Below are 232955 nucleotides of genomic sequence, written 5' to 3' on the forward strand. Positions count from 1 at the left end.
GGGGTCACCTTAGCGTTACACTATACCTGGAAAGCACTCTGCGTGTGAGCACTGCTTATACCGGCAAAGCTGCTCTTGTACTGGGAGACTGTACTGGTAAAAGTGCAGTTTTGCCAGAGTAACTGCATCTACACTAGGGACTTTTGCCAGTAGTTATGCTGGTCAGGGATCACACCTCTTCACACCCCAGGCCACCATAACTGTGCAGGCAGAAGTCTGTAGACATGGCCTTGGTCACAGGTCAAGGTCCTTTGGCATCAGCCCTGTCTGCACCACCCTTACTCTTGGCTTTATCCTCTTCTTCTGTGACTCTGAGCACGGAACCTTCTCCAGAATATTTCATCGTAACCTGCTGAGACTGGTCCTGGGACAGGGGGCTCAAAGAGTGAAGTCTTAGATTGCCTCAGCTTAGGTGATTCTGCAAACGTATTAGCTGTGACCCTAAGCGCACTCCAGTGCCACTATGTCTAGTACGTAGCAGTGAGTCTGAGATGGCCCAGCCGGCTCAGTGCATACCGCACAATGTCATGATATTTATTTAAAAGGTGTCTTGTAACATGTGATCAGAAAACTAGTAACTCTCTGATAATGGTCTTGGATGATCTATGGTTAACATGCAAAGACCCATACAGATGTGCTGCAAATGTGACCAAAATGTGTTTAAACTAGGCATGTCGGGAAAAGTTGATAAACGGGTTTTTCTTAGACAAAAGGTTGTGAATTCCCTGTCTACCTTGTGAGTCATGTACAATGGGGATACACCACCAGCAAAAACAAAACAAAACAAAAAAAGCAAGCAGGCTGGCAAGGGTGGAAGGAAAACTTCGTTTGCATTGTAAAATTGCAGCAGGAAACATCACACGGAAACTCACCAGGTGGGAGACATTTTGATCAAAGATGGCATCGCCCCCGGGAAGAGACAAGAGACCAAATCCCCCAGGAGACCTTCCTGGCTCTTGCCACCAGGACAATGAACTTTGGGGGAATATAAGACACTGGAAAAAGACTTTGGTTATCCTTCACCTGAGCAGACAAAGAAACCAAGCACTCTGGGGCTGTGTGTTGGATCTAGAGTAGCAGCATCCAAATCAGCTCAAGCAATAATACACACCCCTCTGCAGCTCCTGAAAAACAGTGTCATCTACTTAGAGGATAAAACCAAAGATATTGTAAACAGAAGCCATCTACTGAGTGCAGTATAGGACTCCATCTCTCTGAAGGAGGAAAAAAAAATCAGCCCACTGAACTTTTTCTTCTAAATGGATCCCCAAACTACTGAATCCACAGGTTAAAAAAAAGAATAAGCTAAAAGTAGATAGGGCCCATCAGGCACTGAGTATGGCTATATGTGTTGACCTTCACCCCGACCTGTATTTATGTGTCCACATTACTTTAAAAGGAGGAGTTCCATTCTGTAGTGCATGAAACAGGATGCTCACTTATTCAAACCAGGAAATACTATTGTTTTTCCAGGATTATTCTCCCCTTTTACAGAGGCAGAGAACTGCATTCAATCCAGCAAAGAAACTACTCAGCTAAGGGTATGAGATGCATACCTAGTAACCAACAACTTTGAAAAGGTTCAAAAGAATCCAAGTCTTTGTTTAAAATCCATGAAATTTGCAGAGATTCAAGAGTGGAAAAAAACTCAGCTCAAAAAAATGTTAGGGAACTTTTTTGCATTAATTTACTGCTGTTATGTAACTAAAATGGCAATGCTATTTGTTAAATGAAAAAAATATGTCAATACTGTAGTCATTCTCTTACTAGGTCTGTGGTCTGAGTTTAGTGTCAGTCACTTAACTCCAGGTCCCAACCCAGGGGTTGCTTCCTTTAATAATTACTACTGCTATTCCCAGGGCCACTCCCCACGTAGCCTCTTCAGGGTTCTCTGTCTGTTCTGTCCTTGAGCAGGGTCTCTCCCAGGCCTCCTCAGCTGGAGAGTTTCACAACCTTACCCCCTTCTGATCCCACCCAGGAACTGCCCCGTTCAGGCCCTGCAGCTCTTTTTAACTGGGCCTGCTGTACAGTGATTGTCTGCTTCTCTTCAGCCTCTCTAGGTAGGCCTGGAGGATCCACCTTCACTGCTCCTTTCCTGGGGCAGGGTGTGGTAGGAGTGTGAGGTCTCCAGCAGGAGATAACCTTGATAGAGGCAGTCCTCTTATAGCCCTTTCTTTTCTCATGGTTCTGATATTCCTGGCTCTGGATCCTTATGCCTGTCTAAAACTGTCAAATGGGCTAAACAGATGTTTCCATGCTCATTCAAGGCCACAACTCACCTTAGGCCCAAGTCAACAAGGCACGTGCTTGACTTTAAGCATGCCAGTTATCTTATTGACTTCAGTGGGCTTACTCACATGCTTAACTGATGTCAATGAAACTACTCACATAAAATAAGTACTTTGAGGAAACAGTGTCTTACTGATTAATGACTAGCCCAGTCAAGGTAAAGATTCTGACATATATGCCATTCTGACTTTGTCGTGATTAATTTTATTTGAGATTCAACACAACAAGCAAACTTCATATTGCTTGAAAATCTCCGTCTCCCAGAAACGTAATATTTGTATAAAAAGAGAGGAGTAAGGAAGCTATACGGTAGCTTGCTACATGATTTTATCCTTGTTCAATTAGTTGGGAACTACTGTTAAGGAGTATTGGAGTATAGTAAATAGCACAGGTACTGTGATACGTTTGGTGACCGGACTTTTATTCATCACTAGATGTGACTATTTAATAACTTTGTTCGCTTTGGGTGAAATTCATCCCCGTACAGTGCAAGGCCCTTGCACCACTTATGCCCCACTTAACCTTTATTTGAGTGCATAAGTGGGACATAGTCTTGGGTTGAGACAGCTTGATTCCAAATGAATGTCCTGCCCCAAATTCTGCCCTTCCAAAATATCTTGCCAGTCCTACCTACTTAGGATAAACCAGGAGTAGCTAAAACATTCAACAAATGTATATGGCATAGATAGTACCAAAAATCATCTCAGGCTTCAAAGACAGAAAACAAAAGTTCACATTAGCCTCTCCACCTGGAAATACTATAACTGGGCGGCTGTAATTCAACATGTTTGGAACAGTTTACATTTTAGGGAAACTCAAAACAACAGGCAAAGCACTGAAGAATTTTTATTCTTTTGTGTCTGATTTATGGCAAAGACATTTTTCTCAGTCAAGAGATCAGACATCATCCTTTTTTTCAGTCAGGGAAAAGGCAATTGGGTACCCTTGGTAGCAGGCCAAAGCTCTCATCAACTTCCTATGTGAGCTAGTAGGGTTTCCTCCTTTGAGCCAACTCCCTTAGGTTGGGGGGGCTGCTGTGGGGATCCATACAGGCAATGCTTGGAGAAGAAAGGATGGTTACTTACCATAGAATCATAGAATATCAGGGTTGGAAGGGACCGCAGGAGTGTCATCCAGTCCAACCCCCTGCTCAAAGCAGGACCAATCCCCAATTTTTGCCCTGATCCCTAAATGGCCCCCTCAAGGATTGAACTCACAACCCTGGGTTTAGCAGGCCAATGCTCAAACCACTGAGCTATCCCTCCCTCCCCCATAGTAACTGTGTATCTGAAGATGATTGCCAGTATGGATTGACACTACGCAGCCTCTTTCCTCTCTATAGTACTTCAGTCTTATAACAGATTTTGTATTTAGTGGAAGGAACAGATTGGTGATTGGGGATGCACTGCCTTTTATTATCCTGAGGGAATATACAATATTATCAGAGGACATAGGCAAGGTGTATATGAAGCTTCAACACACACTGCTACCTAGAAAGTTCTGAGCTTGCACACCCAAGGCACAGCTATATGGAAAAGGCTAGGGAAGACAGCTTCCATGACCACCCTGTGGCCACTACTTAGGCTCTCATTGGAACAGGAAATAGCAAGGGTCTAGCAACATAGGCTGGAACACACCAAAGGATCGCATGGGTCAGATGGGGTTCCTGGGGTGCAACCGGGACTATGGAATCGCTGAGTCCTCTGCTCCACCAACCTGAGGTGTCCCTCTTCCTCTTACACTGATGCTTTGTGAAGCCACAAACCTCTGGCAGGTACTGTACTTACACAGACATCCACAGGCAGGGTCACACCCAACTGAGTTACATGAATGATCTCCCAGATACTCAAGAATTATCAATAGAGAGGCTCCAGCCAATTCCCCCCAGCTCCCCAGCCTTGCATCCCAGAACTGTACTGTCTTGCACTGGTCAGAAGCCTGGCCAGTGTAAGTTCATTACCCAGTCCTCCCCTTCCTCGATGTGGAGAGGACGCACACTAGCCTTTGTAAACTGAGCTGAGATTTCCCAAGCACTTCAACCAAAACCCACTGTTTCAGGTGAAATATAAAACAGATTTATTAACTACAGAAAGATTTTAAATGATTATAAATAGCAAGTGTAGAGCTCAAAGTTGGTTAATTAAAAAATAAAAATAAATTTTCAGTCTGAATTCTATAAACTAAACAGGATTTGAATCAAGCAGGGCCTCACTCTGATGGATGGTACAAACACGTCACAGATCCTCAGTTCACAGTCTGGAACTGCCTTCCAGCCTGGGACCACCCTCCCCAGTTCAAAGACTTTGTCCTCCAGACGTTTCTTCCAGGTGTTGAGTTGGAGGGAGGGGGGATGGAGAGAGGCCAACTGATGATGTCACTTCCCCTCTTTTATAGTTTCTTTTAGGTTGCTGGAAAAATCTTTTGCTGTGATGTGGGGACCAGGCAGTTCCCATTGGTCAAGCAGTCTCCACTGTATACGTGCTCTGTGATAGCAGATGCTTTCTTTGATGGGTGTTGATGAGCCATTAACACTGTCTGGCTATCCATGGCTACCCCCTTGTTGTACCTGAAAGGCTAGTTGTGGGTGTTCCCAACCTCACAACATATTTCAGTGACACATACAGCAATACATCATAACTCCATGTACCATGATAGCACCTACAATCCAACAGGATATTAATGTTCAACAGATCAAGACTTTTAAAATGATACCTCGCAAGATATACTTTGTACAAAGCATATCATACTTATATGACAGTGGTGAATGTGGGCATTCCAGGGTGCTGCGTTGAGGTACGGAGTGGCACAACGGGTCTAAGGCCTTGTCTACACTGGCAAGTTTCTGTGCAGTAAAGCATATTTCTGCGCTGTAACTCCCGAGGTGCACACCCTGCCACGCCACTCAGTGCACAGAAACTACGCCATTGCAGCGCTGAAAAAAACCCACCCTGACGAGAGGTGTAGAGCTTTCTGCACCAGGGCTACAGTGCTGCGGTGCCAGTGGAGAGTCCCTGGTCGATTACAGTGCTGCGATTGGCTTCCAGGAGGTGTCCCACAATGCCTGTTCTCACCTCTCTGGTCATTGGTTTGAACTCTACTGCCCTGCCCTCAGGTGACCAACCGTGAGCTCCACCCCTTAAATTACTTGGGAATTTTGAAAGTTCCCTTCCTGTTTGCTCGGTGATGCGTGCAAGTTCTCAGCACATCTTTCCAGGTGGCCAGGCCTGCTCCACGCACAGGTGATCCCCTGCTTGGAGCAACGCCTAGTTGCTGGACCTCATCAGCATTTGGGGAGAGGAGGCTGTCGAGTTCCAGCTGCGCTCCAGCCGAAGGAATTATGATACCTATTGAGAGATTTCACAATGCATGACAGAAAGGGGCCATGATTGGGACACACTCAGTGATGAGCTGGACCCGGTTCGCACCGGTTCGCTGGAACCGGTTGTTAAATTTAGAAGCCTTTTTAGAACTGGTTGTCCCGTGAAGGACCAGTTCTAAAAGGGCTTCTAAATTTAACAACTGTCCAAAAGTGGCGTCTTAGGCGCCGACTCCGTGGGGGCTCGGGGCTGGAGCCCCCACGGGGGAAATGTGGTGGGTGCAGAGCACCCACCAGCAGCTCCCTGCCCCATGCCCGGCCCCAGCTCGCCTCCACCCCTGCCCCTGAACGCGCCGCCCCACTCGTCCGCCCCCCCGGCTTCCCGCAAATCAGCTGTTCGCACGGGAAGCCTGGGAGGGCTGCGAAGCAGGTGGTGGCTTCGCACTCAGGCCCGCGGAGGCGGAGTGGAGGTGAGATGGGCAGGGGGGCGTGAGGAGGGCCGCCCGCGCCGCAGCAGGTAACCCAGGGGAGCGTGCAGGGGAGGCGGAGAAGCAGAGTGGGGTGGCGCGTTCAGGGGTGGGGGCGGAGGCGGAGCGGAGGTGAGCTGGGGCTGGGCATGGGGTGGGGCACGGAGCTGCTGGTGGGGGCTCTGCACCCACCAAATTCTCCCCGTGGGGGCTCCAGCCCGGAGGCCCCACGGAGGCGCCTTTTGATGTGATCAGTGCGGGGAGCAACCGCTCCACCTGCTCCCCCCCCAGCTATGCTCCTCCGCCCCGAGGAGCCAGAGGGACCAGCCAGATGCTTCCCGGGAGCCGCCCCAGGTAAGCACTGCCGGGACTCCCCACCTCACCCCTGGCAGGTCCCTCTGGCTCTTAGGGGTGGGGTGGGCACCCACTATGGTGGCTCATGAGACCCTCCTGCCCTGTTCCGGGGGCAGTCAGGGGACAGGGGAGGGGGGTGGATGGGGCAGGGGTCCCGGGGGTGTGTGTCAAGGAACGTGGGGCGTTGGATGGGGCAGGAGTCCTGAGGGGGTGGGGGCGAGCCACGACCCCCTCGTGGGGTGAGGAGGGAACCGGTTGTTAAGATTTTGGCAGCTCATCACTGGACACACTGCAGTGCAGGGTCAAAGTGAAGGAGCTGCAGAACGCCTACTACAAGGCGTGGGAGGCAAACCGCTGCTCCAGTGCTGTGCCCACGAGCTGCCAGTTCTACAAAGAGTAGGATTCGATACTCAGTGGTGACCCCACCTCCACTGTGAAGGCCACTGTGGATACTTCGGTGGCTCGCGTGCCAGTCGAGAGTGGACCAAGCCAGGAGGAGGAAATCTTGGACGAGGATGTGGAGGGGGACCCAGAGGCAGAGGATGACTTGGAGGTCAGAGATGCAAGCAGCCAGGAGCTCTTCTCTACCCTGGAGGAGGCAAGCCACTCACAGCAGTTGGATCTTGATGAAGCGCAAACAGGAGAGGAGGTCGCCCCTAAGTGGTTTTGATTTTGGGAATTGCTGAAAGTGAGTTATTGGGGGCAGGAAGGTTGCAGAAAGCAGGGGGACCAGTGCTGCACACCGGCGAGCCGCATAAGGGCCAGGACAGAAGCTGCAGTCTTATAGAAGACCCTCCCTTGATTCCCTGCTCAGCCTCAGCAGTGAGATATCTTCCATAATGAACACAGCCTGTGGAAAAAGTGGGAAGAGTAATGATTATAAGCCCCTCCCACGTCCCCCCCAGTGCTGGCTCTCCCCAAGAGCCATGTGCCCAGTGTACAGTATGCTCCTAGAACACTGATTTCCCCTGCCCCTGCAGTTACTCACCATTCTGGGGGTCTTACGGCTCATGTGTGCTTGCCTGAGGTCAGCCAGTTACTGACAGGTATGTGAATAGTGGCTGTGTTTTAAATCACTTGAATCAGTGGTCTGTGTGTTTCAAACAATGCTGCTTCTGTAAAATGTTGCATTTTGGATTCACAGCTATGACCGTGGGAGCCCAGCCTCCCTCTTTGCTATCACCGGCTGAACGGCTGCGCAGAATTAGAAAGCAGCCACGAAGAACTAAAGAGGACTTTCTGCATGATGTCATGACGCACTCCGCGGCCGCAAAACAAGAACTGAAGGAGTGGCAGGACAGCGAGAAGAGGGACCGAAAGGGGAACATGGTGCACCAGAACGAAGCCACAGAACAGCTCTTAAAAGTTATGGAGAGCCAAGCGGACAGGAGCTACTAGCACTACAAACCGAGCAGCTCTGCGCCTGCCCTCCCCCGCAGCCACTGTTGCAAAACTCTTTCCCACGTGCCCCCCAGACACGTCCAACACACTCTTATCAATCTCCTGGCTCCAGTCTATACCCACGGCATTCCACTCCTGCTCTGTCACAGTCCAGCCCTGCGGACTCCCAGTACCCATGCACTCAACACCCGTCCCTCTGCAGTTTAGCCCTGTGGAAGTACAGTACTCACTGCACTGTACTCCAAAGGACAAGGTTACATATGATACCTGGACATACACAAATCTTTAACCGTCCCGGGACCCCATCTCCTCCTGGGACCCTCCCTTCCCCCACCCTCCACATTGCTGATGTGTTTTTTGTTTGTCTCTCTCCTCCGGTTGTTGTTTTTTAATAAAATAATTGTTTTGGTTTGAAAGCAATCTTTCTTCCATTAATTGAAAGCAAACAGAGCCCTGCAAAGGAACAGGCAATTTTCTTAAACCTTAATAGTGCATTGTCTGCACCTATCACAATCACCTCCTAGCATTACAAGCACTGCACTCCCAAGTATAGCAGCAAATATTAGTGGCTTTCAGCTTCAAATTGCTGCTTCAAGGCATCCCTGATCCTTATGACACTGTGCTGCACCCCTCTAATAGCCCTGATCTCTGGCTGTTCAAAGTCAGCTTCCAGGCACTGAGCTTCAGTGGTCCAGCCCTGAGTGAAGCTTTCACACTTCCTTTCACAAATATTATGGAGTGTACAGCACACGGCTAGAAGCATAGGAATATTGCCAGGTCCAGCCTCCCATATAGGCAGCGTCAGCAGGCCTTTAAACGGCCAAAAGCACACTCAATAGTCATTCTGCACTTGCTCAGCCTGTTGTTGAACGACTCCTTGCTGCTGTCAAGGTTCCCTGTGTGTGGCTTCATAAGCCATGGCATTAAGGGGTAGGCAGTGTCTCCCAGGATCACAATGGGCATTTCAACTTCCCCTACAGTGATCTTCTGGTCCGGGAAGAAAGTCCCTGCTTCCCGCTTCTTGAACAGGCCAGGCACACGTCATGCACCTTTCCGGACCAGCCTATGTTAATGTCCGTGAAACTTCCACGGTGACACACAAGCACCTGGAGAACCATAGAGAAATACCCCTTCCAATTAATGTACTCGGTGGCTAGGTGGTCTGGTGCCAGAATTGGAATGTGTGTGCCATCTATCACACCTCCACAGTTAGGGAAGCGCATTTGTGCAAAGCCATCCACAATTTCACGTATGTTGCCCAGAGTCATGGTCTTTTGGAGCGGGATGCGATTAATGGCCCTGCACACTTCCGTCAACACGAGTCCAGCACTTGACTTTCCCATTCCAAACTGGTTAGCGACTGATCGGTAGCAGTCTGGAGTAGCCAGCTTCCACAGTGCAATTGCCATGCACTTCTTCAATGACAGGGCAGCTCTCATTCTCGTGTCCTTGTGCCGTAGGGCTGGGGCGAGCTCATCACACAGTTCAGTGAATGTGGCTTTCCTCATCTGAAAGTTCTGCAGCCACTGCTAGTCATCCCAGACTTGCATGACGATGAGATCCCACACTCAGTGTTTGTTTCCCGAGCCCAAAAGCGGCATTCCACTGTGGTCAGCACCTCCTTGAATGCCACAAGCAATCTCGTGTCGTAGCTACTATGCGTGGCGAGATCAATGTCGCACTCCTCTTGCCTTTGTAATTTAAGGAATAACTCCACTGCCACTCATGACGTATTAGTAAGAGCAAGTAGCATATTGGTCAACAAAGCGGGATCCATTCCTGCAGACCGAAGAGGCAGAGCGTGCAGTACACAAACGGCTGAAAGATGGCGCCAAATGCAGACGGAAGCACAGGGATTGCTGGGATATGAAGCTGTCAAGATTCCTTCCCCACTCTGAACTCTAGGGTACCGATGTGGGGACCCGCATGAAAGACCCCCTAAGCTTATTTCTACTATCTTAGGTTACAACTTCCCCAAGGCACAAAGTCTTTGCCCTTGGATTAGGTAAAATGTTGCCACCACCAAATGATTTAACAAAGAACCATAGAAAAGGACCACTTGGAGTTCCTCTTCCCCCAGCTATCCCCCCAAACCCTTACACCCCCTTTCCTGGGGAGGCTTGAGAATAAACAAGATGAGCACAAACCCCTTGGATTTTTAAGACCCAAAAACACAACCAGATTCTTAAAAATCAGAACTTTATTAGAAGAACAAAACAAAGATAAAAGAAACACTCTGTAAGATTAGAATGGAAGATAATCTCACAGCCAGTCAGATTCAAAACACAGAGAATCCCTCCAGGCAAAACCTTAAGTTACAAAAAGACACAAAAACAGGAATACACATTCCCTCCAGCACAGCGAATTTACAAGCCAAAATAAAGAAAACCTAACGCATTTTCTAGCTAGATTACTTACTAACTTTACAGGAGTTGAAGGGCTTGCATCCTTGATCTGTTCCCAGCAAAGATATCACACAGACAGACAGACAAAAGCCTTTCCCCCACTACTCCAGATTTGAAAGTATTTTGTCCCCTCATTGGTCATTTTGGGTCAGGTGCCAGCGAGGTTACCTTAGCTTCTTAACCCTTTACAGGTGAAAGGATTTTGCCTCTGGCCAGGAGGGATTTTATATCATTGTATACAGAAAGGTGGTTACCCTTCCCTTTATATTTATGACAGAAGCAATACATCATGGAGCACTGGGACAAGACCCAGGATGCCCTGTGACCCCCTCTGCCATCCCACAACTTTTAGCAGCAGAAGAGGAAGAGATGCTCTGTGGGATAGCTGCTTAGAGTGCACCGCTCCGAATGCCGCTGCAAGTGCCGCAAGTGTGAACACGCTATTGCGCAGGCAGTTGACAGTGTGAACACACAACAGCGGATTCCCTTCAGTGCTCTCTGAGCGGTGCTGTAACTACCAGCGCTGTAACTCTGCCAGTGTAGACATACCCTAAGACTGTGACTGTCTCCAGGATGCAAAAAAGCATGAGAAATACTGGCTGAGTTCTAAAACAACTGCAGGGAAACAGTGCTTCCTCACCATAAACAGTTTCCCTCTTAGATAGTGCTATTGGCTAGATTTCTAGGTTTTCCAAAGTTGGAATTTGCGAAGGCAGTGATGTTTTCCAAGGCAATTTTGGGAGAGCATTAATTTAAAATACAACTGGGGGGGGGGGGCGGTAAAAATGTTTGTTTGGAAATCAGGAAAATAATTAGCAACTATTCAGAATTTTTTTTAACATTCTCATTCCAGCAACAGTAGACCAGACCCAATGTTTTGCTTGTGTTTTTAAAGCATCTAAAGCATAAGCCCAAAATCAGCTTTCTTAATTGTACCACTCTAAGGCACTCATTCTACATTAAGCACAAAAGAACACAAGAGAGTTAATGCACTGGTCTAAGAAGCACACACTTTCCAAACAATGTGATTCTGAGATATTTAACTTCTAGGAAGCATAACTGAGATCTCACCTGTTATGATCAGGAGATGTGACAACGATTGAAATATTATCCATACCATAATTCACAGAATCATAGAAATTAGAGATGTACAATTCCTAGTGGGTCAAGTCTACTTCATTCATTCTGGGACCAGGACTGGACTTATCTCTACAGTATATTTTCCAGTGTGTTCTCTCTGTCCAATATAATTTTAAAAATGTCTCAAGCAATGGGCTTCCATTAAATCCCTTTGGAGATTATTTCATCGTCTACTGCTAATTAATATTTATATCACAGTAGTGTCCAAACGCCTCATTTAGCATCATGGCCTCATTGTACTAGACATGCTACCAACACATGCATAATCAGTGCTCTCAAGACAGTCAAACAGAGCTCACTATTAGAAAATTTCCCCTGATATTAAGTCTACATTTTCTCTTTCTGAATTCCATCCCTTTATTCTTAGTGCTAGTCTCTTGCACTTTAAACAATTCTTCACCTTTGTGGGGTTTTATCTCCTTCAAATACTTGTAGACAACTATCACATACTCCCGCAATTACTTCTTAGTCAACAAACTAGATGATAACACTCAACAGAGCCTGAACATCTGAAATATTCAGATCAGACTTGATGACAAAGTTAAGCACATGACCAGTCTTGTTGGAGCTCTTCTTATAAAGCTCCCAAAGTCCCTCACTTCCAAGGAGACATGTGCTGGCCTATCTGATAACAGTAATAATAGTTAGCACTTTGAAGAAGAGAAGCATTACACAAACATTAGCTACTTATCCTCACTATCTCCCTGCAAAGTGGGTAATTAAATATTTATGTCCATTTTACAAATGGAGCAAATGAGGCACGATGTGATGTGACTTGTCCAAAGCCATAGAGGGCAACAGTGTCATAGTCAGGGTTAGGACTCAGGAGTTCCTGGCTCCTAGACCCGTGCTCAGATCACAACCCTTTCTCTTTCTCTGTCTCTATTTCTCCTTTTGAGCCAACATCAACCTGCATATTGAAGTCTCCAAGGTTCAGAACCTCAGAAAACTGAGCTGTGACATTCCTTCTCAAACTCATAACTCATTTCAGTGCACAAGTAAGGTATGTCATAGAAAATCTTTAAAATATAAAGACTGAGGCTGGTTCAGGTGTAATAAAGAGCTCTCGCCTTTCAGTGGCTATATATTTCATACAAATGTGTAACTAAGGCACTATAGCAACCGTTGAATTACCTACCATATTTTACATCTGAGTTGCAGGACAGAGCATCCTCTTTGGGTAATTCACAACAGATAATCATAACATACACATGTACTTTGTTTTTAAAGAGAAAAGCGTTTAAAGCGATTAATTGTGAAGGGGGATATTCTGTCTTTGTGGTATGCAGTGAACTGTGAGCTACACTGACTCATGCGTGTATTGGAAGGAGAACAGACAATACTAATATTTTTGGCTTCTTTTGTCTTGCCTTTGCAGTACAGTTGGGAATATCTCACCTGCCTGTTTAAAAAGACACTGCAGAGAGATTTTCATTTCCTCAGTGGAGTTTGTGGCCGCTTGAATATTCTAAATGCTAACGTCCACTTTCTTACCCCACATCATTCCCTCCTTTGTATACAGCCCCACTGGTTTGTGGATGGAAAGTCTGTGAAAGAGGGCTGTTACTGGCATTCGTTTTTAATATTATGTTTTGAAAAGGCCACCAGTTTGAAATTGGTTTGAACACTGCTTTCAGTGTGTACACACATATGAAGAAAGGGGATTGAATTTAGGGGCATTTTCAACCTCACCAGAGCCCCTGTGATTGCCAGTGAGATCTTTCAGTGATTTAGGACTTTAACAGTCTCTGAATCTGCAATGTGTAGTGTGTGGGACATAAGCCTGCGCTTAAATGATTTACTGATTCGGTTCAGATTGCTGGACAGGGCCTACATGAGCTAATGCAGCTTATCATGTTATGAGAATGTAGGTGCAACCAGTTCCTGTCTGTAGCAGGGCAGTCACCCCGCTCTGGCCCTGAAAGGGTTAAAGCCGGCCCTTGGAGAGGGCTGGGGCTGAGAGAAAAGCCTAGGCTGATTGGGAAGGCAGCCACAGCTGGGGCCATGCCCCAATCAGGCCACAGCTGGCCCTATAAAAGGGCTGTGAGCCAGGCACTCAAGAGTCTCTCTCTAGCTGTAGAAAGAGAAGGATCTGGCTGTTCTGGGAGCTGAGCGGGGCACTGAGAGTGGAGCAGGGCTGGGGGAAGGCCAGAGGAGCTCCAGCCTGGAAAACCTCCAGGCTGCAGGCCTTGCTAAAGGCCAGGAAAGGTATTGGGGTTACAGAGGGGTAGCCTGGGAATAGGCAGAGGCAGCTGGTCCAATCCCCCTTGCTGATGATGAGTGGTTTACAGACTGCAGTCTGCCCCAGTGAGTGGGGTCTTAGATGATGACTGGCAGTAGCTATTGAGGCAAGGTGGGGATAGAGGGTAGGGGGTTCCCTTGGGAGGGGAGACCCAGAAACTGTGGGGGTACTGCAGAGGGCAGAACCCTGAGGTAAGGGGTACTGGAGTCTGGGAGGGACATGGGTGCCAGTTGCAGGCAAGACACTAGCCTGCAGAGGGTGTTATGGGCTGCAAGAGCTAATTCCCAGGATGACAAGCAGGAGGTGCTGCACTGGTGAGTCATTGCCTTGCTACAAGGTGGTGGAGAATGTGGGCATAGGCAGTCTGCCCCCGATACAAGGGGCAAGGCAAGGACTGGGACTATGGCCGAGCAGGGAAGGACTAGGAGTACTGCTTGAAAGAGGAGGGGACAATGGACCCACCATATACTGAGATTTTCTTTGCAGAAGGCTCTTGTGCCATCCCTGGCTGGTCTCCGGTGCCAGGGCCCTGAGAGAAGGGGACTGACGGAACACAGGAGATGCAGGAGACCTTGCTCCATGTGGTCTGGGAGAACCAGAAGAAACAGTGGGAGGTATGGTGGGCCTTGCAGGCACAGTTGGGGAAATTAGTGGAGGAGCAGCGGGCCCTGGTGAAACTCCTGCAGAGGGAGTTCCAAAAAGACACCCAAGACTGGTGAGAGAAGCCCAGCGCTGGGGCCAGGAGGCCTGGGGCAGAGCGCAGGGCTTGTTACACCTATGGGTGGCGCAGAAATGTAAGGGTGAATTGTCCCTACTGGGATGGGGGCAGGGAGCCTCACCCGGGATGGGGGATGGGACAAGCCCCTATGAGAGGCCACCTGGCAAGGGAAGTCAGGAGGCAAAGAAGGTGTTGGGCCTGTGGGCGGTGGGGGAACCTATGGAGGGAGTGCCCTGCCTCGAGGAGCACGGCCCACAGCAGCCCAGGGAGGGCTGGCCCTGAGAAGGACCAACAGAAGAAGCTGGGGCCCAGGGCAGCAAAGGGGTGGCGAGCCTGCTTTGGCTGCCATGAATGGGGCCACATAAAGAGGGACTGCCCCCTCGGAAGAGGGCAAACTCAGGTGGAGGGGCCTGAGGACCCAAACGGGTCAAGGCCTGGCCAGGTAGCTGCTGCGGAGATGTCAGTAGACCTGCCTGAGAGCCACCCACAGGGGATGGTGGACAAAGACTGGGACAGAGTGGGCCCAGCAAGAGGCCAGGACCCAGGTTGTTGTGGAGCAGGTCGCAGTAGGCACCCAGACCCTGAAGGAGGAGGGCCCAGGGGAGTCTGGCCTGTGTGAGCGGCTAGAGGCAGCAGAGCAGGTGTGCTGTGAGGCCAAAGTGAGAGCCCTGGACCTTGCTAAAGAGTGTGCGACTGTTGTAGATGAGGAGACCTGCTTGCGTAAGCAGCTGGAAGAGTCGGAAAAGAAGCGAGTGGCTCTGGAGGCAAATGGGTGACTGGTCCAGGCTGGGAGACCCCCCCTACCCCTGGGGGGAGGTGGTCTTGGGGGGGGGGGGGGTTGTGGGCAGTCACCCCACCCCGGCCTGGAAAGGGTTAAAGCCAGCCCTTGGAGAGGGCTGGGGCTGAGAGAAAAGCCTAGACTGATTGGGAAGGCAGCCACAGCTGGGGCCATGCCCCAATTATGCCACAGCTGGCCCTATAAAAGGGCCGTGAGCCAGGAGCTCAAGAATCTCTCTCTAGCTGTAGAGAGAGAAGGACCTGGCTGCCTGGGAGCTGAGCAGGGTGCCGAGAGTGGAGCAGGGCTGGGGGAAGGCCAGAGGAGCTGGGGAGCTCCAGCCTGGAAAACCCCCAGGCTGCAGGCCTTGCTAAAGGCCAGGAAAGGTACTGGGGTTACAGAGGGGTAGCCTGGGAATAGGCAGAGGCAGCTGGTCCAATCCCCCTTGCCGATGATGACTGGTTTACAGACTGCAGTCTGCCCCAGTGAGCAGGGGGTTAGATGACTGGCAGTAGCCATTGAGGCAAGGTGGGGATAGAGGGTAGGGGGTTCCCTGGGGAGGGGAGACCCAGAAACTGTGGGGGTACTGCAGAGGGCACTAGGGTCTGGGAGGGACACAAGGGGGGCAGTGACAGGCAAGACACTGACCTGCTAGAGTGCACTATGGGCTGGAAGAGCTAATTCTCAGGAGAATCAGCAGGAGCGCTGCACCAGTGAGTCGTCACCTCGCTACACTTCCTATCTCGGAGCTAAGGAGGAGGGGAATGAAGGAGGGGTAAAAGAGGCATTGCCATGTGACCTGTTCTCTCTCCTCCTCTGTGTGCAAATACCATGAGGTCCCAGCCACAGAGAATGGATTGTAGGTATTATATCCTTAACTCTTTTGTAACCAAGCTTCCTGTTGTGTTACCTGATGGTTACTCATTTTCTGTGCAATCTACTTTTATTTTGCATTGTCTCCTGTACTGTGTTAGGGAATTCATGCTGGGTGCCTTACAGTGTCATCAAAGAGGAATATAAAAATAGCATCTTTCCTCTGTGACTGAGGCCTCTTGAAGGCACATTTCCAAACTGCACTCATTCTAGGCAAATGGGCCTGCTCCTCCTATTTGAGTTGAAGCCCCATTTCCTAAGGGGGGCTGGGGGTGGATGGGCTTTCTCTTACATTTAAGACAAGCCAAGGATTTTGCAGAGGGAATCTAGTTAGGCAGAAAATAGTTACCAAAATCACACAACAATAATTGAGTAGGGGAATACTCTACTTTTATGAACAGTGCCATAGGATCTTTAGTTACAAGACTTCACTTTTACTTATCTGAAAGATTGTACCTCTAACACAGCTCCACCAAACATCCTTGGCTCAGTCCTGTCTTGGAGGGAAGAATGCTGTGTAATGAATCACCTGCCTAGATTTTCCATGAAGGTCTCCAGTCCAACTTCTGACCAGCTCTGCAGCTCTTGACATCTAGCTGGATCAGAGCCCGAGATGAAGTGGCTGTAGGCTATGGGTTTGTTTGTATTCCTAATAGTTTTGTCACTACTTGGCACACTAACTTCATTTATTTTCACATCCACATATTCACACACATTTTCATGAGGAAACTCAAAACACACACAAGATAAGCAAGTTTATGATTAAGGCCAAAATGCTTGTATAAGGACAGACACAAACAACTGTCAAATACCCTAGCTCTCAGTGGATTTCAAGCATATTTAAGAAAAACAAGATTCTGGGTTTCAGAGTGGTAGCCATGTTAGTCTGTATCCGCAAAAACAACGAGTCCTTGTGGTACCTTAGAGACTAAAAAATTTATTTGGGCATAAGCTTTTGTGGGCTAGAACCCACTTCATCAGATGCATGGAGTGAAAACACAGGAGCAGGTATAAATACATGAAAGGATGGGGGTTGCTTCACCAAGTGTGAGGTCAATCTAACGAGATAAATCAATTAACAGCAGGATACCAAGGGAGGAAAAATCTCTTTTGGAGTGGTCCCTTATAGACAGTTCACAAGAAGGTGTGAGTAACAGTAGGGAGAAACTAGTATTGGGGAAATGAGGTTTAGGTTTTGTAATGACCCAACCACTCCCGGTCTCTATTCAGGCCTAATCTGATGTGCAGTATGTTCAGCTCACCAGCAGAGGGCATGTTTTGCTGTCACTCTGGCCATCACCACCAGATCCATCCCCTGCCTGAGGGACCAGTGAGTGAGTTGGTTAGACAAACCAGGGATGGTCTAGATAATATTTAATCTAGCCATGAGTGCAGGGGACTGGACTAGATGACCTCGAGGTCCCTGCTAGTCCCATGACTCTATTATGTTCACAGCACTCTCACCGAGAAGTTAGATAAAAACATACAATACTCTTTCTGGAAGGTTGCAATGTAACACTATATTTTAGAATCCACAACCCTCACATACAAGAACCTAAAACAGAGCAAGACAAAGCTGGCTACTCCCTAAGATTGAGAAGCACAACTCACTCCTACCTTACTCCAGGCTGGTTCTTTGCAGACTAACTACTGAAGATTTAGATTGCACACTTCCCAATAGAGCCTGTGAGCAGGACCAGGAAATCTTACTCTTAAAGTGATAGCTTGTAATTTTCACAGGTGTTTTTTTTATACACTACTCTCCCCATGTCCTGACATGAATAAGACCACCATGGAGGAAGGACTGGGACTACTGCAGAGCCACTGCATGAGTTTTCCCATTTAACTCCACACACTTCATATTGAGAGCTCTCCGGTTTTATTTGGGATCACTAAGAACTTCTGGGACAGACTTGTTAGTCAGACTTTAATTTGAGGCAGTGTCTCTTGTTCTGGGATTGGTAATATATTATTAGAAATGTTTCAAAAGACTTTTTACTGTTCATAGTAATTGAATAAAATAAACAGTTTTCAGTCAGGAATTTAGATTAGATAAATTTTAAATCAGTGGTGCCACACACTCAAACTTTGTAACAGAATTACCGAGGAAGCTCTAGAAGCTTGTATCTAACGTGCACCTGTTGGCATGGTACTGCTGAGCTGTTTTGTTTTGATATAGTAAAAAATGCTGAGGACCCTCTGCCAGAAAATCAGGCCTCTTTAAGATCTCTCACATTAGGCCCCCAAAGTCACTCATCACTTTTCAAAAACTTGGTCAATATTCTTTAGCCTTCAAGGAAGCAGATTCAATTTTTTGTTTGCAATTGGCTTTTGTTGCTGCACTCTGACTCATTTTCCTAAAATAAAGTTAAAATATACATTCTGTGTGTTAACTTAATCTAGTCAGGCATCTTTGTGGCCTAACTGGCCAGGCCTATTTCTCCAACTGGTCATTTTAAGGAGATGTCTGTTTCTTTTGCCTTGCCTCTTGCCCCAAGTTGTCTCCCTTTTCCATTCCAGAGGCATCTGGGGGTATGTCTTCACTGCAATAAAATACCCATGTCTGGCCTACGTCACCTGACTTGGGTTTGCAGGGCTTGCGCTGTGGGGCTATAAAAGTGCAGTGTAGACATTTGGGCTGGAGCCCAGCCATGGGTGTTTTATTGCAATACAGATGTACCGTAGAACATCCTAAACACCTTCCCTCCACTATTCATAGTATAAAACACCTCCCTCTTTGTATCTCTCAGGCCTGGACGGAGCCATCTCTCTTCTATCTATCGCCTCTGTGTCATCAGAACAAACAGACTTCTAAAACAACTGCTAGAAAAATCTATTAAAGATTGCCAAACCCAGTAGACACTTACTTAACTACACGGGACTTCAAAGAAAGCCTCCAGGTACTTACACCTGATATATCCTGTGGTCTGGGTAATACGTGAGCTAAAATGATGAAAATCACTACTGTGTAAATCTGGACATCTGTCTGAGAACTGTCTAAACTCATTCTCTATGACAGATGTTTCTCTGAGATATGGTCAGAGGAGCTATCATCCTAGTCCAGAAATATGTTGATGATCTCAATTCAAAAAGCTACAGAGGTATCAGGGTTAACAGCAACATCAATAAATTATTCTGTAGATTCAACAGAAAAGTACTACACTACCTAACAATACACCCGCCACAATACATAAGAGTCATACTGAATCCCTTCCCAAAATACAAACCACAGAGCACACATTTACAACGCAGTTGCTTATCAATAAACATACAGACAACAACAAAATGAGGAAAGATATTTGCGTTTTTCATAGACTTAAAAAAACCCTTGTGATTTACTCTAGCAATTTAGGCTCAACTTTCAACTGCAGCCAAATGGAACTGTTGGCAAGGCATGTGACATAATTTAAATCTATGCACCAATCAATCAGCTGCAGGATAAAAATAAACATGCAAGCACATGTCTTCAAAGAATAAAGAGAGGGGTAAAAGCAGGAGGCAGATTCACTTCCAACTTGTTCCAACACCTACAGCAGTGACCTACCTGTTCTTCTCTAACAGTTCTCTAATCCATTCAACTCCTCAGAATGAAAGAAAGAAAGAAAGTTAGTTTGAAATGGATCACAAAATATTAAGAAATGTGGGGCCAGAAGCTTAGCGGGTGAAAACTGACATCAGATAGCTTCAGTGACATATCCTGAGATACAGCAGCAAAGGTTCTGGTCCAGCAGGGAAGTATTCACCAGTTTATGAGGCTCCTTCACCTACTTACACACCAGCAAAAATATTTTTAAAAGCCTTTAGCTCAGTCTGGCGCCATGAGCTATGACTTTAAATTATTGTAAAACATAACAGGAAGCAAAACATATGACATAATTAAATCCATGTACAAATCCATTTACTGCAGGATAAAAACAAACAACATTAGAGTTGCCAACCCTCCAGGATTGGCCTGGAGTCTCCAGGAATTAAAAGATTAATCTTTAATTAAAGATTATGTCATGTAATGAAATCCCCAGGAATACATCCAAACCAAACTGGCAACCCTACAACATGCAAACAGATGCTTTCAAAATAAAAAAGAAGAGTAAGACTGGAATTAAACCTTCAATCTGTTCAAAATTATTTAATTACCAAATTAAAAGTTTCAGAGGAACAGCCGTGTTAGTCTGTATTCGCAAAAAGAAAAGGAGTACTTGTGGCACCTTAGAGACTAACCAATTTATTTGAGCATGAGCTTTCGTGAGCTACAGCTCACTTCATCAGATGTTTACCGTGGAAACTGCAGCAGACTTTATATACACACAGAGAATATGAAACAATACCTCCTCCCACCCCACTGTCCTGCTATTACCAGCAGGACAGTGGGGTGGGAGGAGGTATTGTTTCATATTCTCTGTGTGTATATAAAGTCTGCTGCAGTTTCCACGGTAAACATCTGATGAAGTGAGCTGTAGCTCACGAAAGCTCATGCTCAAATAAATTGGTTAGTCTCTAAGGTGCCACAAGTACTCCTTTTCTTTTTGCAAATTAAAAGTGATATTTCAGTGTTACTCAATCCATCCCAAACACACCAATAAATAAATCTGAGATAAATTATCTACTGTACTCAGATGACCTTGTTCTACTGGTGCCCAAACAGCACAGAAAAATCTAAACCTTCTTTCTCTGTTCATGTTTATTGAAATAAAAACTTCCAAACAAAACCCGCAAATTACTGTCACAATCAGAATCACAGATTATCAAAGAAACCAGCCAAATTCTCCCCACTCTAGACTCTTTGTCCTGAAAACATGAAGATCAATCTGATATCATAGGCCTTCATGCCACCCACCATTCCACCAAACTCATTCTTTTTTCTCCACTATTGCCAGTGACCAAATAACCACACCAATAACGTAAACCAGAGTTTCAAGGATGTTGTTCTGTGTCTGAAGACAAGCTGACCAGCAGCTCTGCCGTAAGTAGTATAAAACCAGTGTTAACAACTGCCAGAGTCTCAAATAAAAAAAATATGGCAAATATCGGTCCTTCGTGATCGAGGCACGATGCTGAGTCCTCTAGTGTCTAAAAAAGTTCAGAAGCCAGTACATAAGTCTGGCCACACAACAGCAGGACTCACTGTTTTGAAGCCAACAAATCCCAAATGTGGATGCTAAAGAAACAGAATAAAAAAAGGTGCTCTGTTGTCTCCTCTGAACCAGAGCATGCTTCCTGGGGACACTCTTTATATACTATATGCTTCCCCCACAGGTTACCTCTAGCATCTTAAGAAGTGGGCTTTTTACGCACTAAAGCTTATGCCCAAATAAATCTGTTAGTCTTTAGGATGCCACCGGACTCCTCGTTGTTTTTGTGGATACAGACGAACACGGCTACCCCTCTGATACATAAAATATCCACCACCATATATCCCTGTTCTGGAAGGGAACTCTTTTATTTTGAAAATATAATAATGCCCCACTGAGACAATCTTCTGGGCAATTCAGTCATGCTAAATGGTGTTCTGAAAATGTTCCTTAAGCACCCTCTGGCACAGCACTCTCCTAAACTGTAAGCCACCACGCTGGAATGCTGTTGCCTGACTTTGCCAATGGCAAATACATCTTAAAGCAAGTTGCATGTAAGTGGGCTATTGCAGGAGAAAATACCATTTTGGGAGCTGCATCCCCTTTTTCCCACCAATTACTCCATTTATTCCCCTGTGACAGTTCCCAATTACACTGGAAATTAATGGCCATACCCTGCCCCCAGCAGCGCAAACCCTATAGAATGTATAAAACCATGCCCAACCTCCCTTCTTTAGCTGGCAGGTAGTCTATGCTTCCCTTCATTAGGTTATATTTATTCCTTCAGAGCATCTGAAACAATAACCAACAATTTTCCAGGGGGAGGATACACATAAGTCATATAAATGCAAAGGGGTAACAGGAATGTTTTAATGAACCATATCTTCCGCCGCATCACCTCACCCTGGCAGGAGGCAAAGTGCTTCTCCCAGTTCAACTCAGCTACTGACTCACCACTGAAGGTGAGTCTCAAAATATCTCTATGGCCCCAGGAGGGCTCATCACAATCTGCAATGAATCTGGAAGAGCAAAAGAGCAACCCCTAATCCCCATACCCAAAGCATTGCTCTTCTACATGTTAATTGCAGTTTCGGCTGCAGCTGGTTAATTGTCAAAAAATATAATCCTAGAATCTGTCCTGTCCACCAGCACTGTGACATCATCGGCATGGGCAAAAATGGCCACTGACAGAGTGAAATTCTTCTCCCCCTTAATCCACCTACTGTATTTAAGCCCTGAAATTCCCTGTTACCAAACACTCTCTACAGCAAAGGGTGCAAAGAAAAACAATATAACCGTGGACTCAAAGGACAACCTTGCTGTACCCTAGAAAGCATCTGTATAGCCCCCCTTTTCCCCATCATTCGCTAAAGGGATTCATAGGGTATGAACATACAAGAGCCGTAGCCAGTTAATAAGCTGTAAGGGAATGCCATATTGAGGAAGGACCAACCATAATTAAGGCAGGTTCACTCTATCAAAAGCTTTCGCCTGATCTAAGGCCAAAACATAACCCTGTCATTCTCCCCATTGCCCAGTTTCAAATACTTCTCGCAAACTACACAAAGTGCCTGCCACTATATGACCTTTAAGTGCCTTAGACTGACTGGGATACAGTCATTTCCTTGCTATTTTCCCCAATCTCTTGGCTACAATAGAAGTCAAAATTTTGTAATTCGTGTTCAAAGGGAAATAGGCGTCTAGTTCCTGATATTTTCCAAATATCCTTTTTTTTTTGCCAAAAAAATCAAAAGGGCTTCATAAAAGAGGCCAATGTGCTTCTAGTCAAGCCATTACTTCTGGAGGAATTTTGCACCACTGTGCGTGCGCAGAATTCATGTTCCCCATAGATTTCTTTGCTTCTCTGACAGGGAAGCAAAGGGAAGCTGCAAGAGCACTCATACACCCCTCCCTAGCAGCTCAGGTACATAGTTTCAGGCACCTGGAGCAGCCAGTGGAGACATAAATCACCGCGGGCCTGGGGATACCTCAGCCAGTGGCTCCTACCCTGTGCCAGGATCAGCTGCTAGTCCCAGCTGGGCTGGAGGTGGGAGAAGACGGGACTTCCTCTTCCCCTGCAAGGAGTGGCTGGGGCTGTGTCAGACTCACCCCCAGAAACCTGCCCCAGCTGTAGGAAGCTCAGCATCCTCCCCTGCTTCCTGCCCCCATCGCTCCTCGGCTGCGGGGGAAGGGGTCACTGTATGGGAAGCTGCTCCCCCATCCACCCAACCCCCATGCATCCAGAGCTCCCATACCCAGACACCCCCGCCAAACCTCACCCTGTACACCCAGAACCCCCCTAGCACTCCATACCCCAACCCCACCCCACTGAACCTCAAACCCTGCATCTGGAGGCCCCCTGCATCCAGACCCCCTGCCTCCGGGCTCCCACCCCTGCACACAGACCACCCCCCACTGAGCTCCCTGCACTCATTCCCCCACCCTGATGAGCTCCACCCCCCTGCACCACCCTGAGCACCCATATCCAGCTCCCCACGCCACTGGCCCCGAACTAGCTGTAACCAGACCCCACCTCATCAAGCCCCACCCCCACCCCCCCAGACTCCCCGCACTGAGACCCAACCATCTTCACCTGGAAATCCCTGCAGTGTCCCATTGCCCCTGCACCTGGAACCCTCCCCAACAAGTCTCTGTGCATCCAGATCCCGCCCACACCTAGACCCCCCCACTGAACTGCCTGCATCCAGACTGTCCCACACAGAACCCTCTCCCCCCACACCTGGATCCCCCCCACACTGAGCCCCTTCACACTTAGATCCTACCTGGTTGAGTCTGCCTGTCCACACCTGGTGCCCCTGGCTCAGAGGAGCAGGGCCCCAGGGTGTTTCTGGGGCAAGCCCAGGTCTTGTGCTGTGTCAGGGTTTGGTGCAGCCTCACCGCTGCATCCTTGTATGGGGTGTAGCAGGGCCCTTCAGGGTGATCTCCTACCTCCATGCAGCCAATGCCATGCTGGAGCCTCCGCATTTATTTATTGACAAATAAAACGTTCAGAATTTTGCAGAATTTTAAAATATTGTGTGCCATAATTTTTAATTTTTTGGCACAGAATTTTTAATTTTTTGGTGCAGAATGCCCTCAAGAGTAATCCATCACTGAAAACACATGAGAGTACCATAGAGTGGGAGACCTATAAACCTCTCATAAAATTCTGTTGTCAAATCATCGACTCCTGGGGCAGTTCCCTTCTGCAGTAACTAGATATCTGCACGTACTTCCATTTCTTCTATTGGCCTCACAAATGAGTCCTGTTCCTTATCTGCCAATGTTGGAAAATCCGTGATACTATCCAAAAACTGCTGCTGCTGGAAAGGCAGAATGATATGTTCCCGAAAGATCTCACTGTAATATTCCTGAACTATCCTCACCATGCCAGCAGGGTCCCTGTGGACATGCCCAGCACTAGGATCCCATAACACCATCATATCCTGTTGCAGTCTCTTCCTCACATCCTGCAAATACATTACAGCAGGCTGCCCCACCTTTTGTCCTGAAGTCCTTTGCAAATTTATCTCATTCCAGCTATCTCCTTCAGTACTGAACCACTTCCTTCTTAATTTTCTCTAAGACGCTTGTATCTATGTGTTCCCCAGCTTGCAGTCGACTATGAAGATTTCTCAGATGGCTCTGCAATACTAAATAATGCTTATAATCAGATGTATACAGATGTCATGAAAAGGAATGTAGGGAGGTCACCAGGTTCCTCTCAGTCAGTTCCCACCATTCTGTCTGGGATGAACAAAACTCATGAACTGTCTCTTGTTCCATAAAGATGCCTTTGACCTTTCCACATGCCACTGCATTATTAAATAAACACGTATTTAGTTTCCTGTAACCATGGCCAAAGTTCACTGTTTTGTACTCCCTGAGTTTAACTCGGACCAAGACAGAGATAAGAAAATTCTAGAGGCTGCATTCTGAAGCATCCGCTCACTGAGATTGGTTTCCCAAACACCCTGTCCAATCAACCAACCATTTCCCCTCCAAAAAATATGAATGCCCCCTTCTTCCTTAAATTAGGATGCCCCAAAACATCACTCTCAGTGGAATCACACACTGATTGTAAGTTTCCACAGCTCATAATTCTTTGAGTTGCTTTGCTCTGTCAGCCACTGCAGCTAAATGACTAAAATCCCCCATTAAAAACAACTGTCGAGCCATTAATGAAAAAGGAGCAACCTCTATAAAAAAGATCTTTCCTCAGCTTCTGACGCTGTGGGCCACAGATGTGATACAATGATGCTTCACACTCAAATAATTGAAATCCACTAATAACCCTCTCCTGGCTGTAATTCTACCACCTTCTGCACCGATACCACATAAGTATAAAACTACCCCTACTCCATGAGCTCAATGGACCAAAAAAGATGGGCTTCTCCTCCAGTTCCTCTGAGCTACAAAATGTCACACGTAGAACATTGTCTCATTTCCTGGATATCCACTAGAACCAAATCCTGCCCATCCAAAAACTGAAAGATCATCTGCCCCGGCGCACACTCAGGATGGAGCACATGTTCTAAATTGCAATTTTCAGTATCATCTAAACAAAGGTTCGCAGCTACTTGTGGCTCCCATCCAGTTGACTGCCTTGTTGTTGCTATTAAACCATCTGACTTACCTTCCTCTCTTGTTCTTTTTTGTTTACCCACTTTTTCCTTGCTGACTCATTCATTTCTGACAGACTGGGAGACTTTCTGTGTCCCCAGATCTTGATCCCATTTCTGATAGTTCTTTTTGAAGTAGCTGAGACCCAATAGCTCATGGGTCCCTTTCCCTCAATGAATGCATGTTTGACGCACCCACAGACTCCTCTCTCTTCTCTTCCTCATCCACAATAGCACCTAATACAGGAAACCTGTCGTGTTGGAACTGAGAAAATGCTGTGTAGTTTGGACAGTTGTAGGGCACTCTCAGTCACTATAAGCCCAGCTGTCTCCCTGGATCCTCTCTTTCCATATGTGATTTCAATAAACTCTTCTATTTCTGAAGTTAAGCACATCAAATCCTATTTCCCAGCTGTAGGGTCTGCCAGACCAATAGCCTGCTAATCCCTCTATGGTGGTTAGGATTCCTGCATAACAAATTTCGCCTGTGGATTTTCCTTCCCCAGTTTCTCTTATTCTCTCCCCACTCCATCTCTGATTGTGTCTCCCACTTTACTAGTGCTCATGTCCCATCTCTACTGTCCTGGCTCTCAGTGGTTCCTACTCCCTTACCCTGACCCCTTCCCAATCTTGTATCAGTAAAGTACAAGGTCAGTCCTTCCTCCAAAAGTAGGGAGGCCCTGCCACTCAAAATGGGGCTTTCACCAATTCTTGCAGAGTTGTTTGGCATCCTTTGATCCCCTGGCAAAGAAGGGTCCTTGTGAGGCTAGGAATGATGTTTTTCTCAATTGTGCCATGCCTTTAGGCACTGCCTGTAAACAGGTCCACTTTTCCCACACATGTTGCATCGAATGAAATCCCAGCAACCCTCAGTCTTGGGTGCATTGGAGCAGCAGAGCATGCACTTCCTCACCACAGCCCACACTAAAATGTTCTGTCGGGTCACATGAAAAACATGTGCATGGCTTCCAGGGATACCTACAGCAGGGGTAGTCAATAGGCAGACCGTGAGCCAAATCCGGACCACCAGATGCTTTTGAACTGACCCCGAAATCTTTTTATTTACTTATTATTTATCATTATTATTATTATTTTTGTATTATTTTCTCTGGAGTCTGGACATTGACTATACTTTGACCAATACATTTGGACCTTGACAAAAAACAATTGACTACCCCTGACCTACAGTAGCTCTGCTCAGAACCAATGTAAAATATATGAAGGAACTGTTGCATTGTGTTATTTACTTGGATAAGTTCAATGGTGCCTTTAAATTCGCCATTCCAAACCCTAAATCAAACATAAACTTTTACTGGGGCATCACAGAAACAAGGCTCATAACATCAGCTGATAGCGCCACAAGATCCACCAGTCAGTGCACAGTAACTTCTGCATATGTCTCCACCATCACGTCCAAAGAAGTTACTCAAGGAATAAAGCCTCCTTCAGCCCCACCATCTGAGGCTGCAGCTATCTCGGTTGGAAAAGGAAGCAAGAATGAATTATCACTCTCTCTGTCCCCCACATACTCCTCACTGTGGTATCTACTTGAAATATATTGCAGCACATTTGGACAATAAGAGTCAGTGTAGGAAGGAAGGTCTAGTGGATAGAGTGTTGGACTGGGACTCAAGAGACCTGGGTAAAATGGGGATCTTACCTCACAGGGGTGTTATGAGGATAAAATCCATTAATGATTGTGAGGTGCTCAAACAGTGACATGGGTCATATAAGTACCTAGATAGGTAGTACCAGCTGTCCCTCTAACCTTAGAAAACATCCTGCAAGCCTAACTCTGCACACTTATGAAATTTGCAGATGACTCTAACCTGTGTGGAAGTGTGGAGAGCACTCAGAAATAACACAAAGGTGGATTAAAGAAATGGACAGAAGTTCAGCAAACAATGCAGTTAAATTCAGCAGAAATGCAGACTGATATGTTTTCACAGATTCCAGGGCCAGAAGGGACCACTGTGATCATCTAGTCTGACCTCCTATATAGCATGGGCCATAGAACTGCCCCCAGATCATTCCCAGGGCAGATCTTTTAGAAAAACATCCAATCTTGATTTAAAAATGGTCAGTGATGGAGAATCTATCACAACTCTTGGTAAATTGTTTCAATGGCTAATTACTCTCACCGTTAAAAATGTACGCCTTATTTCCAGTCTCAATTTGTCTAGTTTCAACTTTTCGGGGGAGGAGGGTTTGAAATACAGATATTCAATGGAAGGGAGAAATCTGCAAAACAGTAATGGTGTTACATAGCAAGTTAGCTATGAATTTGCAGTGGTGATTTGGTCACAAGGAAAAGGCCAATGCTGAGGTGGACTGCTTATGAAAAAGCCACACAGTCAAGAGTAGGGAGGTAAAATGTCTTCTCTAAAGGGCTGTGGACTGACCCGACCTAAAACAATACATTCACTTCTAGGCACCACATTACCAGAAGGTGATTTTTAGCTCCTTGGGATAGGGACCGTCCTTTTTGTTCTGTTTGCACAGTGCCTAGCACAATCAGGTGTTAGTCCATGACTAGGGACCCTAGGTACTATGGTAATACAAATAATAAATACTATTAATAATACTGAATAACTGGAGGGGATTTAGGGAAGATGAATAAAAAACATCTTGGCACTGGAAGGACTGACTTCTCAGCAAAGAATACAAGAACAGAATGTGTCCTACTTAGAATCATAGAATATTAGGGTTGGAAGAGACCTCAGGAGGTCATCTAGGACAACCTCCTGCTCAAAGCAGGACCAACACCAACTAAATCATCCCAGCCAGGCTAAGTGATGACTAGGGAGGGAGAGGTTTCAGAGTAGCGGCCGTGTTAGTCTGTAGCCGCAAAAAGAAAAGGAGAAAATTTGTTAGTCTCTAAGGTGCCACAAGTACTCCTTTTGTTTTTTTAGGGAGGGAGAGGAATTCTTTAGCTTAGTAGCAGTGGGTAAAGGAATGATATGAAATTAAGAAAGGGGAAAGTTAGGCTGAATATCACTCTGACATTGAGGTGCACTAGGCTGTGGAATAGTCTACCAAGGGATGTGGTGGAAACCCCATCACATGGGACTTATTTGTTCCGTGGTAGCAGATAGGAGCCTCAATCATGGACCAGAACCCCATTGTGCTAGGTGCTGTACAAACACCAAACAAAAAGGACCCCTGCTCTGAAGATCTTAGACAAGACACTATCAAATACAGTCCTACAGTGGCCAAGGGGAGATGGACTTGATTGTCTAACAGGCCTCTCCATCTCTAACATCTGTGATATCAGAAAACATAAATGAGATGGCACACAGCAGCCATGAACCAGCAATGGGTGGTGATGACAAATAATCCTAAGGGACAAAGCCCTTTTCTTGTAGTTTATTTTTGTATCCGTTTCTTTGCTGCCCAGTGCCAGGCAGGTCCTCACTCTATTACTGGGGCTCCTAGCAGACACGCCACCACATTGCAACCCAGGGACGGAGCAGAGCTTGGCCTGCCAGAAACCACTTGGTCTTGGATCTCAGCATGCGTCTGTGAGCCCCTGCCCCGTCTGTCCATCCGTGCAGTCGGCCAAGGGTTCAATTCTGTCCTCATCCTGGAAGTGCCTGCATGCCAGAGCACAAGGTAAGCACATAGAGAGAGAGAGACAGTCCCATCGGACAGCCAGTAAAGCCAGACTCACTGAACTGCCGGCCTGCCCTGCCCATCTACAATAGCTGCCTGCAGTGTGGGCCTGTCTGCAACGTTTGTCTGCTTGTTTGTTATGTCTGCAATGTCTGTCTGCTTGTCGGCAACATCTGTCTTTCTGCAATGTGACCGAGGCTGCCTGCAATGGCTGTAGTCTGGGTCTGGCTGTCTGCTGTGTCGGCCTGTCTGCTGGCAATGTCTGCAACGAGGGGCTGTCTACTTGTCTGTGATGTCTGCCTGTGCTGTCTGCAGTGTCTGCCCGTCTGTCTGCAGTGGGTCTGTCTGGTGGTCTGTAATGTCTGTCCGCAGCGTCCGCCCGTCTGTCTGCAATGGGTCTGACTGTGTCGGCAATCTCTGCCCGTCTGTCTGCAGCGTGTCTGTCTGTAGTGTCTGCCTGTCTGTCTGCAGTGGGTCTGTCTGGTGGTCCATAATGTCTGTCCGCACTGTCTGCCCGTCTGTCTGCAATGGGTCTGACTGTGTCGGCAATCTCTGCCCGTCTGTCTGCAGCGTGTCTGTCTGCAGTGTCTGCCCGTCTGTCTGCAATGGGTCTGTCTGGTGGTCTGTAATGTCTGTCTGCAGTGTCCGCCTGTCTGTCTGTAGTGGGTCTGTCTGCAGTGTCCGCCCGTCTGTCTGCAATGGGTCTGTCTGGTGGTCCGTAATGTCTGTCTGCAGCGGGTCTGTCTGGTAGCCTGTAATGTCTGTCTGGTGGTCCGTAATGTCTGTCTGCAGTGGGTCTGTCTGCAGTGTCTGCCCGTCTGTCTGCAGTGGGTCTGTCTAGTGGTCTGTAATGTCTGTCTGCAGCGGGTCCGTCTGGTGGCCCGTAATGTCTGTCTGGTGGTCTGTAATGTCTGTCTGCGGTGTCCGCCCCTCTGTCTGCAGTGGGTCTGTCTGGTGGCCCGTAATGTCTGTCTGCTGCGGGTCTGTCTGGTGGTCTGTAATGTCTGTCTGCAGCGGGTCTGTCTGGTGGTCTGTAATGTCTGTCTGGTGGTCTGTAATGTTTGTCTGCAGCGGGTCTGTCTGGTGGTCTGTAATGTCTGTCTGCAGCGGGTCTGTCTGGTGGTCTGTAATGTCTGTCTGCAGTGGGTCTGTCTGGTGGTCTGTAATGTCTGTCTGGTGGTCTGTAATGTTTGTCTGCAGCGGGTCCGTCTGGTGGCCCGTAATGTCTGTCTGGTGGTCTGTAATGTCTGTCTGCGGTGTCCGCCCCTCTGTCTGCAGCGGGTCTGTCTGGTGGCCCGTAATGTCTGTCTGCAGCGGGTCTGTCTGGTGGCCCGTAATGTCTGTCTGGTGGTCTGTAATGTCTGTCTGCAGCGGGTCTGTCTGGTGGTCTGTAATGTCTGTCTGGTGGTCTGTAATGTCTGTCTGCAGCGGGTCTGTCTGGTGGTCTGTAATGTCTGTCTGGTGGTCTGTAATGTCTGTCTGCAGTGGGTCTGTCTGGTGGTCTGTAATGTCTGTCTGCAGCGGGTCTGTCTGGTGGTCTGTAATGTCTGTCTGCAGTGGGTCTGTCTGGTGGTCTGTAATGTCTGTCTGGTGGTCTGTAATGTCTGTCTGCAGCGGGTCTGACTGTGTCGGCAATCTCTGCCCGTCTGCCTGCCGCGGGTCCGTCGGATTGTCTGTCTCGCTGCCTGGTGGTCTGTCATGCCTGTCTGTCAGCTGGCCGCACTGTGTCCCCGCTTGTCTCTCTGCACTGACAGGCCGGCCAGTCTCTCGCCTCCCCAGCCCGCTCCCGGGCCCCGGCTCCCCGCAGGCTCCGCAGGGCGGCGGCCCCTTTAAGAGCGGCTGCCCCGCCCCTCCCCCCTCTGCTGCTGCTGACAAGATGGCGGCGGCGGCGGGGCCTGCGGGTCCGGCCGGGCCCGAGAGCCGGGTGCTGGGCTACACCCTGCACCGCTGGAGCAGCTTCTCCTCCACCTACCTGCCCGAGTGAGTGTCCGAGCCGCCGCCGCCCCAGGGGCCGAGCGCGGCGTCCGCGCCCCGCCGCCCCGCCGGGGGCCTGCGCGGGCCCCGGGGGCAGGGCCGGAGGGCGAGGCGGCCGCGGGGCAGAGCGGGCGGGGGCGGCGGGACCCGCGCCTGGGGGGGGGGCGGGTCGCTGGGGCCACCTCGGCTGAGCCGCGCCGGGGCCAGAGGAGTCCGGGGCAGGGCGGCCGCACCCCCCGCTGCCCAGCCTGGGCTCCGTCGGGCCGCGCCTTGCCCGAGGAGAGAGGCCGGCCGGGGGGGGGGGGTCTCGGGCCGCGCTGCCCTGAGGAGAGAGGCCGGCCGGGGGGGGGTCTCGGGCCGCGCTGCCCTGAGGAGAGAGGCCGGCCGGGGAGGGGGGGGGGGTCTCGGGCCGCGCTGCCCTGAGGAGAGAGGCCGGCCGGGGGGGGGGGGTCTCGGGCCGCGCTGCCCTGAGGAGAGAGGCCGGCCGGGGAGGGGGGGGGGGTCTCGGGCCGCGCTGCCCTGAGGAGAGAGGCCGGCCGGGGGGGGGGGGGTCTCGGGCCGCGCTGCCCTGAGGAGAGAGGCCGGCCGGGGAGGGGGGTCTCGGGCCGCGCTGCCCTGAGGAGAGAGGCCGGCCGGGGGGGGGGTCTCGGGCCGCGCTGCCCTGAGGAGAGAGGCCGGCCGGGGAGGGGGGTCTCGGGCCGCGCTGCCCTGAGGAGAGAGGCCGGCCGGGGGGGGGGGGGGTCTCGGGCCGCGCTGCCCTGAGGAGAGAGGCCGGCCGGGGGGGGGTCTCGGGCCGCGCTGCCCTGAGGAGAGAGGCCGGCCGGGGGGGGGGGGTCTCGGGCCGCGCTGCCCTGAGGAGAGAGGCCGGCCGGGGGGGGGTCTCGGGCCGCGCTGCCCTGAGGAGAGAGGAGCGGCGGCTGAAGGAAGGGGACACCGGCGTCTTGGGGACGGGCACCGGCTTTAACCCGGGGAAGGGAGTGACCTGATCCTTTCTCCGGTTAACCGTGGCCCACCTGACAGCACGGGACAAAACCGGGGGCTGTGTCCTAGCCCTGCGGCGCCGCTCGTCTTCCTCCTCCTGGTGGCCTTGTCCTTCTCCTCGCTCGCCGAGCCTCTGAAATGCGAGCCCTGCAGGAGAGGGTTTGTTGTTGTTCGGGGTTAGCGTTTTCTGTTCCCCTGTTTAAAATGTGTGTGTGTGTGTGTGTGGGGGGGGGGGGGTTAAAGTAGGCTTTTTAAGGTTTGATCCAGGCTTGGAGCGCGGTAGCTCGAAGTTGCATTTTACCCTATTCGCATAGCCTCATCAGTTCATACCGAAGTGGTGAAGTCTGGGTGACTGCGCATCTAGGTCACCCTGCCCACTAGTTATGACCTGTTAAATTCTGATGGCTGTTGACAGTAAAATGTATAAACTTTATAAGTACCATACAAATAGTATGACCTGGTTTTAGTCTTTGGTGATGTCCGCTGTGTGCCAGTTCAAAATCTATGAAAAATTCAAAACTGAAGGCCAGAGTGACCCTTATGGTTCTCTGTAAAGCGCCCTTGTGTGTAAGCAATCTGACCATCTGCATGAAACAGGCCCTTAAATTCTGGTTGAACTTGAGCATATTTTCTAGACTGACATCCAGTCTTGACTTACACTTCAAGTGATGGAGTTTCTCTCATCCTTTCTATTTCCATTGGTTAATTACGTTTACGCAGGTTTTTTAAAAAGTGTTTTACTTCCAGTTTAAATTTTTTACTTCAACTTCCAGCCATTGGATCTGATTATGCCTTTGCAAGTCTGGATTCCTTTAGTGTCAGATATCTGCTCTGTGTATGTTTACTCCTAGGCTGTGACCAACTCATCTCTTCACCTTCCCATTGATAAGCCATATAGACTAAACTCTCTCTTTGTAAGGCTTGTTTTCCAGACCTTGAATCAATCTTGTAGTTTGCTTTAAAAAAAAATTTGAGAAGCATCAGGGTTGATACCAGAACTGAACATAGTATGTCAGTATTGGTCTCACCAGTACTATTTGCAAAGGTAAAAACTCCCCACTGAATAGTTCTGCTTATACAGCCTACTATCCTCTTAGCCTTCTTTGCCACAGCATCTTCCCAGGTGTTTGTGGTTAGAGGCTATCTACAACGCCGATCTAAGTTTTTTACAGAGTCTTTGCTCTTCAGGATACAATATCCTATTCTGTAAATATGACTTATGTTTGTGGATGTGGCACCTTACATATAACTGTATTAAAATTAGGGCTGTCAAGCGACTTAAATAAATCGTGATTAACCGCATGATTAAAAAAATTAATTGTGATTAACTGCGCGATTAGACAATAATAGAATAACATTTATTTAAATATTTTTGGATGTTTTCTACATTTTCAAATATAGTGATTTCAATTACAACACAGAATACAAAGTGTACAGTGCTCACTTTATATTTTTTACTACAAATATTTGGACTGTAAAAAAACAAAAGAAATAATAGTTTTCAATTCACCTAATACCAGTACTATAGTGCAATCTCTTTATTATGAAAGTTGAACTTACAAATGTAGAATTATGTACAAAAAAACTGTGTTCAAAAATAAAACAATGTATAATGTTAGAGCCTACAAGTCCATTCAGTCCTACTTCAGCCAATCGCTCAGACAAACAGGTTTGGTTACAATTTGCAGGAGGCAATGTTGCCTGCTGTTTGTTTACAATGTCACCTGAAAGTGAGAACAGGCGTTCGCATTGGACAGTTGTAGCTGGCATTGCAAGACACTTGCGTGCCAGATGTGCTAAAGATCCATATGTCTCTTTATGCTTCAATCACCATTCCAGAGGACATGCGTCCATGCTGATGACGGGTTCTGCTCGATAATGATCCAAAGCAGAACGGACCGACGCATGTTCATTTTCATCATCTGAGTCGGATGCAACCAGCAGAAGGTTGATTTTCTTTTTTGGTGGTTCGGGTTCTGTTGTTTCCACATCTGAGCGTTGCTCTTTTAAGACTTCCAGAAGCATGTGCCACATCTTGTCCCTCTCAGATTTTGGAAGGCACTTCAGATTCTTAAACCTTGTGTCCAGTTCTGTAGCTATTTTTAGAAATCTCACATTGGTACCTTCTTTGCGTTTTGTCAAATCTGCAGTGAAAGTGTTCTTAAAACAAACTTGCTGGGTCATCGTCTGAGACTGCCATAACATGAAACGTATGGCAGAATGTGGTAAAACCAAACGGGAAACATACAGTTCTCCCCCAAGGAGTTCAGTCACAAATTTAATTAATGCATTTTTTTAACAAGCATCATTAGCATGGAAGCATGTCCTCTGGAATGGTGGCCGAAGCATGAAGGGACATATGAATGCTTAGCATATCTGGGACATAAATGTCTTGCAACACCGGCTACAAAAGTGCCATGCAAACGCCTGTTCTCGCTTTCAGATGACGTTGTAAATAAGAAGCAGGCAGCAGTATCTCCCATAAATGTAAACAAACGTGTTTGTCTTAGCGATTGGCTGAACAAGAAGTATGACTGAGTGGACTTGTAGGCTCTAAACTTTAACATTGTTTTGTTTTTGAGTACATCCACAAATATTTAATTTAAATTGCTATTCTGTTGTATAACAGCGAGATTAATTGCAATTCATTTTTTTGAGTTACTCATGTGAGTTAACTGCGCTTAATCGACAGCCCTAATTAAGTATATGTTTTAATGTGCCCAGATTACTAGCAATCTGGGTTACTCTGTATAGGTGACATGTCCTTACAGTTATTCTCGTAATTTTTCTGTTGTATAAAATCATTGCTGCTAAAGTTTGTATGTTTTCTTCCAGATAATTGATAAATATTGAATAGTTGGGCTGAGAATGATCCTAGTGGTAATGGACTAAAACCCATCACTTGGTGAATTCACGCTAACTGTTTGGAGACTTAACTTAAACATGATACCAAATGTAAAGGCAAGGAACAGTAATTTCCCTTGGCTGCAGGCTAATGTATTCTGCCACTCTTTAAATGACGAAATATTAAGTGGAATCAGCATGGGAGGGAGTATTGAAATTTTGAAAAAATTCTTTGGGAGTGGAGATGATGCAATTACAGGATGTACTCCATGACACAGTTAAAATGTGGCTTGTTTTAAAAGTAGACAGGACCAGACCAAATTATGGTCCAGAAATTTGCTAGGGCCCACAGTTAAAACATGGTCCAGTCCTGCCTACACTGTAAATCTGAATTATTTGAACCATAATGGGGCATGCTAGGAGACTATGTACTACTGTGTTATGGATTGAATTAATGCTGGTTTCCTCAAAATGATTAGCCTGTCACTGGGAATAGAACCATGCTTACTACAGTTGTGGTGAAGTATTAGTGTGGACAGGATTTCTTCTGTCCATCTCTCATGGACTCTACTAACAAAACCATGGTTTAGTGACTCACCTTCGGTACTCAGCATGATTTTAAATGTGAAACAAAATTATGAAATGCAAAATCCTTGTCCCTGCTGGCCAGCTAGAGCCCTGCTAGCAGCAGCTTTTTGAATGCTAGTGGGGAGCTGAATCCATTGTTGACTTAAACTGCTAAATGGATAAAATGTAGAAGGCTTGGAACTGAAGTTTAATTTTTAAACAGTTAACATGATTCTAGGTATTCTCCCTGAATGTTACACAAATATTTATAGGTAGCATTCAGATAACTCTCTGGTTGCTTTCTGTTAATATGGGGCTGGGGCCAAGAGGCTGGAAGTACAGCCAGTACTTGGCAATCTACTCACCTGTTTGGCATTGACAATAGGGACATCTTCTCTGGGGACTGTTTTTTGTTTTTTGTTGTAGGTTGGTGATTGCAAAACTATTAGTTATTGCAGAATCTGAGTTCAGATTCTTTAAAAATAGGTTAAGTCTATGTGTTTATAGAGAAACTTCCAAATATCACCCAAGGAAGTACTCTTGAATTTGCAGGATGACAGCTCCAGCATCTTTTAAAGCTGTTCCTGAGTTTCCCAAGCAGTCAAATGAAGTTAATAATGATCAGGACACTTTTGCTGCTGCTATTCAGAACTCCATGTGCAGCAGCAAGGGCTTCAAGAATCCAGGAATCATGTCATTGACTCTGTTGGTTCTTGGGAAAGTTATGAGCTGTTGCCAGGAAAATGGAGTCGAGAACAAATTCATACACTCATTGCTGGACCACTTTGTAGGATTTGATAAGATCAATCATGGAATTCTGCTGTCTTGCCTCAGATGTGGCAGAGAGTAGCAAGATAGACTGAAGTAATCTTTATGCTATTTCAGCTGGATGAGGCTGCACCTGGAGAGTTGTGCTGAGCACCTGATCTTCCACTTTCGTACCTCTCGCTTGCTTCCCCATCTTGTTCATCTATATGAACTGCTCGGGTAGAGTGTGAAAAAGCATGGACTGAAATACCAGCAAGGTGCAAATGGCACTAAGGACCACTAACTCACTTTACAATCAGATGGTTGTTTCTGTGATTTATGCAATGACTTTGGTCACTATTGATCTGAGCTGGATTTGTTGAAAATTCTTCTTAAGGGAGTACATCCTGGTGTGTATTAAATATAGTATGTGGAAAGAAGGGGATAGACATTGATACCTTTTAATGTCCCATAAGTGTATTCCACTGGGGCTTTCTAGCACATAGCGGCCTGAACCTCCAAATAGTGCCTAGTTTAGTCATTTTATGGTGTTGGAGTAGCTTGATATCTGCAACACAAGAAGGAAAATCCAGTTTTTCCTTCCATCTCTTGCTCTGATTCACTGTAGACTGACATTGCCAAAGAGTTGACAGGCTCAGCCCCCTGGGAAGAAAGGGCTGTCTCATGTTGCTGACTGGTTTGTTGTGACTTTTTTCCACCCCTAAAAATGCCATATTTTTTCCTGTAAAGTGATAAAACTAGAAAATTCCCTTCAGGGTTTTTATTAAGTGAAACAGAAAAGGTGTGCTGTGTTTCACTTAATAAGCATATATATTCCTCAGACACAAAAATGCATACATTGTCCAGAATTGTTTTAGTCCAGCAGAATTCTGCACCACTGCACATGCACAGAATTCATGTCCCCTGCTGATTGTCTTTTCTGTGCGCCCCCCTGCCCCCCAAAAATATTCTGATGGAGAGGTGCTGTAGTTATGCCTTTTGCCCACCAGGGGTTGCTGTGGCACCAGAACAGAGAGTACCTGGCTCATCTGCCATATAAGGTACTTTTCCGTACTTTTCTCAGACATCCAGCAACCCTCCAGGTTCACTCCCAGGCTCCTTCCCAGCAATTACTTCCTTCTCCCTCAGTTCCTCCATTACTTCTGACTCCTCAAGACTTTGCAGTGCTTTTGAGGGTTGCAGGAAATATGTTTCTGTATTGTAATTTTAAATAAACTGTTACTCAGAGTTCTGTATTAATATGCCTAGTAAGGAATCTATTTGTCAAAAAACATTTCCTGAATCTTTTTCTCTGTCTGTATTGTTACAGACATATTTGCTGACAGGTATTTTGAAATAAATTACCAAAATAATTGAATCTGGTGTGATTATATTGTGGTGTTTTGACAAATAAAATATGCAGAATTTTTAATTTTTTGGTGCACATTTTTTAATTTTTTGAGACAGAATTCCCCCCAGGAGTAAACTGTTACCTACCATTCTTGTATTTACCCTTAGATATGTATATACTTGCTTTTTCACAATCTAATCTATTAAAAATTTTTGATCAGAACAGTCAAAGTGCTAAGAATGTTCTTGATTGATTCTGAGCTGGCTGGAGTGGCTTTTCATTTTTTTTTTTTTTTTTTTTTTTTTGAAAACTGGTAACATTATGAATTCAGCTGTCCTATTTTTTTGAGATTATATTTCCACAGTTTTTCTAAATAACTGATGTGACAAGCTGCTTCTTAGACCGAGTCGGAATTTGTATTCTAATTTTAAATGGTAGAAGGAGGAACTCCCTTATGTTCCATTGGTCACAAATCAACTTTTTATTCCTGTACTGGACTCACCTTTGATTTGTGATCAGTCAAGACTAAGTTTGAGAAGTTCCTGAAGCTTGTTTTTGGACTTTGCTTAAGTAGTTCCAGTTTGTTTGTTAGATGAAAGCAGATTTCCATTGGGACTGCAACAGTAGTGTCATCAGATTGCAGTCTGTCAGGTCCCTCTGAAAATACCTTTGTTGTCTTTACAGTAGAACTCAGTTACGAATGCCTTTGGAGTTGAGGTTGTTTGTAACTCTGACATGTTCTTAAATCTAAACAAAAGGTTATAGGTGTTTTGGAAAAAAGTATACGGCTGAACATTGACTTAATATAGCTTTGAAACTTTTTACTATGTAGAAGAAAAATGCTGCTTTTATCCATCTTAATTTAAATGAAACAAGCACAGAAACCGTTTCCTTACCTTATTAAAGCATTTTTTAAATCTTTCCCTTTATATTTTTAGTAGTTTACATTTAACGCAGTACAGTATTTACTTTCTATATTTGCTGCTGCCGGATTGCATACTTCCAGTTCCAAATCAGGTGTGTGGTTGAGTGCGCAGTTCGTAACTCTGGTGTTTGTAACTCTGAGGTTCTACTGTATATATTTAGTGCTGTTACGTAGAGTCCATTAGGTAAAAAGCATGCTATATTTTGATCAGTCATCCTTGTACACAGTGCAAATGTCAACATACTTAATGACAGTTGGATGCAGATGTAGAGAAACAGTTTTCCTGAGTGTCTCTGCATTTCAACCGTCCATCTGCCCTCTTTCAGTCAATTATGCTGCTAATGGCAATTGTGGAAGAATGTTTGTACCACCATAAAGAAAAGGAGTACTTGTGGCACCTTAGAGACTGACAAATTTATTTGAGCATAAGCTTTCGTGAGCTACAGCTCACTTCCTTGGATGCATTCAGTGCATTCAGTACCACTGAATGCATCCGATGAAGTGAGCTGTAGCTCACGAAAGCTTATGCTCAAATAAATTTTAGTCTCTAAGGCGCCACAAGTACGCCTTTTCCTTTTGCTAATACAGACGAACACGGCTGCTACTCTGAACCACCATAGTGTGCTTTAGATCACTTTAGGTCTTAATACTTTCTCAGTGAGCTGAAGTGTGCTCTCCATTCATGTGTCAGAAGTTTAGATGGTTGTACCTAAATTTTCATCCTTATTTCATTTTTGTTTTCAGAGTAAATAAAAGACCATATCATGCTTTTGTCGGCATTCTTAGATGGCATCTTCAGCGACTTGTATGCTAATGAGGTTTTCCTTTTAATGTATAGAATCACTTCTATTAAATAGGAACGCATTTTTCCCTTTAGAGATTTTATAATACTTGCTGAAAATGAGAATTGACCCAGTAAGTGATATGCGTTATTGTACCTGATTCTTTTATTCCTCTGTTCTTTCCCTAGCTTTTCTGTTGCTGCATCTAGTAGTGAACCAGCAAGTTTAAATCAGTCTGGAAGAGTATATCCAGGGCAAAGTGTCTGAATAATTTAAATAAATGGATTTTTTGTGTGTGCTGCACTGAAGGTTATAAAAGAAAGTTGCAGCTCGAACTTCAAGTCTGTCTTTTTTTTATGGCATAATTACTGATTAATCTTTACTGTACTTCTGGGTGTTGAAGATGAATGGAGACCACTCCTGAATGCAGTTGGCATGGAATTGCTACTGGAAACTTGGAACCAGACACTTTTTTTTTTTTTTTAAATCATCCTGGCAATATTTTGATAGTGGCATATCCCTTGCTGGGTCATCAAAAACTCTGTGTTCTGGTCTTCTATGTCAATAGACAAGTTTCCTTCAATAATGAATTTGACCTTGTGTTATCCAAAGCATCTGATTATTTTTTTACTTGATATGAGAATGAACGTCTTCCATCTTACTACTTAACAGCTTTTGTCAACATTTACATTTTACTTTTTGAAAACATATGTTTTTATTTCTTTAGTTTATTCAATTGATTGTTTCCAACTTCTTCCTTCAATTTTGAATACAGAGTTAAATAAATTCACACACTATTTGATAATGTCTGGTAATCCCTATGCACTAATGACCTGCTTTCAATATTGATCAGCAGCTTTAACATTTATTGTTGGAATCAGAAACAACCATACAGTGAATTCTGATACTGACTACTGAAAAATAAGATGAGCTCGTGAGCTTTATCACATTATCAGATGCACAACCCACCTTGAAGTTGTTCTTTGATTCTGTCAAGCAATGTGCTTTTAATAGTTCAGGACTTTACCCTCTTCCTCCTTTTCAACACCCAATGAAAAGTGATTTTGCCCATTAGTCGTGCCCTGCTCTCTCCAGTGACTCCACCCATTTCCCTCCCTGCCCCAGACAGTTCTAGAACTTGATTTATTGTTTCCTAGTAGTCCTATAAAAATCCTGTGCTTTTTTAATAACTTCTGTTTTAGACTTGGTAAAGTTCTCAGTCACAGACTGAAGTTGGAACCTGATGTTTATAGCATCAAAAACATTTTAAATATTATCTTTATGTGAATACTTCAGACTAACCTAGGAATTGAAAAAAATTTAGAGAGGTCCCATCCATGGAAAAACTAAATAAAAGCACTGAAGTGTCTGGGAAGTTCACAAAGCTGCAAGCAGCTTCATTATCAGTGGGCCCATGCCATTGATAAAAAGGGATGTTATGGAGTAGGCAAATTCTTCAAAGTGTTCGTTTTTTCTGAACACCAGCCTTACCTGGGTTCGCTTTAACCGGGGTGGTGGGTCTTCTCAAGGCATTGGGAAGTCTAGGAGATAGTGATGCTTACATCTGATTTGAAGGATGTTTTGAGCTGGGTATCCTCTTCATATTGCTGACATTTTAGACTGTAGGGTCTTGCCAGATTCCCAAGTGTTACAGTTTCTGCAGTAAGATGGGGGACAGGGTAGAGCTTTGCTGGACTTGGTAGATGAATGCTCTGGGAGTGTTGGAACAGTTCCCCGTCACATCTGTCTGGGTTGGTCTGAGAGAGAAGATTCTGTCAATTTTAGGATGAACGCTTATAGTGAGAGGTTTTAGGAAAGTATCCCCCTCAATACTCTTAATTGAATCAGCCTAGATAATGCAAAATTTGATGTTCCATTTAATTGCGTGGCTATATCACTGTTAGCTTTATATTTGGGGTATACTGACTTTAAATAAAATCAGTACACATTTTAGAAACAAATTTTTAACTCTTCTCTAACAGTCTTAGCTTTACCTATTTGATGTATTAAAAGTATAACTGCTTGAAAGGTTGTAATACTGTCTGGTAATATATACCTGCTTTCTTTAATCAGTGGCTTGTTCTACTAAATTACACTTCTTCAGAGACTTCATTGTTAACAAATATAAATTAGCAAGTGTTATATTTCTTATTTATTAGATCTTTTCCTTTGCTAAGCAATGAACAAAAACGAGGTGGAAGTTTAAAGATACTGTTTTTTTTCCTCCCCTTGCATTTTCTACATCCAGTTGGTTTCTCAGATTAGGATGAAGTAGTCCAAATTTAGGAAACGAAATTTCAACACCTTTAGAACAGACTCCTCCTGGAACATAAGCAGGATTGTCACTTCTATTAACTCATGACCAATGTGGCTGGCCAGTGATTTCTACTTTTTAGTTGTTATGACTACCTGAGTGACACACTATCTTTGCCGTCATCCTTCATGTCAGTAACCCACTTCTCAGAATGCTATTTCATTGTTGCTATCAATCCCCTATCTTTTTTGTCTTTTTACATGCATGTGATCCTTTCCGAACACTGGTGAATGATACAGGAAGCTCTTAAAAATATCCTCAGATAGGATCTCTTTAAATCTGGAGACATGGTAGGTTCCCCCCAAAATGATGGGTACTACAATGTACGCTCTAGTTTAATCATGATTTATTAGGCTTGTAGCAGGAGTCACTGTAGTGATATTCTGTGTCCTGTGTCATACAGGAGGCCAGAATACGTGGGTCCCTTCTGGTGTTAAAATCTGTTAATTATTCATAGAATGCTGTTAAAACTAGGCATTTATACACAACTGATATAAAAAGAAATTGTATTCATTAATACTTTTTTCAACTGGAGAACAATCAAGAACATTTAATTTGAAGTGTGCTTCTACAAAAGGAAATGGAGTTACTGAGACTTTAAAGTCTAGTTATTCTATAGTCCAGCTGTAAAATTCCTTTATCCATTCTGTCCAAGTTGAGAACATAAGTGCTTACAGGTTCAGAGCTCTAGACTGAGGCTCATTGAGGCAGGGACTCTCTGCATTTATATATCACCTAGTGCAGTGGGACCACAATCCCTCCTAGGGTTTTTTTATGCTGTTGTAAAATAAATTAGTAATATTCTTTAGGATATTAAAGATTAGAAATGTGTGAAGAACCTCAGGGGATCTAGCAAAGCTAACTGAATGACAATGTTATGGCGAATGAAAATCCATTGTGGTTAAATGCCAGGTCGACATGGGGAGGAATAATTTAAATAAGTTGTAAATGTCACTATATTCCAAACTAACTGTAACCACACGGGAAAGACTTGGGTATCGTATTCAGCTCTATAAAAACAGCTGCTCTGTGCTTAGCAATGGTCAAAAAAGCAAACAAAGTTGAGATGTATAAAGAATAGAATAAAAAAAGTCATATTTAAATTGAAGGTAGCCCTCACCAGGACTGCTGTGTTCAATTCTGGTTACCCCATCTAAAGAGAGTAGAAATAAATGTGGTACAAGGAAAGGTCACAAAAATGATTATTTTTTGAGCTTTTTTAATGAGGAGAGAGTGAAATATTAGGACTCTTTAAAGAGGGGGGTGACTAAAGGGGACATGATAGAAGTATACAAAATTATTGAGGGGTTCAGAGAAGGTAAGTTAGTTGTGCTTACTTATCTTTTCCCATAATGGATGAACAAGGGAACAGCTAATGAAACTGGAAAGTGGAAACCTTAAAACTGATAAAAGTAAATACGATTTTATGCAATGAACAATTAACCCTCTGCATGTTTTCTGTATATTGAGGCCAAGAGCTTAGCAGGTTTTAAAAAAAAAAAAATGTTCCATTTCTGGATAATGAGGACATACAGTTACATTACTAGAGTCAAAAGCTTAACGCTTCAGTGTAGAATTGGCCACTAAGTGACCAGATCAGAAAGAAACTTTCCAATTGGTAAAGAGATACTTCAGAGGAAAAGCAAGAATCTGGTACAGGCTGCTGTTGGAAACAAGTTACTGATCCAGTTAGTACATTGATCTGATCCAATATGGTGGGCCCAATTATTCTGATGATCAGCCTTTTCTGTGGTTAAATTTTAATTGGAACACTTTTTCTTAAAAAGATGGCTGCGTTTCTTACTGTGTAACAAAACCAACTGATTATTTAGGGACCAGATTAGCAATATGGGTTCAAAACCTGCAGGGTTTATGAAGAATTTCCAGCTCCTGGTTACTTATGGTCTCCTCTTTTGCACATGTAATACTTGAAAATATTTTCCTCTTATTACACAGATATTCTTACATTACTTCATCGTACTCTGCAAAGTTTAGAGTTGCTGGATTTCCAGTAGCATCTCTTCATTGGTGATACAAAAGCATCATTAAGATTTAAGAAAAGCCAGTTCTGGATGAGAGTAAATTAGCTTGTGAGAGTAAGGATAACTTACTTGAAGTATTTACTTTTCATGGCTGAGTTTGATCAATTAATCATCTTAATCTGTACTATTTCTGAAGATGTACCTGCTAAGAAAACGGTCAAGTATAAATTTAAAGGTGGGTTGTGGGGACAGGGGATCTTGCAACTTCTTCCCGTGAGTTATTATATTTTACCTGAATAATGATTTTCTCTTGACTAGCTGCGGAGGAGAGAGAGAGTTTTCAAGCTATTTATTAAGGCGGATTTCAAAGCACGGGAAAGCTTGTCTCCAGGTAAAAATAACAAGGGTGGAACAAACCTTACTGTGTGGCAGAAATGTCCAAAGTACACTTTACTGAATACAACCTGGTATGAAATTAATTTCCAGGAATTTTTTGAGTTCAAAATCCAATTGAACAAAGTAAAACACAACCATAACTTCATTGTAATTGAACATAACTGTATCTAACATTTTATTTAAAATAACGTTAAATATGGTAACTCCTAGAGTGAGGTCATGTTTTCACAGATGGAAATGCACTTTATTCAGAATTAGTTTGCACATTTTAGCACATTGGGGACTTAAATTTGACTTCACTGTACTTAGAATTTCACTGTATCAGTTTTCTGTAAATGAGTTTTACTGTACATGTTTGTTTCTAAGGGTATGTCTACACTACAGAATAAGGTCGAATTTATAGAAGTCGGTTTTTTAGAAATCTGTTTTATATATTCGAGTGTGTGTGTCCCCACAGAAAATGCTCTAAGTGCATTAACTCGGCGGAGCGCTTCCACAGTACCGAGGCTAGAGTCGACTTCCGGAGCGTTGCACTGTGGGTAGCTATCCCACAGTTCCCGCAGTCTCCGCTGCCCATTGGAATTCTGGGTTGAGATCCCAATGCCTGATGGGGCTAAAACATTGTCGCGGGTGGTTCTGGGTACGTATCGTCAGGCCCCCATTCCCTCCCTCCCTCCGTGAAAGCAAGGGCAGACAATCATTTCGCGCCTTTTTTCCTGAGTTACCTGTGCAGACGCCATACCACGGCAAGCATGGAGCCCGCTCAGGTAACCGTCACCCTATGTCTCCTGGGTGCTGGCAGACGCGGTACGGCTTTGCTGCACAGTAGCAGCAACCCATTGCCTTCTGGCAGCAGATGGTGCAATACGACTGGTAGTCGTCCTCGTCGTGTCCGAGGTGCTCCTGGCCACGTCGGCTGGGAGCGCCTGGGCAGACATGGGCGCAGGGACGTAATTTGGAGTGACTTGACCAGGTCATTCTCTTTAGTCCTGCAGTCAGTCCTATTGAACCGTCTTATGGTGAGCGGGCAGGCGATACGGACTGCTAGCAGTCGTACTGTACCATCTTCTGCCAGGCAGGCAAGAGATGAAGATGGCTAGCAGTCGTACTGTACCATCTTCTGCCGAGCAGCCATGAGATGTGGATGGCATGCAGTCCTTCTGCACCGTCTGCTGCCAGCCAAAGATGTAAAAGATAGATGGAGTGGATCAAAACAAGAAATAGACCAGATTTGTTTTGTACTCATTTGCCTCTTCCCCTGTCTAGGGGACTCATTCCTCTAGATCACACTGCAGTCACTCACAGAGAAGGTGCAGCGAGGTAAATCTAGGCATGTATCAATCAGAGGCCAGGCTAACCTCCTTGTTCCAATAAGAACGATAACTTAGGTGCACCATTTCTTATTGGAACCCTCCGTGCAGTCCTGCCTGAAATACTCCTTGATGTACAGGCACCCCCTTTGTTGATTTTAGCTCCCTGAAGCCAACCCTGTAAGCCGTGTCGTCAGTCGCCCCTCCCTCCGTCAGAGCAACGGCAGACAATCGTTCCGCGCCTTTTTTCTGTGCGGATGCCATACCAAGGCAAGCATGGAGGCCGCTCAGCTCACTTTGGCAATTAGGAGCACATTAAACACCACACGCATTATCCAGCAGTATATGCAGCACCGGAGCCTGGCAAAGCGATACCGGGCGAGGAGGCGACGTCAGCGCGGTCACGTGAGTGATCAGGACATGGACACAGATTTCTCTGAAAGCATGGGCCCTGACAATGCATGCATCATGGTGCTAATGGGGCATGTTCATGCTGTGGAACGCCGATTCTGGGCTCGGGAAACAAGCACAGACTGGTGGGACCGCATAGTGTTGCAGGTCTGGGACGATTCCCAGTGGCTGCGAAACTTTCGCATGCGTAAGGGCACTTTCATGGAACTTTGTGACTTGCTTTCCCCTGCCCTGAGGCGCATGAATACCAAGGTGAGAGCGGCCCTCACAGTTGAGAAGCGAGTGGCGATAGCCCTGTGGAAGCTTGCAACGCCAGACAGCTACCGGTCAGTTGGGAATCAATTTGGAGTGGGCAAATCTACTGTGGGGGCTGCTGTGATGCAAGTAGCCCACGCAATCAAAGATCTGCTGATATCAAGGGTAGTGACCCTGGGAAATGTGCAGGTCATAGTGGATGGCTTTGCTGCAATGGGATTCCCTAACTGTGGTGGGGCCATAGACGGAACCCATATCCCTATCTTGGCACCGGAGCACCAAGCCGCCGAGTACATAAACCGCAAGGGGTACTTTTCGATAGTGCTGCAAGCTCTGGTGGATCACAAGGGACGTTTCACCAACATCAACGTGGGATGGCCGGGAAAGGTGCATGATGCTCGCATCTTCAGGAACTCTGGTCTGTTTCAAAAGCTGCAGGAAGGGACTTTATTCCCAGACCAGAAAATAACTGTTGGGGATGTTGAAATGCCTATATGTATCCTTGGGGACCCAGCCTACCCCTTAATGCCATGGCTCATGAAGCCGTACACAGGCAGCCTGGACAGTAGTCAGGAGCTGTTCAACTACAGGCTGAGCAAGTGCAGAATGGTGGTAGAATGTGCATTTGGACGTTTAAAGGCACGCTGGCGCAGTTTACTGACTCGCTTAGACCTCAGCGAAACCAATATTCCCACTGTTATTACTGCTTGCTGTGTGCTCCACAATCTCTGTGAGAGTAAGGGGGAGACGTTTATGGTGGGGTGGGAGGTTGAGGCAAATCGCCTGGCTGCTGGTTACGCGCAGCCAGACACCAGGGCGGTTAGAAGAGCACAGGAGGGCGCGGTACGCATCAGAGAAGCTTTGAAAACCAGTTTCATGACTGGCCAGGCTATGGTGTGAAAGTTCTGTTTGTTTCTCCTTGATGAAAACCCCCCCCCGCCCCTTGGTTCACTCTACTTCCCTGTAAGCTAACCACCCACCCCTCCTCCCTTCAATCACCGCTTGCAGAGGCAATAAAGTCATTGTTGCTTCACATTCATGCATTCTTTATTCATTCATCACACAAATAGGGGGATGACTACCAAGGTAGCCCAGGAGGGGTGGTGGAGGAGGGAAGGAAAATGCCACACAGCACTTTAAGCACAGCACTTTAAAAGTTTACAACTTTAAAATTTATTGAATGACAGCCTTCTTTTTTTTGGGCAATCCTCTGTGGTGGAGTGGCTGGTTGGCCGGAGGCCCCCCCACCGCGTTCTTGGGCGTCTGGGTGTGGAGGCTATGGAACTTGGGGAGGAGGGCGGTTGGTTACAGAGGGGCAGCAGTGGCAGTCTGTGCTCCAGCTGCCTTTGCTGCAGCTCAACCATACACTGGAGCATACTGGTTTGGTCCTGCAGCAGCCTCAGCATTGAATCCTGCCTCCTCTCATCACGCTGCCGCCACATTTGAGCTTCAGCCCTCTCTTCAGCCCGCCACTTAGTCTCTTCAGCCCTCCACCTCTCCTCCCGGTCATTTTGTGCTTTCCTGCACTCTGACATTATTTGCCTCCACGCATTCGTCTGTGCTCTGTCAGTGTGGGAGGACAGCATGAGCTCGGAGAACATTTCATCGCGAGTGCGTTTTTTTTTCTTTCTAAGCTTCACTAGCCTCTGGGAAGGAGAAGATCCTGTGATCATTGAAACACATGCAGCTGGTGGAGAAAAAAAAGGGACAGCGGTATTTAAAAAGACACATTTTATAAAACAGTGGCTACACTCTTTCAGGGTAAACCTTGCTGTTAACATTACATACATAGCACATGTGCTTTCGTTACAAGGTCGCATTTTGCCTCCTCCCACCGCGTGGCTACCCCCTCAATCTTCCCCCCTCCCTGTGGCTAACAGCGGGGAACATTTCTGTTTAGCCACAGGCAAACAGCCCAGCAGGAATGGGCTCCTCTGAGTGTCCCCTGAAGAAAAGCACTCTATTTCAACCAGGTGACCATGAATTATATCTCTCTCCTGAGGATAACACAGAGAGATAAAGAACGGATGTTGTTTGAATGCCAGCAAACATACACTGCAATACTGTGTTCTACAATGTTTCCCGAGTACATGTTACTGGCCTGGAGTGGTAAAGTGTCCTACCATGAAGGACGCAATAAGGCTGCCCTCCCCAGAAACCTTTTGCAAAGGCTTTAGGAGTACATCTGGGAGAACCGCAAATGCCAGGGCAAAGTAATCCTTTCACATGCTTGCTTTTAAACCATGTATAGTATTTTAAAAGCTACACTCACCAGAGGTCCCTTCTCCGCCTGCTGGGTCCAGGAGGCAGCCTTGGGTGGGTTCGGGGGGTACTGGCTCCAGGTCCAGGGTGAGAAACAGTTCCTGGCTGTCGGGAAAACCGGTTTCTCCGCTTGCTTGCTGTGAGCTATCTACAACCTCCTCCTCCTCCTCATCTTCTTCGTCCCCAAAACCTGCTTCCGTATTGCCTCCATCTCCATTGAAGGAGTCAAAAAACACGGCTGGGGTAGTGGTGGCTGAACCCCCTAAAATGGCATGCAGCTCATCATAGAAGCGGCATGTTTGGGGCTCTGACCCAGAGTGGCTGTTCGCCTCTCTGGTTTTCTGGTAGGCTTGCCTCAGCTCCTTCAGTTTCACGCGGCACTGCTTCGGGTCCCTGTTATGGCCTCTGTCCTTCATGCCCTGGGAGATTTTCACAAAGGTTTTGGCATTTCGAAAACTGGAACGGAGTTCTGATAGCACGGATTCCTCTCCCCAAACAGCGATCAGATCCCGTACCTCCCGTTCGGTCCATGCTGGAGCTCTTTTGCGATTCTGGGACTCCATCATGGTCACCTGTGCTGATGAGCTCTGCATGGTCACCTGCAGCTTGCCACGCTGGCCAAACAGGAAATGAGATTCAAAAGTTCGCGGTTCTTTTCCTGTCTACCTGGCCAGTGCATCTGAGTTGAGAGTGCTGTCCAGAGCGGTCATAATGGAGCACTCTGGGATAGCTCCCGGAGGCCAATACCATCGAATTGTGTCCACAGTACCCCAAATTCGAGCCGGCAACGTCGATTTAAGCGCTAATCCGCTTGTCGGGTGGAGTAAGGAAATCGATTTTAAGAGCCCTTTAAGTCGAAATAAAGGGCTTCATTGTGTGGACGGGTGCAGGTTTACATCGATTTAACGCTGCTAAATTCGACCTAAAGTCCTAGTGTAGACCAGGGCTAAGTGCTTTATAGGCAAGTCTTGAGCATGCAGCGTATTTGGGGGAGTTAAGAGTGAGCTATAAGGCTGGTACATATTAACAGGTGTGGTTATGGCAGAGATTGTATACAAGTGAACAGCTCTGCAGTGAGATTTATGAAAGCAGGAATTCACACCTTCCGATGTAGTGAAGTGTTAATAGTATTGTGATGCTTGTGTAAGAACAATGCTACACTATTGCAGAATCACTGCTGAATGTCTTAAAATTCTTTCTTTGCTTTCATTAAAAGCTTACTTTATGGATATTTTTGTTTGACAGTTGCCCAACTTCTTTGGAGATCTTACAAAATTGTGCAAAGAATAACTGGAGATCCACACAGGTGTATGTTGCCAGAAAACCATAGTAATGCAACAGACGATACCAAGAGATCATTTCTGTATAGATGAAACGTAAGAATGGAAGTGCATAGCTTAGACAGTCCTGTAGTGTCTTAAACATGTCATGACTCTGTGTTGAGCCTAAACTATTAGTAGAGGTTTAAGAGAATGCAAACAGATAAAGCTTATGTCAAAAAAAGACTCTAGGGGCCTGATTCTCCTTTCTTGCTGGTGTAAATTAGGAGCAACTTCATTTGGTGTAAGTCAGGAATAACATTAGTTATCCCTTTGTCTAAATTGATACTGTGGTCATCTTTATTCAGAGTGACACAGAACAATGTAAACCTCATTAATCTGATTAATTTTAAAAATAAAACAAGCCTTGTAAATGTGCATCACAGCTTTGAAGCTACATAAATTACAGTAAATTTATTTGGGTCCATGAAAAGAAAGAACTAGTGAGGAGTTAACTCTGAAGGTGCTCTTGGAAACCTCTTAGTTGTAATGCAAAATGTGAGCACAGGCTCTACTATTCTGAGCAGCAAGTTTGTTTATGGAAAAACATTGTAGCTACAAGCCACCTATTTGTTTTGGTTCATATCAATAAGAAATTAGGAATCGGTCTATAAAATTCCCTGTGAAGCTAAACTTGGTTTGTTCTTTAAGAAGGAACTGCATAATTGGGTCACAACACAAGTTTTATAAGGTACAGAAACTTATAGTACCTCTTTTTTTTATAAGAGGCAGTCTGTATGCAATTCTGGATTGAAATCGCTGCAGTAGCAAATACTGTGCTAGCTTTGTTTTGTTAAATGTTGTCACTAGTAATTTATGGTGAGTGCTGCTGTTTCATGGAACACTTCGGAAGTATACTTGAACTGCATTTCTTAGTCTGCAATTATTCTGCTTGTATTTTTCCATTAGTTAACTCCAAGGTAAAAAATCCATATTTTTAATCTAACCCTTTTTTTACTTTTTACATCAGTTAATTGCTGAGGAAAAGGTAAAAGCTCTCATTGTATTACCAACATTTATGAACAGAATCACAACACTGTTCTCCTATATCCTGGATGATTGAGGGGCAAGGCTGGGAGGGTGGCAGAGTAGATTTGCGCAGTGCTTCCCAACTGGATTTTGGGTTGGTGGAGATGAGAAATGGGAGCCGTGGATTACTGAAGAAATGTATGTGATGGTCACTTTGTGTCAATGTTTTGGGGGCATCATTTAATTCTTTGCTCCTCTAATGGATTTGCTGATGTAGATAAGATATTTTTCATAGATGAATAGATTTTTAAGGCCAGAAGGGACTGTTTGTGAAAGTCTAGTTTGACTTCCTGCATAACAGATGCCATAGGATTTCCTTGTGTCAATTCCTGCTTCAAGTCCAATAGCTGTGCCTGAACTAAAGAATATCTTTTAGTAAAAAATCAATCTTGATTTTAAAAATTGCCAGTGATGGAGAATCCACCACAACCCTTGGTAAGTTGTTCCAGTAGTTAATTGCCCTCCGTGATAAATTCAGACTAGAAATATGGCCCAGATTTTTATCTGGCTTCATCTTTCAGTCATATAATAACTTAAGAACGGCCATATTGGGTCAGACCAAAAGTCCATCTAGCTCAGTGTCTTGTCTTCCGACAGTGGCCAATACCAGATGCCCCAGAGGGAATGAACAGAACAGGTGGTAATTCATCCCGTCACCCATTCACAACTTCTGGCAAACAAAGGCTAGGGTCACCATCCCTGCCTGTCCTGACTAATAGCCATTGATGGAATATCCTCCATTAACGTATCTAGTTCTTTTTTTGAACCCTGTTATGTTGCTATACTCTTTGTCTGCTAGGTTGAACAGCTCTTTTATGAAATTTCTGTTCCCCATGTAGATATTTATAGACTGTGATCAAGTCACCCTTTATCTCTTCAATAAGCTATATTGAGCTCTTTGAGTTTCGCTATAAGGCATGTTTTCTAATCCTTTAATCATTTTTGTGGCTCTTCTCTGAACCCTCTCCAATTTTTCTATATCCTTCTTGAAGACCTAATGAGTGATACCTCTGCAAGTCAAATGGAACCTATTTTTGATGGTGAATAGTCTGTGGCTATGTATTCGCTGCAAAAAAATGTTAGTTATCTTAAGCGGGGGACAACTCCCATTTACTATCCTGCTGTAAAATCCTGGTGGAGACAAGGCACTGTCATTTTTACTCCAAAGTCAACCATGGGTGGAGTTTCTCCTAGCTACCACATGGTAAAAACTAAACAGTGCTTTGTCTCCATTATGATTTTGTAGTGGAATAAGTAACGTGCATCTGCTATCCTGTGGTGAAAATGCTCCCTTTTTCTGTATGACAGTCATATGGTAAAGAATTCCCTTAGTATGTTCATTTTATTCGTCTTCACCTGTAGCAACTGTAAGTACTATGTTGTATTCTTCAGTGTATAGTCTAGCTTCTGCTGCTGTGACAAATCTTTGATCCTGCTTTGCCCATTCCCATTCCTACAGTGTTAAGAAATTTGCAAGTCATATAATGTACTCACAGGAATGCTCAAGAAAATGCAAACTTGTGTAGGTTGCAAAGTTTGACAGAAATTGGTCCTGTTTTCTGAATTTATGGAAGTGTGATGGGATAAGCTGTCAGGTTGAACGCTGAATGAAGACTAATTGAGGCATAAGTGGTTACTAAGATGAAGAGTTTGATTTGTGACTTTTTTTGCGTTGGTTTGGTCTACACTAGAAAATTAGGTTGGTTTAACTACGATGGTCAGGAGTGTGAAATCCACATCCCTGAGCAGTGTTTTTAAACCAGCCTAACTCCCCATGTAGATAGCGCTAGGGTGACGGAAGAACGCTTCAGTTGATCTAGCTACTGCCTCTTGGGGTGGTGCTTTACCTACCCTAATGGGAGAGACTTTCCCGTCAGCGTAGGTAGTGTCTAAACTGAAGTGCTACAGTGGCGCCATTTTAAGTGGAGGCAAGCCCTTTAACTAACTGCTTTCCCACATAGAGGGTAAATCTCTAATCCCGTATGGCTAACTGAATTAATTTATTGTATTTAAGTATACATGAAACAAAAAAATCTCTTGATCTTTAGTTGCTTTTGCCCCATAAAATACAAGCCAACTGCTAACTACACACACAAATTCAGCAGAGACCTGGAAGCCAAGCAAAGGAAGTGGAAAAGCCACCTCTGCCAGAGATTTCAATCTTTAGTGCACAGACTCCATTCATGTCTCTCCCAAAGCCTCTGAAAATAAATGGGATTTGCAGCATGCCTTGCAGGTGGACAGATGTGGGCTATTTTGGACAAGTTGAAGGGAGAGGCGTGAACTCAGAGTTCAGGGCCACTTTCAGATAGCATGCTGCTAACAACTTCCTCCCTTTTAAATTGAGGGGACCTCAGCTTGTGTACATCTGCTGACATAACTTTTGGTAATATGACAGAAGGAGAGATGTGATTTCTGAAATTGGCAGGTCCCATGTTATTAAGGCCATAATTGCACATGCATATTAGCTTGGTTCCTGACTGTCTGAAACAGCTTCTCCCACTGCACTGCTCCCTCTGTCTAGTTGGCAGCTGGTATCAAGCGAAGTGCCCCAAGGGTCGGTCCTGGGCCGCTTTTGTTCAATATCTTCATTTAATGATCTGGAAGATGGTGTGGATTGCACCCTCAGCAAGTTCCCAGATGACACTAAACTGGGAGGAGTGGTAGATATACTGGAGGGTAGGGATAGGATACAGAGGGACCTAGACAAATTAGAGGACTGGCCCAAAAGAAATCTGATGGGGTTCAACAAGGACAAGAGCAGAGTCCTGCACTTAGGACAGAAGAATCCCAGGCACTGCTACAGACTAGGGACTGAGCAGCTAGGCAGCAGTTGTGCAGAAAAGGACCTAGGGGTTACGGTGGACGAGAAACTGGATGAGTCAACAGTGTGCCCTTGCCAAGAAGGCTAATGGCATTTTGGGCTGTATAAGTAGAAGCATTGCGAGCAGATTGAGGGATATGATCATTCCCCTGTATTCGGCATTGGTGAGGCCTCATCTGGAGTACTGTGTCCAGTTTTGGGCCCCACACTACAAGAAGGATGTGGACAAATTGGAAAGAGTCCAGCCGAGGGCAACAAAAATGATTAGGGGACTGGAACACATGACTTAGGAGGAGAGGCTGTGGGAACTGGAATTATTTAGTCTGCAGAAGAGAAGAATGAGGGGGGATTTGATAGCTGCTTTCAACTACCTGAAAGGGGGTTCCAAAGAGGATGGATCTAGACTGTTCTCAGTGGTGGCAGATGATAGAGCAAGGGGTAATGGTCTCAAGTTGCAGTGGGGGAGGTTTAGGTTGGATATTAGGAAAAACTTTTTCACTAGGAGGGTGGTGAAACACTGGAATGAGTTACCTAGGGAGGTGGTGGAATCCCCTTCCTTAGAAGTTTTTAAGGTCAGGCTTGACAAAGCCCTGGCTGGGATGATTTAGTTGGGGATTGTTCCTGCTTTGAGCAGGAGGTTGGACTAGATGACCTCCTGGGGTCCCTTCCAAGCCTGATAATCTATGATTGTGAAAAACTGGGCATAGATTTGCGCTATTTCAGCATTTTTAAGCCAATTTTCCTTACGTGCCAGGAATTCCTAAACTCTCTGAAAAATGTTAGATTAGAAAATGTTGTCCTACATAAGGGATTTTTGAGTAAAGGGGAATACAGTAAAAAACAAAACCTGGGGGTTTTTTTTGTTTAAATGGTCATGTTGCAGAGGATTCCAGCATGATCAATATGGCAGTCGAGCAATCCAATGCTTCACCAGCTCATTCCCTAGATGCTGAGGTGTTTAACTATGTAGAGTCAGACTGTCTGTGTAATACTTTGAAATTGGTTTCGGATTTGGCACTACATTTATAACCATTGTATCACTGTTGGATAGGAATCTGCCAGCAAGAATTTTAAGTAATGCTATCCCCTTCCCAGTTACTTTCCCCATGTATGCGAACCAGACAGTTACCACAACTTCTGCACCTCCTTGAGTTAGTGAGTGGATTATTTGTCCATTGCTACTAAATGTGATTTGACTAACGCCTCTCAACGTGGATATATTCAGATTACACTTGTATGTCATACAGTATGTGTGCACGCACTCATTCTCTTACTTCATTTTATTTTTTGGCAGAAACCATTGGATTTTCTTGCAACTTATTACAAGTTGAGGGAAACAACCCTTAAATCAATGATCAGGAGGTGGAGTGATACTATATAAAAATGGGCAAAAACATTAAATGTGGACATTGAAACTTAAAAATATGGCTTGCTATGCAGAGTAATCAGGACTGACAGGATTTATTGATTTTTATCCCATCATATGACAGGCCTTTAGGTAGTTCTAATGAGCCTGGAAGTTTACTAAGTGCTGTTTAAAAATCAAATTGCCTGTTTCATGAGTGAGCAGGCGTTTTGTCCAATGTATAGAGATCGCTGTTTGCCAGTAGTGGTTTACTTACTGCTCTATAGAAAAGGCCTTTGGGTAATAGTTAATCCTAGTTCATTTACTAAATTAAATATACCAAATGTTCAAAGAATGAATTATTGCACCACTAGACTGTTGCAGGAATTAATCATCGTTCAGTTCTCTAATATCCTTCTATGTCATTTTAGACAGTATATAAAAGTTCCCTTTCTGACAGATGGGGAGATATAAAAACGTTGCTTTTTTTTCTTGTGATTTTACTCCTTTTTGAAACTATTTAGGAAGTTTTAACAGCCTTACAAATCTTTTTGCTATGTGAATATCAAACAAAATGGTAATCATTATGACCTGAGGGTTGTGTGTGTATGTGGTGTTTTTTTTTTTTTAAGAGAAACAAATTGTGCAGCAATAGCAAATCTCCCTTTAACAGGATGTTACCACATTACAGAGAGCATCTTTACCCCATCCAGGAGATGTTGTTTCTTGTGATTTTATTAAATTGAGTGTAAATACTGACTGTACTCACTGGTGTGCTGTTCTCTTGCAGGAAAATAGACTTTGAGTAGTGAATAAGTGGTAACTAAATACCGAAGTACTTGTTTGTCCTCTGTCTGATTTGCTGGGTCCATAATTGATAACTTTTCCATAATCTCCCATTTTTTTTTTGGAACCATTCTGCTGCTTTTGGACTTTTTTCCCCTTTTCATTGAGATGCTATTAGTAGTCTCATTGCTATTAGCGGATGAGAAATGATTATGCCTTCATTTTTTTTATTTATTTATTTAATTTATTTATTTTGGTATGTGATCATTTCTGCTAGGAACAGGGTGGATTTGATTTAGATCAAATTGATTTAAATCACTGGTCAGGAAGACTCAATTTAATCATGGATTTCTATATAAAAGTGCATTCTTGTTGGTGGTTATAACCTAAATATATATTCTTCACAACTCAGATGTAGGTTTCATTTTTAGAAGTTACACACTATACATTTTTAAAGTGATTTATTTAGAAAAATTTTCAGATTAGTTTTATAGCTATATCAGAAAATGAACGGTTGGTTGTTTAGTTTACCAAAGGTCATTGAAGCAGATATTTATGAAGTCATTGGGAGGTGAACTATCTCCAATTCAGCAGGTTAATCATTGATATATAGAGGATTTTCTTGCCATGCTGTATTAGGAGGAGAACATAGACTCATGGACTTTAAGGTCAGAAGGGACCATCATGGTCGTCTAGTCTGACCACCTGCACAACGCAGGCCACAGAATCTTACCCACCCACTCCTGTAACACCTAACCTATGTCTGAGCTCTTGAAGTCCTCAAATCATGGTTTAAAGACTTCAAGGTGCAGAGAATCCTCCAGCAAGTGACCTGTGTCCCACGCTGCAGAGGAAGGCGAAAAACCTCCTAGTCACAGATCTTTTTTTTTAATCTTTTAATTTAGTTTGAACTGAATTAGCTCACGATCACTCGAACCAAGGTTGTCCCCTAAAGCATTTCTTCTATGAGGTCTTCACTACTCACCAAAACCAAATCTCAAATGGTATCTCCTCTTGTTGGTTCAGCAACTATTTGGTGAAGGAATCCCATCAGCTATTGTATCCAGGAAAATCTGAGCTCTATTATTGCTAGCACTCGTCCTTCAGTCTATATCTGGGAAGTTAGTCTCCCATGATCACACAATTTCCATTAGTATTTACTTCATTAAAAACATTAAAGAGGTCTCTATCCATATCCAAATCGGGTCCCGGCAGTGTATAGCACACCCCAAGCACGGTCCCAGGGGAGCTTTCTTCCCCAATGTGATTTTTGCCCAGACTCTGTCTTATCCATTCCATCACTTCTTATTTCTTTACAGTCTACCTCATCATTGATATACAATGCTACTCCACCACCTTTACCTTTATTTCTATCTTTCCTAAACAGCACATACCCTTCAATACCTGTACTCCAGTCATGACTACTATTCCACAATGTTTGTTATCCCTATAATATCTGATTTCACTTACTGCACCAGTAACTCTGGTTCCTCCATTTTGTTACCTAGGCTCCTCACACTAGTGTGCAAACATCTTAATTTTTGCTGTTTGGCTTTGCTCACATTCTTTACCTGATTAGGCCCAGACATTCTACTGCCAGTATCACCTATTAGACTGGTATTTATGCTACCCTTCCTCCTTATGTCCATTCTCCTACCCATGGCTGTATCCTTTCTTATTTCATTTTCTTATCGCTCAGTGTTAAAATCCAGCATGGAGATTACCTGGACATCTCCCAACCGTCTCCCCCAAATTCCTAGTTTAAAGCTCTCTTAATCAGTTGTGCCAGCCTCCATCCTAGACGTCTATTTCCCTGCTTACTCAGGTGAAGTCCATCCTGAGAGAATAGTCCTCTGTCCATGAATGCCTCCCAGTGGCCATACATCCCAAAGCCCTCCTTATAGCACCGCTGCCTGAGCCATCTGTTGATCATCATAATCTTGTCACATCTTTGTTGCCCTTCTCTAGGAACAGGCCGAGTCCCACTGAAGGTCACCTGAGCCTCGATTTCCTTAAGTGCCTTCCCCAGCCTGGCATAGTCTCCCCTGATACAGTCCAATGAGAATCTTGTCCTTCATGTGGAAACAAATGATATGACCATCAGTGGATTCTTTCCCGGTTCTGTTAGGATTCTCTTCAGCCTCAGTTCCACATCCCGCATCTTAACACCCGACAGACAGCACATCCTTCTGTTCTCTGGATCAGCTCTGGACAGACATTTTAAATTTTTAATTAACTAAAACAACGCTATGTATTCTGGATTTTTTCTGTATTCTGGATTTTTTTTCTTCAACAGCAAACATATAATAAACAACTAAATTCAAGAATTCATATGCTTATTTTGTTAAAACATTCTAGTTTTTTGAAATCAGGTTTGTTAAATTGTTAACTAAAATAGTTAAATGAATTAAAAAAAAAACAAATTAAATTTACTGTGTCAGCCAGGTCAACGTGAGAAACTTAAAATTTTGGCTTCTGTAGCAAACTCCGTCTTCACCTTCAGTTTCCTGTTTGTTGCTAATCTGGAAAAGAAAAAGCAAGCTTTCCTGCTTTCCGGTCGCAAACGATTTCTCAATTTGGAATCAATTAATCCAAAGGAAGAAAATATTCTTTCTACACCGGCAGAAGAAGCTACTGCTGTTAAAATTGAGATTATGACTTCAACAGTCTAGGAATCCAAATGCTTAAGTGACTTCCACCAGTTCACTGGTGTGACTTTCTTTAAAACATCAGCAAACATATGTTTCTTGAATGGTTCACCCTTAGCTCTGAAGTTTATAATAGTTGGCATTCTGAAGGGATGATTGCTGGATTTCCATGTCATAGCCAACTCCTTCTCTTCAGCAGTTAAGGTTTGACCCCAGTACTGAGTATTGAGAATATTTGCAAGAAAATGAGCTGGAGATAGTGCTTGTCCCATTTGTTTTTTACATGCTTGTAATTTAACTCAGTCATTGCATATTTCTCTTTTTAAGCTCTCACTCAGTTCCTTCTAAATTTCTACAGCGTCAGCAATAAAACAGCTATTTCCCTGCATTTTGTTCAAGGCTACGGAAATAGACTTCCGGGTACTCAGCATGTGTTCAACATTTCTCTTAAGCCCAATGTTGAGAACTTTGGCTGTGATAGTGCCATCTATTTTTTCACGATTTTGTTCACAAACTCATCAGATTAGGCCAGTTCTTGATCTAGTGCTCAAAACAGTCCACCACTGAGTTCCATTGCACGTCTTATGGGAGAGTTAACTTGGTTCTTCCCACTTTTTTCAGAGCAGCTGCTGCAAAGTGGTTGTTACAGAAGTATTTTGCAATTTCAACATCATTAACCTTTATTTCTGGAACACTGAAATCTTTGGCTAGAAGGTGCATCAAATGAGCACTTCAACTGTATGTTTTTAGCTTGGGACTCTATTCTCTGTTTCTTCTCATCTTGGATACATTTGCAGCATTGTCTGTGACCAAATGGCATACTAGACATTTGAATTTTTTTTCGCAGTTTGTTAAAGCTTTTACTGCTACTTCTTATAAGTATTCTGCTGTGTGTGCATTTCTTGATGTATCAATTGTTTCTGTAAGGAAGACGTTCCCTTCTTCTGTTGCCACACAAGCACATACAACAGGATCATTGTGGACATTGCTCCACCCATCAAGACTCAGATTAACAATTTTACCCTTTTGCACACTGCTCAACTTCTTTCATACACTTTATCCAGCAATTTGCCTGCGACATCTGCTCTATTGGGTGGACTGTATCCTGGTCTTAATGACTGAACCATGTTAATGAAATGTGGGTTCTCAATCATACGCAAAGGAGAGTTTGTTGCATAAACAAACTGGGTGATTTTTTTAATCAGTTACTTCTTTTTGTAATCTGATGGTTCTTATCACACTTATCTATGATTGTTTCTGGATAATGGAGATTTTTTTTTTTGGCTACGGGTGATATACTGTGGCTATGTGACATACATGATGTGACTGAAACACTATGATTGGCAGATAATGCTGAAACTATAGAAAATGATGGTGATCGCAAAGGTGGATAGTCTTCAAAATCCTGTATGTTGAGGATGGCTTCTCCTAAATAAAATAAGTCAATGCAGTTGTTACTACCATACCGCTCATTTAGTATTACTCATTGCATTCACGGACACTCAGTACTACTTTAAAAGTGAAATTGTAAAAGGAAGATCTGCCTGTTTCAGCTATTTTTTATCACAGCTGCATCTAAATTGATAGTATCATAGAGTAACAAGTATATTTTTTGCTCAAAAGTGAGAATTCAAGAATAGTCCAGAAGGAAGACAGGCAGTCCTTAGGAAAAGTAATGAAATAAAGTTTACTAACCTGAAGATCTTGAATGTTCAGACATGTTCCTTTCATCATCTTCAGCGCATGTTCCTCCTGAGAAGGAACACTTATGATATTTTTTCATTCTGGCAACCAGGCCTTGCATTTCTTTGTTGCACTGTTTGCATTTTGCACGCATGCCTGTCTTACCCAGAGATAGAGGAACTTCATAAAATATTCCCAAACTGGTTCTCTTTTACGGCCTGCTGCCATTATAGGTTTTCCCTTCTAGTGAGAGAATGGTATGGAAGATTTCAAATCAATGGAGGCTATACTCAGAAAGACCTCGAATTCTGGAATATGCTGCTTGAACAGTTCCACTTTTGTTTCTACTGCCTTTCCCTCCCTTCTCACCTTTATCTGGAGACTTCTTCTCCTTGTCTAAATCTATTCCGTCCTCAACAATCTTCTATTCATTGAGCTTTTTGAAACTTTGCACTTTTAGAGAGAAGTAAGGGATTGACTCTGTGTACATAAATTTGCAGAGGACAATAAGGTTGAGGTCTGTTATTTCTCACTTCTATTTATTTATTTAAAAACATTTTTGCTGTTAACAAGCATGTTTTCTCTGGAGACACAAATCCACAGTTTGAGAACTGCCAAACTAAGCATCCCTGATGGTATCTTCTAGACTGAGCACTGAGTCCCATTGGGTAGATAGAAAGATTAGCCTAAATCTATATAGAAGCCCCTGGAACCCCATAAGATTAGGTCCCTAATCCATGAACTATTGGAACTCATTTACAAAATATTTTCTTAAACATTACATGAATATATTGTCTCATACTATAGAATTAGAATTTATAATCCCTATTCCATGGTGAGATACATTATAGGTCAAAGATATCTTAATTAAAACTATCTTTAGATCGGATTTTTTTGAAGATGCTTTTTGAGGAAAAAACCTATTTAAATAAATATTTAAACTTTTTTTTTAATCATTGATTTTTATCCACCCTGGCTAGGAAGCCCCAGGAAGATTATCACAAGATCATTTGATAACCAAACATTACAAATTGCTGGATTTTATTATGAATTGCATTCCAATACATTCTGACTGGAGATGTCTGCCATATATGCATAAAATCTTTTTACCACAATTTCTCCAACGTTTTATCCTCTTTCAGTCTTTATATATTTTACTTGACTCTGTAGTCAAGTAGTATCTTAAAGAAATTTTATCATGCTGCAGACTCAGGTTGGTCTCCTCTTTTCCAGACAGAATCCCATACCTGTGAGGTAATGTCTGTCCAGATTCTTTTCCCACAGTGCCCTATATGGACATTTCTTCTTTAGGGTAGGTGTCTGCAGTGATTGATATACATTATAACTCTGTTTCCTAATGGATCAGAAGCCATTGCTTGTACTAAAGTTAGTTTTCTGTATGAAACAATTTATCTAGACAAGTTTTTGATTTCTAAATAAGATAAAATTCTTAGACACCCTGCCATGCCTATGTATTTCCTGGCTCTTCCAATCTTTAAAACGCAATGGTTTGTGGTTTAAGTTCAAATCTGGATAATTTGCAAATGTTAAACATTGGCAAAGGGAAATTTTTTCTCTAGTTCTAGCCCAAATCGTAGTGTAGCCTTTGCAGAGGGATAATTATACCTTTCTGGAGGTGTGGGGGTGGTTGGTTGGTGTGTGTGTGTGTGGTTTTTTTTTTTTTTTTTTAAATTAAACCCAGGTAACCTAGCAGTATATACTCTGCCACAATTTTCTTGCCGAATAAAGATCAAGTGTTTGGGTGGATTAGAGCAGGGGTTCTCAAACTTAATTGCACCACGACTCCCTTCTGATAACAAAAATTACTACACGACCCCAGGAGGGGGGAGCCCGAAGCCTGAGCCCTGCCACTCTGGGCTGAAGCCCTTGGTCTTTGGCCCCGGGCAGTGGAGCTTGGGCTTGAGCTTCAGCCCCAGGCCCCAGCAAGTCTAATGCCAACACTGGCTACCGCATTAAAATGGGGTTGCAACCCACTTTGGGATCACAACCCACAGTTTGAGAAGCGCTGGATTCGAGCACCCCTAAACTGTTATTGCTTTGAGTTGTCTGGTTTGATATTACTATATAATTGGAACACCTGTAGAGTATCTCCACTCACTCTTGGTCTGTTTATTTCATACAAGTTCTTTTATTCTTTGCATTCCTGCTAGTTTTATCTGAGATGATTATAGGAAGACTTTGAAACAAGAAAGATATCTCTGGCAAAATAGTCATTTTGACTGTGACTTTTCTACCTAACCGTGAAACTGTATAATTTTCCCAGCACTCTCTATTTTTTTTTTTTCATTTGCTGAAGTCGTGATTTTGACATTGAAATTATACAGCTCTTCTGGTTTTGTTTTATATTTGAATCCCCAGGTATTTTATAGAACTTGTCCATTTGTACTAATGTTTTCTGGAGGGATGACTTTTTAGAGCCTAGCAAAGATAGAGCTAATGTTTCAGATTTGGCATAATTTACTTTAAAGCCAGGAAATTTTCATTTAGTTAAAAATACTGTGTCATCAGAATATAAAGCTAATTTCTGATGTGTCCCTGTAAGTTTTATCCCTATGATGAATTCATTATTGCTTTTCCTGTATGTAAAAGGTTCCATGGCCAGTGCGGAAAATAAAGGAAACAATGGACATCCCTGCCTAGTTGCCATGTGTAATTCAAACAGAAAATTTAACCCCATTGATTCACTCAACAGTTTTACAGCTGGTATAAAGAGAAGTTATCCATTTATGGGACAGGACTTCAAACAGAAAGTTCCACTTTATTCTATCAAAAGCTTTCTGTGCATCAGGTGATAGAAGAAAAATATCTCTTTTGGTGTGGCACCATGGAAGAGTCCAAATACTCTGAGAATATAGTATTATCTGACACTTGTCTATCAGTTAATCCGATTTGATCTGAGTTTATGTAAACCAAGAACGTGGAGTACATTCGGTTAGGTAATATTTTTCTAAATTCTTTACCATATGCACCTCTTTATAGGCCCTTGTTACTGCTAATCATGATAAAGTCTTTTCCAACTTTAGTAGCTTCTTTCATGGAGTAAGTTCCTCCCTTAACAGAATGCCATTAAAGGTACCCCTCCACAGACTTGTTAATACCTCTTTAAATATCTTGTAAAAATTCTGCTGGGAAGCCATCAAGTTCTGGAGTTTTACCCCTCTTAATACTTATGATTGTTTATAAGAAGTCTTCTGTTATTTCTTTATCTGAAGCTTCTTTATCTATTTTGTTTATCTTTGGCAAGCCAGCTGCTTACAGATGTTTTTGAATAACTTCATAGCTTGGAGTATGTGAAGTACATATGTCAAGGCTGATTCCCCAATCTGGCACTTTGAGTGCAGGTGTGGGCCTGCAAGGATTCTAAAAATTAATACTGGCCACTCCAGGCTGGTATTAAACTCCCAAGGTTACAGCTTTTCTCTGGCCCTGGATGGGTAGATGCTGCCACCACCCAAGTGCAAAAAAACCCCCTTTGGACCCAGGAAGGTACACTTGAGAATTCCTCCCTGTGGGGTACTCTCAAGCCCTTTCACACCCACTCTGGAGAAGAGCTGTGATAAGAAAACAAAGGAAATCAGCTGTTGCCATCAGCTAATTAAACAACCTATCCACAAACCTCTTAGGACACAAAACCCAATCCTGTTCTTAAAAAGGGTAAATTTCATTAAAAAACAAAAAGAAAGAAAATACATCTGGAATGTAGGCTATTGCTAGATTTAAAAAAGAGCAAATATAATAATAAAGCATCAAGAATGGTTTTCTTGAGGTCCAGCTTAAAGGTTACAATCAAAACAAAAGCACCTGGGGTTAGCACAGAGGAATCCACAAGCCATAAAGAAATAAGAGAGAAACCTAATCACCTCTTCGTAGACATTCCCTGATCTATTTACATATCTGGGGTTTCGATAAGTAGTTTTGAGGTATGATTTGGTGATTTTTTTTTTTCATACCTGGTTTAAAGCTTCTTACAGCATTGCTGTTCTCTCCTCTCTCTCCGGAGAACAATAGACAGACACAGAGGAAAGTTTTTTCCCAATTTAAAAAAGTTCTAGCCTTCCCATTGGCTCTTTTGGTCAGGTGCCCACTCCCTTCCTTTTACCTATGGGCTTTTTTAACCCTGTCCCGGTAAAGCAAGTAGAGAACAGCTACTAACAGGGGTTTTGTAGCTAACTGGCTGTGTGCCCATAAAAGGGAGCTATCCCCGCTTCATTTATCACAACATAGGTTTTTATAAGAAGCAGGGAAAATCTGCACATATTTCAATAGGGTGTGTAGCTACCTTTGCTGATTGTTCTTAGTTGGTGAAATAATGTATTGCTCTCATCTCTTTAAGCATTTGGGCCAATAACTTGTCACTTTATTTCCTTTTTCATAAAACGTATGCTTTGAGTCAGGTCTTCAAACAGAAATTTCCACTGTCGTCTAGCAAAATCTTTCTCAGTGGTGTCTAAACACTGGTTACTCCCTATTGATATACTTTTTTGAACCTGTTTGTACGAATCCCTTGCAACCTTTTTATCTCCTGTTAGTTTTAATTTTTTTTTGAGCTCTTTCAATCAACTGACTCTTAAATACAACTTCCTGCCTTTCATAGAAGATCTCACTTTATATTTGTCTTTATCATTTATTTGGAAGTATTCAACAATATCCTTTTTAATTGCTGCAACCGGATCTTTGACCTGGAGCAGCAAACAGTTAATTTCCCATAAAAATGATCTTTGGGATCCGTCCATCCCTTTTATCAAATATTACTTTGAATGGGCATGAGCTGACCATGTAATAGCCCCAATTTCTGCAGACCAGATCTCCTTCAATAAGGATTTAGAGATGAACATTAAATCTATTCTAGTGTATAAACACGGGTGTGAATAAAACTTATTATCTCCTTCCCATGGGTGCAGTTCTCTCCAGAAATCTGAGCAACTGAGTTGTCATAGAAAAGTTAATGCTGCACCTGTTTCCTTCTCTCCTATGTTGTCTTCAGATCTGGGACAGTAAGGAATTTGGTGTATAATAGAAGTCTCCTCCAAGTATAATTTCCCTTCCCCAAAATGTTGTAATATTTTCAAGAAATTCTTAGAGGCTTAAAGCTTTTTGCTTTTGATTGGGGGCATACACTGAGCCCCCTGTTAATATCCCAGTAGTTGTGTCCTTTAATGAGAAACTGTCCTTCCTTATCCTGAAATTGATCTTTAATCTGAAAAGGTACATGTTTAAAATATTCTGCCCATATTGGGTTTCCTCCCTCTGCATTTTCAGGCAATCTCTTAATTCTAATGTTTCCCCTCTATTTTCTTTATCAGATTTAATCTCTCTCGCTCTCCTAAACCCTCCCCCCCCCCCCCGACCTCTTTAGTGCCAAGCAGTTCTGCAGCTCTGTGTCTTCATTATTTCTCCTTGGCCAGTTTCTAACACTGATTTGAGAGCGAATCACTGTAACCCCCCCCCCCTTTTTTTTCCTGCTATAATCGTAGATATCCGATCATTTGTCTTGGCCTTAAATTCAGATCAACTCCCTCCTGTCCACCTTGATGTTCAGTTGATTTTCTTTGGCTTTGGTTCTTCGGCTTTGGTTCTTCCCTACTACCTGCCGTGTCTTCACTTGTTCTCCCTAATCTGTGAGTCACTCTTTATTGAAGTACCTTTTTAAAAAAAAATTTTCAGATGTTTTTTGGAGGGTCCATCGAGTGCAATCGTGTACTCTTCCTTCTTGGGACTTCAGTGGGTTTAGGGTAGTGATGCCCAACCTTATGACAGGAGGGCCACATAAACCTCAGCACAACCTTGAACAGCCATACTGGGTCAAACTAGAGGTCCATCTAGCCCAGTATCCTGTCTTTCAACAGTGGCCAATGCCAGGTGCTTCAGAGGGAATGAACAGAACAGGTAATCATCAAGTGATCCCTCCCCTGTCGCCCATTCCCAGCTTCTAGCAAACGGAGCCTAGGGACACCATCCCTGCCCATCCTGGCTAATAGCCATTGATGGACCTAACCTCCATGAACTTATCTAGTTCTTTTTTGAACTCTGTAGTCTTAGCCTTCCACAACATCTTCTGGCAAAGAGTTCCACAGGTTGCCACTACGTTGTGTGAAGAAATACTTCCTTTTGTTTGTTTTAAATTTGCTGCCTGTTAATTTCATTTGGTGACCCCTAGTTCTTGTGTTATGAGAGAGTAAATAACACTTTATTTACTTTCTCCACACCAGTCGTGATTTTATAGACTTCTGTCATATTCCCCCCCTTAGTCTACAGATTCTGCATATTTCATAATATTTAAAGTCAGCTGTATTAATACTTTAAATTCAGCTTGTTCCACATGTATTTAGATAGGTTGTTTCTACATACAGTATTGTCTGTTTACACACTTGTGTATACTAAAATGCTGTAAATATGAGAACAAACACTAATGAAACGGTCTTTAGTATATTGTATTGAAGCAAGCTGCAGGCCTTATGAAATATTCTGGTGAGCCATGTACAGCCCGCAGGCCATAGGTTGAACACCCCTGGTTTAGGGAATTGATGTACCCAGATTACTTTGCTATGTCCTCAAACTCAGGCATCTATCTTAGACCATCTGTTGCGTATTTCCTAAACATTACTCCTGTACTGGACTGCCTGGTGGCTCCTTACATGTTGGTGTTTCTTCCTGTTTCTAGTATGTGGAGAGAGCTACTTTTTTTGAATGACCCTGTTAAACTTCTCATTTAACCTTTTCCCTTAAGCTTTTACATAAACTTTCCCTTCTCCAATCTTTTATACTAATCAATATATATACAGTTCCTTCTACATGGCAGATGGAGAAAAAATAAATATTTTTACATCCTCCTCCTTTGCCTACTAGGGGCTTCCCAGATCAGGATTCAGCTGGTCTCCACCTGAGTAAAGGGAAAAAATCGAATAGGATGAATTCTGTCCACTGAGGTTCAGGCACCTAACTTGGTCTTTGTGCCTCTTACCATCACACATTCATATAGCTTTCTTTTCAAGCCAAAGTAGTTCGGTACGCTAAATTACAAAGGAGGACACAGTGGTCACAGGTGTCTCTTAATGCATGGGAAGGCAATGCAGGTTAAGCATTTTATGAGTCTTCATATCCTGTGCATCAGTCTAGACTTATTGACAGGGGTGAAGGTGACTTCAAATTTGAGGGTGAGATGAATTTCTAATTTCCCCACTGTGGCAAAACTTGAAAGCAAGGTAGCAGCTCCATTGCTCTCCATTCCAGTACTTAGTGTCTAACAAATAGAAGTATACTTTCACTGACTATCATTTTAGCATAATCTAGCTAAATGGTTAATGTTATCATATAACACCTCATTGGGCTTTAAAATTCATGCCCTGTTGAAGTGAATGAGACAGTCCATGCCTCTCTGAGTTAAGGTTTCAAGTTGTCAGCAGACTTGAGTAAACATAAATGCGTTGGCTTTCATGTGAATTATCTTCACAACCACAAGCACTAGAGGCTTGACTTATCTTTTAAAAAAAAAATTAGATTCTGCGACACTATTATGCAGCAAATTCAAAAAACAACTATACAGCAACATAGGTAGCTTCATAAATGCATTGTTGACTGAGCCATATGTGTTTGTGTTCAAACTACAGGAGCTATTGGCTAAAGTGTAGTAGTTTCTCTGCATGTTAACCGTTTGGGGTTTAAAAATTAGTATTGTAAACTTACATTTGTTTTTCATTTTTTAGGAATATTTTAGTGGACAAGCCTAATGATCAGTCTTCAAGGTGGTCTTCAGAAAGCAACTACCCTCCCCAGGTAAGCATTTTAATTCTACATTAGTACTTAGACCTGTTGTGGCTTCCAAAGGCCCAAATTTTAAATTGCAACTTATATTACATCTTGACTGTTATTAATCTAAACAACTGGGTTATTCATGTTGGTATGGACTGAGTGATCTGATACCTAAAACTTTACTCGCTTTTCTGTCTCTGTTCTTCTTGGCAGGAATATTTACATTTCCACCAAGGGCATGTTTGCCTCCTTGTTTTTTTAAAACAGTTTCCTTTTTGGGGCAGAATGTCATGTTACCACAAGTGAATTTGGCAGGTATCTTTTTAATTCTTCATTTCAAACTTCAAGAATCCAACTAAAAGTGATTCAAGTTATGCTGTCATTGAGCATTGGTGGGAATATGCCATGCAGGCCCCATCTCCTCAGCACTATGAGAAGCTGTGATAGATTTCCTGTGCTCACCAGTCTTGTTTCAGTGAGGGTATTCTGTCTTCTAGAATAGACCACATACTCTTCATATTCATCACTTAAACACTGCCAGACTTCTAAACATGGAAGCTGTTAGAAACAGTAAATTGTATTTCCCTTTCTTTTGCCTGATTACTTTGTTAGAACATGGTTCTGTTTGTTCACTTGTCTTAATGTCACAACTTTAGTGTCGAACTCCTCCCTCTACTATGGTATTTTGGTTTCTGGAACTTCTGAGAGATGTAAAATCTGTTCATCCTACCACTTTTCTTTCAAAATATTTGTTCAGCTTTTTCTCCAATAAATGTAAGCTCTCCTGTTAAGCAAATAGATTTGCATGTTTGCAAATTCTGCTATCCCGCTTACTTCTTAAACAGTCTAGTAATATTGGTAGAAAGTGCTCCTTTTTATCAGTCTTCTGGGACCACTTTAAGATCACAGATTTTGTCCTACTTTATATATAAGGCTAAGATTATGTCACGGAAGTCACAAAATCTGTAATTTCGATACCTCCATGACATTTTCTGCTTCAGGCGGTGGGAGCTGTTGGGCGGCAGACACCTCCACCCAGAGTTTCCAGCCACCCTGGGAACAGCAGTGGTGGGTGCTGGACCCCTCCCTCCACATTTTGTCACTGTTATTTTTAATAAACAACAGTTACGTGTCTGACGTTTACTAAAAATAACCATGACAGTCTTAACCTTACTTATGACCTCACAGTGCTTTTGGCTGCATTTGTTTTCTTTGTTTTCTAGCCTGGTTGTTTTACTCTGAGTTTACATTTTTCCTGATCCAGGCAACAAGAGATTTTCTTTTCTCCCCCAGGACTAGTATTATTCACAAACTTCCTTGCCACTTTTACCTCACTGGATCACAACTTCTCTTTTTTTTCTGTTTATGATTTGCTTTTAAATTCATATAATTAGCGTATAAGGTACCCTGCTGCCACACAAGAGATTTATGAATGTTTATAATGTGCAGCAATAGTAACCCTCCATTTACCCACCCAAGGAACATCAGAAAATTAATCAAAAGAGAAAACACTGCAAGATTTAGTCTGTTTGGGGCAAATGCTTGGCTGGAAAGATGAATGTTCTGTTTCAGTCTGAAGGCTAACGAACATGCACAGGACTGACAGTGTTCTACAGCAGTGAGATCAGCCAATGTGAATACCTTGTCTCCAGTCCTCAAGTTTACAAGTCTAGGGCCTTTCAGCAAAAAGTATTTTCAATGACCTCCGTTGGCACAAAATTAATCTACAAGAAGTCTTATACACCATAAGGTTTTGGAGTTCAGAAACATTTCACAGTTGTCAAAAGCTGCTCTTTCCAGTGCCATCCAGCTGTGATGAAGAATGACTCCTTTTGGATCCTGTTGGCCAAGGTTTCTGTTCTGGGATTGCTATTTAGGTACATACACGGCCACATCACTGAACTATGAGCACCTGTTCTGGTTTTGGGAACATTAATTTTTACCTATTTGGTTGTTATCTCTGTGTTGTCTTCTGACTTTACAAGGCCAGAGATTTAAGGAAAACCAAATCATGCATATTTCACATACCAACTTCCTCTGATCCCCAGTACATCTGCTCAGTTTAAAATTACTTGTTTTTTATCTTGTATAGCACAAATGTATTTTGTAAATGTAGAAAAAAATTATTTTGTTCCCCACTTCCAAGCAATCTTAATCCATCCTAGAATGTTTACAGGGTAATGAGAATTGAGATAGCAAATAATCTTCTGCTTTTTTCCTCCTTACAACCGCTGTGGCAGGCAGCATGTTCTTACTTCGTAGTATCAATTAGTAAGGAAATGTCATGTGGTATATTCAGAGCATTCAGCCTCACTTTCTTTCCTAGAGTGTTTGGCAAGAATCTAGTTCTCTGCAACTGGAGACTCGTATTTCTGTCATGGCTTGGGGTCAAAAACTTTGTTTGAAATTAAGCTCCTATCCCATAGGTGTTTTTCACTTTGATTCTATAGCTCAGACCCTTCAGACTTAGGCACCTTTATTCTCATTGTGAAGGGTAATTAGAAGTTTACTCACTCCTATTTTCAGAACTGACATCAGTAGATGGAACATTCAGCCTCCTAATGTTTTTGAGAGACTTCATAACTGTTACTTAAAAAAAAAAAAAAGCAAACACTGAGAAATAATATTCTGACCACAGGGTCAAATTGGAATCCAGCTGAGTAAGAACCATTTCTTAAGCTTAATATGGTTACTAAGAATGTAGAGAGATTTTCCTCTTTGCCTAGTAATTCTTTCTAACAGGTAATAAAAAGGGATGTCTGGTTTGGGGAAGGGATTGTCTACAGTGAACTTTTTTCTCTCTCTGACATATTTTGCCTTAGTTTGTTAAGCTCTGTCAAAACTGGATTAGTTAGAAGTGAGCTTGATTTTTCTTATGAAGTCGGCCATTAAATCAATTTAAAATATGTTTCTCTTGGCTATAGTTTTTAGTCAGACCTCCTAATAAGATCAGGATACCGCTTATGTATAGATGTCCTTCGGTGCAAGGCTTGAGGAGGGTTACTGCACGTGCATGTGAGAGGGAGAAAGGTTGGGATGGTTTGGCACTGAAAAACTTAGTTTTGTTCCTCCTTGCTGTTTCTCTCGATATGCCTGTAGTGAAATGAATTTTGGCATTAGAATTCTGTTTGATAAGCTGAATTCCATGTGACTCTCAAGAATTGTGATATATTATCAGTGTGGAATGGTGGATCTGAGTCACAAGCCCAGTTTTCAGAAAAGAAATACTTTAACAGGTTCTTGTGTAGAGTCTAAAGCAAGAAAATTCCTGTGGACAAACACAATCTAGTACAGTAAATTTTCTGTAATGTAAAAATTTGTTTTGATAGCCGCAGGATATTGAAACATGCACAGATGAAAGAAGCAAAATTGTACTTTCAAGAAATTAATTGTATTTACATATATAATGTAACTAGCGTAAGTTTTCATTGGCATTGCTCATCCATGTTTAACATCTAAAAGTGAGGTATGAGGAAATAAAGCCCTTTCATTTCATTGAACTTGGCGAGCCAAGAAGCTTTATAATTTTGGGGTCACAATAGTAAAGGCTAATCAATTGTGTGCATGTAATGAGAGCTGTGTGGTAGAGATCGCAAGTATCAGTATTATTTTGGGGTGTTCTTTTTGTGAAGCTTTTTTGTTCACTTCCAAGGAATCAAACATGCCTTATATAATATTACACACTAAACTGTGTTCAAAAATATCAGCGTTGAAAAGTCAAGCACACAGAAGTTAGGAAAAGCTATAATTAAGGTTCCCTTCCCCAACCCTGTTTCCTTGTCCCTTAATTCAGCCGTTTGTGTACATTATGATTGTCTTTAATTACATGATCACACAGTTTTTTTTCTTTAGGACCACTGCCTCATTCAGTGCACAGAATGGCCAGTACTCAATTTAATGAGCAGCTATTCAATATTTAGTTTTCTCCTCATTTGTTCAGTGTGTAGCCCCAGGCCTTATTTATTATACACTATGCAAACCTTGCTCTGAAGACAGCATTATTAATTTCCTCATGGGCTTCTCCTTGGCACTTTTCACTATAGTATCTGACTGTTTCACAAATGTTAATGAATTTATAGTCACAATACCCCTGGTGGTGGAGATGAGTTACTGATACCTCTGCTTATCAAGATGACAGTTGTTGTCCCATTGTTTACTTGATCTTCCTCATCTGTCTGTCTACCAATCTGTCTCTTGTCTTATACTTAGATTATAACATTTTGGGGGGCAAGGGCCATCCCTTTGTTCATTTATACACCACTTAGCACAATGGGGTCCTGGTCCATTTTACAGGTTGGAACTGAAAAATTAAGGTCAGAAGTATTCACTAATTTAGGATGCCCAATTTGAAGCACCTAGGCCTTGATTTTTTTTTGAGTACTTAACATTATAGAACACTTTATATGTTCAAAGCACAACTTCCATTGACTTTAATCACAGCTGTGAGTGCTCATCACTTCTGCATATCACACTCCAGAAAATGAGGATTAATGACCCCCTGTGAAAAGGTGGGTTGAAGTGGCTTGCATAGCACCACATAGGAACTCTCTGGTAGAGGTAGGGATAGAATCCAGCTATCCAGGGCAGCATTCAAATGCTTTAATGGTGAGGCTGTCCTTTCTCTTAATGCAGTCGCCTGACTGATTCACTACACACCTTCCAACTTCTGTAACAAATGACAGGTTTCAGAGGAACAGCCGTGTTAGTCTGTATTCGCAAAAAGAAAAGGAGTACTTGTGGCACCTTAGAGACTAACCAATTTATTTGAGCATGAGCTTTCGTGAGCTTTCGTGAGCTACAGCTCACTTCATCAGATGTATACCATGGAAACTGCAGCAGACTTTATATATACACAGAGAATATGAAACAATACCTCCTCCCACCCCACTGTCCTGCTGGTAATAGCTTATCTAAAGTGATCAACAGGTGGGCCATTTCCAGCACAAATCCAGGTTTTCTCACCCTCCACTCATGCTCAAATAAATTGGTTAGTCTCTAAGGTGCCACAAGTACTCCTTTTCTTTTTTTGTAACAAATGAATTACAGATCCTATAGACAAGTCCTCTTGACTACACAGCCCTCATTCATCCCCAGAGCAGGTCCATCCTGTGCATTGCTGGAGGCAGGCAGGGCTGGCTCTAGGTTTTTTGCTGCCCAAGGCCTCTCCCTCTCTCCCCCCCCCCCCAAAAAAAAAAAAAAAAGAAAAAAAAGGGTCAGAGTGCCGCACCTTGAAAAGTGCCACCCCAAGCACGTGCTTGGTTTGGTGCCTAGAGCTGGCCCTGGAGGCAGGACTCCTGTGTGTGTGGGGGGAAAATAGCATGTGATCTTGTAATGAGACTGTCATAATGCATGTGCACAAAGGGGTTGAATTAAGGTTGCATAGGCAACCTTAATTCTGACATTTCTAAATTTTGGGTGCTTGACTTTGGAACTTTAATGTTCTTTTAATATAGTTTTTTATGTGTAATTTCCTAGAATTTTTTTTTAAACAACTGGCAAAATAAATTCCATCATGTGGCATCATATTGCCATCCATATGGGTCATTAATAGGGTTGGAACCATCACCCACAGACCTGTGCCACTTGAGCTAATGGAGTAACTGAGTGGCTATGTGGACCAGCATAGATGAGGATGGAATGCTTGCCAGGGCTTTCAGAGAGATTTTCTGACAGCAGAGGAATGGTGAAATTTGGGAATCTTGAGTTTAATTCCAGGGCCGTGAGAGGAGTTTGTCAAATGGGCACAGATTCTTCCACCTATTACCTCCTGAGATGATCCTTTCTGCCCTGTCCCTTCCTCAACCCTGTTTCCTTGTCCCATTCTCATTCTCCTCATGTAGCCAGTCCCAATCTCTACTCTTCAGGCTTCTCATTCATGTGTCATTGCGCAGCAAGTTCTAGTCTTACCCCTCAGGACTCCATGTCCCAGTGTTCTCATCACTGCCAGCCAGTTTCAGCTCCCTCTCCTCTGTTTTCTTTCTCGCTCTCTTCCTGTGTCACATTTTCTCCCCCCATCCCCCTCCCAAAGACCTCATCCAATCTGTGTCTCTCTTGCCTATGTTCCCCATTTCCACTGGCTCCCAGTCTTTCTTTTACTGGGCTCCTCATCTGATCTGTGTATCCACCCAGGTCCTTGCCCAGCCAGTCCCACTTCTCCCCCGCACCCCAGCTTCTTATCAGATCCATCTCTCGTCATCTCCTTCCCCACTGTTCCGTTGGGTCCCCGTCTCTCCTCCTGGCTCATAATCCGGTCTGTTCTACCCCCTTTCTCCCTATGCAATCTCCAGTCCTAGTTTCTGTGCCCCTCACAGACATACTTGTCCCAATCTACTCCCACTATAAATCTGACTTTTGTTCCCTCTGCATTTGAATCCAGCATCTTACTACTTGGGGCCAGCAGGGTGGTGACTGAGAGCACAGGAAAGACAGACTCGCTGATTTTAGTTCATACCCTTGGACCTGGTATGACCTGCAGTTGTCTAGCAATTGCAGGGAGAGCGCTACTCAGCGCAGACAGCATCTTAAGGAAATTTAGCTATTAAAATCCAGCAGGAGAGTGAGTTTGTGTGTGTATGGGGGGGGGGGGGGGGATGTGAGAGAACCTGGATTTATGCAGGAAATAGCCCGACTTGATTATGTAAAGAGTTGTCACTTTGGATGGGCTAGCACCAGCAGGAGAGTGAATTTGTGTGGGGGGGTGGAGGGTGAGAAAACCTGGATTTGTGCTGGAAATGGCCCACCTGATGATCACTTTAGATAAGCTATTACCAGCAGGACAGTGGGGTGGGAGGAGGTATTGTTTCATGATCTCTGTGTGTATATAAAGTCTGCTGCAGTTTCCACGGTATACATCTGATGAAGTGAGCTGTAGCTCACGAAAGCTCATGCTCAAATAAATTGGTTAGTCTCTAAGGTGCTACAAGTACTCCTTTTCTTTTAGTCTCTACTAAGCGGAGTTTTATAGGGATGGCAAAAGGTACTGCCTGTCAAATTTAAGGTCCCTGCTCCATGGGAGTCCATAGCTTTTCAAAGAAAAGCTTGTTAGGATTTTTCAAACAAGTTATTTTTCACTCGCGTCATTCTCAGAAATTGCCAAACAATTTTGGTTGAAATTTTCTGAAGTATTCAGCCTGAGGCAGGCAGCTGGCACGGAAAACTTCAGCCAAGACAGTTAAAGTTTTTGGCAAAGTTATAAGCAACTAAAAACAGAGTCTTCTAATGAAAGTGTTTGGCAACTTTATCTGGATGCCCACCAGCCCTGCCTATGATAAGCTGGGGAGAGGAAAATTCTAAATATACTTTATATCAGTGCTTAGTTATTACAGTAGTAAGGGGTATGTAAATAAGAAAAACAAGTGCATATAGCTATTGGGACAGAAACTGGGAGTGTAGTAGAAGACTTATGGCCTGATTTTTCAAAGGTGTTGAGCGCAATAGGTCCTATGTAAACTGAGGGCTTAGCACCTTTGTCATTTAGGCTCCTTCCTGCATTCCTACGTGTTTGTGAGTAGAGCATCTATTCTCCTAAAGCAGTCTAGAGTTCTCACATATGAAGTTCATTTTATCTACCATTGAAATCCAGCTATTTTTGAGATGGAACACAAAGTTTTAACTATGTATAGCCAAAATTGCTTAGGAAAGGAAATGAACTATCCTATACCCAACTAAAAAGTGAAAGTAAAGTTTCCCTTTCTGTGATAAAACTGTCTGAACCATAATTAGGGAATAACAGTAGGACTGACACTACTCTGACACATTTAAAAAAAAAAATGCCATGGGATATTTAGTAAACTGAGGTCCTGACTAGAGCTGGCTGAAATTTTGCAGATAAGTAGTTTAGTTACTGAAAAGTGCAGTTCTGGGTTGAGAAACTATTTGTGAATGCATGCTGAATTTGCTGAATAGCTTCAACTAGACTGAAAGTCATAATGTTTCAGTAATGCCAAAATGAAACATTTCGTTTCAACATAAAATATTTTGTTTTGAATCTCAGGCATTTTGACAAAAGCAAGTAAAAGCTGGTCATAACAGCAGATAGATGGCGGTGCATAGTTGTAAGCTTTAGCCCAGCAGTTAAGGTAATCATGTGGGAGACCTGGGTCCAGCTCATCCTCTGCCTGATGTAGAGAAGAGCTTTGAAATTGGGTCTCCCCCTGTGCAGGAGAGTGCTCTAACCACTAGGCTATTCTGGAATGGGGCTTTCTCAGTCTCTGCTCTTGAAGCTGCTCTACTTTCTATAAATTAAAAAGTAGTTGGAGCTAGGACTTGGGTCTCTCACATCCGAGGTGAGCGCTCTAACTAGCAGCCTGTAGATAGATGAATGAATGAATGCAGTCATTCTCAAACTCTTTCCCTGGCCCAAAGACTATTCATTGACTGTGAACTATTAATTTGAATGGAAGTTGGTCCAATAAAAGATATTACCTCACGCACCTTGTCTCTCTAATATCTCTGGACCAACATAGCTACAACTATTGTACATATGTAGTTACAGAAAGTGGAGCAGCTTCAAGAGCAGAGATTGAGTCCCATTCCAGAATAGCCTAGTGGTTAGAGCATTCTCCTGCAAGCGGGGGAGACCCAAGTTCAAGTTCCTTCTCCATGTGGGTGGAAGGGGGAATTGAACTCAGGCCTCCTATATTCCAGCTGATGCCTCCAACTGCTGGGCTAAAGCTTGTAAGGAAGGTACTACTTCCTTCTCTTCCTGCTGTTTTGGGAAACATAGCTGAAACATTTCAACTCAATTTTTTGTTTCAATAACATTTACACTTTTTGAAAATTTTCAGCAAATAAAAACATGTCATTTTTTGTTTGTCCCCAAATTACTACTTACTTTTTTCCCCCCTCTCTCCCAAAGTTGCCTGCAAACTGAAAAATCCATTATTTGCCCAGCTCTAGTCCTGACCAGTAGGGTTTGTCTATTCAGAAAGGCTGCACCTTCAAAGTCAGTGTTTTCTAATGCCATTTTGGGGCACTGGTTTTGTGCTGATTCACAGGCTAAAAAGTCTGCTCAGTGAATCTTCACCACTTAATTGTTCTTTATGTTGAATTACACATGCGTTTTCTTCTCTTCTCTTCCTCCTCCTTGTTGCTGGAAAAAAGGAATTGTCCATAAGAAACTTCTTAATTTGAAAAGCGCATAAGGGGGAGGGATAGCTCAGTGGTTTGAGCATTGGCCTGCTAAACCCAGGGTTGAGAGTTCAGTTCTTGAGGGGGCCATTTAGGGATCTGGGGCAAAAATTGGGGATTGGTCCTGCTTTGAGCAGGGGGTTGGGCTAGATGAGCCCCTGAGGTCCCTTCCAACCCTGATATTTTATGAACTTCTAGTCTATGGGCATAATAAAGAATCTGAGTAGAACAGGAGAAAATCCACCAATTTGCAGAGTAGCTGAGGGAAATAAAATGTCATTTGATTGGTGCAGTAGGGTGTTTGTCAGGTTGTTCATTGAAAAAGAAATTGAAAGTGGAAGTCTAAAACCTCAGCATACAACTGAAACATCTGAAATACTACCCCTTGGGTTATATTTAGTAAAGGGGTTTTCCAGCCATGTGGTTATGGTAGAGTTAAAAGGCTCTTGTGGCCTTGAAGACCAGGAGTTGATTATGAATGAGTGCCAGCAAAAGGAAATACACTTCAGCTGTTTGTTAAACTGGATACTTTCTGGATTCACTCTTGAAATAGAATGACAGAAATTATATGTACAATGGTAAACCTGTGATGTAGTAGTCTACTTAGGCAGAAGCTGGTATATTCTTTATTTTCCTACTAGTTCTAGGTTTACAAAGGAAATGTAATAAAATTGATAGCATTGGAGACCAGACTTTCATTTTATAAAAGAGAATCTTAGCTGTGATTCTATTCTGAAGTACTATGTATGTACAATGATATGGATTTCTGTGGTTGATGACAGTTAATATATAAAAGAACAGGTTTTTAGATATAATCCTTGTTATAAACATAGAGTAGGCCTTTAATGCAGTGAACTATGTCCGCAGTCACTATGCCTGACTTTTTAAAAAAAAAAAAAAAGTTATGATCTTGTATTTCTGGTTTTTTATATACAGTACCTCGTGTGTTAATGAAATGCATTTACCTCAGGGTGAAACTGTGACAACTGCTTATTAATGAAGTGAAATTGTTTATGTTGAAAAACTAGCAGAGTATGTTGTGAATCAGATTGCAGGGGTAATATTAGGTAGATAAGACTTTAAATGTTTGATTCAGCCTATTGGTTCTGGAGAATTCATATAATACTTCTGGTCTGTATTAGCTCAAACTATCCTTATAAAAAATAAAACTTCCTAAGCAGCAACTTCGATTTGCCAAGTACATAAACAGTCGTCTGTTTCAAAAGATTTTTCTATCCCTGCAGAGTGAAGGCAGATTTTGTTCTTCTGCCTAATCCCAAAATGTTACCTCTTGATTCTGCTCCTGCTGTGCAGATCATATCAGGGAGTGATTTAAAGTATATTAAAACTTGTTCAACTGTATGTGTTAAACACAATGTACATTCAACATGTGGCATGGGCCAGATCTTCAAAAGAACTCAGTTCTCGCTATGACACTTGGGGTCACGTTTTTTTGACGCCTATGTGACTGGGTAGTGGTTGCTAAGGTAATATGTATAACTTTCATTACACTCCCCTTTTCCACTGTACCTCAGTTTATTTCTCTGCTGAAGCACAGGCCGAAGTTTCTGCGGTTTCAGGACTTCTCAGAAAAATAATTAAACTGAGTTAAACCTCAGGATTATAATGCAGTCCCCTGAATGTTGGTGCTACTAGCAGTTGTCAGTCAGCCTCAGGGAAAGTACTATATGATTTTCTTGGAGAACAAACATTTAATCGAAACAAAATCCTTTGGAATACTTTTGAATAACTGGTTTAATAAAAATGTTAGGCACTGAAGCTATTGGTGCTCCTTGTACAAACTCTCCCACTTTGTTACCTTTACATATAATTCAGTGCAAGATTTCAACAGAGCATATATACCCTTTTATACTTTCTGCTCTGATCTTCTCTCTGACTTTTTCAGTCTCTGTAGTGTGGCATCACTGTGTGTGTGTGTGTGTGTGTGTGTCACCTAGATCCTCCAGAGCCTAAGGAAAATGGGAGCCTCAGTTCCCTTCTAAACACCTCAGAACCTTCTCAGCACAACAGTCAGGAGATCTTCACAATCAGCAGCAATTTCAGTTCCTGAGGTAATAGTCTGTCTCCTCTTCCAACAAGATTAGGAATATGCAGCCTGTATCTAAAGTGGTAGAGGTATTGGAATGCAGCCTTCACAGCAGATGCATTTCTTGATCCTGTGTTGGTCAGCCACTGAGTCCACAGGGCTGTCTCCAGCTCCTATGTTTATAACTTTCACCCCGTGAGCTCTCTTTGGCTCTTCTCTCCGATGGTGGGGGTGTAGAACCTGCAAGACTGCTCATTCCCAATGAAACCTTTTGCAGAGCTTCTAAAGCGGTTAGTAAACGTGTCCGCCAACTACCACACCTCATTTCTAGATGTCTCTGCCCTTCCAACTAAGATGCCCTGCACATGTTGTGCAGAGACTGGTTTTGACTAAAATCCATGTCTCCTCCCCACTGTTTCTCTCCCTTCCTTTGGACTAAAAATAATAAAAACTACAGCATTTAATAAGCATGTAGGCTACATGTGAGTTTGGCTCTTCTGAAAATCTGGCATTAATATTTGCCAGAGGGTGTATCTTAGTAACCTAAGCATCTGATATGGAATTCTTAAATTCCTTGGAACCACAAGTTCAAATCTTGATAAGGTCAATTCCAGTCCTCCAACTTTCTGAGGTAAAACTGTGTAATACGTAACTTATGGTACGAGATTTTTGGAAAAGAACATAAGATCACATGGGATTTGTGCTAGTGTCCTTGGCCAAAAGTCCCCCATCTACTCCTTTGTTCTTCAAGTATGCCAAACACTAGTTCGCTCTGCTTGCTGACTAGCGTCCATTCCAGAAAAAGTTGGAGTTCAGTGCTGCTGAATTTATATGGTTTGTGAAGTTCTTTGGGATACTCTGATGAAAAGAGGCATGTAAATGTAATTAAAAATGTGCTGGTGGCTAGAGAGAGACTTGTGTTGAAATATGGTATTGAGTTGTGAGGCTTTGCAGAGAACTACTGGAAAGGCACCATGTCCTCACCTCGTGTTGTAACTAGCTATTGGCATACCTCTTTTGTGAGGTGTGTGGGTGGATGGCAATGTGATGGATGGCATACCTCTTTTGTCCTGAACTACTAAAAAATAACTAACCAAATCATGGTTAAAGATTCCCTCATTTAGTGTTAACCAGATGCTTTATAGTAATGCCTTTAGCATGAATGCTTCTTCGTGTTGTGTTAGTTAGTGTAGTGACACAGTGCATAGATGTGAGTTTTTAAAAATACATAATCACTGCTATGATGTGTATTTAGGTTTGGCAGCATTCAACTGTATTTTTTATAATTAGTGCAAAATTATGGGTTTAAAGCAGTTTTCTTAATGTTAGCTATTTCAGTTTTCAGTTGTGGGAAATTTTGTATGGGGTCAGACCATAATTGTTTAATGACAGCAGATGAGACTCAAACATTTTTAAAATTTTTATAACCATTAAAACGCAAATTGTCAACATGTCAAAATATACAAAGTAAGTATCCTTAAATCAAACTCTGTTCCTTTCTTACTCTGCTTATCTGTAGACTTCGATTATTATTAATGGAAATATTTTTTATCATTAGTCTAATCCTTTCAAGCCTGTGTGTTTTGCAGTAGCACTTAGAGGTGCCCATTGAAATCATGGTCCCATTGTGCTAGGTGCTGTATAAACACATAGTGTGGGCCTGTTCCTGCCATCAGGAACTTAGTCTAAATTCACAATTTTACTGCCCTAGGTACAATGTGATGTTGATCTCAGTCCAGTTTCTAGGGACTGTTAGAAGAGACTGTATGATGGAGTCACAGCAGAAAGACCAAAGTCTGTCTATCTGACTGGTTGTGGAGAACAAATTCCTCCATCACCCTGGAAGTTGTAATTCTAGGTCAAGTTTGAGGCATGGTGGCAGGGCAGTTTCAACAAAGTTTGCATGGCCGTTTTCTGTGCTGTACTTGCTTTGTGGATAGTTAAGACTTCAGTCTCTAATCTGCAAAAAGAAAAGGAGTACTTGTGGCACCTTAGAGACTAACCAATTTATTTGAGCATGAGCTTTCATGAGCTACAGCTCACTTCATCAGATGCATACCGTGGAAACTGCAGCAGACTTTATATATACACAGAGAATATGAAACAATACCTCCTCCCATCCCACTCTCCTGCTGGTAATAGCTTATCTAAAGTGATCAACAGGTGGGCCATTTCCAGCACAAATCCAGGTTTTCTCACCCTCCACCCCCCCACACAAATACACTCTCCTGCTGGTGCTAGCCCATCCAAAGTGACAACTCTTTACATAATCAAGTCGGGCTATTTCCTGCATAAATCCAGGTTTTCTCACATCTCCCCCACCCCCATACACACACAAACTCACTCTCCTGCTGGTAATAGCTCATCTAAACTGACCACTCTCCAAGTTTAAATCCAAGTTAAACCAGAACATCTTGGGGGGGGGGGGGAGAGTAGGAAAAAACAAGAGGAAACAGGCTACCTTGCATAATGACTTAGCCACTCCCAGTCTCTATTTAAGCCTAAATTAATAGTATCCAATTTGCAAATGAATTCCAATTCAGCAGTTTCTCGCTGGAGTCTGGATTTGAAATTTTTTTGTTTTAAGATAGCGACCTTCATGTCTATGATTGCGTGACCAGAGAGATTGAAGTGTTCTCCGACTGGTTTATGAATGTTATAATTCTTGACATCTGATTTGTGTCCATTTATTCTTTTACGTAGAGACTGTCCAGTTTGACCAATGTACATGGCAGAGGGGCATTGCTGGCACATGATGGCATATATCACATTGGTGGATGTGCAGGTGAACGAGCCTCTGATAGTGTGGCTGATGTTATTAGGCCCTGTGATGGTGTCCCCTGAATAGATATGTGGGCACAATTGGCAACGGGCTTTGTTGCAAGGATAAGTTCCTGGGTTAGTGGTTCTGTTGTGTGGTATGTGGTTGTTGGTGAGTATTTGCTTCAGGTTGCAGAGCTGTCTGTAGGCAAGGACTGGCCTGTCTCCCAAGACTTGTGAGAGTGTTGGGTCATCCTTTAGGATAGGTTGTAGATCCTTAATAATGCGTTGGAGGGGTTTTAGTTGGGGGCTGAAGGTGACGGCTAGTGGCGTTCTGTTATTTTCTTTGTTAGGCCTGTCCTGTAGTAGGTAACTTCTGGGAACTCTTCTGGCTCTATCAATCTGTTTCTTTACTTCTGCAGGTGGGTATTGTAGTTGTAAGAAAGCTTGACAGAGATCTTGTAGGTGTTTGTCTCTGTCTGAGGGGTTGGAGCAAATGCGGTTGCATCGCAGAGCTTGGCTGTAGACGATGGATCGTGTGGTGTGGTCAGGGTGAAAGCTGGAGGCATGCAGGTAGGAATAGCGGTCAGTAGGTTTCCGGTATAAGGTGGTGTTTATGTGGCCATTGTTTATTAGCACTGTAGTGTCCAGGAAGTGGATCTCTTGTGTGGACTGGACCAGGCTGAGGTTGGTGGTGGGATGGAAATTGTTGAAATCATGGTGGAATTCCTCAAGGGCTTCTTTTCCATGGATCCAGATGATGAAGATGTCATCAATATAGCGCAAGTAGAGTAGGGGCTTTAGGGGACGAGAGCTGAGGAAGCGTTGTTCTAAATCAGCCATAAAAATGTTGGCATACTGTGGGGCCATGCGGGTACCCATAGCAGTGCCGCTGATCTGAAGGTATACATTGTCCCCAAATGTGAAAGAGTTATGGGTAAGGACAAAGGTCGCTATCTTAAAACAAAAAAAACTTCAAATCCAGACTCCAGCGAGAAACTGCTGAATTGGAATTCATTTGCAAATTGGATACTATTAATTTAGGCTTAAATAGAGACTGGTAGTGGCTAAGTCATTATGCAAGGTAGCCTGTTTCCTCTTGTTTTTTCCTACTCTCCCCCCCCCAAGATGTTCTGGTTTAACTTGGATTTAAACTTGGAGAGTGGTCAGTTTAGATGAGCTATTACCAGCAGGAGAGTGAGTTTGTGTGTGTATGGGGGTGGGGGAGATGTGAGAAAACCTGGATTTATGCAGGAAATAGCCCGACTTGATTATGTAAAGAGTTGTCACTTTGGATGGGCTAGCACCAGCAGGAGAGTGTATTTGTGTGGGGGGGTGGAGGGTGAGAAAACCTGGATTTGTGCTGGAAATGGCCCACCTGTTGATCACTTTAGATAAGCTATTACCAGCAGGAGAGTGGGGTGGGAGGAGGTATTGTTTCATATTCTCTGTGTGTATATAAAGTCTGCTGCAGTTTCCACGGTATGCATCCGATGAAGTGAGCTGTAGCTCATGAAAGCTTATGCTCAAATAAATTGGTTAGTCTCTAAGGTGCCACAAGTACTCCTTTTCTTTTTGCGAATACAGACTAACACGGCTGTTCCTCTGAAACCAGTCTCTAATCTGAGCTCAGCCCAGCAGAAGCAGCTGTTCTGTCTCGGGGCCTCTCCTTCTGCCCCTCCACCCCCACGAACATGATACAGTTCTGTGGTGACCTAGAATCCTATTTTCGACGTCTCCGTCTCAAGGAATATTTCCAAAATACCTCTGAACAACATACTAATCCACAGAGGTCTCCCTGCCAACACTACAGAAAGAGGGATTCTAGATGGACTCCTCCTGAAGGTCGAAACAGCAGACTGGACTTCTACATAGAGTGCTTCCGCCGACGTGCACGGGCTGAAATTGTGGAAAAGCAGCATCACTTGCCCCATAACCTCAGCCATGCGGAACGCAATGCCATCCACAGCCTCAGAAACAACTCTGACATCATAATCAAAAAGGCTGACAAAGGAGGTGCTGTTGTCATCATGAATAGGTCGGAATATGAACAAGAGGCTGCTCGGCAGCTCTCCAACACGAGTTTCTACAAGCCATTACCCTATGATCCCACTGAGAGTTACCAAAAGCAACTACAGCATTTGCTCAAGAAACTTCCTGAAAAAGCACAAGATCAAATCCGCACAGACACACCCCTGGAACCCCGACCTGGGATATTCTATCTACTACCCAAGATCCATAAACCTGGAAATCCTGGGCGCCCCATCATCTCAGGCATTGGCACCCTGACAGCAGGATTGTCTGGCTATGTAGACTCCCTCCTCAGGCCCTACGCTACCAGCACTCCCAGCTACCTTCGAGACACCACTGACTTCCTGAGGAAACTTCAATCCATCGGTGATCTTCCTGATAACACCATCCTGGCTACTATGGATGTAGAAGCCCTCTACACCAACATTCCACACAAAGATGGACTACAAGCCGTCAAGAACACTATCCCCGATAATGTCACGGCTAACCTGGTGGCTGAACTTTGTGACTTTGTCCTTACCCATAACTATTTCACATTTGGGGACAATGTATACCTTCAGATCAGCGGCACTGCTATGGGTACCCGCATGGCCCCACAGTATGCCAACATTTTTATGGCTGATTTAGAACAACGCTTCCTCAGCTCTCGTCCCCTAAAGCCCCTACTCTACTTGCGCTATATTGATGACATCTTCATCATCTGGACCCATGGAAAAGAAGCCCTTGAGGAATTCCACCACGACTTCAACAATTTCCATCCCACCACCAACCTCAGCCTGGTCCAGTCCACACAAGAGATCCACTTCCTGGACACTACAGTGCTAATAAACAATGGCCACATAAACACCACCCTATACCGGAAACCTACTGACCGCTATTCCTACCTGCATGCCTCCAGCTTTCACCCTGACCACACCACACGATCCATCGTCTACAGCCAAGCTCTGCGATACAACCGCATTTGCTCCAACCCCTCAGACAGAGACAAACACCTACAAGATCTCTGTCAAGCTTTCTTACAACTACAATACCCACCTGCAGAAGTAAAGAAACAGATTGATAGAGCCAGAAGAGTTCCCAGAAGTTACCTACTACAGGACAGGCCTAACAAAGAAAATAACAGAACGCCACTAGCGGTCACCTTCAGCCCCCAACTAAAACCCCTCCAACGCATTATTAAGGATCTACAACCTATCCTAAAGGATGACCCAACACTCTCACAAGTCTTGGGAGACAGGCCAGTCCTTGCCTACAGACAGCCCCGCAACCTGAAGCAAATACTCACCAACAACCACATACCACACAACAGAACCACTAACCCAGGAACTTATCCTTGCAACAAAGCCCGTTGCCAATTGTGCCCACATATCTATTCAGGGGACACCATCACAGGGCCTAATAACATCAGCCACACTATCAGAGGCTCGTTCACCTGCACATCCACCAATGTGATATATGCCATCATGTGCCAGCAATGCCCCTCTGCCATGTACATTGGTCAAACTGGACAGTCTCTACGTAAAAGAATAAATGGACACAAATCAGATGTCAAGAATTATAACATTCATAAACCAGTCGGAGAACACTTCAATCTCTCTGGTCACGCAATCACAGACATGAAGGTCGCTATCTTAAAACAAAAAAACTTCAAATCCAGACTCCAGCGAGAAACTGCTGAATTGGAATTCATTTGCAAATTGGATACTATTAATTTAGGCTTAAATAGAGACTGGGAGTGGCTAAGTCATTATGCAAGGTAGCCTGTTTCCTCTTGTTTTTTCCTACCCCCCCCCCCCCAGATGTTCTGGTTTAACTTGGATTTAAACTTGGAGAGTGGTCAGTTTAGATGAGCTATTACCAGCAGGAGAGTGAGTTTGTGTGTGTATGGGGGTGGGGGGGATGTGAGAAAACCTTGATCTATGCAGGAAATAGCCCGACTTGATTATGCAAAGAGTTGTCACTTTGGATGGGCTAGCACCAGCAGGAGAGTGAATTTGTGTGGGGGGGTGGAGGGTGAGAAAACCTGGATTTGTGCTGGAAATGGCCCACCGGTTGATCACTTTAGATAAGCTATTACCAGCAGGACAGTGGGGTGGGAGGAGGTATTGTTTCATATTCTCTGTGTGTATATAAAGTCTGCTGCAGTTTCCACGGTAAACATCTGATGAAGTGAGCTGTAGCTCACGAAAGCTCATGCTCAAATAAATTGGTTAGTCTCTAAGGTGCCACAAGTACTCCTTTTCTTTTTGCGAATACAGACTAACACGGCTGTTCCTCTGAAACCAGTCTCTAATCTGTGATCTTTGAAAGCAGTCACTTTGTATTTAAATTCTGTGGAGTCTGTCACTTACTATCAAAATAGTTCAACTTAAAATGCTAGTCATGTTTGAATCTGCTGCACCATTTTATGGTTGGACTAGGGCCCCCTGTGTAGCTTGTAGTGAAAAGGTTTCTAGAACATTGTACGTCTGTTCATATAGTAGCTTCTATTGAGAGTTTTGTGACAGACTCAAGGGGAAGGTAGTGTATGTGAAGTTTATTGTACGTTTTTCAACCTCTTCTCACTTGTTCTGTTGTGTGGGCATGACAAGCCTATTGTAGATCTTCGTCGTGAAAGTAGGGAGCCGAACAAGATCTGCTACTCTGGAGTAAATTCTAGATTGTTCTGCTTTTGTTAGGAAAAAAAACCCTTCTTTTGATCCTCTCTGAGGGAGGGAGAGAGAGAGAGAAGGGAGTTGTTTTTTACTCTCACTATGCAATATTTAAATGTCTTGATTCCTGGTATCCAACCAGACTATTCAGTAGGAACATCTCTCTTCAGAGGCACTTAAGCAGGATTCTTTCCTTCAGGCAGTGCTGGTTAAGGTGACTGATAGGGCCAGAAAATGTGAAGTATGCCAACCCCTCTGCGCACAGGGAACAGCTGAAAGGAGAGCCTCATGAGCCAAACCCTTCTGATCAGTTTCCTTATGGACTAGGAGAAGCTCCTGATAGCAAATGAAATGGCCAAATATAATTTTATATGCTTTTTAGGCAATTGGTTCACCTGTTACCTATGAGCCAAGCTTTTAGTGGCTCATTTTGCTCTCTGGGACCAGGTAGTCTCTGAGCTGACATAGTTAATGGAAGTTGTATGTTAGCATCTAAGAGATTGAATCAACAGAATGTACTCCAGAGTTAAGCTTCAGTTCAAGCATTAGTGCATAGCTGAGTCAGTTATCCAGCACCTGGCCATATCATGCAATGCCTTCTGGAGTCTTTCTTCCAACTCCCAGAAGAAATACATGAGGTCTTGAATAGCATACTGGGTATGACTTATTTTCTGCTTGTGTAGATTTCTTTTAAAGGAGTACTTCCTAATATGCAGCCCACATCTTCCTTTGTTTAATCTCATTCACAGGCAGGGACCATATAATTTGGAGTACCAACATTAATAATTGTTGTCCTTCAGCCTTGGCGTTACCTATGAAAATTTGAAGGCTGTAATTTTCCTCCTTCTAGGCGCACGCTCTGCAGCATTTATTTTTGTACTCAGAATTTTCTTGTTTTTTCCTCTTTTCACAGTATTTGATTCTGAAACTTGAAAGACCTGCTATAGTCCAAAGTATCACCTTTGGCAAATATGAGAAGACTCATGTCTGCAATTTAAAGAAGTTTAAAGTCTTTGGTGGGATGAATGAAGAAAACATGACAGACCTATTATCCAGGTAAGAGATGATTTCAGCAACTTGTAAATCCAGCCTAAATCAAAGGCTGGACCACAGTGTTCTTCCCTCCCCTCTTTTCTCCCAGATGGCACTCGGTTAACAGTGCAAAAAGGCTGCTAGTGTAAGCCTGCTGTTGGCTCCTGTGGCCCCAGGTACAGCCCCTGCGCAGATAACTGATGTGATATGGTCAGGCCAAGGAGCATATATGCCAAAATTTAGCTCTGGGAAGCCTTCCCTACCTTGTTCTAACCACAGAGGATTTGTGGAGGGTGAGCTCCTGGAGGTTTTGAAGAGCCAGGGTGCAATGCTTGTGGGCTGAGATTCCTTTCTTCTGCATACCTGAGACATGCACCTAAATTTGAGCTACAGTTGTGGAAAACTTTTAATAGTTCTTTAGGAGTTGTGTAATAAGTGTTCTCGACTGCATAAGTATAGAAACTCATTATAACAATACAGGTCTGAACTACTCAGCTGTTTTACCTTCATATTGATTGCTCTGTCAAAGGGTAGAGTACAAAACTAATTTCTTCTTTGTCTTAAATCACTTGATTTGGTAGTCCAGTGGTAGGTATCTTATGGAAGGCAGCCTATTACCAGTTTTAGACTTATCATAGATCTTAGAATAATTACTAATTTAAATTTGAGAAGGCCACCTAGCCAGTCTTCTGCTTCCTAAGTTGAAAGGGAGAGATAATATTTAGATCACTCACTGTACTTCAAGTGCAGAGGAGCCATACAGCAAGAGCCAATGTTAATTGGAGGCCAGCAACAGGAAAGCCCAGTTATAGGGAGTGTGTGCTGGTTTGTTGAAGTAGTCAGTATTTGTTGGCTGCACTTCCTTGGTCAAAGAATCAGACTAGTGCTGCCTTACCAGGTGAAACCATGTGACATGAAGAACCTAGCATAGATATCCTACAGGACCATGTAGTAGGATTTCAAAAGCATCTTCAGATTTGAGCTACCCCAATTTAGTAATTTTAAATTGCTATTGCTTAGTGCTTGAATTGTGGGGCAACTTGATAGGAAGAGGGAAGAACTGAAATAGTATGCTAGTAGTTTGCTGGTATAGTTGAGCAGTCTTTGTGTCATTTGACTTCTCAATTTTTCAGGAATTATTTCTTCATGTATTATTTTTGATGTAACTATACTAAAGTCCAGGTTTATTTTATTACGAATCTTGATACCTTGCACTTTATGTAGTACTTTTTCATCTGGAAATCACAGAGCACTTTTAAAATCAGTTAATTCTCATAATGCTCCTGTGAGGTAGGCAAGTACTATCTATGGCTTACAAATGGGAAAGCTGAGTTGCAGAGAAGTGACTTGCCTAAAGTTACATTTTGAGTCCGCATAGACTGTAACAGAATCCATATCTCCTGACTCCAGTTCCCTACTAATATCACTAGACATGTTACCTCCTTGGGAGGTAAAGTGGCTGATTCAATCCAGACACTGGTTCAACATGCATACTTATGAATCAGTAGTAAAATGAAACCATCACATTTCAGACATGACCTAGGTTGCATTTACTAGTTAGTTCTAAAATACGAGGTAAGATTTAGTAACTTTATTTATTTTTTCCACAGTGGCTTAAAGAATGATTATAACAAAGAAACATTCTCCTTGAAGCATAAAATTGATGAACAGATGTTCCCCTGTCGATTCATTAAGATAGGTAAATGCATTTTTTCAGCATTCTGAGTAGAAAATAATCTCTTATACATGTGCCAGTCTTGGCACTTGTGACTACGCTGTATTCAGGCAAAATATTCAAAATAGCTGTTCCATTTCATGGTCTTTTAGACTGGTTAGACTAGAACACAGTGAAGCCTTGTAGCCAAGGAGTAATAGCTTAATATTTTAAATCCTATGGACTGCAAGCAAAGTAGAATACAAACTTAAAGAAATGTGATCATGTGGCCAAGTAATATTGCTGGGGAAGCTGCTTACTGTCCTACTATGAATTACAGTACAGAGCTTTAAAAAAAATTCAAGAAGTTTACTGCTGGTAAAAAGTTCAGCATTGACAGCCTTCAAGGTTGAAAAGAGTTGAATTCTTCTATTCCCAAAACAGATACAGCATGGTTAGCAGGAACAGAAGCTTCCCTTGCCCCTTCCATACCACCTAGACTCACCGTGACTAAAGAGACAATATCTGGGGGAAGCGGCAGGTCAGTCCCCATGATGTTCTGAGTCATTGGCCTAACAATTAAGGCCACTTGCGTTGGTGGTTTTTGCAATGGGAGCATTTGTCCACTGAGAACTGGACTGAGTCATTTCCTCATTTCACCTGGGCTACCAAGCAAAATAACACTTGGTCACTGTGTTTTGCTGTATTTCAGTGAGTGACCTAGAGGTGAAAGATTATGGATTAGCTGACCTATCTGGTCCCTCAGGGTATGTCTACACTGCAATTAAAAAAACTCACTGCACTGAGTCTGAGCCCAGATCAGTTGACTCAGGCTCACAGGGCTTTGGCTGTGGGGCTATAAAATTGCAGAGTACATGTTTGGGCTGGAGTCAAGACTCTGAGACTCTCCCCTCTTGTGGGGTCTGAGTCTGGGTTCCAGCCTGAGCCCAAATATTTTACATAGCAATTTTATAGTCCTGTGAGCCGAACAAGGCTGATCTGGGGCCAGCTGTGGCTCTGCTACTGGTCTTGTATTGTGGTATTACACATACTCTCAGGTCAAGAAATAGATAAGTTCATGGAGGATAGGTCCTTCAATGGCTATTAGCCACGATGGGCAAGGATGGTGTCCCTAGCCTCTGTTTGCCTGGGCAACAGGGTATGGATCATGTGATGATTACCTGTTCTGTTAATTCCCTCTAAGGCACCTAGCATTGACCACTGTTGGAAGACAGGATACTGGGCTAGATGAACCTTTGGTCTGACCCATTATGGCCATTCTGATGTTCTTATGTTCTTGTTTGCTTTGCTGTAGTGGCTGTTCTTTGAAAGGAAAACAGCAAGGACATACTTGCAGAAAAGTGGAGGAATGAGACAGTTTACTAATATAACTTACTCAAGCTACATAATTCATATACTGTGAATCTTGAGGTCCTGGTTTATTTTACCTCGCTCACCCAGACTTTGCTGAGACTGTCTGAATGGGGCTCCTTTTGGAATCCCTTTATATCACTCATACCTCTGCTGTAGAGTTTTTGTGAAGATGTTGTCTCCAGTGTGTGCCAGCACCCAGGGAAGTGAAAACTTAGGCACAGGAATTTAAATCTGTCATTTGTGTGATAACCAGGAGCCCTAATTCCCGTAAGTGTGCAAGCGTATTTTTTTAACTATCTTTTTTTTCCCCCTATGATCTTGGCCATATAATCTGCAAAATTTGGTTCTGAGATACTTAGTGATGGAAGAGCAAGGTAAAGCAGCACAAATGCTGTGGTCAGTATAGAATATTTGAATGTATTAGTAAAGTTTTATTGCCCTTAAACATGCTGAGGCCTTTTTATTTTGTCTCAGGATAAAAGTGTTATTATGGTATTACTTTTCATATGTTGTGATACAAGGTGTAAAAAGTAACACCAGTAACTTTTTGGTCATTTTTTGAGTGACTGGAGCATTAAATGTGTGCTGCTTTGCCATTCAGAAAATGATTTTTGAGCTCAAATTTACAAATGGCTATTTTTAAAAAGTCACGCTTGACATACGTAATTGTAAGCTAATTCTGAATGTGTGCTTTTCTGTGGTTGAAGGAAACTGATTTGATAGGTTATGAATATCTAACAGTTACGTGTGGAATGTGTGTACTTTAATTTATGTGTGCACCAGAGAGAGGGGTTTGGAATGCCCACAAGTGAATATTTATTCCCAGCATTTTTCATAGATCAGGTGTAGGATGATTTGAACATTACTCCTGGGGGAATTCTGTGCCACTGTGCACATGCAGAATTTGTGTGTCCTGCAGATTTTTTCCCCCCTGCAGAAAATACATTTTGCCCAGGAAGAGCTGCAGTTCTGCCTTTCGCTCACCGGAGGCTGCTGTGGCACCAGAATAGCCAATGGTGGGTGAAAGGTGGAACTGCAGCACTTCTTGGGCACAGTGTATTTTCTGTGGGGGAGTGCGGGCGGGGGAATTTTGTGAATGCACAATGGTGCAGGATTCCCCCAGGAGTAGAAGTCCATCACAGCACCCTGCCTGCGGCGCCAGGTTAGGACAGACAGAGAGGGGCACATGGGACTGCTGGGGCGGGGGGATCACAGACTAGGATTCAGAATGGCTAGTGATGGGGACAGACTGGGGTGTAGGCTCATCAGCTGGAGGGGTGATGGCATTGAGCCAGGGGCTGAATGGGAGTTGGGGGGTGCAAGGCCACATGGGGATAGGGGAGGAGAGTTGCAGGGACACATGGCTATGGGGGTTGGGGAAGAGGGGCAGGTGTGCCTGACTGAATGGGAGAACTTGGGGTCAGCAAGGGTCTGCATGGGGGAGGCTTCTGAACTGCCTAACAATTCCCCCTCACCCCCGCCCCCCCCCAAACAAAACAAAACACCTGTTCCATACTTCTACCACCTACACCCAACAAACTTGTAGGTTCACTCCAGGCTCCTTTCCTCTCCCTCAGCTCCTCCGTTACCCCTCACTCCCCCAAGCCTTTGCACTGCTTCTGACGGGTGCAGGAAACACACTTCTGTATTGTAATTTAAATTAAAGTTCTGTACTAACACGCCTGGTAATTATCAGAATCTTTTTTTGCTGACAGATATTTTGAAATAAATTACCAAAATAATCGAAACCTGTATGATTATATTGTTGTTTTGATAGATAAAATATGCAGAATTTTTAATGTTTTGGTGCAGAATTCCCCCAGGCGTAGGACATGCCAGTCAAAGCTTTGAAGTCTGTCTTGATACCAGACAGTGTATCTTTTCTAAAGAACATGGTATTTTGCTCTGTGATTAACGTGTAACATTTTATTTTTGCAACAATCCTCAGCTTTTCAACTCTTCACTAGTTTAGTGATATGTAACAATTACATAACAGATGCGTGCATGGACTTGGGAGTGAATAAACTGTGGGGTGTCAGAAGTCACTGCTGAAGAAACAGTGGCTGGATAACTTAGAAGAATGGATCTATGCTGTTCTGGACTTGTAAACATATGCAATAGGCAAAAGCTAAGTAGAGTTAGGTCTGGTCTGTCTTTGGATGGAATATATCAGAGGAAAAAAGAATCTGTTGGTTTTGTGCACGACTGTTAGAGTATAGCTAGAAGTCTTAGCATGAGAACAACCTTGCCTATAATGCTTCTTATACACAGAGAATCTGCATTTTACCTTTCTACATTGATTGAGATGGGACTCTCCATTCTAAGCCCCCTTTTTAGTACCTTAATTTCTTGATTCCTCTAGCTTTTGGGATGAATTTTTTATGCTTGCTGCATGCCCAGAAGTAAATTTTGGTTTTGGAAAATTGATGAAAGTCTACATAGCACTTGAGAAAGATTAGGCTTTTGAAAACTACAAGTGGCCTTTAGACTGAAACCTATTAAAATACTTTCTATTTTGTTTTATGCAGCATTGTTCATATAATAATGTGACATGAAAGTGTTTCTACTATGAAATTACTGTGAAAATGGTGGTGTGAAATTCCGTTATTTTTCATGGTTACAGATCAAATGTGCTCAATTTACAAGTAAACTTTTCCCTACTTGCTAGCCATGGTAATTCAACTTGGGATAGGAATGCTATGCTGTGTTTCTTGTGACATCACCAATCAAGATTCTGTAAGCCAAAATTTGCTCTTATATGAGCCTATTGGGTGAAATCCTGACTCCAACAAAGTCACCCGTTTTCATCAGTGGGGTTGCACAGGTGTAAATGAAGACATAATTTGCCTCTGTGGTTGGAATTTGGTTAACAATTCTATTAATAAGCATGCCACGATAGACTCAAACTTCCACTCCTGTAGTTGAATGAGCTCTGCAGAGTTAGCAGAAGGAAAACAGTGTGGGGGAAAAACCCAGTCAAATGCCTTTATGTTTAAGTGTTCAGACATGCCTCCTAACTTGAAAGGAGCAGAGCAGTTGAATAAGAAGGTAACTTTAAAAAAAAATCTCTTTTTAGATTGAGCTTCACTTTTATAATTCTGGCCACTTGACGTTGTTCAGACTTCATAGGCCGTGCAACAGAGCAATGGGACATGTTTAACCCTTATAATAAAATTCTGTTTTGCCTAGTTGTTCATTGAAAGACTGGGCGTGGGTGAGGGAAGCAGCTTACTTGGACATGTCCTATACCAATAGAAAACTCATATATTCATGTTTTATCTCAACGCTTTCATTTCTGGCCCTTCTACCTTCCCTGGTTTCAGGAAGCTGTGATTGGGGAAAGCTCTTCATTGAGGGTGTGGGAGGGTGTTGTGACTATTGTGGTTATGGTGAAAACTTATTAAGAGGAGCGTCTGACATACCAAATAACTGGCATGTGTTAATCAGTCCGCATGTGCCATAAGCTTTGGTATAATGGAATGGAACTATATTTGCTTTACCGTTGCTTCTCTGGTAAGTCTTTGTAAATAAGTTGACTGTAATGTTATCTAAATTGTGCCTTGTAGCATATGTTTCTGTATATGTGTATGTTGTGTGGGCAAGTACCATAATGTTGGCCTGCAAGGGTACAGTTAAGGTTGCTGTAGGAATTGTAGATAATTTAAGATTACGTTTGAAATAGATGAACTCGGACTTGATTCACATTTCCCCAGGCATAATTATTTTGAATGTTGGTTTTATTTCCATCCTCTATCATATGCTCCCTCAGTAGGCCTGTTCTTACATCGTTTTATGAAAACAAAAGAACCTTAGTGCCAGTAAAAATACCTGTATGTTTTGTAAGTGCCCTAAATATCTGCACTGCTTTTGATCTTGTTAAAAGTGTGGTCAGATGTTTGGCTGCGTGTGTGTTTTCCCGGTTGGCTGTTCCAGCTCTGCACAGACAGTTGGCACAGCAGACCTTGAGTGAAGCGCCCAATGACCACAAGATTCGTTAACGTGTGAAGGCATCCAGCCAAGTTTATTATTGACAAAGCACGGGTAATAGCACCTGGCAGACTCCATGAGGATATTAAGACATGGATGCCCATGAAAGTGGAGGCAGCTCAGTCAATGGTGGGAGTTTCCACTGCTCCCTAGGCTGGCCAAAGATAATCCCTCTGAGATTCATCTTTATACCCTGATATAAACAAGTTAGGTACTGTCATCCTGACCTTATCTTTTAGGATAAGTGTGTTTCTGTTATCCTTGGGGAACGTTTTTGTACCATTGTTGATATCAGGATGTGTTTGCATGTGTACTCTGTACTTAACACTCCTTGGGAATGTGTATTTTTGCAGTATAAGCCCTGTTCTTGCCAGATTCTGTGAGCAGGTCCTGCCTCATACCAGGCCTCTAATACAAGGGCTTATGTCTCAGGCTCTCTTCCTACTACAAAAAGTATATTGATTTCTGCTCTGCACCAGTTTTTTGTTACTGTGTAGCAGCAATTCAGTTGGTCTGAACTATTGTTTACATGTTCAGTACTGATTGCTGTAGCACTTGCAACAAAATATGCTGAAAATCTTTAGGTAGAGTTCTGACGTGTTTTACCGTGGCTAGAATGAGTCAAAGATAACGAAAGCTCTACCCCAAAGGGATGGGAGTGCCCAGCATAATCCAGTACAGAACATACACATAATAGGGTGTGGCCACTGCAGTGAGAATACCTTTGCAGAACAAATCTTTGGACTTCATTTTTACAGGGGCTACTTCTCAAATACTTGGGAAGGTTTCACAGGCTTGTAGGGCAACACAGAAGAAGATACATGGTCCGGGGTGGGTGAAGGAAACAAAGGGAACGGTTGGGAAAAGAACTTAGATGGGACATAGGATTTAACCTCCTCCTGGTCCCTCCTCAAAGCCTGCTACTTTGTTGCTTTTGCACAAAATTACGAATAAAATAAATGTAAAAGAAAACTAGCTCAGTACATAACAAAAACAGGGTTACCCTCATGACCTTATTTTGTGTGAATCTCGCCGCTCTTTCAAACTGCATCCCACCGTCTGTCTCTCCTTATGTCATGTCTAATTTAAATGCTTGCTACCCCAACCATATGACATTTTATTTGTCTGAAATGCTGTGCACATCTCTAGGAGCTGTATAAATGAGAGAGCAGAAAGGTGTGAAAGTGAAGATAAGAAGCTTGCCCTTAATGTAGGAGAGTGGGAACCAGTGGAGAGATTCAAGACTGAGGAGATATGTTTAGAGTGATGGAAAAGGAATCTTAAAATGTCGTATGTTTTAGGGTTAAAGAACAGGTTATCCTGCCATTCAACTCATACTCTCCCCCCATCCCCCTCCATTTTCATCTTTTGGAGCAACTTTAAAATAGCTAATTAAATTTTCTTGGGCTTTGTAGCCCCTGCGAGGCGTCTATCATCCTTCCCATATGTGGTATAAATTCTGTTTTAATGCTAATTGGTTTTTAAATTCTTCTGAAATAGAATGATCCTGCATGATGGAACTCTGATAGTAAAAACACCACTGCTCATCTGTTTTCTGTTTTATTTGTGAACAAATGTAAGACCTTGTTGAATGTTTAATAGAGCTATTGAACTGTTGGTGATCTTACATCCTTGTGGTATTTATGGTTCGCATTTCTGAAGTACCTGTCACCCTAATAGCTGTACATAAATGTACAGGACATGTACATAAATAAGTATTATCCCTAAATGGGATTTTAGCTGTCCAACTGCATCCTCCATTTCATGGCCTCCCAGAGCATGATTCCAAGTAAAGTGGGGTAAGGTGGGGAACCTGCTATTCAATTAAAATGCCTGTGTAAGGAGAAGTAGTCTTCTCTGAGTCAGGTGTTAAACCTGGGCTGTTAAATCTTTGCTAGAAGCCAGTGCTACAGTTTGAACTCTCTGGGAAGTTCTGTCCCAGTCCTGTGAGATGTACCTTGTGCTCTGACAGCTTTCCAACCATCAGCTCATGTTTCAGTGTGAGGGACAAGTGGCAACTGTTGAGATAAATGGGCCACAGCCCCTTATTTAGCAAATGATAGCTAATGCCTTGAATTGGACTTGGAACTGGGTAGGTAGCTAGTTCTGGGGAATCAGAGTAACAGCCATGTTAGTCTGTATTCACAAAAAGAAAAGGAGTACTTGTGGCACCTTAGAGATTAACCAATTTATTTGAGCATAAGCTTTCGTGAGCTACAGCTCACTTGAGCCGGAGACGTCGAAAATAGGATTCTAGGTCACCACAGAACTGTATCGTGTTCGTGGGGGTGGAGGGGCAGAAGGAGAGGCCCCGAGATAGGACAGCTGCTTCTGCTGGGGTGAGAGTATAGTTGGATAGGTTAACAATATTGCTGGGTGGGTTGAGGGAAGCATTGCTGTGGCCCCTTGTGGCGTGTAGTAGTTTAGGAAGTTTAGTGTTCTTTTTCTTTTGTAGAGAAGCAAAGTGTGTGTTGTAAATGGCTTGTCTAGTTTTAGTAAAGTCCATCTACGAGGAAGTTTGTGTGGAAGGTTGTTTTTTTATAAGAGTATCCATTTTTGAGAGCTCATTCTTAATCTTTCCCTGTTTGCTGTAGAGGATGCTGATCAGGTGGTTCTGCAAGCTGTAGCTCACAAAAGCTCATGCTCAAATAAATTGGTTAGTCTCTAAGGTGCCACAAGTACTCCTTTTCTTTTTAGTTCTGAGGAAGATGCTTGGGGTGGAATGTTCTTGATGGTCTGACTTGCTTAGTAGAGAGGATGCTGAATGGTACACCAGTTCTAGCATTTTCAGGTCTTCATGGCTCTTACTTGTTTTTCCTTTCGGGGGGCTGTGGTGGATAGACAACCTAAAAGCTATTAAGTGCTGTTGGTGCTTTTTATTTTGTGTTTTATAGACTCTAAAATTGTAGTATGGGGAGCAGTGTTTTCATTTAGTTCCTTCTCTACAAGAAAAAACAATCATATAAAACTTTTATTAATCCTTAATTTTTTTAAATGCAAATCTGTGTGAGAGAATTTGATAAATTGCTATGTATGCTCTTGGATTAAATCCACTTCTAATCAAGAGAAGAATGTTAGTAGTGATTGCTGCCTAACAGGACTGGTTACTAAAGTCCTCTGTTCAAAGGACAAATATAGTTTGCTCCTGCTGTCTTAACTTTCACCTGCACTGTGGATCAGTCCTGACCTGAAAAATCGTCTCATATCTAGAGGTGGCTTTTGCTGTTCAATCCTTTTTGCCTCATCTGTGGTACCCAACAAAGATACTGGCTTGGTGATGTGACGCCTATCCTCTAAGAATTGGACTGAGAGGAACTCTCTTGGAACTCTGTCACTTTCCAAACTGATGAATTTGAACAGATGACCTGAAGGCTTATGTCATACATGTTGCAAATTCCACAAGTTATCGAGTCACAAGTATAGCTTTGATGCTGCTGTAGTATGCCCCACTCAGAGTAGGGGGCAGGTTCTAGTGCTGCACTAGGGAGTAGCTACTGTGTAATATCTTCTCAGTTTGGATTTTTTGTTAGAGGTTTTTAACTTTCAAAGTATTTGAACATTGAGGTGGGAGGACTGTACTCTGTGAAGTGATTTCAGGTTTTATTTGCAAGTTTAGCGAAGAATGGAGGAAGGCAACCCAACAGTCTTGATTGCAAAAGCTTGGAAGACGTGAAAAAAAAATTCTTTATGGGAATGTTTATTTTTCAAAATAAAATGGGCGTAATACATAGCCTGCAGGCACAGCATTTGGCAAATGAAAGATTAAGAGCCATGCAGTGTGGTGAGGAGAACAGCAAAAGAATAAATGGACATACATCAGACATCAAGAATTATAACATTCAAAAACCAGTAGGAGAACACTTCAGTCTCCCTGGACACCTAATAACAGACTTAAAAGTGGCAAGTCTTCAACAAAAATACTTCAAAAACAGACTCTGAGAAACTGCAGAACTGGAATTAATTTGCAAACTGGACACCATCAAATTAAGCCTGAATAAAGACTGGGAATGGATGGGTCACTACAAAAACTAATATCCCCCGCTGATACTCACCTTCTTGTCAGCTGTTTGAAATGGGCTACCTTGATTGCATTGGCCTCCTTAGCACTACAAAAGTGATTTTCTCTCCCTTGATATTCACCCCTTCTTGTCAACTGTTGGGAATAGGCCACTTCCACCTTAATTGAATTGGCTTGTTAGCAGTGACCCCCCACTTGGTAAGGCAACTCCCATCTTTTCATGTGCTGTGTATTTATACCTGCCTACTGTATTTTTCACCCACGGAAGCTTATGCCCAAATAAATTTGTTAGCCTCTAAGGTGCCACAAGGACTCTTCGTTGTTTTTGCTGATACAGACTAACACGGCTACCCGTAGGTGTCAACTTTCCCAGGTGCTGGTGGGAGCTTGTGCCCCCGGCGCCGCCCTGACTCCACCCTTTCTGCGCCTCATTAGACCCCTTCCCTAAATCCCTGCTGCAGCTCTTCCCCGAGCGTGCCGCATTCCCCCTCTTCCCCCCCCAGCACTTGCCACAGCTGTTTCACAGTGCAAGTGCTGAGAGCTACGGGGGGGAAAAGCGGGCATGCGGCATGCTCGGGGGAGGAGGTGGAGCTGGGGCGGGGTGGGGAGCTGCCAGTGGGTGCAGAGCAGCCACCAATTTTTCCCCGTGGGTGCTCCAGCCCTGAGCATCCACAAAGTCGGTGCCTATGCGGCTACCACTCTGAAACCAGTTTTTAATAGAGCATCTTTGGTAATGAAAATAGTCAAAAACAATGAATGGAGGCACGTATAAAAAACCTTCAACTTTGTGTTGTAGAATTTGGTTTTCTATAGCACTTTCTGTACTAGAGGTGTCACAGATTAGCACTTGAACAACATATGCAAATGTTGCAGCCATTTCCCCCTTTGTAATAACTAGGAGAAGCACTTGGATACTAAGATATATTCAATTGAGGGACATAAAGGTGTCCAGGACTCTGGAGGTAGCCCCTTTTTTTATGTTTCAGAAAATGTCCTAATTGAGTCTGAGACTTTGAAGAGCGAGGGTTTCAGTGATGGGGAAAGAGAGGGTGTAATAAAAATGAAAACCTGCTGAGGACCCTCTAGATCTCCCCTAGAAACCTATGAAGTAACAATCTTCGATGGCCATTCCTAGAATCTTGGGTAACAATTTTCGTCTGGAAAGTTCTGAAAGGACATAGTAAAATCTAGGCATTGCGTATTTCAGTAGTTGCTTTGCATCCCGTTTGTTTTTGTTTTTTCACACTGCACCCATTTGTTTCTTGTCACGTATAAATATTCTTAAGTGAGCCTGCAACTGCTGGGCAATCAGTTGAGACAAATCTGCTCTCCGTACGATCAGTCTGGAATGGGGCCAGGACTTCCTTAGTCCGGCAAACCCATGGTTTATCCGTGCTGCCCCACAGTTTGGACTATGGGGGTGGAGTGGGATGTGTGAATACTGAAGTACTGCACTTAAATTTCTCCATGTGGATGCTGTGGGAGTGAGTAAAAAGATTCCTAGTTCGCATTAACATGGTCTTAAAGTGAGTTAGGAATTTTTTAGTTTGTGCCTGCAGTGTTCACACAGGCTCAGCATTTTGCTGCGTACTGCAATTCACGCCTTAGAAGTCTGAGCTGTAGGGCAGCGCAGAAGTAGCCCAGGAGCCTAAACCATTTTTCATCATGTCTTGAAAGGCAATCAGAAAGGAGTATTTTAATTTTGGCAAGGACAAGATTTTATTTTTTTTCCCTTTTTTCCCGCTTGAGAGATTGCCTTTCCCTGCAATTACTTTCATCCCTCTCCTTTGTTTGGTAGTTGCTCCCTTTCATGCAGTGATATTTGTTTTTGGTTTTTTTGGTGAGAGCTATTTGCTGTGGTATCAGGTACTTTGGTTCTGGTGTTTCTTTGGAAAGGATTGACTTTTATTTTGATTACAATGTAATCTTTCTCTCCCCCCCAGCCCCCCCCTCCCACCTCCTGAACTGGGACAAAACATTCAAGATTTTTTCAGAATGTTTTAGTCCACAAAAAAATTCATTTGGAAATAGCAGTGTTTTGATTTTGAAATTTTAAATTGAAACAAAACATTTTGATATTCCTGAATTGGAATGTTTAATGTCAGTTAAATAAACTGACCCAAAATGTGTCACTTTTTGAGTCAGTTCAACATTAGGGAGATGATTTTTATAGTTTTGCATTGCCTCATAGGAGTTATAGAGCAGGTACCTGATGCCCTCTTTCTTCTACGGACTGGACTCCTTGCCCAGACTACGGCTTCTGTGATACATCTGCAGTCATGTGACTTCCATGATACACCACACAGTGTGGTCAAGGGAGATCATGTTGCATCATGAGATGTAGTCTGGCCAGGGAGCCTGCTTCATAGGGAGACTAGGGGCAAGAGGCATCTGAATTACAACTTCTGTGATGCAACGTGGCGGTATAGAAAGATGCAGTTAAGCAAACCAAAATATTTTTACTTGTGTTGAAATGCCAAAATTAAACACCTTGTTTCAGTTTCTCTCTGAGAAAAACTGAAAAAATGTCAATCAGAAATTTCCAGAAAATACATTTTCAGTCAATGATTTTGGACAGAAAATTCCCAGCAAGCTCTAAACATAGTATATTATGTTGACTTGGTATGTTTGGCTTCCTGTATGGAGCTTGTGTATCTACCAAAAAACACTTTTTAAAAACAATGCTATTTAGGAGAGGAAGTGAAGTCTAAGTTTAAACTACAGATAGTTACAATTGCACAACTAAAGATCCATCAGGTGAGAATTTGGCTAGGACACAAGTGTCAATATTCCTGTTTTTAAGAGTGCAGTAACACTTTTTTTAATTACCACAAGCGGTCAGAGGATATCAGGATTGTAACTAGGGTGACCAGACAGCAAATGTGGAAAAATCGGGACGGGGGTTGGGGGTAATAGGAGCCTATATAAGAGAGACACCCAAAAATCAGGACTATCCCTATAAAATCGGGACATATGGTAACTGTGTACATAAAATCAGTGGTGAGCTGGAGCCGGCTTGCACCAATTCACTAGAACCGGTTGTTAAATTTAGAAGCCCTTCTAGAACTGGTTGTCCCTCACGGAACAACCGGTTCTAAAAGGGCTTCTAAATTTAACCGGCCAAAAGTGGCACCTTAGGGGCCGACTCCATGGGTGTTCCAGCCCTGGAGCACCCAAGGGGAAAATTTGCTGGGTGCAGAATACCCACTGACAACTCCCCACCCCACCCCCGGCCCCAGCTCATCTCCGCTCTGTCTCCACCCCTGAACGCGCTGCCCCACTCTGCTTCTCCCCCTCCCCAGGCTTCCTGCGAAACAGCTGTTCACGCAGGAAGCCGGGGCGGGCTGAGAAGCAGGTTGCGGCTTCCTGTGCAGACCCAGGGAGATGGAGGTAAGCTGGGGCGGGGGGCTGCGAGGAGGGCTGCCTGTGCCACAGCAGGTAACCGGGGCGGGGGAGGCATGTAGGGGGAACCGCTCCCTGCCCCAGCTCAGCTCTGCCACCCTCGGCTTGAGCGGGAAGCCATCGCCTGCTTCTCAGCCCTCCCTGGCTTCCTGCTGAACAGCTGATTCACGGGGGGTGGGATGTGGAGAAGCAGAGCGGGGCGGCACATTCATGGGAAGAGGTGGAGCAGAGGTGAAGTGAGTTGGGGCCAGGCGCGGGGCAGGGAGCTGCCGGTGAGTGCTCTGCACCCACCAAATTTTCCTCGTGTGTGCTCCATCCCCGGAGCACCCAGGGAGTCGGCACCTGTGGCGCCACTTTTGATGTGATCGGTGGGGGAGCGGCTGTTCCCCCGCCCCTAGGAGCCAGAGGGACCTGCCGGATACTTCCTGGGAGCTGCCCCAGGTAAGCACCTCCAGGACTCCTGACCTCGCCCCCTGGCAGGTCCCTCTGGCTCTTAGGGGCGGGGCGGGATGGGTACCCACTATGGTGGCCCATGAGACCTTCCTGCCCCGTTCTGGGGACAGTCAGGGGATGGGGAGGAGGGTGGATGGGGCAGGGGTCCTGGGGGGGGGCATCAAGGAACGTGGGGGGGTTGGATGGGGCAGGAGTCCCGGAGGGGGGTGGGCAGTGCCCCCCTCGTGGGATGAGGAGGGAACAGATTAAGATTTTGGCAGCTCATCTTTTCATAAAACGGATTAAATGATTCCTTTACTCACTAGTATGATCAGTTGGGATGGAGTTTCTGTACCTCCTGTATCTCTCCATAGTTTCAGATCTATGCTGCAACTTCAGTGTAGAGTCCTCTGTCTTGGCTTGTGTTGTATAGTTAACATAGCTAAATGCTATAGATCTACAGCATTACACTTTATTCATATTAGATCTGCCTACAGACCTGCTGTTCAAATTTTGCACTGGATTTTGGCATCCTTTGCTCTTCCTAAGAGAAAACATGTCACTTTTCCTTAAAGTGTAACATTTTAATAGCTCTTTCCACTTTTAAAGGGATAGTATCAAATAGTTTAGGCCCCAAAGCTATCTTATTGTACCTCAAACATTAAGGAGGACGTTCTCCATGTTCCGTAACTGTTCGTGTAGTGCTTCACATTTTCTAAATGTGTGTACTATTTATTCCTTAACCTTCATTAGCAGCTCTCTGCTGCTGTGGGCTTGAACACAGTGTACTTTTGGGGGAATTCTGCAACAAAAAATTAAAAATTCTGTGCAGAAAATTTAGAATTCTTTATATGTCAAAATAACACAATATACACTCCATTCAATTATTTTTGGTAATTTATTTCAAAATACGTTGCAACAAGTATGTCAACAATACAGGTAACAAAAAAGATTCCCCCAGGAGTAGAGTTAAAGAAACCCCTATGACAACCCAGTTAGGGGTTTTTGGAGGGGGTTGTGTGGCACCCCCAGAGCCCAGCCATCTGCATTTCCCCTATCCCCAGAGCCCAGCCACATGGCACCCTTCCATCCCCCCAGAGCCCAGTTGCAGCGCACTCTCTTGGCCAGGCACCTGCACCCCCAGAGCCTTTACTCCCTGCATCATCTTTACTCGCCCGCTGGGGTATGTTGTGTGGTGCAACTCTGCCCTTCCTCACCCTTTGCCCTAGCTGGGTCTCCCAGATCCTCTCCTGTCCCTGGGAGTAGGAGGATCAAGCTGGGTAGCCAGAGCATGCAGAGCCTCCATCCCTACTGGGCTGCGCAGTCTGCTCACTGCAAGCTGGGCTCTAGAGTCCAGTGTCCCTTAGTGGTGCTCAGCAGCTCTGCAGCCCCCATTCTGCAGGGGAAATCTGGAACTCTGCACAAATTCTGCATTGCACAGTGGCACAGAATTCCCCCAGGAGTATGTCATGGTATAGACCTGCTGTGGTGGTAGTTCTTACTAGTGCTGCCTGCTGTTGAGGGAAAAGCCAAATGCAGTGAAGTTATGTCACTACAGTGTGTTTGCCCAAACTTGGAGTGAGGGCACAAGGGGAGCTCTAAGCAGGCTGCCAGCTAACCTGACATCCTTGATGTTCGAAATGGGGTGGGAGAGAATAATAGTATTTGATGGGGGGAGTTTTAGGGAGAGAGGTACACAATTGTGGAAGTAAAACTGCCAGAAAGCCAAATTGGTTTCACATGCAATTAGATAGAAATATAGTATGGATGAAAGTTGTGAACCTGGAAAAAGCACCCCACCCTGCCTCCAAGCTTCCAAGAGGATGTTGCAAATCATGTAAAGTAAAAAATAACCAAACTTGATATCCTGTTTCTTAACCAGGGGGTGGTGGTTCTACTGCTGGTAAAAATGAAATAAACCACATACTTTAAGTATCCAGTACTGCCCTCAATTTGCCCAGGTAATGTCCATCAGTGTCAAAACCCACTGGCCATTTGAGCTATTGTATTCAGATTCCAGCATTCTGACCCTACTTTTGTCTACCTGTGTACAAGCGTCTAGTCTGTAAAGAGCTGCTGTCTTCATCTTTTTTCCCCACTGCAAGCTGTTCTGAGCCACAGATTAATATGATGTATGGCTGGTAATTTTTCTAACCTTACAGAAAATCAATAACCAAAAATGTGTGTGTAAAGGAAGAGAATTTTATTCTTGTTAAATCATTATTCTCTTTGAGCTAAAAATGCATTCTTTTGAATAGTGTTGTAGGTTTGATCAATAATCTAACAAGTATTTGACATTTATGTATCTTTCTTTTTTTCCCCACCCTCTACCCCTCCAGTTCCACTGTTATCATGGGGGCCCAGCTTCAATTTTAGTATCTGGTATGTTGAACTTAATGGCATTGATGATCCAGATGTGGTCCAACCCTGCCTCAACTGGTACAGCAAGGTAGGCCTGCATTATAAATGACTGTTTGCTTTGAGAGTGGTGTAATCTCAAAACACTGTAAAATTTACTCTTGTGGAATTGCACTATTTCTGTTCTGTTCTGCAGGTATCAACTGTTTAAACAGACATTATTTATTTATTTATTTATTTTTAAAGGCAAGTGTGGAAGCTTGATTTCAGACTTTTTGTCCTATATTACCCTTTCTTTAAAGGGTGTTGTATAAACTTGAACACTTGGTTATTTGAAGTAAATAGACTAGTTAGTTTTCATGGCTTTACACATGCCAGGATAATTGTAGGCATAGGCTTCAGCGTGGTGGGAGAGGGACTACGTGATCTGTTCTAGGGCACTGCTATAACACAAACCATAGTAAAAGTTGTTGTTCCAGGACAAAACACTCAAGCTTAAACATATAAAGATCTTTGGTGGTGATTTTCAACTTACATTTCCATGTAAAGTGCTCTATTATAGAGTAATTTCAAATCTTGTCATACTGACCAAGACAAGTGCATGTATGTAGATGTACACGTTTTCATACACACTTTTGTCTTTGGTCAGTATGGTGAGATGTGATCGTTGTGTACAAGAGAGCAGTTTATATAGAAAACATCAACAAAGTATGTGCTTGTGCATGCACTTGTGCACACACGGTCTCTCTTCTCGGAAACAATAATGGTTGATAATGGTCAATCCAAATAGTAATCCATGCAACTTTTCACCTCCCCTTTCATCTGTCATTCTTCCCGTCACTAGGTTCTTGAATTCTCAGTGTTGTCATTACATCTTTATAATACTTTACTTTGATAGGTCAGCCTCAAACCCTGTTAACTTTTATGGACTCTAAATGAAGTTTTATTTAAAAAAAAAAAAAAGTGAAACTCCTCTCCATAATTCCTACTTCAATTAGCCACACTCATCAACATCAGAGCATTTTTCTAGATTGCTTTTGCTTGACTATATTTCCTGTTCTCATTCCTGCATTTGCTAGTGAATAGTAGAACACTTTTGATACTACTTAAACTTTAAGGTTAGCTGCAGTGGACTGTTTAACATGATTTCTTTTTTTGCCTTCCTATCCTGGTCTGTAAATTATGAGACGTTTATTAAAACCCAGTCTACAGCTATACTCTGGGTCGTCTACTTGGACCTTGACAATTATAAAAAGAAAAGGAGTACTTGTGGCACCTTAGAGACTAACCAATTTAAATTAGTCTCTAGCATTCATATCGTGATTAAGGCGCCACTTGAATTGTGGGATGATTGTCAAAAAAAAAAATGTGCAGCTGAGTTGCAGACAAGCCACAGAAAATTGCAGAAAAGTAATAATGGACCTTAATGGACCTGCTTTATTTGCAGTAATAAAGTCCATTATTACTTTTCTGCAGTTTTCTGCTGTTGGCTGTCCAGGGCTGAGAGTGAGGGCCCCCACTGTCAACATTGCGATGGAAGCTTAATATTGCAGAATCCACAATTTCCACAAATACTGCAAGTTAAATAGGGTCTTCATAATAGTACCCAAAAGCCCCAACCAGGAATGGGGCCCTGTTGTACTAGAAGCTGTACCAGCGAAGATGTGCTCACTGTCTGTGTATAAAAGATCTTGCAGTCTAAGAAGATGAGCAACATATGAAGGGTGGGAGATAATGAAATATATAAAGTGTGTAGTGTATTCATAGCTTTTCTCAATAAAAGCTGTGCTGGACCTCTGCTTGGTGTTTTAAAATAACCATTTATGCTCATAGGAGCATTTCACTGTAAATATTGACCGTCAAAACTAGCAACATTAATTTCAAACTTTATGGACTGAATACATCAAATGTATTAATGCCCTCAGTGGAGTTACACCACGGTTGAATTTGGCCTTATGACTAAACTAGGGAGTTGAATGTGCTCCAGTCTGCTTTTTTTATACTTCCATCACTTAATAATTTAGGACTTTTCTATATTGGTTTCACCTTAAAACTCGGTAGATTTTACTGATGTACAAGTGAACGCTTCTAAAGTTCTAACTTTAACTCTTAGAAACCAAGATGGTATATGTTATATGGTGTGTGTATATATAGCACTTGGAGGAGAGGAAGGTGATCAGGAAGGGTCAACATGGATTCACCAAGGGCAAGTCATGCCTGACCAACCTGATTGCCTTCTATGATGAGATAAATGGCTCTGTGGATAGCAGTGGACATGATATATCTCAGCTTTAGCAAAGCTTTGATACGGTCTCCCACAGTGTTGTTCTTGTCAGCAAGTTCAAAAAGAATGGATTGGATGAATGGTCTATAAGGTGGATAGAAAGCTGGCTAGATCATTGGGCTCAACCGGCAGTGATCAGCGGCTCGATGTCTAGTTGGTATCAAGCGGAGTGCCCCAAGGGTCTGTTCTGGGGCTGGTTTTGTTCAACATCTTCATTAATGATCTGGATGATGGGATGGATTGCACCCTCAGCAAGTTTGTGAATGACACTAAGCTGGGGGGAGAGGTAGATACGCTGGAGCTTTGGGATAGTGTCGAGAGTGAACTAGACAAATTGGAGGATTGGGCTAAAATAAATCTGAGGTTCAACAAGGACAGGTGCAGAGTCCTGCACTTAGGATGGAAGAATCGCATGCTCTGCTACAAGCTGGGGACCGACTGGCTAAGCAGCAGTTCTGTAGAAAAGGCCTGGGGATTACAGTGGACGAGAAGCTGGATATGAGTCAACAGTGTGCCCTTGTTGCCAAGAAGGCCAACGGCATATTGCCAGCACATCGAGGGAAGTGATTATTCCCGTCTGTTCGGCACTGATGAGGCCACATCTGGAGTATTGCGTCCAGTTTTGGGCCCTCCACTACAGAAAGGATGTGGACAAATTGGAGAGAGTCCAGCGGAGGGCAACAAAAATGATTAGGAGTCTGGGGCACATGACTTATGAGAAGAGGCTGAGGGAACTGGGGTTATTTAGTCTGCAGAAGAGAAGAGTGAGGTGGGATTTGATAGCAGCCTTCAACTACCTGAAGGGGGGGGGGTCCAAAGAGGATGGAGCTCAGCTGTTCTCAGTGGTGGCAGATGACAGAACAAGGAACAATGGTCTCAAGTTCAGTGGGGGAGGTCTAGGTTGGATATTAGGGAAAAACTGTTTCACTAGGAGGGTGGTGAAGCATTGAAATGGGTTACCTAGGGAAGTGGTGGAATCTCCATCCTTCAAGGTTTTTAAGTTGATGGTTTAGTTGCGGTTGGGCCTGGGGTTGGACTAGATGACCTCGTGAGGTCTCTTCCAACCCTGATGTTCTATGATTCTATGTTGTTTTTTCTTACATTCAGCTATATTTCAAAAGTGCCTATGTGATTTATTCATAGCTTTCAAGGTAAGAAGGAGCAATTGTGATCTAGTCTGACCTGTATAACTCAGGCCATAGGACTTCACCAAAATTACTTTTTGAACAAGAGCATACCTGTAATTTAAGTTGGAATTAAAAATAAATAAATCCAATGGTGGAGGGCCCACTGTGACCCTTGGTAAATTGTTCCAATAATTAATCACCAAGTTTAAAAAAAAATCACACCTTATTTGTAATCTGAATTGGTCTAATTTCAACTTCTAGCCATTGGCTCATGTTATACTTTTCTCTGCTTGGTTGAAGAGCCCGTTTTTAAATATTTGTTCACCATAAAGGCACAGATAGATTGTGATTAAATCACTACTTATCCTTCTCTTTAAGTTAGACTGTTCCCCTTGGGTCTCACTGTAAAGCATGTTCTCCAGTCCCTTAATCATTTTAATTCTCTAAACCCTCTCTGATTTATCAACATCCTTCTTGAAATGTGGGCACCAAAACTGGACACAGTATTCTAGCAGCAGTTGCACCATTGCCAAATACAGAGCCAAAATAACCTTTCTACTCCTACTTGAGATCCCCCTGTTTATGCATCCAAAGATTTCATTAGGTCTTTAGTCACAGCATCACACTATGAGTTCACGTTCAGCTGATTATCCACCACAACTCTCAAATCTTTCAAAAGTCATTGCTTCCCAGGATAGAATCCCCCATCATGTAAGTATAGCATATGTTCTTGTTCCTAGATGTATACTTTTACATTTAGCCATATTGAAACGTGCATTGTTTGCTTGTGCCCTGCTTACTAAGTGAGCCATATTGCTCTTTATCAGAGATCTGTTCTCTTCACTATTTACTACTCCCCCAATTTTTGTGTCATCTGCAAACTTTCTCTGATTTTTTTCTTCCAGGTTGTGTTAAATAGTGTAGGGACAAGAACTGATCCCTACAGGATCCCACTAGAAACGCACCTGTTTTTTATGATGATTCCTCATTTATAGTTAAATTTTGAGACCTATTAATTAGCCATATTTTAATCCACTTCATGTGTGCCATGTTAATTTTGTATTCTATTTTATTAATCAAAATTTCATGTGGTACTTAGTCAGATGCCTTGCAACCAAACTTGTAATCTCATTAAGGAGATATGGGAGCACAAGTTTCATTGAAAGTGGGTGTGCTAAATTGTTTACACACTTTGGAAAATGTCTCCCTAAATTCCTTTCATCTAATTATTGCTGTTAGCATATTTAAAGCTGATGATAATTAGGGCTGTTGGTTGATTGCAATTAACTCAAGCGATTAACTTAAAAAAAATTAATCGTGATTAATTGCAGTTTTAATCACACTGTTAAACAATAGAATAGCAATTGAAATTAATTAAATATTTTGGATGTTTTTCTACATTTTCACATATATTGATTTAAGTTACAACACAGAATACAAATGGTACAGTGCTCACTTTATATTATTTTTATTACAGATAGTTGCACTGTAAAAATGATAAACAAAATAAATAGTATTTTTCAATTCACCTCATACAAGTACCGTAGCACAATCTCTCTATCATAAAAGTGTAACTTACAAATGTAGATTTTTGATACATAACTGCACTCAAAAACAAAACAATATAAAACTTCAGAACCTATAAGTCCACTCAGTTCTACTTCTTGTTCAGCCAATCGCTAAGAGAAACAAGTTTGTTTACATTTACGGGAGATAATACTGCCCGCTTTTTATTTACAGTGTCACCTGAAAGTGAGAGCAGATGTTCGCTTGGCACTTTTGTAGCCAACATTACAAGGTATTTACGTGCCAGATATGCTAAACATTCATATGCCCCTTAATGCTTTGGGCACCATTCCAGAGGACATGCTTCCATGCGATGACACTTGTTTTTTAAAAACAAAAAAGTGTTAATTAAATTTGTGGCTGAACTCTTTGAGGGAGAATTGTATGTCTCCTGCTCTGTTTTATTTGCATTCTGCCATATATTTCATGTTATAGCAGTCTCAGATGACCCAGCATGTTGTTCGTTTTAAGAATACATTCTCTGCAGACTTGACACAACGCAAAGAAGGTACCAATGTGAGATTTCTAAAGATAGCTACAGCATTCGACCCAAGAATCGGGAGTGCCTTCCAAAACCTGAGAGGGACAAGGTGTAGAGCATGCTTTCAGGAGTCTTCAAAGAGCAACACTCCGATGCGGAAACTACAGAACCCAAACCGCCAAAAAAGAAAATCAACCTTCTGCTGGTAGAATCTGACTCAGATAACGAAAATGAACATGTCAGTCCGCGCTGCTTTGGATTGTTATTGAGCAGAACCAGTCAGCAGCATGGACCCATGTCTCCTGGAATGGTGGTTGAAGCATGAAGGGACATATGAATCTTTAGCACATCTGGCATTTAAATATCTTGCGATTCTGGCTACAACATTGCCATGCAAACGCCTGTTCTCATGTTCAGGTAACATTGTAAACAAGAAGCAGGCAGCATTATCTTCTGCAAATGTAAACAAACTTATTTGAGCAATTGTCTGAACAAGAAGTAGGACTGAATGGACTTGTAAGCTCTAAAGTTTTACATTTGTTTTGTTTTTGAATGCAGTTTTGTACATAATTCTACTTTTGTAAGTTCAACTTTCATGATAGAGATTGCACTACAGTACTTAAGTGAATTAAAAAATACTATTTTTATTTTTACAGTGCAAATATTTATAATATAATGTCCATTTTGTATTCTGTGTTGTAATTGTAATCAATATATTTAAAAATGTGGAAAACATAACTTTTTTTATATAAGTAGTATTCTATTTAACAGTGCGATTAATCGCGATTCTTTTTTTTAATAGCTTGTCAGCCCTAATGATGATGATCTTCCCTCTCTCTGACAACTAAAACGGTAGCTTTTTCAGATGCTGTATGCTGTCTCTTGAGTTTTGGGTACTGTAACTCACTGGATCTCCTCCAGGCCTTATTGTCAAAATCCTGCACTCTTGGATGGCAGGTGGGCAGCATTGATATACTGGGGGATGAGATGAGGGGGTTGGTGTGAGGGAATAGCCTGCAGTGCTAGTTTTGACATGTACACCAGTTTTTTCCAAATACAGTTATGCAAGACAGCTGGGCTTTTGAGGCTATGGGTTTTCATGCTCTCTGTCTTTGTTTTCAAGTAATGGTGGTTAATGGTCATTGTGTGTGTGTATATAGTGTATATTCCTGTTTAATACTCTTTTTTCCTTATGTTTTTTCACTTAGAGAAGCTGTGACCTACTTACTGTTCTAAAGTATTTTGTGTTATAATTTGATGCTTACATAACTTTGGGAGTGAAGGGTTTTTTCCCACTTTTCTCCATTTTCATGTAGAATTCAGTAGCAGCAAGACCAAAGAGATGATAAAGGAATGGCAGTGATTTTAAAGATTTGGTTTTGTGGTGAAGTGTGCAATCACATCTTGTAACTGTATCAAATTAAATCATCTTAAAGAAAGAAATAGCACATCATTTTGTCTCATCTCATTGGGAGACAGATGCCATGGAAAGTGTATTATGTTTAGTATAGCTTTGTAGGCTATGAACAGTTAACCTGTGCAACATGTATGAGAGCTTCCACTTCCTGTCATCCCAACAAATTTGTGAGAAATTCCTGCTGGTGCCAGTCAGGGAAATCTACCCTTCTCATAGGTTTTCTTGTGTTCCAGTAGTACCGTGAACAGGAAGCCATTCGTCTATGTCTAAAGCATTTTCGCCAGCACAACTACACTGAGGCTTTTGAATCACTGCAGAAGAAAACCAAGATTGCGCTAGAGCATCCAATGCTGACAGATCTGCATGACAAACTAGTGCTGAAAGGAGACTTTGATGCTTGTGAAGAACTGATAGAAAAAGCTGTAAATGGTAAGTGACTCCAAAGCAGCATCTTGGCTAGAAAGCCTATTGATGTATAAACTCTTTCCATAATGTACATTAAAATGTACACAGCTGTATTGTGATAGCTTTTTGTTTTGCATTATGTAAGGGGAGCTATTCAGTATCTGAAGCATGATGCCTTGTAAACTCTTGCTGGACACATGATTATACTCTGCATGAGAAGAGTTAGTAAAGATTGACAAGATGTACTAACATTTTCCCTTTTCATTCTATTACTTTGAAGCCCCTACCCCCCAAGAGTTTAAAAGGTGCTTCCAGGAACAAGTGAAGACAAGGTCTGTGACCCAGATAGCTGACAACCTAAAGTCAGACAACACTAAAAGAGAACGTAATAAATAAAAGAGAAGTTGGGAGGAGTGTAAGAGAAGGACAAAATTTCAGTAAGACTCACCAATTAGCAAGGCCATCTCTTCATTATGATAAATTTTGTTAAATTTAGTGGATTGTTCTTTTTAAACCCACCTAGTTGGGCAACACAGCAGAAATAATATTTTAGGAGGGATTTGAATTAGGCTAGTGGCTTTGTGAATGGGAGTAGGGATAATATGCCTTGTAATAGGAGCTTACAGGAAGACACTGAGGTAGGTGCGGGAGAAAGGCTCTGACTTTTGGAGCAGAGGCCCAGTGGCTAGGTTCATTGTAAATAAATTAAGATTAACCCTTATTTAGCGCTTTATTTAGAGTGCAGAGGGAGCTTGAGTAGCAGAGTTGAAGTGTCTTTTCCCCACACAGTAAGCTTGGAGCACAGCCATGGTTAAAACTCAGCAGTTCCTGACTCTCAGTATTGTGCTCTATGTTCATTTGCTCTCTCTAGGTCAGAGGTGGGCAAACTACGGCCCGCGGGCCACATCTGGCCCGCAAGACTGACCTTGCCTGACCCTTGAGCTCCTGGCTGGGGAGGCTAGCCCCTGGCCCCTCCCCCACTGTCCCCCCACCCCCAGAGCCTCAGCTTGCCCTGTGGACAGTGCGGCTGGCTCCGTCTGGGTCCCGGGGCTGTGAGCTCTGAGCTGCATGGTAAGGGGGGCGGGGTGGATAAGGGGTAGAGGATCCCGGGGGCAGTTGGATCGGGCAGAGGTTCTGGGGGTTGGGCGGTTGGAGAACAGGGGGGTTGGATAGGGTGTGGGAGTCCTGGGCAGGCCTGTCAGGGGTGGAGGTGTGGCTAGGGGACAGGGAGCAGAGGGGTTGGATAGCGGGTGGGGTCCTGGGGGAGGTGGATTGGGGCAGAGGGTCCTGGGAGCGGTCAGTCAGGGGACAAGGAGTTGGGGGGGTTGAATGGGTCAGGGGTTCTGGGGGAGGCAGTCAAGGGGTGGGAAGTGGGAGGGGGCAAATAGGGGGCGTGGGCCAGGCTGTTTGGGAGTCACAGCCTTCCCTACCTGCCCCTTCATACAATTTTGCACCCCGATGTGGCCCTTGGGCCAAAGTGTGCCCACCTCTGGTCTAGGTGAAACTCCTACTGGCATAATAAAAGAGAATCTTTGAGTAACTCCTTTGACTTCAGTGGCATAATAGCAACGTAGCATGATGGCAAGTCGGGCCCAGAGTTTAGTCTTTCTGGGCTAAACTCTCCTGCTTTGTAATAGCTGCTGCTAGTAAACACGATTTCCAGAAGTGTGTGTGCCTGCTGGCAATATCAGTAATACAGTTTTATCAAAGTAGTGATTGGTTCCTGGGGTATAGTGCGAGTGAAAAGAAGCGTAACTAAAGATAGCCTCATAGTTTGTGTCTCCTTTAAAAATCAAGTATATCAAATAACATGTTCTGTTTACTGTGTGAGATTTTGCTGTGCTGTTTTCCACTCCTCTGGGACTGCTCTGTTTTCTCCAGCCTTCTAGATTGTACTTTTTCTAGGAAGTGTTGAGTACTTTCTCTTGCTTGAACAAATGATTTGTAACTGCTGCAGTGTTCTCCCGCTTATCCAGTGTAGAAGTATTGGCAAAGGACACGATTCCTAGATCCTGTATTTCACTGGTTAACAAATCACTGTTGCTTTCCAGTTTAATAATTTTTTTGTGGTGAACGGTTAACCTGCCTAGTTTTTGACACAGTTTTAAATGTCAGGTTTGCATTGGCTTCTGACATCTCTTGGCATAGAGCAATGGCCTTGAACAATTGATTGCTTGCTTCAATTGCACCTATGCAATGTGCAAAAGAACTCTGGCACTCTAACTCTATACCAGGTCTACACTAGAAGAGGTTTGCTGGTATGGCAATACTGGGAAATGCTCCCAGTGTTAGACATAGTGTATACTGGTTCCTTGAGCAAAATAAACTAATCTGGGAAAAGCACTTTTATGTTGGTATAACTGCGTCTACGCTACGGCTTTTGCCAATATAGAAATTTGCTGCTGCTTTTTTTTTTTTTAAGGACTTGTAAACTGACACTGTTGGCAAAAGTTTCTGGTGTATACCTGGCGTTTAGGCTATGGCTCTGCTAGAGAGCTTAGTGACATAGCTGCACTGATGCAGCTCTGCGACTGCAAGCTCTCTACTTGTGTAATTGCTCTAAGATATGAGAGAGCTTTCCTGTCGACTTAATTAATCCATTTCCAACGAGCAGTGTTAGCTACATCAATGAGAGAAGCTCTCCCACTGACATAGTGCTGTCCACACCGGCCCTTATGTCTGTGTAACTGTGTTGCTTAGGGGGGTGGCTTATTCACACCCCTGAGTGACATAAATTATACCAACATAAGTGGTAGTGTAGACATAGCCGTAGTTAACTTGACACCTGCAGCGTTAAGCATGTTGTGGTCTTGTGTCCTTTGTTCTTGTTCCAGATTATAAAACTATAGTGAGCTATCCCTTTCACTAGCAATCTGTTTGAATGACTTAGCATTAATTTTTATTTACACATGCTATTCTACATTCTGTCAGTGATTTTGAAGGGATATTATAAATCTGATATCAATACTTTTATGGTATAATCCTAATATCCAATACCTGGCTAATTGAAGCTCCCAGTTAACTGAAGTTTTGCTGGTGTTGTCAACAGTAATGTTTAACTTGCATTATTCCCTTCTTATCCTCTACTGCTTCCCCTTCTGTTGCTTTGGCCACGTTATCCCTCAACCCCTTCGCTGGCTTCCCTGGCTTTCACATTAGGTTGCAGCTCCTCAATCCCACTTTTCACCCATCTTTCCATCTAGCTTTCCTTCTTTGTGTAGCCACATTACCTGTGTGTAGTTATCCTCACAACTTCCTTGTGAAGTGGGGAAGTAGTATTATCCTGAAGCACATTAAGTGACTTGCCTGAGGTCACACAGGAAGTCTTTGGCAGAGCAGGGAATTGAATCTGTACTTCCAGGGTCCCAGGCTAGTGCCCTGAACCACTGGACTATCCTTCCTGTCATTGACCTTCAAGGCCAAACAACTTCATTCTGGCCTACTATGTTTCATTCTGGACTTCTACCACCACCTGCTCACCAAGCTCTTTTATACTCTCATGCTGTCTTCTGTGTTTGAAATGCCTTCTCATGCACCTCACTCTTAAGTTCCCTGCTTAAAACTTTTGTGAAACCTTTCTACAGTAATTTCTTCTTATGCAGAATTTGGGGCGTTTTCATTCCTGAACTCTTGTCCTGTGTATTAGCTTTTCAAATAAGTCTGTTTTGGTCAGTATAGTGTTGTGTATACTTCCAATGATGTGCAAATGTACATGTAAAGAGAAATATATATATAAATGCGCAGTTAACTTTCAAGGCTTTCAGAGACTCTGAACTCTCCTGGACATTACATAGCCTAAACCTGGGCATATGAACTTTTGACTGCATGTTGATCTTGAGGTTCATGGCCTTAACTTCATTTCACCACTACATTTTTCTTAACACGGATGCCGCACAGTTAGTTTAGCACAAATTGACTTAAATAGGGAGCAAATATTTGTAACGCTAGATTTTAAAGTGTGACATGCCATACCTCTTGCAGGTGGTCACCATATTATTAGATGGCAAGAATGGGTCTGCATGGATGAGAATGAATATTAGTGGAAGTAGATCTTTTTTTTGTATTCCTAGTGCTGAACACTGATGCCTTCCACCCTACCTCACTGGATAATTTCTTTTGAGAACTTTTTGGCAGGCAATCACTCTCTTCCCACAGATTCTTAGGACTTCCTCATGTGCATTATGCTCAGAAAATGGGCATATTGAAACTCTGACAACTGGTTGACTGCCTCTCAAAAATAAAAGGTTCCCTAAATCTCAATTGGGTGCTCAGACATAGCTCAAATACCTCACATTTGGATTCATTCCTGCATCTTGCAGACAGCCTACACTCTGAGAGACAAGTCTGGTTAATATTCCTGTACAGCAAATGCAGAATCCAAGTTTCTTAATGGAACTGCATGAAACTACTGCAAAACATACTTACAGATTAGATTTCTCTGTGCAAGCTACAGGTAGTGTTCTGGTTTCACTTTTTTTCAAGGAGGTGTTCCATCTGGCTGTTTTCATGTCAATATCTGATGTCTGATCATCCACTAAGTCACTAGCGAAAAGTCTTATAATATTTGTTGACTATGCTCAAAGTGCTTAGGGTGTATAAGAAGGGAATGGTTGAATCTTCCTGGAAGTTCTAGATGCACTGCAGTTTTGAGGGGCAATACTAAGCCATGCATACTCCCTTCATTTGGTTATTCTGTAAAATCTCTTGCTACATAACATTCAACTGGCTGACAAAATAAAGTCTCTAATATTGGTAAATTGTACCTAACTGATGATTAACCTGTAATCTCTAGGAGTTGGATGTTACTGTATGCAAAATGCATCACAGTGTAGGTGTAAAGGAGTTAATAGATAATGGTACATAATGAATAATCTTTGGACATAATTGTAGAGTAGACGTGGGCATTGACCCATGTGAAAGGCCTCATGGGCTCTAGAAATTGATTTTCCTTTAAAACTAGTAAGCGCTCTTAAAATTGTGTTTGCAATGGAGTTGAAAATATTGTTCTAAACCACTGTTACTGTTTCATTGGAAACAGATGATAAAAACCTAATCTGGCCTAGATCTGATCCTTCACAGGGCCTGTGCAGTACGTTGTCTTTCTTTAGACGTGTCAGGTCAGTTTAGCTGATAAAACAAGAACTATGAGCAAGGTACGAGAATAGATCAGATACCCAGTAGGAGATCCACGTAGGCCCCTTTCTGCCTATGTGCCAAACCACTAGTGAGTGATTCAGCTTCCAAAACAAGCCACTGCTGATTTATAGCACAAGTAGAATGAATGTGGAACTGCTCCCAGCTGAAAGAAACATTTCTGGGAAGAGAGCTGGAGTATCTCCAAACCAGTGTCCCATGGAAGAAAAGAAGCATTATTAAAAGAAGCTGAAGGCACAGCAGGGGAGAAGTGTTGTTGTCTTGACAAGTGCAGCCTGTGGGCGTTGAGTATGAGAGAGAGGTTAAAACCACCCTTTTCAGGTCATATGGTGCAATTCATCCTCTTGTTCTGTGTGTCCAATAATCTGTTTGCTGCCAAAGGGATTGATGATGCTGTTTAGCTCCTTTCTTGAAGACCAAACCATCCTAATGTTCCGTAAAAGAATGTTGTTTTTTTCTACCTGTTTGTGGCTAGTAAAATGTGTCTGATTCTGTTAATGTGGAATTTTTTACTAGCGTCAAATAACAGAACATATACTGTGCATGTATCTCTGGAGCGAATCAAAATGCCTGAAAACATTTGAAAGTTTTTTTTTCTAGCTAGAATTGACCAACGTAACTCTTGTTTGAGTTTGTAAATGCTGTGTAGTGTTTGGGGAGACCAGACTTCAGAACCTTAGACCGCTCAGCCTCTTCCAGGAAGCACTCATTGACTTACAGAATTAAGCATATAATTAAACCTAGATCTCAGTCCTGACAAATTAAGACCAGAAAAAAATTAAAAATATGATGTGGAGAAAGTTTGTCATGTACAACACATAATTAAGAGCTTATACAGTTTTGATTTTAATTTTTCCACTTAGAGCCATCTGGGGTAGGTAAATACACTTCTGAATTTACAGCTGTATTCTTAGGAAGTGGATGCCTATCAGCTAAGTTCATAACTTCTAAAGTCCTTGCCTTACCCCAAGATGCCTGGGCTCCTGAATAGGGAAAAATACCCCCCCAACCCCCCTGGACTGATGGTCTCCACACTTCAAAAAAAAAAAAAAAAAAAAGGGGGTAGGGATGAATAAGTGAGTGTTAGAGTAACAGCCATGTTAGTCTGTATTCGCAAAAAGAAAAGGAGTACTTGTGGCACCTTAGAGACTAACCAATTTATTTGAGCATAAGCTTTTGTGAGCTACAGCTCACTTCATCGGATGCATACTGTGGAAAATACAGAAGATGGTTTTTATACACACAAACCATGAAAAAATGGGTGTTTATCACTACAGAAGGTTTTCTCCCCCCCCCCAACTCTCCTGCTGGTAATAGGTTTTGTGCTGGAAATGGCCCACCTTGATTAGCATACACATTGTAAGGAGAGTGATCACTTTAGATAAGTTTCAGAGTAACAGCCGTGTTAGTCTGTATTCGCAAAAAGAAAAGGAGTACTTGTGGCACCTTAGAGACTAACCAATTTATTTGAGCATGAGCTTTCGTGAGCTACAGCTCACTTCATCGGTACTCCCTTTTCACTTTAGATAAGCTATTACCAGCAGGAGGGGGGGGGGGGGGGAGAAAACCTTCTGTAGTGATAAACACCCATTTTTTCATGGTTTGTGTGTATAAAAACATCTGTATTTTCCACAGTATGCATCCGATGAAGTGAGCTGTAGCTCACAAAAGCTTATGCTCAAATAAATTGGTTAGTCTCGAAGGTGCCACAAGTACTCCTTTTCTTTAAGTGGGTGTTAAGTTTTTTGTTTAGATTTATAAACTTCATTCTGTGGTTCAGGAAGCATGTATATAATCTAACCCTGTATAAATCTGCTTTTTATCAAGGGCCCCAAAAGCCCAGTCCCATTTTTGTGTCCCTGCCCCCTCCTCTCCAAAAAGAAGGGGGGGGGAAAAAAAGTCCACCAACAAAAAACACCCTCAGGTAAACCGAGGAGAGAGATGGGATTTAAGACTAATTTACTTTTCTATTTTGATCCAGTGCCTGTTTCTTTCTTCTCAGCATTTACAGCAGTCTGCCTTTGCCTTTTTTTCTTAGATGAAGCTCTGGAGACACCATCTGACGCAGTTTCAGCTCAACATGAGCCGAAATGGCTGAATTTATAAGCACTTGCAACTTTCTCCCTTCTTGCTTAAATAACGGAAATAGAACCCATTCTTAATTAAAACCTGTCACGCTAGAGATTTATGGATAACTGGCATGACATGGCAATCCAGCTAGGTTGATTCTTGATTGATATAGTGACTAATGTTTACTTTCTTTATTTTGTCAAAATACAAATTGAATAAGGTATGATTTATGAAAATGTTATTAGAAACTGACATGCATATGACAGTTGTTTGAAGAGAGCTCTAGAGTAGCAGTTAGGTTTGAGTGAGAGCATCTTACATTATGTTGTAGCAGAAATTTTTCAGATTAAAGTAACTGCCAACATTACATGCAGCAATAAGTTGTTTTTCCTGTGTTTGCAGATGGCTTGTTCAATCAGTACATCAGTCAGCAGGAATACAAACCGCGGTGGGGTCAGATTATCCCCAAAAGTACCAAAGGTAAGAGTCTAAATGGAAACACTGTTAAAAATTACCCATGCATTAGTAATTGCCACTATAGTAATTTGTGGATACAGTGCATGAAGGTGATAAAAGGTAGGTTATAGGACAGCTTAATCCTGCTTTTTACAGGTGCAGCTGATGTCATTTACTTTTCACTCTGGCACGATGCATTTATCTTCAGATACTAAAATAATTATGTGAATGTACAGTTCAGTAAGGAACCGTTCACAAAACAGTAGCTTTAAACCAAAAGTTATACAAGATGGCTTTTCTGGGGTGGTGGAGTAGCATTTAAGGTGCTATTCTAGCTGACTTGTCTTCAGGCAGTTCTGAGGCTGCTCTTTATCATGCTGGGAACTGAACTAGCCTTTGGCTGTCCCCAGCATTGGGGGCTGCAAAGGTTGGTTTAAGCTCAACAGTTTTTATGGACCTGAGGATATGTTTTCACATCCAGGAAATGTTAAGGTTTCCTCTTGCAAGAGACTCCATGTACTGAATGAGAGCATTGTATTCACTGATTTACATATGACAATGATTTTTCTCTGGAAGATAGACACAAAAAGCAATTGGACAATTAAAAAAAAAAATCTTGGTTGCTTTGAGTATAAACATGCTGTTCTCCATATAATTGCTATGTATGTTTTGAATGTTTGAAGGACTGTGGGCTATTTAAGTTGTGCTGCCTCCACTCAGCTTTTATGGCATGAATGAATGAATTATAATTTTTTAAAAAATAATGTATAATAGAAAATCTTTCCTTTGTCTTTAACTAGGTGATGGAGAAGACAGCAGACCAGGAATGAGAGGAGGCCATCAGATGGTCATTGATGTACAGACAGGTGAATGGTCATTTATTCTTTAAGAAGAAAGTTCTGTCCTATTTTTATTTTGGGACTTAATTATGTTGAGTGGATACCAGCTCAGTTATAAATATGCAAACGTATCTGGTTCCTTTATATATTATTTTTTTCTATTAGTGTTTGGACAAAACTCTGCTCTTAGTGCATCTAGATTGTTGTTCTGCTTTCCCTCTGTGGAGCCCTACTCCACTTTTCTAGATTTCAGTCTGCTTGTTTTGTTGATGCAGGAGTGACTTCTTTCATAGGTGAGCTGATGTTTGGGTTGGGGGAGGATGTGTTACAGGTGCCCTTTTCGCCCCTACCTGCTGCAGGTCTTAAGGCTAGAAGCAGTCTCAGCCTTTGCTGGCCAAGTATTACTGGTCCCTAACTCACACTGATAACCTAGGAACCTTCTAATTAAGAGCCAGGGGTTTTTCCTGAGAAAGGGAGCTGGGGATCTTAAAACTTAAGCAATCATTTTTTTTTAAAATGATGGGCCATGTGCTATGAGCCCCACTTTTCTAGGAACTTACTCCTCGGGGAATTCTGCACCAAAACATTTAAAATGGTGCACAATATTTTAAAATTCTGCATATTTTATTTGTCAAAATGCAGTATAATCATGCTGGCTTCAATTATTTAGGTAGTTTATATAAACTACAATACAATGGATGGAGAATGGGAGTGGGGAGCATTGGAGGAAATCCCCAAACCTCCTTGCCTAATCATAGGATTGGAAGGGACCTCAAGAGGTAATCTAGTCCAGTGCCCTGCACTCATGGCAGGACTAAGTGTTATCTAGACCATCCCTGACAGGTGTTTGTCCAACCTGCTCTTAAAAATCTGCAATGATGGAGATTCCACAATCTCCCTAGGCAATTTATTCCAGTTCTTAACCACCCTGACAGGAAAAACTTCCTAATGTCCAACGTAAACCTGCAATTTAAGCCCATTGCTTCTTGTCCTATTCTCAGAGGTTAAGAACAATTTTTCTCTCTCCCCCTTTTAACAACCTTTTCACTGTGGCTGTCTAATTGTAATAAATATACAAATCCCTACCCTGTAGCTACTTTGTACTGCTATGGAGGAAGAAAACCTGTTAGGTTCCATGTAAACACACAAGAATGGTACAGTCCCTGCCACAAATAACTTAGTCTGTCAAAGGGTAGAGGAAAGGGGGATGCAAGTAGGATGGTTAGGGTTTTGAGTGACCATATCTTGATAGGTTGATATGTAATAAAATACACTGTCTTCAATTGCTGGTTACCCTTGCTGTTACCAGTCAAAAGATTTCATGTTGCCCTCAACTCCTTATTTAAATACTCCTAACAAACATGGTTTCTAACCCTTTCTCTACCTAACCCATACGATTAATACAGTGTAATAAAGGTGACTTACAGTTAGTGGGGAGAGGGGACGGGTGCCAAGCCTTTGGGTACATCTGGACTACAGGTCGGGGTGCAGTTTGCAGCTTCTGTAGTTGTGCGTGCACTAGCTTTAATCTAACTAGGTTGCTAAAAATAGCAGTGAGGACGTGGCAGTGCGGGCTGCACGAGCCTGTTTTACCCCTCTGGGTAGGTACTTGTGCTGCCTGCACTGAAGACCATGCTGCCTGCCACGTTCTCACTACTAGTTTTAGCGGGTTAGCTAGATTAAAGCTACCATGGGTATGTCCATGAAAGCTTTCAAATCATACCCCCAGCTACAGTGTGATACCCTTTGAGGGGCAAGGAGGAATGTGGGATTATTATTGAAAATCTGGGGGAGCTGAGAGTGGCTATATTGGTTGTGGGCATATAGATAGGGAGTTGAAGGCTGTAGCAAGTTGAGGTGCATGGGCATGAGGACAGAATACAACTAGGGCTGTCAAAATAACTAGGGCTGTTGATTAATTGCAGTTAACTCACGGGATTAACTCAAAAAATTAATCTCTGTTAATTGCAGTTTTAATTGCACTGTTAAACAATAGCATACCAATTAAAATTTATTACATATTTTGGATGTTTTTCTACATTTTCCTATATATTGTATTCTGTTGTAATTGAAATCAGTGTATATTTTTGATTACAAATATTTGCACTGTAAAAATGATAAAAGAAATAGCATTTTTCAGTTCACCTCATACAAGTACTGTAGTGCGATCTTTTTGTTGTGAAAGTGCAATTTACAAATGTAGATGTTTTTGTGTGACATAACTGCACTCAAACAAAACAATGTAAAACTTCAGAGCCTACAAGTCCACCCAGTCCTACTTCTTGTTTAACCAATCGCTAAGGCAAACAAGTTTGTTTACATTTACAGGAGATAATGCTGTCCTCCTCTTCTTATTTACAATGTGACCAGAAAGTGAAAACAGGCATTTGCATGGCATTTTTGTAGCCAACATGGCAAGGTATTTACGTGCCATATATGCTAAACATTTGTATGCCCCTTCATGCTTTGTCCATCATTCCAGAGGACATACTTCCATGCTGATGACACTTGTTGGGAAAAAAAGTTAATTAAATTTGTGACTGAACTCCTTGGGGGAGAATTTTATGTCCCCTGCTCTGTTTTACCTGCATTCTGCCATATATTTCCTGTTATAGAAGTATCAGATGATGGCCCAGCACAAGTTGTTCATTTTAAGAACATTTTCACTATAGATTTCACAAAATGCAAAGAAGGTACCAATGTGAGATTTCTAAAGATAGCCACAGCACTTGGCCCAAGGTTTAAGAATCTGAAGTGCCTTCCAAAATCTGAGAGGGGTGAGGTGGTAGAGCATGTTTTCAGAAGTCTTAAAAGAGCAACACTGCAATGCGGAAACTACAGAACCTGAACCACCAAAAAAGAAAATCAATCTTGTGCTGGTGGAATCTGACTTAAATAATGAAAATGAACATGTCAGTCCGCACTGCTTTGGATTCTTATTGAGCAGAACCGGTCATCAGCATGGACGCATGTCCCCTGGAATGGTGGCCGAAGCATGAAGGGACATATGAATCTTTAGCGCATCTGGCAATAAAGATTGTAAATATCTTGCAATTCCGGCTACAACAGTGCCATGAGAACGCCTGTTCTCACTGTCAGGTGACACTGTAAACAAGAACCTGGCAGTATTATCTCCTACAAATGTAAACAGACTTGTTTGTCTGAGCGATTGTCTGAACGAGAATTAGGACTGAGTGGACTTGCAGGCTCTAAAATTTTACATTGTTTTATTTTTGAATGCAGTTTTTTGTACATAATTCTACATTTGTAAGTTCAACTTTCATGATAAGGAGATTACACTACAGTACTTGTATTAGGTGAATTGAAAATTTCTGTGTTTTTTACAGTGCTTGTAATCAAAAATAAAGTGAGCACTGTACACTTTGTATTGTGTTGTAATTGAAATCAATATATTTGAAAATGTAGAAGGCATCCAGAAATATTTAAATGGTATTCTATTGTTTAACAGTGCAATTAATTTTTTAATCGCTTGACAGCCCTAAAAATAACTTTCCTGTTCACCATGAATTTTTATTATGGTTTCCTGAGTTGATAAAGTTCTAGACCTTTGTCATCCAATATATAATTATTGCCCCAGAGAGGAAGTACTCCGTTTGTATGAGGCTGGCAAACATTCTTCTTGGAGAGAGGTAGAAGAATCTGAGGAAGATCTATGAAGATAAGTTTGCCTCGTTAGATTTCCGATGAAATGAGCTGTAGCTCACGAAAGCTTATGCTCAAATTGGTTAGTCTTTAAGGTGCCACAAGTACTCCTTTTCTTTTTGCCTCATTAGAGATTGTGTTGAGAGAAGCACTACCATGTGAAACGAAAGCTGTGATGCGCACTCTAGTGGCCATAGAATATAGTTTTCAAGATTGAATGCTTATTTCAAAGCAGGAGGAGTGATGCTAATACAAATCATAGAATCATAGAATATCAGGGTTGGAAGGGACCTCAGGAGGTCATCTAGTCCAACCCCCTGCTCAAAGCAGGACCAATCCCCAATTAAATCATCCCAGCCAGGGCTTTGTCAAGCCTGACCTTAAAAACTTCTAAGGAAGGAGATTCTACCACCTCCCTAGGTAATGCATTCCAGTGTTTCACCACCCTCCTAGTGAAAAAGATTTTCCTAATATCCAACCTAAACCTCCCCCACTGCAACTTGAGACCATTACTCCTTGTCCTGTCCTCTTCTACCACTGAGAATAGTCTAGAACCATGCTCTCTGGAACCATCTCTCAGGTAGTTGAAAGCAGCTATCAAATCCCCCCTCATTCTTCTCTTCTGCAGACTAAACAATCCCAGTTCCCTCAGCCTCTCCTCATAAGTCATGTGTTCCAGACCCCTAATCATTTTTGTTGCCCTTCGCTGGACACTTTCTATTTTTTCCACATCCTTCTTGTGGTGTGGGGCCCAAAACTGGACACAGTACTCCAGATGAGGCCTCACCAATGACCAATAGAGGGGGACGATCACGTCCCTCGATCTGCTCGCTATGCCCCTACTTATACATTCCAAAATGCCATTGGCCTTCTTGGCAACAAGGGCACACTGCTGACTCATATCCAGCTTCTTGTCCACTGTCACCGCTAGGTCCTTTTCCTCAGAACTGCTGCCTAGCCATTCGGTCCCTAGTCTGTAGCTGTGCATTGGGTTCTTCCGTCCTAAGTGCAGGACCCTGCACTTACCCTTATTGAACCTCATCAGATTTCTTTTGGCCCAATCCTCCAATTTGTCTAGGTCCCTCTGTAGCCTATCCCTGCCCTCCAGCGTATCTACCACTCCTCCCAGTTTAGTATCATCCGCAAATTTGCTGAGGGTGCAATCCACACCATCCTCCAGATCGTTTATGAAGATATTGAACAAAACCGGCCCCAGGACGGACCCCTGGGGCACTCCACTTGACACCGGCTGCCAACTAGACATGGAGCCATTGATCACTACCTGTTGAGCCTGACAATCTAGCCAACTTTCTACCCACCTTATAGTGCATTCATCCAGCCCATACTTCTTGAAATTGCTGACAAGAATACTGTGGGAGACCGTGTCAAAAGCTTTGCTAAAGTCAAGAAACAATACATCCACTGCTTTCCCTTCATCCACAGAACCAGTAATCTCATCATAAAAGGCGATTAGATTAGTCAGGCATGACCTTCCCTTGGTGAATCCATGCTGACTGTTCCTGATCACTTTCCTCTCATGTAAGTGCTTCAGGATTGATTCCTTGAGGACCTGCTCCATGATTTTTCCAGGGACTGAGGTGAGGCTGACTGGCCTATAGTTCCCAGGATCCTCCTCCTTCCCTTTTTTAAAGATTGGCACTACATTAGCCTTTTTCCAGTCATCCGGGACTTCCCCCGTTCGCCACGTGTTTTCAAAGATAATGGCCAATGGCTCTGCAATCACATCCGCCAATTCCTTTAGCACTCTCAGATGCAACTCGTCCGGCCCCATGGACTTGTGCACGTCCAGCTTTTCTAAATAGTCCCTAACCACCTCTTTCTCCACAGAGGGATATATGCATTTTGCCAGGAAATGTATGAAACATTTTTGGAATGAATGCATTGGTAAGTGTGATTCTTCCTCCCTCACTCAGAGCAAGTTGTCTAGCTCAGGCTTTGACCTATGAGATCATTCTGATATTAAATAAGGCAGTGAAACTGAGTCAGTCTTCCAGTTTTTTAAACTGACTAGTGAGTAACTCACTAAATTAAACACATGTACTTTGTTTTCTGGGAGACCTGGACTTCCTCCCATTCCTTTAGTCAATTTCACCCCCGAGGTTTATGCCTTCTAGTGACAGAGGGTAACTTTGAATCATTCTTACGGCTCTGGAGCAGAGATTCCCTGTAAGCTTCTTGGGAGGCTGTAATCCGTTTTGCTTCAGGGCCTGTTTGGGCCTGCAAAGTCAGTATGTTTTATGTGGTGGTGGTTTTGCTCATAAGGAAGCTCTGGGTGTTTCTGGTATTTAATTTGGCTCATGAGAAAGCCAGGAAGGTTGCTGATTCTGTTTGTGTTGTAAAACCTGCTGCTTTTACTAATGGCTGCTCAAGCTTCCTTTTGTGCTTGGGCCCATTTATCAAAGCTGTGGGAATTTGTCTAGGCATGGCTTTGGGATGTATTTTACAAACTGAAGCTAGTCTCTCTGGGCAGCCTCAAGCATGCCTAATGTTAATGTAAAAAGGAAAAAAAGAACATCTGCCTTGCCCCACTTGCTGAGCTGTTATCACGTAGGTCATAGAATATTAGGGTTGGAAGAGACCTCAGGAGGTCATCTAGTCCAATCCCCTGCTCAAAGCAAGACCAACCCCAACTAAATCATCCCAACCAGGGCTTTGTCAAGCCGGGCGTAAAAACCTCTAAGGATGGAGATTCCACCACCTCCCTAGGTCACCCATTCCAGTGTTTCACCCCCCTCCGGGTGAAATAGTGTTTCCTAATATCCAACCTAAACCTTCCCCACTACAACTTGAGACCCTTGCTTCTTGTTCCGTCATCTGTCACCACTGAGAACAGCCTAGCTCCATCCTCTTTGGAACCCCCCTTCAGGTAATTGAAGGCTGCTATCAAATCCCCTCTCTCTCTCCACTTCTGCAGACTAAATAACCCCAGTTCCCTCAGCCTCTCCTTGTAAGTCATGTGCCCCAGACCCCTAATCATTTTCGTTGCCTTCCACTGGACTCTCTCCAATTTCTCCACATCGTTTTTGGAGAGGACCTGGGGATGAGAGGGGATAATAATTTGCACTTAGCACTGTTCATCACTGGATCCAAGTGCCTTTCAAAGATTGGCATTATCCTTGTTACCGACTGTAAAAATGGAGGTAGGAAAAGGTTAAGTGGCTTGCTCCATGTCTCAGTTGCTTCTAACAATTTAGTCATGCAGGACAAGTCAATACTAACTCTGCCCTCTTACAAGTATTTCTGGGAATAGACTTTTGGTGAGTGGACATGAAAGCGGATAAATACATTAATATGTTAACTAAAGATTCTGTGGGTTACTAGGTTACCTCTCCTTTCAGGGAATGGGTGATTAAAACTGGTTGGACTACTCTAATGCTACACTGAGAGTGAAGCTGGAGGCTAAAATTACTTCTTGTGTAATAATCTGGGTGTGTTGTGTTTTTGTTTTTTTTTACGCACAAGGGGGCATGATGGAGGGGACAGGCAACTCAATTCTGTATCCCAAGAGTATAGTCTGATATGCATGGTGCAGAAAGGTCTGATGCTCATGCTATAATCCATAATGTCCTTCCTGACTTAAGATAACTGTAGCTTTATGGTGAGATAATCTTTTTAGGACCAGACAGTATTCCAGTCAAATACAGAACACCACAGCAGTCACTCTTAACATATCTATACAGAATTATATTCATTAACCAGGTCATGCCCGACTTAGATCAGGGACAATAACTTTGTACATCCACAGGCACATACCGTTTAAAATAGAATATATTGTGCCATTTCCATTTTTTCTGCAAGAAGGACCTACAGTATTTTTAAATAACTCTTTATATGGGAAGCAGGACAGTTTTCTGTATCTTTTTTAGAGGAAGAAAGTTATGACTGCATTTGGGAAGCTCTAATATAAGGAAACGTGTCCTCATCCAAGGATATTAGAGGTAAGTGCTCTGCCTAGTTCTGTAACAGGACTACAGTACCTTCTTACTTATGTAGATTCTGGCAAAATACCCAAACAGACTTTAATTTCAGTGCTGCATTCCCAGCTGAACAGAGCTGCAAGTAGCAGAGTCATTGCCTTGATGCATTTTGTAAGAGGATTCAGACATCTGCTGCTGGTATCTGTATCAAAATGACCTTAATCATCATGCTTTGTCAGGGCTTTTATTGAGCAAACGAGAGGCTGGTTCAGCATAGCAACAACACTTTTTAATTTTTTAATATTTTTTTGAGGAAGAAATTCTGCTACTTAATGTCAGGATACCAAACATGCACTGTTATTCCTTGAAACCTATCTTTGACAGGAATACAGTGCACATTTTGTTGTGGAATCATTCATTGCAGCCCCATAGTTAAGGTTGGGTTGAGTTGAGTTTTGCACTAAAAGCAAGGATTCAATCATTTTATATATGAAGCATATGATGTAGTGTCCCCCCAAATTACAGCATTTGCTTCTTGAATATAGAATGAATGTTCTGATGATTTACAAGTTAAAATCAGTAACTGGTTTAGAAGTTAAAATTAATTAAAAATATTTCCGTTACGAAATGTAGCTGTCAGTGTCACTGTATTTTTGTTCCTAATGATCTCAATTAAATAAACAGACCCTTCAGACATTGCAAAGGTAAGGCTCACTAATATCTCATGCGTAGACTACAGTGTTATGAGTGAAAGCTTTTTCTTTATGGAGAAGCAGATAAACAAAGAATGGCTCTCTTTGAAAATGGATACTACCTCCCATTGTTTCTCAAGGGAATGAAGCCAAGCTGTCCTTCAGGAAGGACCACCATTTTATATTGGAGAAGGCAGGCAAATTATACTAGGTAGCTAAGCAGTGGGAAGGTCAATGGAAAGGAAATTGCAATAATCAGCTGACCACAGATGAAGGCGTAGTTAAAGGTTCCAGCAGACATGGAATCAAGGCAGCAATACACATGGGCAATGCTGCAGAGATCTGGTGAGTCAGATTCAGACAAAGGAATTACAGGAAAAGAAGCAGAGGTTGACACCAAGGTTGGGGTAGGGACGGTGGAGGCAGATGAGAGGTTTAAGTTGAGAAAGGAAGGAGAGAAAAATGCTGCTTTTACTCCAATAAAAGCGCTTCTGTCTCAGGATGCTTACGTGAAAGCTGAGAATAAGACATGAGTTTACTTGGTTGAGGGGGAAAGAGGGGCGCACAAGGTATAATCAAAGGTATTGGGAGAAGCGTTTTGTTTGGTTCCATTACTGTAACACAATTAATATGAGTAAACATTAATCTTCCCCTCCCCCTAGTTGTCTAAGTATTTGCCTACCCTATTGAAAAGTTGGTAAGCATTTTGAGAGAATTCGGGGAGGGGGAACTACTTCATTGGTATCTTATGATGTATGAGTGAACCTCGTGATTGTTTTCCTTTTCAGTACATTAGAATCTAGCTAATTCAAACTGTCTGAGGAGCCATGTTGTGATTCTTGTGAGATAGCAAGTGACAAATTTAATGAAAGAGCAAGGGTAACTCATTACAATGTTTGTTTTGACAAGTCTAGTTCAATTTTAATTTGATCTGTGATTCATAATGTATTAGTGCTATTAAATACACTGCAGTATATTGTGGGGGGGGGGGGGAAAGGTAAAAGTTTCAAAAGTGCCTAAATCTCATTGATTCAGTGTGGTTTAGATTTCTAAGTGACTTAAGCACTTTTGAAAAGTTTACCCAGAGTCGTCTTAGTATGAGATTGTTACATTGCCCTCGATTTACGCTTCCAGTGAGGAGTGTAATCTTTTGTGCAGACTAATAATGACATGAAAATGGCTGCATTGCGTAAAATGCACAAGTTCTCTGGAGATAGATCTAACTGATTTGTTGTGTAGCAGGTGATGGGAGAGGGTTACTAAATACCTCCTCTGAAAAAGAGAAGCTTAGTGAGAAGTTGGTAGGCAGTATCTAGGTTAAGGCATGGTGGTAAAGGATGGACAGATTAGTGGTAGTCTAGCAGCTTCTTGCCATCTTGGGAAAGGGGAGTTGTTGACAATAGCAACAGTATTGAGAGTAAGGGAAGAAAGTGGGAGAACAGAGTAGGCCTCTTAAGGACTGCTTTTTTGCCAGAATAAGCAGTTTAGAAGTGCTCTTGAATATAGTTTCTCCTAAGAAATACTTAAATTTTGAGTTTGGGGCATGGCAAGAACAGTAGGGAACTCTGACCTCCAAATTATATCTGATAAGGGCTTTGGATGGATGTAACAGTGCTATAGCCTCTTGCAAATGTTCACTAGTTGACCTGTAGGAGAAATTCTAAATTTGGGCCGTGAGTAGGAAAGGCAGAGTTGAGCTGGGCATGATGCAGCATTATCTCTAATACATATTATTGGGCACAGGGAGAGTCTTTCCCTATATATTTTTACAGTATGTAGCACAGTGGAATCCTGATCTTGATTGCGCTGTTGGGGTGCTACTACAATATAATTACCTTGACATGCCAGGCCACTGCCCTCTGTCCATTCAGATTTATCTTCAGTACCCATTGCAATGCCTGCAAGAAATGACATTTTAAAAGAAAAAAATGTAAAGTAATTTGGTTTATCTTCTCTGATCACTTTACTTGTATGTTGTTGTTGTGGGAGCTCTACAGTCTTGGCAGGGCTCCATTGTGCTGTACACGCATTGAGGGGAAAGATGATGGCCCCTTTCCCCAAAAGCGTACGGTCTAAGTATAAGACAAGAGACAGTACGTGGTTACAGACATGGGAGCACAAAGAAACAATAAGACAGTGCCCCTTTCTCCCCTTTGTTTTTAGTCTTTAGATTGTAATCTGTGAGGCACAGATCATTTCCCTATATGTCTGTGCAGCGTCTAGCACATTTTTGGTGCTACCATAGTACTAAAAATAAGGATTGTTCACATCTCAGATACATGGTAGAAAATATCTACTATGTAAGCTGATATTGCATCAGTCTCTGTTAAACTTTGATACACAGTAGACACTTCCTCTCCTGTCTTTTGCATGCAAAACTGGTCTTGATTGGAGTACAAATATTTGATATTTAGAAAAGCAGCCCAGTGGAAGCAGCATGCATCCTTGAAGAGTTGCAGTGTTCCTTAGTAATTGAAGACAAGCAGCTTTAACTTGGACATTTGCTGTCTTATGTATGTCTGGTTGGTCTGCTTGAGAGTTCTGAGGGAGCAAGTGAGAATATAGGATTCCTTGCCTGGGATGAATTTGTTCCTGTTCTTATATGTAGTTATAGCTCTTTTGTACCACCTTAGAATTAATACTTTTAGTGATCTTTAATCGCGTCAGACATAATGATAAGCCTGCCAGTGAGCCTTTCTGGACACAGAGGTTGGAATGCTGTATCAGACTTGCAGACCTTGTCCTGGAATACTGTCTAACTCTCAGTTGTATCTGAAGAATTGAGTGAAGATGAGGTTTGCTATGACCTGCACTTCTGTGTTTTCATCTTCTAACTTGTATTATCAGAATAGCACCACTGGGAATGGATCAATTTTATCTTCTCTCCTCAGTCTCACAAATCCTTGTGAGATTGAATTGTTTCCCTATGATGGCTGTATGTGAAGCTTCCTTTTACCTTTTGTACTTTTTGTACTTTTAGGACACACATTACTTTTTTTTGCCATTTTAAATGTTAAATTGACTAGATTACCAAGAGGTCTCAATTGGAATTGGAGCCTCATTGCATTAGGCAGTCTTCAAACACATAGGAACATGTGGTCCCTGTCCTGACTAGCTAGTCCATTTACTTAAAATACCACTAATACCAGTATTGTGTTTTCTAAAGGTCAACTGAAAGTTTCAAAGTGCAGCCTCTGTACCCATAAGTATATGTTGCCTAAGCCAAGACTAAGAGGGTCAGTATCACCATCAGACTGCTCCAAATGCATTCACCAGACTTGTCCTCCCTCACAAATCTTGGATCCTGCTGAAACATTTTCACTGTAATCATAGGCCTAGTAGCTGTATGTGTAAGTGTGTTTAGGGAAAACAGATACTGTGATTGTTCTGAACAGCCAATGCAGCATAATCATCATTTACCAACTGTTACCACAGTATTTCCAATACCACAGTGTGTTTTGTTACGCTGTGAACAGAGATAAATGCAGTATGACAGAGACTATGAATGTAATAAAATTGATGACTTAATGGCAAGCACAAAGTTATGGAGAATGTCACAGATATCCAATTTGATGGTGGAATAGTGCACATATATAAAGGGAGCTAGGAAGTGAAACTGTTGCTGCAAAATTGAGTTACTTTGGATTTTTGGTGAAGGATAAAAATACATTTTACTTAAACCTTGGAAGAATAGTTGCAAACATTAGAAAAAAAAATTAAAAAAAAAAAAGTAACCATGAATCTCTTGGCGGCAGATAAATTGGTGTTTGGAAACACCGATGTCCTTCTAAAAAAATCCTGTAATAAATAAATTACAATACAAAAATTGTGCTGGCAATACAATAAATAATAAAAGATGTTGGGTTTTATTTTGTGCATCAGCTAAAAAGCCAGTAGAAAGGAAGGAATTTTAGTCATTCTGGACTGGGTAATGATGGAGCCTTTATTGCTGAGCTGGAATGTGGTTATGCAGTAAGAATAAAAGCAAATTTGACATTGTTTGTGTACATTTGTCTTTTCATTGCCACTTGTAAGCACTGAGGTGCTTACCATTGGCATTTACTTTATGATGGTATTTCACTCCTTTTGAACGCTTGCAAGATTATTTCATTTTACCAGGTTTTTTTAAGGTAGATAAAAGGTTTAGCTTTCATTAGATTTATTCAGGTTTGCTATTAAACTTCAACTGGAGCAACAAAGCCTTCATAGGCAGGCATGACATTTTGGCAGCGACCCAATAGGATACGTGGTCTGTGCCAAATCTTTTATTTTCTTCAGCTATCAATGAAGCTGTTGTGGTAATGTGGGTTTTGTGAACTGTGAGAATTTATGTGCACAAAGGGACTTGCTCTTCGCAGGGAACATTGGGAGCCCTGAGCCCAAGAGGAAGGGTAATTAAAGTTAATGAACCAGGATAACCTTTTCATGGTGGTGCCCACTAGCACAATTATAGACAAGGGTCAATAGCCATTTAAATTCTATATCACATTTTTAACTGTGCTGTTTAATTGGTACCGGATTGAAAGTTGGCAGACAGTTATAGTAAACTAGTGCACAATTTTTTAAGAAAAGTACTTTAAGTGAATACTTAAAGGGTTTTGAAAGTTGCCCCCCCTAGAAATGCTCTTACATTTTGAGAAAAATAAATTTGAATTCTAGTTCACTAATCGATTGCTTTTTGGTGTTAAAATCAAATTTTCTTTTGAGAAGATCTGAGACTTCAAAGCTACCAAGCCAGTAAGACTAGATGCTTCCTACTCCTACTCCTCCTATCAGAGCACTGAGATTCTTTTTCACTTCTCCTTTGTGCAGAGACTCTATGCCTCCCACACCCAGAAGAGTCATTCATTTACATCTGAGCATGGATGCCTGTTGGAGCCCATTATGTTGGGCATTAATTGCTTGATGGGGTCATAGTTTTAATATGCCTCTATCTCTGACATTTAACTCTTGAGGGGTAGCAAGCTCTGAAGGAATCGGCTTGGAACTTGAAGTCATGGAATTTTCTGTCTCTGCTACTAATTTGTTTGTGTGGCCTTCCTTACTTGTCAATCTCAGAGCCCTTCATAAATTGTAATTACCTCACTGTTAAGGGAAGTATATCTGTTTTACAGAAGGGCAGACTAAGCTAGAACACTTGTAACTGAGTCCATGTCGAATATCAGGCCTGCCAGAGCTTGGAATAGAACCCAATTTCAGGTTCTAGTTGATAGCCTGCACCACATACAATACAAAAGCCTAACACCCTGTTGAACAAGCTGTACTTATTCACAGTATCCTGAACATGAATATTGGTTGATTTTTAAAAAAAAAATTGTTGTCCTTTTCTCCAGTACTTATACAGTGACATACTGGATTTGATTCTCCCTTCTGAGAGAGACAGACATTATAAATAAAATCAGAATAGCCTAGAAAATTGACTGTATATCTAAGGGGGCTGCGTCAAGCCCCTCTGAAAACCTAAATTATTAGATAAACCACCTCCTTCCCATTGCTCTTTCAATTAACAGGTGAGAGAGAATTGTATTCAGAAAGGAACTGGCTTGAAATTAGTATGAATTTTCATGTCCACTGACTTAGAAATTGATTAATGCGTGGTGTCTTTTCATCCTAGGTAGATCATACCTCTTCAAGGCATTCAAATTAACTGGCTTTGTGTTTTTTAAAATCCATGTATGTTCTTACATTTTTATAGAAACTGTTTATTTGTTCGGTGGCTGGGATGGGACTCAGGATCTGGCTGACTTCTGGGCATACAGTGTGAAGGAAAACCAGTGGACCTGTATATCCAGAGATACCGAAAAAGAGGTAAATTTCCCCCAAACATTCATATTACTGGTATCTGATTAAATGTGTCCCCTCTTAGTTACAAAATTGGTCATGCTTCTGTAATACTTGTGTTAGAGTATTGCTTACATTAAGGTTCAGATTTCAGACGCTGCTGATCTACTGGACTTTTGCAGTGTTTATATTGGAGAATGTGAAATAAAGTGGCTTCTCAGCCTCAAATACTTTTCAGAGTAGAGGAGGGAAGAAGTGGTTTTATTTGTCAATAGCAGAATAACCCACAAGATAGAGACAAGGTGGGTGAGGTAATATCTTTTATTGGATCAACTTCTGTTGATGAAAGAGACAGGCTTTCCAGCTACACAGTGTTTGTTCAGGTCTGGGAAAGGCACTCAGTGTCACAGCTAAATAAAAGATTGAACAGGTTTAGCATAAGTAGTTAGAATATATGCTAAAGGACCATTCAAGGTGATATGGCCTTTTAACACCTCTTTAGTCATAGGATAAAAATGGGGGTGGTTGGGCTACAGATTGTTGTAATAATCTGTAAATCCAGGGTCTTTATTAAAACCATGATTTTGAATTTAAACTCCAGGCATATCTTTTGAAAGTGTTGTGCAGGTTTCATTTGAAGATGACATAAAGGTCAGATACAGAAAGATCGCTTTATGAAAAGTGTTTACCCACAGGCGATGGGTGTTTTTGTCTTTTTTATCATATTCCTACATGAGTTCATTCGAGAGCGTAGAGAGTGTCTGTCTGTTTTCACCCACATAGTTCTTATTGGGGCATTTAGTGAACCGCATGAGGTACACCACATGTTGTGATAGGCATGTGTAAGACCTATGGATCTTGAAAGATGTGTTCAGGGGGGATGTTGATCATTGTAGCAGTGGAGATATGACTGCGGGTTTTGTATCTGTTCTGGCAGGGTCTGGTCCCATTTTGAACTGGTGTGCCCTGGTCTGTGGAGAGCTTGCTTTTGATGATGAGGTTGGGGTTTGTTTGAAGGCCAGAAGGGGGGGGCGGGAGTTTCAGGAAATATTTCTTTCAGGATAGGGTCCCCGTTGAATATGGGCTGTAGTTGTTAGATGTTACCCATATGGGTTCCAGTGTGGGGTGGAAGGTGACAACTAAGGGTGGGCGGTCAGAAGGGGTTTCATATCTGTAATTGAAGCAGGTTCTATCAGGGTATTTGGATGGCCCCTTCACTGATGCAATCTGCTTCTCTGGTGGAGTGTTCTTGTTTGGTAAAGGTGGTTTTGAGTATGTTTAGGTGTATATGCCGGACTTTCTCCTCAGAGCATATTCTGTGATAGTTGAGTGCCTGGCTGTAGATAACAGGTTACTTGGTGTGTTTGGGGTGGTTACTACATCTGTGAAGGTAGGTGTAGTGATCTGAGGGATTTTTTTGTAGATCGTTGTCAGTAGGGTTCCATTGTTGAAGCTAATCATGATGTCCAGGAACTTGATGCTGGTGTGGGTGGTCCAGAGAAGAGTTTAATGCATGGGTGGTGGTTGCTGAAGTTGTGGTGGAAATCAGTGAGGAAGTTTCTGTCCAGTGGATGAAATCATCATCAATGTATTATACAGTGTGTGTGTGTATATATATATATATTGGTTTTGTGGTTCTTTTGTCCAGAAATTCTTCTTCATACAACAAGATAGAATTCAGCAAGTAGCATGTGTGGAAATAATTTGACAGCACTGAACAAGCAGTCTGCCTACTGTAGCTTCAGAACCAGTGCTGGAATGTGACATCAGTACAGGAAGAACTTATTACTTCCTTCAGCTTCTTTCAGCTACACAAATAAAAGGGACACTTAAAATTTTGAACCTAACTAAAAGGGAGGAGTGCCAGAGGCTTTGGAATCCTAAGAACTTTAGTGTTTTTGCTTGCACCATGACCTTCATCCTGTTTTTGCTTTGTTTGATGCATGAAGCTTTTGGACCTGCTGCAGTTTGGGCTAGTAGAAAGCAGCAATAAGATTTATAGATTCATAGTTAAAGGCCAGAAGGGACCATTAGATCATTTAGTCTGACTTCCTGTATATCATAGGCTATTACATTTCACCCACTTACCCCTGTATTAAACCAAGGTACTTGTGTTTAGATAAAATGTATCTTCCAGAAAGGCACCCATTGTTGATGTCTTCCAATCAAGAGATGGAAAATCCACCATTCTCAAAGGTTAATCAGCCTCACTGTTTAAAAATCCGTGCCTTATTTGTAATGTGAGTTTTTGTCTCTAACTTCAAGCCATGGTTTTTGTCTTTTCTAAAAATCCCATTAGCACTCAGTATTTTCTCCCCATGATGGTTCTTATGCACTGTTGTTTTTTTGATAATCTAAACAGGTTGAGTTTTTTGTAAGTTTTCTGCTGTAAGGCATTTTTTTTCAGTGGTTGAATCAATTTTGTGGCTCTCAATTGGACAGTCTCCAATTTTTAAAAATCTCTTTTAAAATATGGACACCGGAATTGTACACAGTACTCTGGTATCAGTCTCACCAGTGCCATATACAAAGGTAAAATCACCTCCCTACTCCTATTTGCAACTCCTTGTTTATACATCCAAGGATCACATAAGCCCTGTTTGCCATAACATTGCTCTGAGAGCTCCTGTTGAGAAGCTTGCTCACTATAACTCTTAAGTACTTTTCAGAATCACTGCTTTCAAGGATACAGTCCCCCCATTCTATAGGTATGACCTGCATTCCTTGTTTCTACATGTATAAATTCCCATTTGTCTGTATTGAAATGCAGTACCTGTGGTGCATCATGGTTCACATACTTGTGCAACCCAACTGAAGATAATGAGGCATGGGCATAATTACCAGGCGGGATTGGTGAATATCTTTCATACTTCTCTCCCCCCCCTCCTCCAACTTTTGGAGGCTGTAAAGGGGCGGGTGTGAAAGCAGTAGAGAGGGCAGAGAAGAGATTCTGAAGTTGCTTTTTGCAGCGATGCTCAGCATTCTATTTCTCCCCTCTTTCCTCCTGCTGGCTGCTGATTAGCTATTAATAGCTTAATAGGCAGGATGCAGTTCCTGTCTTGTGCTGTGGGGAGGGAGGGATAGGTGGAAAGTTATGCCATGTCCTCCTGCTGGACAAATAAGAGCCTATAGCTCTAGCTCATGCTTGCACTGGGCTCATTTCCTTCGTTCCTTCTTTGTTTGGACACCATTACTGCTAGCTCTGAGCATCCGTAGGGCAAGAGGGGCCTGGCTGGAACATGGTAGAAGCTTCTGCCTGAGTTAATTGCTCCTCCACTTCCCCTTTCTCACCTTAACGGGAGAGGAAGGAGGAGCTGCGAGGGGCACGGATATAGTGGAGGACGACAGCTATGGACGGTGGACACTATGTGATGACAAAGTACTATGGGAGGACAGTCCCTAGGAAACCGCTGAGATGACAGGCACTAGTGGTGCTAGATGTTAGGGGGCAGCTATTGAGGAAAGAGAAAACAGCTCAATATAGAAGAGGGAAAGGAGACAGGTACCAAAAAAACAGTTTGAGGAGAAAAGTAAGGGTTGGGGATGAGGGGGAGAGAATGAGATAAATTTGGGGAAAGGGAGAGACTGGGGGAGTGTAAGGAGGATGGATCTTGGAAAGGAGTAACTGGTTTTGGGGGGCGGGGGAGAGATAATCAGAACTAAGAGGAAAAAAATGGCTTGGAGGAGAAGAGAGACATTAGGGTAGTTTTATGGGGAAATCTGGGAAGACTTCATGCCAAGTTTTGAGGGGAATTTGAAGCAGAGGGAGGTTTACAGTGTGATGTGGGGATTTTATTGATTATTGAAAGAGGACATATTCAGAATTCAAATAAAATATACTGTCAGTATATACGATATAATATATGTCCTTACACACTAATAATGCCCTTCTTTCTTATGAACTATGGGTAAAACGAGGTGAAAAATGGAAAGGTTAGAATCTCAACTGGATAGGTATGCTAAAGAAGACACTTCAGATATTCCTCGAAAAAGGTCAGAATATTCATAAACAAGTCACTATAAGCAATAGTCTGACATGGAATTGCTGAAAATATTCCAATAGTTCCCAAGAGAACTTAAAATCTTATTTGCCCTTCATATTGTAGTATGTATGTATGTATTTTATTTCTGTGCCTTTAGTGCTTATTAATTTGGCACTGGTTTAGCTATCCACAATAAATTAAAGTGTTGAGCTAAAATATGAGCAGAATGCAATAAACATATCCCATTTATCCCATGTAATCTCAAGGGTAATATAAAATAAACCAGTTCTAGGACAAAGAGGTGTAACTATAAGGGAGACAGTAGTGGTCCATATATTTAGGTTGCCTAGCGTTTCTTTTATGAAAGATATTGTGTTGGGTTTTTTTAAGAAGTTGTATTGCCTCAATTGTTTGCGGCAGTCCTGTCAAATTCATTAGTGAGAGCGCCATCAGGCTAGAGAAATGCCTTTTCTTTGTCCCATTAAATTCCATTCATGTTTAGCTGAGTTATAAACTGTTGAAAATTCTATTCTATGGCTGGTGCTGTCAGCAAAATTTGGGCGGCTGGCCAAAATAACAGAACATTAATGTTTTAAAGCATTAGGCCCACACAGCAACATGGCAGCAGCAGATGATACTGTGCTCAGAATTTGGGGAGTAGACAAGCAAGCTGTTGCCAGAGCAGCTGAAGCGGAGTGGAGTGAGCAGGGCTGAGCTAACTCCCCCTCTCCCTATCATGGATTCAGTGCATGGACCCAGTGGCCCATCTTCCCACTCTGAGAGCACCATGTGAGGGCAGGTCCCTCCATCTCCGGGGAGCCCCTGACCACCACCTGGACCCAGCATCCATTCCGTCTTTTTTCCTCCCCCTGTAACAGGGTTTCTGCATATATGGTAACTTTACAAACATGTTACCTCATGAGGAAGCCTTATCATGGGTCTTACATTGAACTGTGTTGAATACACTGCCTACAAACAATCAATTGACGGTATAATTAGCAGCCATACAATGCTTAATATTAATATATTTTAGGTTGAGATTTTTCAAACCTTCCTAGGGGATCAGGGCACCCAATACCCATTACTTTTAATGGAAATCTGATACCCAAATCGTCTAGACAACTTTGAAAATCGGAGTCTTCGAGCCTATATTATCACATTTGTCATGTTATCCTCATTCACCCAATATCCAGTTAATTCTTGCATTAAATATCTGTATGTTGCTTGGTCTCTAGTTTTACTATCAATTGATAAGTATGAAATATTTATTGTTTTTGCATTTTGCTTAGAAACTGGCACTGTAACAAATAACTTTCAAATATCAGATTTGTTTAGTTTTCCTAGAAGAGGTCATACGTGAATTTAGTGAAAGTAATTAGAGGAGGAAAGCTTTGGCTCATTGGGTAGCTGTATGAAAGACTGCAGTTGTTGTAAGCTGATCATATTTAAAGTTTCAGAGTAGCAGCCGTGTTAGTCTGTATTTGCACAAAGAAAAGGAGTACTAGTGGCACCTGAGAGACTAACCAATTTATTTGTATTACAGTAGCTTCTGGCGACCCCCAACTGATATGAGCTCCAATGTCATAGATGCTGTACAGTCACAAGAACCTTTTAAAATCCTGTTTACAATCTTAATAGACAAGACAGAAAAAGGGTAAGAGCTTATGCAATGTATAAGCAAAAGACTGAGAACTGAGGCACAGAGGAATTAAGTAAGTTACTGAGGATTGCATCGAAAGTCTTCAGCAGAGCGAGGAACTGAACCCAGATCTCTGGACTCCTTGTGTAGTGCCTTAACCATAAGAGCATCCTTCCTCACCAGGGCCCTGATTTAGCAAGGTATTTAGGCATTTAGATTGTAAGATCTTTGGGACAAGGATTTTCTCTTGCTATGAATTTGTACAGTGCCTAGCACAAAGGGGTCCCATAGAGAGCTGCAGCTTTGTGCTGTCTGACAGATTACATTAAATCTTTTAAAATGTAGAAATCCTGTACACAGAGATTTGTGGTATCTGTCACCATGGGCACAATACAAACTTTTATAAAAGAAAAGTTCATAGTCACGCTGCTCACAGTATATGGGAAAGTAACCCATCCCTAATATTAGCCCTTCTGTCTTTTTTCAAGCATGTCAGATTAGTTATTTTAAGTGATAGTGAGTTTTTAATTGTTAAGGTGCATAAAATTTGTGTAGTGATTTTTGTAGACTTTAAATGTAAATAAATGAAATAATTTAAGAGTCAGGTATTACTTCTGTTGCAGTTTGCACAGAAATACCTCAATTAGTATCGGGTGCCTGTTGTGCTAGATACCTTACAAACACATAAGGAGAGATGGTCACTGCCCCAGAGAGTTGACCGTGTAGGCCCTGATCTTGCAAATATGCAAGTGAATACCTTTTACCCGCATGAGTTATTCATGCAGGTAATTGTTTGCAAGATCAGGGACTAATTTTACTATTGCCCTTGCTTATTTTTTATTTACTTGTAACCTCTGCTATGATTTCTGTTAACCCCTCCCTGTTTTTATGAAGGTTTCTAACCCTACAACATTGAAGAAAAGCTCACCCCTGCTTCTCCCAGCCCAACTAAGTACCTAGAGCTGTTCGCTTCCACTCCACTGCTCTCCATCACCTGGCACTTACAATTCCCACTTCTGAAAACTGCATAATAGCATCCAAACTTCAGGCACTTTCAAAATTCCAAATGTCCAAAATAAACATCTTTCCACTGAAACATGGAGAGTTTCACAGCAGCTTCACACAGAAGAGAATACTTAAATAAATGCATTATGCATCATGCTGTGAAGGGTCCCAAACCTTGATCCTTGGAGATCTTGTGAAGGAACCAGTTCTCCACATGGATCATCCTTCTTCTGAGAGGGCTCATTCGTTTGTGTCTAGGCTAAGGTTGCATACTCAAGTGGCATAAAAGATATGTGGTAGCATAAGTTATGACATGCTAAATTAAGAGCCACTCTTTTATGTGTGTGTAATACCACATGTGGCATGTGTAATTTCTCTGAAAAGCTTGTCTTACAACTAAAACAGTGGTCTCTGTTAGATCTTACGGTTTATGTTCCTGATGAGGCACCACAGAATAGTAGTCTTGTTCTAGTTGTCTGACCTTATTTGGAAGATCACTTATCGGTTTTCTGTATCTTAAGGATTCTGCAATAAACTGAAACTCCTCCTCATGATGCCTCCTTGTGCAGAGCAGAAGACCCTTGGATTTCATTTAAAAGTATTATAGCATTTTCAACTGGCTATTATAGACAGTTTTTAAGAGGGGAGCAGGTCTTTCCAATTTCTGCTAGAGGGGAATCTTAACATGTTAACTTTAGTATTGACAGGCACTAGTTCTGAGTAGTGGCTGTTGCCAAAGGCTATTCCCCTTGTTCTGTGTGTGCACAGTAGATGAGAACAAATTTCTTCAGCACCGTTGGTGGTCTATAAGCCAATGTGAAGACTAACAAAAGTCAACCAGACTAAAAAACACTTCTTGCTTGTCAGGGGGAATGTATCTCCAAAACAGCGTTCCGATCTGTCTGTAAAATTTCAGTCGTCTTTGCATTTCTTCTGACTAGCAGAGTCCTTGTGTTGGACTCATGCAACAACTAAAATTGCACAGATTAGTGAGATTTGACCGAAGTGAAGTTAATAGCAATCCCAATTTGGTAAAAAGGAGGAACCATTGATTTTCAGAGCTGTAGACAGATACTAAGCTAATTTGTTGAAATGTACCTTCAATTTAACAATATTCTTTCTCGATCTCTTGTGACTTTGCTGGCAGGAAAGGGTATAATTGTGTATTAAAATGATTATACTCAGTTTGTGGTTAGTGAGGTATTAAAGTTCAGCCAACTCAGTTTCTTAAGTTTGTTGGCATCTCCCTATAGCACATGCTGCTTGAAAGAGCATCATCATCTCCCCTCCCCCCCCCCCCCCCCCCCCGCACAGGATTTTAGGCTTTGAAAGAGATCCAGTATGTTTAATAGAACTTAATCCATGAATGTTCCATAGCAAGCATGTGATTGGTTAGACACCATAAGAGGTAACATGGGCAAGAAGCTTGACTTTAATGTTGGGAGCCAGGAATTCTTGAGTTCTAATCCTAGCACTGTGCTGACTTGCTGTGTGATTTGACAGCTCTTCACATCTTCCCGATCGGTAAAATAACACTTATTCATAACGTCCTTGTGATTTTGGCTTAGTTATACATGCAAAATGTGTAGAAAAATGGAAGAGCTATGAGCATCCTCTCTATTCAGTGTATACCTCCTTGGGAAATCCCCCTACTCCTGTCATCGTTAGTTATTTCCCAGACCCTCCCTCTCATACATTCTTGCCCTACAATGTCTTCTGTGTGTTTTATATATGTAAAATTTTCAGCTCCTGAGGGCAGAAGACGTATCTTTTTTTCTTCTGTATACTGTTATGGTCATTTACACATCTGTTAAACGTTTAATAACTTTTGCAGTTTATTAACTCGCTTTATTATTACAGTTTATTAACTGTAGTACCTGTTAACATCTTTTTCCTTTGAGAGGGGTGGTATTGCATAGAAGTTAGAGGTAGAAAAGCATCTGTTAGATCAGTGGTTCTCGACCAGCAGTCCAGGTCCCCCTGGAGGGCCGAGAGTAGGTTGCAGGGGGTCCGCCAAGCAGGACCAGTGTTGGACTTGCTGTGGCCCAGGGCAGAAAGCCGAAGTCCCACTGCATGGGGCTGAAGCCTGGGGCCCTGAGCCCTGCTACCTGGGGCTGAAGCAGAAGCCTGAGCAGCTTAGCTTCACTGTGGCGTGGGGCCCTGGGCAGTTGCCCTGCTTACTACCCCTTAATGCCGGCCCTGGATTTTATATGCAGAAAACCAGTTATTGTGGCACACGTGGGCCATGGAGCATGTTTGTGGCGCCTCAGAGAGAGAAAGGGTTGAGAACCCCAGTCCACCTCACCTCTTTCTTGACTTGTTTTAGAAATGGATGTTTCTAATCTTCATAGGGTTTTGCATTTTTCATAAGTTATTCATCATGCTGTAAACTAGTGAGGCTATGGCCAGTTACTTTGCTTTGAGTTGAAGTGTAATCTGAATTACTTCAAGGATGGGTTCTTTGAAGTCTGGTTCTTCGATGTGTCCTGCCTCCTCCTGTTGCAGGTAGAGCAGGCAAAGGTGTAATTATCATGATAATTAGAACTTTATCTTTACAGTGGTACATAAGTTAATCATTCCCAAAGGAAGTTATTAAATGAAAATTTGTCTAGGTTTTTATTCAGGGAGCAGGACTTTGTGATATTTTATTCGTTTGGTGTCATGGTAAGGCTTTCTTGAAGTGGTATTTTGTTTTTAACAGTGCTAATGATCACCATGGTTCTGATGTTTACTGGAGTGAGTTAAAAACTTCTGAGCAGTTTCTGAGACAACAGTCTCCTGGGTGCAAAGGTTTAATGCTTTAAGTTGATAGCTCCATTGTTCCAGTGCAATCTATCTGTCATGGAAGGGCATGATCATCTGTGGTGAGGGTAACTTTTTGTAACAGTGTTTTGAAGATGAGGATTGAAACCTTGAATTTTACCTGATCTCATGGAGCAGGTCCTCAAAGAATCAATCCTGAAGCACTTGCATGAGAGGAAAGTGATCAGGAACAGCCAGCATGGATTCACCAAGGGAAGGTTATGCCTGACTAATCTAATTGCCTTTTATGATGAGATTACTGGTTCTGTGGATGAAGGGAAAGCAGTGGATGTATTGTTTCTTGACTTTAGCAAAGCTTTTGACACGGTCTCCCACAGTATTGTCAGCAAGTTAAGGAAGTATGGGCTGGATGAATGCACTATAAGGTGGGTAGAAAGCTGGCTAGATTGTCGGGCTCAACGGGTAGTGATCAATGGCTCCATGTCTAGTTGGCAGCCGGTATCAAGTGGAGTGCCTCAAGGATCGGTCCTCGGACCGGTTTTGTTCAATATCTTCATAAATGATCTGGAGGATGGTGTGGATTGCACCCTCAGCAAGTTTGCGGATGACACTAAACTGGGAGGAGTGGTAGATACGCTGGAGGGGAGGGATAGGATACAGAAGGACCTAGACAAATTGGAGGATTGGGCCAAAAGAAATCTGATGAGGTTCAATAAGGATAAGTGCAGAGTCCTGCACTTAGGACGGAAGAACCCAATGCACAGCTACAGACTAGGGACCGAATGGCTAGGCAGCAGTTCTGCGGAAAAGGACCTAGGGGTTACAGTGGACAAGAAGCTGGATATGAGTCAGCAGTGTGCCCTTGTTGCCAAGAAGGCCAATGGCATTTGGGGATGTATAAGTAGGGGCATAGCGAGCAGATCGAGGGACGTGATCGTTCCCCTCTATTCGACATTGGTGAGGCCTCATCTGGAGTACTGTGTCCAGTTTTGGGCCCCACACTACAAGAAGGATGTGGATAAATTGGAGAGAGTCCAGCGAAGGGCAACAAAAATGATTAGGGGTCTGGAACACATGACTTATGAGGAGAGGCTGAGGGAGCTGGGATTGTTTAGCCTGCAGAAGAGAAGAATGAGGGGGGATTTGATAGCTGCTTTCAACTACCTGAAAGGGGGTTCCAAAGAGGATGGCTCTAGACTGTTCTCAATGGTAGCAGATGACAGAACGAGGAGTAAAGGTCTCAAGTTGCAGTGGGGGAGGTTTAGATTGGATATTAGGAAAAACTTTTTCACTAAGAGGGTGGTGAAACACTGGAATGCGTTACCTAGGGAGGTGGTAGAATCTCCTTCCTTAGAGGTTTTTAAGGTCAGGCTTGACAAAGCCCTGGCTGGGATGATTTAACTGGGAATTGGTCCTGCTTCAAGCAGGGGGTTGGACTAGATGACCTTCTGGGGTCCCTTCCAGCCCTGATATTCTATGATTCTATGATTCCTTAGAGAGCTAGTGAAGAAAGTGAAGCACTAGAGTGATATGTTCTTGTTAGCCTGTATGATTGAGCAGATGGGTTACTCTGTTATGAGACAAGTGATCCAGATTCTTGTCACCTTCCATTTTTAGGTTCTAAACTGGTGTTTTTGGAACCAGCTTAGGGATCTTACATTTCTGTTCACTTTTTAGGGTTATCTACAATGAAACTTGCAGGTTGTTTGATTTATTTTAATTATTTATTTAGGTTTCAAATTGATGCCTATCCAGAGCTCTAGGCATGCTAACTTAATCATATAATAAATACAATTAGATTAAACCTCAGCAGTGCTAAAATCAGTTCCACAGGAATTTGATCAGCCAGCCAGCTACTTTTCATCTAGAAAATGGACCCTCAGCCTTCTCCAAAGGCTCTATCAAACATCTATTTTGCAGCATGCCTGGAAGGTTGCCAGGTTGGGGCTATTTCAGACTATTGTGAAGAGAGCAAGTTCCAGAGTTTGAGCCCTCACAGAGAAACATCTCGTGTGCCAGTCTCTCTCACTTACAACGAGGGACTCTAGTTTGAGCACCCATGCTGACCACAGCTGTGGTAGTGTGGCATGGGGTAGATGCAGTCCCAGGCCATCTAGGGCTTTGTAGGTCATAACCAAAACCTTAAACTCCACTCAGTGGGCAGCAAGTGCAGTTTTGTTTGTTTCCAGCAAGATGCCCCACTTTACGTAAGTGAGCCGCTGTGTTCTGCACCTTCGGTTTCCAAATGGCTTAAGTTATAGCCCCATGTAGCGTTTATTGCAGTAGACTAATCTTGAGGCAACAAAAGCATGGATAACAGTGGCAAGGTCCACATCTGAAAGGAAAGGTTGCAGCCTCCTAGCCCGATGCAGATGGTAAAAAGCTGACTGAGTCACTGCTGTGATACGATTGTCCAACACTGCCAGGGGGTCTAATATTACCCCTTCATTTGTAGACACTATTAACTAATGGCGGATGTGCTCCTGCAGTCAACGGAGGGTGGTGATACCTCCTCCGGCTTCTTCTCCCAACTGGCCATCATTACCTCAGACTTGTCTGTGTTGAGCCTCAGACAGCTAACTCTCCTCGATGCCCCAGCATCAGTTAGACACTGTCTGAGGTGCTGTTCTATGTTACCTAAATCTGATGCGATAGAGCCATACAGGAATGCATCTGATGAAGTGAGCTGTAGCTCACGAAAGCTTATGCTCAAATTGGTTAGTCTCTAAGGTGCCACAAGTCCTCCTTTCCTTTTTGCGAATACAGACTAACACGACTGCTACTCTGAAACCATACAGTGGGTGTCATCAGTCTATTCAAAACTCGAAACCCTGTGCCTGCTTACTAAACTTTCTACTGGCCCCATATACATATTGAACAGGAGAGGTGACAGAAAGGGACCCTGTAGCACCCTGCACTTGAGCTCTTTGGGTGTAAGAGCAGTTGCTTACAACTATACATTAAGCTCTCCTTGAGAAGAGAACTAAGTTGCTGAACGTCAACCCCTCCAGAGTCTACAGGTGAGTTAGTGACCCCTCATGATTAAGACTGTGATTTAGTCACGGGTATTTTTAGTAAGTCATGGACAGATCACATGCAAAAATCAAAAATTCATGGCCTTATACTAAAAATAATCTTGGGGGTGGGGGGGAAGCATTCGAGAGGTGCTGCTGGGGGGGATGCATGAGGCCAGGGGCACCAGCTGCCTGGAGTCACAGACCACGGACGCTCTGGCCAGCCAGGGGCCACGGCTGGTGTGGCTGTCCCTGGGGCCACCTGAGCAACTGGCCCCAGAGTCAGTCACGCTGGCCCCTGAAGAAGTCACGGAAAGTCATGGAATCCATCACTTCCGTGACCTCCGTGACAGACACGCAGCCCTACTCATGGTAATGAAAACAGCTGATGGATTTAATACCAGCATTGGACATCTTTATGCATTGCCAGGAGATCATTGACCAATGCAGTCTCTGTGTCATTGCCAGGTCTGCACTCAGACTGACAAGGGTCAGAGAGATCAAATGCATCTGTGAATTATTTCACAACCTTCTCCACAGTCTTACCCAGAAAGTAAGATGTGATACTTTTTGATGATTAGTGAAAGCAATGACTTTTTAAGGAAAGACCTTGTAATTGCTTCCTTCATAGCAGCACGCAACCTACCTTCTCTCTGAGAGGCACTGACAATCTCCACAAGTAAAGGCTAGTACTTCCCCACTGGCCTGGAAGGACATGGATCCAAAGTACAGGTGGTGGGGTGAAGTTCTTCCAACACTTCCAGTGTTTCATGGAGCATCACTGATTGAAACTGTGGAGAAGAGAAGGCCCTTGTTCCCTTAGGACCTTACTCTATCACAGAAATAGACAGCCAATCCCTAAAATGATCAATCTTGTCCACAAAACAATTTCTTCTCAGTGGGAGGGACTCAGATCAGCATCTGAGTGGAGACAATCCAGATTTACCAGATTATCACCTGAAACAAATCTATCTGAAATTTTGCAGATGCTATGATGGAGGAAAAGGTTGGGTTTTTTTGGTCTCTTACACAGCCATGTTGTAAGAGTTTAAAAAGTCTTTATGCTGCAACTGATCAGCCATGGCACGAGGCTTCCACTTTCAGTGCTCTAGCTGTCTTCACTTGTTGCAGATCTGTAAATCAGGGTAACCTGTGAAAATGAAGCTGGCCAAGATGGCACCCCATCAATGAGAGACAAAATGGGAGTATTATATGTTTCCTACCAACCAACTGAAGGAGTGGTCTGTTTGTGGAACATGATTCTTCTTCCTTTGCTCTCTAGAATCTCTGGTTCCATTAATCTTTGAGAGCAAACCATCAAAACAAACCTCTTGCCCCAACAGGAGGGATGAGCCCTCTCCTCAAAATGCAGGATGAAATGGTTGGTCCATGATACAGGTTTAGGATCCAGTTGCCTAACCTTCACTCCAAGTCCAAAAACCAGTTCCAAAATGTGACCAGCTTTGAGGTGAGCCAGTACCTACCTGGGATAGTCCCATGGTCGTCATGGTGACCAGGAAATCCTGAGCTGTCTTAAAAGATTCTCAGAAGTTGCTGAGAACCATCAATCTGTACATTCTAATGCCCCTGTAGTGAGGAATTTAGTTGGCTCATGAAGTGACTTGGTAGTACCATGGTGCAAGTGATACACAAATACCAGCCCCATGTTAATCTCATCCTCTGACTCTCTCATGTAAGTTGAAATACTGTATCAGATCCAGTTTTGGAGAAGAGCTCCTATGTTTAAGGCTGGCTGCAATCAACATGGTCATACCTCCTTTCCACTGAATTCTTCTCTTCCCCTCCCCCTTGGTTTATGATGTACTATTACCCAGCAGATGATAGCTATACTAAAACTGGCCCAGCAGCAGCATCTACCAAAGTCTGTGTAATGTACACAAAGTCAGGGAAGGGGTCTCATCTTTTATTAAATGATAGATGGTTGGTTGATTTCCCACCATCCAACCAATAATTGTGAACGAAGGCCAGGTTCCTTGTCTCATGACAACTTTACCTCCTGAGGTGAAACCACTGGAACAGAAATTAAACCACCTTACAAATTTTATTACCTTCTCTCCTTGTCAGCTACAACAGAGATTGAGAATACAAAGTCCCCACAACCATACAATCCAGCCTCGGGCTTCCATATTCCCACTATATGGCAGTGTTGTCCCACTCTCTGTGATACTTGATGATGGCGATCAAATGCATGTAGTTGGTTGGCTGGGTAGTGACCCCTAGAGCTGGTTGAAAAAGACATCTTAAAGAAAAACCCACACACTGTCTCACATTGAAGGGCCATTCTCCCCTTACAATTCTTTCTCTCTCTCTCTCTCTCTCTCTCTCTCTCTCTCTGTTGTTTGCTGCCACTATGAACAAATGGTGAGAACATCAAAATGATTGATCACACGCTTGGTCCCTAACCTGCCAGTCTAACTGCCATGGAACTAACAGGGCAAAGTGCTGTATAGTATTGTTGGAATTGGAGCTGGGCAAGTGGCTTATAGCAGATCATTAAACATGTCCCAATTTTTGTTGTTAGGTTGTGATGGTTTGAACAGGTTGCAATTGTTCTCATTTTCCACAGGGTTCTAATTTCACCTAGTGAATGCTTGTTGGTTTGGAGGTGATTTGTAAGCATTTTGTTGCGAATATTAAAAATATGGGATGTATAGATTTCAAGGCCAAAAGGGACCACTGTGATGGCCTAGTCTGACCACCTGTGTAATACAAGCCATAGAACTTTCTGAAATTAATTCGTAGAACATATCTACAAGCAATGAAATCCTTGCTGATCTTGAACTCAAAAAAGAATGGACAAATGACCAGGGAAGAATATAAAAATATTGCTCGGGCATGCAGGAGTGAAATCAGGAAGGCCAAATCACACCAGGAGTTGCAGCTAGCAAGAGATGTTAAGAGTAACAAGAAGGGTTTCTTCAGGTAAGTTAGCAACAAGAAGAAAGTCAAGTAAAGTGTGGGCCCCTTACTGAATGAGGGAGGCAACCTAGTGACAGAGGATGTGGAAAAAGCTAACGTGCTCAATGCTTTTTTTGCCTCTGTCTTCACAAACAAGGTCAGCTCCCAGACTACTGCACTGGGCAGCACAGCATGTGGAGGAGGTAACCAGCCCTCTGTGGAGAAAAGTGGTTTGGGAGTATTTAGAAAAACTGGACAAGCACAAGTCCATGGGGTTGGATGCGCTGCATCCGAGAGCGCTAAAGGAGTTGGCGGATGTGATTGCAGAGCCATTGGCCATTATCTTTGAAAACTCATGGTGATTGGGGGAAGTCCCGGATGACTGGAAAAAGGCTAATGTAGTGCCCATCTTTAGAAAAGAGAAGGAGGAGGATCCTGGGAACTACAGGCCAGTCAGCCTCACCTCAGTCCCTGGAAAAATCATGGAGCAGGTCCTCAAGGAATCAATTCTGAAGCACTTAGAGGAGAGGAAAGTGATCAGGAGCAGTCAGCATGGATTCACCAAGGGCAAGTCATGCCTGACTAATCTAATTGCCTTCTATGACGAGATAACTGGCTCTGTGAATGAGGGGAAAGCGGTGGACGTGTTCGTTGACTTTAGCAAAGCTTTTGACACGGTCTCCCACAGTATTCTTATCAGCAAGTTAAAGTAGTATGGGCTGGATGAATGGACTATAAAGTGGATAGAAAACTGGCTAGATTGTCGGGCTCAACGGGTAGTGATCAATGGCTCCATGTCTAGTTGGCAGCTGGTATCAAGTGGAGTGCCTCAAGGATCGGTCCTCGGACTGGTTTTGTTCAATATCTTCATAAATGATCTGGAGGGTGGTGTGGATTGCACCCTCAGCAAGTTTGCAGATGACACTAAACTGGGAGGAGAGGTAGATATGCTGGAGGGTAGGGATAGGATACAGAGGGCCCTAGACAAATTGGAGGATTGGGTCAAAAGAAATCTGATGAGGTTCAACAAGGACAAGTGCAGAGTCCTGCACTTAGGACAGAAGAATCCCATGCACCGCTACAGACTAGGGACTGAATGGCTCGGCAGCAGTTCTGCAGAAAAGGACCTAGGGGTTACAGTGGACGAGAAGCTGGATATGAGTCAACAGTGTGCCCTTCTTGCCAAGAAGACCAATGGCATTTTGGGATGTATAAGTAGGGGCCTTGCCAGCAGATCGATGGATGTGATCGTTCCCCTCTATTCGACATTGGTGAGGCCTCATCTGGAGTACTGTGTCCAGTTTTTGGCCCCACACCACAAGAAGGATGTGGAAAAAAAAGAAAGCGTCCAGCGAAGGGCAACAAAAATGATTAGGGGTCTGGAACACATGACTTATGAGGAGAGGCTGAGGGAACTGGGATTATTTAGTCTGCGGAAGAGAAGAGTGAGGGGGGATTTGATAGCTGCTTTTAACTACCTGAAAGGGGGGTTCCAAAGAGGATGGATCGAGACTGTTCTCAGTGGTAGCAGATGACAGAACAAGGAGTAATGGTCTCAAGTTGCAGTGGGGGAGGTTTAGGTTGGATATTAGGAAAAACTTTTTCACTAGAAGGGTGGTGAAACACACTGGAACGCGTTACCTAGGGAGGTGGTGGAATCTCCTTCTTTTGAGGTTTTTAAGATCAGGCTTGACAAAGCCCTGGCTGGGATGATTTAGTTGGGGATTGGTCCTGCTTTGAGCAGGGGGTTGGACTAGATGACCTCCTGAGGTCCCTTCCAACCCTGATATTCTGTGAGTCTATGATCTCTTTAGAAAAAAATTCCAGTCTTCACTCAAAAATTACCAGTGATGGAGAATCTACCACAACGCTTAATAAATTGTTCCAATGGTTAATTTCTCTCACGGGTAAAAATGTATACCCAATATCCTGTCTGATTTTGTCTTATGTCAACTTCCAGCTATTTGGTCATGTTATATCTTTTGTTGGATTGAAGAGCCCATTATTAAATGTTTGTTCCTGGTGTAGATACTTATAGATTGTAATCAATTAATCAACCTTCTTTTTGTTAAGCTAAATAGATTGAGCTCCTTAAATCTCACTTTAAGACATGTTTCCAATCTTTTAATTATTCTCGTGGCTCTTCTCTGAACCCCCTCCAACTTATCAACATCCTTCCTGAACTGTAGATTGTCTTCACTTCAGAGTTAACTCAGATTCTTAGCTGGCTATTACTCCTAACCCTCCTGTTAATTTTAGTTCTAGTAAATATTATTGTAAAACGCACATTTGCTCAGCTATACTGGATTAGTCCTTCACTACCTCCTGGGAGATGGAACAAGATGGCCCTAGTAGGACTTTTGTGTCTTTCATCTAATCTATGAGCAGTGATGTCATTTTTATTCTACTCCTGGGTGACCTGTGCACCACTGTGCATGCATATTATTTTTTCGCAGAAAATACCTTCTGCCACCGTTACTGCAGCTCTGCTTTTTGCCCACCAGGGGCTGCTGTGGCGCTAGAACAGAGAAGCTGCTCTCAGGTGGGAGCAGCCCCAGCTGCTGATAGGGAAGAGAAGACGCTGCCTTCCTGCAGTGCCCTGCCTGTGGGGCCAGGTCAGGAGCCTGGAAATGGGAGGACAGACAGTGTGGGGCACATGGAGCAGGGGCGGGGGGGGTTAACAGACTGGGCTTCGTAAGGGCTATTGGGGGAGGACAGACTGGGGCAGGGGCTGAATAGGAGTGGAGGCACAGGACCTTATGGGGACGGAGTGCAGGGACACATGGGGCTGGGGGGTGGGGCTGGCTGAGGGAGTGCGGCTGGTTGAGGGAGTGCAGGGACACATGGGGAAGGGGGCGAGGTGCAGAGCCACATGGGGAAGGTGGGGTGGCTGAGTGGGGGTAGAGACACATATGGGGATGGGAGAGGGGATGCAGGGCCACCTGGGGACGGGCCAGCGGGTGCAGGGCCACATGGGGGAAGAGGGGTGACTGAGTGAGGGCACAGGGACACATAGGAATGGTGGGGGGGGTGGTTCAGGGCAACAGGGGGTGGCTAAGTGGGGTGCAAGGGCATATGGGGGTGGGGGGGAGTGGGTGTCGGGGTGGAGGAACACATGGGGTTGCAGGGACACATGGGGATGGGCAGATGTGCCTGACTGAATGGGAGAGGCCAGGGTCTGCATGGAGGAGGCTCCCTAACAATCCCTCCCTTTCCTCCAAAAAAAACCCTGTTCCATATTTCTCCCACTAACACCCAACAATGATCCAGGGTCACTCCCAGTCTCTTTCCCTCTCTGTCAGCTCCTGCATTAACCCTGACTTCCCCAAGCCTTTGCACTTCTTCTGTGGGGTGGGGGAGAATATGGGTCTGTGTTGCAGTTCAAATGAATTACTCAAAGTTCTGTATTTATATGCCTAGTAAGGAATCCATTTGTCAGAAAACATTTCCTGAATCTTTCATTGTCTGTATTGTTGCAGACATTTGCTGACAGGTATTTTAAAATAAATTTACCAAAATAATTGAAACTGGTGTGATTATAGTGTGTGTTTTTGACAAATAAAATATGCAGAATTTTCAGAATTTTAAAATTTTTTGCTCAGAATTCCCACAGGAGTAGTATTTGAGTGTAACTGTGAGACTATAAATCATTCATTCCTGCTTTGAATATTCAAAAGAAACTTTAGTATGTACACACAATAAAGTCTAATAGGAGGTTCTCTTGTATCATACTGCTTTCCTCTGTTACTTTTAATTTTCATCTTAAATCAGAGAGCTGCTAAACAAATCATAACTTCATGCTAAAAGCTGTGTCTGATCTTAATCCTGTTCCTGCATGTCTGAGTCAGATGCCCAGAAAGGACTTTAGGCATGACTAAACCTGTTTATTTGCATATGAGAGTACTTGTAAGTATATCAGCCAGAGCCAAAGTACTGTATTTTCTGCCTGAATGAAGAATATTTCTTCATCCTTTCCCCTTCACTTGTGACTAGATGTATAAGTGGACAGTTATCTGCAAAAATTTTACTTGTTTTCTTTTTGTACCTGAATCTAAAAAAATCCCCAAACTGTTCGTGGAAATGGTATCAAACCATTCTTTCCGAAGGAGTATTTAGAGAGAGCTTTAAATGTCTCAAATTTTAGCCAGACTTCCTGTTTACATGCTACTTCACAGCCCTTTTTTATACTTCAAGATCATAACTTACAGTACCTCTAAAGCTACTGTACTTGCAATTTTTTTTAAAAGCACAGGTGGACAAAAGCACCTTGTGGGTGAAATTATTATAGGTATAGAACTGTTGCAAAAGGATGTCACATGTTTGATTGCTTATGTTCATATTTGTGGTATGTTTGCGAAGTTCATATTTGTGGCTGTAATGAGAGTAACTTCCAAGTTCAAAACAAACTTCTGGCTGGATTCTTGTCTTACACTTTTATAAAGCCACTTAAGACATAAGTTACTCCTGACTTACACCATTGTAACAGATCACAATCTTCCCTAGGTATCCATTGTGTGAACATTCTGAAGAAGGCTTGCTAATCATTCATGTTATGGTGCTTTTATTTAATTCGCTAGCATTTATCCAACATCCAATTTATTTTATAGTTTGGCCTTGTGTGCTAATAGAAGTGCTCTATGCTACAATTTGGAAGCACCAACTTCAATTCTTCTACTAGGTCTTTAGTATCCTTGGTTTCAAGGGACTTGAAGCAGGTTCTAAGCTGAGTGGGATGGTGTCATGAATTTACAGGATCTGTGGTGTGCCCTGGCCTGTACACCGTTTCCTGGGAATGCCCCTTATAGCGTAGACATAACTTCAAGCTGGTGGTGTGTGATTCCCCAGCTCACATACACATACTTCAACTAGCTCTCATTGACCTAGCTAACATGAGTATAAATAGCATTGTAGGCATGGAGCAGTGGAACAGTTTAGCTGTGCCACATGTGAACCTACCTGAAACCAGTGGGTATGTACTCTGCATGGCTAAGCCATGCCTTTGCTGCCCCTACACATTCTATTGCGGCTACACTGCTGTTTATACTTGCACTAGCCTGATGAGAACTAGCACGAGTATATGTACGCTAGCAGGAAAATCACACCCCTAGCTTGTAGTGTAAACATAGCCTTAGTGTGCCAGACCCCCAAGGGATCACAGTCTTACACTGAGTGGATGATTTACCATTCCACTCCCCAGGGAAAAAAATTATACTTCTCTGTATATTTATGAATTGTAACCTATTAAGGGAAATGGAGAACAATGAATTTCTGCATTTGAGATACAGGCAGAGTTGATTTTTTTTTTTTAAATGTCCTCATCCTAGTTCGCTTCAGGACAAGAGTGTTTATCTCATGATGCTTATTTCTGAACTGGAGACAGTGTTCACATTCCATTCAGTCTTTTAAAGCATCTAAAAGGGATAAATAGTTAGCTGTTCATATCCCCCTCCCCCTGCCCGATTTTTAAACAATGTGAAGACCTGCTCCTGAGGTTTCTCATCTGGTTCAATCTGCGTACAGCAGATCATCACTTATAACTCTTTATTAGCAAGAGGTTATGACATCCAAAAACAGCTAAGATTCCCCAAGCAGCCTTTCCTTTAGGGGAAGGAGAATTGGTTTTCTCCTGCCTTGTTACAATGAATCTATTTTCGTGTGAACATTTATTTTTAAAAGATGTAAAGTGAAAAAAACATTTTTTTGTGCTTGTAGTATGCCAGGGCTGTGTTGCTACAATGATGCATAGTAACTGTGGCATAGATAATTGTTTGAGCAGACCCTAAGGAGTTATTACAATCCTTTCTCCTTCTTGTAGAGAAACAAATTATTTTCTATAGGTAATGCCCACTATGGTGCTCCAGAGCAAAAATATCTGAACTTTTGAAAATATTTCATAAGTTAGTCTGTAAGTAGGATAATTGGTTTCCATATTTGCAAGTTAAATGAAGTTAAGACTTAACTGTATTTTATAATGTGGTGTAGCATATTCAGAAGATATTTTTCATAAACATATGCAATGATTCGGCATTGCATGGCACAGTTGGGTATTTGAGGAATACCAAAAAACCACTCTCAAGTCTCTGGCATTGGTCACTGTTGGAGAAATAGTGGACTTGAAGGCCCTGTGTATCTTAGGTACTTTCATGGCCCCCTTACAACAGTATCTGACTGCCTTTTAATTTTTCATCACTGTGAGGGCAGTGCTATTAACCCCTTTTACAGGTGGGAGACTGAGACATAGACTGAGAGTTATCCTGGGTCACGGAGGGAGTCTGGCAGAGCAGGGAATTGAAGCCAGGTCTCCTGAGACCCAGACTATTGCCCTAGCCAGCAGACCATTCTTCTGCTCCATGGCAAATCGGATATTGCTGTGTAACTTTCCATGCCACCAAGCAGCTGTGTGACATACTTATGTTGTAAGATCCTATTGGTTTTAGTTGCTCTTTTTATTAAGAGAAGTGTTTAATTCAGAGAATCATCCAAGCTGTGGTGATATTGGTCTCCATCAGTGTGGGAATCTGGCATCTCTGGACACAGGTAGCAGTACAAAATGCTGGTGCACAAATCTTCACCAGGAGAGAGAGCAACTGTTCAGATAAAATCGTACTATTGATGGCAATGCCTTCCATATCCCTTGAGATTATTCATTTGCAAGTCTTGGAGGATATTTAATCCTTTCAAGTGCAGATATATTCAGAATGTAGAATATATTTTTCTATTTAGAATGTTTATTTACTTATCCATGATACTTAAATTTTTCTCGACCACGGATCCCAAAGTCTTAGTCCCATGCTCTGCCTTCCAGTGCAGACTGCCTTCTTACAGTAGAGATGCCTTTTTATTTGACAATTCTGTTTTGAGTGGGAGGCTGTGATGAATAGAAACTAATCAAGATTTACCTTCTTTGCTGTCTTCCACTGGAAAATCTGTTTCAAAAGAGCGTGGTATGTATGTTTTTGGTAGTAAGTTTTCTCTTTTCCCATCTATGGATGGGAGAGGTATGTGTAAAATTTCACTCTGTCAATGGATGTGCACCATACAAAGCGGGTCTGTGTGGTGAGAGTACTAAATACTTAATAAATCAGTTTGCAGTTTTTGTGGTTCTGCCCAGATTCAGAAGAGGGCATAATCTCAGTGGGGTCTAGCCATCTTGTGACCTTTGACTCATGAAATTTGTGCCAGTCAAGACTCTGGAAAAATTTTCGTCTGTAGCCCTTTCACCCTATTTTGTCTCTTCCATTACTAATTTAAAAGGAAAGTCTTATCTACTACAGTCTCTCTTCCTCCCCTGGTGCCTAATAAATAAGGAGTCAAGATTTTTAAACACTTCCAGAATCAGCAAACTCATTCCCAATTTGAATTCAGTCAGGTCACTCTCTCCATAACAAGCTGTTTCACTGTACTCTTTGTCTGGACAACAGGCCTGCCATTGTAGCTATGTGAAGTAGACTTCTTTGGATGAACATTCTCAACTGCCCACAGGCTCTTTATTCATTTCATCACGTGTTGCTGTAAGTGTCTTATTCATTTTCTTTTGTCCAGAGTATCTATACATATCTTTCTTCATAAATGGACCTTGTGTCCTGCACTGAAGTGTGTTCCTATTACAAGGACATGTAGACAAATATAGTAACCCTCAAGCAAGTGCAGGTTTAGACCTTTCCACTCTGGTTTCGATTTCAAAATAAACGACACCATTGTTTAAAGCCATTTCTAAGGAGCTGTTTCCATCGCTACCAAAAAGTGGTAGACTTACTGATTGGAAGGTTCCAGTGGGTTCCTTATACCCTTTTTCATGGTTGTTAATGCTTTCATGCATGCACAACTTGAGTTTTTGAATAAGCTACCAATTAAGCACTCTTCTGGTGGGCAAGGGCTTGTAGTAGAAAAGATGGAACAAGCCATGGAAATGAACTAACTTCCTTTCCCTAAAGGTGTACCCTTCAGGTTAGAGATTAAATGTTGTTAGAGATCGGTCTGGGGAAGCTTGCATTGTTACTACCCTTGTTGTGCCTGTTATCTGAATACATGAAAAGGGGAATTAGGTCTACAGAAGCTGTTAATTCAGCACATGCAATTAGTACTTAAAAAAAAAAAATCTATATTCTGAGACTTGAAGGATCACTGTGCCTTTACCTTGGTATTACATTTAGATAATTGGAATGAAATGTGTTACTGCTGTTCATTTTTATCTTATAAGAATCTTTTTATGGTTTGCAACATTGTGTTGTGTACTGCTCAAAAGTAAACAAACTCCTTTACCATTGGTACCAATGCAAAGAATTTGGTACTTTAAGGTATCAATGGTTTAAGATTTATTTCTACATTTCAGAGAAATATCACTTGAGAGGAAGGATGTTCTTATGGACAAAGCACTAATTTCAAAATTAGAACATCTGAGTTCAATTCCTGGCTCTGTCACAGACGTTGTAACCATGGGCAAATCGTGTACTCTCATGGTGCCCTCTATTCACTGTCTGTAAAATGAGGATAGATGCTTCTTGTGTCTTGTTGCCTTAGACTGTAAACTTTTGGGGCCAGGGACTCTCCAGCTATGTGTCAGTATCCATATACCTAACATTATTGGTTGTCTCAACTGCAAATTGATGCAATATCTTGATGACACAGATGCTTCTTTAAATTACTGCATGAATTTTTGAAGTATGTTCTGCCTATACATCAAAAGCTTTTCATGTGAAAACAAAAATGGCACTCAAATCATCTCCAGTTCAGTACAAAAAGGACTTCACTTGCAAGGGCAATGACATAACAAATGGAGGATCCATAAAACATCTACTTGAAATACAGACATTGATCTTAACATTCCATCTAAATGGCCTCTTTAACAAAGCATAAAATGTTCTACTGTTCCCCTTGCCAAAGAGCATCCATAAGTGTCACAACTGCATAAATGTGCTCAGAGATGGGCTTTCACTTCTGTGTTACAGGGATGACCTGCCAAAGAGGCTGAGGGTACCTCTTTGAAGTATAAAAACTAGCGCTGTCAAGCGATTAAAATAATTAATCGTGCTGTTAAACAATTTAATACAATTTATTTAAATATTTTTGGATGTTTTCTACATTTTCAAATATATTCATTTCAGTTACAACACAATACAAAATGTACAGTGCTTACTTTATATTACAAATGTTTGCACTGTAAAAAAAAAAACAGTATTTTTTAATTCTCCCAATACAAATACTGTATTTCAATCTCTTTATCATGAGAGTTGAATTTACAAATGTAGAATTATGTACAAAAAAACCCCCTGCATTCAAAAATAAAACAGTGTAAAACAGGAGAGCCTAAAGTCCGCTCAGTCCTACTTCTTGTTCAGCCAATTGCTCAGACAAACAACTTCTTCAAGTGCTTGCTAATGTGCATTCCACATTAGGTGTGCGTGCGCCGCGTGCACGAGCATCGGAAACTTTTTCCCTTGGTGGCTCCCATTGGGCCAGTGGGGGGCCCCCTGAGTGGCGCCACTGCGCCATGCATATATACCCCTGCTGCCTGATCCCCTCTAGTTCCTTTTTACCGTCCGTGGCGGTGTTGGAAGAACCCCTCTGAGTCTCTCTTGTATGAGAGCAGTCCCTTACTCTTTCCCAGAGTTAGAGAGCTGTTATCAGTTAGTTAGCATACCTTTGTTGTGGATACTTAAGTGATTAGGTGCTTGGAGGCTTCCAGCACCCACCCTGGGCCGCAGGGTATGCTGCAGGCCCAGGGCTTTAAGGCTTGTGCCATGTGCCGCAAGCCTATGCCAGTTAGTGACCCCCACGACTCGTGTCTACATTGCCCGGGGGAAGAGCATCAAACTGAGCGGTGTAAGATTTGCAAGGCGTTCAGGCCAAGAACAAAGAAAGAAAGACTTTTGTTTGAAGCAGTAGTTGATGGAGGCTGCATTGCAGCCACTGGGCCCAGAGCACCCAATGTCTGCTCCGGCTTCCTCGGTGCGTAGTGCCCCGGAGCTGTCGAGAGACCCGGCACCGGCTAAACACTGAAAGCTGCCGGCCCTAGAGCACCAGACTAGGCCCCGGCACCGCTCGTCCTCCCCGGTGCGGCCCACGGCGCAGCCAGAAGGAAGGTGCAGGCGTTCCCCGCATAGGAGGCCGGCACCTTCCAAGGCCCCGAGCACCAATCAGAGCGGGACGGCCGCTGTACCGATGCTGGCACCAGTGGCTTCAGCACCACGAGTCCCACCGAGTCCAGGCCTAAGTGAGCTCAGTGCAGACGATGGGCTCGAGGACATAATGGATCAGCTCTCCATGCCTGGCACCTTTGAGGCGGCGAAGGACCTCCATTGAGCTGTTGGTGACGAGCCCCATCCTGTACAAGGAGAATCCTCCGGCACCCATGCCACGGGTGCTGTCGAGGGGTAAACCGGCATTGGTGTGCCGTTCGAGGGCACCATCCCGGTATTGTTGCTGGAGTTGATCCCGGTCGAGCTCCGCGTCTGCAGACTCCCAGTTACCCGCAGCTCAGAAGGAAGTCACGGTATCGGGAGTGGATCGGTGCAAGGAAGTGATGGAAGGAGCACGACGCTCTCTGGCACCACTTAAAGACTGGCACCAGGAGGAGTCGAGACGGCCCTTGCCGGAGGACTCCCGCAGATGCCGATCCTGGGAACGCTGGTCCCAGTCCAGATCCCGTTCCCAGTCCCGGGGATATCGGTACCGGTCCCACTCCCATTCAGTTAGGAGCCGCTCATCAATCTCCCGCCAGCAGGTCGTCGGCACCGCCGTGGCCTTCGTGGTTGGCGTTGCCACAGTTTGGCGTCAACTCCGGCCGTTAGTTATTTGCACCGTTCTCCCAGACAGCAGGGACCATCAGATGGGTTAGCACCCACAGTGGGGGCCGCCAGGTCATTGGCCCTTCTGGACTCCTTGGACCTATCAACAGCGCCAAGGGGCCCTGTCCAGGCCGAGCTACTCGGTGCAGCAGTCCCGGTCTCCGCACCGACGGTGCCAGAGGCTACAGTATTCAGGCCTTCAGCATCCCCCCCTAGGATAAACCGGAGAGACCAGCACTGAGTCCAGTGCCGCCCCAAGGTCTCCTGCCCCGGCTTAAGCCGGAGGCCCCTTCCATGGGAGAAGAGGAGCAGGAGGACCAGCCAGAGGGGGGTTGAGCAGCTGCTAATCTCCTCGTCATCCCCGGATGAAGCAGGGACAGGTACAGCGGTGTCCGGCCCTCCACCCATAGACCACAGAGCCCACCAGGAGCTACTGTGTAGGGTCACCCAGAACTTGGGGTTGCAGGCCGAGGAGACGGTTGAGCAGGAGGACTCCATGGTGGACATTTTGAACCCCAAAGGTCCATCTAGAATAGTGCTCCTGCTCATTAAGACCATCCAATCGAATTATAAGACTCTATATATATGATATATAATAGATATAAGACTGTGTGTGTGTGTGTGTGTGTGTGTGTGTATATATATATATAATATATATGACTATATATGGCAGACCCCGGCCTCCAGCGCTCCAAGGCCAAAGGTGTGGAGTGCAAATAGTTTGCCCCGTCAAAGGGCTATGTATTGCACTACAGTACTAGTATGAGGTGAATTGAAAAATACTGTTTTTGTTTGTCATTTTTGCAGTGCAAATATTTGTAATCAAAAGTAATATAAAGTGAGCACTGTACACTTTGTAGTCTCTGTTGGAATTGAAATCAATATATTTGAAAATGAAATTAAATATTTTTGGGTGTTTTTCTACAATTGGTATTCCATTGTTTAACAGTGTGATTAAAACTGATTAAATGAGATTAATTTTTTTAATCATGATTAATTTTTTTGAGTTACTCATGAGTTAACTGCAATTAATCGACAGTCCTAATAAAAACTCAGTATTGTTTAATTTGACAACCGTAGCTTCCTGAATGACATTTATATTGAAAGGGCGGGTTTTCCATGTTTCTCATAGATAATCAGGCTGTAGTGCATTTCTTTCCCTCCCTCCCCTTTCGTACTGGTCCTTCCTCAAGATAAGAATGGAAGAAGTGCAGAAAGAGCGTTGTGAGGAAAAAGGATTAAGAAATATGGACAGAGAAGGGATGTGAGAAGGGCATTTAAGCTTTGACGTGAAAGTGAACCTTGCTGCATGTCATAGATGTACTGCTGAAATGTTCTTTTAAGGTTTGTCACAGATCCCAGTTGAGTGCCCCTCTCACAACTCGCTAGACTGCCACAAGGAAACCCAGTGGTGGGTCAGTGGGTGTGTTAAGCCTCTGGATTCTGAACTGAACCCAGCCACTGCCCCAGTCTTGGGGTCCCTAGGCATGCTCTCCGTACACAAATGTTCTGTCTTCCAGCTCTTGAGTGGGTGCTACCCCTAGACTTTGGTCTCAGTGCTGAGGCTTCAGTCTTTTCTGTAGCTTACACATGCCCTCGCTTAGAACTCCACTCAAAGGTATGATTCTTCTGGTTTCCCTCTTCAAGGGGCAACATAGTGGGTCTGAATGCTTAACATATAGACTTTGCATAGAAATCTAAGGCATGCTTTCTCTTTAATAGCACAGGAATTAGAATACAGATAATTTAGAAAACCGTGAACATCCTCAACATAATGCCTTTCACTAGCTCACCCTTTCCTTGGGGAGTCCTTGCGGTCCTCTGCCTCATCCAGATCCCACATGCTGGATTGCTTCTCCCTCCTCTTGAGCTGGAGAAAAATGACCCTGAATAGATCAGTTCCTCCCTTTCTTTTGAACCTTTGTCTCATCTGTCAGGTGACTCCCTCGTCAGCCTCAGTACGTGACCAGAGATTCCCTTACAAGGTGACTTCATTGCCCAGGTGACCTAGGTTTTCCTGGTTGGGAGCCAGTCTGTTGTCTAGAGCATTAAATGTCAGTAGTTGAATATTTAAGTTAAATGACCCTCTATTGTTAGGCCATTGACAGAACAATGGAAGATAACTAGCCCCACATTTTCACTGAAGACCACCACCTTCTCTACGAAGCCAATGACTGGCATGTTTAGGTTGGCACAATGGCGGAAGTGCTACACTCCTGACCTTTTGTTTTGTGTGACATCAGCAGCCACCTAATACCATCCACAAGGTCAGTTCTCAGTGACTTTCCCAACAGCCAACACCACCTGGAAATGATTTACATAGGCTTACAAGTTCTACTTATTTGGTCCCTCCTGGAACCATGCTGGAATCTACAGTCTGCTGACTGGTCCTGTTATGTGGCGATTGTAGAGGGCTCGGTAAACCAAATCCCACCATATCTGGTTTGTTACCACCAGTTTGTAGGTGTACGAATATCGGTGCCAAATTGAACATTGCAAGGGGCTTCAGAAAAGCATTCATTCCTTTGCTGGACGGAAGAGAGCAAGGCACTCTTCTGGCAATATCAAGCTGACAAAAGCCCTGAAACCGCAGTAGCATTGCTTGAGTCTTTGAACTCAGCAAGGAAAAGGTGGTGTGAAACTGTGACGGTGCTTGACTTTACAAGGTCAAGCCACAATACTTGAAAATGCCTCCTTTTCAGACCACCACAGGTAGTGAAGATGCCATCTCCTCACAGTTAATTGCCAAATCCTGTGTGGCAATGGATAAAAACATTTGGTGGTAAGTCCACAAACAACTTTATCACGCAATAAATCCGTGCCAGTTGTCTTCACCCCTTTCTAACCCTCTAAACACTAAATGAAGTGGATAAGGGTCTTTCCAACACTAAGTCCGAGAAAGTGGCAGAAATGGACAGAGTATATCCAAAATTCCTGAAGAAACTTGGTCAAAAGGCAAAAAGGTGGCTGGCAGACATTTTCAGCAACATCCAGTCTTCTGCTGTCATACCAAGAGTGGAAGATAGCCAGGCTCATAGCCATTTTGAAGCCTGGAAAAGAGGCCACTGATCCAAAAAGCTACCAGCCTAACTCCCTCTTTAGCCATTGCTATAAACTGTTGAAGTGGCTCATGCTTCAAAGGTTGCATCTAATACTGGAGCAACTGGTCCCCAAAGAGCAGGCTGGATTTAGAACCAGTCGCAACTGCTGTGATCAGGTGCTGGTCTTAGCCAGATTCTATGTAGCTGGTTAACAGTGAAATTTTAAAATGGGCAGCATTCATTGATCTGTCTTCTGCATGTGATACTGTATGGCACAAAGGTCTCCTGCTGAAGTTGTTAGCTTTTCCATGACAGTCAGTCATCAGACTCATCACCAAGATGCTGAGTAACCGAAGATTCACCTTGGTAAATCTGTCCACAAATTACAGTAATTGAACAACAGCCTCCCACAGAGGTATATTTTAATACCTTCACTGTTCAGTCTCTATACCAGCGACATTCCAGCCACATGATCCTGTAAATTCATCTGTGCAGATGACATTGCACCAACAATGCAAACGTCCTCTCTAAAGGCCACATCAAAGGTCATGAACAGTGAGCTCCAGACACTTGTAATGTATTTCAGAGCTTGGCAACTGAAACAGTGTGCTTCAGAAACACACATCTGTGGCTTCCACTCAAATAACCATGAGGCCAAAGTGCTGCTGAAAGTGGACTTTTGTGGTCTGCTGCTTTTGCCTGACCACAATCCATGGTATCTTGGTGTTACCTTTGATTGGATGCTGAGCTATCTCCAACACCTTGACCAGACGAAAAAGAAAATAGAGACAAGGGTTAAAATCATCCAGAAGCTCGCTGACACATCCTGGGGTTGTGATACATGCACACTTCGAACATCAGTACAAGCCCTGGTCTTGCCCATGTGGAGTATTACGCACCAGTTTTGGTGCAAGCAGCTCCCATGCCAATCTCATTGACATTGAAATCATTGCTGTGCTCAGGATTGTTACTGGCTCTCTCAAATCAACACCAGTACTATGGCTCCCAGTTTTGGCGGGCATTGTGCCAGCCAACATTAGGTGAGAGGTTGCTGTGGTCCGGAAGTACAAGATCCTGATGGCTCCAGACCTTAATTCACTGCCATTCTCCTGACTCAAATCCAGGAAGTCTTTCTGGATCCGTATGTCAACCCTACATGCCAAATGAAAGGATGCCAGCACTCTGGCTCGAATTGTGGGCCTCTTATGGCATCTCAAACAAAGACCTGATTGAAGATCCAACAAAAGAAGTCCTGGGATTTTGTCTTTCTCATAGGCAGTGGACTATACTCCACTGCGTTTTGAACAACACACGAAGGTGTGGATAAGTCCTCCACAAATGAAAAATTAAGGAATCACCAAATTTTGACTCTGTGGTACAAACCATGAGATACATAATGGCAACTGCCCCATTTAGCTTACAGTGGGGGCAGAAGGAGGATCCACCTAGCTACCCTAGAAGTATTAAAATGGCTTTCAAATCTCAAGAGTCAGTTATCTCAACCTGTTGCTTTTCAAGTGTCATTTGAAAGTAGAAGACTAGCCCCATGTTTCAAACTGGAGTTTGGCTGCAGAAAGCTCAGTCTCACACAGAATTAATAAGTTGTATAGATTACTCAAATTGTCACAATGCTATATATTGCTTTTAGTTAAAAGAATCTTGTTGCCTATTGGTAACATAACTGCTGTGTAATCTTTAGAAAGCTGTGTTCATGCCTGTGATATAATAGCATATCCTATTTATAAAATGCAAGAGAAATTCAGTACAGGTTTTTAAATAACATTTCAACAATTTAGGGTTGCAGGAAATGGTGCTTGCAGTACACTCCTTTTTTTTTTTAAACACAATTTGAATTCTTGTCCTTGAAAACTCTAACATTAAGTCTCTTGATTGAGGCCAACACTTAAGTTTTGTGATTATTAATTCTAAAATATACTGAGGCAGTTTCACGTTGTGTGCTAAGACTTCAGCAGTAGTTTTAGAACTATTTCTTGTCCTGATATTGTATAATTGTGATTTGTCTTATGAAATTTTAGATAAGATTTTATATAATGGACTAATTTTATTTACGCTGCTTGCTATGTCAAGTGTCATAATTCCACCTCTGAATGAGGGATTCCCTAATTGGTTTTTATTAAAGTTGAGGTACATAAGATGCAGTTAGTTTTCTTCTGTAACTGATCTTTTAATAAGGGAAAGCTTACATAACACACACAATTCATGCGGGGCAGAGGATTTTTGTATATTTCAATAAAGGTAGATTTGTTACTGGCTTATTTTAATCCTGTCACACTACTACAGACTAAAACATCTCACTTTTTATTTGAGCTTGATTTTTTTCACTGCTCATGGAGGTTTCTGGGCTAAGCTTTCTTAGTTAAACCTCTGCGTATCAGTGCTGGCTCCTGACACTCACTCTCATTTTGGGTCATTTGTACTTCTCACCTCCTAGCTTTTAGACTCTCCAGCTCTAATATTGAGCTTGTTGGACAGCTATATTATTCAGTGTTTTTGTTTCTTTTTGTCAGAATGCTCTAATTACTCAAGGAACTCTTTCACATGCCCCACCAAACAGCTAAAATGGCTGACAAAAGCAAAATGTCTTAAGCTCTCTCATCGCTTCCAGATGTTGTTCCAAGTGATTCAGAGCAAGCCAAGGTTAAGATCAAATAAACTGTTAGGCATTTTTTGCCCTTCCAGGTTATAGACTTTCTTCTTGTAAAATCTGATGTGAATAATAAAGTACATGAAACTTTGAATAAGGCTTGGCACATCTGGGGATTCTGACAACTCTGTGTATATATACACACACAAACACATCACTTTTATGTGTACTCCTACATTGGAGTATGGAGTCACCTTATGGCTTATGCTCTGCGAAAGCAGAGTGGATACTTCATCTATTTTTAAACTTTCTTGTTTTCTCAACCAAGGATAGACATGTTGGTTGTTATGTCTTGCGTATGCAGGTTTGATTGTGTTCAGCCCTCTTGGTTGGATAGATTGCTGTAGGGAATATCACTGGGGATGGAAATAAAGAATTTTATGTATTGTCTAAAGCAGATTCTTTTATAAGGCTATGTAATTAAGTACTTATTTACCCTGACTGAGAAAATATCTGGGGCCCTAATGTATTGTGCCTATTAAAATGTTTTCTAACTTCCTTTTTTAATAGAATGGTCCTAGTGCCAGATCTTGTCACAAGATGTGCATCGATATTCAGCGAAGGCAAATCTACACACTGGGCCGTTATCTCGATTCCTCCGTGAGGAACAGTAAATCTCTGAAAAGTGATTTCTACCGCTATGACATTGACACCAACACATGGATGTTGCTAAGTGAAGACACTGCAGCAGATGGAGGTCCCAAGCTGGTGTTTGATCATCAGGTCAGGTGTAGAGATAAACATTGAGTACACTTCTATTTCCTGGGCTTTGCTTAAAACATTTCTTACCATAGCCCGTTACTAGAATTGAGAAGTGTTTTACCAGGTAATGCAACTAAAAAATATATTGGGAGAAATGGATAGGATGTATTTTTTAAAAACGTATGTTCCTAATTAACAATGTAAATGTTACAGTATAAAAAAACTACTCTCTTTTTTTTCAAGAACATGAAGTTATTTGTTTAGTATCTTGTAATCTCCTATAAAGATTAAGAAACAATGCAGCTTTGTCTGGGAAAGCTCGTCTTGCACAGTGATGTCTTGTTAGTGAGTAACAGGTGCTCATCACTGGGATTGTGGAACCACAACCATATTGTAGCCAGTGTTGGGTGTTACTGTGGACAACAATGCAAGAGACAATGGAGATATTGGAAAAAGGGCTTGGGTTTTGATCAAAATTTGGCCTACCTTTCATTTAAAAAGATTTGTGGGGTGTGTGTGTGTGTGTGTGTGTGTGTGCATACACGTATATGCACTTCATAGGCATAGGAACTCATTATGGAATTGGCTGCCAGCTTTTCTTTGGAATATTGTACCTTGCAAAATTCAAATTAAAATTGAATTGATTCTTTTTTGCTACTTTTTGTGCCAACCTGTGCTGAGGAGCCACGGAATGTTTTTGTAATTCCATCTGTCCTCCTTCCTTGCGTCTCTTGCTTTTTCCTACTTTTTTGTAACTCCGTTTGTTGTTTCATATCTGAAATAAGTTTTTTGGAGACAGGGATCACATTGTCATCTTTGTACTGAGAGGCACTGTTTGGGTGCTGTAGAATACAGTTATGTTTCAAGCTTTAGAGATTGTTTAATAACAGTACATATCCCTTAATGTCTATATTGCCATAAGATCTAGAGACCTTACAAGGTCAGGGTCCTTTTTTAGAAATAACAGGTAGATAAGACAAACAGGTAGGCTGCTGGAGGAAGAGGGGCAGAGCTGAGCATGGGGTAACAAAAATCATAGGCTGTTTTAATCCTAGTTGTGTGTACAGTCCTTGGCCAGTCATCAGTAATCCTGATTCCCCCGCCTCGCCGTTATCAGATGGTAGCTTTTAGTATATGTTATAACAGGTTATTGCAAACAGAGTAAAAAAGCAAACCACTGACTTCTTCATTTTTACTCTGCTACATAAAATTTTGAATACGCTATTGAATACTCAGAGGTGATCAAAGTGCAGTCTGTGGTTGCCCTCATCTTACACAGATGGGGAGAATGGAGACACTAGACCCTGGCATGCAGTATTGCTTCATGTGGGCAGCCAAGCCACATTGTAAACTGGGGGCCAGTAATCTCTGTGCACTGCATCTGTATTACACATGGAGTTAGCTGTAAACTGCTTCATTTACTACAGATTAAGGAAGGAGGATGTGCTGATATTAACTCATGCTGAATACTGCTGTTCTGCTGGTTACCTCAATGAGCTAAGGGTTTTTATTGGCTGATATGAAATATTAATGTATTCTTGATTAAACTAATGTAGTTTGTATATCTCCTGCTTCCTACAGATGTGTATGGATTCAGAAAAACACATGATCTATACGTTTGGAGGTAGGATTTTGACATGTAATGGCAGTGTAGATGACAGCAGAGCCAGTGAACCTCAATTTAGTGGATTGTTTGCTTTTGACTGTCAATGTCAGACGTGGAAACTGTTGAGAGAAGATTCGTGTAATGCTGGACCTGAGGACATCCAATCCAGGATAGGACACTGCATGTTATTCCATTCGGTAAGAGTTCACTTTGGATTTTAAGTCATAATGCCTGATTTTCGGGGGTGATACCTGTTTAACTTCACTGAGCACATGAATCTTTCTTCAGATTAGTCTTTTGGGTGAGAAGTAAAACAGATATTCGCCACTTATAATTAACAACACTGGCACTGTTTGTAGGAGACAGTGGTAGTAATGTATGTTTTTGTATACTTTAAAATTCACCTTGTGATTTAGTTGGAAATGGTAGTCATCATCTGAACTGACTGCAGTCGTGCGCTGCCATTAAACAACTGTTGCATTCCCTCCTCTCCCTCCCCCTTCAGCGATGGTGCATTTCCGTGGAGTCTGAAGTGATCTTTGCTAAAAGTTGGTAAAGCATTTTGGGATCCTTTGGCCTGATAGATGATCCATATTGTTAATGGAAGCAGTTGGTGACTTGCAGATTATATCCATGTGTTTGAGTGTATTGAGAAAGTAAGGGCCTGATTGTCAAAAGTGTTCAGTACCCAGCAGCTTCTGTTTTTGAAAGGTGCTACCGGGTGCCGAATACTCTTTTAAATCGGGTTACTTCCTAAATTCCAAGGCCAGGAGGGACCACTGCGATCATCTAGTGTGACCTCCTGTGTAACACAGGCCATAGAATGTCCATGAATTAATTCCTGTTTGAGTTAAAACTATCTTTAAGAAAAACATTCCAGCTATGATTGAAAAATTGCCAAAGTTGGAGAGTCTGCCACAATCTTTGTTCCAATGGCTAATTACCTTCACTATTAAAAATGTGTGCACTATCTCCAGGCTGAATTTGTCTAGCATTGACTTCCAGCCATTGGATCTTGTTATACATTTGTCTGCTAGGTTGAAAAGTCCATTATAAAATTTTTGTTCCCCATGTAGCTACTTATAAAGTCTGCTCTTAACCTTCTCTTTGTTAAATTCAAGCAGCTCAGTCTCTTTATCTTATAACTATAAGGCATGTTCTTTAATCTTTTAATCATTCTCATGGCTCTTCTCTGAACCCCTACATCTTTATCAACATCGTTCTTGGATTGTGGGTACCAGAACTGGTTACAGTATTTATTTAGGGGCTTAAATGTGATCAGAGCTTTTTGAAAATCTCCCCTCCATTGTGGATACTGAGGATTTTCAAAAATGTGTCCTTAAATGCCTAACAGCTATAGGTTTATCTAAGAATTTTGGTGACAGTATGAACTTTGATTGAAGTGTGGTTTTTACATATCCCAGGCCTCTGAGATTAGAGTTTCACAGTATGTATAGTTTAGTAGTACATTTTTCACTGTCTTAATACTGCCAACTGAAAACATAAAATTTAAATTGCAGTCATTTATTATGTTCGTATTTTGGTCCCTTAGGAATTCCTATCTCTGTTCATTTAGTAGAAGATACTTTTTTCAAAGTTCCACTTTGTTTCAAATTGCCTTCTAAAGATTTAGAAAAACTGTTAATTTATTTCCACAAAATACTTTCAGGTAACTCTGTGAACTTGTGTATGTTTTGTGCTCACATACATTTTTGCACAAACCAGGGTGGATAAAAATCAGTGATTTAAAAAAAAATCTGATAAAATGCTTTTTGAGGGGAAAAAACCTATCTAAGGATAGATACATTATAGATCAAAGATCTCATCATGGAATAGGGATTATAAATTCTAATTCTATAGTATGAGACAATATATTCATGTCATGTTTAAGAAACATTTTGTAAATGAGTTCCAATAGTTCATGGATTAGGGACCCAATTTTATGGGGTTCTAGTGTCTTCTATATAGATTATTTAGGTTAATCTTTCTATCTACCCAGTGGGACTCAGTGCTCAGTCTAGAAGATACCATCACAGATGCTTAGTTCTCAAACTGTGGATTTGTCTCCAGAGATAACATGCTTGTTAACAGCAAAAATGTTTCTTCTTTGAGTGATTGCTCATGTGTATTCCACAATATGTTTGTATGTGCTCGCCACGTGCACCAGTGCCAGAAGTTTTTCCCCTAGCAGTACTCGTAGTGGGGAGCGTCTCCCGTGACCCCTGGAGTGGCACTTACCTGATGCGGTATAAGGGGAGCTGCACGCTCCCCCCCACCCTCAGTTCCTTCTTGCCGCCAGTAAAGGTGTCGGAACTGCTTTGCTCCAGTTTTGCTGTAGCTCATTCCCCGGAACTGTTCGTTCGTTCAGTGTTAGTACCTGTAGTTAGTTAGCCATTTAGTTAGTCGGTGAGCCCGGGCCGGGGCACGCTGTGTGGCTCTTGTAGGTGTTCTTTGCCAAGAAGTGACCTGCATGCAGACTGCTTGCGCTGTTTGGGAGAAACCCATATCAGCGAAAGGTGCAAGATTTGCAAGTCATTTAAGTCTGACCAAAAGAGAGAGGGACATTAGGCTTTGAGCCATCCTGATAGTCAGCGCTGACCTCGACTCTGGCACGGCGCTCGAAACCAGTACCTGGTGCGGTGTCGGTACGCGGCGACCCTCCGATGCCATCGACCAGTCGGCACTGCTCCCCATCCACAGGGCGTGTCAAGAGGGCCAGGAAGACTCCCTCTTTACAGCGGCACTGAGGGAAGTCTGGGACAGAGGCTAGGCCCATGTCGGGTAGTCCTCGAGCCCCAGGCCTCCAACTCACGTTGAGCTGAGTAGCCCGGCCCCTTTGGAACAGACCTGCCCGGATGCCATCCACGCCTGAAGCCCTACAGGTGGCCCGGGACGTTATGTCCATGCCAGTGCCCGGAGCGCCGCCTACGTCAGCCCCATGCTCCAGAGGCAAGCCGCTGTTGGGATCTCTGCAGTCGCCTCTGGCCCGGTACCGGTCGAGGGAGTGTTCCCAACGCCATTCACTACCCAGCAGCCGCTTGGGGCAGAGTCCATGTGGATCGCCCTAAACGCTGACCAGGCTGTCTGGCTGGGTTCCAGCCGGCCAGGACTCTTGGTACCGCTCATCCTCAAGGAGCGAATATTGACAGGACCGTGACGGGCGTTGCTAACAGTCCTTGTCTCGGAGAGGGTACTGCAGTCGGTCACGGCACGGTCGTTGATGCTGTTCCCGCTTGGACTCCCACTTCAAGTCTCTGCCAAGGCATCGCAGCCCCGGGCGTCAGTCACCGCCATCTTGCCGTCCCAGGTCCGCCTGTCTAGGCCGTTTGCGGATTAGCTGTTACTGTCGGTACCGGTCCTCCACGTCAAGATCGTGGCCCTGTGGCTGTCCTAGATCCTGGCACTGCTGCTCCTCCCGGTCCAGAGACAGCAGGAGATATTACACCAGCCTGGTCTCCATTTGTAGCTGTCCTTCAATGGGCTGGGCTAGGCTAGCCAACCTGAACAGACGGCCCCGCCGGTGCCACAGCAGGTGCAGTGGCACTAAGCGTTGTGGCCGGCCCAGTGGTATCAGTGGGCACCGTGGCCTCCAGTGAGCCCCTGGTGGGAGCTCGCTTGGTGCCCGGAGCAATGGAAAGCACCGGCGGCCTCCCTCTCCAGACCCCCAAGAAAGGAGTTGGTGGGACATACGTCCTCTGCACCGTGCCCAGAGTCCGACCAGATGGTGGACCCTCTGGTGCCGACCAATACCCAGAGCACCGCACCGGCCTCTTTGCCCCTCCCAGAGGAGGTGATTGCGGTTCCACCCTCAGGAAGACTTCAGGGCCCACCAAGAACTCTTAAAGAGGGTGGCAGCAAGCTTCCACCTCCAAGCAGAGGAGATGGAGGAGCCCTCAGACTTTGTTTGACGTGTTGTCCCCATCGGCACTGGGTAGGGTGGCCTTGTGTCTCCATGAAGGGGTGGCTAAGATTTCAGATGCCCTGTGGCAAACACCAGCCTCGTTGGCCCCCATCTCTAAAAAGGTGGAATGCAAGTACTTTGTACCCACCGTAGGGCATGAGTACCTGTATATCCACCCGGCGCCCAACTCCCTGGTGGTCGAGTTGGTCAACCACAGGGAACGGCAGGGTCAGCCAGCCCCGACCCCAAAGAACCTCGGAAACTGGACTCTTTCAAAAGGAAAATTTATTAGTCTTCGAACTTTTAGTTACGAGTGGCAAACCATCAGGCTCTCCTGGGCTGGTATGAACTCAATCTGTGGGGCTCCCTGCCCAAGTTTGAGGACTCCCTCCAGGAGCGCGATAGGAAGGAGTTCCAGGCGCTAGTGGAGGAAGGGGCAACGGTCGCTAGGGCGTCCCTGCAGGCAGCCTCGGATGCTGCAGACACTGCCGCACGATCAGTGGCCTCCATGGTGTCCATGAGACAGGCGTCATGGCTCCTGCTCTCTAGGCTGTCCAGCAAGGCACAGTCTTCCATGCAGGATCTCCCATTCGACGGGAAGGCTCTGTTTGCGGAGGAAACAGATACAAGGCTGCATGGCATGAAGGATTCCCACACGACTCTCCAGACTCTGGGCCTCTGTGTCCTGGCTTCAGTAAAACCTAAGTTCAAGCCGCAGCAGACTCCCACCCAGGCTGCCCTACTGAAGTATGAGGCCGCGCATAAGAAGAAGCGGGACTATAAGAGACGCTCTAGAGGCAGTCTCAGCCTGTCCCCCAGTCTGGGCCCTCCAAGGGCAAGCTGGTGGGGAAAAGGCTTTTTTACGGGACGCTCGGGGGCACCCCGCTAGTCCTCACTAGTCCACCCCCAATAAAGCTACCCTTCTCCAACAGATTGTGTGCTTTCCTCCCGGAATGGTTGCGGCTAACCTCAGACCCATGGGTCCTCAACACCATCTCCCGGGGTTACACCCTCTAGTTTACTTCCTCCCCGCTGAACCAGCCTGCACCCCCATCCCTCTTGGGGGACCCCTCGCATGAAGCTCTGCTCGAGCAGGAGGTGGGGCGGCTCCCTGGACTAGGAGCGATAGAGGCGGTGCCCGAAGTGTTCATGGGCAAGGGGTATTACTCCCGTTATTTCCTTATCCCGAAGGCCAAAAGGGGGCTCAGGCCCATCCTGGACCTCTGAGGTCTGAACCAGTACATGGTGAAACTCAAGTTCCGCAAGGTCTCCCTGGTCTCCATCATCCCCTCCCTGGATCCAGGGTCTGGTACGCTGTTCTCGATCTACAGGATGCGTACTTCCATATGCGTAAATCCACATATTCGAGGGGCACAGGCGCTTCCTCCCTTTCACGGTGGGGCAGAATCATTACCAATTCATGGTCCTCCTGTTTGGTCTGTCCACTGCCCCCAGGGTGTTTACAAAATGTATGTCAGTGGTAGCGGTCTACCTCAGATGGTGGGGGGGGTCCAGATATTTCCCTGTCTGGACGATTGGCTTGTCAAGGGCACCTCCCGGTCACAGGTGAGGGATCATGTGGCATTCCTTCTGTCCACGTGCACTGCCTTGGGCCTGTTGATAACACCAAGTCCACGTTAGTCCCGGTCCAACGCATAGAGTTTATCACGGTGCTTCTAGACGCAGTGTCGGCCAGGGCCTCTCTCCCGCCAAACAGATTCAAGACCCTGAAAGGTCTCATTGACTTGGTCATAAGGTTCCCGGTGACAACAGCCAGGGTTTGCCTGCAACTTTTGGGTCACATGTCAGTGTGCACGTACGTGGTCCGTCACGCCAGACTCAGGATGAGGCCCCTCCAGCTCTGGTTGGCCTCGAAGTTCTCCCAGGCCACGGACAGGATGGACAAGGTCTTCACCGTGCCGGACTCCGTGATTCCCCTCCCTACAGTGGTGGTCCACCCCAAACAACGTGCTCTAAGGGGTTCCGTTCAGGGACAGGGCCCCGTTGTTGGAGCTGGTGTCTGATGCGTTGGACCTAGGTTGTGGGACTTGTGGGGAGCTTTAAGACCCAAGGCCTGTGGTCGGCTCAAGACCTGATCCTACATATAAACGTCAAGGAGCTCAGGGCGGTGCGGCTGGCATGCATGTCCTTTATGTAGAAATCCATGATTAAATCGAGTCTTCCTGACTAGTGATTTAAATCAAATCCACCCTAGCACAAACTCCAGCTTATGGACATTTTAGACCATTGTCTGTTTAAAAAATTATTTGAAAAAGAGCAAAAGCAGTGTACCTATATGGAGGGACTTAATTAGTCATGGTTGGGGGAAAAAACAACATAAAACTGATATATTTGACTAGTCATTTCTGTCCATTTTGTGTCTAATGAATACATTTGTATTTGGATTACTTTTCTCTCTCGTGATCCAGTTTTTCTTTTGGTTTCTGTAGTGAAGTCATGATCTAGTGTATTTAACTATGAGAATGTTTACCGTGGAGAATGATTATATTGCAAGTACGGCATTGCAGCTTTACTGCCTGTTCGAACAGGATCATAGTAGTTAAACATGGAAAAATTCCTACGAGATCACTTCATTGCTGATCTAATATTTATTGGTAGGATCCAATATTGCTGACCTCTATGTGCAGAACTTGTAATTCAAAAGAGTTACATGCACGCTGGGCTTTCAGGATCTGACCCGGGATCTGAGTTGTGATGCAGTGAGCGTAACAAGATCCAGTCGGTGGAAGTTGAAGTTAAATAAATTGAACCTTAAAATAAAATGTTGTTTCTTAGCAGTGAGGATAAACTAAATATTGCAGCATCTTACCAAGGGAGACAGTGGACTCATCATTGATGTCATTAAAATGAGATTAGATCTATTTGTAAAAGAGATGCCTTAGTCCAGCTTCGGGTTGTGTGCTTGTGGTGAAGCCTTCTGGCCTTGGGATCTGCAAAATCCTCCTGTTCATCACCTTCCTTCATGGGCCTGGGAGAGAATAGGATTGTACACATTGCCCTCCACATGGTCATAACACTTGCAGCTCTACATTCAGACGATAAACATGGTTTATTGTCATGGTTCAGGGCTTCAGCTGGTCACCTGCAGGGGTCCACAAGGAATTTTTATTCCCAATACAATTGGCCAGAAATATTCTGGTTTTTTTATCTTGCTCTGTGGCATCAGAGATGGGCCATAGCTGAAGACAGGATACCATGTGGGGTGGACCAGTTCTTTGAAGTGATACAGTGAATCCTCTTTCTTAGATGACTGATTAGTGAATCTTGCTCTCATGCTCAGGGTCAAACCTCCATAGTTGGAGTTTGGGAAGGAATTTTCTCCAGGTCAGACTGGCAGGAACCCTGGTTGTTTTTTTTCATCATCTTTTACAGTGTGGGGAATTGGCTGCTCAGATCATGGCGCGTATCACGCCAAGTCAATTCCCTGCCTTTGCAAGGTCATGGACACTAATGGCACTTTAATCTTGTGTTCATTGCCTGTGGCACAGCATGTTCAATTGAGGACTGAAATGCTTTAGTTAAATAATTGGGCTAAATATAGGGGTAAAGGGCTAAAATGTAACGGCCTGTGATAGACAAGAGGTCAGACTAGGTGATGTTATGGTCCCTTCTGGTTTTAGGGCTTATAGTTTCATAGAGCTTATTTAAACAAATGTCTTCATAGTTTACCCATGTCATCAAAACAACATAAAAAGCTGAAAGATGAGTGGATTTGTAAGCATAGTATGTTTGAAAGGTTCCCCCAGTAAATGTTTCGTTTAAGAGCAAACTGTTTGCCAAATTAAATCAACTGCTTTATCTGGGGAAATCTTTGGCGGGGGGCAGGAATAAAAATATATTGTGAACACAATTTTAATTTTTTTTTGTACATTTCCTATATGCCCAAATAGCCAAACTAATGTAAATAATTCTCCCTTCTCCAGCTAAAAATGTGCCTGAACTATTGCTTGTTTCCATGATTCGTTGATGTTTCTGCAAATGCTCACTGAACGCTGGTGGGCTAAGAATTTGTTTTCTAGAGCACAGTTCAAAAGTTAAGCATCTGCTTTCCTTTCTCTCCAGAAAAATCGCTGTTTATATGTATTTGGTGGGCAGAGATCGAAGACTTATTTGAATGATTTCTTCAGCTATGATGTTGACAGCGATCACGTGGATATCATATCAGATGGCACCAAGAAAGATTCAGGGATGGGTAAGAGCTTCACTGTATAATTTTGTTTTGTTGGTATAGATGAAAGACTTAAGGTATATAGCAGCAGATAAGACCTCAGTGACGCAGGAGAGAGGTTGTGGTCCTGTTAGATCACAATGGCTTGTTAACAATGACATTCAACTAGAGCTTGCACTCCCTTGCCCACTCTGTACCTGTTAGTTAAATAAATGGCTGACTTCATTCTCCAGAGCTGTCAATTTGACATCTTCACCAGTACTATTTTTAAGGCTTAGAAGTAAATCACAATTTGTTAGGTTTTACCATTCACCACAGTCTTGATGGCCTTCTAGCTATGTGACTTATTATTTCCCTCGTTCTAGCAGATGATCAATGCTCATCTTGCAGCCTATAAAAATGGAATCTTAGCAAAGTATTTGCTAAAATATTTTGTCCCAATCTCTGGCAAATACTGAAAACAAAAGTCCTACATGTCGTTTGTTCCTTAAACCAATGCAGTGTAACACCGCCCTATTTTTACAGCGTCTTTCAAACAAGGAATGTTCCAAAACAGTAGTCTCTCTCTTCCAGTTCAGGATTTGAGGAATATATAAAGTCAGCCAAGACAAGAAATGAGCTGTAGAATTGATGAGGCAGAGTTATAGGGAAGGTATTCCAGATGACACAAGCTGCTCAATAGTAACCAGCTTCTGTAATGGGACAGAACTTTTATGCTAAAGGAAATGAAGGGACTAAAGGAGTAGAGGAGAACAGGTTTGTGAGTTAGGCTGGGTCAAGTCTATGTAGAATTTGCCAAGGAGAATGAACCGTTTTGAACTGATCCCTAGAACAAATGGGAAGCAAATGGAATTGTGTGAGAATCAGTGGGTGATTTGATGCAGTTTTTCTCTGCTGAAGGGCAGGTAGAAGGTATTTTGGAATGGGGAGAAAGGGGTTTCAGGGAAGCCATAGGGGGGAAAAGTTGCAATTGTCTAGGCAAAAGGAAATTAAGGCCTAGATCAGGATTTCTTCAGAGGTGCAGTTGAGGCAGTGACTTACACATAGAGTGGCACTCCACACTCAATGCAGTTACTATTCCTGCCCATTGACATTAATGGAAAGGCTCCCACTGGCCTTAGTGAATTTTGCATTGGGGCCATTCTGCCTCATTAGCATTTTTTAGTAAGACTTCCTATGTAAGTCTTTCCTTAGTTTTTCTTTTTTCCTTCCCTTGACATTGGCAGAGAAATCCTGCAGTTCAAGTTTGTTTGAATGGATCATGTGGCTTGCAACCATCTCTATTATGATCTATAAAGAGAATCATTTTGGTTCTAAACCTTTGTCAGGAATGCCATGTTGACTGTATTGGGGGGTAGATGTTTTAGTCTGTATCCACAAAAACAACAAGGAGTCCGGTGGCACCTTAAAGGCTAACAGATTTATTTGGGCATAAGCTTTTTTGGGTAAAAAACCCATTTGAAGAAGTTTTTTCATGCAGTTGATAGATTTCCACTCTATGAAGAAGTGGGGTTTTTACCCACGAAAGCTTATGCCCAAATAAATCTGTTAGTCTTTAAGGTGCTACCAGACTCCTTGTTGTTTATGTTATTGGCGGGTGCTTTCAGAAATACCTAAGAATGATTATTAGAGAAAGAAGGTGGGTGAGGTAATGTCCTTTTTTTTTTTTTTTATCAACTTCTGTTTGTGAGAGAGACAAGCTTACACAGAGCTCTGCTTCAGAAGACGACCTGAAGTTGGTTCGGTAAAAGATATTATATCACTCACCACCTCTCTCTAATATTCGGGGACCAAAACAGCTACAACAACAGAACATGCAAGAATGATTATAACAGAATCAGCAACACTGTAATCATTTTTTATCTTCTCAGTCTGACACTTACTTTCCCCTCTATGGTAGAGTTACAAAATTGCTGATGTACATTTCCCTTTTTACGAAGGAAGGGAGAAATTTTCTGTATGTGCACAAACTGTGTTAAAGTATATAAACACCAGTTTGGCCTTCCTTGCCAAGTAAAGGAAGGGCCATAACTCTATAGAGCTAGTGCCTGTTGTTTCATTGTGAAATTCCCTGTCACATTCAACCCTCAGCAGGGAAGTTTAAAACTGTTGTTCTGTTGTGTGCAATTACATTTCTTTGAGACTATTGTGTATATTTGTAAGACTTTCTCATTTATGCAATTGGCTAATTTTGCCTTCTGTTTACTTATGAAAAACTTGGGAAACAAATCACGTTTAAAAACAAGCTTCCACCCCTTATTTTGATCACTTTTTTTTTAAAAGGCAAGTACATTGGTTATTGGTTATTTCAGTCATAGACTCTCATAAGTTGCTGTTTGCTCACTTGGGTTAATTTGGTCATCTAAAGATTGAATAAATCTCCAAATAAGGGATAAAAGTTCATGATACTTTTCCTGCAAAGTGATTTTTTTTCTCTTCACTGTGTTCCTGGGGGAGATCCAGATTGCATTATGTTCACAATCTTATTTAAATGTTCTCTCTGTGCTTGGAGCTGCAGCGGATCCTTCTTCCCTCCCACTCCCTCTAAAAAGACATTGCCCACAGTTAAAAGGAAAGAATATCCTTTACTAGTCTGCTTGCACTTGGTTGTTGAGGGGAATTGTTTTGAAAATCTGAATGGCAACCATTTTAGTGTGTGTGTGTGTGTGTGTGGGGTGCTTTTTAATGAACACCTGTGATGAGTTCAGAGTTTAGAAACCAGACTTGTCTTATGACTAGTGAGCACAATGAGCCACATTTCTCTGGCCAAGTATATTAATTGCACGTTTCAGTTAGTCAGACAAGTGAGAACATAATAATTAGCCCTCTTTCCCCCCTCCCTCCAGCCCCTTTAATGTTGAATAGCAGACTGTGACTAAATGACTCATTAGAAATCATTCATGAATAGATTTCCAGTTTGCTGTCCTCATGTCTGAGAAAGTAAATAAACAACTTTGAACATTTCCCTTGTTTGTGAAAGGAAATGTTAGAATTATTTGCTTTTAACAAGAACAGAAGAAAGGCCTATTATATTCGAAACCACAAATGCTGTCCGAATTATTTTGGTCAAAGAAAGCAAGTCTGGATTGGAGCCCCTTTAAGCATGTTTAGTAATGAGGCACTGGTTTAGTAAAAATAATTCTGTGACAGGCCACTTTAATATAAACTTGACCCATCCATTTAAATGCGGTTAAGAATGCTTATAGACTCATAGATATTAAGGTCAGAAGGGACCATTATAATCATCTAGTCTGATCTCCTACACAACGCAGGCCACAGAATCTCACCCACCCACTCCTGCAATAAACCTCTCACCTATGTCTGAGCTATTGAAGTCCTCAAATCACGGTTTAAAGACTTCAAGGTGCAGATAATCCTCCAGCAAATGACCCGTGCCCCATGCTGCAGAGGAAGGCGAAAACCCCCCAGAACCGCTTTCAATCTGCCCTGGAGGAAAATTCCTTCCCGACCCCAGATATGGCGATTAGCTGAACCCTGAGCATGTGGGCAATATTCACCAGCCAGATACCCAGGAAAGAATTCTCTGTAGTAACTCAGATCCCACCGCATCTAACATCCCATCACAGGCCATTGGGCCTATTTAGCCTGAATAGTTCAAGATCAGTGAATTGCCAAAATCATGTTATCCCATCATACCTTCTCCTCCGTAAACTTATCTAGTTTAATCTTGAAGCCAGATAGGTCTTTTGCCCCCGCTGCTCCCCTGGAAGGCTGTTCCAGAACTTCACTCCTCTGATGGTTAAAACCTTAGTCTGATTTACATGTTAGTATCTTTAATGCATTGTACTTTCATTTTGCTCCTGGTTTTCAGTTGTTGTATCAGATCCCAAAGTCTTACAATTCAGTTATATTTTTAGCCCAATGTATATCTGATGCCTTTTCTGCTTGGGAGAGCACCATAACCCCAATAGGTGCTCTGTACCAGTCTGTCTCCTCAGGGACTCAAAAGTCCAGGGACAGTTGGCTCAAATTATATCTTCTAGACCAGTCTGTGGGATACCGTTAACCCTGAGGAGATGCCAACAGCCAGACTGGAGCTTAAAAATCTTCGGCTAGTGCTCCCTTGAGCAGACACCATACTCTGGGCTTCCGGAGAGAAGTAGTCATCAAAGAAGATGCCAATAACATTGCAACCTCAACACCAACTATCTCAGCATGGGCAGCAATGGCACAAGTTACCTTGGTACTGAATCTGACCATGCTGGTCCCGTCACACCAAAGGGCAGCTTCAAGAGGCAAGACCAGATGGAGCATAAACATGGCTCCATCGGGGAGGGATAGCTCAATGGTTTGAGCATTGGCCTGTTAAGTCCAGGGTTGTGAGTTCAATCCTTGAGGGGGCCATTTAGGAATCTGGGGCAAAAATTGGGGATTGATCCTGCTTTGAGCAGGGGGTTGGACTAGATGACCTCCTGAGGTCCCTTCCTACCCCAATATTCTATGATTCCATGGCTCCAAGCGCCACGTGGAAAGATCCCGCAAGAGGACGTCAGTGCCACTCTTCCAAAGACACAGCCTCCAAACTCCTTACATCTGCGAAATTGGAGGAGGCAAGGAGCTTTTGGTCCAGTGCCAATCTCACTACTGACACCTGCACCAGTAGCTGAGCCTGTCAAGGGTCTGAGTTGTTATACCTCAACTGAAGAACTGGAGAGGTGCTCCGCACCAAAACAGCAGCTGGCCCTAGGGGAACACCACTCTGTGTCCCTACCATTTGAGGAAGAATACTCATCACCCTCTGTGACCTATTAGTTCTTGCTGGCATCAAGTAGGGATTCCTATCCCTTACTGTCGGAGGACTCCCATTCCAAGCCCTGTTTCAAGCAAGATATTAATGGCACTGGGCTGGCCAACTTCAGCCTAGCCAGTACCCCATAGCATGCTCCCTTGGCCATACTGGGGACTATCATCCTATATGTACTGGAGCAAATTCTCCTCCTGTTCCGCAGTGAAGAGGAAGATATCCTGCTCCCCAGCAGCATCAATAGGAAGGCCACTGACTCAGTCAAATAACAAAGGGACAGCAACAAACCCAGCCCCAACCGAGGGAATTGTCATAGTCCCCACATGAAGCAGTGGCCCTGGCACAGGTGGTCAATTTTAAGGCTTTCCAGGACCTCCTGTCACAGACCACAGAGACCCTGCCATTGAAACCACAGTATTGCAGACAAGGTCTTGTAAGCTGTTTGATATAGTGAGGTCTGAGAGTTCAGCCAGGATCTCCCTTCTGCTCAACAAGGGCTTATTCAAGCTAGTGAAGGGGCTATGGCAGACCCTGGCTAATCTGACCTTTGCATATCAGCAAGTGGGGAAAACAGCTACCCTGCTGTCTCCAAAGCACTTCTGTCACTTTGGTGCATGCCCAGATCCTGGGTTTCTGTCAGTGTCAGCAATCTAAGAAAAGATCGACTAAGTCTCTAAGGTGCCACAAGTACTCCTTTAAATAAGACCATGATTTTTCATGGCAGCTAGTATCAGGCATCCCAAAAGAGGACCTTCCCTTTGAAGGGATGTAGCTCTGTAGCAATATGCCTTATGCCCGAAGAGCTTCCCACTCTTTAGATGAAGTGCTCCATTTGCCAAAAAGCTCGAGGGCCACGCTACGATCCTTTTGGGAAATATACACAGGCTCTTATGGAAAGTACTGTAATTGTCAATCACAGCAGAAGACCTAGTCCTACTCCCAGAGCAGACAGGCAGAGTACCTGCCAATAAAAAGATTCCATTACTGCAGGAGACGCCCACTGTTGTCCTCAGTCAAACCTACCAGGGTTGGTCTGCTCTTACAACAGAAAGTGGATGTTGGACATCATTTCCCATGGCTGCCATCGGCTTCATTTCCACACTTACTCCCTAGCCTACCTGCTTCCCTAGCCCTCTTCAGGGTCCCTTCTCATGCGAGCCTGTTGGAAAAAGTGGCCCCATTGCTACATCTAAGAGCCATAGAGCTGGTACCTCAGGTGTACAGGGAAATAGGTTTCTACTCCTAATATTTCCTTCTCCTGAAGAAGGGGGAGTCTTACTCCTATCCTAGACCTGAGAAGAATGAACAAATACATGTGCCACCTGAGATTCAGAATAAGGCTTGCCTCCACCATTCCTTTTCAGCAGACTTAAAACTGGTTCATGGTTCTCAGCTTGTAGGACACATACTTACAAGTGGCCATCCACTGGCCCACAGAAAGCACTTGAAATTCACTCTGCAGCCAAATGACTACCAGTACAAGGTACTTCCCTTCGGACATTCCATTGGCCTGAGAGTTTTTGCAAAATGTGCCTGGTGGTCGTGGTGCATACACCTGTGGAGATGGGGCATCCACATCTACCCTTAAATTGATTGGCTGATCAGGGCAGATTCCAGCAGGAGACTGTAACAAGCCTCGATTACACTTACACACACGCTCTCGCTCGCCACCTGGGTCTCCTACTGAACTAAGAAAAATCACTTCTCATCCCATCACAGATGAAAGTTAATGGGAGCTGTGATTGATTCCAGGTCAGAGAGAGCATACTTGCCAAACAGGTTCCTGTCCTTATAATTGATATTACTCCAGATAAAATCAAGCCTGGCTACAATGTACAGACTTGTCTTGGAATGTTAGGCAGTATGGTAGTGTGCATATACATGATGTCGCTTGCCATACTTCTCCTGCAACCCTTGCAACTCGGGCTCAAGCCAGTCTTCTCTCCTATCGATCACCGGATGGACAGAATGGGCTTAATGCCATCTCACATCCCTGCAGAACTGGGATGGTGTCTAGAACCCAAGAACATAAGAAGACAGACTCTAATTAGACACCTCAGGGGCAGGTTTGGCATCCAACATGGTTCACAAAAGACATGAGAATTCACATAAATGTTCTGGGGTTCCTGTGGTCTGTTCATTGCAAAGGACAATGCCAAGTGTTAAAACTATCTGGACCTGCTTTTACAACATGATGGTAAGGTACTACATCCAGCTCCCAAAGGCCTTCTATCTGACAGATTGGATGTTGGTTGATTAAGTACCATGGACAGGGACTGCTCCAGACAAATTCAGGAGATTCTGGTGCAGAGCAGGGACATCCACCAAGAAAAATGATTTGGCAAAATGGAAGTAGTTCTCTATATGGGCACCCAACATGGCCTGGATCCTCTGCAGGCTATGATACTGAAGATCCTCAACTACTTGCTGCATCTAAAACACTCTAACCTTTCACTGAGCTTCACTAAGGTTCACCTCGCACATTCTCAGTGTTCCCATCTGCCATGCGGTTGTGCTAGTCTTTTCCCACCTGATGATATTGAAATTCCTCAAGGGTCTCCTACATATTTAACCACAGGTCAGAAAACCTGCCTCTGCCTGGGACTTCATCTTTGTCCTCTTGAAACTCATGGCGACTCCTTTTGAACCCCTTTCAGAATGCTTCTTTCTTCATCTCACTCTGAAGATGGCTATTCTAGTTGCTATCGCTTTGGCTGGGAGAATGAGTGCCAAGGATTTATGGCTGACCTCCCTATGCAGTGTTTCACAGGGACATGGTAATGTTGAAAGCGCATACCAGGTCTTTCGCCAAGTTGGTCTGAATTCCATCTGAATCAGTCACTTAATGTATCTGTCGTCTCTCTGAAGCCACATGTACGTTGGTAGAGAAGTAGTGTATATTGGATGATTCTAGAGTCTTACTTTAATACATCAACAGAACCAAACCATTCAGATTGTCTTCCCATGTACTTTTGGCTATCTCTGGCCATTCCGAAGGCCAGGCCATCTCGTCACAAAGAATCTTACATGGATAACGCAGTGTATCTAACTGTGTTGCCAGTAGGTTGGTGTACCTCTCCCACTGAATATCAAGGCTCGCTGCAGCAGAGCTCAGGTTACATCCTCCGGTTTCAGAAATATGCCAGTTTCCGAGATGTGGAGGGTTGCACCGTACATGCTAATAGTCTTTGTTTTTACCATTATATTATAGTTTCTGAGGAAAATTCTGAAATGTAAAACTGTTTCACAGTCACCTGTTGCTGTCGTCGTCTTCTGAATAATTGGACACTGTGCTGACAAATAATGGAGTTAATCCATGAAAACCTCCTCCATCTATTAGGTGGGCGTAGTTCCTTGATTTAGTGTTGATTTAAGCATTGAGAGCCCAGTGGCTTCTGTGAATGCATGGCACAAAACCTCATGGGCCAGGTTCTGAGCCCCAGTTCTGTACCCTTTGATCCGTCTGAGTGGCTCAGAGGCAATATGAACTGGCTGTAGTTGACCACATGAGGGATACCATTGGCTGAGGGGAATTCTCAGCAGGTGTGAAACCCGTGGAGTCAGCTCCAGTGTCCGCTGCCTCCCGCCCAGTGTAGTGGGGGGAGAAGGTAGGGAGAGGGGGAACAGAACCTCTGAACAGCAGTTCTGAGCATATATACTCCTTGAGGGATCATAATCATTTGTGGTAAATTAAACAGCTATGCATTCTCCTTATCTTGAATGTATTTTGCTGCAGGAGAGAATCTGTCCCCATATTATTCATCACATGCTATGCTAAGACGTCAGAATGGTAGATCCCAAGCAAGTAATTGTGGTCTTAGTAAGGTTTAATATTTTTATATACTTACGTTTTTAAATGTCCTTTTAAAGAGACTTTTGTTGGCTGAATACCAAGAACACATCTTTTCAAAAGCTCTCCCCTCATGTGTACCCCTCAAATGACTGAGGTTACGACATTATAGTTTAATTACCATTAAGTACTTAATACATTGTGTGCTGCAGACGTAGATAATGAAGTTGTTATACCTCCTATAGGAACAGTTAGTTTTTCATACATGTCAGGGTTCTCTCCCCACTCTGAACTCCAGGGTACAGATGTGGGGACCCGCATGAAAGACCCCCCTAAGCTTATTTCTGTCAGCTTAAGTTAAAACTTCCCCAAGGCACAAATTCTTTGCCCTTGGAGGGTACGTTGCCACCACCAAGTGATTTAACAGAGAATCAGGGAAAGGACCACTTGGAGTTCCTATTCCCCCAAAATATCTCCCCAAGCCCTTACACCCCCTTTCCTGAGGAGGCTTGAGAATAGTATCCTAACCAATTGGTTACAAAGTGATCACAGACCCAAATCCCTGGGTCTTAGGACAATAGAGAAGTCAGTCAGGTTCTTAAAAGCAGGATTTTATTTAAAAAAAAGGTAAAAATCACCTCTGTAAAATCAGGATGGAAAATAACTTTACAGGGTAACAAAAGATTCAGAAACACAGCAGAACTTCTAGGCTCAGTTTCAAAGTTACCAAAAACAGGAATAAACCTCCCTCCAGCAAAGGAAAAATTCACAAGCAAAACAAAAGATAATCTACATGCCTTGCCTGGCTTTTAATTATAATATTTGTAATATGAGAGACTTTTAGGATGGTTTATAGGAGGAGGAATTTTCTGACCTGATGCTTCTCTGCTTCCCAAGAGAACACACAAAACAAAGCCTCCGCCCCTTGCCCCCCTCCCCCCCCAGTCCAAAAAAAAAAGATTTGAAAGTATTTTCTTTGCCCATCGGTTCTTTTGGTTAGGTGCCAACCAGGTATTTGAGCTTCTTAACCGCTTACAGGTAAGGAGGAGTTCTAGGCTATCCTTAGCTGTATGGTTATGACAGTACAGGTTGGTGGTTTTTATGCTTTTGTGCTCATTGATAGGAATCAAACAAACATCTGGTAAACACCCTTAAAAGTTTTAATGTTTTCTAGGCTGAAATGTTACTCTACCCAGCATCTTCCAATTAGTGTGCCCTAGTTCCACTGCTGTCTGATCAATTTTGTTGTTTTCAGGAACTTGTTCAGTCCAAAGCCTTTTTGCATTCTGTTGTAATAATATTTTTACTTTCTCATTCTCTTCGTCTGTAAAGGATTCAGTAAAAGGCCTTGTCTCGACACAGACGTCTGTGTTTAACCACTTCAGTTTCTAAGCTGAGTGAATTGAAGCAGTACAGCTTGTGTGTGTGGTCAAGGTGTGAGGTTCTAGTTCTGTGGTTATCTCTTCCACCTCTTTCCCCATGTTAAAACGCTAATACTTTGGCAAGCGGCCTACCTCCTATCCATCTCCAAACTCCCTCCATTTTGAACGTTTTGTCAGGAGGTGGTTGACTGACACTTTTGAGGGGGTAAAAAGTGTTAAGTGAATTTGATCTATTTTTGATTCTCATTCTAGGTGAACCCTGAAATTTCACCTTGAGTGGATCTCATCTGGTCTTAGTGCCTTTTGTTCTTTACCTTTGCCAATAAGCTTTTTATTTTCTTTGCTCTTACAGGGTGACCTTTCCTCAGATTTTCTTCTTCCTCATTTAAATACAATAAACTGACTTTATATAGTATTCTTCATTCGCTACAGAGAATCACCCCTAGTCCAAAGGGACAATGCAGGTGTTTTACAGCAACATTTAAAGAGGGAGGCTATAATTAAATATTCTGTTCTTCAAGGATCCCAGTTTTCTCATCCTCTTTTATTCTGAATATATTTATGTTCACACAAAGACAAAAATTGGAAGCAACCATAACTGATTTCTGGTAAGGGAAAAGCCACTCACATAAGCCCTTAAAAGAAAACAAATGTCACAGTAAAAGATTCTTTAACATATCTAACCCCCCACAGATCATTTTTCTGACGTACTCTACCTCTCTATAAACAAGTCCGTATACTTCCAATATGAATAGTAGCATAATACATGCATCATCATCTTCTCAATTGTACTGTAATGCAGCTCTGACCTCAGAGTCTTGTGTATACACTATTTTTTTTAACTGTTCTTTACTCTGGGTAGTCCTACAGAGCCAACACAGGTACTGGAGAGTGAGATACTGGGCCTTTGGGCCAATTGGGCCTCAGTTGCAAGGCCAAAAATGATAGTGATGACATTTCTGACCAAATTCTACTCATCACTAAAGATGATGCACAAGCCAGAAACTGCTCAAATGTGCATTGCTGCCAGCTAGAGGCAACCTTTTACTCATAAACTTGACATGGAAATTGAGACAAAAGCTACGGGTAGGAGTGGGGAAAGACTAGGCTAGTTAAAGATCTCCAAGGACTTGTGCTTTCCAGTGAGGAGCATAACTGGAGCCTGGAAAGAACCATGAGTGGTGCTCAAATGTGCAGTTTCACTGGTGGGTTGTACATGTTCAAGTGTGAACTAGATGTATTGCTTATATCTGTGTTTTTATCTGACTACAGGTTTGAATGAGACTTACTGAATGGCTTATTTGTCTTTTTGTAGAGAAATGAGTACCATCCAGATTTTTTTAAATCAATGTAGATTACTTTCCTGACCCAGCATATGAAAACAGTGAAGCATAATACCAAAATCTGTTGCAAACAGGCTTGTAAAATGCAATTCTGTATATTGTTTAATAGTAATGTAAAAAGGAAGTTAGTGCAGGGCTTCCCTTCCAAGGAAGAGCAAGATTGTATATACGTGTATGCAGTTTCATAGTTAGTTGGAGGGAGAATTTGCAACATGTAAGCGCCTTGAGAGTTCTCCTGCCAAGCAACTTGACTGAGAGCCAGGAACCTTCACCAGCCTTTGTAAACTGACCCAGAAAGAAAAATGAGACAAACAGAATCAATAAACAAAGATCACGTGTTGGTCATGAGTGCATTTGAAAGGATGGTTGCCTGGGAAAACAGGAAATAAGAATTACACAACAAACAGTTAGGACTGCCAAACTGCTAATTTGATGACGCTGTTTCGGAGAACTAATGAAACCTCCAGGAATCTTCAGTATTTCAATGTTTCTATATCTGAAGTTAGAAAAGAGAGGAATAACTTGATGTTTACATGACAATTTTTCTTAGTGAAAAAAATACAATGTCCTCACAGTACCCTGTAGTCCAGGGGGTAGTCAATTATTTTTTGTCATAGTCCAAATTTCTTGGTCAAGGTATAGGCAAGGTCCATACTCTAGAGAAAAGTGTAAAATAAGTAAATAAAAAGATTTCTGGCTCCATTCAAAAGCATCTGGCTTCTGGATATGGCCTGCAGTCTACCTATTGGCTACCCCTGCTATAGTTTACAGGAAAGTGCATTAGTCTGAGTCAAGAAACCGTGACTTCAAGTGTCGCCTCTTCTGACTACTATTAATCTGTTTGCGTCACAGCCCTTATCGTTAATTAAGGCTTCATGTATCATAAGGCCCCATTTGACAGATGGGGTAACCCTGCTCTGGCAGTACTGATCTTGCATAATCTTTGGAAGTAGAACTAAAGTATCTCTTCTAGGAGATCCAAGTCTCTTCTACTGACCTATCTGAGGCAGTAGCTACGTGCTTGGCCATACTCTCTGTAAAATGTGGCTACTTCTACATACCTGCCTCTAGGAAGCATTGACATAAACACAGGTGATGATCTTTATTAAACAAAGGCTATTTGCTATATAGGATGCTCTTGTAGTTAAGGCCCTGGACTCAGTAAAAATGGGTTTCTCCCTGGTTCCTCAGCAGACGACCTTTATTACGGTGAGCCAGTCATAAAACACATTTTCTAGAGGTGAATGCTTAGTATGATTTTTCAGCTGTCTTTGTACTTTGTGCCATTTTAAAACAATTTAAATGTTTTTAAAAGGCAAACATTTAATATTAAATGGAAGAAAATCAATGAAAAGAGATGCAGTTATTTGCACAATTATGATGTAGTAGCACATAATGTTTTTCTAAAATCTATGCTCTAGGAATTATTATGGGGGAGTTCCGTGGCTTGTTTTAGAAAAGATGTTAGACTAGATAATCACAGTGGTCCTCTCTGGCTTTGAAATCTGTGAATAATGTAAAGGGACTGCTATATCTTTTTAGTTCTTTGGTACATAGTTTTGAGGTCCTTGCTACACATTTAATCTTCAAGGCCGTTTTTCTACTATGTATGGCCTTCACCTCTCAATTAAGATTAATCTCTTTATTATGCAGGTACAAACTGCGAATGTTGATTTGACTTTTATACGTATTTTGGTTGTCTCTAAAATTATCTGCGGGTGTGTGTATATATAGTATTGAGGGGGAAAAGGAGTCTGTGCATATCTTCTGTGTAACCTCTCTATATATCTTAAAATAGCAAGAAAATTCCCAGAAAGAAAATTGCTAAAAGAGAACACTTATTCACGCAAACTGTTTCAAGCAAGAAAGTATCCAGTTAAAGTATCTTGTACCTCACTTGCTGAGATATAGCAGCCATAGTTCACAGACAAACTGGTAGAAACCTCTGTCCCAGCACACGCATTTCAGTTTAGCTTAAACCTGTTGCTAATAGATTTAAACTAAATCAAAATAAGCCTGGTTTAAACCAAAATGTCTTTTTGCACTGATTAACTGTTTAAAACCACACCTTGAGCTTCAGTTGGTGCAACTCTGTGTAAAACAAAACACTTAAACTTGTCTTGGTTTAAAAAAAATAAAAATTGTGCCCTATTGAATTTTATCAAAATGAAGCAGTTGCCCTTGGTTCTTTGTAATTTTCTCCCTCTAGCAGAGATGAGGCACCTTATTACCTTGGAATTAAGAGACCAAGAAGCTTCAAAGGATTTTCAAGCTGCATTAGTTCACCCATTCAGAAGGGCCAAAAGGAAGGCTTAAGGATCGCATATGTTATCCGAATGGATCAGAGTGTGCATGGGCATTATTTAAAACACTAGACAACTGGTGTTCAATATCTGTTTAATTACTGGCATGCTGCTGAATATCCCAAGTACATCCCAGGACACACACATGCTAAAAGATGCTATTAGCAAAGTAGGTGTTGCAAAAGAAGAGAGGGAAGTTATTCTGTGAACTTAGTTGTATGTGCTAGGTGTGGACATTTTCTGGTCTCTGTGTTGGTGCTTCAAACCTATTCTGATTCAAAATTGTAACATCTCTTCCTTGGATTGGTTACACTAGATCTTGCTAAACCAAAGCTAAAAATCTTAACTGTTAAAAGGAAAACTTCACGTGTGCATGCTTGTACACTACACATCAGGTGGCAACGATGCATATACTTTCCTGTGTGCCTCTACTTCTCTATCAGTGCAGCTTTTGGACACAGTATTTGTAGCAAGCCTGTAAATTGTGTATTTATTTAATGCCAAGTGTGTCTCAGCTGTGTACAGGACACGAGAGAAAAACAATCCCTGCCAAATAAGGAATACCAAACTAGCTAAAAGAAAAGGAGTACTTGTGGCACCTTAGAGACTAACCAATTTATTTGAGCATAAGCTTTCGTGAGCTACAGCTCACTTCATCGGATGCTGTAGCTCACGAAAGCTTATGCTCAAATAAATTGGTTAGTCCCTAAGGTGCCACAAGTCCTTCTTTTCTTTTTGCGAATACAGACTAACACAGCTGTTACTCTCAAACTAGCTAAATAGAGGTCCCCATGCTTCACAAGCAGACTCTGGGCTTGCAGGTTACATTTCATTTTCATATGATATATCAGATTCCTTCAATTCTCCCTTCTCCGGTATCCTCCTCCATTGTTCTGTTTAGGATGTAACATTTACTTTCTCTTACTGAACAGTTCCTATGACAGGTTTCACTCAGAGAGCCACCATTGATCCGGAACTGAACGAAATCCATGTGTTGTCTGGGCTCAGTAAAGACAAAGAGAAACGGGAAGAGAATGTTAGAAACTCTTTCTGGATTTATGACATTGTGAGGAACAGTTGGTAAGTAAATTAAAGGCTTCTCTGAAAGTAAGGTGCAGTTGTTCCTAATTTTTACAAATTCAGGAGGCTATTCCATTGTGTACTTGTGGGATGGTAGGAAAGTAGTATATTTAAAAAACCTCTTCCCCCTGCAGCTTGTTCAGATGCAGGCGGGGTTGACTCAGGCTTCCATCCGACTGAGTTGGACAACTTGGTTTCCCTGCAGCTTTACTGTGTGGGCCGCCTCCAATGAGACCTTTAAAAACTTACGGTCCAGGGTCACTTCCCAGATAGCATCTTTGATCCAAATCTCTCCTCTTGCTTCTGTGTAGTGTGATGTATACCAGTTCGGTGACACTACCCCACCCCAGAAAGTCAATGGGTGAAGCCCTTGTCCCACAGAAATTAATGGGAATGAGTCGTGTCACCTAAGGACTTTGAAAATTTTGCCCTATGTAATTAAAATGTTATAGCAGTTTCAAATTAACCATTTTCCTACTGAGTACTGTAACAGCTACCATGCATAAGGCAAAATGTAGCTGCAGTACCAATTAACATTTTTTATTAAAGCTAATGTTAAAGTATATAACGCACAGGTTAAGAAATGTCTGTACATCTGGTTATAGTGCTTAGATTATCCGCAAATAGAAAGTTTTGTTTTAAAAGTCCTAAAATACATATAGTACACAATCAGCAATAACCAAATTTAGGTGAAGAAATTTAACAATGCAGTTTAGATATTAGAATCCGAATACTCGGGTACATCACTTGTGAAAAGTTATACAGAAAGTAGGTTGTGGAAAGCAAATATTACATTCTGATGCTGTATTACATATTACCCTTTGGAAGTGACAGTGTTTCATACAACACCAGATTTGAAGTAAAGTTGCCATCCAGTTGTTATAAATCTCTGGCTCACAAGGACGAGGTTAAGCATTTCCTGTATGGTACATTAATTTGGGATGAGGTGGGGCAAACTGAAACTAATAAGACCACCTGTACCCTGGGAATGGCCATTGTCTCCTGCCTTTTCTCTGATACTCTCCCACAGCCCTCCGTTAAGGAGCCAGATACCTGCCTTGCACACACTGAGTTTTAATCAACCACCCACATTCATGCAGCCTTCTCTTTCAATAACTTAACTGCTTGTTCTGCCTGTAGCTAATTCTGATTTGCTAGTGGGAGAATGTTTGAATATTTGTGTTTCAGGTCTTGTGTCTATAAGAATGATCAAGCAGCAAAAGACAATCCAAGTAAAAGCCTTCAGGAGGAGGAGCCCTGCCCGAGGTTTGCCCATCAGCTGGTGTATGATGAGTTGCACAAGGTATGGATATCTATTTTCAGTGCTAGATTTCAGTTGTATTTAGCTGGCATAACTGCAGCTCTAAAAAATAAGCTGGTTGTGTGCTTGCCTGTGATAAAGCGAAAGCTGATGATGATATGACATGGTGTAACGCACTTAGCGTCGTCTACTATTAGAGTTTGGCCCTATGAGTGGTGGGAAGATTTGCAGGTGATGGTGTATCAATTCAACATTCAAGTTACTGAGCTGCTTCTCCCTTTATAATAATAATAGGCATGATAGTGCTAAGTTAGAGGCAGCCAAAAAAGCAGCCTGTGGGACAAATGCTGCCTATAAAGTTCTGTAGTGAGATTAGCTCACAATCATTCTCATGTTTAAAACATAGGTGAAGCCCATGGAGGCTAAGTCCATGCATGCGGCACTCCGTCTCAATCTGCTCAATCCATATGGAGCAGCACATGCTGGCTGTCTTATGCGGTCATATTCAATTGCATAGTACCGATGAGGGTGGTTGCAATCTTTTCTGTTTCACATACCCATTTGTGGGCTCCCAGCAAATGGCGTTGTGAGAAACAACGCAGTTTTGAGGCACGTAATTCAAATTCTCCAAACTTGAAAATCTTGTATTAATTTAGGAAGAATAAACGTTGCTTGTGCAGGGGAAACTTGCCATTCAAAATACTGTGCAGAACAGACAACTGGTGAAGCAAAATTAACTGCTGTCACTTAAGAATAGGTCTGTACTGCAATCCAGAACTCAGCTGCAGCATGGATAAGAACATCAGTGTGGGTGCAGCATTGCAGGCTTCAGCGCAGGCTTTCAAGTGTGCTGGGGACCCCTGGGTATATACTTGCATTGCTAGTCTGCATTAAAGCATGTGCCACTACATACACACAGCTGTTTTTAGCCATGCTAGCATGGTTAAAGCTAGCATGTGTCTAACCATGCTGCAATCACACCTCTAGATTGCAATGTAGACATATCCTAAATGTCATAGACCACACAAGACTGAGAGCAGAATTCTAAGTGCCAGTGTTGCTGAATCATGGCTCCTATCTTGAATTCACTCTGTATGAGAAGCCATACATATATTTAGAAGCCTCTGTTCAAATGACCTTTCTGGACTCCCCTGATATAAATGAGGAGTCTCCCTTCTATGGACTCTAAAACAGTGAATTTGGGGGTTGGGTGAGGAAATGAATATATGGAGGAGGAGGAGAAATTTGAGTCTCTGCAGTTGCAAAATCCTCTATGGATTATTTAGTATTCAGCAGATGAGAGTTGTCAGGTGATAAGTGGGTTTTTTTTTTTAAATCTAGTAAAAGAAGGGAAAAAATCGGTATTTCTTGCTTTCCACTTTCCTTGTGCTTTACATCTCCTTGTTGTAAAGAGGTCATGGACTCATCCTCATAATTAGAGGGAAACATCTTAGTTATCCTGAAGTGCTTTCAACATGACTTTATTTTTCAAAACTTGCCCTTAGCGCTGGCAAAAATAGAGGCTTATAGCAGAGATGTTGTAATGCATTTACCAGTGCTGTATCATTTAACGGGTTATTAGTGCCACAGCTTCTAATAATTTGGGTATGTAGGAAGACTCACCTGTACTGCCTTCTGATGTCAGAGACTAAAAGTTGTAACGCTGAGTTTGTGGTACTGCAGGATGCAAAGCAGAAGAATGTGAACTGTACACCATACTTGTTGTTTATACATATAAATCTTTTTGTATACCCATAGATGATCAAAAACAGTGGGAGATGGGAACAGGGCCTTTCTCAAATGTATTAATTTTCGGTGTCTTGGCTTTTCCTTCCATTTTTATACCAACTCTTTAGAACTGACTGTGTGCAATTAATTCTTCTCTTTTACAGTGGATTATAATAATCATCGATGCTTTATCTGTTCCAATGCAATAATAACAATTGCTTATGAAATCATGGGTGGGGCTGGTTCATTTCAGGATGCATCCTTTCTAATTTGATACTTTATCCCATTAGCTCTTTGCTTTGCCTCCAGTTAAGGTAAGAGCTGAAGTGAACAAGCCTCTTGGAGTTCGCCATGTAGAACATCTCATAACCAGGCTATTGTATAACAAGATGCAAATACAATAGCCTGGTTATGAGAATACAAATCTGTACTTCAAGAGGCTACTTGAGTATTTATCCATATACCATATTCATATTAAAACAATCGGGGGCCTTAGCAGTCCCTGTAGACCCATCCCTGTTTGTGTGGGTAGCTCCTGATACCTCTACTCTTAAAAGCATTCTGCTGGACTGGGCTCAGCACACAGTCGCTATCCTTTGAGCATTCTTAGGCCTCCCTAGAACAGGGATTCTCAACCTTTTTCTTTCTGAGGCCCCCCAAACATGCTATAAAGACTCCATGGCCCACTTGTGCCACAGTAACTGGTTTTCTGCATATAAAAGCCGGGGCTGGTGTTAGGGGTTAGCAAGCAGGGCAATTGCCCAGGGCCCCATGCCGCAGGGGACACTACAAAGCTAAGTTGCTCAGGCTTCTGCTTCGGCCCCAGGTAGCGGGGCTCAGGGCCCCAGGCTTCAGCCCCATGCAGTGGGACTTTGGCTTTCTGCCCTAGGCCTCAGTAAGTCTAACACTGGTCCTGCTTGGTGGACCTCCTGAAACCCGCTCACAGCCCCCAGAGGGCCCTGGACCCCTTGTTGAGAACCACTGCCCTAGACCACTGGTCCTTGTCTTCAGATGAGTTGGGGCCTAACTCAGAAGAGAGAGGACTTGGCTCTCACAAACCCAGAGAGCTGCACACATCTCTCCATCAGAATCGTGATTCAGTGGTAGCAGTGAGGATCCACCCAATGCCCTCTGCTGTGTTGATGGCACTTCCGGAGTAGTGGGTTTCCAAGTTGGTAACTCATTAGGAGACTAGGATAGTTAGTTCTTCAGAGCACCATTATTGCAGGCTGTCTGCAAAGTTATGTTTTCAAGACTTTCTTTGCAACCAAAAGAGAGATTCTTCTGTCATCTGACTCCAGGAACCTGGGCCCTAGGCCCTACAGTAGTTATGCTTTAATGTGGCCCTACCACATACTGGTGGTCTGCCTCTGGCAGGTAACTGTTTAAGTCTACTTCAGAGTCAGGGTCTTGGAGATCAAGAATGGAGAGTATATTAGCACTCTGTCACTGTTGGGAGGTCATTATGCCATAAGTCTTTCTGAGCAGCAGTGCCAGAAAAGCCTAATGAGCAAAATGTGTTGGGAGACGATATACAGTAAAAGCTTGCGTTTCTGCTGTTACTTCCACATAGCCACTATCCTATTCACTTTGAAGGGCTGTTGCATTAATATGGGCTTCTCTCTTCAATAGATACAGTAACCTAAAGAACATTTGAAAGAAGTTATGTAGTTTATGGATATTAGAGATCATTTCAAGATATCATCTTAAAGGAAGACACATACTAGTCTTTGGCAGCAGACTTATTTTTCACCATGCTAGACAGTAAGCGTGAGGAGAATTACTATTTCTCAATTTCTTAATCAGCAGATTCAGTAGAATGAAACAAGCCTAGTAATAACTTGGAGTAGGTTTACAAAACCCCCCCACCTGTGTATGTACTAGAATAACATCTTCAGAGACGTGACTTGCCAAATGTACAGCAAATGTTTTATACATGTGCCCATATCAACTTAAAAAATGTCTCTGGCCTACATAGGTTCATTATTTGTTTGGAGGAAATCCTGGCAAATCCTGCTCTCCAAAGATGAGGCTGGATGACTTCTGGTCACTGAAGCTCTGTCGGCCTTCGAAGGAATACCTGTTGAGACACTGCAAATACCTCATAAGAAAGCACAGGTATAATAGCCGAGATGGCTTCTTTTGAGACCATTAATTACAAGTTGTAGCCTTTCCAAAAGCTTTTTAGAGAATTTGAATATTATCTTTCATTATTTTGTAGACATGTAATTGCCCTGTTTATGTAATGGGTCATAAGTTTCCCAATTATTTTTCACTTGTGTATATTTCAAGATATACAGAACGGTATACTGAACATTCATGGAGTATCTGGATAGAAGTTTTGTGGGGAAATAGGGAGAATCTTTGAAAATTGTTATAGGTTCCCCTATTTTGCTGCTTTTCAAAATAAACCCTGATATTCTCATTGCCTCTTAAAGAATTCAATGACACATTCCTAAAGCAGGAATGTTAACAAGTTAACAAGGCCATGTGTCCAAATTCCCTTGCACATCTGAAAATTTACCCTCTTATTGGTTCACTTGTAAATGTTTCTCGGATTCATATGGACCTAGTTGCTTTATCAAAGAAAAGGTTAAGAAGAAAGTAGATGAAGGTCTATAAGTACTTACATGGGGAAGAGATTTCTGATAGTAGATGGCTCTTTAATATAGCAGAAAAAGGGAGAATGAGATCCAGGAGTTGGAAACTGAAGCTAGACAAATTCAGACTAGGAATAAGGTGCAATTATTTAATATTGAAGGCACTTAACCACTGGAATAACTTATCTAGGGGGATATTGGTTGGTTCCCCATTTGAAGTCTGTTTTAAAAAAATAAGAGTGAATATCTTTCTAAAAGATCTGGTATAGCTCAAAGTTATGGGCTTAATGTAGAAGTTAATTGGTGAGGCTCTGTGGCCTGTCATATGCAGAAAGTTGGACTAGATCATAATAGTTTCCTCTGGCCTTAAGCTCTATGAATCTGCTAGGTGTACAGAACAGTGACTTGCTTAGTGGTAACCATTTGGCTGCTCCTGTTTATTCAGACCTATAAAATGGCAATGGGGTGAAACTGAAATGTTAAAATGTAACCAACCCATTTAAGACTGATTAAAGGCAAGCCTAAGGCTACCTCTGTAACTTGTTGCCAAGTAAATGTAGCAGAATTTAGAAACATTGAAATAACAATATTAATCTTACTGTAGTACCTAAGAGCACTAGTCATGGACCAGGGACTCATTGTGTTAGGCACTGTACTAACACAGAACAGAGTCCCTGCCCCAAAGAGTTTACAGTCTAAATATACACAGCGTGACGAAAGGGACAAAACACACAAGCAGACTGAGCAAAGTGATAAATTAATGTCATGTTACTTCCATATTTTTTGGTGGGAGGGTGGTTGGTGGGTTTACTTAGAAGGGGATAAGCTAAAGGGAAGGGACAGAGGAGACACTGAAGGGAAGAGGGGGGAGGGGACAGAATGGGAGAAGAAAAGCGTGAAGCTGGGATGAAGAGACTAGCTGTTTACTCCAACCCTTTCCATACAGAGCAGAGAAAGACCAGTCAAAACTAGGGGAAGTTCTCCAAAGATCCCTGCTTTGGCTGCTTTGCCAATTCTGGCTGGAGTCTCTGGCTGGCTACTCTTTGCAGCTTTCTTCCAAGCCACTGCCAGCATGGTGCCTGGGGGAGGGGAGACACCATCAGGTCCTAGTGCCCCCAGAGTGCGTGGTGGAGAGGGGTCTTTTCTGCTCCACTGTACCATTCCAGGAGTTTGCTGGGAGGGAGGGGTGGCCCGGGCTGGGCCCTGTTTTCCCCCTGTCCCTGAGTGCAGCAATCTCTGCTTTAGCTGCGTCTGCCCCCATTGGCTGGAGTCTCTGGCCTGCCTCTCTTCGCAGCTTTCTTCCAAGCCCAGGTTGGAGGGAGGGCAAAGATACCACCTTGTCCTAGTGCCCCCATATTGTTTGGGAAGTCTCCCTTGCAGAGTTATGTGATTGGGAAAGGGTGGCCCCATGGTAAAGGGATCCATTTTCCCCCTGGCACTTTCAGCTGTGTTAACCGGATCAGAAAGTTACAAAACATATCAGTCTTCATGCTTGAGGACTGCAAACTGATAGACTCTGCATGCGGAAAAGAAATCTTCTCACCATTCCACTTTTGTGTTTATTATGTAATTCGCTAGCTGAACTACAGGAGTTTATTTGGTTTTCGTTAGGGATGTCGGTTAATCACAGTTAACTCACACTATTAACTCAAAAAAATTAATAGCGATTAAAAAAATAAATTGTGATTAATCAGCTTTAATTGTACTGGTAAACAATAGAATACCAATTGAAATACATTAAATATTGTGGATGTTTTTCTACATTTTCATATATATTGTATTGTGTTGTAATTGAAGTCAAAGTATATATATTTTATTACAAATATTTGCACTGTAAAAATGATAAAAGAAATAGTATTTTTCAATTCACCTCATACAAGTACTGTAGCTCAATCTCTTTGTCATGAAAGTGCAACTTATAAATGTAGATTTTTTTTTTGTTACATAACTGCACTCAAAAACAAAAGAATATAACACTTCAGAGCCTGCAAGTCCACTTCTTGTTCAGCCAATCGCTAAGACAAACAAGTTTGTTTACATTTACAGGAGATAATGCTATCTTCTTATTTACAGTGTCACCAGAAAGTGGGAACAGGCATTTCCATGTCACTTTTGTAGCCAGTATTGCTATGTATTTACTTGCCAGATATGATAAAAATTCGTATGCCCCTTCATGCTTCGGTCACCATTCCAGAGGACATGCTCCATGCTGATGATGCTTGTTAAAAAAATGTGTTAATTAAATTTGTGACTGAACTCCTTGGGGGAGAATTGTATGTCTCCTGTTCTGTTTTACCCACATTCTGCCATATGTTTCATGTTATAGCAGTATTGGATGATGATCCAGCACATGTTGTTCATTTTAAGAACACTTTCACTACAGATTTGATGAAACGCAAAGAAGATACCAATGTGAGATTTCTTAAGATAGCTATAGCACTGGACCCAAGGTTTAAGAATCGGAAGTGCTTTCCAAAATCTGAGAGGGACGAGGTGTAGAGCATGCTTTCAGAAGTCTTAAAAGAGCAACACTCTGAGGAAATTACAGAACCTGAACCACCAAAAAAGAAAATCAGCCTTCTGCTGGTGGCATCTTACTCAGATAATGAAAATGAACACGTGTTGGTCCACATTGCTTTGGATTGTTATCGAGCAGAACCTGCCATCAGCATGGACACGTGTCCTTTGGAATGGTGGTTGAAGCATAAAGGGACATATGAATCTTTAGCATAACTGGCATATAAATATCTTATGACACCGGCTACAACAATGCCATGAAAATGCCTGTTCTCACTTTCATATGACATTGTAAGCAAGAAGCGGGCAGCATTATCTCCTGCAAATGTAAACAAACTTGTTCGTCTGAGCGATTGTCTGAACAAGAAATAGGACTGAGTGGACTTGCAGGCTCTAAAATTTTGTTTTTTTTTTAATTTTTGAATGCAGGTTTTTTTGTACATAATTCTACATTTGTAAGTTCAGCTTTCATGATGAAGAGATTGCACTGCAGTATTTGTATTAGGTGAATTAAAAATACTATTTCTTTTGTTTTTTTACAGTGCAAATACTTGTAATGAAAAATAATATAAAGTGAGCACTGTACACTTTGTATTGTGTTGTAACTGAAATTGATATATTTGAAAATTGTAGAAAACATCCAAAAATATTTAAATCAATGGTATTCTATTGTTTAACAGTGTGGTTAATCACAATTTTTTAAATTGCTTGACAGCCCTAGTTTTCATTAAAGCTGATAACCGTAATGTAATCTCCAACACAATTATATTTTGTAGTGCAGATAGGAGCATTGCTGTGTCATCAAGCTGTGCTAAAGCCTTGGACAGACAAAGATTTAACACTTCATAATAGTCATGGTGGGAGTTAGTTCACACCACTGCTGCTGTTTAGCTAGAAACATATTTTCTGCACGGCTCTGCTAACCATGCTGGGGGGGTCTGTTGATTGTGAAACATACCTTGTGAAGGATGGTAGTGAGGGAGAAAGCTAGAAACTTCCTTAAATGAAACAACTTGCCGAAAGACCATAAAATTGGAGATTCTGCATTTTTTCTCCCTCTTGTTGGGGACATACACATGATGACAAGATCTTAAGAAATCTGTTCCTGCTGGTGGTGGTCTAGAGATGATTGACATGCCTCTTAACTGAAGTGTTTTAGGCCCTGTGTGTCCTAGAGTGGGCCCTGGAACTCTTGTTTTAAAGAGGGTGCTAATGCATCATATGGAGTAAGTGCACTTCTTTCTCCCTACCAGCCCTAATAGTACAGCTTGAGGGTTATTTCACTTTTGCTAAAAGGCATCTTTGCTTAGACTCATGCTTAAGGCTACTGACAAGTGATTTGTTAAGGACAGGTTTACAAATGGTCTGTGCTATTTCAGGGTCACTGCTGCTTTACAGCAAATAGGCGAGGGGGCAATGGGACAAGAGGCATTCCCCTAGCAACTCTCTTTATTGCTTCCTCTCTAGAGTCCAGCTCTGTTAGGTTGATCAGGCTTTGGGGGGGGCGGGACTTTTTTTTATTAGTCCTACTTTTTGGTGTGGGTTATTCTCATGATAGGGAGATGAGGACTAGGTTCGTGGTAAAATGACAGCTGCAGTTCAGTTAGTATTTTGATTAGCAGAATGATCCTTTTGAGGATGGCTGCATTTATTAGTTGATAGCCTGAATCTAGCTCTACATTTTGTGTAGTTACTATAAATGGAGATTGGAACCATCCCTTGGGGAAATGGCAGCATTCTGTGATGTCGTACTGTGCAGTAGAAGTGTGTGCTCGTATCATGCAACTGTTAACTAAAGTTTCAGTTTAGCTTTTCAGTAAGAGCTCTTTTTTTCAAATGCCCATGTGGAAAACAGTGCATGAACAGGTAGATTTGCATAGTCAGGCATGCTCACGTTTGAAAATTACTTCGAAAATTTGGGCTTGAATGTCCTGTTTAGTACTGTACAATAACTGAGGCCTCTAGTCATATGAAATGGAGCTGAAGCTTAACCAGCACTTATTACTGGTGAGTCTGGTATACTGTCAAGATCACATCAAACAATCTCTCCTACCCTTTGTCTGCTAATTCATGGTGACTTCTGCCTTTGGACCATCCATGCAGCTTCCTACAAGGTATATTTTTAAAGGAAGGAGATAATCAAAGACAGAGTGACTTGATTTAAACCAAAATCATTTATATTACTGATTTAAATCAGCAAGCAGTAACTTTGATTTAAATAATGTTTTATAATCATGTTTTGCATTTGTATCTTTATTTTTGTAAAAAAAAAAAGGTTGATTCTCATTGGTTGGCAACCATTAATACATATTGATTTGCAACTAAATGTAGCTTTTACATTAAACTTGATACTTTTTGCTAACCAAAAGAATATATTATATGCACATTTTATTTAAGCAGTTATTGCTTAACATAAATGTATTCCGTTTCTTAATTTTTACTTTTTAGAAAATGGTGAATGACGCATTTCTTAATTATTGGTTGATCTTTTTTATTCATGACAAAAACAGTATTTTCAAATTGTTCCGTTAGTTAAATAATGCTACCTTAAATGTGCTGGCTACATAAAAAAGAGCCAAAACATGTTTTGCTTTTAAAACTAATTGATTAAGTAGAGGAAGTATATCTGTAGGTAGTGAATTGAACTGGTTGTTTCTGGCCACCATGACCGTCAAGATTTTAGAACTAGTAGATCTCATCCCCTTACCTCATTTTTGTTTGTAGAGTGGAAGAGAACAAGCTTCAACTTTCAATCGGTTTCTCAACTTAGAATGAACTAGTCATTGAATTGAATAAGCTGAAATAAAGAAAATATTCTCTCTGCAATTGCAGAAGAGGCTAGTGCACGTCAGCAGACTCTGGTTCCAGGTGCTTATCCAGTGACTTCCATCCGTTCAGTAGTTTGACTTTCTTTAAAATTTTGGCAGTAAATGTGATACTCGAAATATTTTTATTTAATTTATTTTAATAAGTCGTAGTAAGTTTAGGCCTTAACATATGTTGTCCCAATTTCCAATACATTTATTTTAAAAAAGAAAATTGCATTTAATATAAATAAAATACAATGTAAAGAAACTGTTTTGTTTTTTATTTTAAACCAGTTTTATCCACCCTGATCAAAGGAGATATTCTAAACCAAAACTGAAGAAACTCCTTAGCATAGCACAGTTGGGTTGGCACTGAGATTCAGCCCATTGAAAAATGTAGATATAAAACTGCATCTGTTTGAAAAAAAAAATTGCTGTGATTCTCCATTTGGCATCTTTTTAAACTGAGTACTATGTTGACTGAGTGTCATCACTGCCCTCTGCTGGGTGGAATGTCAGACCTGCTCAAGTGTGTGAGTGGCCTATTGCAGTGAAGTCTCCCTTCAGCTTCTAAAAAGACCTGTGCTTTCTGAAGCAGATTATCCCAAGTTTTGTCCTTCCAAGATCCACAGTGAACAAGGTAGATAACAATTAAGTGCTTTTGGTACAGAAGAGTCACAGCAGCTTCTTTTGTGACTTGTAAATAAGCTGTCTGAGAGTAGCTGCTTTGATTGATATTACAAACCATAGAACTGGAAGGGCCTTTCAGTTAATGACATGGGGGGGGGGGGGGGGGGGGGCAAACTAATTCTTCAAGCAACCGAATGAAAAGTCTGTGTAACAGAGAATCGATCTCCAAAGCAAGATTCTGTCCATTTGTTGTCTTTGGGTCAGACCAATTTGAAGTCCTAGGTTTATTCCCTTTGGTCGGTGAGTGCCTGAATACCATACTTTTAAGACATTTGCAGCCCTTGTATTCATTCCTAAGGGAATATTTTGGATTAAAATGTGCTGTTGGTTTTTAAAGGTGGTTAAATCAGGGTTTGGACATTTTTTGTCTTGATTGTAGGTAGTGGATGTTAGGAATGTTGAGTTCTATCTCTGATTCTGCTGTTTGGGCAAGTGACTTCACTTCCTCATGCCTCAGTTTATCTATCTGTGAAATGGATACACCACACTTATTTGTCTGTTTTAGTACAGAGTACCTTACGAACAACAACTTACACAGCTTTGAAATGCTTGGTTGTTTTAGCAAAGGGATCAAAGTCACTAGCTTTGATTTCCCGAGCACCTTAGAATGCTGCTTCTGAGCCCAGACTTTTAGCAGGAGGGGGCTGAACTGTCATAGAATTCATGTGCTTTAAGCAGCTATCACTGAACAATTTGCATGTGTGACTTTTGGTCCTACAAAAGAGTAGGGAGTATGTTTAGTAACTGAGCTCAAAGTAAATGAAAACAGTGCTTGTTTTGAGTGTGTCTTATCACATATAAGTTGCTTATCTCCTTCCACTTTACAGGTTTGAAGAAAAGGCCCAAACTGACCCACTCAGTGCACTGAAATACTTACAGAATGACTTGTATGTGACTGTGGATCATTCTGACCCTGAGGAGACAAAAGAGGTAAGGGTGAAAACTACCTCCTTGTTTTAGTAATAGAATGTAAAGGTTCATACTGTGGAACTTTTAGAAGTACCTTAGGTTCTCTTAGACCTTGTCTACACCCACATTGTATTTCTTTAACTATACCAGAACAGAGGTACAACTCCCTAATGTGGTTGCAGTTACACTGGTATGAAGGTACTTATACCAGTATAGCTTATTCCCCTTATATATGGGAATAGCTACACCAGTGTAAGGCACCTTTATGCCAGTATAACTGCATCTAGGCTAGGGGATGTACCAGTATAACTATTTCTGTTTTTAAAAAAATTCCACACCCCATACCAAAATAGCTATCTGTACAAAAACTGCATGCAGAGGTGGCTTTAGATTTAATTCTAATGTGCTGTCTTGTGGGGGTTTTAATGAAATATAAACTCTGTATAAAATGGCACAGGCTTATAGTTTATTGGGTGCAATGCACTTTCCATAGCACAACCAACCAATTAAGGGAAATGCTGCTATTGTATTGTATTAAGATGTAAAAGGATACTCTGATATCAGACATCTCCCCTGAAGGTGATGATCTCAGCATATTTTTTCATTTGGATTGTATATATTTAAGTAGTTCTGAAGGAAAAAATTGAGCTCTTCTCCAGAATATACATTTCTCACTCTGGATTTTTTAATGTATGTCGATCACTAGGGCTTTTATATGGCTTTATCACATTTTTCAATGCATATATTTGGTTTTTCTAGGAGTAAATTTGTTCCCAAAGCACAAATGAAGCAATAAACTCCCAAGGGCTGATAGGAATTTCAGACTGCGCCTCTCCGTTACGTGTGTCACTTTACAAAAGGGATTAAGGAAATCTAGTAGCAGCCATAGATAACTTACCGAATTTATGAAGTTTAGGATAAGCTTTTGGGTTTTGCTTCTATGTGCACTTATGTATAGCACTTCGGACCTTCAAAGTGCTGTACAAACATGTAACCCTTATCACTCTGTCTCAGTTGCCCCATTTTAACTGGTTAGGGTGTTCTTTACATTGGTGCAAATGAGAAGTATCTCCACTGAAATCAGTGGATAGCTACAGTTGTAAAGCTGGTATGAGACAAGAATTGGGCTCAATAAGTAAATGTCTTTCCCTCGTTCATGTGTCAGGTCAGTATCAAAGCTGTGATAAGAACTTGGGGAGTCTCTGGCTCAGAGCCTCTTAGTGTGCTGGCTAGATCATGTAATTGTTCTAAGCAACTAGAAATTGTCTAAGTATAGCCTCTATAAGCTTTGTTTTTGTGGGGCTGTTACTGAAGGCCATATGCAATATAGTGCTGGGGTTATAGGGTGACAGGACTTTGGAAAAAAATTTGCTAGTATCAGGATCCTGGAAATTGTTGTTTAATTACTTTATCATAGATTGCAATTTATTTTCAGTAACATAATTGACATGCTAAGGTTATGTTGCCAACTATAAGATGTATCCATACAACATGTTTAAATTATGAGCTTCACACTGAAGTTGACTCATACTAGCTACCTTCACATCTTTTCTCTCATTTGGGACAGGAGTAGGAAGAAAAATAACAGGAAGTTCTTGCTATTTTTCAACCCGAAAAGTATTTGAATTAAATTTCATATAGTGCATAGAGGATCCCAAAATCTTTCACAAAGTCTCTGCAAGACACTCGCACAGTAAACTGCATGCTATTCAATTTATCTACCTTGCAAGCATGAAATTTTTGAGTTGACCATGCTACCATGTGAACCTGTAATTCCGGGGAAGGGTTTCAATCCTGATGTGCAGGGCCCCTCTCTCTGGCTTTTCAGGATAATAGTTGTAATTTCACTACGCCTCATTATTTTTCAGGCCTAATTCTTGAGTTTTTTTACTTTTTCCTCTTGCTTCTCTTTGCCAGAACAATATTTACTGTTTAGCAGAGTTAGAGCAGCTGCTGAAAACCTTTTGAAACTTCTTCCTTTACAATCTCTTCTGTTCAAATAGCTTCAACTCTCATAGACTTGTATCAGAACAGAGCTTCCAGTCAGATGGCTTTAAGCCCCACGCTGCGCTGATACTGACTGGGTGTATTTCCATGACGTCAATTTCCCTTCCGGTTATCTCATTGAGTTTGCTTCTGGCACTGGTACATCATCTCCAAATGGCTCTTGTGCGGTGGTCTCGGCACTGATGCCATATTTTGGATCAAAATAGAAGAATTTTCATGGTTTCCTAGCACAGATGCCTGTATGATCCCTGGCACCACTTATAACAGAGATGTGGTCTATTTCATAGCAAGGGGAATATATCTTGTTGACTCTGTGTGTGCTGAATACAGCTCAGCATTGTAGGACTGCTAAGTTTGATTATCTTCAGATCTGCTCTTACAGCTGTCTTTCCTCTCTCCTTTACCTTCCCCATCTTTTCTCTGTCTCCAACTCACATTCACTTGTCACAGTCTTGAAAAGCAGCAAGCTGATTGGATTTGTCCCTGATATAGTATAGTGTGATCAGGTTGTGAACCACATATTTCAGATGTTTGTAAGCCTTGCTGTAAAAGATTGCACCAAGGTAAAATCCTACCCAAAAGGATCCTAGCTTAGGAGGAGTAATTTCATGTTTTTAAACTTCATTTCATATCTTTTCAACTGTTTTGAGTTGAGTGCCAAAGAAAACAGACAATTTGTTCTTGACAGACTTGCTCTGGCTTTGGTAACTAATTTTGTTTAATGTAGTATGAATGAGAGACAGCATGGCACCTCCAGAATTTTAGCATTTGTTATGAATTTATCAGGTTAAGGGAATTATATTTTTTATTTTCTATTTTTTTAATTCTGGAATGTAGCTGAGAACCTCTTGGCATCATTTAGCACATGAATGCTCATTACTCCGCCCACAGGCAATGTACATGTCCTGGCTGTGCTGTCACTCACCAATACAATGGATTTGTAATGCGGTTCTGACTTGCGCAAATTAGTGGTGATCCCACTTGAAGTCACTTAAGAGCCCTCCAGGCAGTTGATCATTTTATCAGATAGAAATGGGTCTCTGTGTTACTGGACTGGAGACCTGACAGTTGTGGTATGCTTGTAGGTGAGGTGACTAGCAGGTCTCTAGGGCAAATAGAAAGCTATTGATTACTACACCAGCGTGTGGTATGGCTTCCTGGCAGATAATGAGATGAAAGGCTTACCAGATACTGGAATTTGCTAATACTGATTACAAAAAAAAAATGTGTACATATATATTTTTCCTATTCCATATAAACAACACAGCTGTCCCCAAATTCATGTATCTGAAAAGGAGTGACTCAGACCTAAGGATGATAAAATTAGAAGCTGACTGTAAGCTCCCAGTCTGGTACTGCTGTGATGGGGAAAAAAACCAGTGCTATTAATGCATGTAAACATTAGCAGGTCACCTGTTATCATCTGGACCCATGGAAAAGAAGACCTTGAGGAATTCCACCGTGATTTCAACAATTTCCATCCCACCGTCAACCTCAGTCTGGACCAGTCCACACAAGAGATCCACTTCCTGGACACTATGGTGCTAATAAGCAATGGTCACATAAACACCACCCTATACCGGAAACCTACTGACCGCCATACTTACCTACATGCCTCCAGCTTTCATCCAGACCACACCACACGATCCGTTGTCTACAGCCAAGCTCTACAATACAACCGCATTTGCTCCAACCCCTCAGACAGAGACAAACACCTACAAGATCTCTATCAAGCATTCTTACAACTCCAATACCCACCTGCTGAAGTGAAGAAACAGATTGACAGAGCCAGAAGAGTACCCAGAAGTCACCTACTACAGGACAGGCCCAACAAAGAAAATAACAGAACTCCAGTAGCCGTCACCTTCAGCCCCCAACTAAAACCTCTCCAGCGCATCATCAAGGATCTACAACCTATCCTGGACCCATCACTCTCACAGATCTTGGGAGACAGGCCAGTCCTTGCTTACAGACAGCCCCCCAAACTGAAGCAAATAATCACCAGCAACCACACACTACACAACAAAACCACTAACCCAGGAACCTATCCTTGCAACAAAGCCCATGGCCAACTGTGTCCACGTATCTATTCAGGAGACACCATCATAGGGCCTAATCACATCAGCCACACTAGCAGACTCGTTCACCTGCACATTTACCAATGTGATATATGCCGTCATGTGCCAGCAATGCCCCTCTGCCATGTACGTTGGCCAAACCGGACAGTTTCTACGTAAAAAAATCAATGGACACAAATCAGACGTCAAGAATTATAGCATTCAAAAACCAGTCGGAGAACACTTCAATCTCTCTGGTCACTCCATTACAGACCTAAAAGTGGCAATTCTTCAACAAAAAAACTTCAAAAACAGACTCCAAGGAAAGACTGCTGAATTGGTATTAATTTGCAAACTGGACGCCATTACATTAGGCTTGAATAAAGACTGGGAGTGGATGGGTCATTACACAAAGTAAAACTATTTCCCCATGTTTATTTCCTCCCTACTGTTCCTCACACGTTTTTGTCAACTACTGGAGATGGCCCACCTTGATTATCCCTACAAAAGGTTTTTTTCTCTCCTGCTGGTAACAGCTCACCTCACCTGATGACTCTCATTACGGTGTGTATGGTAACACCTATTGTTTCATGTTCTCTGTGTTTATAAAATCCCCCTACTGTATTTTCCACTGCATGCATCCGATGAAGTGAGCTGTAGCTCACAAAAGCTTATGCTCAAATAAATCTGTTAGTCTCTGAGGTGCCACAAGTCCTCCTTGTCTGTTATGCTCCAGAGGCAGTAGATTCTTAAGCTTTAATGTGACTATACCTGGAATGTTACTGTTGTTCAGGAGGATATAAACAAACCTAGAGAAAACACAGAACACAAGTATCTAAGGAATGGAGAGTAAAATAATTCTGTAGGGCAAGATTGAGCGTGAAACTTCCCTAACATTGGAAAGTGAACTTGAGTGGGGACACATAATCACTCTATAAATAGATTCAAGGTAGCCGTATAAATGAAGAGAATCAGTCACACTCAGAAGATGTAGAAGGAGCAATGCATTGTAACTAAAGAAGGAAATGTTTTGTGCTAGGCTGTAGGTGGTGCTATGTATAGACAGGACTGAGTCAATCTGCTTATAATTATTTCCGTACACTTCCCATTATAAGACCATTTTTTCAAGTATGAGTAACTTTGCCAAACTGTAACCATTTGAGCTGAAATTTTCCATGTGCCTCAGTCTGAATTTTTTGGGAAAACTCCAGCTAAAACAGGTCAGCCATTTCTGAGAACAAGGCTAGGGAAAAGTATGTTTTGCCCATGTTGGGGGGGAAAAAAATAAATACCGGTGAACTTTTCTTTGAAGATCTCCAGCACTGCTATGCTTCGGAACAAGAACTTGAATTTGGCCTGGGTAAAAGGGAGGTGGTGATCTTTGTGTCAGGGATGTGCCTTTTGAAATCTCTACAAAAATCTGCCCAAATTTTGCTAAGTTATAGATCTTTTGAAAAATTGCAGTTCACACATGCTCAGTAGAAACATCTGAGATGGTAGCTGCTAAAATCTAAGTGTCCATCCACACTGAGCTTGCTTGAGCCTCTCATAGCTCCTAAATATGACTGGACTGCACGTGTGCCATCCCTCCAGAGCAACTGAGCATGCGCCCTTCAGCCCGGAGCTGCAGGGGTAAAGCTGGTCTCCTCCAGCTTGGGAAGAGGTCCCTGTAAATATTTGCAAAGCCACTTTATTGTTCTCCTTCAGATCCCTCTTTAAACTCCCCTTTAGCCTGATGCCATCAAAAAATTTGACAGTGATTAGGATGTTGGTGGGCTAAGACCACAGTCTTTTATACTGACTAATATTGTCTCATTGTTTCCTTATATTCCTCTGTCTGTATCTGTCTGTTTACTCTTGTCTTCTACTTAGATTGTAAGTTCTTTGGGACAGGCACTGTTTCTTTGTTCAGTTTGTGCAGTGCCTAGCACAAGAGGGTCCTGGTCCATGACTGGGGCTCCTAGGCCCTAACTTAATACAAGTAATAAATAAGTACCTTGCTGAATCAGGGCCAGAATCACTTTTTCATAAATTGCCATTTGCTGTGGCAATGAAGCTCATCTTTAGCACTGCAAGCACACTAAGCTTAATGATTGATTTAGTTCTGTTTTATGTATGTTTATACCTCACCCTTCCTTTGGAATCTGCACATCTCCATACCAGAGGGATGCAGGCGAACAGGAGGAAGGTCAACAGAAATGATAAAGGGCCTTAAGGGACTGATTAAATCTTTATGGAAACATTCATTACTCATAGAACCATAGAATATCAGGGTTGGAAGGGACCTCAGGAGGTCATCTAGTCCAACCTCCTGCTCAAAGCAGGACCAATCCCCAACTAAATCATCCCAGCCAGGGCTTTGTCAAGCCTGACCTTAACAACTTCTAAGGAAGGAGATTCCACCACCTCCCTAGGTAACGCATTCCAGTGTTTCACCACCCTCTAAGTGAAAAAGTTTTTCCTAATATCCAATCTAAACCTCCCCCACTGCAACTTGAGACCATTACTCCTTGTCCTGTCATCTGCTACCACTGAGAACAGTCTCGATCCGTCCTCTTTGGAACCCCCCTTTCAGGTAGTTAAAAGCAGCTATCAAATCCCCCCTCATTCTTCTCTTCCGCAGACTAAACAATCCCAGTTCCCTCAGCCTCTCCTTGTAAGTCATGTGTTCTAGCCCCCTAATCATTTTTGTTGCCCTCCGCTGGACATTTTCCAATTTTTCCACATCTTTCTTGTAGTGTGGGGCTCAAAACTGGACACAGTACTCCAGATGAGGCCTCACCAATGTCAAATAGAGGGGAACGATCACATCCCTTGATCTGCTGGCAATGCCCCTACTTATACATCCCCAAATTCCATTGGCCTTCTTGGCAACAAGGGCACACTGTTGACTCACATCCAGCTTCTCGTCCACTGTAACCCCTAGGTCCTTTTCTGCAGAACTGCTGCCGAGCCATTCGGTCCCTAGTCTGTAGCGGTGCATAGGATTCTTCCATCCTAAGTGCAGGACTCTGCACTTGTCCTTGTTGAACCTCCTCAGATTTCTTTTGGCCCAGTCCTCTAATTTGTCTAGGGCCCTCTGTATCCTATCCCTACCCTCCAGCGTATCTACCTCTCCTCCCAGTTTAGTGTCATCTGCAAACTTGCTGAGGGTGCAATCCACACCATCCTCCAGATCATTTATGAAGATATTGAATAAAACCGGTCTGAGGACCGACCCTTAGGGCACTCCACTTGATACCGGCTGCCAACTAGACATGGAGCCATTGATCACTACCCTTTGCGCCCGACAATCTAGCCAGCTTTCTATCCACCTTATAGTCCATTCATCCAGTCCATACTACTTCAACTTGCTGAGAAGAATACTGTGGGAGACTGTGTCAAAAGCTTTGCTAAAGTCAAGGAACAACACGTCCACTGCTTTCCCTTGATCCACAGAACCACTTATCTCATCATAGAATGCAGTTAGATTAGTCAGGCATGACTTGCCCTTGGTGAATCCATGCTGACTGTTCCTGATCACTTTCCTCTAAGTGCTTCAGAATTGATTCCTTGAGGACCTGCTCCATGATTTTTCCAAAGACTGAGGTGAAGCTGACTGGCCTGTAGTTCCCAGGATCATCCTCCTTCCCTTTTTTAAAGATGGGCACTACATTAGCCTTTTTCCAGTCGTCCGGGACTTCCCCCAATCTCCATGAGTTTTCAAAGATAATGGCCAATGGCTCTGCAATCACATCCGCCAACTCCTTTAGCACTCTCGGATGCAGCGCATCCAGCCCCATGGACTTGTGCTTGTCCAGCTTTTCTAAATAGTCCCGAACCACTTCTTCCTCCACAGAGGGCTGGTCACCTCCTCCCCATGCTGTGCTGCCCAGTGCAGTAGTCTGGGAGCTGACCTTATTCGTGAAGACAGAGGCAAAAAAAGCATTGAGTACATTAGCTTTTTCCACATCCTCTGTCACTAGGTTGCCTCCCTCATTCAGTAAGGGGCCCACATTTTCCTTGACTTTCTTCTTGTTGCTAACATACCTGAAGAAACCCTTCTTGTTGCAGCTAGCAAGAGATGTTAAGAGTAACTCCAGATGTGATTTGGCCTTCCTGATTTCACTCCTGCATGCCCAAGCAATATTTTTATACTCTTCCCTGGTCATTTGTCCAGTCTTGCACTTCTTGTAAGCTTCTTTTTTGTTTCAGATCAGCAAGGATTTCACTGTTAAAACAAGCTGGTTGCCTGCCATATTTACTATTCTTTCTACACATCGGGATGGTTTGTCCCTTTAACCTCAATAAGGATTCTATATAAAATACAGCCAGCTCTCTTGGACTCCTTTCCCCCTCATGTTATTCTCCCAGGGGATCCTGCCCATCAGTTCCCTGAGGGAGTCAGTCTGCTTTTCTGAAGTCCAGGGTCCGTATTCTGTTCCTCTCCTTTCTTCCCTGTGTCAGGATCCTGAACTCGAGCATCTCATGGTCACTGCCTCCCAGGTTCCCATCCACTTTTGCTTCCCCTACTAATTCTTCCCGGTTTGTGAGCAGCAGGTCAAGAAGAGCTCTGCCCCTAGTTGGTTCCTCCAGCACTTGCACCAGGAAATTGTTCCCTACACTATCCAAAACCTTCCTGGATTGTCTGTGCACCGCTGTATTGCTCTCCCAGCAGATATCAGGATGATTGAAGTCTCCCATGAGAACCAGGGCCTGCGATCTAGTAACTTCTGAGAGTTGCCAGAAGAAAGCCTCGTCCACCTCATCCCCCTGGTCTGGTGGTCTATAGTAGACTCCCACCACGACATCACCCTTGTTGCTCACGCTTCTAAACTTAATCCAGAGACTCTCAGGTTTTTCTGCAGTTTCATACTTGAGCTCTGAGCAGTCATGCTGCTCCCTTACATACAATGCAACTCCCTCACCTTTTCTGCCGTGCCTGTCCTTCCTGAACAGTTTATATCCATCCATGACAGTACTCCAGTCATGTGAGTTATCCCACCAAGTCTCTGTTATTCCAATCACATCATAATTACTTGACTGTGCCAGGACTTCCAGTTCTCCCTGCTTGTTTCCCAGGCTTCTTGCATTTGTATATAGGCACTTGAGATACGTCGCTGATCATCCCCCTTTCTCAGTATGAGGCAGGAGCCCTCCCCTCTCGCGCGCGCTCCTGCTCGTGCTTCCTCCCGGTATCCCCTTCCCCACTTACCTCAGGGCTTTGGTCTCCTTCCCCCGTTGAACCTAGTTTAAAGCCCTCCTCACTAGGTTAGCCAGCCTGCTTGCGAAGATGCTCTTCCCTCTCTTTGTTAGGTGGAGCCCGTCTCTGCCTAGCATTCCTCCTTCTTGGAACACCATCCCATGGTCAGAGAATCCAAAGCCTTCTCTCCGACATCACCTGCGTAGCCATTCGTTGACTTCCTCGATTCGACGGTCTCTACCCAGGTCTTTTCCTTCCACGGGGAGAATGGATGAAAAGACCACTTGCACCTCAAACTCCTTTATCCTTCTTCCCAGAGCCACGTAGTGATCCTCTCAAGGTCATTCTTGGCAGTATCATTGATGCCCACGTGGAGAAGCAGGAAGGGGTAGCGATCCGAGGGCTTGATGAGTCTCTGCAGTCTTTCCATCACGTCCCTAGCTCCTGGCAAGCAGCAGACTTCTTGGTTTTCCCGGTCGGGGCGGCAGATACATGACTCAGTCCCCCTGAGGAGAGAGTCCCTGACCACCACCACCCGCCTCCTTCTCTTGGAAGCGGTGGTTGTGGAACCCCCAACCCTAGGACAGTGCATCTCATGCCTTCCAATCGGCGGAGTCTCCTTCTGTTCCCTTCCCTCAGGTGTATCATCTAGTCCACTCTCCGCATTAGTACCTGTGAAGAGAACATGAAAACGGTTGCTTACCTGTATCTGCATTGCTGGTACACGGATGCTCCCCTTTCTTCTTCTGGAGGTCACATGCTGCCAAATTTCTTCACCGTCGTCCTGTCCCCGCAGTGCAGCCTGCTCTGAATCTTCAGAACGTTGTGTCCGTAGAAGCATATCCTGATGTCTGTCCAGGAAATCTTCAGTTTCTCTTATGCAACGCAGGGTCGATACCTGTTGCTCCAGACCTTGAACCTTCTCTTCCAATGTGGAGACCAGCTTGCACTTTGTACAGACAAAGTTGCTTCTCTCCTGTGGAAGAAAGACTAACATGGCACATCCGGTGCAGGTCACAACAGCTGAACATTCCCCATCCATATTACCTTCCTTCTATGAGCTTCCTCAGGAGTTGTTGTAACTACTCAGAGAAGCCGGAAAGATGTAAGCCTTAGTGGGCTCTCCCCAGGTGAACTCCTAGGCAAACCCCCTCTGTTAGCCTCTCTGCTGTTCGCTGCTCAGCTGGTTCGCAGCTGACTGGCTTTTTATAATGGTCAGGCCCACTCAAGGCTCACCTGGAACATAGCACTCCCAATTCACACTTTTCAAACAACCAGTCAAGCACACGGTCAAACTGTCCCCACAACAGATGCTCAGATACTCACCAACACAGCCTCCTTAATGCAGCCCTTAGCGTACCTCCTCTCAGGCAGATCCCAGGCAAACTCCCTCTGTTAGCCTCTCTGCTGTTCGCTGCTCAGCTGGTTCGCAGCTGACTGGCTTTTGTTTGTATAGCTCTGCTAATTGGTGACTAGTGATATGGTAAAGGGGCATTGCTATTCAGAGCTGCCTCCCAATAGCTGAAGGGTGCAGACATGAAGGATGAATATTACTACACTGAAGTTATTTATCGCCTTCTCGCTCTTGAGCCTCATGCTCCCAGAGCCTGAGAATCTTTTAATGAAAAACGCAAAACTTATGGAACTGAATGGATGGGGGTTGGCACTGGGATACTGATGATCAGGCCCAGGTTAGTAGTGACCAGAAGTTATGAACCATTTAAAGGTTGCTTGGCCTATGAACAAAAGTTGGTGGTTGTAATTGAGTTCCTTCTGCCCATCACAAACATCTATCTCATTCAGTGCTAATTGGCACCCTTAATTGTCTGAGCTGGGCAACCAAGGATTGAATGGGCATGGAGACAGTGTCACACTCATAACTCATACCTGGAAGGGGCCATTCCAAGACAGAAATGGTCTGGAGAGGTAGTTCGGGAGGAGCTTCCATTACCTTTACGATGTGTGTCTTCTTTGGATAAGTAGGACTTTGATCTCTAGGATTCTCTCTCTTGCCTTTCATGACATTCATGCTAAATTTTAAACACTGAATTCACTTAAAAACAAAGGGAAAAGGAGGGATGGACACAGGTAAAATCTATACTGTTATAGTTTAAAAAAAAAAAAGCCGTCACAAAATCCTGTATGACTCTACCTGCCTCTGTTACAACCACCACTGTACCATACATCTGAATGAACGTCGTGCTAGGTAAACACAGCACAGGCCACCTTTAATGCAATTTGATGTTTTAAGAAGCTTTTGTTTGCCTTACGTGGACATCTGGATAATTTTGTTTGGTTCTTGGTTTTTTTTCCAGTTTCAGCTTCTTGCTTCAGCGCTGTTCAAGTCTGGTTCAGATTTCACCACTCTGGGTGAGTATATTATAATGAACCAGAGATGAATTATGCTAAGACCACAAAGCATAGCCAGGTGTATTATGATAAGATTTCTGCTACTGCTGTTGAGGTGAAAGAAGTGTAGGCCACAAACGTGTTGGCACACTCAGACTGTAAAAGGGTTATTAAATGCCTTTATGCACCGTTATAGCTGTGTTAGTCCCAGGATATTAGAGAGACAAGATGCGTGAAATAGTATCTCTTATTGGACCAACTTTTGTTTGTAAGAGAGACTAGCTTTCAGGCTTACCCAGAGCTCTTCTTCAGATAATAAGATATTACCTCGCCCACCTTTTCTCCCAAAAGTGTCTTTAAATATTTGAGAAGGATCATTTCTATTCACTAGTGTTTATTGCCCCAAGCCCATTTGTAAAACAGCAGTCATCAGTGGTCTCAAATTCACATCTCAGTGGATCATTTTGCAGCTCTTGTTACACCATATGCTGCGCCATTACCCAAATAAGCAGAAGCCTTGGTCAAAAGAAAGGAACTTGTGTTGCATCATTTTGGAATCCAGCAGCATGGTTACAGATTTCTGTTCGCTGTGAAAACACAGTGCAGTTCCTAGAGCAATTTAGTTGTTTGTTCTTTGCAAAACTGGCTCTTTATTATTCTTGACATTCTGTCCAAAGATGACAATGTTGTAAATTTACAAAAACAAGAAATCCCAAAACATAATTGGTTTCCCCTGATAGCCAATAACAAGATATTTTTCATAGTTATTTGAATGATAATTTTGGAGATCGACCTATGAGAAGGCCGGAGGCACTACTTGGCTTTCATTTTTCTAACTCCGTGCTGCCTAGCAGTTCCTGGTTTCATACTATGTAAGCACTGATAATTTTGGTATTAGCCAAATTGGCAATTTGCAGCCCCAAGAACTAATAAGGTAGGGGGGAAAAAAGAGACTACACAGTTTGTCCTAATGGATGAGGAGGTTGTGCTGATCTTGTTTAAGCATTATCAACAGATACTACATCTTCCTAAGATGAGTTTTAAATAAAAACTCCTTGACTCCAAAGGTTGAGAGTTTCTAATTTTTTTGTTCTAAAGTAACAAGGCAAATTGGCCTCTATCACTGTGGTGCCAAGGAATTATCTACTGTAACATTCTCACTGTGTATGAGCCACAGAGTTAGATTTCCCATAAAGAGCACATATATGGTTTTAAAGAAACTGAATACTTAAATTATATTTTAGTAGATTATTTTCGCCTTTGATTTTGCCCTGTTCATGTAAAATATTTCAGCTGTAAAAAAAAAAAAAAAATTATAACTTTAGAAAGCATGTAAACTGTTTTTATTTCTTAATTGGGTAACATGGTATTCCAATATTTTGCAGTACATGATCAAAGTAATACCCAAAGGTATTTCTCTTGTATTAGTCCTGTTAAGATTAATATCTCCATTGTAACAATGTGGATATGTTGCATCTTTCTTTGTGTGTCCTGTATCTTTTTAAAAGAAAATTCCGCTTGTTTCAGTCAATATGACAAGTCTGAATTTATGTAGTAAGAATTAATTGATTGAAAAGTGATCCCTTTGGGATACCAGTGGTGTATAGAAATTGGAGAGGGAGTTCCAGTACGTATAAATAGGGCCCTACCAAATTCATGGTCCATTTTAGTCAATTTCACGGTCATGGGATTTTAAAAATGGTAAATTTCATTATTTCAGCTCTTTCAATCTGAAATTTCACAGTGTTATAATTACAGGGATCCTGACCCAAAAAGGAGTTGTGGAGGGGTTGCAAGGTGATTGTGTGGGGGGGGAAGGATACTGCTACCCTTACTTCTCTGGTGTTGATGGCAGCGCTGCCTGCAGAGCTGGGCGGCTGGAGAGTGGCAGCTGGAGGCCGGGAGCCCAGCCCTGAAGGCAGAGCCGCTACCAGCAGCAGTGCAGAATTAAGGATGGCCGGGGATGGTGTTGCCACCCTTATTTCTGTGCTGCTGTCTGCAGAGCTGTGCCCTCCGTCAGCAGCCACCACTCTAGCCACCCAGCTCTGAAGGCAGCACAGAAGTAAGGGTGGCAACATAGCAACCACCCTAAAATAACCTTGTGACCCCACCGTAACTCTCATTTGGGTCAGGAACCCCAATATGAGAAATGCTGGTCTCCCCCATGAAATCTCTACAGTATAGAGTAAAAGCACACGAAAGACCAGATTTCACGGTCCGTGACGTGTTTTTCATGGCCGCGAATTTGGTAGGGCCCTACGTATAAATCCATTGCCCTTGAGCGATGTTGGCTTGCATGTGGGGCAGACCAATTCCAGGCTGATTTAGAGTATGTATAATGGATAGACTGGTGGCAGTGGATAGCAGGGCTGAATAAACAGCCTGGACTGTTAATGCTGATGTGACGCAACGTTGGGAAAGACTTTTGGTCACAGCCAGTGCAGTGATGTGCATTTCAGAAAAGGGGATGAAGAGAGAATTGCAGATATTCCGCATTCCTTTCAAATGTATACATTTAGCATATTTCATTGCTTAATTTATTTCATGTTTTAAATTTGACTTTTTTCCTGTCTTTCTCACTCCCCCAGGATTTTCGGATGTTGATCATACCTATGCGCAAAGAACTCAGCTCTTTGATACATTAGTAAATTTCTTTCCTGACAACATGACTCCTCCTAAAGGCAACTTGGTAGACCTCATCACACTGTGACAGAAAAATCACTGGACATGTGAAAGGAGAAAAAAGCATCCATTTTCAGTATTTTAATTTTTTACTGCATTGATTGACTGCTGTGTGCAGTAATATAGTGACCCCTGGGTCTTTGAAAGGGGCTTTATACTTGTATAATGAATACCTGAGGTTTTTCCCCTTGTTGAATTAGGCTAATAAAATGTAACTGACATGTATATATTTTCTGATTTTGACTTAAGAGTTAGCAAATACAAGAAGAAATCAATCATGCAGTCATTTTTGCTTTTAGGGGAAATGCTAAGATATTTCAGGCTCCTGGAAACTGAAGATGGTTTTACTTTGTTTTTTTTTTATTTTTAAAATGCCCCTTGCTTTATTGTAACTAATCATGACATTTGCTTTGCCCTACTGGCTTTATTCACAGCAGTTGTGTAACTTGGCAGCAGGACACTGCTGTTCGTTAAGGTAATGTGTCTTCACTGATTTGAGTCCTGTAATTGTAATGTACAGTGTGAAGGAGGATGTCTCTCAAATTTTCCACCCTCTTAGACTGAGAAACTGACTAACACTAGTGTGTAATTGGATTTGCTATAGAGTGTGAACATAAATATTTAGCTGGTGCTACTGTAAATGCCTGGCTTCCATTCTCTGAAGCCTTAAAGTTGGCAGTCAAGTTTGAACCTCAGAGAAACCATTGAAAATAGCATGCAGGAGGTGCTGGTACAAGCATTTCTTCAGGGATGGTTTTATGTCTGTGCCTCTTCTGTGCTGCTTTCATGACACACTTTGCAAGTCCTTGTAAAGTTCTACAGAATTGGATCTTCCACATCCCCCATGCACACGCTGCACCTCTAAAGCACTTCAGTCTGGATGCAGTTTTCCAAAGCAGAATGTCTGCATTTACGTACATGTTGGCTCTGTGCATATATTTGTGTGAATGTGAAATTTAATGAGGATTGTTCTCAACAGCTTGTTTTTTGTCTTTGTCCTATGTAGGATTGTTCTCAACAGCTCGTTTAAGTGCATCTTCAAATTATTCCATGCACAAAGGCCTCTCCCTTCATTTAAAGGATGGATCTATTAAAATAAGTTGAATGCATACGTCCAGAAAGAGGACTTTATTTTCTCCCTTGCAGAAAACATTCTTTGTATGTAGGCCTAAGGGGTTGGAGCTGCACTGTGTCCGTAAAGTATAATGAAGGACACATGCGCCTAGTGTTAGCATATACTTAAATTCTGCAGTGCCAGAAAGCATGCAGTTCAAACTGGTTGATAAGTTATATAAAGACTGTAGAGATTCATGTCTAGAGGGCCAGCAGCCCATAGGACATGAATCCTGAATTTCCTGTGTCTGAGTAACTTCCACTGAATTTACTGGAAGTATTGTGTGTGCAGGGATGATGGATTAGACGTTTTTAAATGAAAAGAAATGACAGTCAAGAATATTTTTTCATAGTTCTAGTATCCTTGTGCTTTCATTCAGTTAGTCCCCTTCTTCCTCACATTTTATTTCCAATATGAGTACATTGGAAATCATGAAGAAAAAATGTGTAATATTTATCTTATTAAACTATTAAACACCCAGAAATTAACAGTACATTAGAGGCTGGATTTACTTTAAAAACTAAATGATTAGATTTGACTCTTTTTTTTCTTGAAAGGATTATAGATGTTGCTTTTTTTAAGTTACCGCTAACTTACTGTTTGGCAAGTAAGTTAATGTAGTTAACAGATAGCAAATCAAAAAATCAATGGAATACAGTTTAGCAAATACAATCTGGTTAAATGTTCCAAAGGAACAATGTCCAAAAAGAGAGAAAATTTCTCAAGTGACATGAAAAAGTGCCATGCCACAGGTTTTTTTTACTGCATGTTGTAACCTTCTGGTTCTTTGCTAGATAATGGCTTTGTTAATCTTGTTGCTTCCAATAGCACTGTGCCATAGCACTGATGTTCTGTAGCTAAACTAAATTTTTCAGTCCAAGTACTGAGGTTTACAATGCTGTGTGCCGTTTATCTTGGGAGTATGATTATGCATTCTGTTCACAGAAACAAACTTGCTCACAACCTCAAGCGGGAGATTCTTGTTTTTTGGGCTGGGTTGGTTTGTTTTTCCCAAAAAATCTTTCTAAGCAGTTTACCCAAGCATTTACTTTTCTAATTTTCATTTTTCTAGCTGGTGGGTTTTTTGGTTCAATTTTATTTAAACAAAAATAAAGTTAAAAGGTAACAAAAAAACCCAAAGTGAAACAATTACATTAAATAGCAACCCAAGAGTAGGTTTAGTGGAGGATCTAATAAAAACACCAAACGTATTGAGGGTAGTAACCTCATTGAGAAGCATATCTTGCAAATCAAGCTGTGATTAAGTGACAACATATTCACTTTACTGAAGTAAAGCATGATCTGATGAGAGATTTGCAAACATAATTGACTAGGGTGTGTGTGTGTTGTGATTTCGCTGAAAACTACGAGGACTAAAATTCTCAGTTTTCATAGAATCATAGAATATCAGGGTTGGAAGGGACCTCAGGAGGTCATCTAGTCCAACCCCCAGTTCAAAGCAGGACCAATCCCCAATTAAATCATCCCAGCCAGGGCTTTGTCAAGCCTGACCTTAAAAACCTCTAAGGAAGGAGATTCTACCACCTCCCTAGGTAACGCATTCCAGTGTTTCACCACCCTCCTAGTGAAGAAGTTTTTCCTAATATCCAACCTAAACCTCCCCCACTGCAACTTGAGACCATTACTCCTTGTCCTGTCCTCTTCTAGCACTGAGAATGGTCTAGAACCATCCTCTCTGGAACCACCTCTCAGGTAGTTGAAAGCAGCTATCAAATCCCCTCTCATTCTTCTCTTCTGCAGACTAAACAATCCCAGTTCCCTCAGCCTCTCCTCATAAGTCATGTGTTCTAGACCCCTAATCATTTTTGTTGCCCTTCGCTGGACTCTCTCCAATTTATCCACATCCTTCTTGTAGTGCGGGGCCCAAAACTGGACACAGTACTCCAGATGAGGCCTCACCAATGTCGAATAGAGGGGGATGATCATGTCCCTCGATCTGCTCGCTATGCCCCTACTTAGTTTTAAAGTTCTCTGTTATATATAGACAGACACACAACGGCAAATGTTCAGTCATGGGCTTAAGCCTGCTCTGTGCTAGGGGAGGTTGTGGATGCCTGCAAGTGCAGAAAGTTAAATTTGCTAGCTTAGTACTTCCTACACAGTGACTGACCATCCTGTCTCTTATCCCGAGCTAATGGGAGTACTTGAATATCAAATATTGACACACCTTTGCTGTGTACACAGACAAGGTTTACCAATCCCCCCCACACACACACTGCCCCCCCATACACACACCACTCAGTGTGCACTTTATTGCTTCTAGCTGGTGATTAACCAGCTGCCATTTCCACAGCTCCCATCCTTTTTAAGAACTGCTTTATGTACAACCTGACACAGCAAATGTATTGGCTGCTGTATATTTGTGGAGCAATAGAGGCACCCTGTGGCAAGACAGGTTTATCCAAAATGAGTATTTCCTATGGATTTATTAAAGGGTATCCACTACTTCCGTGCCCTTTTCATGGTTAGTAATCATAATTCAATGATTGGTGCTTTGCCATAATATACACTGCATCTCTTGTATAGCTGATAAAAATAGATAGTATAAAAAAACTTACTGCTCAGTTTCCTGAGAATGTACAGAAATTCCTGTAATAGCCTGTTAAAGTATAATTGTGATATTAGATTTTGAGGTTGTATTATGCGTGGGCTTAAGTTGTGAGTGTCATTCCAGGAACTTATTAGCTCAAAGCATTATGGAAATACAAAAGTCCAAACAGAAGAGATCCACCTTCTTGTTTGGAAGGGTCATTTTAGAAGACATTTCGTGATGTAGGCACTCACTGGATAACAGCATAAGTGTGAACACATGCTTTACTTGGTACCATCTCGGTACTTGATCCTGCTGATTACAAAGTGCCTCAAAACACTTTAACAGAGAGCCTGCTTCCTGGCGTGGAGCACATGAAAGAACATGTAGTATACATGATTTCTACTTCGTAAATTTACTACCACATATTATCCACATTGCAACTCTAGGCCACTTCATTACATGAAAACGTAAATTGGGCATTCTAAAATAAACCTTGTCCCATTTGCTTAAGTGAACACTTTTTTCCCTACCAACTGAAGTCTGTAAAACAAAGACTATTTTAACACATAGCTGGTTTATTTGTAACAATTTATAAGGCAAAAAACTTTGCACCAACAATTTGAAGAATCAGAAGCGATAATTTAAATGTCTGCTATTCTCAGTGCTTTCTAACTAGTGGAGACTGAGACAAACTGAGCCAATGACTACTGATATTGGTCTTCAGGATGTTTGTCCTTGGGATGGTGCTCAGTAGGTAAGTGTTTGTTCGCACAAAGGTTGTTTTATGTTAATGTTCCTGAGAAGCTGTGTATAAATCTTCCTCAGAAAACACAGCCTTTTACCTACTGCAAATGGCCAAAACTGAATCCAATGTTGAATGTATAGTCTTAGACGTGGGTCATGAACTTGGGGCAGTGGAAACAATCACTGTATCACCCCAATTGCCAATGGGTCAGAAGGCAGAAATCCATAGATGTCCATGTGTTTTAGGTAAACCTGTATCTTTTGGATTCTTTCAGAAATGGTATCTTCAGGTTAAAGCACCATTGTAATATGTTTAAACATATTTTGCATGAGGCATATAAATGCAAGGGACAAAAGGAAGCTTTTTTTGCTTAGTTTTTTTAAGAAATCAAATTGACCAACATTCCATTTGACTCTTATCTGTTGTGAAAGGTCTCAATGGCAGCATTCCTACAGTGGTGGGACATTAATGTTGTCTACACCTGTCTGCAGGGTGGTAATTATTTAAACTAGTTACATTTCTTATCCATCCTGACTCTTGCTGAGAGAGTTTCAATGTATAGTTGGTCATAATTCAAACTCTTTTTTTCTTGCTGATCATGGTAAAGGGTGGTCATTCCTTGAAATCAGAAGATATGCTTATTCTGCCCTCTGCTCCCATGCACAGTACCCCATATATGTAGTATTAGATGGGAACAGTAGAAATGTAAATAAATACTGATCTGTTAGGTTGCCTATGATTTTGTGTGTATATGTAAATTGCAGGTTAATTTATGAGTAAGGCCACAGGTACTGTGTATGGAGTTGTTTTCAAAACCATGTTGAAGCATTTATTTTGAAAAAACAGTGCATGCAGACACAGTTGCAAAGGGTTTGCAAATAGATCTTCTAGGTAGATCTGCCTTGATAATGTACTTCAGAAAAACCTCTGCACTGATTTCTTTCTCTGAGAATAGTTTTGACTGTGACACGGAGCTGGCATCCAATTTAGGCATTCTTTTCCCTGACCATGGAGTTGCTTGAGGAAACAGTCTTTCTTGCCAGAGACATCAGTCATGTGAAAGCTGGTGAACAGAGTATAATTCATCTTTAAGTTCGCATAGCTCTGTTCCTAAGAATGAAGTGCAGTAAAGAATCCATTATCTCTGGATGGGAGATATTGTCACATCTCTTACGGTCGTTGCTTTTCCTTTCTTCTTCCCAGAAGCTAAAAAGATCTGTAATCCCGTGTGTGGAAATGTACTTTATAAAATCAGTTGCTGGAGGAAACAGATTTGGTATATTGAGTTTTTTTTTCACCTGTTTCTTCTAGGAACAAAAACCAGGAAGTCTTACATTGATCATGAATTAATCCTATATCCAGTGTAGTAGGTTGCATGTCTGACTTTACGTTTTTTCCTTCAGTAGTTATTTCTCTTGAGATGGGAAGTATAAAAAAGTCATAAATTTGCTATAGCCCACTATCAGCTGAGTTAGAGTACCACACAGATAAAGCATTACAAAACAAGCACCAGTCTAAACTCCACTCAGAGGTGATTAGACAAAGGCTATGTACACAGTACAGCTTAAGTTAGTACAAGTTATGTCGCTCGAGGGTGTGAATAAGCCACCTCCCTGCGTGACGTAAGTTACATCAACCTAAGTGCTGGTGTGGACAGCATATCAGTGGATGATCTTCTACCACCACTGGCAGGGCCTGGAGTAATTAAATTGACGGGAGAGCTCTCTCCCATCAGCAAAATTGTCATGAAATTACCTAGCACAGGCATGCAGTATATTTGCCCCAGGCCTTATCTCGATGACTGGGCAAGTAGAATTTTGCCGTGTTAAGAAATGATTTATCTCTTAGTGAGTTGGGAGTAGGTGTTGGTGAAGGAATTTAGAGCAGGTGACTTGGTGTAAGGGAATAAACTGCTTATGTAACCTGGGCAGATTACAGTAATTTAAAGGGAAACAAGTCAAAAAGTTTCTACATAAAGAATACCTGTTGTGTAATGAGGAATGTACAATCCCTAATATTAATACACTTCTGATGGAGTTACAGTGCAAAGGTTTTTTAGTTGAATGCCTCCCCACTGCCCGAGCAATGTGGGAAACAGATACCCATTGCATTGGTGCAGGAGCACCAGAAAGTGAATCTAATTGATATGTGGAAAGTGCATACTCCATGGCCACGTCCAATTTTATTGTTGAGGGTAGCTGAGTGCAGTGGGAGAAGTTAAGTCAGCATAAATGGGAAAGAGTAAAACAGGTAGTTAAACTTACTGTACTATTCTGAGGTAGATTTAGTAACATAAGGGATTTAAAATAAAAAATATTTCGTTAGCGACCCTTTATTTACAGTTTGAAACCAAATCCCAGCTACTGTATTGTTGACTTGTTCTTCGCCACAAAAAAAGCCAGCTCTGTGGCCTCGGGGAAGCGCTGTGTGCTGCCACAAGGGATACACTGTCAAAGAGATGGAGTTTTTTCCTATATGGTGTTGGGACATGGGGACTCCTGACACTGCTTTACAGCAAGTTCCTCCCATCAGTTTGAGGCCTGGTTCTCTCCAAAGATGACAGCTATTCTTGACGGAGGAGAAGCAGAGGCAAGATGTGGCTGTGGGTGTGGGGGGAGATTGAGACATGATGAAGTGGGGTTGAATTAAGCAAAGATGACTGCTCTTTCAAGGGCATGGGGTTTAAAATAGCGGCTAAGAGAGCCCTGGAAGATATAATTGCATCTGGACTTCAAAAGAAGTTATAAAAATCTTTCAAGAGGTTGCTAAGGAATCTTGATAACTATGGCATGGAAGGAGGGGAAGCTGTCACAGACCAAACGCTGGTTTAGTAGTAGAGAGAAAAGACAGGAATAAGCAACTAAGGGCTTGTCTACGCTACTGCTCAAGTCGATGTAAGTTCTGGCGCTCAGGGGTGTGAAAAAATCACCTCCCTGAGCAATGTAAGTTGCATTGATTTAGAGTGATATCCACGCAGCACTGTGTTGGTGGGAGATGCTCTCCTGCCGATCTAGCTTCCGCCTCTCACTGAGGGACAGTTATGCTGATGGGAGAGCACTCTCCTGTTGGCATAGTGCTTCTTCACCAGACACTACAGCGATGCAGCCGCACCAACGTAGCGTGGTAGCGTAGACTAGCCCTAACTTTTGGCTTGTGACGATGCTAATGTGCATGTAGAGTAGTTGCAACTAACTCGGAAAGTACCCGGCAGCTTAACAGAAAGTTCTGCTTGATTCAGAGCCAAAGAGTGAAGATGATGGGTTGCATTACAAAGGGGATAGAGAATAAGAGGAAAATACAGTATTGAAGCCATAACGTAACTCAGTAAAGTGCCCTCCTTGAAATCCTGAGTCTTGGTAATTTTTACTAAATAAGCACTTTTTTAACTGCGTAGTTGGCCAAGTGCATTATCAGTGGCTAACACTTTCCTCTGAAAACCACTGGGCGTGGTTCGTTTATTTGTGAATGTGATTTTAGAAGATACTGTGTGCAGCTTTATACTGTCTGCAGCATAAGGACATCAGCTTTAAGGTATTTAATTATTGCTCTTACTTGGCTAGTGCCATTAATTGAATTGGAAAATGAGGATTCTGTATATACACTAAAACAGCAGTTCTCAAACTGGATCACAACCCCCTTTGAATAGGGTCACCAGGGCTTGCTGAAGCCCGAGCCCCACTACCCAGGGCCTAAGCCAAAGCCTGAGGGCGTCAGGACTCAGGTTGCAGGCCCCCTGCCTGGGGCTGAAGCCCTTGAGCTTCAGCTTGGCCCCCCGTCCTGGAGTGGTGAGACTTGGGCTTTGGCTCCCCCCAACCAGGAGGCAGGGTTCGGGTGGGCTCAGGCTTCGGTCCCCATCCTGGGGTCATGAAATAACTTTTGTTTTCAGAAGGGGGTTGCGGTGCAATGAAGTTGGAGAACCCCTGCACTACAAATTCCTGGAGAAATAGGATTGTTTGTTTGGTAATCGGTGTTGTCAGGTGTAGGCTCTGTTTTGCTCATGTAATACTAATGACACTTGAGGAATCAGTCATTCGCTTCCAGGTTTCTGGCCTTTTAAAAAGATGTCTTGCTTTGATGGGTAATCATTTTGCCACTTCGTGAATTTAAGTGTTCGGGAAACAGGGTTTCTTTTTCTCCTTTCCAATATCGTCTGTGCCATCTAACCATACTGATGGATGTCAGTTTGCTAAACTTTGAAAATAAGTGGTGACACATTGACACTGGTCTGAAACAACCAGGGATAATACCTTGCCCTACTCTTTCAGCAACTTCTCCAGTATGTTAACCTATGTGTTTTTAGTGGTGCCATTCTTTGATTTCTTTGAAAGGGAGAGGTTAAAATGTTAGTCATCCTCCGGGAGAAGGCAAAACTGCCTTTCCATCCATTCTTTAGTCCCTGGAGAATTAGACCCGTTGACAAAACTATTTTTCATGTGTGGTGAACTAGAGAGAGGCCTCATGCCCAAGAGGAGGGGAAGGGAAGCACATGACTTGTTTGTTTTGGCTATAGTTCTGACAGTGGTGTAGCTTATGCCACAGCTGTGAATATTGGTGTATTAGATTGATGTAAATGTGTGGTAACACAGTATTACAGTGAGGAGCTCTTTAATATTTATTAACATGGGCACAGTGTGTGTTTAATCACTGTACTGTCATGAAAGGGTCGTGCTAAAAACATTAGGTTGCGGTAATCGGAATTTTTATGCAAGATTTTTGCTCTCTGGAAACCACCTATGTTCTGATGATCCAAAAAAAAAAATAATAATTTGGGGAAACTGTGGCATAAGATGGCATAAAATGGCATAAGAACACTGTGGCTCAGGAGTTTGGCCACAGAATCTTTCACCTCTAGGACACTTATTGAAATCCAGCAGAGAATGGTTATGGTACCATCTGATGAAGTCCTCACTACCGTCTCAAGTGACCCCAATACAAATTACTCCAGTTAGTTCAGATGGTCTGTGTTGGCATCCTCAGTAGAGGAGCAAAGGATTGAATGGAGATGAAGCCTGGGTTACCCAAGTATGCCTGGGGTTACACCCCTAGGCCTCCAGAACAGGGCTATGTCCTACCAATAGTGAGTAGTGTGCAGGGACCTTGTATTACTGTTGTCTATGTTGTGCCTGAGGTTAACTTGAGGATTTAAATGTCCAGGATTGCCAGTACAGCACCTTTCACAAACACTGTCATTAAAAAATAAATGTAAACATTAGCATTGATGCGACCTTGTTTAGTTTTAAGTCCATTTTACTTTTGAGTCCTAAACTGTTAATCTGGGCCAGTTTCTATGTGCAGGTGAACTCCAAGCTCTTTCTACCTGCAGTGACCTGAGTTTGGGGTTCTGTTTCTGAAGTTAACCCCAGTGAGCACCTTCCTTCTAGGTGCTGGCATGCCATCACCTATTGCATCAGAGGAAGAGAACTTTCAACTCAGGCTTTGGCATGTCAGTGAGAGGGAGAGCAAGATGGGGGAACAGCCCTGCATCTGTTTCCTTGTAACAAGCCTGCTGAGATTCCATTGGTTGGTTTGGAGTTTTAACTATTTGAGGGCTGCTTGAATTTCATTAGCAGCATTCAACATCAGTGTGGCATCGTAATTCATTAACTAGGTGAACGCAGGTCAGGATAAACTGCTTTACTATTGACCTTTTAAAGTCACATATGTGGAAAATGAAAATGTTTGTGGCTAGTTTTTTTGCATATTCCAATGGACAGCAGTTGATCATCCAGGCCTTCTTCCCAGTTCCTTACTCTATAGCATGTTCTTCTCCATTGTTGCTATTCATTCCTCGCCAAGGTCCAGAGCACGTCTGATTTCCTGATGCTGATGTACTGAAGGGGACTCTTCTTGAATGGAGGCTGTGGTGGATCATGTTCATTCCCTTCCTTTCATCAGGGCATCATTGTGACCATTTCTGTCCAGAGCGCCTCAACATCACTCCTAAAATAAGGAGTTGCTACAGATTGTGCCAGCCCTGAGCCACACTCTCCTCGAGGCCTGCTGGCCCAAGAACAAAGGACACGAAATCGTGCATGCTGATCCCCCCAGCAATAGTGTTATGTTCTGCCACTTATACTGCTGTACAGGAGACAGCTGGCTATTCGCATCCCTCCAAACAACCAACATTCTGGTCAGGACCTAGAGGCCCCAGACTGTAATAAACCCGCATTCCTAGGGTGGCATATGATTTTATATTGCATTAGCAGTGTGCTGGCCTCTTTGCAGAAGTATGAGGACAGAGATCTTGTGTTGAAGTTAACAAGTTAAATAATGGATTGAGGATTATGCTTGTGTCCTGAAGATATTAATAGTCAAAACAGTTAATTATCAACTTCCAGGGTTTATTCTAAATTGCAGACTCCTCTGCCCTCCTTCCCTGTTGCAAATAGGAAGAGAAATAGAGTAGGGACAGGAGGGAGGGTAGGCCTCATAAACTGCTTTATTAACTGGGCTGTTCCATATGCAAAAATTTTTGAAACCTCTCCCCTCCCTTTTCACCTCCAATCTAAAATTTGCACCATTAGGAATGAATGTGTCCTCCCACTATCCAGATTCCTTATAGATTACCCACCTGGCCCCTTTTAAAAATGAAATTAGTGCAAGAGCAGCATCTTCCAAATGCCAGGGCTGCACTTCAGGCAGGCTTTGCTGCCTCTCTTCTCCACACGAGAGCATTAAATTGATGTATAATGTTAGACCATGCTTTTTCGCTCACTGTGCCCAGCTGCAAAGAGAAGCAAATCTGTTTAGAACCTGTTAGGACATGTCAGATGCAATACAGAATAATCAACAAACCAACCAGAAGCGGCCATCTTGAAAGATGAAAAGTAGGACCTAGAAAATACATCTGACAACTGGAAGCAAGGGAGATCCAACTGGAAGATGTTCTAAGGTTCCTTCTACTTAAAGCTTAACAAAAAAAAAGTGACAGGTTTCTGAGTAACAGCCGTGTTAGTCTGTATTCGCAAAAAGAAAAGGAGTACTTGTGGCACCTTAGAGACTAACCAATTTATTTGAGCATGAGCTTTCGTGAGCTACAGCTCACTTCATCAGATGCATACCGTGGAAACTGCAGCAGACTTTATATACACACAGAGAATATGAAACAATACCTCCTCCCACCCCACTGTCCTGCTGGTAATAGCTTATCTAAAGTGATCATCAGGTGGGCCATTTCCAGCACAAATCCAGGTTTTCTCACCCTCCACCCCCCCACACAAATTCACTCTCCTGCTGGTGCTAGCCCATCCAAAGTGACAACTCTTTACATAATCAAGTCGGGCTATTTCCTGCATAAATCCAGGTTTTCTCACATCCCCCCCACCCCCATACACACATAAACTTAGGTGAACTACTTTTAACTGAAAACAGAAGAAGAGGTCTGTACTGAAATCTCAGCTCCCACGGACACACCTACACTGTTCCAAGCTTTGTAGACACTAAATGGCACGTTTCTCAATGTTGATTTAAAAATTCATTTTGTATAATTACCTAATACATCGCTATCCAAGGTATTGAACGAATTGATACACACTTCCTTCAAACACAGAACTGCTGCAGGGTGCTACAACTGCCTTTTCACAGAGTCTCTTGTCTTGATCTTCGAAATCTTTGGGAAACGACTTAGTTCTGTTCTGAGAGAAAAGTGATTTTTAAAAAGTGTCCGTCTTCAGTTCTGATAAACTTTTCTCAATTTACAAGTGCATAAAATGACTAACTGAAGAGATTCTGGGATCCAAACACCAGCCATTCTTTCTGCTTCCAATACCTATTTCTGCTGTCGGCTTTGCTGCTGCATGAGACAGGAGAGTAGCCAGCTTGCTCTCCTGTAGCCGTGTTGACTCTGCTGCAGGGGTGAAGAGAATTCATTAATTCGCTTTGGTTAAACTCTAGGTGTAAGACTTAGTGAAGCCTGGGGAGCAGCTTTGTTGAGTGAGAAGCTGGATTTTTTTAACCCTTTCCATCCTGTAGCTATGCTTGATTCTTTCAATTACCAGGATATTTTAAAAGGCAGAATAGCATTGAAAATGTAATGTCTTCATTTTTGTCCTCATCTGCTGCAGGTTAATGTCTTAAGGTTGCCCCCTTGAGGTGAGAGTGAGCACCTTGCTTACCTCCCATGTCATTCTCTGGGCAGCTACAACCCTGTGCTCTGGTTGTAGGGCTTAATCTTGCAAACTGTTCCTGTGAAGCTGATACGAGTTCTGTGCATTGTTTGCAGAGTCTGACTTAAAATCAATGGCCTGATGGCTGGGTTTTCAGTCTACTAATTTGGACTCTCTAGTTCACTCTGGGATATTGCGAGATTTCATTCCAGCAACTTCTGCATATGATTATCAGATTGATTTTACACATGCAAACTTTTGAGGTGTGACCTGGCATCAGGTCTTTGTAAATGTTTTCCCTCTCACCTTAAAACACCTAGAGCAAGTTTTGTATCTCTAGGGTCACTGGCTGCTTGGACTAAGCTGTGACAGTCTCAGTGGATGTCATTAAAAACTCCACACCCAACAGTTGTTGGACAGAGATGCACCAAGCCCTATGTATATAGAGAGGCTACAGTTATTTACAGTACCTTGGACAGTGACTGCAGAGATTTTAATGCTGCCCACCGCAAACTTTTCCCCTTGTACCATTTGGGCAAACGGCCATTATCCTCCATCCCGCTATCTTGAGTTAGTAGCACCTGCTTAATTGATGATTTATAGTCATGATAATCTGGGAGGGGGATTGAATCTTACATTGCGTGGTTCCCATGAATGCTAACACGACTTGTGCCTGCACAAAGAGAATATATGTTGACTGTTGTCATAGTCTTTGAAATAGAACCCCGTTCCTTACCCTTCACCCACATTAAGCCCCCAAAAGCTGTCCCCCATATGGTGCTTTGAGATCTGAACTTCCCCTAGTCAAGAATTTGGCACATCTACATTTCTGTTTAATCTTGGACATGGTGCCTAGCTGCATTTCTAGGACAGTCCTAAGTACACTTGTGCCCATTTGAGTCCTGTTAGGTGGACATTCACTGATCATTTGCCTTACTTTCAACCCCTGCCGTAGGAGATCTGGACTGTGAGTTACAGGAGAACATTTGAATCAACGAGGGTCCTGCAGAAAGACAATCTGTGAGTTGCAGTGACATTTTCATGAGCAGGTCGAGGTCCGTACTGAATACTCATACAGAGCTCTTAGGACACACACCACAGTAATAATGAATGCTCCGAGATACTGACAGAATTGACTATCTGGATCTGTCACCTCTTCCTGACCTATCACCTCAGCTATTGAGGTTTTTTTTTTTTTTTTGCGGCTTGGAATGTTAATTTCCCTTCTCTGGCCCTTGGCCATGTTATGATTCCTGGGTTGATAAATGTGTAAGCACTGTTCTGTGAATAAATGAATGGGTGAGCTGGTGAACAATGAAAAATGTAGAATTCTGCTGTATGTAATGTACATATGGAAAGAATGTATTTTCATTTTTTTCTTAATAAAATTATATATACCAACAGGATGTGATATTTTGGCTACTGTGTGTTCATTCCAGGACCATTTTCTCTTAGGAACTGAATGCACCTTTTGGAGGGGGCACATGGAAATTGTGAGTGTTTTGGTACATACTGAATGTGTATTACAGGTTTCCTCAAAAATAATTGGGGCAAGTCTGTCTAGCATTCTTGTATGCCACAGAGAGAGCTGAAAGGGTATCCTGAGTACTGAAATCAGTGTTTAGCTGTGTCTGTGTGCCATGGATCTGGTGCTTAACAATCAATCACAGCTTTTGTATTTGTAAGTAATATACAGTCAGAGCATATGTTGGGGGTGGGGGGAAGATGCATAAGTGGGATAAAATGCAAACAGTGACATGTTCAGGAGACACTCCTCCCACCCTCCATGGAACAGTCAGCCCATTCACTAGCATGTTTCTGGGTTTCAGGCACTGTACAGGGATTGTGGTGAGGTGTCCACCGCACACAGGATTAGGAGGCGTTCATGGAGGCCAGATGGGCTAATTAACCTAGTAGATTAAACACTGAGAGGAAAGCCCTAATTAGAGGAACAGGCTCACCTGTGCAGGAACGGGTGGGGCCTGTCTAAAGCCAGGTAGCTGGCTACAGATGGGGGCTGTTGCTGAGAAGGGCTGCAGTCACTCTTTGAGTCGAGGGAGTTGGAGGCTGGCAAATACAGAGTGGGGGAAGCCATATAAGTAGGAAAAGGCCCAAGGAAACAGCAGCAAGAGGTAGGACTGTACAGGGACTGTGGCTGCTTGTTATAGGGTCCCTGGGCTGGAATGCAGTGTAGAGGGTGGGTCTGGGTTTCCCTCCCAGCCACTAGGAAGTGGC

The 232955-nt window shown here is 42.7% G+C and overlaps 1 protein-coding gene and 1 long non-coding RNA gene across 4 annotated transcripts; one reads left to right on the top strand and one right to left on the bottom strand.

The window, feature by feature from the left end:
* Nucleotides 1-29022: 29022 nt before the first annotated feature.
* On the bottom strand, nt 29023-32453 carry LOC125630553 (uncharacterized). The gene is made up of 2 exons (XR_007354698.2): nt 32271-32453; nt 29023-29264 (listed from the first exon to the last, which is right to left on the bottom strand). It is a non-coding gene; the product is annotated as an uncharacterized LOC125630553 (long non-coding RNA).
* MKLN1 (muskelin 1) lies at nt 31133-227834 on the top strand. Of its 3 annotated transcripts, none has more exons than XM_048836679.2 (18): nt 31133-31263; nt 67743-67812; nt 87320-87462; nt 89049-89137; nt 104645-104754; nt 111775-111967; nt 119570-119647; nt 120424-120489; nt 134451-134563; nt 166863-167075; nt 168636-168857; nt 176645-176774; nt 191266-191413; nt 192602-192716; nt 196381-196520; nt 203844-203946; nt 215487-215541; nt 218109-227834. In XM_048836679.2, exons 1-18 carry the CDS (start codon nt 31160-31162, stop codon nt 218228-218230), a joined length of 2214 nt encoding a protein of 737 aa, XP_048692636.1. In that variant the 5' UTR covers nt 31133-31159; the 3' UTR covers nt 218231-227834. The 3 variants fall into 3 exon arrangements, with proteins under 3 accessions (XP_048692636.1, XP_048692637.1, XP_048692638.1); XM_048836680.2 differs by lacking the exon at nt 31133-31263 and adding an exon at nt 32329-32414; XM_048836681.2 differs by lacking the exons at nt 31133-31263; nt 67743-67812; nt 89049-89137 and having other exon boundaries at nt 87323-87462.
* The last annotated feature ends 5121 nt before the right edge of the window (nt 227835-232955 follow it).

Source organism: Caretta caretta, chromosome 1 (genome assembly GCF_965140235.1).
Source record: "Caretta caretta isolate rCarCar2 chromosome 1, rCarCar1.hap1, whole genome shotgun sequence".
Classification (NCBI taxonomy): domain Eukaryota; kingdom Metazoa; phylum Chordata; order Testudines; family Cheloniidae; genus Caretta; species Caretta caretta.

What these genes read in the sequence shown, in the direction of transcription:
- MKLN1 (XM_048836679.2), top strand. Translation starts at nt 31,160, where the DNA reads ATGGCGGCGGCGGCGGGGCCTGCGGGTCCGGCCGGGCCCGAGAGCCGG. An exon ending in AAAGCAACTACCCTCCCCAG is followed by an intron (nt 67,813 to 87,319) that starts GTAAGCATTTTA and finishes CTCTTTTCACAG; the next exon opens with TATTTGATTCTGAAACTTGA. An exon ending in ACCCTGAGGAGACAAAAGAG is followed by an intron (nt 203,947 to 215,486) that starts GTAAGGGTGAAA and finishes TTTTTTTTCCAG; the next exon opens with TTTCAGCTTCTTGCTTCAGC.